Raw genomic sequence first — 240,044 nt, forward strand, 5'->3', positions numbered from 1 at the left:
TAATACATTCTCTATTAAAAATTGATTCAAACCTATTCATCGAATAATCGATTCGAATCGACACGAATCGAACTTGGACATCCCAGCGCTCACAAGCTCTATACAGCAACACCTAACAAAAGACTACATACTTAGGTCATTAGAATATACTGACTTAGAGTGCTAAAAAATTATGTCTTTATTTTTTTTCCCCCCCATTTCAGATGCATACCACATTTTCAATGTGTAGATCAAATTATGAGCTTGTGCCAAACATCTTTGCGTTTTGCGTTCGTGGATGACTGCAGCACCACACTAGCGCACAGAGACAAGCATGGTAAAGTTTTTTTTTTTTTTTTTATCAAATCAAAAATCCGGAACTGAAAATCGAATTGAATCGGGGCTTCAGTGAATTGTTACATCCCTACACATGACCAAACTAAGAAAACAGGTGAGCCGTGATTGGTCTCAAACTCAATATTAAATCAGAAGGCTGTGTTTAGACTAGTGAGGCCGCATAGAACATAGTTTTACAGTCAAGATTTTTCTACTTGACTTCCCTTTAAGATCACAGAATTTCATTGGCAAAGTGAGTGGCTGTTTAAAGAAGACAACTTGTTATTCTCCTTATTCTTTGTTTAGTTTGACAGTAAACTTCACTCGGGGGTGGCAATAAACATTTGAAATCTCTCTCTTTTTTAAGAACTGTTCACTATCTGCTTGGGTTGGACAATTAATCAAATTTAAAATTGACATCACAATGCAGTAGAATGCAGTTTTTAAATTGAAAAGGCTGCAATTTTGAAAATAAGATCTATCTGATTCATTTCAGTCCGTTGGTAGGCTTAAAGCTTTATCATTTATATGCATAGTTTATATATTAATTATATATAGTGTGCAGATTAATTCAATGCTCAAGAAGTGCAGCCCATGTTTACATGCAGTAGGGAAAAAAAATCGTAAAGTCGCCTTACTTTTTTTCGTGCTTTTCTTTGGACTGTAGCTATATCCTACAGCCCTCTCCCTGCTGTCATTCTCACTTTCTGATGTGACATTTGCCCTGCTGCAAAGTGTGTTCGTGTTCTGCTCCTCCACATTCCTTTTCCTCAGTTTCTTCCTCGCTGGGGAGAAATTGGACTCCGGAGGCGTGCTGGCGTGAATAGGAGGGAATTCCTTTTCGAACCCAACGAAGCTTTTATCCACAATTTGTCGAGGGTCTCCGGTTGAACGCGGGTCTGTGGAGACGCGAGGTGGATAATACACCGCCGTGGACTCCACAGGATGTCTCATCGGTGATCTGAATCTATGTACAGTGTCAGATGTATGTGGGAGCTCCGCTGCCTGTTTGTTATAATCCGAGTATGAATAGCCAAGGCTTTTCTTGGGAGTCTTTATGGGCGAAATAGTCAAAGCCTCCATCTCTCCAAACCTGTGATGGAGTTCATTCGATTCCCAGATCTTCTCTGTTCGGGTCAAGGCTGAGTGCATTTGCGCTGCGTATCCTTCTCCAACTCCGCACGTCGTTTGTTCTCCGCTCTGTACTCTAGATTTAAGCATGGCGAACACCTTCGCCGGAGACTGGAACCGAGAGTCCGAAAAGTGCAAGGCACGTTGATACGACGCCATCGGTTTTTAGAAGTTGTGTACTAGGCTACAGCTGAAGCTCCAAAAAATCAAAAATGGCGCATTTAGGCAGAGATGCTTGACGTATTATGAAAAACATGACGTCACGTCCGTTCGATGTTTTTTCTTTTTTAATTCTTTATTGAAAAAATGTTCCGGAACAATATTGAAAAACGAACCGATCTTCCTCTTCTTCATTTAAAAGCACAATTTTTAGAACACAGATTGGTATATTTTGTTCATTGGGTCTTTTTCCTTTCGCTTACTTGTTCACACATCTGGTTGAAATTTTGTTACAATATCAATAATTAAAAAAATACCAATTTGTTCTAAAAATATCTTCCAAAAATATGGAAAAATGACTTAAAACAATATTTTTTAAAATGCATTAAAAATGTATAAATTTGTCCATCTATATTTTTAGATTATTATGTGGTATGTTCGGCATGTTTAACACAATAATTATACAACACGAACATTGACTTTTTCTTCATATTTTACTAAAACTTGAACATAGGCCTATACTTAAATGTGCAGACAGTATACAAGAAAATGCATAAACATCAATATTATACAAGGGACATTGGTTTATAAATGACAAAACAAAATGTAAGGATAATGTATAATAATTAGTATGTGATGCTTGATGTCCCACATTTGAATTATGCAGGATAGAAGTTTGATGACTGGCCTTAGCCTTGTTGTAGTCTAGACGTTAGCCTCGTTCTAATCTAGCCTTGTAGGAATAGATGTTCATCTTTAGCCTTGTTCTGATCGAGGCCCAGCTTGCTTTGCGTGCTTTATTGCTTTCAGACATGCATAATGAAGACTCACACACACACACACGCGCACACACATAGACATACCAAACTCAGAATGTCCCAACTGCTTTCGCCCCCTTTTCCCTTAGAGTTGGGACACCTTTGTAATCAGGGACTCCTAAGAAAATAAAAGCGAGGACGCGGAGGTGCTTATCAGAGTGTTGCTAGGAAGTGTTGCGGTAGTTCCCTTCGCTTTCCTTGTGCAAGTAAAATAACAATATTGTGTTGAGTGTCTTCTCTCCTCATTTTGTGCGTTGTTTACTAATGTCTCACTTGGTGTGAACCTGACACAAAACAGGAAACAAACAACAAAAACAATTCAAATTTGATTATTAAGCAAGCAGTGAAAAGTATACACTGGACTTCTTAAGTCATTTCCATTCAATGTCTATTAATGATTAATCACTAAGGTATCACAGCATACACATACTTTTATTATTCATCAGTTAGTTTCAAAGTATCTGTATACAGATTAACTTCTACAATACAATATTTGAAAATTGGGAAGGGATTTGGAATTCTCATTTTGTGTAAATAAAATATGCCAATTATATAGTAACATAAGATTGATCACAAAGGACACAGATTTATCATTCTTAGAAACGAACCTTGTAACTACTGTATAACTTTTAGACCAAATGTGATGATGGTACATCCCACTTTGTATAGTGTTTGAATATCTATATGGTCACATCACGTCTGCCTCACAGTTAGTTCAGAGGTCATGGGTTTGAAATTTGACTTTCTGTGTGGAGTTGTTTTCCTTATCTTGTGTAGATTTCTTAGCATGCTTCAGCTATCTCCCACATCCGATGAACTTGCAGCCTATACTGTACTTCAAAACCAGGGGTGGGCATTTCACGGTCCTCAGGACCGATGTAGCCAACTCTATTCTTGCCACTAAGCATTTACATGATCAAGAGTCCTGTAATATTTTTTGCATTACCATTTTTTTTAACCTCCAAATAATTCGATTTTTTTAATAACACTGGTTCATTAAAATGTATCCCTTAATTTTCATTCATCTTGTCAATTACTTGTGAGGATAAGCGGTTCCAGCGGATTGGTCAGAGGAGGGAAGCAAGTTTTTTTAAAACCAACACGTGCTGGCATGGCAGTCAAGCCTCTGAGCCCTCCAGCTTCCAACCTGGCCAGATGCTGTCCTGTGGACCGCATGTGCCTGCAATTGTGTGAGCAGTTGTAACCCGCTCGGAGGGAGAAGCCTTTTTGTTTATGCCTGTTTTCTCAAATTTATTAGTAGGAGTTAGGTTAAGAGTTTGTCTTTGATTTGTTTTATTTTGTAGACAGAGTCAGGGTCCTTAGATTTATTTTGTTTGTTGTGTTGGCATAATTCTCCCTCCGAAGTCAAAACAATAAACCACAAAAAGATCAACAAAATATAGTGATTATTTCTTTGATGCATTTATCACATTAAATGTTAATCAATTTATTGTAAAAAAGAAAATTAAAATATCAGTAATATTTTTTTTAAATATACACTCAACATGTTTTTATTTGATAAATGAATTGGTTACTTGTTGATAATGAAACAAATGACAAATTATAAAATGTAAAAAGGAAAATGAATTAAAATTTGTTAGATATATAAAAATAATGGCATGGGTGTAACCTGAGGGCGGCACGGTGGTCGACTGGTTAGCATGTCCGCCTCACAGTTCAGAGGTCGTGGGTTCGATCCCGGCTCCGGCCACCCTGTGTGGAGTTTGCATGTTCTCCCCGTGCCTGCGTGGGTTTCCTCCGGGTACTCCGGTTTCCTCCCACATTCCAAAAACATGCATGGTAAGTTGATTGGACTGTCTAAATTGCCCCTAGGTGTGATTGTGAGTGCGGATGTTTGTCTCTGTGTGCCCTGCGATTGGCTGGCAACCAATTCAGGGTGTCCCCCGCCTACTGCCCAAAGACAGCTGGGATAGGCTCCAGCTCCAGCTGCCCAAAGACAGCTGGGATAGGCTCCAGCACGCCCCGCGACCCTTGTGAGGAGAAGCGGTACAGATAATGGATGGATGGATGGGTGTAACCCGTCTCTTGTTCAAAGTCAGCAAGGATAGGCTCCAGCTCACCTTGAGCCTAACGAAGACAAGCTTTGTAGAAAATGGATGGATGTACTGTATACTTATATGCATGTTAGAATTTATAACAATAACATCCACTAGTTCCAATAGTTATCCTAATGTCTTTCAATAGTGTAACCCTGATGCATGGTAAACAAAAAGAAACACATTGATGATGCATGAGAGGATTTATTAGCATTTAATCATAAAGCGGATACTTGATTTCCTCAGACGTGAAGCTAGGAAAAACTCAGTGTGACATGTCAGATTTGGGTTGGGGCAAAAGGGGGTTCAACTGTGGCTTTTGCTGTGCGGTTGAACCAAAGGTGGTAATTAACATAATAGCCATCATTGTACATGTACAGCTTCTGATCAGTTGGATTGTAGTCCAGGTTGGAATATTTATCCTGGAAGCGCTCAAAAGTTACACTTATGTGATTCTCTTCTTTGGTTTTAGTATCAAACATGTAAAATATCTCCTCATTCTGGATGTCAACTGTCCTGACAGCATAAAGAACACTACACACCATAAAGATGTTGTTAATGCCTGGTTTGTAGACACTGGTCTGCCATATTTCCTCAATCCCAAAAGACTCTTCGTTTATTTTAGCAAGGACCATCTTGCCGTTTGACTGATCCGTGGCATACGTCACCCAAAGGCCATTCTCATCAGAAGCAAAGTCAAAGATCTGATTCCCATAGTTGGCGTAGGAAAAGGTTGAGCTTGCCCCAGGAATCACCCTGGATTCATATGTCATGCTGGTAAAATTATATTTAGCCAACCCAAATGGACTGTAGTTCTGATAATATAGCGTGTTGCCACGAACTATATAATTGCTGCCAAGACCATTCCACCCACTTGACATGGTGTGATGCAGGAAAGGGTTTCTTAAAACCAGATTTCTGTAGTTAGTGTACAACCTAATGTCATCAATATATATAGAAGAGTCTCCAGAGAACCAGTACATAGATTCCCTGTCAGGAATTGGCTTTGAATCTTTGCCCCAGCCTCCGTATGCATAGGAGGGGGTTAGATGAGCATTAAGTTGGCTCACAAGGGGCTTGCTGACCTTGATGATACCTGTATGATCGCAGGAACCTTCATCAAAAGAGAGGAAAATGTAGTTAAATTCATTCAAAAGCACACGCGTCTATGAAATGTGTGGTAGAGCTTACCAATGTTGGGGTTGAAGATCTCTTGGTGGCGTCTCTCGCACTGTTCTAAATCCATTTGTATCTTGACGTACTCTCGGCGTGTCTGTAGAACCAAATTCTTGTCGTGGGTCTTCTCCAGCTGGTCAAGGGTCTTTACCATGACTGTGATCTGAGCATTAAACAAAAATACACTCTTAAAACTGCTGGCTAACCCAAATTGGGTGAATAGCTAACCCAGAGCTGGCTCCACAAGGGACAACACCAATGCTGGGTTATTTGTAACCAGCACATTGGATCAAGATTTTGATCCAACAAGGGGTAAAAACTACCCATACTGATGAGTTAAACCCATTAAGGAATGGGTTATCAGTATAACTGTGGTTAAAAATAATACTACTTGTATGACCAAATTCTCTAAGAAGCAGCAGCAGCAGCAGCAGCAGCAGCAGCAACTTTCTCCTGTCAGCGGTCACCTTAGAAAGTCACAAGTTTGTCGCAGTTTTTACACCTTTCTGTCCACGCTAACTGAGATTAGAACTTCAATCTCTGTGTACCAAGGCTGCAGTGTTATCCACTGAGCCATCCAGCCGCGATTAACATATCCCAAGAGAAGTAACCCAATCTGCTCAAAATCCACAGCTAGCCAAAGAGTGTTAGGAAAACAACCTAGAATTTTTTAGTGTGTAAATAAAATAAAAAAAAAAAAGTCCAGCCAAAGCTCAAGCGCTCTGTCCACATGCATCCACATTTGTGGGCTTACTTCGTGGTGAAGAGATTGGAAGACTGTGGTGGAGCTTTTGAATGAAAGCTTCAGCTCCTCAACCAGAGCCTCTACTTGCTTAATTTTCACCTCCATGTTTTCCAAAGTGGCGTCACTTTGGGCATCAGGTTTCTGTTCCAGGAGCTCAATTTCCCTTGTCAGCTCACTGATCTTTTCTGCATATTGTGTCATCTTCATTTCATAGTCCTCGATCTGAAATCAAGAAGAAGTGTTGTTGTTAGTTGTTCTTTACCATCTTTTTGTACATACTGTGAACCCCCAATTATTGCAACGGACAACTTCCAGACCCACTAGCAATAGGTGAAAATCAGAAATTTAGAGAGAATGCAAATTTTTTTTTTGCCTAGTTTTAACCCTCGTAAATGATTCAAAACCACATACAAAAAAAACCACACGTTTGAAAAATACTTTTTAAACACATTGCTTCTCAGCTGCTCATTGTGTTTGTTTTTTACTGTTCTGGCATTCAATTTATGGCTAAAATGTGTATCACATTTGTGGCTCTCCTTTCCCACATGTGAGGGCATTAGAGTAAGTGAGCATACTACAAAAAAAAAAATCTGCACTATGAGGGGAACACTGTATTTCTATCATAATGGATCACCTTGCCCATCTCCAGCTCCAGCTTGTGGGAGATCTGCTCAGCGGCCTGCTCAACCACCACTAGTTCATTTACGGGAAATGTAGAACTTGGCAAGAAGGCGTCACAAGTGCAGGAGTCCGCACCTCCACTTCCAGCCTCAGCATTCACACTCAGTTCATGCCACTGGCTCAAACCCTGAAACATAGACATATTGTTAGAATGGAGGCACAAAGATCGTTAAAAAAAAAAATCGCATACTTACCCTCCAGGCCAATGTGGAGCCTAGTAAAGCAAAGACATACAGAGGGACAATCATTTCTGCAATAGCCAAATGGGTAATGACAGTGTCCCTTGCCTTCTATGCTTATATATCAACATCTTAAAGGATGTTACACCTGTTCAAGTTCACAGCATTGTTTGCTCAGTTACAGGTCAATATGAAACGATGTTATCTTCAGCAAACAGGAACTAACTTAATCTTACCACATTAGTTCGAAATGATCCACCGGCATCAGAACTGACACTAGCACAACCTATGTTTGGGTGTGTCCAACAGCTGACAGAGTTCCCAAGCAAATGCTTTAATGTCTGCATATGATGCTTCTGATTGAGTCCATCTTAGAAAGGTTGCCTGAACTATTTGCTTTCTAATTAGGTTGGATGGAGTAGTGGGTTAAGTAAACAATTAATCAATGAAGGGAAATTCAGAGTCAAGAATGGAGTCTAAAACTGGACTAAATCCTGGAGTGATTGCATGTCAACCATGCACAAGGCAAGTGTAAATGGGATTTAGTGGGTGTTGATCCCTCAATGAGACAGTTATTATATCAGGAAACCCAATGAAGACCTCAAATCGCAATGAATCAGAATCTAAACTACTGTTAGCTTTACGTTTGGCAACGTTATCCACAGAGGTTGAAAAAAACAAGCCTATTTTGACAAGGCAAGGAGTAGAAAGTACAGATATCTGTTTTCAAATTTAGGGAGTAAAAGCATAAGGTTGTCAAAAGAATGAATACTTAAAGCGGAAGTCAACCCAAACACATTTTTTTCAAGAATATGTTCCCAGCAGGCTCACTAGTTGAAACACGGTATTCTGATTTATATTGCGTTTGTGGAATAAGAGTTAATACTTTAGTTTTTAGCCATCTCTGGGGGCGGCCATTTAGTCATTTCTGTCGACTGAAAATCATCACAAGTGCTCAGGGCTCATGTAACGACCAATCACGGCTGACCTATTTTCTGAAGCTGAGCCGTGATTGGTCCTTACCTGAGCCTTGAGCATCTGTGATGTCATTTTCAGTCGACAGAAGTGACAAAATGGCCAACCCCAGAGATGGCTAAAAAGCGGTGGATTAATTCTTATATCACAAACGCAATACTTATCAGAATGCCTTGTTTCAACTAGTGGGCTTGTATAGAACATATTCTTGAAAAAAAAATTTTTGGGTTGACCTCCCCACTTTAAGTAAATAACAATTACCTGCAAAATCTGCCAAAGAATTGTAAGTAAGTATTTGGTCTTTCCACTACTTACTAATACTTGCTTCAAACCGCTGGTTGTGTAGCAGAATTATTTGAGGTAAATAATACAACAGAATGATGCCGACATGTTTGTGTTTATTGAGTTTTCAGAGTAAAAACGAGCCTCCAGTGGTCAAGCTAATTAAATTGCACGGATTATTTTCAATCAAATTTTAAAATGTTTTTGTATTCTTTGAGTACTTGTCCACAAGTTTCTTTGATTTAGGTTTCTTTCCTTTCTTGTCTTTAATCCCCAGCTGTGTGGTGTCAAGAGCAGGTCTGGACCTGGTGAGGTGGTTAACAGTTGGTTGCTTAAGATTGCTGTGGCCCATCTCTGGATTGGAGCGTACAGCCCGTGCAGGGATAAACCTGCCTTGAGCAGATTGAGGGGAGCTAGTCAGCAAGTTGGGTTGAGAACATGAGTGCAAATCTGGAGACTTGGTGAAACGGTGTGGCGTTATGTCTGCCAACATGGGCAAGTGGATGAGCTCAGCGCTTGAGTTGGAGACTATGCCACTATTTGACATCACAATGTGGTGCCAAGATCTGAGAGGAGTGTCCGAGAAGCGATTAGGCCCTGTGGAATCTTCTTTGGTGATCCCTGGAGATATGACCACAGAGCCATGTGGCGTCACTGCCTCCACGGCGCTCTGGAACGTCTTGAGGATGCGGTCATTCTTATGCTTCTCTTTCTTCTGACGGGATGCGACCTTGCGCAGTTGTCGGCGGTGATTGTGCATCATCTGCTTCCTGGTATCTACCAGTCCCCTGCAGAGGAGCATCAGCACTGTTTTACTATGCAATTTAGGAATGTCAACGCTCCCAATTTGTACGAATGACTTTCATTTTTGGATATTTCTTTTAGAGATACACATGGGGATGGCCGCAGACAAGATGTGGTGCATCATCTAAAACCCACCCAATCACCCTAAAATTATTTATTTACTCAAACTATTTTTTGTTCATTTATGTTTGCCAGCGATGTGTAGTGATAGGCAGAACAATTACCGGTAAATGCTCTTCCTCGGCTCTAGATGGCAGAATATACAATTAACTTTTGTATCCTCCTCTTGCCATTCATACACAGAATAATAGCTTTATGTTCAATTCAAAAGGTTCAACATTTCATAATTAATAGTCTAAGTAAATTTTTCATAATTAATAGACATGATCATCATTATTTCAGTGCACATTATATCGTGTCACAAAAAGTGAAGTTTTTGTTTGGTGGTATGTCATGACATTTTGTTAATGTGAAATATGTGCTTTAGCTCAATAAAATTGGGAATTTCTGCTTTACAGGTTGTAAAGTAGTGAGTACTGCGAAAGTCAACGTGATACTCGACTGGCATTCACAAGACTTAATTTTTATGTTATGTAAATAAAAAAATCATTTAATAATGAAATTCATAGTACAAATGTTATTAAAATCACCACAGTGGCATTCAGTGTAGTTATATTTTATTCTACATTTTTGAGAACATTATTTGTCTTTGGGAATGGTTGGTTGATTGGCTCCACTACCTCAATAATGAGGCATGGTGGATCCAGTTTGGGCACCCCTTTTGTAATTCCGTTCCTTGCCCAATAAATTCAGTCAAGTTATTGAGGAGAACAACTGTTTTACGTCTCCATGGGATCAAGCTAAATATTAATTATAAACTATTCATAATCATCATTGTAATTCTTTATTCAGTGAAAAGAGTAAAGCTACCTCACCTAGAGTCTAGCTTTGAATACGGTTTGCGTGCAAAAATCGCCATACAGAAATGTCACTGAATATGACTATACAATGGAATAGAGTCATAAATTAAACAGTTCGACAGCATCATGCCATAAGTCAAACCCTAATAAAAACCTGTGTTTGACAAGAGAATTGCCATCACTCAATGTTTTATGACAATAAACTGAGAGAGCAATGTAAAGGACAAACAAAAATACAAGCAAACGTTATGGGACATAGTCACCTGTAGTCCACCATTCCTGTCCTGTCGCGATCGAGCCTTTGGATAAGCTCCTCAATTTGGAATCGATCCAAGGGAATGCTTGATTGCTGTTAAAATTCCAAAGGAGAGAGTAAATATTGGAATCCTCTGGGCTATTTTCGTAGACAGGGGCCATGTGCGTTCGGCCTAAAAACTGCCGCATCTTCATTTATTTGCCGGGGCAGGTGTGGTTTTATCATATTCGGGAATTTTCAGAAATTTTCAGACCACGCTGTGCCTTGAAGTGCATTCTGGCGGGTCGAGGGCATTTTCTTTTACCAGACCCCCAGCGCGCCTGAGAATTTGGTGACAGAAAATAGACTAGACTTTAGACCAGGCGAAGTTGTGGCGCAGATGACGTAATGTGATTTTGGTGAATTTGATCAAGGTGCAGGCAGATTCTGCGCTCAACTGATATGTGTGGTGGATTTCATGGTACTTCACTCATAAATATGACAACAGCGTGCATCGAAACCTCTGAATCACTGTAGAAATCAATTCATTGAACACATTGTAACTTTATCATCTTTCATATATTTTTAAAAGCAGCCATCTGGTCACGGCACAGCTATGACATCACAGATGCGCGATCAGGGCTTGAAGGCAGTCTTGCAAGCGCCCACTTCGCAGCGGTCAACTTCACATGATCCGCATCATTGTTCAAACCTGTACTGCGTTCCTGAAATCAGTCACAGGGACTCGCATGGTGCCATCTTTGTCAATATTTCGGAAGAAATCCCACAGACGTAGCTTGTGTTGATCCAGATATTCCTACAATAAATACAAAATGAATATAGTATATGTGAGCCCAATTGATGGAATACAGGGTGTCCCAAAAGTCACTATACACTTGTTTTATTTTTATTTTTCCTTTCTGGTATCATTCTGGTAGACTCAAGGCCATCAGCATTTGCCCACTATGCTTTGCATTTTTTGTAAGGGTATCAATCTACATTGCAAAAATTACATGCGACAAGAATTTATTCTTACCCAACTCCAGTTGAGTGCCAGTTTGAGAAGCTTTTTTGTTGTCACACTGCTCCAACATGTTGTACAATTTACGTATCAAATTCAGGTTGTTAAAAGGCTTCACGCGGAAAATTATGATACTCAACAACCTGTCATACAGTTTAAGCTTTATTACTCTCGCAAGCATCCACTGAATCAAGCTTTTGTTAATGGTGACTTCTATTGCAGCTCTCTGGATAGACTTGCTCTGGCTTTGCACAAACTTCTGCTCTTTGAGCTTGGTGTTTTCAGTAATACCAGGCCTTCTGCTGCGTTGTTTGCCAAGAACAGATAATGTTTAGAAAAATTCGTGATGAATAGTCTAAAGTGGACCACACGTTGGAGCAGTGTGACCATAAAGCTTCTCAAACTGGCACTGCCGCTGGGAACAGAAAAACTTCTTGCCAGGTGGCAATTTTGCAACACTGCTCCAACGTCAACTGGCGAGCCATGGGCAAAGGAATAGTGTGCTTACAAATAGCTAAGCTGGTAAATGATGATGGCCTCACAAATGTCTGAATTATACCTCAAATGAAAGACGACCCTAACCCTAACAAAAAAAAGCTGTTTAAAGTGACTTTTGGGACACCCTCTATGTTGTGAGTCTGGTAAATATAACTTTTGAACTTTTGACTTAAATTCATGTTTTCATAAACTAAGCATGTGACTTGTTGAATTTATGACAGACATTGGGTATACTATGCAAGTTTCCATTCAGACATATAACCAACCTGGATGACTTTCATTGGGTCGATGCGTTTTACTGGTTTCTTGGCAATGAACCCTCCAGCCCCTCCGTACTGTACATTCACACCAGGATGCTCTTCACATGTCACCTCCAGCAGATGTAAAAAGTTTTCATTGACCAACACATTCTGCTCGGATAAAAAAAAAAGTGATCTTAAAAATATAGAAATAATACATCTCATTGATGTGTCCCACTGTTACATTTATACGTCGAATAGATATATAAAAAAATATAAACTTACACATATATTAATTTCTTCCAAGGCAGTTTTAGGCGTTTTCTTCACCATATTGATCAGGGACAGCGCTCCCTCTACTGTTAGTGAATTGTAAGCCAACTGCAGGAGCAATTAAAAAACTGTTTTCATACAAGTCATCACAGAATGTAGGCCGGTTGTTACTCGTTTACTCACACTCAGCACGCGGAGGGTGTCGTTGTACTCAAGACCCCTGCAGAGCATGCTGACACCCTCATTGGTGATGCGGTTGTTGTTGAGATTGAGGTGCACCAGAGTGTTATTGAATTTCAGAGCTTCACCTATTGCAAGGGCCCCCTCGTTCCCAAAACCGTTCCACGATAGGTCAAGGTGCTTTACCATTGTATTCACCTAAATATGGAGGAAGACAATATTCAACACTGAAGTCCATTCATGTCCCTTCAAGTGCACTCTACCCCAGTGGGCAAACTAGTGGGCAAACTGCTCAAAGTTCACGTCTGATTTTTAAAACGGACAGACGGGCCAGGTCATTTGTAGATGAGGCAAAAAAAAAAAGTCTAAGTAATTGTATTTTTTTTTAATTATAATGGGCATTGGGGACAGTGCCTTTGGATTTGCAGACAGTGGTTGTGGTCCCCCTTTTTAAGAAGAGGGACTGGAGGGTGTGTTCCAGCTACAGGGGCTTCACACTCCTCAGCCTCCCTGGTAAGGTCTATTCAGGGGTGCTGGATCTGGAATGGGAATCTCAGATTCAGGAGCAACAGAGTTGTTTTCAGCCTGGCTGTGGAACAGTGGATCAGCTCTACACTTTCAAAAGGATATGTGCTTTGTGGACTTGCAGAAGGGGTTCGACTTGGCGGATGAAAAGGCAGAAGGGGTCTCAGGTTGTGTATTGATGGTGGCACTAGTTTGTGAATTATTTTTAGTGAAAAAAAGTGACACAAAAGGAAAAGACGTTGAGCTCTGTTGCGCCTGCCTGTTTTCGTTTTGGATTACCACCGTGTTTCTTCGCCGCCCCGTCAAGAGAGATAATAATAACGACTCATGTTTCTAGTACTTTGCAGGGTATTATCACAAGATGAAGCTAGTGTACCTCTAAAAGAAGAATGAGGGTGTGATATAAGGCCCAAGACATTACTTGTAATGCAGTGATTGCCCATGTACCTTGAGTCCGGCGCAAAGAGCAACGGCTCCTTTCATTCTAAGTTGATTCCAACAAAGGTTCAGCACCTCCAGGTGCTCGTTGTTTGCTGTAAATATGCGCAAATAGAAAAGGACCTCATGTTTACCTACATACACGTATGTGACAGCTATTATTCAACAGTCATGCTATCACATTAACAAAGACACGGATGCGAGTGACTGTTCGCATACCTAACAACAGTCCGAGATGCTCCCCTCCTCGTCCACAAAACATATTATGGCTGAGGTCCAATTCCTTAATACTTACATTGACCTGAATGTAAGAATATTTGCAACATAAGAAAAGAGTACAGGGAAATCTGTCTGATGTAGACGGATCAGAACTCACAGACAAAGCTTCTGCAAAATACTTTGCGTCATCGTCTGTAAATCCATTTCCTGTTGGATGAAAAAAAACACAACAACAATGCTAGCTAGCTAGATAGCTAGATAGATAGATAGGTGGATAGATTGATAGAGATTGTGCAAAGTGGGAAGTATATTATAAAAGTGAGAGTGACACATAATGACATATTGATTGATAATCATCCAATAAGTATGAAACATTGAACAATGAGTACTGTACTCATCGAGAGGTAATATGGTATATAGACCAAGTACAGTTTAAACATTAGCATCATATTTACTGTACATTACCTGAAAGTTTGATAGATTTTAGTGAAAGGCTGTCCAGCAACATTTTACCCACATGCTCAGCCCCAGAAGAATGAAGATGGTTGTTGGACAAGTCCTATAATACGTATACATCCACACATAAATTGGATATATACATTTATTATTAATTGATGATTATTATGAACATTTTCTTCATACCAAATGTTGGATGGTGAAATTAGCCTTCAGCATCTCTGCCAGGTCTTTGGCTCCTTCTGCTTGTATGTAGTTGTCTGCCAGTTCCAGAGTGTTGAGGTGCATGTCACTCTGAACGCAAAAGACTCATCAGTCATGTCCATTCATCCATTTTCAATAGTGCCTATCCCAACTGACATTGGGTGAAAGTGTGGGCAACACCCTGAACCCGTTGCCAAGCCAATCACAGGACACATGTAGACAAAAAGAATTAAGCACTCACATTCAAACCTATGGTCAATCAGCTTGTTCAACAGTCAACATTTTAACCTAACAGTCATGTTTTCTAATGTGGGAAACGAAGCAAACAGGAACCAGGCCACACAGGAAGGCCAGTGCCAAGATTCAAACCAAACTCAGAACTGTGAGGTCGACATGCTAATCACTTGGCCCACTGTAAATTTTAAATATGTTGCTCTTAGTGACACGCTCACATTTTGCGACTCACCACCAAAGCAATAGCGAGTGCCTTGCACCCCAACGGTCCAAGGCAGTGGTGGCTGAGGGTCATGGTGCGAGAGTTGAGGTTCCGGATGAAGTAGGAGACTGGAACAACACCCAATAGCTTGCAGGCTTGTAGATACACATCAGCTACAGATGTCTTATCGCTCCTGCCTTCTTTGTCTGTTTTATTGAAAGCACCGTGAATCAAATAGCAAAGGGCGCTTTCGGCAAAGTGTGAAATATAAAGTAGAAGGCAGGCACAAAGCCAGTGCATTAGGCAGTGAAAGAACGTTTGGCTAAACATAATGTACAAACATGCATTTGTTGATCCAAAAATAGTGTAATCAGCAGTGGTCCTCGCACTCACCATCTAAGTCTGTGTCAAAATCCTCTTCCAGGCCTCGTCTCAATGTCGTAGGTGGATCATCATCCTCTAAACAGAGCGACTCAAAAGACAGAGTTGACATTTGCGTTAGCTGTGAAACTGAAAACATACAATCAAGAAACAAAGAATTTACTTTCTAAACTGAGCCATATTCTTCATTAATGTAGGAGTCTGTGAGGTGAAATAAAACACGTTTGTGTAACGCTATCAGGCAACATGTGATGTACTGCACTAAATAAATAATGTCATGTCAAGGTACCACTGAATACCGTATATATAAAGTATCCCACAAAAGTGAGTAGACCCATCTCATTTTTTGGGAATAGTTTATTCTCTCTTTTCATGGGGTGACACTAAAGAAATTACACTTTGGTATACAGTATAGTCAACTAAGTGTGTACAACTGTAAATTCAATGTACCCTCAAAGTAACGCAACACATAACCACTAATATCTAAACCGCTGGCAACAAAAGTGAGTACACCCCTAAGTGAAAAGTCCAAATTAGGCCTGAGTAGCCCTTTACCCTCAGCCACACATGACTCGTTAGTGTTGCAAGGTCTCAGGTGTGAATGGAGAATAGTTGTATTACATTTGATGCTTTCGCTCACACACTCTCTAATACTATTCACTGGAAGTTCAAAATAGCACCTGGCAATGAACGGCAATAAATAAAGATGACCTAGGCTAGAAAAAGATTCTGAGGTGAGCTGTAGCAAAGGCATGTGAGGTTTGTACAGGTACTCAGGTTGTGATACTGTGTATTAAACTATTTAATGGGTGCCAGGAAGATCAAGTCACAGGTCTTATCTGTCCAAAATATTCCTATTCTTTATACTGCGTTAACCGACCCACATGTGCGACTCCAGGTCTTAACTGGTTTCAACTAGATGTGTGCCACAGTGCAGATATAGGCCTAATCTAGCAGTACCCTTCCATCACAATCCGTTTTTCCCCCACTGTTTCATGCATAATTTATGTCAAAATGAGTCTGCGACATGGTTTAAGGTTGACATGAGCTTTGTCGTTTGCATGCAATAGCTTTTGAATGGCAAAAGTATGCAGAAATGAGTGGATTAGAATGTGGCGCCGTATAGGACTGTATAGCTGTAAGAAACATGATTATCCAATGACTATCGATTTAATTTTTCAATGAAACCCCAAAAGTATCACTAAATATGGTTTAATGTTAAACAGAACAAAAACGTAGTATGTAGTTAACTGCAGCTTAACTTGCGAACATTACTCTGGCGAGTTAGTACCTTCAGTGCAGTGATGCTTCCTTAATGTGGAAACTTAAGGATTCCAAGTGAGCTCGGATCGCGCACGCGCAAACTGGAAAAAAAAGAAGCATGATCGGTTGCCTGTTATTTTACGCTCTGTATCCGCTATCACGGTACTTGCAAAGACGACCCTCGGGTAAGCACAACTGGAAAAAAGCATGTCTGCATTGTATTCAATGCCATACTCATGTCCATCTTTGTCCAACGCACGGCCTTGCTAAACACAGTCACCTCGCTAGTGCTAAGTTTATAATGCATGTTGCTTGCTGATTCGGTAGCTTTTATTGTCACGTGCATCGAGTTAAAGTTGTTGTTTTGAACACAACGTTCCCTCGCCCAAAGTAACCTTACCAACGCGTTACTGTGAAAAACGTAGGTGTGGAGAAATTAATATTTTGAGGGACAACTCAACTGTCCAGCTTGTGGGGGAGACATGCTAACTCGTTAGCTTGCACCTGTTAGTAGAGCTCTTTGCGTGTGACGTCACGGCGACAGCGCGTGGCAATGTTTTGAAGCAAGTGGATCAGTCAATTATCTACATTGAAACACTGAACATATACGATAATCTTCTCATTCGAAAACACCAAATGTGTTATTAATAATTCATTAATGTTCATTCCGAATTAAAAATCTCTGTTCAGTGCGACTGACTCATGCCTCCCTCCAGGCTCCTTTCGTGTCATACGCTTTAACAATTAAAGTGATTACACTCATATTGTCTCTTCCTTGACATGAATCAAACTCCCTAGTCGTTTTTTAAATGCATTTAAAACTATCTGTCTCGGCTTGTCTCAACTCCCAAAAGCCTCGGTCTTGTCTTGATCTCGGTGAATTCTGGTCTTGGACAAGTCTTGGTCTCTGGTCTCTGGTCTCTGATGGTGTTGTCTTGAGCACAACTCGATACAAAAATATGAAAGAATAATTTTGAAATTCAGATAGTAAACAATATCCTTTTAAAACAGTAATAAAGTAGATAATAAAATTACCATAAATTAAGGCAGCCGCAGCCACATGTAATTGTGTTAAATTGAATTTGTTTACCCTCATGAAATGCGCTGTCCACTGGAGCAACCAAACGAAGAAGAAACTGAGGACAATGACGTACAAGTCATCAGTCTGATAGTCTTGTAGACTGGAAAGTCGGCAATTTTAGCCATATACAGTTGACAGAGCTGATGGTGTTCATAATCTGAAAGATTGAATTTGAGTCCCTACTCTTACAAGTATAATTTATCCAACATATTACTTGTCAAGGATCCTGTACTTTGTTGCCCTTCTGCAGTTGTCAATGGCATGGTGGTGTTTGAGAGTCCTGCTGCAACAAATGAGATGTCCAAGTCTCAGAAAATCCCGCCGGACCAGCAACTCAGCCAAAGCAATTTGTCAACAGGACAAAAGGAGGAAAAGGTGAGCGAAAAATTATCTGATAAAGACGACAAGACACCAGATGCAAAACAGGAGGTATGTGTCACTCACAAAGACACAACGATGGAGGCTCCTTCAAACATGAGTGAGGCCCAATATGCAGCGACGGGGATCGACTCAAAGGGAGAAGATAAACAGGAGACGCACGAAGAAATTGAGCAAATGCACTGTCCACTGGAGCAACCAGACGAAGAAGAAACTGAGGACAATGACGTAAAAGTCATCAGTCTGATGGAGGCATTAGAGAGGATGGAAAGCTTCGAAGACCCGGGAAATCCAGCTGTGTGCATCAAACAACAAACTGAGTGCTGGGATGAATATGATGACGTAATGCTCACTGGTGGAACAAATTCAAACCGGAAGCAGACATCACTTGTCTCTAATGCTGAGAGTCGCCATGATACACAAAGTGGATGGCACTTCCCTGCGGGACCTGGCGGTACAGAGGAAATCTTTTGTCCGCGCTGGCAGTTTCCTACTATGAGCTATTACCCTACACTGGAGCCCTTTGAAGGTGCGGTTGTGCCATCTACCTTTAACTGTTATTACAGATTAATTTTGTATTCCTTAATTGTTTATGTATGCAATTACCTGTTCCAACAGTAATCTGGCGGTTATGGCAAGACATTTCATCAGCACACTCCAACACTCTGGTGACTTTCAAAAACCCCTCCATGGACTTTACTGTCATGTCCTACAACATCTTGGCCCAGGACCTGCTGGAGAGCAACATGGAGCTGTACAGACACTGCCCTCCAGAGGTACTGGAGTGGAGCAACCGCTGCAGCCTGCTTTTGAAGGAAATACAGAAATGGATGCCAGATGTGAGTCAACACCACAACTTTAGATACCTGCACAAACTATTGGGATCCAAAAAACATTACCTTTACATGTTTAATAATACGCAATCAAACCAACATATTACGTTGCTATTCAGATTCTTTGTCTCCAAGAGGTCCAGGAGAACCACTATCAAACACAACTGCATCCTTTCCTGACTCAGATGGGTGAGTTTTCTTAAACTGCATATCCTGATATTTGACATAAAAACCAAACCAATCAATGTATTACTTTGGCGCCATCTAGTGGAATTTTGGTGGTGTTGATGGGTTTAAATTCATTGCTAGTGTTTTTTTTTTCATCTGCGCTTGAGATCTGTTGTTTTGTTGGCGGTCCATGAATGCATCGTGTGCACTGTCAAAAGTATTTTTTAACTTCCCTCCAAATGTAGCCAACTCCAATAGCATATTTGGTATACTTTGCCGTCGCAAGTTGCCTGTGTTCTCTAGCATTTATTGTGTGTAAATGACAAAAGATGAGTGTGTAATGACTTTAAGTTCAAGTCTAGTCAAAAATGTTCTTTTCAATATGTCTTATGTGTTCTGTCACGGCTCACTTGTTTTCTGTGTACTTTTGTTATGTGACGTTGGCAATGCGAGCCGAGGGCTCTTTGATGGCAATTTGTGTCAACAGCAGGTGACAGTAGAATGTCAAAATATCTGCGCCTTTTGATGAATGAAAACGGGTGGATTAGTGTATTTAATTCTTATACTATCAATGCAATAGTAATCACAATATTTTAAATGAATTGCAGATTTTCTTTTTTTTAAATTTTCTTTCTTTATTTGCTTGGTTTTATTCCCCGCGAATAGCGAGGGTTCTCTCTGGCAGCAGTAGTTACGGTAGTAGGAAAAGAAATTAGGCTAACTATGAGCTTATCTTGTGACTACATCCATCCGTCCTTTTTCTATATCATATTTATTTTGGTGAATGACTCCTTATTCAAACACTCAACACACAACCAGTTGTGCCTCTATTTCTGTCCAACAGTGGTCGGTCACTTCCTTGCTGGCTATCGTTCTATTTGATGTCACAATCACTGAGTCGAATCTCAGTGTTGACGAGCACATTGGTGTGATCGGAATAAACAGGTTTAACATTTACGACTATTTACCCTCTGACTGTTTTCTGAGTAGATCAGGGAGGGAAAATCACTCCTATACTACTGGATACCCTTCAATACAGCAGGCAGTAGTCACTCTGGATCAGCTTTTAAAGACAATTCGATAATCGGGCCTTTCCTAACTTTTAGGGAGGGAAAGTGCTTTGGCCAGATTGTCATTATGTGTGCATACCACTTACAAGCAAACATGTTTGTGGATATCAAGTTAGAGATTCGACTAAAATGTTCCTCTGGTGCTTGTCCAGGCTACAACTGTGTCTACAAGCGCCGCACAGGGAACAAGACAGACGGCTGTGCTACTTGCTATCGCAGCAGTTGCTTTTCTGAGGTGTCAGTCACCCCCATAGAGTTCTTCAGACCCCAAACCGAGCTTCTGGACCGACACAACGTGGGCATAGTTGTAGTGCTTCGGCCCGTTGTCTATCAGGGGTCTAAGGTCAGGGCGAAGGGCTCCCTGCTATGTGTGGCCAACACGCACCTGCTGTTCAATCCCAGGAGGGGTGACATCAAACTGGCTCAGCTGGCCATAATGCTGGCAGAGATCAACAGCGTGGTCAAGTTGTGGAAGGCTAAAGGTGAACACTGTAATGTGATCTTGTGCGGGGACTTCAACTCTGTGCCACATATGCCTCTATACCAGTTCATCACCACCAGGGAGCTCAACTTTCATGGTCTGCCGGCATGGATGGTGAGACTCAACTACTGTGTCACTTTTATGTACGCGTAATGGTCACTTCGTTAGCTACATCGGCAGTTCGGAACCGAACCTTGAACCTTAGAACTGTGAGGCAGACGTGCTAACCGTTAGGCTCCCATGTTCTCAAACTTTGCAATAATAATACGCTTCACTGATGTCAAAGAGCGCATATCTAAGAATAATTTTGACATTGTGATTTTAAGTAGGTTGTGTACAGTACTTGATATTGAGGGCTGGGTTTATCTGCTCACTTTTCCCTTTTCCAATATACAACAGGTGTCAGGTCAGAAGGATCTTTCACACAAAGCCACCTGCGACATGCTGTGTGCTCCTCTATGGCCTGACTGTCTGGGAATTTCTGACAGCTGCCAATATGTCGCTTCCAGTGAGGTGGATGCAAGCCACCACAGTCCAGTCACAGGTCAGTGTTTGAACCAGCATTATGTTCCGTATGAGCAATAACAATGAATTCCAAAATCAGACTCACTGTTTGACTGCAATGCTTCAAGCATCTGCCGCAGGGAAACTTTACTACAGTCCAGACTACCTCTTGGAACTTCGCGCTTGTCCGGTTTCTTGTGTTCGTCCACGAGATTTACCTTTAGTTCCAGGTGTCACTGACATCAATCTAGGTAGAGCTATACACTGCAGAAATACATGGTTGGCCCCCAGATGCACAACACATATGATTAATTTTCTTTTTTTCTTTTTTTTCTTTTTTAAGATTTGTCAAGCAGAAATCTGCCAGATTTTAGGTTAGTTCAACCTAAATACTCTTTGCTAATTTGCAAATATTCTGCCAGGCTATGTCCACGCATACAAGTTTACTATTATGAAAAAAAAAAACCTTTCAAACTTTTTTTTCCTGACTGAAACCCCTCATGTTAAGGCCATTGTAGATAAGTCACAGAAAAAGCATCGATAATGGAATCAGAATATCACTATTGGATATTGATTGAACAAACAAATATTGTATTGTAATTTAAAACCAGCACCTGTGTCTGCTATTGCACAAGATAAATATTAGTAGATAAAGGAGATGAGGCAAAATCCTTTAATCACTCAAAGACTTTAGCTGCAGTTTGTGTGATGACACCAAAAACGTGTTTGTGTCGACATGGCCTTAGAGTCAAAGAAAGCCTCTTAATTCTGATGCACAAAATAATTTTCATGGTGTCATGTTTGTGTGTGACAGTTTTGAACAGAAAATCCGACACCAGTTAGACCTGAAGTCCACCTATAAACACACGTTCCCTGACTCTGGCAAGCTGGAAGTCACAACACTGCACTCTGAAGGGGGAGCCACTGTGGACTACATCTTCTATTCCCCTGAACACGTCTTGGATCAAGCAGGTATTTGTGGAATTTCTCATCGTTGCACATCATATTCAAAATTTGCACAACTATGGTAACAAAACTACTACTACTACTATTTTCTTTGGATTGCTTACCAGGCAAATTTGGCTATGGAGGTCTGAAGTTACTTGGCTATCTCTCACTGCTGTCTGAGGAAACATTACGTTTCATGGATGGCATTCCAAGTTACGTATTCCCATCTGATCATCTCAGTCTTGTGGCTAAATTCCGGATGGACCTGAACGAAGCAGCGTCTTAAAAAAGGCCTTTTGGATCAAATCTCATTCAATTGTTGTTAATGATATTTTGCAGTGTCAGCCCTGTGAAAATTGCACTCCAGTTTGGTCAAAAATAACCCAATTTGGGTCAAAAATGGACTGATCCATTCCTTGGGTCAATTTGATCAAAGTTTCTGGGTTGTTTTTTGTTTTTTGGGGGGGCGGTCAATTTGACCCAAGTACACTCTTAAACCTGTTTTGTCAAAACCAACGCAATTTTGATCAATAATTGGACCGACCAATTCAATTCAAATCAATTTTACCCAAAATATTATGATATTATTTTTATTTTATTGTTGTAAAATAACCCCCAAAATTGGCCCAAGTAGTGGGCACTGCCCCTCTACTATTATTTTTTGAACCAGCAGTTTTAAGGGTGTAGTGTATTGGTCCATTATGACCCAAATTGGGTTATTTTGGACCCAACTTTTTGTGGGCAGGGTTGCTCTGCGTTATATTGTTAATTACCCGGTATGCATATTCTGACTTGGGTTCAAATAAAGAGAGCCAAGAAGCAACAGTTCAGAGCATTTCTACATACTGTAGTTATACTCATGACTGCAGAGATGATGGTTGCTGTTAACAATTTGCACATTTTATTAATTTTTTTTGTATTGAAGTATTTAAACAAATGTTATTGTACTGAATAAGTGTTTCAGTTGTTTTTATTTTTTTCCATTTGCTTTCATTAACATTTGATTTAGCTTTCTGTAATTACACTTTGGTCTGGAAATATTTGTGACAGATCTATGACTGATTTTTATACTTTTGCCTTTATACCCCACAACTGTGGATTTCAATCAAGAGGACTGCTTAGCTATTGAATATTTAATTTCCAGTATTTACATTCAGAAAGTCTTGTATGATTAGGCTACCTCCACCGTGTTTTTCCACACAAGCTTTATACGCTTTTTGGCTTGTGTGCTGTTCCTGTCCTCCATACTTTCTTTTCCGTTCATTCTGATACAAATTTATCTAGGTTCCATCCCTTGATCCATTCATTCACTAGCAAAAAGTTGTCTCATGATTTGTAAATTTTGTGAAGAAATTGGGGTATGAAAGTAAAATCGCTCTCATTGTCTCAATACTTCTGGACCTATCTTATATCCTAGCATTAACTGTAGGATCAGGCTAGTCTTCAAGCGAAGCGAAAATAAGCCTATCAGACAAACCAGTGACACTAAAATGTAAGCCCTGGTGGATGTACAAAACTCTCTCATCAATGTGTGTGCGCTAGTTTGACCTCAATGCTGCTTGCCCCTCTATCCTATCTTTAGTGTGCAACTTATTTCATACATGAATCGTTCAGTTGATTCAGTATTCGTGGAATTATTGGCCTCCATTTATAGGCCTCGAGTGGTTTCAGAATGGTATAAATCAGTTGTGAGCTAAAGCCCTTCATGTAGCGTATGCATTGCTTTTGTGGCCATCTAATATGTACAAGAAAGTGGGTCAGTACATTTTTCTTCCTAATAGGGTGCAGTTTGTTTCTCAGTGTCATAAACACTGGTCGAGTTATTGGCAGCTGGAGACCAAAAGAACGGAGGTTAGAGATTTGTATAGTAAAGTGTGATTCTTTCTCTGTTTGAAATATTTACAAAATGCATTTTTCTCAACCCTATCCTTCCTATATATTTTACATAGCAAAGTTGGCTGCTTGCCACTGAGTGCAGGAACCAATCAGTGGATTTCCACCAAGTTATTCATGGGCACAATTTGATGATCACTAAGACAAAAAAAGACAAGACATGGACATGTAGTCTGTGGCAATTTATTGATAACCGCGTTTTAAATGTGCAGTGTTTTTTTTTTTTTTTTCACATAACGACAGTGAAATATAAAACAGCAGAACTCTTAAAAGTACAAAGATAAAAAGTGCTGTCAATACCTTGACACCTTTTGTAGGTTGTCACTTTTTAAGGCAAGTGAAAAATTGAATGAAATTGCTACAAAGAAAACACATTTATGTACCAGTACGTAAGCAAAGTAATTACAGTAGAACTGAAAATACTTTGCATCCACAGTATGCCTAATGCTGCCTTGGCCTTGATTTACTCTTATATTTATAGTAATGACATATTCACAATGATGCGTCGCTGTCTATAGCTCTCTAAGCATGCAGCCTTAAAGGTGCTGACATTTGAAACACATCCATACTAAAGTATAAAAAAAAAATTCTAGTTTGTATAGTTAGGTGATAACTAGGATTTTTTTTGTCTCAGTCTTGAAATTGAATCTGGTCACAAGGCACAGGGGTAGTTTGTTGTCACCACACAATGTAGTCTTTGATTGGGTGTAAATTAACACATACCAGCACACTTAAAGTACAATGACACATTGATATGTCAAATAGCACATTTGTGCTTATTGATATCTTTACCTTTATTCCTCTAATAACAAAGTTGTATATATAAAGTTGGTAAAAATGGTTACACACAACAGCACCAGTTATGCACATACAATGCTCAAGAAGTAATTAAAAAAACATGACAACTTGACAGTGAATGAGGCTTTTTTTTTTTTTTATGTGAATGAGGAGAAGGGTGGTGGTTCCCTATTGAATGTTGCATCCCAAGAAGAGGCCATGAATGAAGCCTCATCTAAGAAACTAAAAAAAGATTCTTCAAACTCGAATCTGATACACGTTCATGTCTCCAGATGCTTTCTGTTCCAAAGCCTTCTTCTCTCCAGATGGACTGAAATAAAAACAAATTTAGTACCGACAACAGTCAGTTTGTAAGGTCAAAGTAGGCAATGGATAATCATACCGTCTCTCAACACGGCTGACCCTGCGAATGGGGCTTCCTTGTCCTCTGAGTGGTGAGCCCATGCTATTTCTCCTGTCTTTGGTGGGAGAAGGAGGCAAAGGTTTCCCTATCTGCAGACAAATAGGCACAGTCCATTCCAAAGTGTAAGCATGATCGAGGCTAGGTAATGCGATTGCTCTGAGTGCTGGCTGTAAAATGCAGGGGCGATTGATGGATTGAGCAGCCGTGCGAGAAAGCGTCTGGAGCCGTCTCATTAGTCTTATTACACACAGAGCTGGGCATCAAGGCTGCCATCACTTGTTTATCGTGAGGGGGATGAGAGTGCATCGTTGGAGAGGGATAGCAGGTTTAACTAAATGATTCGTCTTCAGGGATGTGACATAGAATGCTGTTGGAACACAGTGGACAATTTGCAGATTTTTTTTAAAATATGTATATATATATATATATATGTATATATATATATATATGTGTATATGTGTATATACATATCCAAACCGCTTATCCTCACAAGGGTCTTGGGTGTGCTGGAGCCCATCCCAGCTGTCTTCAGGCAGTAGGCGGGGTGCACTCTGAATTGGTTGCCAGCCAATCGCAGGGCACATAGAGACAAACAAACATTTGCACTCACAATCATACCTAGGGACAATTTAGAGTGTCCAATCAACATACCCACGCATGTTTTTGAAATGTGGGAGGAAAGCAGAGTACCCGGAGAAAACCCACGCAGTCGCGGGGAGAACATGCAAACTCCACACAGGAAGGCTGAGAGGCCAGATTCAAACCCACAACCTCTGCACTGTGCGGCGGATGTGCTAACTAGTCGAACACTAAGATGAAGGGCGCTGAACCAAATTTTACCTTGAGCCGCATGTCTCGAGTGTGCCTCTCGAGCTCTTTCCGGAGCTCCTCCTTGCTCAGCACGTCAACATCCAGTACGGAGTGCTTCCACTCGATCTGCTCCACGCTGTGAGGGTCGTGCGACACATATTGGCCGATTTTGACCTTTCGCAGTGTGTGCCAGTAGCCCCTGTAGGCCCCTTCGAAGTCCTGCACCAAGTCCATCAGAGTGCGGTGCTCCAGGGGCTTGAACATGAGGTCCTCTCGCCGACTCATGCCCAGTGCACCGAAGCGTCCACCGCTGTGGACTCCCAGCACGATGTGGTAGAAGTGGTTCCCTGAGAACTGAGACTTAAAGCTGAGGGGGAAACGCTCCACAGCCGGCATGCTGTTGGTGAGGTAACTGCCAAGCTTGGTCAAGGAAATATACTGAACAAACTTTTTCTATTTCTACTATATTGGGGAATACTGGGGGGGTCAGAAAATCAGTCAATATCTAGTGTGACTAACTTAGCGTATTTTGGCGGTTGTTGGCTTTAAGGTCTTTTCAAAGCTCTCCAAAAGTACTTTTTTGCAAAGTGTTCTGCAGTAAAGATACATTCCCAGGATCACCGCCTCTAGGCATTTGATGGGCAGGGCTTCACGCGTCATCTCCTTGGCGATGTCCATCAACCTGTGCAGTACAATGTGACAATAAGATGACAGTGTACCAAATAGGATGAGTTGTATGCCAGTATTCTTACATTTCAAATCATGGTGATAATGAAGCAAGAGCTACAACACACTACAATATATATAACCATTAAAAATGTCTGTTTATCTAGTACATGCATTTTGACAGTTTTAAAGGTACATTAACGCATTCAAAGGGCAAGTCATAATTTTGACGGATATTTAAAACCCTTTTTTCCTGTTTGTAACCAATGAAGATTTATTATTATGTAAGATACATAACTTTAAGGTGTTACACATTTTATGTACATATTTGAAGAAGATAGGTCATTTAAGTTTAAAACAAGATTGAAAGGTTGGTACTTGAAAGAGTTTAAGTCTGTATACATTTGCTTTAACATTACAGATAACTCGTTTGGTATTCTCAGAACTTCTTTCCTAAGGCATAGGTTCGACGGATTTAGTTTAAGACTAAGGTGTATTACACAGAATTAAATGTTGTTTATGTCTACTTAAGCAAAAACACTTATCCACATGCATCAGCGACTGTATACCTCTTGAACTAAAGTATACAAAGTCAAGGTTGCCACATGATTCTGTAAGTCACTCATATGGATAATAAAAGACATTTGCCTACGCAGTCAGAGGCCGGCTTTTCTTTATTTCAAAAAACTGTGTCCCGGTGTGATTGTATCTGTAGGTCATAGTTAAGGCAATATAGATCAGAGTGTCTTGTGATATTTATGGGATGTTGATTAATTATGGATGAATTTCAGCTGTGGCTGGCAATTGTTATCTAATTATAGCCATTTTCTATGCACGTTTTGACCCATCTGTTTTATCAAATAGAACAAGAACAACAAGACAATTGTGTGATTTGGAACTAGCAGCAATAGTGAAATAACGCTCAATAATCATTGCTCTGTTGTCAAAGGATACTGTAATTCCCTGATATATTTCTGTATGGCTTCCAGGCGCAGTGGGATTGCGGTGGTATGCTGGTATGTAGGCACACTTGGTATTGGAATCTGCAAGACAAAAAAGGCTGTTGTGTTGTACCTGCAGACCTCCATGCAACATGCAGTACAGTAAAGTATACAGTCGGTGGTTTACATCGGTTTGAACAACCCTCTGTGGTTACATTAATGATGGTTTCCTTTCATTGTAGATGATCATAATACGCTAACCTTCTCCAGAGTACTACTGACATCCATTCATGTTCTGAATTTCATAGTTCTGGATTTGGATCTTGGCTCCGGCCTTCGTTTGTGGCGTTTGCATGCTTTCCTTGTCCTTTTGTTTGTTTTTTTTTCCAGGTACTCCAGCTTCCCCCCACATTCCCCAAAATTGCATGTTAGGTAAATTGAAAATTCTAAATTGATTGTAAGTGTGAATGTGAGCGTGAATGGTTGTTTTGTCTATATTTGTACTAAGATTGGAGATTTTAGGGGACGAACAGAAAGATTAGGAGTGCATTCTTTAAGCCGTTTCCTCACAATGGCTCACAATTGGGAAAGTAAGCCTTGATAATCCTCTTCGTTATTGAGATAACTCCAAGACCTGTCTCTTTTCACACATTAGCCAATTACATCGCTTCAAATAGAACATCAGAGGAAAGACAGCAACCCAAAGATGGAGGAAATTAAGAATTTGGTGACGTCAGTGGGATCCAAGTCTTAAAAATGTATTAAGGCTAAATCTTATAAATGTTGTGAAACCTTTTAAAGATGAAAGTTTTTCACACTTAAATCCCATGTTGATTTAATTTAAATCCATTATGCTGGTGTATACACACACAACCGTAAAAACTCTGTCCACGGTCCAAATACTTCTGAACCAAACTTCATTCAAAAGTTTACCTTGGGCAGGTCAGTTGCACCACGGATGCCCTTCCCCAAAGCATCACCGTCTGGATGGATCCGAGCCACGTGGCGCCACATCCTCTCCCAGGTGTCCTCGTCCATGGGGAGGCCACTTCGGTTGACGTAGAAAGGCACCCCGCCGTCCCGCAGCTCTTCATCTCCTTCATCCTCCTGCTCGTCATCCCGCTCCTCCACTGAACCCACCGTGGCCCTCAGCATCCCACTGACGGAATCCCGGCACCGGGAATGTACACGCTGATGTTTTGGACAGCTCACCGGTGGCTCTGCTTGCAGGTTTGAGGATGTTTGCATTAGAGAGGGCCAGCCTGTTACATCCTTCAGTTTATGGAATAAGCTTAGAGGTATTATGACTCATAATTAGATGGTCTATATTGGCAGCAGAATAAAGTGCACCAGTTATGTTTCGCACTAAATGCGTTTGACTTTACAATGACTCCACAACAATGTGAAAAAAATATTTTCCATTCATTGGTCACTGAACATAGATTGGAGGTGAAAGAGAGCGGTGGAAAGATAGTTAAATGAATGGTTAACCTATTTTAATGACCAAAGGTCCACAAGGAATCACGATCTTTATCACTTAATGTAAGAGGATTTGGCAATCAGACAAAAGTCTTTTTAAGGAATGACTAATTCCCTGTCCCTTCGGATGCCATTCAAACAAAAGGTAGCCAACAAATGACCTGCCCGTCCGACAATCTCATTCCCGAGTCAGTCGTTTACTTCATTTGCGTTTCTTATGAAAAATATATATTTCCGTCATCGGGTTATTGTTTCAAAAATGATGCCGGGTCCATCCAAAACCAAAGCGTGAGTCTTCACAGCCGATTAAGCGCTCCGATCGACACTCCCTGACTGGTGACTACTGCGCATGCTCAGAGCCAGGAGGATGAGCTCAGTTGTGACGATGGCTGCGTTCAGGCGCGCCCGTAAAACGTAAGAATCGCTAATGTACACGAATTGAAACTTGATACAAGGGTCTGTGCAATGACGATGAATCAATATTTGAAGGAGTAACATTTGTGAAGGACGATTGAAGTAACGTTTTCCCTGAGGGGATTTGAAATTACAATGACTTTTAACAATCTACACAGTACATATGTAATAATGTATCCGAACACAATCATCCGAGTTTAAAATGTATTTCAGTAGTTCAATTCAAAAAGTAAAAATCGTATGTTATAGAGATTAACACTAAATACATACGTTAGGACAAGTCGACCTATTTTTCAAATGTATTTTTTTACAATTTTAATTTCTTAAAATGTCTTTTGAATAACTTAACTCTAATCAAAAATGAATTCCCCAAATATTTCACTCTTATGTTTGTGTTATTTTTTTTAATCGCTGAAAACACTTATCAGTGCATGTTTTTATGTTAGGATCCCTGTAAGGAGTATTAAGAACCTCTCAAAGAACAAACTTCACTGTTTGCATTGAACATTCTGGGTATATTATCTCAGTATCGTGAATTGTGACTTACAGAGGTTCAGGTTAGGTTTACATTTCGCAGCATTTTTCCTGATGTGCTTTGCTTTCAATTCATCGTTGAGGGTTCTGATAACATTATGCAAACGAATCTTTGAGCAGCACTCAGAGATCTACAGTACTTTATAGGGGAAAATATAAAATCACATTCTTTCAGATGAAATGTGTATGTAGGTAGCACTTCTCCCAGACTTATTGGTACAACCGTAGGTACAACCGTAAACCATACATGGTGGCATTTTCGCGGTTGACAGAAAATAACGTGAAAAAGCCTCTTGAAAAAATAAATGGGCGCCAGTGGCTTCATTTCTCCTGACGGCGAGTAAGCGGCTTTGTTAGTCCATTCATTTACAAGTCCGTGACTACAGCATATTTGTAGTACTATAGCAGGGTTCGGGAATGTTTTCCTGTCGGGCCATTCTACATTTTCATAAAATGCAATGATCGAACAAATGCTTATCACCATACAGGATGTGTGGTTTTTTGAGTAACATTTCCCATAAGGTTTCACCACTGAGCCCTAGAACATGTTGTGTGGCATAAATACTCAGACTTAAAAACAAATGCAGAAAATGATTTATTGAAACGCCATGATCAACTGTTGCCCAACATTATGACAGAAACACAATGCACCATTTGGCTACAGTTCAAAACCACTAAAGAATTGTAAGGTTTACAAAAGAAAAGGTGTATTTACAAGGACAGCACATTTGTATAAATAACTAAAACCTTGGTGCACCGTAGTCATCTGGCATCCTTTCAATGTTGTACCTGTGCGTAAAAAAAAAAAAAAAGTTAGTGTCATTGTTTTTGCTAGCCGTATTTGGTGCAGCCGTAGACTTATCTTACCTGTGGTTTGAGATGTACATAATGGGCACTCCAGGGATTTTCCTTACCCTTCGCTTTAAATCTCTATCCACAGTAGCCAGGATGTAACACTTGTGCTGCAGAAATATTATGGAATTGTTTTGACATCTGCATCTCGACAAAAACATGTTGTTCTGCTATTATGAGAGTTTTTATTCCTATCAACTACAGGCAGGTGCTTATAAATAGCAGATATGTTGATGTTATACCTGTGTTACCCTTTGGACCAGACAGTCATCGGCGTATGTTCCTGTGTGTGTGCAAGGCAAACGCTCAAACCTTGGATCCTTGGCTATCCTGCAACCACAAATAGAAAAATATAACTTAAATACGGATATTTTGAGCACCTTTCTGGTCAAAGTCAGCAACGGCCCGATTATAAGCTATGTGGAGTAGAGTGCATGAATAGTGCATTTTTGTTCCCTGATCTGCTTGGAAAATGGTCGGGACTACTATTACTGTAAAACAATTAACCCTGTTTGCCATTCACCAAAGAAAATCCTCAAATTTGGGATTGTTATCAGGTTTATCAGAGCTTGGTGATGAGCTGATCATTTGTATCAGGTGTGTTGGAGGAGGGGGGCATCTAAAACATGCTGGATAAGGGCCCTCGAGGACTGGAAATGGACACCCTTAGTGTAGCTATAGTTACATGTGTAGTGTAGTGTTGATCATCTCGAATACACCACACATTACAGTATAAGAGCAGTAAGGACACAATGTAAATGTAAACACAGTGATTTTCGTCATCGTGTGGAGCATCTAAAACATGAAGAAAAAAATGGGTGAAAACGTCAAAAGGCAGCATGTGTGTACGAATTGCTAGTGTGAGATAAAGCTGCTTGTACCTGAGCGCAACTCTGTACTTCATTCCAAGTTTTTCAATTTCAGCCATCACACAGTCGGTTATATAAGGGATACCTGGATTGGAACAAAAATAACAATTGGTGTTTATAAATCTTCATCATAGAACAACTGAACTGTGGAATGGTGCTTACATTTGGCATACAAGCAATCCATCATAGACTGAACAATGTCCAGTTTGGCCTTGATAGAGAAGTTGATGAAATTGGTGTCGACTAGAACGTGGTACGGTGGACCGAGCTGAGTGTTGTACTGGAAGAACAGACATGATGCATACTTGGGCCTATACAAACAGATAAGAGCAATCAAATCAAACAGCCACCAACTACCACTCATCGTCCAAGTTCAACTGGCCACCTACACTTCTCTCTCCTTCAGCTCTGAAGGGTCCTTTTTCTTTTTTTCTTTGGCTTTGGATCGATCTTTCTCTTTTCTGCAAGAAAAGTGTAAGTGTCTTTAAAATTCAAACTAATATCAATAAGGACCACTGAAAACAAATTACAACTCACATTCGTTGATCTTTCATATTGATCATCCGTTTCATTGCAGCAAACTTTTTTGTTTTCTGTTTCGGCTACAGAAGGAAAGAAAAAAAAAATCACAATGATATAATAGCAGGAGAGGACATTACACAATAGATATGAAGACAGTCTTAAGATGTAATGTTGTCTAAATTCATATTAAATCACAATTGCAATATTGAATTAAAAATAAGTTGCAATTACATTACTTTTGAAAATCTGTATTTTATTCTTTCAACCTGAATAAAGTCCTATTTTTTGAAAGTCAAAAATGTGCTACATTCCAAGAATAAATTCTGAATTTTAAATGAATACCAAGACAATCGTCTGAGACTGGCTGCGAGTTCTGAGGAATATATATTTAGTAAAGGTTCTACTTCTGATTAGTTTGAAGAATTTATGAGTGAACGAATGAATTGTTTTATTACAGAATCAAAGTGCAGGGACACAGAAATACAAGATACACAAAATATAAAAACAAGAATATACAAACATACACACACACCAAGGTAATATACTAAGACGCATCATACAAAAGGCAGCAGTAATACAGTGCAAATACAAACACGTTAAACCATAGCCATTGATGATAGTGTTGAATTGTAAAATATAAATCCTTTTCATGTACATCACTAAAATGTCAACCTTTAACGTGTAATTAATTTGGCAGCTAAACGTATGCTCGTGTTATTACCTATTTTCATTAACGTATCGTACGACTTTTCCCTCGTAACGCAGCATCCCTTTCGTACGGTCACGACTGCTATTTGCGTAGTATTTCGACATTATTCTCGTGAAAGAACGACAGTAAAATCTTTGTTATGTGTTCCTTTTTATAAAAGAGATCACACACTACACTCCCTGTGTGCAGACTAGGCTAACAGCGTTAGCGCGAAGCCTTATCCGCCAAAGCTTTGGCGTCCAATTACACAAACTAACGTATAAAACAAAACAGACTAAATTCTGGCAACATTATGCATTCCCTACACACATTCACATCGTATACATACCATTGTTGTACACGATGATTTAATTCCTTTTACGATCTGGTTACGGAATGCTACACTGTCCTCGTGCGTTGCACCACTCCTGTTACGTCATCAATCATCGACATGCTCTGCGTATGTTCCGGTTGTTAGGTGCAGAGACTTCGTTGTGGTGATGCGACAAATATCCTAGGTAAAAGATGTTATTTTTTTAAATTTACTGCACACCTAGTTATAAGGATGTAATTGTTTTACTTTGTGTACATGATGTGCTTCTTCGTAGGTGTCTGGGGCTTTTATTGACTTATTTGACGCTGTTTGCTAGCTTTGTGCTTGGCAATCCAACACTGTTGTTGTTAGCATCATAGCTACCCGGTTTCCACGCGTCCGCTTATCGTAATTATGCGTTTGTGCATTATTTGCGCCTATTTTGGCAAGGTACTAAAATGGAGTGTGTAAACTAAACGATTTCTTTTACCGTGTGGTGTTTTTGTCCAAAAAATGTCTAAGAATGACACTTAGTCACGTCATGAACGCTTGTTGTGACATCACAAGCACCTGTGCTCATTCTTTTGGAATTTGTGGAGGTTAATCAGGTAATTTCCTCCTTATGGTTATGGAACTTGTGGCAAACAAGAGTGTTGATCGTTCTCAGGTACCGGCACTTCATGCATTTTTCAGTGTGGTGCTAATGTTATTCTCTCATTAGACAGGCTAGTCCCTGAGGGTGCGTCATTAATATTCATGTTCGTGTAGTTTAACCAATCGCAACGCGACTTTCACGGATTAAAAAAAAATGTTTAGATGCAAGTGTTTACTCAAAATCACTTCTGGGCTGTTATATTACTCGACGTGCTTTGTGGGTCAATCATGATATTCTTTGTCAGGAAATTAGATAGTCATGGGCACAATGGTCTGATGGACCGCCGCTTCTTCCTGACCTTTCTCATCTGCTCCGCACTGTGGATCTTCTTCTGGGAAGTGCGCTGGAAGAAAGGCAAAGACGGTCAGATTGAGGAATGGCTACGAGGACACAGTCTGTCTCAATACAAGCATTTATTTGAAGGTCGGTGAGTGACAATTGTCCTATTAATGTATATGTAACATACAGTACTTGACATATTTGTTGCACCTACCTTCATAAAAATGAGAACAACAATCATCTGGCATCATTAAGTGCTTTAATTCAGACTTCGTTTTGAACAGGAATTGCAGTTCAACTTCTAAAACATTTTTTTTCTGTTCAGGATTGGTAGTACAGTATTTAACTATATATTTTCTGCATGTTTTTTTTTTTTTTTAATATGCAGGGTTTCGAACGTGTACAAAATTGTTGGTACCACCTCTGTTCATGAAAGAAATACCCACAGCGGGCACAAAAATAACACATCTGACAAAAGTGACACTGATGAAGTAAATTAAATTAATTAAAATGACTACTGATAATTAATCGGTGACAATCAAACTTGGCCATCGGGAATTTCAAGAAAAATGTGTTGAGTTTCCTGAATGGCCGGCCTATTCCAGGCTGGTCGAACCATGTGACGGCAGTGTGGAATTATTTGCCACTCAGTGTTGGTGTGAATGATTGTCTTGCCTCTGTGCCTGTGACTTGAAATGGAAAAAAATATATATCATGAATAAAAAATGAATTGTCCCCTTGTAGAAAAAATGCCCCCACAAACACCCACCCATAACCCCGGAGGCTGAGAACTTAACACATTTCTGCTAATTGTGTGTTAATTCATTCTGTACATATACTCTTGACAATGAACAATGGTTACCGATAGACAGGGCACACTATATACTGCAATACTCTGTAACAAACTTTTTATAAGAAGAAAAGTGCCTTTTCTTAGTGCCCCTCAAGGGAAGACTTAATTTACAGTGTGAAATTTGTGTAGCTCCTGGTTTCTTCCAAGAGGATTTTAAAATGTTGGTCTCTTAGATGTGCAGACACTGGAGGAGCTGAGTCTGAGTGTACTGAGTCGCTTGGAAGAGGTGGTGAAGGAACAACAGAGCTGGAGGGAAATTGCTGAGGCTCATATTCGGCTGCTCCGAGACTTTGCCTTCCAGGAGTGGCTCTGTTCTCAGAACCTTGGACACTTTTACAAAACGTAAGTTCCTCAGAATACTACTGGATACAGCTTGCCTTTTCTGGAATTTTGCTGCACTGATGCAGATTCCTACTCAGGGAAGTAAATGAATTTGATAGGGAAAAACATGACTTTGTTACAGTGATGAAACTATAAATTAAAAGTAATCTGAAACTAATGTTCTTTATAATTTTTTAAACTTAATTTATATAAATGAATTAATTCATGACTTGCATTTTAGTTTATGAGTGGCCAATGCATTATTTCACATTTTAATATTAATTTACATGATTGTTTATTTAACCATCTATGAAAAAAAACAAAACACAGTTACGCTCATCATAATTATTGTTGATTGGCATTTATTTTTATATGTTTGTTCAGTTATTCATTCAATAAGTAAACTTAAAAAAAATTAACAAATACCATATTTTTCGGACCAATCAAACAAACAAGTTGCACCAATCAAACAATGCATGATGAATAAGAAAAAACAAGTCACACTGGAATATAGGTTGTATTTTTGGATAAGTAAATTTACAAAAACCAAGAACAGTAGCTCTTGGATTCGCACCCAAAATCCCCGTTCCCTAATCATGCTGACGGCAGCGAACGAGTTCTGGTCTCATTAGAAACTTCCTCTTCTAACTACTAAAAGCCAAAGGTTTTCCTTTTTAGTTTAAAATGGCTTACCTTAACATATTCGTAACTAGTATTACGATTGGCGGGATTTGGGAGCAAGTCCAAGCTCTAAGTCACAACCGAATCGCAAAACCCAACAGTTTATGAAAAAAAGTGTGATTTATAGTCCGAAATTTAATTAAAAATAATTCTGAATGAATTCCCATTGTAACACATAGATATAGAAAACTGAAAATATATTGTGGAATATTGTTATTGTGATATAAAATTGCCTATATTGTGATAGAAGATTTTTTTTTTCCATATTTCCCAGCACGAGCTGATATTTGGCTACAAAATGGATTGTAAATCCCTTTTCTTATCCACTGCAGGCTGAAGACTTTGGGTTATATGAATCTTGATGACCTGTCACAGTTTGACAGTCAGCTGCACCTTTCCCTAGCCGCCTGGGGATACTACTACGAAGACTACATCAAGTTGTCGACTGGCATCAAGATCCTCCAGGCCTCACGGAGGAGTCGGGACCAAGACTACGAGATCCAACTGGTGCACAGTCTTGCTGAAAGGCGTCTGAATGAAAAGTGGTCAATCGGTGAGATAGAGAACTAATCCACTCTCAATCTTAGGCTGTTTGCCATGATTGCATACTACAGTGGAACCCCCAAAGTTGAACATAATCAAGTTGCTCTTTTTCCGCCCATGCTGTACTGTCAGAGATATAAAGCCTGTAACTGCACAAGTAATTCTTTAAGTCACCTTTTAACATTCCGAATTGTCATGAAAATACAGATACTTTAAACTTCAATTTAAACTAAAACTAAAGTAAAACTTACCGACCCATTGGGTAATAGTAATAGTTTCTAGATCCGCTGCTGATAACGACTTTTTGAGTTGAAATATTGCAAATTCGGCCCAGTTTGACACCCACCTAGGTAGTGGGAACAGAAAGTTGTGGAGAAAACAATTCTGTCACCGAGTGGCGTTAGTTGATATCACTGCAATTAAATGTGTGTTGGCAGGCAGCAAAGAGACAGCACTGCATGCACAGTTTAAGTCATTGTACAATGCTGTGAGAAAGTATTTGTCCTCCTCTGAAATTCTTACCTTTTCGCATAGTTTCAGAAAATGATAACTCAAGTAAGCATAAAATGCCGTTTTTAAATGGTGATTTGATTTATTAAATAAAAAATCTATTCAAAGCTATCCGGCCCTTTGTGAAAAAGTACTCGCCCCCTTGTTAAATCATGAATTTACTGTAGCCAATCACATTTTTTAGATTTGTTGGATGTTCATGTATGTTGAGCCCAAAAACTGGTGTGATGATGACTACATGTGTTTTGCAGCGGGAGCGCTCCTATTTGGCTGTACTGTGGCGCTGTGCTTCTTGATAAGGGACCTCATGTTTTACGTGATTGGTGAGTCCATATTGAACTCTTGAGTTCTCACATCAAAAGTTTCATGATATAAATGGTCTATAGTAAAAATGACTGATTGTAATACACTTTTACTTTTAGGATAGCAATCTCGTGGTCCAACTTTTTGTCTCCCCAAGCTAGTTGTTTGATTTTTCTTTTTATTTTGGGGGATTTCTTCCTCTGTTTTAGAGTACAGTGTGCACTTTAGAAGTTATAATGAATTGTTGATAGGACACCAGGAACATAGTTTTTCTTTTCTGTATTCTTCAATAAAGTCGAACGTTGCAACCTCAGTGCCAGTCTAATTAAATGACTGTTCATTCATCCATTTAAAGGCAGCATGTTTTGCGATAACAGAAAATGGCTTTATGATTTTCTGCTTTCATAAGAAAGAACTACTTAGTTTCTAGTGTCCGCGTTTCACATAAATTTCATAAGCGTGACAGTATCCTTTGCTCCAAATGGAAGCTTTCCTTTCTGTCTTTTCTTTAAAAGGTCATTTAGTGGGTAGTAATGGGTAATGACTTTTCTTTTATCCTGGTCTGCACTGACACTTTTCTCAGGAAAAAAATGAGCCCAAGAAACTGAATTTAATGGAAACACAATCTTGATTTAGTTCTCTTAGGTTAATTGTCAAGTTAGCTTTGTCAAGAAAAAGACACATTGTCCCATCACAGACCACCCAAGACAAAAGAACCACAATGAGTATTAATTGCATTCACTGCCAGGATCCAGAGGCACTTGCCAATATCCACTATTGAAATGAATGCTAATTGGGGACAGAATACAAGGAGACTTGTTTAAAAAAACAAAAACAAAGTATTGTTGTCTTAAATGGTGCACCACTAGGACTGGAGTCTGTTCTGTTGTGTTATGTGCTGTTCTGCTGTTCTGCAATTGGGGGTGTGGCTTGAAACAATTACACTGGTCAACAAATTAAAAAACATTTTGAGGATTTTGACCAGTGTTATTTCTGTTTGAGTATTGTGTGCTGCTATCCTGGGCAAGTTTTTAAAAACAGACATTATTTTTATACTATACCTTCCTAAAAGCATGTGCTGGTAGTAATTCCTCCTCTGTGTCTCACCTCATCTCATCTGGCAGGTGGAATTACTGTTTCCATCATTGCATTTGTCTTCACCATCAAGTTCCTGTGTGAGCTTGCAGCCAGGGTTGTCAGCTTCCTGCAGAATGAGGATCCAGGCCGGCGTGGCGACCGCAGCATCTACGACTATGTGCGGGGCAACTACTTGGATCCACGCTCCTGCAAGGTGTCCTGGGATTGGAAGGAGCCACAAGAAGTGGGGCAGACGATGAGCTTCAGAGTGCAAGTAATGATCTGTCCTTGAGCTTTACATTTTGTCAGTATGGTGAGGCGATTCATATTTAGAGTAGTGATTTTTCGGATCCTTTTTTCCTCCCAAAAGCAGTAACTGACTTTAATTCTTGCTATTTGCTTTTTACATCAACAATCGCTTAACATTGGAAAGCTTATTTTTGTGGGGATTTTTTTTTATTTTTTTTAATTTTTTTAATTTTTTTAAGGCCAAATCCCCATCTCTAGTGCTAGCGCTGTGCTGATGTGCTGTTTCCTTTCGTCTTCTCAGCTGTTCTACAAGAATGGCCAGCCTTTCCCAGCCCATCGGCCAGTGGGGTTGAGGGTCAACATCACCCACATTGAATTGGCTCTGGATATCCCTGTTACACAGGAGGTCTTACAAGAACCAGAGTCAAACGTGGTAAAAGTAGCTTTTACCGTGCGCAAGGCCGGCCGCTACGAGGTCGCTGTCAAGCTTGGTGGCCTCAACGTGGCCTACAGCCCTTACTATAAAATCTTCCAGCCAGGTTGGTTTGAATGGTCTCTTTTCTGTTGAATCTGTTTCAACTTCTTGCATTTCGGCCGATGACTTTTCATTGTTTTTGCTACGCTTCAGGTACAATCGTCCCATCCAAGACCAAGATAGCCTACCATTTCTCGACGCTGGTGCTAACACACAGCCAGCAGCACACTCTGCAGATTGAGCCCAGAGATGAATATGGAAACCCCACCAGTAACTCCACGTCACTCACAGATGAGGCCAACTACAGCATCCACGTGCACTCTGTAAGGGAGCGTCTTCTATTTCTAAGATGTCTTAAGTGTTTTGAAAGCTCCCATCACTGCTGTGTTGTGGTTTGGTTCCTAATTGCTATTTTATATCTTCATTCATTTTTGTGCAGCTGGGCACAGTTGATGATGACAGTATGGAGGGCTACTACAGTAAGACGGTGTCCCTCAACAAGCAGCAGTGTCAAGTTCTGATGAAACTGACCCTGTGGAAGACTGGCTGCTTCAGGGCCCGCATCGCCTACCTGGATCAGCCACTCAGCAATGGGGAATTTGACATTATTGTTCTCAATGGTGGGTAAAGCTTGACTTCACTGTTTTCCCCAGCTATATAGCGCTATCACAGATTTTTTTTTTCTGGAATGATCTGCGGTTCATACTAGTGATTGTTTTTTTGTTGTTGTTGTTGTTTTTTTTTACAATGTATTTAATTACTGTAATCCCCTGGCATTTGGGAAAGGAGAGCCACTGTTGCCAATGCTTATCAGCCATTTATTGAATGCCGGAAGAACAGTAAAATACAAACGGCGCACACTCACGCGGTAGCAGCTGTCGGCCACTACTCACGCCCAGACGCTCACATGCAGACTCGCTGAAATCACAAGTGGTGTGTATTTTCGACTGTTTGAAATTCATTGTCCCTCTTAATTCATATCCCCCATTGCTGTCATTAAATCTTTTTGAGATGCTAGATGGTAATGGATTATTTCTTGCTCTATAAAGTACCGGTACTTGCGCTCTTTTAAAATTCTACATCCAGAAACATTGATATTTAGGAAACATTTCATTGGTGTGTACAAGGCATTGTTCACTATTCTAATGGCTCTTTTTTGCATAGTGCATAACGGTTGTACAGTGCTGTTGTTACCACACACCTTCACACAATAAGAAAATATGGTGAAGTAAAAGTGAAGTATAGTGTCTACATTGATTTATGACTTTTTTTTTTTTTTTACCCAGTATGCACATCACCTTGGACCGTGTCCACCTGTATTTAACTCATACACTGCCATTGACGATTTTAATTTATGTAAATAATGTGTGTGTGTGTAAATATACCACTTTCCTAGTATCTTTTATAATCTAAAATGCATTTAAAATACATATAAAGTTTTAAAAAAAATGAATAATTCATAAATTATTAATTGATTAGTCATTTCCTATGCGGTTGATCAAGCGTACTGCAACTTTTCCTCGCCTCATAGAGAATGAGAAGGCCTACGTGGAGAAGAATGTGTCCACGCCGGGTAACAGCATCTACTTTGAGGCGTACCTCTACAGCAACGGGAACTACAGCAGCTCCCCGTGGCAACTACCCGCCTCGTCTTTGCTGGCTCCCCAGAGGAGGCCGTCCATGGGCGAGGAGGAGGACGAGCACGACTCTCCTGTGGAGGGCCAATCTGAGAAAGTCAAGAAACCAAAAAAGGTGTACTGTTACATATCGCCAAAGGTAAGTGCATTGACTGAGCCGCCAACTTGGTTGGAACTTTTGTGGCAATATGTTTATGCATATATTTTTTCTAAACAGCAACTATCTGTGAAGGAGTTTTACCTGAAAATTATTCCGTGGCGCCTTTTCACCTTTCGAGTTTGTCCTGGAACGAAGGTAAATAGAACATGTATTTTTATTTATTTATTTTTTTTTGCTGTAGACTTGACCACCCTTAAATTGAATCATCGGTAGTTTCTACACAGGGAGCATCAATCTCATGTTCATCAGTGGCCACTTTGTAGTTCTGGTTTCCCTTGGGGGGCCGTTATGATTGTGGAGTGTACACAATTGGCCCTGTGACTGATTGTTATACAACATAGTCAACAGGAAATTGAATTTAAAATCAGAAGGCATGAAAAAATGTGACATGCAAATATTTAAGTGTACAATTACAAAAATTAATAATTAATTACAAAAAAATTACAAGTATTATAGTTGTATATTTTTACTTTAAATTATCCTCCTTCTGTACCAGCGAACAATTTTGCTAAAGGCTTTCATTATCTTTTTAAAAAATATCAGCTGGTCTACATGGTCTCGCAGTAAGACACTTGTTTGCGTGCGCAAAACGTGTATGCAATAAGAAATACTTCTCTGAGCACGATGAGATGATGATCAAGTTTTTGAATATGGTATTGGTACTGGTATTGTGAATTTTGAGTGTAATTTTAAAAATTAATTCTATTGAATAAATTGGTCAATAATTTATAACAACGGTGTTGCATTTTCTCATCTTTCAGTTTAGCTATCATGGTCTTGATCCGGTTCACAAGTACCTAACACTCGTGGTGGATGATGGAATACAGCCACCTGTGGAGCTCAGTTGCAAAGAAAGGAACATCATGGCCGCCACCTTTATTCGCTTTCTTCACAAGAACATAGGTTTGTTTTTCCCGGCGAGTACATGAACTTTCTCTTTAGCTTGCTATTCCAACAGTTAATGTGTCCACAGGCGGCTCAGAAACGTTCCAGGACAAGGTGAACTTCTTTCAACGTGAACTCAGGCACATTCACTCCAAGCGACCTCGCACCAAGACCTGCCTAAAAATCACCCGGCACTCCATTCTCGAATCAGTAAGTGTTTTTTGTATGCAGGATTAGACAAGGTTATTTTATGAGTTCTTCGTGAAATTGCTATCTCCCTATCATTGCATCAGTCCCTGAAGGCAACGCGGAACTTCTCGGTGTCAGATTGGAGTAAAAACTTTGAAGTGGTCTTTCAAGATGAGGAAGGTAAATCAAAACCAGTCCCTTTAAAGGGTCAACCCAAACATATTTTTTCCAAGAATATCCTCTATGCAAGCCCACTAGTTGAAACAAGGCATTCTGATAAATACTGCATTTGTGAAAAAAAGAGTTAATGGATTTTGCTGCTTAACTCATATTCAACAACGCAATATTAATCAGAATGACGTGTTTCAAGTAGTGGGCCTGCTGGGAACATGAAAAAATGTTCTTGAAAAAAAACGTTTGGATTGTTTTCCATTTTAAGACACAATAATTGTGCTGGAATACTACAGTAGCATTTGGTTGTTCCCCTGCAGCTCTGGACTGGGGAGGCCCCCGCAGGGAATGGTTTGAACTGATATGCAAGACCCTCTTTGACACCTCCAACCAGCTATTCACCCGCTTCAGCGACAACAACCAGGGCCTGGTGAGTTGCATTCACTTATAAAATATAAACATTAATGACCATTTCCTGGTAGTATTGTACTTCAAAACACAGTCTGTACCTCCACTTTGTACCACACTTCCCTCATTCACTTTGTATTGAGGACAAGAATGAAACCGACGAGCCATGACATTCTGGAAAAACACACAGCATACAAACTGATACCGTATTTTCCTTACTATAAGCCACGACTTTTTTCCTAGGTTTTAAGCGATGCGGTTTATAGTCCGGTGCGGCTATTCTGTGGATTTTTCTTCCACCGCTCGGGGCGCTCCAACTGGAATTACAGTACAATTCAATACAATACATTTGCTGGATGTGACTGCAGGTGGAGGAGTCCAACAGGCGAGGGCGCTATTCACTAGGTTATTGCATTAGGTGCTATAATTCTTTGATTTTATGTTTTCCGGGAGGTCCCTGAAGTGCACATGAATGCGATTGGCTCATGTTACTTGTGTTGTTTCGATGTGAAATGCTATTGTTGATTTAGTACAGTCTTTATTAAATAAGGCACTTTACATGTACATACTGAAAAACACTGGTGGGATACATTGAGTGCTTTTATCTTTAAAAAAAAAAAAAGAAGTCACATCATGCTAACACTTGTCACTCAGGTGCACCCGAATGCTGAGCGACCGCCACACTTGCGACTAAAAATGTACGAGTTCGCCGGCCGCGTCGTTGGGAAGTGCCTGTACGAGTCTGCGCTTGGCGGGGCCTACAAACAGCTCGTCCGAGCTCGCTTTACACGTTCTTTCTTGGCCCAAATCATCGGTTTAAGGATGAATTACAAGGTATGAAACACAATCAACCTTTGCACCTGTACTTACTTATGCAAGCAGCTGCTCTGCATCCAGGAAAAAAAATTGAGCAGAGCACAGAAACTTCATGTGCCCTCTATTGTTTATATATTTAAAGAAAACAAGCCTGCTCTTTATCCTGAGCCAATACATTTCAAAAGCAGACCTAATCACCAAGACGAAATGTTTGTTTAAACGTTTCATGTCCTCCTCCACACGCGCAGTACTTTGAGACGGATGACCAGGAGTTCTACAAGACCAAAGTGTGTTTCATCTTGAACAATGACGTGAGCGAAATGGACCTGGTGTTTGCTGAGGAAAAGTATAACAAGTCTGGACAGCTGGAGAAGGTGAGGGCATTGCCCCGCTATACCCGCTGTGTTTAAAAAAAAAAAAAAAAAAAAAAAAAAATCCATGACGTATTTTCACAGGAGACGGCAACCAGTAAAGCAAACAAAAGAGAAACCATGTTGTTTGTTATTCCAAATGTTGCCAATGAGGTTTTCCAAGATGGTGGGTCACCGTAGCTTAGCATCCTATAAATAATTCAAAAGCAAGGCAAGACAAGGCAGCACGGTCGCTAGCACGAGATCGAGCTCAAGCGCTAATGAAAATGAATTGATGGATTTAATTCTGTATCTTCTCTTCCGCTCTATTATAGAGAGAGTGAGAGACACAGCTCCTGTGCCCAAATGCCTTAGCTATCGTTGAATGTCGGATTCTGTTTTCGATGTTTGTTTCTGCTGCAGGTGGTGGAGCTGATCTCAGGGGGAACGCACATTGCAGTTACCAATGAAAACAAGATGCATTATCTCAACCTGCTGGCCCAATACAGGCTGGCCAGTCAGGTGAGAGATGAGGTGGAACACTTCCTGAAAGGTACGGAAAAGCTTCCTGCCATTAGCCCAGATGCGTCATCTCTGAGATCAGTGGGAATGTGCACATAATGAGTGTCATGTTTCCATATCCATCGCAGGTTTGAATGAATTGGTTCCAGAAAACCTGCTAGCCATATTTGATGAGAATGAGTTGGAGGTATGTATGTATATTGCAGTGCTTTTGAGATTGAAAGGGGATGTTTTATCAAAAAAGCCAGTTTTTATTTAATATCATGCACACATTTGGGACTCTGTAGTGCCAGCCCGCCAATTAAGTGTTTGTTGTTGTTGCAGTGGGGCTAAATTAAATAATGCTGCTGTCACACCCCCACATTCCAAAAACATGCTTGGTAGGTTAATTGGACACTCTAAATTGCCCCTAGGTGTGATTTACACAAACAATGTTTGTTTGTCTCTGTGTGCCCTGCGATTGGCTGGCAACCAATTCAGGGTGTAGCCCGCCCACTGCCCGCGACCCTTGTGAGGATAAGCGGTATAGATAATGGATGGATGCTCTCACACCCATCACTTAGCACCTAGCTAGGTAAAGAGCAACTGAGCTGCAGTGTTGTTGGATGCACAGAGGTGATGATTTGAATAATTGATTAAATTATCTGTAAATCATTTTTTTCGGTTATTGTTGTAGATTGAGTTTGGAAAGAAATTAAACTGTTTTGGAATCATAATTTGTGGCATATTTACTTTTTACGCCATCATTATGGACATTTTTTTTGGGGGGGGGGGGGCATTTTTTTGCTAGTCACATACCCGTCAAAAGCTTGGAAACAGTTTCTCATTCAATAGTACGAGAAAGTGTTTTCAAACATTTGGCTGGTACATTTTATAAAGACACCTGCAAACTTTCCATTTGTGGAAACATGCCATGTCTCGTTTAAAGCCTGGTTTTGAAAGTCTTTTTTTTTTTGTTTTTAGCTGCTGATGTGTGGCACGGGCGACATAAACGTGCAGGACTTCAAGGCCCACGCTGTGATCGTGGGCGGATCGTGGCATTTCCGTGAGAAGGTCAGCCGCCGTCTCGCATTGTAGCCGCCTCGCCTCGAGCCTGACAGCGATGATCAGTGTCCCGCTTTGGCACGCGCAGGTGATGAAATGGTTCTGGGCGGTGGTGTCCAGCTTCACCCAGGAGGAGCTGGCTCGCCTGCTGCAGTTCACCACCGGCTCCTCCCAGCTACCCCCCGGAGGCTTCAACACCTTGTGCCCGTCTTTCCAGATCATCGCTGCCCCCACACACAGTACCCTGCCCACCGCACACACCTGGTCAGTGGGGAAAACAGATGTGCTTGACTTTTGAATGATTATAACCTGAATCAATATTTTGAGCTTTTAAGGACAATTTTCCCATCATTAACTGTAGGTGCACCCACACAACCTAATCGGATCTAATAAAGACGCATCTCAATAATTAAAATTTGTCAGTAGCTCAATTCAAAAGTAAAACTCATTATGCAGTCACAAATGTATAAAATACTTTACAGAAGGCCAATTCCTACCTAATTTCTATATTAGAAATTATTTTGATTGTTTCTGACATATTCTAATTTCTTGATGGTTATTTAAAGTTTTTTGATAGCTGAATGTCATAATCATCAAAATGATAAAAAATGACCAAATCATGAAATATCCCACTCTCTGTCGTGAGTTTCACTTTTGGAATTGCAATCCTGTAAACTACATTTATTCTAGTTGTTTGAAATTCAAATTTCTTTTACAGACATTCATGGCAATCCACAATCCAATTCACATCTAGTGGCCAAAGAACTTTTGTAAAGCGAAGAGCTTCAAATTGAGTCTGAACTGAAGCCTTGCATCATGGAACAAAAGTGCTTTGTTGCCATCTTTTGGCATCAATAGGCATTGACAAACATTTTTAGACGACACTGCAGCAGGGCTCAGTCCCCCACAAAAAGTAGTTATGATTGTCACATCAAGACGTGTTTCAAATATTTTTGGTGACTTTCCTATCTCTTGAGAGGGGCAAACTTTTTGAAATAACAAATTTCGTATACAGTGCACTTCTCCATTGTGCCGCAGTGCCCCAACATAGATGTTTCTCCTGTGTGCAGCTTCAACCAGCTGTGCCTGCCCTCCTACGACTCGTACGAGGAGCTGCACAAGATGCTGAAGCTGGCCATCAATGAGGGCAGCGAGGGCTTCGGCATGCTCTGACGCCACCTGGGAGGAACCAAGCACTCATCTGCAGCTTAACAGAACCCCCCAAACACACACCTCCTTGTAAAAATCTTGTTAGGATGGGAAGGTGTCACAGGAAGCCCCCCCCCCGCCTGACGACTGCGCTGGAATCCCATGAACTGGTGTATGTATACAAAAGCATCCTTGTTTTTCAAGAGGAACCCACAAACTGTAGAAGAAGGGGCAGAGGTTTGAGTTTGTTTCGGTCTTTATGCTGATATTAGCTGATTTTTCTATATGTGAACGTTTATGACACTAGAGCAAAGGCCTTGAGTATTATTGTACAAAATGAGGAACACTAAAGTTGAGGCAGCAGCTTATATGTGATGTGGCCGCCGTCTACATCACGAGCACTTTGGCCTTAAACCATCAGGGACTGACGTGTGTTTGTAAATATATACCGTCGCTTTTATTTACTTGTATATACGAGTGTGCACACGGGAGGATTAGGGCCACACCAAGTAGTGACAAAAGTGAAACGAGGAAAATGAGGAGTCCAAAAATGAAGCCATAAAACTTTAAGGATAAGGATGACATTTTATGAGATAATTACAAGAATAAAGTTAAGCTATTTTGAAAATGGTTTACAAGCAATGACTTCAGTGTTGTTGTTTTTTTGTTTTTTTTTAAATTAACACTGCTGTTTAAGATGAAGGATTTTTTCTTTAAAATTAAATATCTTGCAATACATCTGACTTATTACCAACACCACTTTAGGATTTTTTTTTTCAATCGAGGCTTTTTGAACATTTCCGCTTGAACCCAACATATATTATTCTAGATTTGTTGTCATAATTTGAAACATTTTTTTCTGACTATTCTTTGTAATGTTGTCATTTTTCTTCAACTTTTCAGACTTTGTTCCACTTACATTTTGATTTTATTCTTGAACAGTATGACTCATCTTAAAATTCTCATAATTTGACCTTTTTTACAACCATATAACTGTATTTAAATAAACAACTATATTTCTGTAATATTTTGCCTTTTTTTCTACTGTAACATTTTAACTTTTTTCTTGTAACATTCTGACTTTATTCTTGAAAAACTGCAACCTTTTTTTGTAATCATACAACTTAATTCACCCAATATAATGACTTTATTCTTGGACATTCATTTTTTTTCACGGAACAGAGTGACTATTTTTCTTTTCTTTTTTTTCTGAGTGTGGTCCTAATACTCCTTTTGTAAGTGTTTAAACATACTTTATAAGTTGACCTTTTTTCCAGTTGAGCTTTTAAGAAGGGTTTTGATTCATTTCAATGTTTAATTTATTGAGAGCTTTTTGGGGTCAGATTTAAAAGAATCCGCACTATGCTTTGTGTATGTTTTTAGCTTGGAAATATTTCAAGGAAATATTTATGTTGATCCACCCTTCTGTATTGGGAGTGGTAACGGGTTATTGTGTTGAGTATTTCTAAAGGCTGCCTTATTCATGCTTGGCCTCTGATTGTATCTAGAGAAGTGTACAGGTGAGCGGCGCGGTCAACTACGACAGGGCTCACGAGCGTGTTTTTACCAGTCACAGCCTCTTATGGGTTTACCTCAGCATCTCCTGTAGGCCGCCTATGCATTTGCGCACTGTTCATAGTTGCCTCCTATCCCCCAGTACACAACTCTCATGTATGTTGTTGTTGATCCGCCCCATTGTAGAATGGTGGTGAGCTATTTATTATGAGTAGAATCTTCTCTATCTTTGTATAGCCATTCTGTTGGGTTGAAATGTAACAATAGATTTTAAGACATAAATAGTAGGATGCTCCTGGCTCCCCTCAAATCGTTACTGAATGTAGTATTTCACGTTGAGCACCTAAGAGATCCAACACTCGAGCTTGCAGTCTGACATGTGAAGAAAAATGGGACACGCTGACACTGGTCTCTTGAGAGTGTTTGTTTTGGTTTGTGCAATGTAGGTTTAGTAAAAGCAAGCATCAGTTTTTATGTGCTTAAGATGTAACAGCACTATTGTAGTGTGCTGACATACCTGTATTTATTAAAATGACTGCTACCTAAATTTGTAAAGCCCCAATTGAACAGAATTAAGAACAAACATGAAGGAGATGTGCAATTGTGATTTCATGACCACCGACTGCTCTAGTTTACCAGCGCTAAAACGTTCATCTTGTCTTTTTTTTTTTTTAATTAAATACTAGGTTTTAGATTTCTTTTGCTTAGATATTTTTTTTTCTTTTTTCCCGCAGTAAAGAAGTCTCTTAACTTGCTGACGGTTTCAGCTGTCACTCCAGCCTTCATCAGAGCTCTTTAATGGGAAAAAACCACAACAAAAACAAAACATTTGACCAAAAGAAATCTAAAACCTGCTCAAGTTTGCTACAATAATTTCTAGATTAGACATCTTGTAGACTATTAGCTGTGTATATTTCCCCCGTGTGACATTTAAGATGAGCTTTCTTTTTAATTTTTTTTTTTATGGCAAGCCTCTGATGATGAATGTTAGAGATTTCCTGCAGTTGCTTTGTTAATGGGAATAAAAACAACAACAAAACATCACTTTTAAAATGCACCTTATTACTGATGGCCTTTTATTTTATTTCATTTTTACAACCGATAAAGATTAGGCATGTATGTGAAATACATTTGGCAATCTGGAAATTAAAAAAATTGTACGTTCATCTACCAAATGTCCATCCCATTTTCTCATGGGTGTGCTGGAGCCTCCCAGCTGAAGCCTCCCAGCTGACTGTCGGTAGCACTGTTTATATTATGGTAGAATTAATAATAATGGCTTTAAATTTTTTTTTTTTTTTTAAGTGCATGATTTAGACAGCAGGGGGCACTGGATCCACGTGGGAGCTAATTCCTATTCAGCTACACGTGAGCAAACCAGTCGTGGTGACTTTCAATCTATTCATAACAGAGTATATAGACACTAATACAACAGCACACAAGTATACTAAAATTAAGTTACTTTTTTGTGTGGCCCGAACTGCCCCGCACGTGGTGCACAATCAATATTTTTGTAATTGAATTTACAGGAGGTTGACATGCTGCATACATCTACAGTGTGATCTAGACAAACAAGCAGATAGGCATCTTGAAGTACTTGTCCGGTGTTATTTGGTCTCGGCATGCACCTGGTGATTTGCATAATGGTCCCTCTCAAATTCCCCCCAGGAATGCTTGCTAAAGAGGGTCCACAACTCAGTCATCCTCTGGTACTTGGACCCGGAGCAACGTACCATGCTGGAGTACTTCCTGTTTCCCAGAGAACCTGGGTTCTCTCTTTTTAGACATTTTTTAAATTAGTGTCATTATGGTGGGAAACCTTTTATACAGTGGTGGGGGAAATTAAGTGCAAATTATTTTTTTGCTGTACTTACGTAGATTTTTCAGGCATCTGCACTTGAGCATTTATTTTTCCTTATACTTTTACTCTCTACGTTTGACCACATCTGTACTTCCAACTTAAATGCTGGAGGAGGCCGCAGTTTTTCATCAGTGTTATTGGGGGGTGGAGACTGGGGGCTTAAACGACCACACATTTCCTATCCAGATGTATGACAAAACAAATGCTATTTTAAACACAAAAATGTGTGCTCTAGTCTTAATATATTTTATTGTTGATTTTACATTTTTCAATGCATTTGTAAAATATTCAGTATCCTAACCCAACCTCAAAGGGTTTGAAGCAAACAATAAAATAACCACATATTGCATTTTTTTCCAGTGCAAAGGGATCTCTCCTAACTATTACCATTCAAGGATGGCACAAAACTGGTGAACAAGAAATCGACATTAAGCACAAGGACTAATTTCATACATTTTTCATAAAAAAAAAATTAACTCATACAAAATTTTAAAGCAGTACTGGGCAAGAATTCGACCTTAATTTTTTTTTCACAACTCTCTTACTCTTACAAGTCATTGAATGGGACTTTTGTCATACCCTGTGGGGGATCTGTATTTTTACTGACACTAAGCAACTTTGAGGAGAGTGGGAGCAACCCTGGCACACAAAAAAAAAAAATACAAATGTCCTGAATTGCTTTACAGCAGGGGTGCCCACACTTTTTCATCCTGAGAGCTACTTATGACATGACCGAGTCAAAATGTGTGACTTAGTATGCCCGAAGCTGATTGGCTGCCGCGAGGCGAAATGGCAAAAAAGTTGACTTGTTTTACACGAGCCGAATGGAGTGAATGGGCGGATTTCCGGTGCTTCGCTCCGCGTTCCACTGCCCCAAACGCATCATTGATGCCGCCCAGCATGCAACCGCGCCCGCCCGCACGAACTACATTACTCCAATTCAAACGCTTCGCCAGAAACGCTCCCAACGCAGTAGGTGTGAACATAGCATGAACGTAGCAATACAGTAGTGAGGACGAATGATAGGCTGCCGATCTACCCACAATGCCTTTGCGATCGACCAGTCGATCGCGATCGACGTAATGGCCACCCCTGCTTTACGACATACTCACTTCCTCCTTTTGCTATAAGGACAGAAGTCAACTTGAACGTCTACGCGCTATTACTGGTGTCATGGCAGAAGCCCCCAAAAAAACAAAAGTATTGTTTAAACAAAATTGGATTCATTACCTTATCGCTATTCATCTTTCTAACAGCCTCTGGAAATAGAAATGGAATTCAGTCCAACTTACAGGCCAGCGAGAGATCAAGATTTCACGACACTAGGCGCTGGCGCGTAAGGGAAATGTGGTTGACTTTGTCAAAACACGACCGCTTTTGTCCACATGGCGCCCCATAATCAACAAAAACTGAGATATAACATAATGTTTCTTTAATATTATTGAAGTACTTTGTCTTGCATATCATTCCAAATCCCCAAAAAGAAAAAAAAATTGCCCGACTCACGTAGTATAGAGCAGTATATAGTTGTTGATATTACAACTTAAAACAACTGTTGAGATTTTCGCGGTTCGGCCCCCGTGGATTCGCATATTACGATTTTTATTTATTTTTTTCAATATTTTTTCGTATTTGGGATTTTTTTATCAGGCGTTGCCTGACACAGTGAATTGCCTCTTTGGCTGCAGCGACCCAACCCTCTCCCCCTCCTCCAGTCAGTGACCGACAGCTGAGCTAAAAAATAATTTTGTCCGTTCGGGGGTAAATCGGTGTGCTAGCTTCCCGGCGGCAGATGGTGTCGAGCGCTTCGGAAGGACAGCTGCGAGAAACGCGCAGAGGTCTGGCAGTCGATCCCAGCCGAGGAATGTATGGCTTATTGCCCCTGCGACATCGATGATAACATCATCTGTCATCATGCAGGAAAGATTCCTAAAGAATTATGAAGGCAGGGTGGTATCCTATCACTTTACTTGGGACTCCCACTCTTTGCCCGCCAACTTTGAAGCAACCCCAGTCCACAAGCAAGGATGGGGGGGGGATGTTGCCTAAAGAGAGGCCCCCAATCTTTCCATTTCCCTCTTCCAAACTCTTGTCATTTAAGTATCGTGACCTGTCTCAACGCCCGCGAGTCCCCACCGAAATGGCCTTATTAGATTATATCCCCCCATGTGAAAAGGAGCGCTTACACGTGCTTTGTTGTGAACATGATTTAAAGTGCGGTCGGAGACGAGCAGAAGCTTACAGCCACAAGTGGTTTGGAGAAACGGCCGTTTTGCGAGAGATTAAGTGTCCCGCAGCTGGTGGCTGCCTCTATTATAAATGACCTGAGAGGGAGGCTGATTCATAATGTTAGAGGTCCTACTGGGAGGTGAAGCCTGATAATACTCCGTGTGTCATTAAACATTTCAGGCAGTGTGCTGTACTTCCTGTGTGAGGTTTCTAATGTACACTGTGGCGCTCTCATGGGTCAACTTCATCATTTATAGTGTACGATTCAGGCATCCCCGGCAGCACAACTACAAGGTTCGGCGTTTTACGACTGCCTCCCTGTCTACCCGTTGACTTGAAACGACCTGAAAACGCCCGCGTTGTTTGTTAGCATGTTCATTCTAACCGGTTCCGCTGGTGTTGTCATAGCTTCTTGCTGCGTGCTATCGTGAAGAAGGAAACCCGAGGAATGGAAAGTTGAGTTGAACCCGTTTTTGTTCGTGAACTGTATTTGGTTAGGTTCATAACACCAATCATAAACTCTGTCCCATAGTTAAACAAACCTTGGTGGGAGGCTTGCCAGGTTTTAAACTATGGATAGAATTGGCCAGTAATGAGCCCATGTTGGCCCATTGTCAGACTATATAGGCAATTGCACAAGATCTCCTCACCTGCACTGGCTCTGTCTTCCCTTGAACTGATCTTGCAGGGCCATAAAAAGACATAAATTGCACCCAAGTGACCTGTTGGTGAATAGAACCCCTAAAGCTCCGCCATACTGAGACTGAGGCTTGCGCTAGTTGTATAGCTTAAGTCATTTTCATCCACATGCTGGGACATTTGTGTATGCGTTCTTTCCAGTTAAAATGATTTCCACAAATGTATTCACATCTGGCCAGCACATGTGCAAATTCTTCTTGTGTACTGGTTGGCTATAGAGCGTGTTTACGGTCCGAAGTCACAGATCACCTTAACCTTCGTGGCCCTGGAAGCCTGAAATTAGAAGCTAGCGGGAGGAACATCTAAAAGCAGGAGGAGGGGATTCTGTGTAGAATTTGTTTGTTTTTTTCCATTTTCATTTTGGCAATAAAAAATCAAATACTGATAAAGTGAATGACTATTAAGACCACATTATTAAGAACACAACCACGATCCGCGAAAGGATCCATCATCCATATTATTAGTGACAACGCTTGAAGCGTTATTGTAATGGCTTCGCGTATTGCATCCGACATGGGCGATATGCTTTCACTGATGTTTGTCTACATGTTGACTTGTGTGGTAGGCTTGGGGAAAATCACTTCAATATATTTTTTTTCGACGATGCATAGTCTGACTATTTCTTTAAGTTTCCCGCCTATCGTTTATCGCCTACAAAATGGCCGTCCGTCACAAGCGGATAGGTGGACCAGTCCGTCACATACACGGTATGACCATCTCTGGGTATTTAAAACTGCTTATAATTCCTTGCATCCGTGCATCTTGAATTATGGCCAACAATTTCAAACTTGGTTGCATCGTACGAGAACGCATTTTCCCACATGTGTTTGCTTCTCCATTTCCCCAGACATATGAAGAAGACTGAAGATTCTTGTTACATATAGGCCTATTAAACAGCAGGGGCGGAGCCATGGGTGGGCACAGGCCCACCCAGACTGACAGACTGCCCACCTAGTGAGATTCATGAAAAAAATATATACTTGAACATTTTTGGACGAACATCTGAACTTCATATTATTCAGTTTGTCATGATATTTGAATATACGATCTGTCGGGACAGGAGGATTGTGCTCAGAGAGAGAAATATTCAGACCCACTCTGATTTTTCCAGGCCCACCCATTAGCCACGTTCTGGCTCCGACCCTGCTAAACATCTAGTATTTGCCAGATATTTGTAGTACTTCAGTGTTGCTGTTGTCCTTTTGGTAGCCTCTCCGACCAGTTTTCTTCTCATCATTTCATTATTTTAGAGGGACGTCCGGTTCCTGGTAATGTCACTGTGATGCTATATTTTCTCAATTTGATGACTGTCCACACTATGTTCCATAGTATAGTTAAAAATTATTTGGTACCCTTCACCTGGCCGAAACGAGATCCCTCTGATGCTGTGGAAGCTCTTTGCAAAAGTTATTACAAATATGCCAGGAAAAGCCTACTGAAGCAACTGAAGCAAATTACAATAACACTTCAAGTACATTTGTCCTTGATATATGACTGATGAATGTGGTCCTGACCGATTGTGGCAGCTAATAAGTTAAGATACCTTTAATGCTTTTTACCAAACGACCGTGTCAAGAAAAAAAAAGTCCCATGTGTTAGAATAAAAACAAAACAAAACCCCCAAAAATTGTCAGTCGTGTTTTCATTTTTTCATTTTCAACTTCCAATTGAAGAATGACCGGATGATCCACGGCTGGATGACGATTGTTGCTTGTATACATGTAAGCTTTCAGCAGAGGAGTACAGGCAGGCACCACGTGCCACATTCCCTGTACAAGCTTCAAAGTGAGCTGCTTTTAAGTATGAATGTGCTTGAAAGAAGGTCCATTACACCTGCCGATTGAGAGGAAGCTTGTTCCTGTCTGCTAAATCTTCGTGAACGGGGATTGCCAGTGGGGTAAGGGGACCACCCCGGTGAGTGAGGAGGAATAGAATGCGCCTCTGTTCGGACAGTCAGAAAGATTAACGTGGTCCTCTCACCTGCCGCTTCCAAACCTTGCCTGCTACAGTTTTAGATAATAGCAAGTAGGCGTCTAGTCAACAGAGACGGCGTGTTTTCGGCTTGATTTCCTTGCAGCTATGTTCTCATGACTCTTATTGGTACTACTCGCTGCCGCATGTGATCCAATGACGTGCAATGAGATTCATGGCTGGTGAGGCACTTATATTAGAGTTTGATTTACACAATTATGAGCTGAATAAAATGTTGTATTTGCTATTATATTAGCAGCTAATCTCAGCACCCGTGATGGGTTATGGCAGGAGCCTCTTCCTGTGTGAGGTGTCAGCTCCCCAACAGTCTGAGGAGAATACCACGTCGGATCTTAAACAAAGGAGATAAGTGACAACATTGGGCGTTTTTCTTTTGTTGTGTGTTTGTGAGCTGCCTGTATATTTGTCTTTTTTGGCGACCGGTAAGTAACCAAGCGCCGCCATCAAGGGTCACCACGGAGAGTTCTGGGCGAGACACAGGCAAACAAAACAGCCGTTTTGCTTCTCCTCATTTGTCTCAGGCCATGACTTCACAGTTGTGTTTATGCGATGGCAAAAGTGACTCATTCACCTTGGAAGGGAGGCGTTTAGGCGTTTACTGTTCACTGTGAGCAAAAGACGACCTCCTGTTCTTTTAGTCCTCATTTCAAGTTGTTCATCCCCAAGTAAAAGCTAAGGAACATTGCAAATACACTCGACTGTAGAGTGGCTGCCGGTCCGTAAATATATCGTGGTGATGTCACAAAAAACAAAATAAAAGATTACTGACCACCGCCATGTACATGAAGGAGTGGCAGAGAAGGTCCAAGTTTGGGATCACGTCACACTTAAAAAAAGAAGATAAAGTGCTGTGTGACTCCCGCAAAGCAGAACTGGCTTACACAAGTAAACATCGTTTGCTAATTTATATGTGTGGCCTAATGAGCTATAAATAACGAGAGGTACAATTTTTCCCCAATGTTTTGGAGCAAATATTGAGGAGTACATTCTGAAACTGTTCACATTTATTGATGATCTTTTTGCAAATCTTCTTGCAAGTCATACGAGCTTCTACATTTCTGAAGAAAAATGAGTGCAACGATTGGATGAACATGAACAAAACACAAAGGGTTCCACCAAAACAACCTCATTTTAACTGAAGCTGTTGACTGACATTGAGCAATATTCAGCATTTTCAAATATTTCTAAAGGTGTTCATTTTCACAACCGTAACTGTGTTCTTCACAGTACCAAAGTGGCACATACATTTTCATGGAGTAGGCTTCCTTTGCTTCTAAACATGTTGTTTTATTGATGCGTGTTGACTCCCATAACGTAATAAATTTGCCCTCTTTTAAATGTGATAGGCCCAAAATATAAAAACTGACCAGTAATTAAAAGTCTTGAACCTAAAACTTAATAAGTTTTGGCCAGCCAATAGCGTAATAAGTTATTACATTACTGGCCAATGTCAATCGTAAATGTAATAACTGAGCTCATAACGTAACATACTAAAATCACTATCTTTAATTTCTTATTTTTGTCCGTCTGTCTCTCATGCTCTCCCTCTCTCCATGTCTTTGTCTATTCAACTTGGTTGACATGATCTCTAGTCCTGTCTGCCGCTCTCTAGCCTCTCAGGCTATTTCAAAATGTAGAAGCACACTTAAAAATATAGACAATGGGATGAACCATCGATGACATTGTTTTTAAGCTAACTTCTTGAAGCATGGCTAATAATGGCATTTAACAGTTCTGTATAAACAAATTCAAACAGATATTCAGTATACTGTATTGTTTTGTCTCATCTTGTTACTGGGTCCACTACCCACAAAAAGACTGTTCATTATGATAGCAAGGAAAGTAGAAGGAAAAGATATGGATTGTGAGAAGTCACGTTGCCTTTGGCCAGTATAAAATTATGACATCGGATGGAAGAAGAAGGCCTATTGATAATTTTGGTAGGTTTTAGTTTTTTGGTAGTTTTTTTTTTTAATTAGCAATTAGGATCATCCAACCATCGATCCATCGATCCATCCATCCATCCATCCATCCATCCATCCATCCATCCATCCATCCATCCATCCATCCATCCATCACTCTAAAAACAGTTGGGTAAAAAATAACACAATTTGGGGCCAAAAGTGGACCGATACACGAACTGGGTCAATTTGACCCACTTTCTTGCATTGTTTTGTACAAAACAGCCCATTTTTTGGGTTGTTTTATCCATTTTCTTCCACTTGTTCAAGGTGGGGTCGCATGGGCAGTAGCTTTGGCAGGGCGGCCAAATCTTCCCTCTCCTCAGCCACTTCATTCAGCTCTCTAAACAAGTGGATTTTGCTGCTTGATTCATATTGCACAAATGCAATAGAACAGATTATAATAAAGACAATTTTTGACTTTACTTTCACTTTAAATGAAATAAAACATTGTTAAACAATTTTATGAGAGACCCATGCACCTGCCTGTGTTTGCCAAATGGTAAAATCACCAAAACCTGAATCCTAACTCCTATCCCTAATCTGACCTGTAATCCCAAACTATAACTTTATCCGCTTTCCCAAATTTGACCAGAACCCTAACCTGAGACCCAACCCCCTTACTCAAATGTATCTCAGTCCTATCATTCCTATTATCCATCCTATCAGCGTGCTTGTCTGGTTTGGATGCACTATCGAGGCACAAGCATTTGTCGAAAAATAAAGGGCCCCTCTCAAGTCAACACCTCCTTCAAATAAACCTCTAGTACTCTCAGCATTTCGGTGGATAAATGTCCCCTTGGCACTATTTGATGCAGTACGGTAATTTTGTTTTATGCTGGTAGAAGACAAAACTGGGAAGAAGGCCCAAGGGTGACAGCGTTCAGGCAGTGAAAGCATCTAGGAAATAATAATAATGACATCTTCTGTCATCACCATCAGTCTGGCCGCCTGGTAGGATGTTGAACTTCCTGTACCTCAAGCAGAGCAACATATTCCGCAGACCTCGATAGATTCCCCCAACGTTTGAGGTCGTCCATTCCAGACTTTCACTTTGCGAGTCGGGCCAAGGGCTCCATAAGGACGGGTGCATTTTGTCAGATGTGCAACTTTATCTGTGGATTGCGGTGGGGAGAGTTTTCCATCCATGGACTCAGTTGTGTTGCAGTCAAAAATGAGGCAGCAAATTAAGATGACATTGCATGAAATTTGGCCAGAGAGGATTTTTCACATCTTCAGTGGTGGGAAGTAACAAAGTACAAACACTTAGTTACTGAGCCAGCGAGCTACTGGAACAGGTTTCTATTAACAAATTACCATCAACAATTCCAAAGATCAGACGAGAGGGGGAGCATTCGTCTGTTTCTTATGACAACAGCTTAGCTCTGAGTCAGCCATAATATATTTCGTCATGAAACGCCAAAGAGGTTGCACTTAATCCCTCTTTCACTGCGCATGGCGTCATGCATGATAACACACACCGCGTTAATCTCGCCACCACTCTCCCTAACGGCTTTCATCAAAGGAACAACTCAATTAGCCAATGAGTGAAAACAAGTCGAAGAACCAAGACGATGACAGGCTTGACAATGAGGTAAAGGTCATAAAGTCACCCTTCAGCTGTACTGACTTAACCCCGTGAGGCCCTCAGAAAAGATAAAAGCTAAGAACTTTCTGCATCAGAAACGTGCCGGAGTGAACCTGATATACGTCCTCTCTGTGCGGGATGTTTAGATGTTTAGCAAAGTTTGGCGTGCACATTTTGTTCTGCAGCGGGTTTTGTGCTTGGAAGGGCTTGAGGGGATTTCATAACGGGACGAACGGAGACTAGAATGACAGGGTTGATACTCACAAACAAACCAGTGTCTGTTGGATATTTGCACATTGAGCCTTGAGCCATTATGTCAAGACCGCCTTTGAAAATAAACACTGGGTTGCTCAAGTGGAAGAAAAATGGCACATGCTGTTTTGATGTTAATCGCCGCAAAGGAGGTCGGGTTAATTTCGGAGGCATTGGTTTCCCACCTTATACACGTACATAATATTTACTTGTGAGAACATAGTAATTCTATAGAGCCAAGCCAGGATGTGACATTGGCCAGGTGGACTGTTGCGCCCCACGCTGGTCCTGTCTGTTCCTTTGAAGAGGAGGTTCCTGTGCATTTCAAACATTTAAGGAGTCAGCGGGTAAAGTTTTACACGCTCCAAAGTGAATATACTTGATAGTGACAAACGAAAAAATTGAACTCATCATTAACAATATCGTTTTTTTATACTGCTCATTTAAAAACAGATATACATCCATCCATTATCCAAACTGCTTATCCTCACGAGGGTCGAGGAGTACCCAGAGAAAACCCATGCAATCACGGGGAGAACATGCAAACTCCAAATAGGAAGGCCAGGCCGGATTCGAACCCACAACCTGAAGTGGACGTGCTAACCAGTCGACCATATAGATATAGAGTACGCAAGTTTTTACATATTTTTTATTTTATTATCAATATCTCTATTTATTTTTTTTGTCTTCAAGGAAAGTAATGTGCTAACCACCGTCAGTGGTGGGACAGCATTCTAGTGCCCACTAATGACCAGCCACTACTGTTTTTACTTTTGTATCTAATAAATGTACTTGTACATTTTGCAGGCTATGTTTTTTTATGTTTACTTAAAGCGGAAGTCAACCCAAGCATATTTTTTTCAAGAATATGTTCTATGCTTGCCCACTAGTTGAAACAAGGCATTCTGATAAATATTGCGTTTGTTGAATAAGAATTAATCCACTCACTCAATCCACAAACGCAATATTAATCAGAATGCCGTGTTTCAACTAGTGGGCCTGCTGGGACCATCTTCTTGAAAAAAATATGTTTGGATTGATTTCCTTCTTTAAAGTGGAAGTCAACCCAAATATTTTCTTGACAATATGTTCTATGCAGCCCCACTAGTCAAAACTTGATATTCTGGTTAATATTACATTTGTGGCATATTTATGAGAGACCCATGCACCAGTTAAAAAAAAAAAAAAAGTCCACCCCTTTTTAGCCATCTCAAGGGGCGGCCATTTTGTCACTTCTGTCAACTGAAAGTGACATCACAGTTGCCACCTCAACTATTTTCTGAAGCTGTGCCGTGATTGGTTGTTAACTGTCATGTGTCATTTTTATTTTCATTTGATAAACAATTGAACAATTGGACCAATTTGGATCAAAACGAGTGGATTTTGCTTCTTAACTCATATTCCACAAACACAATTGTTATCAAAATGCCGTGTTTAGACTACTGTAAAAAAAATGTGGGCATTGACTTCCCCTGTAAAGGCGTTGAATCGGTCATTCTTCAATATTTTTTGGTTTGAATATTTCTACTCCTATTCAACTACAGAGCATGAGTACTTCTGCCACTTTTGTTTATCTATTGATTGGTAATCACTGATGGTCAGTTTGGCTTGCTTGCCTGGGCCCGGGCCAGCTGTCTTTTATCATTTATCAAGGAAAGTGATTCTGAGGGTCCGTTCTATTCTTCACTTCGCCGTGTCATCCCTCGTGATGAAGGATGGTGGGGAGTGGGGTGGTGCTCACTCGCTCCCCGCGGCATTGATCAGAGAAGTCGACGGTGTGCAGTCAGGTCAAACCACATCTGGATGCAGCCTGGACGCCGTTAATCAGTAACCTAAACAGAACGGAGTTGGATCTTCTCATCACAAACACGCAGGAACTCCTGAAGTTGCGTAAGGCTCTTTAACATGTCATTTGCCTCCTTAACAAAAAGATGTGAGGGCTTCCATATTCCCATGAAGGCTGTGAGGACTTACCGACATACTGTGTGCTTCTCTCAAGTGGCGAATTTTTTTAAATATATTTATATATATATATATATATATATATATATATATATATATATATATATATATATATTAAAATTAATTTCTACTTTCAGTTATATATACAATACCCATTTTGATAATTTGATACAGCAACAACAAAATTGGGCTCCTTCGGGTGTGCGTGCAGAGCAGTATAATACAGTACAAAGAATAGACACAAAGAAGAGTGTCCTAACTAAGTGCCTTAGTAAGATACAGTAATGTTAAAGGAAGTCCTCGAATTACAACGAGGACCTACGTTTCGACTTTACGACGCTCGTGCCTCTTCTGCCATTTTGTCCCCAGCACCATAGTGACTATGTTTACATGCAGTCAATATTCGGGTTAAGGTCAAAATTCTGATTTCTGGAACATATGGAATAACCCGTTTACATGAATGAGCGGACAGAGTTGCTCCGGCATTCGACACTGTGAACACTGACGCACGGCGTCGTGACTCATATGGATGTCATTTCCGCTTGTTAATTTCAACTGTCAATAAAACAATTGATATTCATGTCATTCACCACAGGAATGAAGCAGCCGGTTTCCTCCTCGCTTCCAAAAATGTACTATTGTGCTCCGTATCTGAGCTTGTTTACCTCTCCTTGTGTGTTTGCGGTGGGTTGCGCGCCAAACACTGCACTTCCGCATACAAGCACTTCCTGTACTTCAAAGACCAGAATTCCTTGCGGTTGAGCATGCGCAGTGTCTTGATCGTGTCTGTTTGCGCTGGCAGTATCTTTGCCTTTTAAGCCCTCCTTTCCTTCTTCTCCATCCACCTCTCAGCAGTAATGCTAACGACAGCATCTTATGTCCTCTAATTCTGTGAATGATCCACCAGTAGCGGATGCTATACTGTATAATGTATTGCACTTGCTAATAATCCCTCTCACTGGTCAAGATCAACTCCTCAAAAGTCCTTTCCGTACACTGTGAGGTGTTCTATGCAGCGGGTATTTTTTTTAATAGCTTACGTTTCCATGTGAAGTCATGAGGATCTGCAAGATAAGCTAACTCACCTCACCTGGCATTTGAGGCTGTTTAGCAGCATGTCTGTCTGCGGGCTTATTAAAACTTGGCTCCCTAATGAACATTCGCCCTTGAAGCCTGCTGAGCGCTTAGTGCAGCACAGGAGACGAGGCCTTGGATGCACGGGGCCTCTTCCTGCTCCCTACGGAGAGCTGGGGTATAAAAGTCAGCTGTAGCGGCAGGCTGGGGGTCGAGTCATATGAACACTTTGACATTACATTAAACTGGAATGTTAATAAAAGACAAAAAAAAAATACAGATCCTCCACCCTCCCAGAGCTAATGGCAGAATTTTTGGTACTTTGTTGACATATTGAGTAATTAAAGCCTCAGTGCTGCTGCAAGGCTTGTTCACATGGGCTAAATTTGAGCCAGAAAGAGTGCCACGTCATCACACTCCCTAGAGTGTCCAATCAACCTTGGTAGGTTGATTGGACACTCTAAATTGCCCCTAGGTGTGATTGTGAGTGCGGATGTTTGTTTGTCTCTGTGTGCCCTGCGATTGGCTGGCAACCAATTCAGGGTGTCCCCCGCCTACTGCCCGAAGACAGCTGGGATAGGCTCCAGCACGCCCGCGACCCTTGTGAAGACAAGTGGTATGGATAATGGATGGATGGACAATAAGCTCATTCATACAGGAGCTTCGATCAGCCACGGCTCACGCCCAGATGCTCACACTCAGACTTGCCAACGTGTTTTTGCAGTAACATGCGAGCAGACTCGAGATACGCATCCTGTTCACTAGTGAACTTAACACTTTTTACAATAAGCAGCAGTATGGTAAATAGTGAACAATTAATCAAAAAGAGGCTTCAAGCTGTTTAATGCCACTCCCAGTCGACGTTTCTGTCAAACTAAACATAAAACAGAGAGATAAACAAAGAGAATTACACTTCGTGCATTTCAAACAGCCAAAGAACCGTCTAAAGAAAGGTCCTGCTAGCTTAATGCTCATGTTAATTAGCATCGATGTTGTGGCGCTTTAAAACAGACTGAACACAAACGTTTCAGCAGCAATATGAAAACAGACAATGTAACAGTAGGCTACTCAGAGTCACACTCTTTGTCTTATATATAGAACGACGAACATTAGTGCCGTCCTGAAGCGTAAGTGCATAAACAACGACATCACTATGCATCACATTCACGTCAAGAGAGCATGCGCAGACGTCACGGAAATATGCTTCAGTTCAGCGCAAAAACACACACCAGACAGGTTCTCTTCCCTGATTAGTTTTGAGGGACGGTTAACGGCAGCCACTCTGATTGTTTTGTTTTTTCAATGTTCGGAACAATCTCGATGTGTGACAGGCGTCACAAGTTAGTGTTCGTTCAGTGATTCCACCACTACATCACCGTACTGCCCCACTTTGAAGCCAAGTCGGCTAATTCGCGTCGGTAAGGTTAAGGCAGGCTGGCAGTTTGTTCCGACTAAATGGACTATGCGGAAAAGGTTTAATGGATTGAAAAATAACAAATTTATCATGCTTAGTAGGAAGCCGCTCAGGTCAAATTGACCACATGCGGGGGGGTTAAATCGCATCATAACTTTCTGGTTGCTCGACCTTCACTGTTAATTGGGGGCAGTGAAGAAGACATTTCATTCATCGTGCAGAGCACATGATTCTCTGCTCCCCAGCTAACCAAGCATGAGGCCTGTCCATGGGACCGGCGCTTGTCAAACGTGAGCATGACATGAAACTGAACGCTACATATGTGAAGAACGCGGCATGAAAGCACAGCCAGCAATTAGTCCGGCCCGTCGGACTGCACCATACCAAACCAGTGTGTTGTCGGCGGTGGGGTTGCTGGAAGGCACGTGTCATCCGTGAGTCAACCGCTAAATGGGTTTATGCATCATCTGTTCCACGCAGTAAACAATCCTTAAACGCACATTACTCAACAGGCTGACGTCCGCTATCAAAACAATCGACAGATTCGTAAACCTTTTGTGGTCTAGCGTGCAGTGGTGCCGTTTCGCGTGAGCGAGAGTGAGCTTTTAATTGTGAGGAGATGACAAAGATTGAAGAGATTTATGGCTGACAGTGTCTCATACACACTAAAAATTTCAAAGGAAATATTTGAGGCTCCAACATGGTCCAAATTCCCAGCTGTTCTGTCATTGTTTGTGTCTGGAGACAATTAGTGTAGTTAAATGAGGAGGAAATAACACATTTTACAGGTACTGCTACAAAACCTTTTTAAGAGCTGCATGACAAAGATAAATTGTGAGTCTTTGCAAAGTGGTGCGCTCACATTTCTACACACTAAAAATTGTTGGAGGTTTTCCTAACCCCCTCGCTGAGTGCTGTGGATTTTGAGTGGGTGAATTATTTTGAGGGATTGGATTTGGGCGAGCTGAAGAGCTGAAGATAGTCGCCCAGTGTCCTGAAGTTGAAGCGAATTTAATGCAACTTCTTGGAAAGTGTTGGTGGTGTAGCACTGTGTCATAATAAGGGCTTTTTCTACTTTATTTTTTTTTTACTCTTATATACATATTGGCGTAATTGCTCTTTTGTTTTAATATTGCTTATATTATCACTGTATCTTTAAATTTGACATGCAGCTGTTATTGGATATCATCATTTCATATCATTATGCTGTACAAGTTTTCATAGTAGTCACTGATGGTGTACCGGTACACGTGCCTGACTTGTACGTCTCTATATTGATTGTTACGTCTTCATTCACAAGGTCAACATTTAATGTCTTTAACGTTTGGAATAACTTTTCTGCTAGAACCTTTCTGGTCTATGATTTGGATCTATGCCGATTACAAGATCATAGCGGTACATGTATTTTTCAGCACTCAACTGGTAGAAACATATAATAATTTTTCCATTACTGATCAGTGATTTGGGACTTCCATCCATCAATTTTCTATAGCCTGTGTCGACATTAGAGTTGCTGGTGAGCTGGATCCTGTCCCAGTTAACTTTGGACAAGAGGAGGGGCTCGCCATGGACTAGCCGCCATCCAATAGCAGTGATTTGTAGCTTGTCATTTAGAATTTGTAGTAATAGATAAAAACCAGCAATGAATGGGCCCTCAGACCCCACGAAATGGGTTGGGAAATGCGTCAGATGGAGAACTCAATGCGAGTATACAACTCTGGAAAAAATTAAAAGACCTATGCAAGACTATCAGATTATTCCAACAAACGGCATGCCAACAAATCGTCATTGAGACGCAAAGAATCTGCAGTGTTTATGTCATGTTCTGTAAACGTCCATCCTTGATTTTGAACTCCTCTTATTTTCCTTTTTTTTAGTCTTGCCACGGTTCCTTATGTTTTTTTCCAGTTGTTGTGCAGAGCTTGAATGAAATTGGACTGTCAAGAGGGGAGTCATTGCATCTCCACTTTTCACCCATTTGGAAATGTCGAAGATAGATTTTTGGTCAAGTGCTGCCCTTGTGGAGTCGTTAGATCTTTCTGTTTTATAGTGAGTCATCAAATTTTGCCGGCATGCATTGCACACATGCAAAGATGAAAACTCAAATTGTTTGTAACATAGTGTCACCCGTCACCGTTCTTGTGCTTTTTTATTTGAGTTACGTCGCCGCCATAAGAAGAGAACTCAGTCCTAACTACGGACCCCTTGTCCATGAAATTCTAAATCTTGGACAATTCACTGGAAAGTGAGTGGACACCCAGTACTAGACTTGGTGTCTTTTTTACCTTTCAATCTGCTTATTCATCATCATTTGGGAGCTCCTGTGGTAGAATTGGAGGGATGTGGGGTAGTCGGCGCACATATCACTTTCTGTCCTCCCGGTAATGCGGAAAATACCTAAGATTCAATTTTCCATGGCTGTTTCGCCATGAAGGACATAGTAACAAGGGCTCTGGCAGGCCTTATTACAGTTAGGTCAAAACCAAGAGGGGGGCTGCGCTGAAGGCCCTAGAAAAGTGAGAAGCCAGGTGGATCTCTCTAAACACATTTTTGTACAGTAGTTCTATTATCCCTGACATCTTCGGAAAACCACTGCTTCCTGGAAACTTGTCTTCACCCCGAGACTGCCAGTGTACCCCTCCGCCCTTTGAATCCACTCCAGTGGCATTTATCTTTCGTTGGCGTGACATCATTGTGTGTATTGTTCACATGAGGAGGCTCTTTTAAATCACAACAAGAGACAGAAGGGCGACGCCACAAGTTCTCTTTCCAGAACCATTCATCACGCTGGGTTGTTTTTACATTTCCAGCAGCATCCTTTAGGAAAAAGCACTAAATATAGCTCTGTTGTGTTCTGTCTGTAGGAAAACGTGTTTTTTTATCAACACGTAAAAAATGCTGGATTGATTGTTTTACTTTTTACCCAAGGTCGGATTAATTATTTTGACCCACCTCTTTAGGTTAGGAAGATGTATACTGAACTTGAAGTAAATTTAATGTAACATTCTTTGAAACGTTGGGTGGACAGTGACGCCCTATGCACACCTATCACAGCGCCTATAAGTCCCAAGCCTGGATAAAAATGGGTGCATTGTGTTAGGAAGTAAAGATCTGGTGTGAAAAATGGGCCAAATATATTATATGAGTGACTTGCTGTGGTGACCCTTGACAGCGGAAAGTTGTTTCTTGTTAGAAAATGCATTTTTAACCACAGCTATAATATAATGATAACCCGGTAACCCAGTTTTTGGTAGCTTTAATTGAAGTCAATAGTTTTTACCAGAGCTGGGCATTGTCTAGTCGTTTATAACTTCTGAGCGGTATTTCCGGCCGACCGATGTGGTCTCGGTCCTCCCCGCGTCGGCGACAGATAATCGGCATTGAGAACATAATTTTCACACGCAGGCGGCGCACCAGCAGACACGCCGCCAAATAAAGAGAAAAAATCAAATAAAAACAACAGCCACACACACACACACACACACACACACAGCGTAATGATTGGTGAAATAAAAACAAAATGGGCCACATGTAATTGCAAATGTGGGACCGAAAGGTATACAACACTGTTTTCTTTCTTCTTTGTTTGGCAGCGTGTCAAGAGTGGGGCATCTGCGTGTAACATGGTACCGGTAAAGTCCGTTCTCGATGCCGTTTGGCTGACTCGGCCGGGCGAGTCTGAAATATAGACGAGAACTCATGGACGGACTAATGCATAGACGAATGCCCAGCTCTGGTTTTTACCACTTATTGGGTCAATCCTCAACCCAATGCGGTGGGTACAAATGACCCAGCATTGGCTCTGCCCCTTTTGGTCTCAGCATTGGGTTAGCTATTTCACCCAGTTTGGGTTCATTTTAACCCAACAGCTGAAGTCAGCTGGGATAGGCTGCAACACCCCACGACCCTGAACAGTACAAATGAAAAATGAAAAGAAATGGGATATATGTCATGGCAAAAATAGTAACCCACATGGAATCAGTCCTCAACAAAATGTGATTAAAAGACCAATGTGAGTGGATATCTGACAATGTCAGTTTAGTGTAAACACACAGATGCAGTAATAGCATACCCAATCAGTGCAAGTTTGACAACATCAAAATGCACCGACTGGTGAAGTAAATCAGTGATTCTCCTTCACTTTAGCGTCAAACTATTGTGCCGTGAAGGATCATTAGGTTGTCTTTGGGAAATGATTCATCTATGCCAGTGTCACATAATGACGGACAGATTTAGAAGGGCAATTAAATGCTCTTCCTCTAGATGGCTGAAGGTACAATTTACAGGGCTACCTGTTGCCATTCATGCAAAAGAATAACTGCTTTGTGTTCAACTAAACAGTCCCAGATTTCACACTGATTAAGTTAATCTGTGGATAAACACACATACACATTCACCCCCACACACACACGCACACTCACTGTAGTATAGTTGTGTGTTGTCATAAAATTACGTGGCCGACTATCTCTTCTTGTAGCTCACACTCCACTCTCTCTCCCCACGTTGCGCAGCAGCTGCTCTCTGTCTTTCTTTAGCGCATGTTACGTCCCAAAAACTTCAGCTTCTTACTCACAATCACTTGCACTTTTCACTTTCTAGAGAGACAGACTTGGAGGCTAATTTACAGCACAACACAAAGACACCTGAAATATGTGACACGCAGAGCGAATGATGTGGCTGCTGAGTGAGAGAGAGCATAACTGAGTGGATGTTATGGATATTCATTGCAGTTTTTGTGATGAGGTAAGAGAAACGCTGGTCCATTTATTCTGTTCTTGTCAACAGAACAAAAGAGAAAACAGTTGGGGTGTAACTTGTCATCATTCATTATAGACCATATTTCTCCCCGCTTCTCCTTACTTTGGCCTGCTAGGCTAGTTGGTTTTGTTGAACATGAAAAGGCCACCTTGCTCACAATTTTATTTAAAGGGGAAGTCAAGTCAAACATTTTATTTGCAATATGTTATCATATGTCGACTGCAAGTGGCAGTACAAGGCAAAATGGCCGCCCTTGAGATTTGCTGCTTAAAGAGAAGTCAACCTCATTTATTTGCTTTATAATAATATGTTCTATGCAGCCCCACTAGTCTTAACACACTATTCTGATTAATATTGTGTTTGTGGAATATGAGTTGAGCAGTAAAATCCACCCGTTTTTGTCCATCTCATGGGGCGGCCATTTTGTGACTTTCTGACAACTGAAAATGACATCACGGTTGCTCAGTGCCAGGTAACAACCAATCATGGCTCAGCTTCAGAAAACAGGTGAACCGTGATCAGTATCATGCTCAAGGGCACTTCAACATGGTAACAGGGGCAGGGGATCAAACCCCTAACCTCTGGGTTGGGATATAATCACTCTACCACTGACTCTGCCTACCATCAAGTGACTCAATCTATACATACTGTTGAAGATGTGTTCTAATATTGGATTCAAGTGACCTGTTCTATAATTGTATTTATAGTTGGGGAAAAAAAACGAGTGGATGTCATTTAACACAGTCGTCCCCACTCCCCAACCACCAGGCCATGAACCAGGCCGCACAGATGAAATAAAAAAACGTACAGTACTTCCATTTTTTTTTATCCGAGGCTGAAGAATCTTTTATTTTGAAAAGTGACCGGATTCTCTCCGTTACGTTCATCTATGACAGACTCTTGAAGCATGTCAAAATGCTAATTGTCCCAGTCGCTAGTAACGCTAACACGAATATTAAACCCAAAATGAAGAAAAAAAAAAGACCAGATTTATTTGGAACCTTTCTTTGCAATGGGAAAAGGCCCAGTGAGAATTAAACACAAGAGCTGATGCCCAAGAAGAAAAAGGAATATGCGTTTCAGGAGACCAAATTGAAATATGGATTTATTGCGACAGATGATTCCCACGCACCAAGTACGAGCTGTACAATATGCGGCGACCGGCTCTCCAATGAGTCAATGAAGCCTTAAAAACTGATTCGTTAAGAAATTTAAAAGTGCCTTGAGAGCCTCATATTGGTGGCTATCCAACCATTGCTAAGGCTAAAGACTCATTCAATATTGTTGAAAAAAAAGTGGATGTGAGTTTATTGTGTTATAAATTCAACCATAAAGACGAGTGACACCTCATATCGTACAAAATTCATAAGATCGGGCACTCAAAAGTCAAGGTACCACTGTACTTTATATGTTAACTTGAGTTTCAATTAAAGACACATCAGAGATGTCGAGTGACCTTATGTACCTCTGTTTTCTAAACTCATTCATTCTTCATCCAAGCTGGGAACGATAGTCGATTTTACGATTCTCCTGTTACCGCTTCATCTTATTCCTCTCGCTGCATCAGCGCTAAGAATGACAAAGGTCTTCTTAAATATTTGGCCAGAGGAAGCACGGTCATGCACAATGAAATAAAACACGAATAAAGTACATCATTTCAGCTTTCATGACCTCTGCCAAAATGAATCCTCCTTCTTCCACCTTTTCCCTCAGGTCCCGGCTGCTGCCTGTTCGGAAACAATGTCGGTATTATGTTCGCTCCTGGCCGAGAGGAAAGAGAACCCAGAGAGTGCTTTGATAAGAAACTCCAAAAAAAAAAAAAAGGTAGCTCACGAAAAGATTGACATTCCTTGGTGGTGCTCTCCATTGAAAGCCATCACAGAGGCCGATTCAGGCGAATCACTTAAAATTCAGGAGCACTTGGTTGATGCTCTCTGCTTAAAATGAGAGCTCCACATTCGGGCTGCAGTGATACTGTTTGCCTTTTTAATAGGGACACTTGAACTCTAACCTTTCTCCCACTTGGCGCCGACAAGGCAGTCACTCAAGATGTAAACGGATGCCCGCGTGTCACTCTCCCTGCACTGTCGGAAAAAGTACATCAGTCTACTTTTAGGGTTAGAATATCTTTTCACTGGGGTGTAGCCTTACCTGTACAACTATCCTTGAGTGCATGATGGGTACCTTTTGGGTACACTAGTTAAGACCCGTAGAAACCATAGACCGTAATCTTGGCAAACTCCGATTGACTATCAAAACTAAATTTCCAATTGTCTGTGGTTGGCTGACGACCAGTCCAAGTATACTTTATTATAACGTATCAAGACAGGGCAGCACGGTGGTGCTTGTGGTTAGCACGTCTGCCTCTCGGGGGTTTGAATCTCTTCTCCGGCCTGCCTGTGCGGAGTTTGCATGCGCTTCCTCTGCTTTGCTCCCACATTCCCAAAACATGCATCTGAGGTTGATTGAAGACTAGAGTCAAAACTCTTAACATCCTAAACATCTATTAAAGACCAAGTCGACCCAAACATATTTTTTTCAAGAATATGTTCTATGCAAGCCCATTAGTTGAAACAAGGCATTCTGATAAATATTGCGTTTGTGGAATAAGAGTTAATCCACTCGTTTTTGGCCATCTTTGGGGGCGGCCATTTTGTCACTTCTGTCGACTGAAAATGACATCACTGCTCAGGTAACGACCAATCACGGCTGACCTGTTTTCTGAAGCTGAGCCGTGATTGGTTGTTACCTGAGCCCTGAGTAGTTGTGATGTCATTTTCAGTCGACAGAAATGACAAAATGGACGCCCCTTGCGGTGGCTAAAAACGGGTGGATTTTGCTGCTTAACTCATATACCACAAACGCAATATTAATCAGAATGCCGTGTTTCAACTAGTGGGCTTGCATAGAACATATTTTTGAAAAAATATTTAAGATATTTCAACTTCAGTAATGACCATAATAGTATTAGCAGAAGTTAACCATTCAATAATAATTAATGATTAAAAAAAAACACTCTCGAAACACTCTTTTCCTTTTGTGTACATTTTTGAAATGCCTGAAACAAAAATGATCAAGACATATCTATTCAGAAATACAATTTCGGAGCTTCTGAATGATTGAAGTCAGTAATGGGCAATGGGCGGGCCACACTTAGAGTGGCCCTGGATTCATTTTTGAATATAAAAATGTGAACTGTAGCAGAACACTTCTCAAGGGGAAGTCAACCCAAAAATGTTCTTTACAGGAATATGTTCTATGCGGCACCACGAGTCTAAACATGGCATTATTTTGTGTTATTGTGTTTGTGGAATATGAATGAAGTAGTAAAATCCACCCATTTTTGTCCAGCTCTGGGGGCAGCCATTTTGTCACTTACTGTCAACTGAAAATGACATTACAGTTGCTCAGGGATCAGGTAGCAACCAATTATGGCTCAGCTTCAGAAAACAGATGAACAGTTTGTTTGAAATGCATGAGGAGTAGCTGAATTGGAGACTTTTATGTCCTCCAAAAACATGGATATATTCAATGCTTAATAGTGTTACAAACACATATGGGACTTAATTGCGTGCCTGCTGTGAGGATGGCCCACATTCAATGATGCAGAGGGAACGCACCGGGGACAAACTTTCTTCACACAGGTGAGTGCTATTGGGGCATTTTGAATGACATGCAGGTGAAACATACATCCATCCATCCATTATCGATACCGCTTATCCTCACAAGGGTCGCGGGGTGTGCTGGAGCCTATCCCAGCTGTCTTCGGACAGTAGGCGGGGGAAACCCTGAATTGGTTGCCAGCCAATCGCAGGGCACACAGAGACAAACATCCGCACTCACAATCACACCTAGGGACAATTTAGAGAGTCCAATCAACTTACCATGCATGTTTTTGGAATGTGGGAGGAAACTGGGGTACCTGGAGAAAACCCACGCAGGCACGGGGAGAACACGCAAACTCCACACAAGAGGCCGGAGCTGGGATCGAACCCACAACCTCTGAACCGTGAGGCGGACGTGCTAACCAGTCGACCACCAAACAAACATTAGTGTAATATTTGAATCTTTGATTTTTGTGCAAATGTACATAAAATGAGTTCTTGCACTTAATGTTGATTTGCTGTTCAGCAGTTTTGTGACAGAAGGGGAATTTTTACGCAAGCGAGGTGGGGTCGGGGGGTTTGTGGAGTGAATCACAGCATGTGGTTATTTTTTGTTTACTTCAAAGCCTTTGTAGTTGAGGAGTGGATGTTTTTAGAGAAGAAGAATTTGAGAATTTCAATATTCGAAGAGACTTTTCTGTACAATAAAAAACAGACATGCACATTTCCCCCGCTCGTTCTTTGCCATACAGCTGGTTTATCCCCAAGCCCCCTCCTCCACCCCCAAAATCCGTCGAACTGATGTCAAATTGTGCCCCCCTCCATCGAAGGACTCATGCCATATCACCTTCAACTCTTTATTTCTTTGCATCTGGGTTGTTTCAGTCCTGTGGCAAATGCTACTGCCAAAGCGTTTTTTCTGGTGTGCTGTCCCAAGTTTTAAATAAAATGTAACACAGGATGGGCAGATACATCCAATTCCCACTCACTTGGGACTGGTTAACTCAAACAAAAACATGGCTTTTATGTGGTTGCTGGCTTCCACAAAATGATTATTGCACTCATATGCAACTTGTCCCTCCATCAGACAGGGCGCTCATATACCGCGATTGTACGCACAGCCATTTTTTGAATGAGCGAGCTGCGTTTGAGTCAAAAGGGGCCATAACAAACATTGCGGCGAAATATCCAGACTTAGTTTGCTTGTTCCACCAACACGTCCAATTCAGTCAGTCACTCCAAACATCATTTTGTGCTTGCGGAGCTCTCCCATGTTTTCCATGGCGAAAACCATCAGAACTATCTAGAGCGCAAAAAAATTGGGCGGTTTCCACCACTTCACACCTGTTGCCAATTGTGCCGCAATCTTATTAGATCAACACACGCAAGCCCACCAACTGTGTGTAAAACCTACGAGAGTGAGTATACCGTTTAGTGGCTTCTTTTTGGGACTCGGTTAATCAGGCCTTAAGTGTTCCCCTTGTACAACTGAGCAGAAGGCATCACATGAGTGAACTCTGTATAAGTGGCAGAAAAGCAGCACATTCACAAAGTGGAAGCAATTAAAACCACTAAGTACTCTGTGCGGGAAAAGCCAATCCACCTTTGAGCTTGTTTACGTCAGTGTGACTTCCAGACTTGAATATTGTTATTGTGCGCTTGGCTTTGAAAACGCTCTAATGCAGTTATGTCTGCTCTACATTTTGAAGGTTGACAGGCGGGGCTGTGCTTGTTCCATTGAGTCTTTGTGAGACATCCTCCTCCCATTGGTGCGGATTGGGCCGCATGAAGAACAATTTCATATCGAGACGTCCGTAGACAAATACTAATAGCGCAGCGAGACAAATCAGAAGTCAGGTTTCAGGAGCTGTTCAGGAGTGGCCGCAGTCTTGGGCAGCAGGGTAGACTACTGCCCAATTATAAGATAAATTCATCCTCCTTCTCTAATTCGATTCTGCGGGGCCGCAAGATTAGCTGTAATCAGCTGTGGCACGCAGCCTCAGTCTCTTTCAAGAGCTTTGAAAATATCCGCTCTGTTTGTCTCCCTCTCCAGCGCTGTGTGTTTTGGACCGCCGTGCTCGGAGTGCGGTCGTGTTGCTCAGGGGAGCGCTCCTGAGCGAGGCGGCCGTGCATCTATTGCGGCTTGAAAAGTAAGGAGTGGGAGCCAGCTCTCTTTTGGCTCGTTTGAGATTTAATGGTGGTGGAGAAATGTGTTGTTTCCAGACAGTTAAGGGGGGGAGTGATGATGCAGCATAGATGACAAGAGGCCGTGAATGGGACCTCTTACATAACCGGAGCAGTTTTCCAAGGTTTCCGACGCTGTTTGAAATGTGAGCTTCATCTACTACATCTGTATGCCCACGCATGCCAAGATGCATGTTTACAATTCTGAATAAACAGCATTCGGTTTAAAAAATCTGCAAGCATTTGGCTTTGAAAGAGGTCCCTTCAACGCAGTGTTTATTGAGCCAAGGCTCATTATTCTACATTAGAAAAATCTCACAGATACCACCAAAAAAAAAAAAAAAAGGCACGTTCCATGTACTCAAATGATTATTTGATAATGATTGATGTAAAGCACCGGTGGCCAAGTCCAGTCATCGACAGCCCTTATGCAGCCTGTTTTAGATGTCTCCCTCCTCCAATGCACCAGATTCAAATAATCAGGATCGTTATCAGGTTCGGGTAGTGAGCTCTCAAGGACTGGACTTGGGGCCCCCAGAGTTTAAAGAGTTAATTGTAACATCTGCTATCTAGTGGAAGAGCGTTTAATTGTTTTGCCCACAACTATGTATCGCTAGCACAGATTGATGAAAAAAATAAAAATAATTTGCATCAATAAATGCTTTTTGATCAATGAAGAGAAATTAGTGTGGGAGATTCATTCCATAATTCTAAGATACATTTTTCATTAGTACAGTAGGCATATTATGATATATGCACCGCCAAATGTCTCAGTTTTCAAGAAAAAAAGTCATGCTGGAATGAAAAAGAAAAACCCAACATTTTTTAGAGAAAAAGTCGATTTTTTTAAATAAAGATAAAAATCTTACGGGAATAAATTTATCCAAGATTAAGTCATCATATTATCTTATCCAAACTAACATTCCTCATGTGCATATATATATATTTTTTTTTTTAACAGGAGAATTTCCAAAATAAAACTACATACAATACATAATTTGCCTGTTGTTGTAAGATTGCCAGCCCCTTCCGTTTTCTCGTAACCAACACACTCAACACCACAGGATAATCGTTTAAAATAATCATTCAGACACAATCGGGTCAAATGATTATTATGTGTGTACTGTACCACAATTTGACGTTTACGATTGTCGGCCCCAACACACATCACAGGTTAATCTTTCAGAGACAATCTGGCCCGATTATCGTATGTGTGTCGCCTGCCCCTGCTTAACATGACATGATGTAAGATGGCTGTCAAGAGCAGTAGTGTGGAGTGGAAGCAACAATACGTTTGACAAGGGGCTGTTTCTTAGTGACTCCAGAGGCGAGGAGGTGGTGATATTCATGGGAGCACCACACACACACACACACACACACACGAACACACACACGCGCACCCGGTCTCTCCTCTGCTTCTCTCACTCACATTTGGAGTTCAGCCTCAGCAGCTCGCTGCTCTTTTTGGCGCCTCACTTGAGGAGTAAGGAAGGACTATGCTTGTCTGATGTGAGAAGAAGATTTTGTTATTTTTATTTTTTATCATAGTTTTGAAAACCTTGCCGGCAGTTGGTCATAATGAGGAGGTACCCACTTAAGAGAGAGAGAATGACGTCTTAGTGAACTTGAGAAGCAGAATCGCGGACTTTTTTTTTTTTTTTTGGTAGTCACATTAGCTCCCAAGTTGAACTGTAAGAGCATTTCTTTTGGCTACTATTTGTAAACAAAATGGAGCGTACTGGCTTGGCTGTTATGGTGTTTTTGGCCGTAGCGCTGGTTCACGTAGGTGATGGTCACGCGGACACCTCGACAGGTGGGAAGAAAAAAGTTCCTGGGCAGACGCTTTGGGGCCACTCGGAAGGTGGTGAAAGAAGCCCCCCGCAGACCACCCACGCCAAGAGGGAAGGCGAGCTCACGTCAAAGGGTGCCCCAGGGACCGCCAGACACCCCCGCAGCGTGACCCCCTCGCAGCCCAGAACCAGAGTGAACCGCAGGCAGAACAGCAAGTCCAGCACGGCGAGCACCAGGCGACTCGTCGGGTAAGAACAATTGTCCATCAATTTGTGCATTGGGAGCCAATGTAACAGTGTATTTCAAATGAAATACATTCTGCTCATTTTGGCAGAGCCTCTTGCCGGAAAGTGGTGATGTAACAAATCACAGGCTCCATACTGGACGTTCAAGACAGATAGCTAATACAGTGGTATCACTCCAAAAGCAGTTGGGTTAAAAATAACACAATTTTGGGTTGGATTGATCCACAACTTGGGTCAATTTGACCCAACTTTCTTGGTTGTTTTTGCAGAAAACAACCCCAAAATGGGGTGTTTTGTTCCAAACAATGCAAGAAAGTGGTCCAAATTGACCCAATTTGTGTATCGGTCCATTTCTGACCCCAAATTGTGTTATTTTTAACCCAACTGTTTTTAGATTTTACCTTAACTTAATTTAGTACTGTAGTTACATATTAAACCAATATGAACTAAAATTTTGTCAGATTAACCGCCCTAAAAAACACATTAAAATATATATATTTTTTAAAAATCAATAAAGTAGGTATGTTATGTTACAAAAAAAATCCAAACCACCTGTACCCAACAAAATTAAAATCGTTTCTTTTTCAACAAGACCAATATCACTGGAAAGAGCTGGAAAACGGTGTTTAAATTTTGTTAATATGTTAAGAATTAAGGAAGTTAGGACATTTTAAAGGCCTCAAAAAGGGGGCAAAAATGCCTCAAACTTTCTCCATTGTTACAATGGAATGGCCTGTGACTGACTGTGCGAAGCGGTGTGCAGTTGTCTGGGGACAAATAAGAGCAAAGAGAAGCATTTTGAGTTAAGATAAGCATAGGGAACGACTACGATTGCCATAAAAGCCATCTCTGCAGTGCAACCCCCGTCTGTCTGTTTGTTTGGCTACTGGAGAGTCCCACACCATTGCTGGCAATGGACGGCTGGCTTATCCCGGTGGACGGCTACCCTCAATTGAAGGTTAGGTGACACAAATTTTACCGCACTGTATGATTTTCTTCCACATTGTAAAAATGTTATAAAACTTTGTATGCATGTCCCCAAATACCTCAAAATGATAAGGCTGTTCCAGGTAGCTTTGAACACTTTTTGGGCGGTCAAAGATGAGTCATCTCGCCGTGTGTGTGACAGACATTGAAATACTGCATGAAAATGATCAGATTGAAAACGAGGCAACAGAGGAGATTCCACTGTACATCATATCTAAAAATAGATGTGGACATTTTTAACCAACCAAAGCTAACTTTTCTGAAAGGAGTGCAAAACAGACCTGCGCCGTATGGTCACACGAAAATGGCGGAAACGAGTCACTTGTCGCATACCTACCACCTGTTTATCAAAATATCAAAAGGATGTCATTGGATAGAGATTTGAAACATGAATAAAATGAGCCCTGGTTTGAAAGAATTGGACACGGTGTTGTGAATCGTTCCAAATTGCCATGTCCAGAAATCAATGTAAATCAGTAGGAAATTTGTGACTGAAATCTTGACTCTTTGGTAGAAAAAATTATCATTGTAGTTAGTTGAGGCAAGAATAAAAAAACAATGTGGTAAAGGGATTTCCCACCAACGTCATTGGCCCGGCCCGTAGATGGGTTTGGTTGTATGAAACTATAAGAAACGCATTTTGGTGGACCTCCGCAAAATCCAAATTCTGGAAATTTGGCGCACCAAAAGGGAAAGAAAATCTCACTATATTGTGTAAAAACACGATAAAACATAACAAGAGTGTAAAGAAATAAAATGGATTTAAGCATATAATTATTCCACTCGGCGGCACGGTGGTCAACTGGTTAGCACGTCCGCCTCACAGTTCAGAGGTCGTGGGTTCGATCCCGGCTCCGGCCTCCCTGTGTGGAGTTTGCATGTTCTCCCCGTGCCTGCGTGGGTTTTCTCCGGGCACTCCGGTTTCCTCCCACATTCCAAAAACATGCATGGTGAGTTGATTGGATACTCTAAATTGCCCCTAGGTGTGATTGTGAGTGTGAATGTTTGTCTCTGTGTGCCCTGCGATTGGCTGGCAACCAGTTCAGGGTGTCCCCCGCCTACTGCCCAAAGACAGCTGGGATAGGCTCCAGCACGCCCCGCGACCCTTGTGAGGAGAAGCGGTACAGATAATGGATGGATGGATTATTCCACTCAAGACAAGTGGGAAGTCACATAAACAACTGTGTGCCTGTGCCTTTAAAAGAGGCATGGCCGGTTGGTCTCTCTACGAGCCTCTTCTACGAGACGCAACCAAACAAATCTCGCAGGCAAGTGTGTGCGTTCTGGCTGGCGTTTGGCTGTCTCCTCTTCAGCCTCTCCTGGCAGTCAGTGGGACTTCGCTGCAGCCGGCTGCTTGCTTTTCCTTGAGAAACCCGAGCCCAGAGTTGGGGGAAAAAAGGCAAGTGCCCCTAAATTCAACTTGTGGGGGCACCAGTTCATGCGCTATGCTGTGTGTATTTGGCATATGGACTCAGCAAACACTAATGCAACCCCCCAAACACTGAGCCACAGCATCAGCATCTTCAACGAGCAATCAAAAAAACTCATTTTATGAAAAACTGTTGCTGCTATCTAATACTAATCTGTACATCCAACAAATCTCAGTGCAGCACTGCTTACCTTGAGCAAAGAGACCACTGTCCAACTCAACCAATTCCCCCCACACACACTTTAAGTAAGCCCCCATAGATATTGAATTGTATTTTCACTTGTGGACGCAGTCACAAAGCCAATTTACACTTGTCAAGTGTAGTCCCCGTGAAGTGTAAATAAGTTTTCTAAATTAGACACATCAGAGAAAAGAGTGTTCTTAACAACCTTGCCAAATTCGAATAATTAAAACATTAGCCAAGGGTATAAAATGAGGGTTCAAAATCTTGAAATATTAAGCCATTCTTAACTCAACTTTATTTACCGAGCACTTTAAAACAACAGCTATATACAAAATGTTGTACATAAAGTCAAAATCAGAATAAAACAATAAACAACAGAATAAATTAATAATATAAACACAGTAAACACAATGAAACATTGAGTCATAAGACAAGCGATAAAAATACGTTTTAAGACCAATTTTAAAGATCGAGAGAGGCGACTTGCCTGAAGTTTAACGGAAGGTCATTCTAAAGGGAGGGACCAGCAACGGAAAAAGTTTAATCCCCTCAGAGGCACAGCTTAGTCCTCGCTACCTCCAGTAGTGTCTGCTCTGTTGACCTGAGGCACCGCCAGGTACGTAGAGGTGGAGGAGCTTAGAGAGGTAAGGTGGGGCGAAACTCTCAGATGCTGGGTGTGTGTCCGCTGATTGAATGCGCTGAAGCCACGCCCTGCTTACATGTCAACTGTCAATCAATTACAGTAGGCCCCCGCTATTTCACGGGGGGATAGGGACGGGGCGAATAGCGAAAATCGCATATAATTGACACCCATTGAATGCAATGGGGAAACGCCCTCAAAAAAGAAATTGTCAAAAAACCCTAAATAACATTCAAAATATGTTTTACACCAAAAATGGGGGTTGGGGGATGGGGAAACCCTCCTGGAAAAAAAAAAGACCTGATTGGTTATTATGTAAATGACCCGCAAATTTAAATAGGCAGATCCTGTAGGAATTTACTTGGTCATTTAATTTCACACCTGATGGGTTGACAGGCACCCCAGGGACCCGACTATTTATAAAATGTCCATAATGTCCCTTTTAAGAAAAACGTGTCTTCATATTTCTGAAAATGGATGGATGATCCTTAATATCCTCATAATCAAACAAAAAGCTGTAATTTTGAGAGCAATTTGTGATATTTTTTATCCTGTATATTAAGAGTCATGGCAGGATATGATGTCATAGCTGTGATTAATAACTTGAAGAAATAGCTCATGCATAGCTAGTCTACAATAAAGGTGCTAAAACTCCCTTTGCAGTTTGTCCAATGTTTCCAATATTTGAAGCATGGCTGCAGACTGCTTCAGTGTGTGTGTCCCTCTTTTTGTGCACGGTTCCTGTGACCATGTGTTGTTGTGGCTCGGCTCGTCTGGTGAACATTTACAAAAAAAAAAAAAAAAATCTGCTGGGCGATCAGAACCACCTGTTTTGTCCAATGAGTCTCTGTTTCTTTTCTTCTTGTGTGTCTCCATCAAACTCCCCAGCAGGAAGATGGCTTGTTTCCATATTAAAACTCTTTTCTTTTTGTCTAATGAACCCTTGATGCATCCAGTTCTGTTTGTTCCATAGGGACAAAGCATGATACTCACAGATGGGGGGGTCGGTGGGGGGGTTGTTTACATAATGATCAGAGGGGGGATTTGAGTGACTGCCCTTGAATTGCAGACACTGAAATAAAAGATCCTCTTCAGGAATTTTTTTCTCCTCAATCCAGCTAATTCAAAGGAGATATTTAAGAGATGATGAGTTGATTCAAGAAAATGCTTTTGCACTTTTAATTCGTGAGAAATTGAGCTCTGCGGAAAAGTGCAAATGGTGGAGTGTCCACAACTAAGGCACACCAACTGGGTGAGCTAAGGTTAGCATATGTGTTTAAACTTATCAGTTCCATGTTAGAATCTGCTTGTGTGTCAATAGCAATAACAAATAGAACCAGAGTGACCCGAGTTGGGACTGTGCTGTTGAAAAGTGGCACACAATGGAACTCGTTACAGCCAGAAAATGCTCCCCAGGCTGGACAGGCTAAGTTTGAATCCCCGCCAAACAACTTCATAGAGAATTGCTTTTTATGACAGCTTTTTCTTGTTACAATTCGTTCAATAGACACTCAGAATTTTGGAATCATCCTTCATCCTGCGCTTCACTTTGATTCACTGCATCGCAGATTTTTTGTTTTTTCATCGTACTTACATTGCACATTATTTGCTATCCTGTGAGACATTTCACACTTAATAAAATAAGCAAACGGGCAATGTGCCTATTGCAAAACACAACTGTCTTAAGTTACGTAACTGCACATCTGCAGCGAAATAAACATGGTTAACTAATTTAATATCACCTACCGCTGCTACTTTGAGTGAACTGTAATCTCTCCACTCGAAGAGAGGATGGACACGGTCACCGGTGTTCTTTCAATTGATATATTGAATGAAGGTAACAAAATAAAAACAAACACATATTCACACATGACCTGCCGCTTGTCACAATTCATGCCGTCACTCAACATGCAGAGTGGCTAACAGTTAGCCAGTTAACAGCCAGCCAACGCTACGCTCAATAGCTCTGTCCAAATTTGTAGGCTGCGTCCTGCGAAGGGTCCTCCTCTTCATTTAGCTTCCGTTGACCACATAAACCGTAGCAAATCTTACTTGACTGTATTCACAGTCCATCCACAAGATGGCGACAATGTGCATGGCTGTTTGAAGAGACGTTGAAGTGTAGAAGAAGAGCAGTGTAGAAGAAGAGTGGCATAGCAATGTAGAAAGCCTGGTCCAAAGCAGCTTTTGCTCAGGGTCCGTCTCCACGGAAACAATGGCCAGATTTGAAGGCTAGATTTGAAGCCCGTGTGAATCTGGAGTCAAAAATGGTCGAGGCCCACCAAAAGTTACGCCATGTGGCCTTGGAATTGGGCCTTTGGAGGACTCAGCTTGCAAATGTGGACACAACCACAGAGTCCCATGTCACCCAACAGGCCAGGCCCCGCCTTTTGAAGTCACACGCATTCAGTCGCAGTCACAGATACAGAACTGTACTACAACGTGGGTGCGGCGGCCCCAAGCGGACAAAAATAATACCTGCAAAACACATGTTTACAGTCAGGGTATCGATCATATACAGTAGAATGAAATAAATATACAGTCGCTACATCCTGATGCTCTCAGAAAATGGTCGGGGCAGACAATTGGTATGGCTGTTCAATCAATGCAGTGACAAATCTTTACGTGTGTTGTCAACACTGACATGAAACGATAACAAATACGATAACGGTCAACTCTTACACACAGTGTAACACAGTACATGTTGTGTGATTCTGCTAACAAATAAAATGTTTTTTAAACGAGAGCCTCAGTTCATGCAGCAAAACTGGCTTCCATGATTGGTGCGCCAAAAGAATAACATCTGTGAACCCCTAAGTTAGTCAAGAGCGTCAAAGCTATGCATAGCTGAATTGAACACGTGTGTGTGTGTATGTGTGTGTGTGTGTGTCCTTTAGCATTCATGCATGTACTGTATGCTTACTTGCAGCACATGTGTAAGGCCTTGCTTGACATTGCCAGCAGTGTAATAAATGAATAGCGATTTGACCACGTTGATTCATTCAGCTTCACATGACTCAGTGTTTTTTCATGACGTATTTCCGCGCGGAACGATCACTCAGCTTCTTCCCTGCAGCCCTTTTTTCACCTTCACACTGACTCACTACTCCTGTTTTGTGCAGCTGAAACACGACTCCTTCCTTTTGCGCTTTTTGTAAACAAACGACAAGGTGTTAACACAAGCTGATTTATCGTCTTAATCGCGACCTGCGCTATCAAAGTGTTCATTCCGTGAGTAAATCATGTGATGGAATTTATATGTGCTGACTGATGACTGGCGTGTTTGATTTACGTCAATGTGGAGCTTGCCAAAGGGCCTAAACAACTGCTACGTTATCTCCGTGGCGCCTCAGCGCAACGCGCAGAGCTTAATGAGTAAAATCCAAGCGAGGTCGAGAAGTCAATCCGTGTCCCATCTTCTCAAATCTCAAATCCATGAGTCAGACGTGCATTTACTGTAGTATCGTGAGAAGGGATGACGGGACCCATGTCCATGCCAGTCCGGCGCCTTTGCCCCAAGTTGCTCTTGCGATCTGCTGCTGTTTCATCTATCACACTACCAATAAAAAATTTTTTTTTTAAAATGCCCCGGCTGCAAGCAAGGATTAACGAGTGCAAGAATCCTGTTATACTTTTTTTTTTTAAATGTCGTCTCTCATTTGCTCAATGATTTATTGAGGATGCAGGGTGCTTTTCAAGTCCCGTGTGTCTCACATAATCCCAGCAAGGTTCAAATAACTCCACGCTTGTTTTCACTGTGGACTTTCGCAAGATGGTAAGAGGGATCCACGCTCAGATCGAGTTTCCTGACCCTCCCCTGATTTTCGTATTATTGCTCTAAATTCTATTAAAGAGTATTCTCCAAGGTGTCATTTAATTATCTGTCGGCCACCCCCATCAGAATGATTTGAACCCGAAACATTAAATCAGATCGGTTTGTCATGCAAAGGGCCGAGGACACACGCACGCACGCACGCACACACACGTTGTTAGCGCTCTGTGACCTGTCAGTATCTTGTCTCACCATGCTCTTGTATGTACGTCTCCTTCCGTGCAGGCCAAATGTGTGCGGCGGTCAACAGTGCTGCTCTGGCTGGGCCGTGGCTCCAGGAACCAACCGCTGCATCAAACGTAAGCATCCTTTTAAATTGTTAAGTCCGACTGAATGGGAACAAGGTGGCGCAGTTCTTGGGTTCTGGGTTCAATCTTGGCTCTGGCCTTCTTGTGTGAAGTTTGCGTGTCCTCCCTGTGCATGTGTGGGTTTTCTCTGGGCACTCCAAGATCTAAAAAAAGAATCTGGAGAGTACTTAAACCTAAATGACGGAACCAGATGGAGCTATAACATTAGGTACACCTGAAATGTGTAATCCATCTCTTTTCTGTAGCGCTTGTCCTCATTTGGGTCACTAGCTAGTGATGGGCGACCGCGTTTTTGGTAGAGCTTTTGTATTAGGTGCACCTAATTTTGTGCTCGGTGAGTCTACATCCCGACTGTTCCCACCTGTAAACTTTGTAGACAGAGAAGCTTTACAAGTAGGGATGTTCCGATCAGGTTTTATGAGACCGATACCGATCATGCATGAGTGAGATCGTCCGATACCGATTCCGATCACATGGAATACCTGGATATTTTTCCATTTATTTATGTTGACCGCTATTATGCAATATTATCTAAAAAAACCCCAGCCATATTATTGCCGTAATTTTGACAAAAATCTATGTATATTTTCAAAAGCATGAAGCAATAGCTGCCGTTTCATTGTTGCTGCTGCTTCACTGCAGTGAGCCTTGTAAACTCACATACCTGTCAACTTGTACGTTTTCCCCGTATTTTATACGTTTTTTGATCATTTCGAATTGTGTACTCTGTATAACAATTTTGGTACGGGGTAAAAAAAAAAAAATGTAATGCCCATTTCGGCTCTAATCCGGAGCGTCCGTTAGCGATTCCAACTGCAAACTTTGGCCGACTTTCACGAGCAAAGTTTTTTTGATCGGCAATAAAAGGCTTTGATCAAATATGCCGATCACATAATTTTTCACGGTGCCCGATCGATGGGAGCATCCCTATTTACAAGCCTTTGCCAACAGACAGAAAAATAAGATAGGTATTAGTGACTAATGGCTGACCTGTCAGGTGAAATTACCCCATGAGAATGTTCTTCTTATTACCCCGATGGTCACATTCATCATGTGGTGTTTGCCTTTGTATTATGTATTATTATTATTATTATTATTATTATTATTATTATTATTATTATTAAGAACCTGACTTTGAAATGACTTGCACTTCATTTGGGCTTGAGCAGCTTATTTTATTTGTCTCACAGGCCCATGAGAGGGAGATGGGAACATTCGTTTTAAAATGAACTATCAACAACAGATCACAAGTGTTTTTTGTTGTTGTTGTTGTCACATTTGCATGCGTGTGCTGAATTTAAATGTGGACTCTCTCATTATGTTATCCACTACCTGTTTTAAATATTCGCTAGAAACCACATTTGCGCTCACAATTCAGTTTATGTGTGTCATTGTTTGTCCGAGAGGGACATAATAGGTTCTAGTTTTATTTTTTTGCCGGCTATTTTTACATTTTACAAGTCAACTTTGTTTACAAGGCTCAATCTACAGTACAGTATCTGTCTGTTCACTTGTTTACTGCTTTCCCTCTCACACACACATAACCCAGCAAGTGGACTACACAACAAAGTGATTGGCCCCAGCAGCCTCCTACTTAGATCCACTTCCTTCCTTCCTACATTTTTTCCCCCTCAAGTCCCTGCTAAAGGCACACTTAGCGAGGTGTTAATTACGTTTAACGTCAGGCTGCAGTTGTCCAAATTAAAGTGTATGTACTTGAAATCTGCCAGAAAGTAACAGCTCTGGACTATTTCATGTGGAGCCGTGGCTGGAGGCAATGCTATCATCAACCAAGTGAAGAACCCTCGGCCGACTAGGTGCCAACACTTTGCTCCCGAGGCTGGAAGGGGCCGCTAAGAAGACCTCCGTGGAGAAAAAAGGGTTATCTTCCAACTGTCCTCGCTTAAGTTGCCTGCTTTTTAGGCATTGGCAGGAGGAGGAATCTTCTCACTCTGGGGGGAAACTTGTTGGCAAGAAGTGAAATATGAAAACATATCGGGGCTGAGCTGTGTCTAGGAAATTCCCGCTGAAGGGATTGAAGTAACGTCTAATATTAAAAATGTCAGCTTCAGGCTTTACTTAACAGACTGGATTGGGTGTCATGGGTTATGGCTTCTTAACAGTACCTCATTGTTCAATTTGGTTGAGCTCAGAGCAAATATATGACAGGAATTGGACCACTAGTTGTCCGGGGAGTCCACCTTCACGTCATTATTTATTAAATAGTCTTTGTCAGCTTGGAGTTTGTTGTCCAGCGACTAAATCCCGTTCATCGGGGGAATTAAACAGCTCTTTCGCAATTTCGACTGCTACACGGGGTCTTTGGTTTATGAAAGAGATCTGCTCCCAACTCGATTCTGAATGGAAGACAGAACACACATAGCGCCTCATTTACTCAAGGTTTGCATGTGCTAAATGGACGCAAACTTAACTGCGCACTTGCAGTTTGTCAGAGCGATCACTCAATTCAGCGCTTGCTATTTTGGATCTTAGTAAATCATACCTAGGTGTACAAATTGTGAACCTGACAGGGTAAGTCACAAAAATTTGTACCTTGGAGAACAAAAATGGACCCCTACACTGGTACACTTTTTTTCTGAGCGTGTATGCTAAAGCAATAAGAAAGTCATGATTACAGTAAACATTTGGATGAAAAACACTTCTAGGCCATGAATATAAGATAACCGCATTAAAAACAAACAACACCAAGAATTCCTTATCTCTACTCCTGTGATTGACTCACACTCTCTATGTAATTTTCGATTGTCAAACTACGGTAGGTACTACGAGGTACTTGTTCTATTATCTGCTCATCCGAGGTTCCAAGTGCATGAAGTCAAAAGTGTATGAGGGATGCAAGGCGTGCAGGCCACTCATTGGCCAAGCAGACTTGGCTATCGTTGTGTCATTGTAACACGTCTAGAAATGGGAGAAAAATATATATCTTGCTGCTGTGTTGCAGTGGGCCTACTATACTATACAGCGTTTGAGTAGTATGCTGCCCTCTGTCTCCTCTCGACTGATGTGTTGCTGTGTGTTTTTGACTGTTTCCCATGGTATTATTTTGAAGTAGCAAACTTACCTTTGGGACATTGGGAAAGGAAGGTCTGTCTTTAATCCATTCGGAGGAACAGAACATTCCTGTTACTATTTGTTTTCTCTCCAGCGTGGTATAACTGAGCATATTCGGTGTGAGAGGTAAGTTGCTTCTATTAGTGGTGGCCAATAACCAGATGCATGTCATTGGTTGGTAAAGTGAGGACATGTGCAGGATTGGCTGTAGTGTATCGTTAAACCGGAAAGCATTCTTGACGAGATGAATGTAACGTCTTGTCTTGGTGTCAGGAGAACTTACTGTATAGAATTCCCCACTGCCACTTTATGCACATCTGCAGCTTTGTTTGCGAGCTGAGGGAGCCATATTTTAGCCTCAATCCCAGTCATAGCCCAGCAGTTGTTCTGCCTCAGTTAGCTGCAGCTGGACGACTCCATAGATACAGTACACCTCAGCTAAAATTAGCTTCAGTGTAAGCGTTTCAAGAACATTAACAGCACTATTTCACAAAGCTTAGCTCTGATCTGCAGTGGGGATATTGTCAATGTTCCTCGTATTAAATGCTAAAGCGAGAAAGCATGCAGGTTCAGCAGTGGTTTGAATTGGGAAGAATGGCCACAGAAATCTGTTTACAAAACCGTAAGCTACTTAGCAGTGGAATTAAGATGAGAGTTGAATTGCTGACATGTTTTGGGTCTCTATGCGCTAATCCTCAATTAGATCTTGTAGGTCAGGGGTGTCAAACTCATTTTTGTCGCGGGCCACATCATAGTTCTGATTTCACTCGGACGTTACGACTATGAACCCATGTAAATGATTGCCTTATGCACAACAAATTAATGGATGGCTAATTTTGAAATCAGAAGCCAGTTAATAGTTTGTTCAACTATTTTCCAATGTATTTTAAAGGAAAGATTGGTAACAAATGCTTGAAATATCTTATATGTTGTGAAAATAATTTCAAAGAAATGTCAAGTCAACACACTCGATTTGCCTTCGCGGGCCAGATAAAATGATGTCGCGGGCCGGATCTGGCCCCTGGGCCTTGAGTTTGACACCAATGTTGGAGGTAAATTTGGAATTACATTTCGTTGGCAAGACTTTTTTTCATGAAAACAGAACTGGCGGTGTTGTGTCATTTTCCAATCCATTACTCATTTAAATTTTAACATTTGAGGGGAGTAATAAGTAAAAAAAAAATGGTTTTGTTGTGCAGTGTTGCCCCAGCTGGTTTCTCAGATAATGTGCTACAACTATGCTAGGTTGTTTACATGAAGTTGTTATTATGCTATCATTTTTAACATTGAAATAGAAATGGGCCTCTTAACTCATTAGTCACGTGACTGATAGTTGATTAATCATGTCTTCAAGCAACTGAGTCAAAATGGAGTGGACTACTTGGCTCCATCCACTCAGACCACCACCGTAGTACAGCTTCTCAGGACATTCTTACCAATGCAACACTCGCAAAGACACAGGATTCAAAGAGAAATTCGCCCACCCAATTAAATATAATAGAATTGAAAAAATAGATCAAGAACATTTCCTCAAATGCCTAGCCTTAATGCAGCCATTCTAGTATGCCCCCTACAATTGACCAATCTGATTCTTCAACAGGTATATTTTCAACCCTATACACCACAATATACTTTACTTCATATGGTATCAAGCTGGAAGGCGAGCAATTCCGGGATCGTGACCCACCTTTTCTGCCAAAAGAACAGATTTATACCCACTGCTGTCTAAAAGAATGCAGATGAAAGGTTGTATCGGCCATGTAGAGGAGTACATGATGTCAGCATCTTGAGCAGACCTTGAGTGAAACTTGACAGAAGATAGATTTCTGAGCTTCTTCCAACTTTTTCATTTTGGCCGGATGCTGCGGGCCCCATTCTTAAAAGCTGTCCGTTCACTCCAGCTATGAATCATTTCATTTCAAACATTAAATGGTGCATAAATTGTTGCATGTGTCTCGCCAGTGGCATTTATAGGATAAATGGATTAACTATACGTGTCACACTAGTCATGCTCAGCTAATATCGACTGTTTGGATTTATAAACTTTCATTTAAAGCAAATGGATGGCAATAACCAAAGATGGGCACTCTACCCTATTTTGACAGTCCGTCCTCCATACGAGACATGGGCACTCTTCCGTCATCGTCCCTCTGTCCTTATTCATAAAATAATCATCCTTTGTTTCAGGCCCTCCTCATCCTTTTGTAGCGCTTCCGTCCTTACATTTCAACAGTCCATCCCCCCCGCCCCCCAAAAAAAGAAAAAGCGTCATGCATGACGCTGTCGGAGAGAGGTTATCAGCAGAGGTTTCATAATTCATAACATTTGTTTAAAGCTCATTAGGTGGTTAATTTCCTATTCACATCCACTTTCCAGCTGGGTGAAGTCAGTCCCTCCCGCATACAAACACGGTGAACACGCACAAGACAAAAGGCCTGTCGTGATAGTTCACATTCTGTCTGAAGTAGTGTATTGGCGGTTTACACATGCAAGACAGGCTGGTTGTGCTTCAGTCAGTCGTAAAATTAGCGTCCTGTGGTGTTATCAATGGCGTTCCATGTTTTGAACCACCAGAGACCATGCTATGGCTGTGAGTACAATGTTACCGCAGGGAAAGCACATGAAAAAGAAAAAAAACGGACTCTACAGTGTTGTTGCAGGCAGTTAACTCATTCACTGCCATTGACGTATTTATTTGTCTTTTCACAGTCCAGCCATTCAATCCCAGGAACTTATTTATATATTTTTAATTTTTTTTCAAATGTTAGGGTAAAAGAGGGTCTGAAAATGTCTCGCAGTGAATGAGTTAATAAAGGCGGCTCCATGGTAACGCACAAGAGAACAGTAGACTTTCTTTTTAAAAGAACACAACACGTCCGTCACTACTTGACCCGGTTAGGGACGATTACAGGGATGGCCAAAAACCCACTTCTCCCCTTACTTAGCCTGTCCTTTTTAAAAAATACTTCTCATCCTCCATCTCCGTCCCCAAAATGGGCGTCCGTCCGGGACGTACCGTTCCATCCCTTGGACGGAATGCCCATCTCTGGCAAAAACATCCATACAGTAAGATTGCTTATTATATATCCATACAAAGTCATCTCACATCTACGTACTGTGCATGTGCACCCTGCCGTGCAATGCTTTAAACATGCATTTGTTTTTTTACAATGTGTGTCTAAATTAATAAATCTAGTTATTAATCACCATCACCCGAACTCTCCCTCCATGCCGTGACACTTGGTTGATAAAGTAATTTAACAAGCATCATAACACACAATTTAGACTTCTCAACTTCACTTTGGAATTTTCAAAGCAACATGCTCATTGTTGTCTTGAACATGTGTGAAACAGCCGGTGAAGTATCAAGGGCACACAATACATCTGTAAATGTTTTCTAACCTTTTAAAGTGCAATTGAAAAATGTTGGCGCACTCATAGAAACAAACCATCATCTCTGCCTCCTCGGATCCAATATCCCAAAATATTATCCCTGCTTATATGTAGTGTAAAAGGAAGGAAGTGACTACATTCGGATAAACTCACCACTTATAATCATGCATCTATTGTACCGATTTTTTATTCTATTTGTTTGCCTAGCGAGAATTCATCCACTAACACGTGTTTGAACTGTACTGTTAAATGTTGGTCGTGTACATTCAGAAGCAAGTACAGTATATGGCTTGCAGCTGGAGGTCATGAGAAGCACAAGAAGAACAAACATAAGCAAGCAATTCAGTATCTGTTCGCAGTTACTGTAGATTGTAGCCAAGAATGTGAAATGTATATGTCACGTCGTTTTCGTGTTGGTTTGTTAGTTAGAGCGACAGTGCAAAAACTACCAACTGATTTCCACAAAGAGTTTGTCGAAGCTGTTGCATCGGATGAGTATTTTAACTTATGTAAACCATTTTACCCCAAGTGGAGCATCGGTTGCCAATGAGGTTTCTCCACATCACTTGTCTTGGGTCTTGGGACTTTTTCTTTCATAGGCCTTCATTGGTAATTTTGCCAAACCATCTAATGTGTGGGATTTGATGTTTGATTTTTTGGGGGTAAATGTTGTAGTCTTGCACAATGTTTCACAGGAATACACAGGACTGATTATATGCCTGTGTTAAAATTTGATTTTTATTTTTAAGGATGCAGTCTGAATTCCAAATTGGTCTGCAGACCTTGAGGTGTTTAAAACGTCTCTCAATCAAATTACACTCGTTTACCCATGGTGGGTTTATTGACCCAAAGTGTGAACTGAAGTGAACAGTACTGCTTGGTGGAAACCATTTCACTAGTCTACAACACTGCTGCATCCACAATAACTAGGGAAACATGAAAGAAGGTTTGTTTTCAACACGGGTTAAAAAGATCATTACAAATGAGTGGCAGCCTTATGTTTTACAAGAACAGGAGGAGGTTATTGAAATGCCTTTTAGCTTGTGATCTCACCAAGCAGAGGGTAAAATTAGGGCTTTGCAGACAGCCACCAACCCCTCCTTGTCTTTATATGTTTTGGGGTGAGGGGTTGCACGGTTCACAGTTCACACTCCCCCGTGGCAGCCATGTAGAGAGTTATGAGCCATTAGGCAGATCCTGTAATCCATACACACGCCACCGTTCCCAAAAGCTATCATTAACATTGAAGCTGGACAACCTGTTCCCACTTTGTCTTCCCCAAAAGCAGGAGTGCTGCTTTCGCCACTCCAGCTGGTGGGTCTGTTCGTAGCCTCCACTTGCGCCACATGTTTCCCTAATTGCTACCATCGTTGAAAGTGTAGTGAAAAGAGGTATTACTCAACGTCTGGACCTACAATGAATGGAATCCTGTTTTGGGGGTTATTTATTTACTTATCTTTGGTCTTCAGCTGATCATCACTGCAGACTTTTTTTTTAAGAGAGCAGGTGCAGACTGGAGTAGGAATCAGTGCGCCGCTTACCATTGAGGAATATGAGTTCAGCAGCAAAATCCACCCCTTTTTAGCCATCTCAGGGGGCGGCCATTTTGTCACTTATGTCGATTAAAAAGGTCGATTAAAGACTAGTTGAAACAAGAGATTATCGTACATAGCAAAATCCACCTGTTTTTAGCCATATCAGGGGGCGGGCATTTGGTCATTTCTGTCGACTGAAAATGACATCACAACTATTCATGGCTCAGGTAATGACCAATCACTGGTCATTTCCGAAGCCTTTTTCCGCAGTTCACTCCGTTGACTATTGTTCTCAGCCTAAAGTTGCTTATTCCTTTGCTAACCAAAGCAGCAGCACCGAGCTTGAAAACAGTCTCCTGGGTAAATTTATTTGTGGAGACTCAGAGCATGATGTAAAAAACCCCCCAAAAAACGGTATTATGCTAAGTGCACATGTGAGGACTCTACAGTGTCTTGTTTGAATTGAAACATGTTTATCTTCCTGGAGCTACTTATTTTTTCATATGTTTTGTGATTTTGCTGCTTTTGTCCGAGTTAGTCTTTTTTTTGTTTTAACTCTTGTGCCGGCCTAGGGTATTTTTGCAAAACATGTTATGACTTAGCAATCATTTAGGCTGTGTTTCCGAGCTTGTGACGTAAAGGTTTGCAGGTTCTTTTTAGTAAAAATGTTCAAATTCAGTGTCTTTTACTCTTACACGTCTTTCTGAACAGCAATGTGTTTGTGCATGTATGTATATATATTTTTTACCTCAAAGGCATTCCACCAGTAGTAAAATTGATAAGGGCACAAGTGATAACTTGAGTCCACTTTCACTTGACATAAATTGTTATATACCACTAACATTGTTTAAAATTCTTCCAAAAATGCTAACCACACCTCCTCCCATCTGCAGGTGAATAAATACCCTTGGCTACAATGTTGAACTGATTTTTGAATTGAAGCAAAATAGAAATCATAACTTGACTATAACCATCAGAGGTGCTGTCGATTCAGTATCAAATAGTTTGGTGTTTAAAGAAGACTACTTGATGTCAGCTATGGGAAGGTGAGCTTTACCCACACTATGGCAACTCTTCCAGACAAAATTACTCTGCTAAATACATCACTGGCATGGATTTGACTGCCATGAATCTAGTCAAATGTCCCTGTAGGTGAAGATCCATCATTTTTGTGGCTGTTTTAGGACATTCACAACATCATGACTCTCAAAGAAACGTTCAACTTCACCAAGTGGTTGACGCTTTTACAGCCACATAAAAAAAAAAAAAAAAAAAAAAAAAAACAGTCACAGGCCCACTGATGCGGCACCACTGTCAGGGGGGAACCCTTCATCACAGCACCCTCCCTCTTGAAAACCATATGGAAGCGGTTGGTTATACGCTCCCTATGGAGAATAAAAGTTTGTGGATTTTGTTTGAGTCAGCTTTACAAGTCGCTGGAACATGCCCCCAGATCCAGATATCTTCCTCATCTTGGTCCGGCATGTGGCTCGTTAGACGCTGAATTCGAATGTATAAGGTGCACCGTATAGCATAACTGAAAGTAATGTACACAAAGTCATGGGTCAAATGTAGGTTAACAAAATCCCCCAATGAGCTGAGGGTGGTGTGGAGAATTAAAAGCTCTAGCTCCTGTATTAGACAAAAACACTTGATTCAGAAATGTGCATGGTATGTGACAGAGGCACTATAATCTGCTGAAACGCAACCCGTGTAAGATTTACCACAAGGAGAAAATACATGATCATTTGTCATGCTCAGGTCTGTTTCACATTAGAACAATGGAGAAGCTTTATAGTCAGTGCAGTTTTGCTTGCGGACAGCGACGTCAGGGTTTGGCAAGCCTGCCGTGATAGCACTGGACAGGCAACCATGTGGAAGTCACATGCTGGAAAGAGATTAACGCTCACTTGAAATGATTAGCAAAGTCATTCTATTAAATGCTCCATAGAGCATTTAAAAAAAAAAAAAAATTGCCTCCCATTACCTTTAACATTTGACTAGCTTCACAGGACGTATCAGGTTCTGTGGTGACTCCTCAAGCGAGGTCCCCGCTGGTTATCATCACGGGAGGTTCATCCATCCATTCTTTTTCTATCGCTTATCCTGTTCACGGTCACAGCAGGAGATGGTGTCTAGCCAAGCTGATTTACGGTGAAAGGCAAACTACACACAGAAATGGTGCTCACCTGCTAAGGTTTTGTGTAACTGTTATTTGTGATCAAATTCCAAACTTTATGTTTTTTATGGCAGAGATTCCCAACCACTGAGATGCAGGAAATTATCTCGTTTTACTTAGTCGGTTTGAAAATGATTTATTCACGACAAATAATGTAGCTTTGTTATCTTCATAGGCCCTAGAAAACAATAAGAGCTTTGTGTTCAAAGAAACAGGGCCAGATTTCACACAAAGTAAGTACATTTGGGAGTAAATCGAGATGAGCTAAGCATTATTTCAGTATATATACTTTCTGTGATTTTTTTTGGGTAGTTTTAAATTTTTGCAATTTAAAATGTATATTCTCAGTCAAGGTGGAGAAACACTGCATCAGTGTATTTGAATCTTTAGTTTCCTCAAGGCTCAAAATATTTATTGTTTTTCATTGCAGAGCAATTTTGCTAATCAATTTGAGGAACAACTTTCTAATTTTGAGGAGCATTTTTTTGCAGGTTAATCCCAAAGACCTGAAGCATTTTTTTTTTTATTAAACAATAAAAATATAATAGTATAACGAATGAACAATTGGTCTTCTTTTTTTAATATAATCAACAGTTTTTAATTTCTTAAATTCACACTGTGCATAGCAACAAACTGTATTTTCTCATCTAGAAGCATTTTCAGTGGAGAAATTTCAAACACAAATGCAAATTTTAGTTTCAATTTAGTATTTTTGAATGGGGATCACTGATGGTGTAGTGGTACACTCGCCTGCCTTGTGTGTGGGCAGCGTGGGATTGGTTCTGCTTAGTGATGGTGTCTGTGTGGGTATTATTATTATTTTACAAGCTATTGACCATTCTAAAGTGTTCAGAATGGCTTACTCTCTTTGATGATACAGTATTACCGGTTGAACCAACATACTGTTTCTGTCTTCTTAAGTGATGATGATGATTCGAGTTTTCTGTCGGATGCCAGCGCTAATCTCCCCATGATGGTTTTAACTCCCACGGGTTTAACTCCTGCTTCTTGAGTCCAGCATGCTAGCCTCTGTTCGACTCTAAATTGACCATTGGTGTGAGTGTCTACTTGTTTTTCCATATGTGTCTTGTGACTGGCGACCAGTTCAGGGTGTACTCTGCCTCTTGCCCAAAATCAGATGGGATAGACTCCAGTTACTTGTGACTCAAATGAGGACAAGCGTTATAGACGACTGATGAATGGATTAAGGGCTATGGGGTACATACTCATTATGCATTGTACCTTGAGGCACAATAATAGTCTCCTTTAATACCACTCTTTCTGCCAAGTAAAGCCAACGTTAGGTTATTATTAGTGAACTCTACTTACCTTTATACACCCTCGAGTTCTTTTACCAAAACATTTATATTAATGTGATCACATCAAATCCAACCACCTTAACATTGCAAATACTTTCTTTGCTACTTATTTTATTGGGATGGAGGTATTCATTGATGCTTTAGGCATGGGACTGTAGCACTAAAAACTTCCTTAAACTTATTTTAGGTTTGTGCACATGTGGATTACAAATGACTGTAAGGGTATTATAGCCTTCACCTCAATATTAAGTTGAAATGATGCGGCAAAGCCCAGTGAAAATGCTAGGTCCATATTAGTATGCATTTTTTTTCTTTGCTAATTCGGCTGCATCAGCATGTTTGTTTGGGCTGTCCCAATCTGCCAACAACAATCTTAATCTTCTTTTCAGATGACTGGATTTGGACACAACCTCCCAAATCTTGGCCACTCTGTCTCCATAATAATTAAGGCCGAAGCGGCAATGTCAGGAATGTTTGCCATTTCTCCTCTTTTATTTCCGACAGATTCTGGTTTTATTACTCTCTCCAATAATGATCACTGCACATATTTGTGAAATGGATGGAATGTGGTGCAATTAGTTTTAATGATGTGCAAGACAAATCTGCACGACAGCAATTACTGTGACAATGTGCTCACCAGGCCAGAGGCAGGGCCCATGAAGACGCAGACAGGCTGCAGCGCTGTAGGCCAACAGGCTTCATGTGGGGTGCATGTAACTGGCCTGTCCATGTCGCTGTCATTGTTGGAGGTTCTGTGACAATGTTGTTACTTGGAAGAATGGCCTTTCACGCATCACTGAAGACACACATAAACACGTGAATATTAGAATCTCTTTTTCAGGCAGATTTTATTTTAAAGTAAAATGAGAACATCCTCAAATGTCCTACATATAAATAAGTTTACCACGATATTGAAAGACAGTAAAATACACAAAGTTGACTTTTTTTATTGTGTGTTTACCAATACTTGGATTTTTGGACTGCCTGCCCACACATCAAGTGTGAAATGAACCGAGCTGGGCACTACACCCTTTTTTGCCTGTCCATCCTCCGTCCGCGACCTGGGTACCCTTCCGTCCTTGTCCCGCCGGCCTTATTCATAATAATTATCGTCCTCCGACCCTATCCGTCCTCTTCCGGGCTTCCGTCCTTGCATTCCGTCGGTCCGCCCCACGCACCCCCCCCAAAAAAGCGTTCATGCATAACATTATTTCAAGCACATTAGCTGGCTAATTTCTTATGCACATCCACTTACCGGCTGGGAGTATCGTGATTGGATTGAATTGTTTACAACTGTAGACAGCTTTTTAGCTGCCAGCATTCACCGTCGTGATGTGATGATGAAGATGATGACGCGGGCCGGAGCAAACCTGGGCACATCACGAGAATTTTGCGTAATAACACAGTACTATTGGGTTTTGTTTCACATTTTCACTTTGTATTGCGTTATGTCATAATAAAAATAATGATTGCAGAATAAGGCAATCTTATTTTAGGAGAACGGACGTCTTCCACTTCCGGGTCATAGCTTTCAATGTTTTTTTTTTCCCTCATCAATGAAATGAAAAAGAGCAATCCAGTGTGGTGCAGGATTAGCAAGGCAGCCTTGCTTTTTAAAAGAACCGCCGGGACTTGACCCGGTTAGGGACAATTAGAGGGACGGACGAAAACCTAACTCCATCTTTGCTTCGTCCTTTCTTTTTAAAAGAGTCCTCATCCTCCGTCTGACCGTCCACAAAATAGGGTGTCCGTCCCTGGGACGGAATGCCTAGGTCTGGAAATGAACAGCCCAATTACGTTTTTTTGCTCGCTGCTTATTTCCGAAAATACAGTTTGTCTGAGAGCGAGGCATTTTGTACTGTGCTAAATTCCATGCCAGCGTATCTTGAGCAAAATAATCATCAGTAATACTGATTAGCCACAGTGGATAGTGGAGGTCTTTATGGATGTAGTGCAACATCAGAGAGCTGACAACGTGTTTGTCCTTTTTTTCGTCGTGACAGAATCAATAGTGGCTCTTTTGGTTGGGATTATATGTGCGATATATAAATCATAAACTTATCAAAAAGAACAATGGCTAAAAACGAATGGGAATCTTGCACGTGGACTGATCTCTGCTATTGCCATATACCACATTTGGATACTTAGCTATTCCTCATAAACTGGCTCACATTTCAAAATAGACTAACAGTGGCTCTAAAATATCATTTTCAGTGACCTAAAATGCAGTTTGTGTGACTACAAGAGGGCAAGTCAAAACATATTTCTTCTCTCAAAAAATATGTGGACATGGATGTGTCAAAAATGTCACTGAATCTGTGGCCTCTGTGTTCTTCCCCAAAACTTGAGCTTGAACAGAACAAGACAAGAAGGTGGCACATAGCCAGACCATACAAGCTTGATGATGTATTGACCCCCTTGCCAGACAGAGCCCAGGAGTCAGGACATTCCCATTTTATCCCATGATGGAAAATTCCCATCACCGCAAGTGAGCCGCACCACCCTATTTTCTACGTAGTTGTCCAATTTATCAGCAAAACAGTCTGACCTTTCCTAATAGTCGTGAAATGTTTGAAGGAATCCGTTAAAAACTCGAGAGTGTGATATTCAATCCTCAGCTTGTTAGCACTTGTCGTCACATCACACCATGACTGCGCATAATGGGCTGGCCTTTCGATTACCATTCATGGTAAGAAAACCTAAACACAGACTTTAGTTTGTCTTTGCCAGGGAATTGACATTAAAAAAAACATTTATGGGGAAAAAGCAATGTAGGTAACAGGTGGAAAATGAATGACATATATACAGAAGGGCCACGGAATCTGGGAATTATGGCTATATCAGGACGTACATGCAAGTAAGAGGCAACGGAGCCTTTCTCAATTCCAGGAGCTGTGCTAGTGTTTCGGCCTGCGATCCGTCAGTGTCCACAGCGTCTGTGTCAATAGCATTCCATAGCTGTCTTGACAGAGTACTGCTCTTTGCTTTGTGGCCTGATTTACCGTTAAAAGGACAGTGTCTTAAATCCCCCTCAAGCATCCTCTATTAAAAATCTATGTGTCACAAGATGGAGAGGCTGTTTACTTAAATGGCATGCCGCCGGGCTTTCAGGGCTTGAAGTATCTGTAATGTGATGGGAGGATGTGGAAGTGGGTCGGCGCACTGACACAGATTATTTTTCCATGACCTCGGCACAATGTATTTGCGTTTCGTTTGATAAATATTATGTAGCCGTTTATCTTCGGAGTACAGTAATACCTTTCAGATGCAGCTTGTTTTTTTTAAAATAAAAGCTGCACTTCTACATAATATTTCTGTAATCTATCATCTATCTTTAGATTCCCTTTTCCCCATGCATTCAGTTTATATGACCTCTAAAGTGTACAATTCCAATTGAGTGCCTATATCCAATTTTTGGTGGTTTGTCGACCGACATACTTTTTCAAGTCAGCCTTATAAATCCTTAAGTTTACTGTACATTGACGGAGCAACTGAAACAAACTGCAGGTGCCCATCATCTAGAGCCGTGTCAATATCAGGCAACAAACACAAGTTAGCAATAAGGCAATATTAAGCAATATTAAACATTGCAGTTTAGTTGGCCTGGTATGGCGGCTTTCCCAACTTGGTTTTAATGCAGGTACCCTGAGTATTATGTCACATCCCGCTGTCCAGAAATGCTTTACTTATTACAATACAATACAATATAATTTTTATAGCGCATTTCACAACAGCTACAGCTGTAACAAAGCACTTTACATACAACAACAAAATAGCCATAATACAACAAGTAAATTCAATAAATTAACACTATACTATATACAATAGACACCGGAAAACAGTCTTGTATCCATATTTTGACGAGGCCTGATTCCAATCTAAGGATATCTGATTTCTGTTTACACTACCATGACCTATATACAAAATTATGACACTTGGGAGCTAAAAATTGGAATCCTGTCACTTTCCCATGTAGTTTAATCCAGCCTAATTTGCAGTGACGATGCACCCATCAAATTCTAGATCTGTGACGAAATTGCTCCCTATTCCCCTAAACAGAACCATGAACCTTGATTACAGTCTTTTACTTTAGCCAGAAGCTGGATAAGTAGGTGATCACATGTATGCTTAAGAAATTGAACATGACAGCCTCCCCCAGGCTTTTTGCTACATAAAAGGTAGAAAAAAGGCCCAGAAGTTAAGCTAACGGCCTCTTGATTGAATACATTTAAAATGAGCCCCGGTGCCCAGAATATGAGGAGACATTTGTACTACTGATTCTTGATACAATTGAGGGAAAAACGTTCTAAAATGACCTGCTGAAAACTTGAACTCCATCTGTGTTCTCTCTTTAGCCGACTGCCAGCCGCCCTGCCAGAACCGCGGCTCCTGCAGCCGACCGCATACCTGCGTTTGCCGCTCGGGTTTCCAGGGGCCCCGCTGCGAGGAGGTGGCCCCCGAGCAGGTGTACATCCACGAGAGAGGGTCACTGAGGCGTGTGCAGCCGGGCAGCAACGCTTTCCAGAGAGACCAACCGCGGAGACGGCCCGCAGAAAGGCAGGCCATTGATAGCACCAAGGTCCAGACCCCGCGACCTGCGACCACCAGGCAACCAGTCCACACTGCGTAAGTGATTCAGCTGTGACTTCCCACCTGTTCTGTGTGGAGCAAGAAAACCTCAAATGACAGGCGAAAAAGGAGAAGGGCTCAATTACATTTGACCCAAGTAATATACCATGACTTTTCGAGTGAGTTGTTGTATGCTTACGGTTCGGCGTCACGCTAGCCGCTATTAATGCTAACCACTTTCAGGATTAAAAAGATGACAAAAATGTACTGTTCACGTGAAAAATCTGTGAGCAACCATTAGCTAGAGCATCATTGTTCGCTATCTTGCCCTGTGGCCATGATGAATTATGCTCTAAAACCGAGTCAATCAGCATACAGGGAAAGCAAAAGACTGGTTAAACGAACGTGATTTCTGTGGCGCCAAAGTAGCCTGTGACATTTTAGCATCTTTGTTTTTTAGCTCCTTACACTCCGATGTTCAAAGGTCAGTACCCACAATAAGTTGTTTTCTTATGAAACTTACTGTTCCATTTCTTGTCTTTGTTTGCAGTCATGAGATAAAATCTACTTTATACTAAAACTTAACCTCTATGAAAAAGTCACAGCCATTTTGAGAGCGTTGCATTGTATTTATCTGAAAAGGAAAAATCCCCAGAGCAGTTTGTTTAAAGTACCTTTACGGTTCTACATGGAGGCCGGGAAAAAAAAGATATAAACCACCCGATTACAAAATTTTTTTAACTTTCTTGGACAAACAGCCCCAGTTTAATTACACTCCTCTTCAAGTGCCCGTGTTTACATGTGCAATAAATCCTTCCAGATGAGTCGATTCAACCCTTAATCTTTGAAATACACTATGTAAAACAAATGTCAAGAGTGATAAGAATTTGCTTCCATACTTGAAGTATTAAGGTAAATCCCTAAGATGTGATAAACATAACACGGTTTACCAGACAGAAGGATCAAACAAGCTATTTTCTATGAAATAGACTGGGAAAATTATATTTTCTTGGTGTTTGACATTTGCAGTTTTTCTTCCCGATTTTAGAATAACTACAACCCGTCCAACTAGTAATTGCCCTGATGAACATGTCTTTTCAGTTAATTCTCCAAAGACTGCTAATCAGACAGGCCTAATAGTTTCTTGGCTTGTATGCGTGTGACTGTTTTAGGTCCAATTTGCTTCGAAATAACCTTTTGCTCTGATTAATGGCCCGATCATGGATACAAATGTATTATTCATTCGGGACGTTGAGATATTTCCCAAACAAAGGCATTCTGGGAAAATGTTAATAGTTTATTATTGTTTACAGCGCTCTTTATCATATAGTTTAAAATTTTGGACCTTGGCCCAATGCCTACTTCTATTTGCTCAAGTTGATTTACCAAAATCAGGGGGACTGGTTGTTCCAGACATACCAGTCTGTTTCCTGGGCATTGCAAGCTCAGGGATACACTCACTACTCTAATAGTAGCCAAGTGCATTTATGTGCTCAACTTGATTGGTCGAGGGAGAGTTGTTACTTCAGTTTTACACTCAAAATTGAATTGCACCATTTAATACTTAGTACCTGCTATCAATAATGGAATACAGTTAGATCTGGAAATAAATGACACTTAACATTGATGCAGCCTTCTGAACAGTGCGGTCATATGAGACAAGCCAGAACAGTGGTGGATTTGCACTTGCTGCATGGCTGTAAGGCCGCTAAGATGACATATAATTTCCATTATATGTTTTGTCATTTATTCATTATTCATTTATAAGTGTTCAAAGAAAATGTACGATACAGTGGAACCTCAAGTTCAGCACGTGCCTATTTACGAGCAATTCGCGTTACACACAAAATTTTCATAGAAAAATTACCTCTACATGCATACTATTTCCGGTATATGAACGGTCTTGGCATGGACTAGCGGATGGATCTAGGTTGCCCCACTTGCGTATTGGCGTATTGCAATACCGAGGTGGTGCATGCGTTTTTGCCGTACTAGAATAAACTGTAAGTGCATAACAACAGTAGGTGGCAGTGGCACTTTCATTGTGAGAGTGTGTGCAAGGAGTATAAAAAATGTTACAAGTTTTTCAGCAGATTTATATTATGCAGATGTGCACTTATAAGAATTTCATAGACATTTTTTTTCCTATTTATAGTGGCGGTGAAAAGTTTGGGGGGGCGCGGCGAAATATTTCCTTCTTCCTGGGAGGCGGTAACTCATTGGGAATCACTGCTGTAAACTGAAAAATGGCTGTATCCCTCGGCAGCAGAAGGCGGAAGTCCGTTGCATAAGTAGGTGGATGGTTCCGCCGCCGCATCCTTGACCTTATGTATAGCATCTTTTTTTATTAAGCAATGATTCGGTCCAAAAATTATGAAAATGACCAAAAGGAATGTGCAGCGAAGAGTATGGATATATATATTATTCTTTTTTTTTTTTGTATCGTTTATTGTTTAGTTTGTCTTTTTTAAATTTCATTCAACAAACCACATGATCATCATCTATTAGGGACTTTCTTAGGAATAGTTTACTGTGTTTGAGAATTTGGCAGACTGTGCTACGCCTCTCTGGGCGTTCAGGTGGTCCGAGGGTGTTTACTATTACACGCCCTCGGCGTACCTGACAATTTGATGACACAAAGTAGACTCGACCTTCGACCAGGTGAAACCAGGTCTAAGTTGTGGCGCAGGTGGTGTAATGCGATTTTGGTGGATTTGATCCAAGCAGGCAGATTCTGCGCTTTGCTTATTTGTGTTGTGGATGTCATCGCATTTCATTCAATACATTTTCCACCAAAACCTCAGAAATATTGTAGGAATCAATTTATTGAATGCATTATTATTATTATTATTATTATTATTATTATTATTATCATTATTATTATTATTATTATTATTATTATTATTATCATCTTTAATATTTCTAAAAGCATCCGCGTATCGTGGCACATCAGGTGTGTGTTTGTGCGTGTGCGTGTGTTTGTCACACGATCGTTGAAGGGGGTCTCCAAGTGCCCGCTTCGCAGCGGCCAGATTGCACGGATTACAGCGAGTCCGTTATGCTTCCGCCACGTAGACCGCGCGGCTCACCTGAATCAAGGCGGCTTTGTTCAGTCCCACAACGGTGCAAATGCCCATTTTCAACTGTGCTTGTCTATGAAAATGCCAAGTGAAAGAAAACATATTAGAAACTGCGCTTTGTCCTAGACCTGCGCTGAGCATGAAAACAGGGCCTCTTGTGTGTTTGCCAATGTTGTAGTATTATCCTGACTCCCCCACACTCCTGTTTGTGGTATCTGCGATCAATTGTAAATTTTGGCAGATGATTCATGGAATAGTCTTGTGCATCCCACTTTCCAAAATGGTTATCTTTGAGTCATAGTAAATCTAATTGCTTCTCCGTGATAATCGCACAGTTGCCATGCACGTCCCTCTTTGTTCTTGATTCACACAGTATTTCTGCTTCCTGACTCACCGTTCTGGGTCAAACAGATTGATAGTAAAGGGAAGAGAGTGTTGTTGAGTCACGCGTGCCCCCAGTGTGACTGTTCACCCTGATAATTATGTGAAAGCTGACTAACTACTTGTAAGAAGTGCGGTTAGGTTCCAAGATGAGACATTTCCCTGTTCCGGAATTCGAGATTTCCCAGCATGCAGCTTTGGCTAATTATTAGATGTGGTTGTTGCGTAAAGTCCTTAACATGACAGGTGGAAAATCTGCCAACATTGTAAATCATCTGAGATTTATTTCTTTTCCCGGTCCTTCCAGCAAGCTTTGAGACAAATTGGAGTGCAAATCTAAGACCTCATGGACTGACAGAAAATGTTCTGCATTCTTTTGGACCAGACTTGACTTGAAAGGGTGGAAAGTGTTCCCCCTGGAGAAGAAGTGGAGGATGCAAGTCTTCGTTTCATATATCTGATTGATGTTTCACTGCTCCAAAGCCAAGAAAGCACAAGCAACATGAAGTCATACAATGAGATAGTGAGACAACACCATTGCCCAGTCTTGGTATTTGGATTAAGGATTAGGGAGGACTGACGTTTGCTTCAGAAATATCTTTTTTTTTTTCTTTCCTAAATGCCCAGGGAGTAAATTCCTTCCCATATGTGCAGCTACTTTCTTTCCAGTTTTGTCCTACTGGCGAGGGTGTCAGGTACTAAATAAGTCTGTCTTGGATCACATTTGACTTTTTATGTCAGCAGCACCTTTTTATTGACCTCACCTGTCAAGTGGCGCCATAGTAGCATGTAGCAATAGTTTGGAAAAGGAATAAGACATGGACGCAGGGAGAGAAAACATTTAAAAACATTTAAAAAAACATTTTAAAAGAAGTAAAAACAATAACCACCACATTGATAAGAATCTACACAGAAAAGTGACTAGTCCAGTATCGCACCTCAGTTGCAGTCATCTTTTGTTATCATTTATTGAGGCAAAGTTGTTGGCCATTAATGCTCATCATTAGGCACCAATTGTAGTAGAAAAACAAACACTCAAGTGCGATGGCTGTACAGTCTGTGTAAAAGCCACCTTGACACCTTAAATATAATTGTTTCTTTCCTATGGGCTGCCATTTCAAGTGTAACTGAGGTTATTGTGGTGAATGATATGACCCATTACCACATCATTACATGAGCACTCAATCGTCATTGCAGGGCTCTAGACCAACATTTACTCCTGTTAGCCTTGGTGTTTCCAAATTTGTCATTTGGTCGCACCCCATTTCCAGTCATTTTGATTTGGTGCGTTCAAAGTTTCTCATCTTTTTACTGCATCAAATGTGTGAACAACTTTGTTGTCATGACTTAAGTTCCCAGTGGCTTTGTTTAAGTTAATGATTCAACTATTGATTTGACTTGTTTTCTGATCTATGTGGAGACGCTGGACACTAAATCATTGTCTTCAGCGTAGGAGCCAGATATTGCGATCTTAGAGGCCAAGCATAATATCATCAGTTGCTAGCACATTCTTTTCTCTGAGTCTAATACTTTTATTAAAGGTGAAGTCCATCCATCCATCCATTATCGATACCGCTTATTTTCACAAGGGGCGTGCTGGAGCCTATCCCCGGTGTCTTCGGGCAGTAGGCGGGGGACACCCCGAATTGGTTGCTGGCCAATCGCAGGGCACGCAGAGACAAACAAACATCCACACTCACAATCCCACCCAGGGGCAATTTAGAGTGTCCAATCAACTTCCCATGCATGTTTTTGGAATGTGGGAGGAAACCGGAGGACCCGGATAAAACCCACGCAGGCATGGGGAGACCATGCAAACCCCACATAGGAAGGCCGGAGCCGGGATCGAACCCACGACCTCTGAACTGTGAGGCGGACGTGCTAACCAGTCGATCACCGTGCCGCCCTAAAGATGAAGTCAACCCCAAAATTTTCTTTACAATATTATGTTATATGTAGCCCCACCAGTCTAAACACTGCATTCTGATTGATATTGTGTTTGTGGAATATGATTTAAGCTGCAAAATCTATCCATTTTTGTCCATCTCAGGGGGCGGACTTTTTGCTACTTTCTGTCGACTGAAAAGGACATCACAGTTGCTGAAGGCTTAGGTAACAACCAATCATGGCTCAGCTTCAGAAAACAGGTGAATTTTGATTGGTCGTTACCCGAGCCCTGAGCAACTGTGATGTCATTTTCAGTTGAGAGAAAGTGACAAAATGGCTGCCCCCTGAGATGGACAAAAAATGGTGGATTTTACTGCTTAACTCCTATTCCACAAACGTAATATTAGCCAGAATGCCGTGTTGAGACTGGTGGATGGACATAGAACATATTATTGTCAAGAACATTTTTGGGTTGACTTCCGCTTTAAGTGTACAAATTGCAAAGAACAATACCCCTTTTTGCCCGGTGCCCGTGTTTAGCTTGATACACAGTAGTGACATAGTATAGTTACAGGGAAATGTAACCTTAAAAGTCTCACAGTCTGTTCCGTTGAATTGGCATTACTATGTTGAAACAATAAAACACTCTTTAAACACTCCCTTAACTGTAATGACAAAATAGGACTGCATAATAAAAGGTGCGTCACGACTTGCACTTGTACGTATATTAGCTGTCGAGCCCAGTGTATCGACTTCTCTGTCTCTTCAGGTTCTAAATCTTCACTTGGTCCTCCTTCTACTTACTCATCCCCACGTCCATAGATCATTTCCTATTGGCATGGCTAGACACTCCATTGGGACACGTGAGGCATTAGGCATGTTCAAAATCTGGCGTGTACCTGTAAAAGCTTTATCAGTGGGTCTGCAGCACATCTTTTACTTCCTGCCTCCCAATTCCGGCCTTGAGTTAAAAGTCTTAGCATACTGTATGTTGGACTCTGGGACACAGGAACAACCCTTCACCTTTTTTGACTCAGTTTTAGTGACCCTTATAACTGTAAATATCAAATGTCGCAACAGTATGTGCTTGGGGACTATAAAATTGTGGATTTTAATGGAAGTAAACACCGCATGGCTGTTTCCTCACCTGAAGTGTGACGTGCTAATACATTTCATTGTGACGTCGGCCTTTCCTGGAAGTGCGACACACAGCAGTCGTGAAAAACCTGTCACTGTCAGCATGAAATCCTATAGATCACAGATGGTCGCGGTAGGAAGGTCAAGGCCAGTGATGAACTCCCCTGGCTGAGCTGGAATGGTGATAACACATAAATCACCTTCTCCATTGAGGCCCTCATATCACCTCCACACCCCCATTAGTCTATGACATCAGTCGTCTGCAGGAAACAGAGCAGGGCAGAGCAGGATGTGTGTGCAGCATGTACACCATCCCTGCAAAGGTCATCTTGCTCTCATTTTCTGTTACATAATCAGACTGAAGGAGGCACCTGGACAGTAGATGTAGCTTTAAGGATAAAGGTAACCGCTAACCGGGTGGTTAAAATGATTTTTTTTTATCACCCTGTCTCAAAATATGTAACTGAGTTAAAAATATTGGAAACCTGTAATAACTAGGTCATCTGTAACAGCCCATCCAACTGCAAGTACTGGTATTCGAACTCCCATAGTTGATCCATGAAACTGAGACTGACAGGATTCAGTGTTCAAGAAGTGGACTTGTAACTTTTTCCTTGAATCACATGCTGCTCATTTAAAGGCCTTATTTTTCCTGCAGTAAAGCAATTTGATGCAATCCAGCCATCCACTATATTGGCTCATAAAAGGTTTGCACAGTGGAACACTCTGGTGGAGAAAGTATGTGATAAGCCTGATGTAAACAGTAGTCATTACCAGGATGCGTGACTCTGGTTTGTTGAATAAATCAGCACATGCCTTTTGTTTATTCGTCATTGATCAAGTTTGGATTTCTCATGAAACTTTTCAGGCATATCCGCCTGTACCTGAGGTTGTATAGTTTGCGGTTTTTGCAAAAAAGATCATCCAAATCAGGATTGTTTCAACCCTCGCAGAGGTCTACTGCCGACTGACCGTCGTTCTCGTCTTTGATCCATGCGTGTCTTTACTCATTATTATTTTTACAGTACAGATTCATCATTCCCATTCCAATGATTAGGAATTAACAACAGGGAACAAAGAACTGAGATGAATGACCCTCAACTGCCATTAACTGTTATGACCCACGTACAGCATGCATGGTAACTAAGGCCGAGCGCTTGTGTGTGGGTTGTTGACTCAAGGCTTTGCACATAACCACACAGCCATTTCTCAGAGGAAACTGTGGTCATAGTGGGAGTTCTCCTTGTTAATCATGGATCACTGGTTGCTTTCACTTCCATTACAGACAAACCACACCAGCAGCAGCACAGACTGGCTCTGCTGTCAAAATCCCGTAGGTGACCTCGGCACCTGTATGGAAATATAATTCATGAATTGTGGTCTTGTCACTACTCATTATTAAGTCTGAAAAAGTGCAACAAAAAAGTGGGAGTGGCTTTGAAGATTTAAAAGAAAAAAACAATAGCACAAGTGCTCCAGTAGCTCTTCATGTGTAGTTATAGTGAATCAGCATTTGGAATGTTGTACAGCTATAACATGTCTGCATTGCTGATCTATAAAAGGACAGGTCCACAATCATCCTTTCATCTTTTGACCAGCAAATGGCTGTTACGGCAGGTTTTATCCTGCAAAACACGACACATTTCCACCTGTCCATAGTTAATTGCGCATTGCATGACATACTGTAACTCTATCAATATGGCAGGAAATGAGAGCCTGTCTTAAAGGGATGTAACAATTCATCGAAAATCCATTTGAAATTGATTTAAACTGCATAAAACATGTAAAAAATAAAAGAACCGATTTCGAAATTTTTATCACAAAATAACTTGTAAAGATAACAGTCAAATGTATTGTACATTTATTTATGTTCATGTTTGATTCTAGAACTAACAAAACACTGATCATAAGACCAAAATATAGTTAAACAGTCAAAATGATTAGTGAATACATTTTTTTTGGTAGTTACAAAATGTTACTCTTTGTAATAAAGACAGCAGGTGTTAAAATAAAACATATTTTAGTTTTAAAATGAGTCATTCATTTTGTTAAAAAAAAGATTTGAAAAAATCGAATCGAAATCGGAAGCTGAAAATTGAATAGAATCGGGGGTTGAGTGAATCGTTACATCCCTACTGTCTTATCATAAAAGAATAGTTTTTACAGGAAGGTTTAGTTTTATTGGCCTGTGTTTTGACCTGTAATTTCCTAACAAGTTTTATCCAGATACGACCCAGATCGCTTTTGGCAACAATCCCATTCAGAGTAATCAGACATTTACAATACATCACTGTCAAAGCTTATCGCTGAGTTTGGAAACTACTTTACAAATGAATGTTGTTTTTTTTTGTCGATCTGGATCTTAAAAGAATTTTGGATCTGAATGAAACCTCCCTTTAGCTACAGTAGTACGAACTTATATTATCACCTGAATATGTAGGTGACGTTTTTTTAAAAGACTTTCCAGAGGTCTGTCCTCTGAGTGTTCTTGTTTGACAAGTGTAACATACTGTATGTGTCGAAGACAGTGTAAATGTACTGTAGGCTGAATTTCAGTAAGCTTAACACAGCAATATTGACTCAGTTGGGCCAGGAAAAGTAGCTGTGTTTCTGTCTAAAAATACAGAGCCAAATGAGTCCCATGAGTGTTTGGCTTCCTGCTAGGCTAGGGGGGGGAACAAAGGACCATAGAGAATTTAGCACTCAGCGTGGGACAGATACGTCTTTCACTCCCACATCCCATTTCTCTAAAGGCTTGTCTGCAACACACTCTCTGGGCAGCAGTGTCAGTTGGCCCAGTTTTGTTGGGCAAATCAAGCGCAGTGCAGAGGACTAATGGTTTCTAGGACCTTGATTTGGGCAGATGGAGGCGCCATACCAGGGAATCTCAATATATGCCCAAATACAATTAGAAATGATACTCTTAAATATTGTGCGCGCACATGGGCCTGCCCACTCTTCCAGGAACCTTACTTTATTGTTCTCGAAACTGATGCACCCATGTTTAAAAGTTTCATCAGTTGCTTTTGTACCGGAAACCCACTCTGGCGTACTGTCAGAGCAGTCTGACATGTGACACTCACAGAAATAGTTGAGTCAGCAGTGGCTCTTCCTGCTGACCTGTCCTGTGGCATTTCGCTAAGCGAATGATCAGAGTAACTGCAACAGACCGGCGAGGATTGAGTTACCTCTCAGCTCACAAAGTCTCCAGACGTTATGATTGTAACCCCTGAACCACAGCAACCGCACCACTGTGCTTCCATCCAAGATCAGACCTCTCTGGATTTATTATGTCTTTGGCGCCCTAGGAGACAAAAAGGAACTGTTTACCCCACTACAGTTGTGTGTTATGTTCATGTCTAACTCTATTATATACTTTGTAGTCAGTCATCCAGGTCATGGTAGTCCTCAAAAATGGAATTGAAGACAACTTGAACTTTTGGTAGCAGTTTTGTGTTTAATCCAAAACTGAAGATGCTTTCAGCAACACCGAGAAGTATAGTTGTCTTCGATTCAACATTTGTGACTTTGTCATGTACTATTTCATGCTTGCACTCAATCGATACCATTATAATTAAATTGCATTTCATCTCCTAATTTGTCAGTGTGTCAGATCCAACTAATACACTTTTCTATAGTTCTTTCTCAATAACCTTTGCTGTTTTCCTTGCTTGCCTAGACCCATTTATATGAGTCCTATCCCCATTGGGAGGTAGAAAAAATGCCTTATCCAATCCAAACCCACAGTAATTCATTTCACCCAGGATCTGGCTGCTACTAGAGAGATTCTTGGAAGGCTGTCCAGACACAGAGAACATGATTTAATCCAGTCTCAGTGGCGGGTGCGATAAGCCTTTAGACACACCCAGATTTTCACAAGGGGAAATATTCTTCCAGGACCCACAATTATCTAAGTCATAATGACTGGAGATGTTATCAAAAAAAAAAAATACTGGCCCTTAATTGCTCACCGATGTTTGGCCTTATCCCTCCACCTATTTTAGAAGAAAGTGTCTGTGTGCAGTCATTTTCTGTGATGGAATTGACTAATTTTAAACTACTGGCACTACCTTTGATAAATGTAATTTCCAAGGAGCATGCATTTCAAACAAACTGCTTCTTTGGATGAATAACACAGCCATTGATTTGGATGAGAAAGGGAAAATAGGTTTAGCGCAGCCAAAAATGAATACTGCACAATTACAATCATCTATTACGAAGGCTAGTCTAAGGGGTGTTTGTACCCTAGCACCCTTTTGGTGCATTTTAATTTACCTCTACAGTAGTTTGTTTTTCCAACTTGGTTCACTTTGTTTGGTCAGGTGTGCACAAAGTAACCGAATTATGATGTTGGAGCAAATCGGTGTCAAACGAATTTGGCGTGCTTAAGTTAAGACAAGAAAATGTTCTGACTTTCGACAGTACAATTGTCTGTCTGATATACATCTGGCATATGTGACCCAAACTGAAAATAATTATTGACAAAATATTCTCGAAATTAATCATTTCACCAAGATTTAACAGAAAATATGAACATAAATACACATCCATAAAATATTTGTCCCAGACAAACATTATACATTTCTGTTGTTATGGCAACCATTCGAAGGTAATACGAGCGGCAGGGCATCTGTAAAATTCTGAAGACTTTAATTTAATCCCACGTGAAACATAAAGTCAACATTTGTGGTGACAATGATTCTGACCCGCAGACGGTGCACTTGTGACACGCGTCAATGACGGGACGTCATCTTTAGCAGGCGTCCCCATCAAATGACATCGAGGAGCCCCACAGTCTCATTGCCCCAAAACATTTCAACCTCCTCCCTCCTTGATGAAATTTCTGGTGGAAGGTGCTCGCCAACAGAGGAACGAGGAGCTAGAAGGAATGAGATGAGCCCATAATGCAGTCTGCTTGACGCAAACACGAGTTCGTTAGTGACGGACTGAGATGGGCCGTCGGTACTGACCCGGTTAGTGACGATTCCATTGACGGACGAAAACCCATTTCTGTCAATGCGTACTCCGGCAGTGTTTCCCATCATTCGATAACACAACTGGCGTCCGTCAGTGACGGATCGACTGAGTTTCCATCAGTTCTGACGGAATTCCCCCTTCTGGAAATATACAGCAACTAACCCGGGAACTCAGTCCTGCGCAATCTGTTGTGTACTTGCAGCAGTACCTTTACAAAGCATATTTGTCCCATTCAGTACTCGCAGCGGTGTTTGTTTACATCCACTTTGCTGTCAGCTGTGGCTGGATACGTCGCTTCTTATGCTCTGGGCAGGAACACTGATTTCAAACTAAAGTAGCTCACATTGCTCCTTTCTGTTTATTTAATTAATATCTTATATTTATTTCAGTTTACTCATCCTTCCTTTCATTCATTGTCAAACCATTCAGATTTTGAATCAAGAGTTAATAGTATATATATATATTTTTTATATAAATATGTTGGAGGTGAATTTTTACCTGAGTTTTGGTGCCCCCTACAGTCCACGGCATCCTTCACATTCAACTATCTCGCATAATGGGTGAGCCGACCCGGACGAATAGGACCATTTTTTGAAATGGTTTTAACATCTTAATATATAGTTGAAACACAAACAACTGGAGTGTTTAGCTTGGCAAAGCTTGGAATATAAAATAAAGGTTTACTACCAGATATTAAACTTCCAGAAAAGGCTGTAATTTTAAGTCAGACTTTACTATGTCAGGAGCAGTCACTGAGTTATTTTTGTATTCCAATTAGGATAAAGTCTGCCACTGTCCCTTTACACGACCTTGTTGCTAAGAGAAACACACAAAAGCGAAATGAAAAATTCCCCAGGGTTGGATATTATATTTAATGACACATGCTGGGAATCAAACCTCAGGATTTTATTGAAAGAATGACACGGGGCCTTGGTGGCAAACGATGAGTGGATGAGTGCTGCGTAAAGCCCGAGAAATGAAAAGTGTGACCACAATTGGTTTTGACTGCCGGTGGTGCACATGGTGTGGTGCACTGACTTGTGTGTATAAAAAAAAAAAAGATTGATTTATTTTTCTCAGCCCACATAGACTTCTTTCACCTTCTAAAATATACCCAGTCTGCTAAGACAAACCAAATTCCAGACTGAACTCTTTTCTGTGGCCTCTGTGCGGTATATCAACTATTGGAAAGCACACATCTTTTCAAAGTAAAAGCAAATAGATTTGAAATACCGAGATAGCAATTACTCTCTTATCACTTATCAAATATAAACGCTGTAAAAACTTGTTACTAAATGAAATTCTGCACGCATCATGTCATACTTGGCAAGGGGAATCCAAACGTACGATAGCATCTTCACAGCTCATCTGGAATGTTTGCACTTTCCACAATACATTGTAGTTGATGTTTTAGACAGGAATTTATAACAGTGCTGGGCTTAGCAGAGCCAAAAGTGCTGGGCTTAGCAGAGCCAAACATGACCAAGTGTGCATGTATGTCTCTGAGTTCTTGAATTACATCTCCTGGGTCTATCAGTGAAGGCTTTCAGTCATCCAGGTCATAGATCCAGTATCTAAGAAAGGTAGAATGGACTGCAACTGAATTTGGAGATCATAAATGACATATCGCCCGTCATCCAAAGCCTTCTTTGTTTTATACAAATCGTAAGTAGACGCAGTAGTTTCCAGGTCGCCGATGTCATCAGACATGCTGGTGTTCCTTTACAACACCAACATGTCTGATGACATAAACGCTCTTCAAGCCACTTAACCCTTAAAGCCACAAAGTAGCAAAATTGCACCAATCAACATTTACAGTATGCCTTTTATCTCTTCCCATTTTCAAGCTACAAACTTTGAAATAGTGATATCAAAAGATATGTATGTATTTTTAAACTCACCGAAAGGGAAAGAGTTCGATTTTTCAATCTAATATAATTGATTAAGCAACTGAGGAAAAATTTTGGGGTTTCCCTGATGAAAACAATTCTGTCAAACGCCCATCCTGACAGAGGCCCATTAGTAGTGTAGTAGTTCACAAAGCTGACTTTACCACTCAATACCGCATTCACAATCAGTCTGAGAAGGACACTTCTGCATACCCCAGTGCCCAATAGTAGTCATGCCAAAATAAGGGATGGACTGAATACTGGCCAGGCCGATTATCGGCGTCAATATTTGGCATTTTGACTAATATCAACATCTTTCATTTTTACAAATCTGAAGGCCGATAAAGCTGGTATGTCACTGAACAGCGAACGCTTGCAAACATAGCGAATTTGGGGTTTTCGTCAGGGTTCGTAAAATGTTGCAAAAGGTTACAAAGATGTTCGCAGATGTTTTTCACTTGTTGCAAACAATGTTGAGACAGTTTTTCACTGTCTGTGAACATCATTGCCACATTTTGCAACGGTTTATGAAACCCTGACGAAAAATACTGCTTAAGAGATTTTAAAACGGGGTTAACTTCAGGATACTTTTTATTGATGTATTTATTTGAATTTTGACCTTAACTGTATAGGATATGCTGCTGATACTGGGAACTCCTTGCACTTTTTATTTTTGTTCGAAATTAAAACAAGTGTAACATTTCAGTTATTTTGGAAAAGTATTTATGTAGACAACTTTGGGGTGCTATTTACTTTTTTAGTTTTTGATGTAGCATAAGACATGCTGATGAAAACTCCCTGCACTATTTGTTCGAATTTTAAACCAAAGTCATCTATTCTCTGTATGTTTAAAATGAAAAGAAAACCTTCAACATGTTGAAAAGTTGTTTAAACAAACATGCTTTGTGCCATTTCAGCAAAGTTAGTTTTTTTTAAATTTTCACGCAAGTATTTTCACTTTTACAGCAAATGAATACCGGCGCCCGCCGTCGGTTATCAGGCCCCTTGACTACTAATAATCCATATCGGTATTGGCCCTGAAAAAGACATATCGGTCTATAACCATCATTTGTATAGTTTTGTTTGTTTTGTGACAATATCTGATGCAATTATACAGAAGCAAACGAAAATAAATATATTATGAGATCATATTGCATGCTACACAAACTATGGCCTGGACTATTTTATATTTTTGAATCCCTCACAAAGGTCTCTTGTCAGCACCCCGATCCATTCATAAATCAATCCCTTTTGCTGAAAAATGTTTTTGCAGCGGTTGATCGAAGTAGTACAAAGTTTCCATTGTTTCAGCTGCTGTTTGCACAATTTTCGTCATTTCTGCTGCTCCCTCCAGTCAGACTGATGATCACCTTATTTGATGGAAAGCTCTGAAATGGACTTTAATGCATTACCTGAAATGCCTCAACTTTGATTTACACTTGTAATGATGGTCATTTACTCTATTACTATTCGCATTTTCCAAGTAGACTTTAAATTGCTCTAATTTCATACAACCCTGACATAAAACATGTTTTGGCTGACACTTTTAGTTGGAAAAAGGGTAAACGTATCCTTAAGTTTTAAACAAATATCTCAAATTTCCCAAGGTGGCTCAAGCAACTTGTGTGGTTGCAATAGTTATGGCTGCAGAAGGCTGTCACTCATTTCACTGCAGGTCATGTCTGCAAGTCACAGAGACAAATGTGATGGCCAAATCCATCCATTATTGAGTTGTGTGTTGTGATCCAGACTGGGATGTCCATTCCAGACACTTTTTGCCGCTGTCAGACTATCTTGTTTAGACAGTACGTTCGGAGCCAAATCACTCTATCAAACATCCAGACAAGCTCCTTAAATCACTCTATTTTCTGCATTGGCTTTGATAAGCTATTAGACATGGTTTTGGATGAGGCAACTTTCAAACAAATGGAAATGAAAAATGGGCATTGCCAAGAAAGGTTGTGCTGAGCTTCAAGAGCTAAGAGGGGACCGGTGAAAAGTAATATTAAAATAACATACAGTACCTCTTTGTCATGGCATTTTATTGTAGGAAAAAGTAGGTAGTACTTCTGAAGTGCATTAGCTGTAACTGACAAAAATCTTTATTTCAAATGGAAATTTATTGGGAGAGACGGTAACTAAGGCCACCAGACTGGGCTACGAGCAAATGAATCAATCTACGAAGATTATTTGAGATGTAAACGAGTCGTCTGGATCTTGGTCACTGTTTGTGTCTTCTGTGTGAATGTTTGGACTGAACAGGATCAGCAGATGAATCCAGATTTTTCCTGTTCATCCATTGCCTGAAACTCCTGTTTCCCAGAAGACACATCACTACTTATATCATGACAATTTGTGGCGTCCAAGTCAAGTGAAATAGGCTTTGCTAACAGCCAGTAAACCAAACCACCTAACCAAATAGTTTGACAAATCCCGGTCGAGTAGGTTCAACAAAACTTCAAAGTACAACTATGATTTTGCCTGACAGTGTACTGCGTCGGACACAATTTCACACATAGTTTGTGTTAAGCATCAGCAGAAGCTCAAAGATCAGAGCGTTTTTCTAGTCTTTTGAACTCGTCTTCCAGTTCTCAGACCTGGCCTTCTTTCACAGCACTCAACTTTGCTCTACTGTAGCTCCAAGACCACCTCCTTTCCAGCCCCATCTGGGTTCAGGACATGAGTCTGGAACTACCATTCATGCTGCTTGTCATGCCTTCATGAGTGGCGAGCATCCGCATGCTGTAATACCAAAACAAGTTCAAAGATATTTACTGTGACTGAACGCCAAGTCATGGTTGTGCAACGCGTTGGAAGATTTACAGCGTTGGTCCTTGCTCAGTGTAAATTCTTGGCTCTCATTGTGATTTGTAATTTCCGTAAATGTGATGAGGTTTAATAGCTTTCCATATGACGAGTGAAAGAGGATCCGACCAATAGCGTTATGTCTTGGAGGCCTTCTTCGCAATCAGATATTAAAAGAAGGAAGAAGATTAAGATTAATTGTTTGGACTGAGGTTTCCTTTCTCAAAGTACAGTTAGCACCAGAATGATTTAAAACATGAAATGTTTTACCTTTACAATATCTTTTTGTGAATGGAAAAATACAGGCTTTATAGCAAGTTGAAAACCACCTGTTGCCCATCACAGCCCATCAGCTCTCTTTGGACAATGAAGACCTGGTAAAGAATTTGATGATGTCCATGGGACCCAGATTTCAGGCAGTCTTGAGCCCAGACTCAAAATTAGGACCTGCGGCTGTATATATATATATATATATATATATATATATATATATATATATATATATATATATATATATATATATATATATATACCGACAGATGTTTTGAAAATGTTGCTATTCTCGCTCAACTGTTTAAACGCATCTCTCAAGATACAGTACACAGTGTAGTCTAGTTCTACACCGCTTCATATTATAGCCACTAAATAGCTTGCAACATATAAGAGGTTGTGAACTACAAAGTATGTTAGTAATTGCTGTCAATCATGGATCCTGATCAATTACTGATACAGCTCTTGTGTTGGATCTCGGTAGATTGTCCTTGATTTATACACTAAAAGTATGTTCAGATTTGGTTATTAACATCACTTTTTCTTCTCATTTTTTATATTGAACATAATAGATACGCTGAGCTAGTGGTCAAGCATGTAACATCTTCTGTTTGGTGTAATTGACCGTAGCTGCTCGGAAACATGAGCTTGTTTTACTTCCAGTAGACAGAGAGCCGAATAATCTTGTTCTCTGTCTGTGAACTGTGCTCACATTTAGCAGTTTATTCATCGGGATCATCAGGGATTTAATTGAACATGCATGGCCATCATTTGATAGCCCAAACATTTTTCCATGTGTCTTTTCAAATCATGTACAGTGTAATCTTGGCCGAGGTCTTAAAATTGCTTTCAAGTCACCCAGAACAAGGAGGGGGAAGAGTTAGTTCCTCCTTGGCTGCTCTGCTGGGGCCTAATGATGACATCGAGCATGCGGAGTTGTGCTTGCTCTCGGTGGCCCCTGATCTGCAGGCGGAGAGGGCAGCTGTGAGCTCATGCTGGAAGGAAGTCACATTGCCATTGGAAGTCAATGACAAGGGAGAGCAACATCTGGCTAAGTCCAGGAAGAGAGGCAGGATGCGTGCGAGCCAGGTATCATTGTAAACGATGGAAAAAGCTCATCATGATTTGGAGTGGACGGCGGAGCAGCGTTTGAGCTCCGCCTTCTCTGGCGTCCCCACCTTGACTCGAGCACCTTGTGTTTCCCAGTGTCATATCCTAATCCATGGGAGCCGCCCACATGGAGGTTCAGGATCTAGGTCAGCAGATGTCAACTACAGTCTGCTGCCTTTTCAAAAGATGACGTGAAAGAACACTATCAAATGTTTGTCAAGTGTCTCTCTTTCCTTTAATTTCTTCTTCCCGGGGAGACGCTTACTGGTCTGCTCTGGGTATGAAGAGTCATGCATTGACTTGCGTTACATTTATCACAGCTTGGAGCGTTGTGTGCGTGTGTGTATTTGTGCTTTTTATGCGACGTGTCTATTTATCTGGTTATTGTTGTGTCTGTTGGGAGCTGATTCACTGTATAAATACACGGTGTGTGGCTCTGAATCACATGTGACTACAAAGTAGAGCGCAGACCTCTGCCAAGGTTGAAAGATTGTGGTCCGCATATCAACACAACAGATTCCTGGTAAAGAGCAGTTTAGACAAATGTTTTTATTCACATTGTCACATGTATAAAAGTGAAAGTATACAGAGCTTAACAAATATATTAGACTACCACTCATTGTAAGGTTCTAAGGTTCATGCTAAAATGGAAATTATCATTTTTGTGATTAGTGACAAATTTATGATAAATACAAATCGCATTATTATTTGGTGATTACAGTGTTGATTGTTTTCAGTGGCTCATTGCTATGTTTGATTTATTTCTGACGGCTCAGAGAAGCACACATTAAGGTATAAAAATGTGAGAGCTCACTGAAAGTAAATGAGTACTAATTATGGACTTTATCATGCTGGGTGGTTTCTGAGACCTGGTCTAATAAATTTGTTAAGCACTGTACTTAAGACAATTTATATGAAGGTGGTCTGCCATGTCTGAATGGTTGTTATGAAATAAGCAAACACCTTTTACATCATATTACAAGGCACCACAAACGTAAAACAGACATGTAAGGTGAACTTGCTCTTGACTTTATTGTGTGTGTGTGTAGAGGACTCCATAGAGGACTATTTTTTTTTATTCCATAATCCTACTCACCAACAAAGAGTTTTTACATTCTCATCCGAGGATAAGTTTTATGCTTTAATTACCTTGCAAGGTCATTTGTGTGCTTTGGAGAACCCTTCCACTGATCTGATCTGGTCTGGTTTGAAAGTATTTTGCTCTGCTGACTGTCCGACAGACCAGATAAGTAGGATCCAGATGTGTTTTTGCAAGGCTGAATATCAGAATGGGCCAAGAAAACTTCCTAAGCCCATGCATCCCAGGTAGGACTGTCTGCCTGTCTGTCTGAGGCACGCGACTCCCCCAAGTCTCTCACATGAGCTCAGCTTCCAGGTCGCACAACACGGACGGGCTCAAGTAATTGACCCAAATCAAATGTTGAGGAAAAAAAGTGTGCCAGGGTCAAGCTTTGTTCTTCGACCCTAGTTTTAATACTTCCTGCCGCCCTGTTTACCACTCAGGATGTTGTCTCAGTCCAGACAAGTTCGTCATCTAGTCAAGCAGACTAAATGGGTGCTGGGCAAGCTAATGTAGGCCCCACGGCAACATCGTTTTCTCTGGGAGCCTGGGACCGGGATCATTTTTCCCTGGTTGTTTTTTCATTTAAGTGATGAATTATCTTTTCTTACCAAATGTCTTTTGTGTCATTAAAAAGAATCTTTGTGGATGAGTAAGGGTCACGGCATCTTGACCTGCAGCAGATGTTAGTTGAGAAAACTATGCTTTTATTATAGATTTAATCTGTACAAATGTATTAATTAAGCAGAGTTATGACCTAAACCACAATGCTCATCTCTCAGGAATATTATTTTCTGTTGCACAGGCTCACCACACTTAAACCAATTTCACGGTGATGCACACGCAATGCAGATTGAATATATATCTGTGGGATGTTCACTTTGCTCTGAGGTCATATGTTTGTGGTCTTGTGATGATGTGACTGACAGGACCCAAGTGAGACGGGGACCCCCTGAATCCTCCCCTCAGCTGACTGGGACCTCCCGCACCGTGAAGCGTTATCCGTCATCCTCTGGACCGATCACCTCCAATGCGCTGCCCAACGGCTACGCCCACGGAAATGAGCATAGGAACAACGTGCACTACTTCAACACTCACAGGCCAACCACTCACAACCAGCTACACGGACAATTCAACAATGCATTATCGCCAGCAGGTACAAATATAGAAATACAAATACTGTGTATGCATTAAATTGAATGTCATAAATCTCTCTCTGTACATGCACACTTGACATTTGCGCCCGGCCTTGCGCCGTCAAAACAAACAGGCCACCGTTGAGGTCAGAATACATACTGACACATCCTGCTGTGCCACTGCTAACTGGAACATGGGCCACAAGAAAGAAAAAAACAAATGTTGGCAGCATCCCAGACTGTATTTCACGCCTGTGCTCAGCTGTGCCGCTCATCTGCATGCTTGCCTCTGCTGCAGAGTGTGAGCAGTGGTAAACACTTGGACATTATTGGCACCCTGCCCAGTCTCGCATAAAGAATATAGTTAAAGTTCATTTTATTAGATAACTTAAGCGCAATTGAAGTCAAATGCAGTCAGAGTAGTGGCGGTATGCTTGTTGGTGTCTTTTGATACGCCTTGAGACTAAATCAGCCATCTTTAGCTATTGGCTCCTTCCTCAAATAGTGGACTAAGATCTATTGAACGCCGTGCTCTAATTCGTCACCCAATGGATCACCCATTTACTTAAAGAGGAAGTCAAGCCAAACATATTTTTTCAAGAATATGTTCTATGCCGGCCCACTAGTTGAAACAAGGCAATATAATTAATATGAAATATGAGTTAAGCTGCAAAATCCACCCGTTTTTAGCCATATCGGGGGGCGGCCATTTTGTCACTTCTGTCGACTGAAAATGACATCACAGACCCTCACGGCTCACATGTTTTCTGAAGCTGAGCTATGATTGGTCGGCAACGACACAGCAAAAAACATGGGGCCGCACTAACATTAAACTTTGTTGGCATGTTGGGAGCCGCAAAATATCATCCTGCGAGCCACAAATGGCCCCCTTGCTGTGAATTTGAGGCAACTGTCCTAATGACTATTCAACCCTTTTAGTCATTGACGACTATATTTCCTCATCAAGAAATATATGTCTTATTTCTTTGTATACTTCTCTTGCCTCTGTTTTCTTTTGACCTCATTGGGTACCAAAGTAACCACAGGCCCATCTGTAAACAACATTCACTTGCCCTCACCTCTCTTCGCCCCCTTCACTCACACGCCCATCTGAAACACCCTCTCGCAAAGATAAAGGCCCTGGAGACTAGCCACCTATCTGCTCCATGTTTGCTGGCTTGCAGCGCAGTTGCTCATTCAGTTACAACGTGCCAATGGCGATTATCGGCACACGCCCTTGCGCACTTATAAATTGCCCGTTACTCCGCCAAGAGATGAGTAGAGTGTCACAGTGAGGCTGAGGAGGAAGGAGGCATGGAGCTTGCCTCCGGTCTAACTCTGATGTTGCTCCTTCTCAACCGGCTGTGCGTGTGCTTTCCAGGGGCCAACCTCACCTCCAGCCTGGACCGCATAAAGATCGTCTTCACGCCCACCACGTGTCGCCGGGTGTGCAGCAGCGGGCGCTGCTACAACAGCTGCGAGAAAGGAGACGTGACCACTGTCTACAGTGAGACTTCGCACCAGCAGCTGCAGCAGCAACAGCCAAAGGCGCCGGGCTTCCGACTCTGTGAGTGTCGACTTCAGGCCCTCACGCTATCACTGATTTCTTATCTGGTGTTTTTGTCACTTCTTCTCACCTTTTCACTTTCCCTCGTTAGTCTTCTGAATCTCACACACAGTCCCTACATCACCATTCTTAATCTTCTTTACGGGGTGAGACTGACAAAATAGGTTCCCGGTGTCATGCTGTCTGTCCTGAATACCAAAGCTCAGAGAGCGGGAGATGAAACAAAAAGAAAGAAAATCTTAACTGTCAAAGAGAAACAGAGGTTGGGAGAACGGGAGAGAAAGGGAATAGAGCAGATTAAAAGCAGGGTCTGTAAAGGAGGGCTAATCTCCCCAAACACACGCACACACATGCACACTTAAGAGATGGTGGTCCCACGCTCCCACCACTTATCCCCATCTCTCTGCGGTTTACACCTCGCTGTTGGCCCGACCGTTAACCATTTAACATGCTCTCTGGGAGAGCGTGTTAGAATGAAAGCCGAGAACGGGCGCGCCGCTAAGACACCACGAGCAGCATGAACAGGATTTGACAGGGATTACATTAAATTTGCTATTTATCCGGGGCGCTTTGCCTCCAATTCGCACAGTAGTGTCCATGGGAAGGGAGGCGGTGGTCAATGCCAAGGGCAGGGGCCGTGACCTTGCATGTTTTTATTTCTTCAGTCGCAAAGGTCCAGCTAAGGCTCAGACTAATGACTGCTTGTGGATTAGTGGTGACGGGTGCACGTACCACACACATACAAGGCCTCACTCGTTACATAAAAACAGGTAAACGACTTTGACTTTGGTGCTGTTAAATGTAATATACCATTACAGGCACAATTATTAGGCAACATTGGCACTGCTTAGCTCTACTTACTACAACTAGAATTAGCACAATGGGCACAATGGATCCCAGGCAAAGATCACATCTTTTTATTTATATTGATGTATGTATAAAAGTGAAATTGTATTATTTAAAACTAATTATTTTTCCATTGTATGCTTTTTGACTGATATTCTGTCTTTTACCACAATCAAACAACCTTTAAAACTTTATTTCTCAGTGAGCAAGCTTTCCATTCCAGCAGAAAATTAATTACCGGTCATCATTTCACCCACTGCGTCAAACTCATTATCGCAATATAATGGGATCCAGTATAGCTGTACGGTATTATACATGGAGCCTTTTCACAAAAGCACCCATAGAGCACAGACCACGCCCACGGTGGAAAATCTGTGGTCTGCAATTACCTTATCCTGGATAAGAACAGATATTTATGTTCTCATTTTTACACATAAAAATGTAAAGTGTGTAGAATAATTGTCTCCCAGGATATGTGCCTTTCGGAGGAGAAAGAATACGTGCTAGCCTTCTCCCACATCATGTCAACCCTTATTAGGAGTTGCGTCATATATTCCAACCCTTACCCTAAAGCCAGGATGCTATGTTGCTATGCATTAGCAGTACAAAATGTCTGGTATTTTAACAAAATGTTAACATACTGTTTCTGGCGCTGGATATTCAAATTTGCTCTTATATTTCAATAATTTTCAGAACTGGGCCGTTGGTGCGCAATAAGTCTTGAGATATGGGAGGCTGTGAATAAGATGTTGATGCATACTGGAAAAATATGGGAAAAGAAGGACGCACTTGTGGGCTGCATTTGAAGGAGACCGCGAAATGGGACAGCTTTTGCGCACGATAGTTCAGTCCTTGGTTTGGGGAAGAGCTTAAGCTTATCATTGTGCTTTTATCTTGAATTGCTGCAAAACTGTATTTGTATTTGTGTTTTTCAACACGGGGCATTATTATCTTTGCAAAGGTATAATTTCTAGATTGCACTGGAGTGTGCAGGCCCACTGAATGAAGTGTATGGTGACTGTTGGATTTTGTAAAATAATATTCCGTGATTAATTCTATAACTTTAGTATCCTGGCAGCAAGATTGTATTCCTGCCGCTTCTCCCATGAGAATCTGAATCATTTTTACTCCCGTGAAAGCCCAACTTTATTATGTAAAAGTAAAATGTGAATTCAAAGGATGTGGTGTGCGTCCTGTTATCACTTGGGCGTGCGTTTTCATTAAGGAATGTCAAGAGGACTGCAAACAGTTATCTCATGCTTTTGTTATGCTCCCAACTCTGGCGCAGTAAAAAAAAATCCCTGCTGTGTAATTATAACAGGCTCCCATGCGCACAGCGCTTGCTGTACTTAAAAGAATGACATCACATGGGGTCGACGTCTGTTTATGAAGTGAGAAACGTGAGCATGTGCTTTTCTGTTTGGTTGTTTGAGTGTTTTTTGAGTGGACGCACAGATTGACACAGTGTGAAGTCTACTGTAGGTCTATGAATAGTTTTTGCCCCGTGTGGGACTAGCCTGACACAGATAAGTGCGGACCTGCGTCCCATACAGAAAGAATGTAATAGCCCCCTTGAGCTGATACTATAGCCAGCATGTCTAATCAGAGGAGGCCTTTCCCTACTCCTGAATAGTAACATTGGTAGGACATTTTCACACCAATGCTCATTTGTTCAAAAACGTCTCCTTTTAAGCATTTTTTTCACCCATTTACCTTTTGAGAATTGTTATAGATTAGGGGTGTCCGGCTCCGGTCCTCAAGGGCCGCTTTCCTGCCCGTTTTCCAATTCTCATTGCGGCAACACACCTGATTTAAATGATCAGCTCATCAGCAAGCTCTGAAGAAGCTTGATAACGATCATGATCTCTTGAAACAGGTGCGTTGCAGTTGGGATAGATGGAAAACAGGCAGGACACCGGCCCTTGAGGACCGAGTTTGGACACCCCTGTTATAGATTATTGAAAATTGGTTGAAATGGTTTAAATTTGTCCAGTGAAACCTCAAAAATGTCAAACACGCCTGTACAATTCAGAGTTCGACTAATTAAAGTGCTCCCCCCCAAAATTAGAAATTTTAATCTTCAAAATCAATCTTGCCATGCCATTTGTTACGCGCAGACTCTCTTAGTTATTATATTTATAGCTTTTTCGGAAAAAACAACAACAACAAAAAAGATGAGAATCATGCCTCAAATTTAAAGTCTCACAAAAGTGACTTCACAGACGTCAGCAGCAAATCATGTGCAAAACCGCAGCTCACAAATGTTTACAACAGCCTGACTGTGCAACGGATTATTTCTATGTACATTTTTTACCTATGGGAAATTCTCTGAAAATCTGAACAAATCATTGGTAAACCAATTTGTGAAAAAGAGCTGTGTTGCAATATAGACGTTGCAGACTTGCGTTGTATCTTATTCTTATCAGTCCATATATGATTACCCTTTCTCCTCTTGTAGCCATTTTTTCTTGTGCCTTCCGGAAATGACTTTTTTCAAGTTCCTAACTGGTGGTTCACGGGATTTAATCACCACCAGTTGCTTTAGGATGTACATAACAGGCTGAGAATGCCTTTAAAATGTCGTTGGTGTGGAGGGATGTGTTCTTATCCTGGAATGTGCGCATACAGTAGAGCTTAGTCTCTTTGTCCTTTTCAGAGATGAAGTAAGTGACACTGGGCAAAAAAGAGAAGAGTACACACCTATTTTTTTTGTTGCCTCTATGTTTTGTCTTCTCCACATATTCCATCTCTCTCTCTACTCCGCCTCTTGGCTCGCTGTGTTAATGAATGCCTTGTGACACAGGAGCTCATTCCCATCATGCCGGTAAGACCTTGCAGCAGCATCTCCCTGCTTGCTGTTTTGCAGCCGGTTAACGGTGTTAGCGCCTCCAATGCCCTTCATGAAGACACTGAACAGTGTGCCTTTCACAATCCAATTTATACTGTGTTTTGAAGCAGGCCTCATGAATCTGATGAGGTACGAGGCTTTGCTTGGTCAACCTTCATGCTCCAGTTTCTTATTAGTCATGTTTATAATGTATATATATTTTTTGTTTCCTTCTCAGGTGTTTGAAAGTAGGAGAAGTCAATTCATGACATTCGCATTTGTAGATGAGAGTGGGCTCAGATATGTTGTGAGTTGTGCTGGCATGCAACCTTCATGCCAGTAGATAAGCACTTGAAGCAATGCAGTCAAATGTCATCCAGCCAAAGATGCCTTTTCCTTTAGCCTCGCTCTTTTTCCATTGTGAAATAATGCAGATAATAATTCATTTGCTGTACTAAATCTAGCTATCAGTTTCAAGGATACACATTTAATTTTCCCTCCTTTTTTCACTACAGGGTTACAAAGCATCCATTCACTGTATGTTTTTTTAACATGACAAATTAAATATAGTCTTATTAAAATAAGTATTAGTAAGTAGTAAGTAGTAGTACATTTATTGAATTGTCCAAGTAGATTTTAAAAGGGAAGTCAACCCAAAAATTATCTCTACCATAATATGTTCTATGCGCCTCCACTAGTCTAAACACGGCATTGTGATTAATATTGCACGTGTGGAATATGAGTTAAGCAGTAAAATCCACCTGTTTTTGTCCATCTCAATGGGCGGCCATTTTGTTACTTGCTGTCAACTGATAATGACATCACAGTTGCTCAGGGCTCAGGTAACAACCAATCATGGCTCACCTGTTTTCTGAAGCTGAGCCATGATGTCATAGCTGTTGTTACCTGAGCCCTGAGCAATTGTGATGTCAGTTTCAGTCGACAGCATGTGACAAAATGGCAGTCCCATGAGTTGGACGCAAACAAGTGGATTTTACTACTTAACTCATATTCCAAAAATGCAATTATTAATCTGAATGCTGTTGTAAAGAAAACATTTGCATTGACTTTCCCTTTAAGGGAAATGTGTAACACAGACAGAAATAATTGCATTGGATCCGTTTATTTATCATTGTAGTGTTAATATTAAATACACTTATAATTGCAACCCAACCTCTTCCTTCCCCCCTCGTCTTCTTCTCTGCAGTCTTTTGTCAGATCCCCTGTCTAAATGGAGGCCGTTGCATTGGCAGGGACCAATGTTGGTGTCCAACCAACTCAACCGGGAAGTTTTGCCACTTGCCAGCTCAGCCTCACTTAAAGCACCCGACTCACAAGGACTCCAGAAACTCTGGACACAAATCCCCTTCCCACTCCACGTACACGCTACCGCTTTCCAATCAACAAGGTAAGTGCACACCATTGCAGCCAAGGGAAGGGCAGCTTTTTCATCACAGCCATATGAATTTGTGCATCTGTTGTCCTTGAATTACCCACTTGACATCTTATGGAAATGGTAGGCTTTGATTCCATCGTATCCTGTCACAGGATCAATTTCAAATTGTCTTGGTTTTGCCGTTTTATTTATTCGAAGCAGAAGCTCTGAATCAGGGAATTTAAAAGCTTGTCAAATGTGCCAGCATCCGTTTTGAATTTCAATCATTGTCAGTAAAAAAATTAAACGAGTGATTCCAGTGGCTGTAAAATTGCATGAAACCACGCAAAAATAGATCATTCTTGTGAGAATGTGTTATAAACACACAGAGGCACATTTGTGGTCCAAGTGCTCTTCATAAGGGCTATTTCTTATGTCACACTTTGATTTATTGTAGTGGATTCTGGGAAAATGCCCTGAAACTCCCGAAAGATCCTTCCCCTCAAGTCCGAAGGATAAAAGCACTCTTTCTACATATTGCAACATCTTCTCCCATCTTTCAAATCTGTCTTTGGTCTTTAAAGTTGGATTTGAACCTGCTAATCCATAACGCTTTATGTTTATGTTTTATCGTACCAATAGTCTCTATTGCTTGGAATTGCCAATTACTTGGGGATTAGATGATTAGAAATCTAAATTGAAAAAAAGACTTGTAAGGATATGCCAACTGGTTACATTCTTCTCTTATTATATACAAATTGTATTACTTGGGTTTTGATTATATGAGAATTCAGTAATAATAAAGCTGCAGGCAGTGAATCAAGTGGCTCTCACACCCCCTTTTTCATGGCGAACCTTGAGATGATCATCAAACATTGGAAGAAGTACCTGGTTCCAATTGTGGCTCATTTGAGTGAAATCCCTGATAGGATTTTGCCAAAGTGTGATCACTGGAATTTGCCCAAAATAGTATATGCTCAATCCAAAATGGCTGATTTCCTTTTCAAATCTCAAGTCTCAGGGACTTTTTTTGTGCCTCTTGTTGTGACAGAATTTCATGTTGATCGGTGAAACAGGTATTTGTGGTGGGCTACATTTTCCTTACTTTCTGGGACTTGTTCTCTAACAAGGAGCTGAACTACTAATTACCACTACCAATTTTATTTCAACCATGAGATTTATTGGTCCAGGTCATGGATTTAAGTTTGAGTTTGCAGTCTTGAAGCTGATGGCAAGATCTGAGTATGCGCCTCTGTGAGTGCCGGGTGGGGTGTGTGAGCAAATAATCGATGCATCCCTTGGTCACACCTTCTGTCTTTACAATCTCTGATTGGCTAGTTTAGTCACGCCGTGATAAGTTAAGAAATAATAATTTCAAATTAAATTAGAGGTATAAAATAGGGCCAGGGGAAGTCTGATTTTCCCAAAGATTATTTAAATAATATACTGTCAGGCCATACAGACAGTTTTAAGATAGATAACAAAAAGTGTTTGTTTTTTCTCACGGCACATTCTCCGTTTGAACACTTATTGTGAATGTGGCCGTTCAGCTCCTTGTTAGAGAAGAGAAATGTATGCAAAATACAAAAATATTGAACAGTTAGATGTGCATTCAAATGTTTAGAGAAGATCAAATGTAGAAGTACTAATGCATTTTAGGTTCAGCCCTAACTTTTTGTGAGTAGTGTATAAGTTAGTATCTTTCTCTTCCAGTCTCACTTCACCCATCCTTGGTCAAGGTCCACATCCAGCACCCACCGGAGGCCGAAGTCCACATCCACCAAGTGGCTCGGGTCCAACCTGGTCAGAGGTTGCCTGCCGCTGAGGGGGCTCACTCTGTCCAGCAGCGCTCTCAGCCTGGCAACGGCCACGAGCCCGCTGTCGAGCCCGGCGGCAGATACGCATACCCCAGCGTGGACGGCCACGCCAGAACACACCACCATCAGAACGGACATGTGGGAAGATGCTTCCAGGAAACAGTTGACGGACAGGTATTATTAGCGCCATCTGGTGCTCTGTGGTCTCGTGTAGGTGTTACGACCCGAATGGTGTTATGCCGCATTATCTTCCCATTGCTTTCTCTGTCGAGGTTGGGCTGTAATTATGGTACATGTCATCTTGAGGTTTGATGAGGCCTGACCACGCTGGTCAGTTCAGTGTTGCACCACTTCCTGTTTTCACTTAGGATGCATTCAGAAGACTAACGTTCAGTTTAGAATGTGCCCTTTCCAATTGACGCTCAGCAGCCATGAGTTAAAGAGGGCGCAATCAAAGTTGCATCGAACATACTGTTTGCATCTCAGTTTTTTATTAACCACCAGTAAACATTCTAAAAGTGGAAATTAAAGAAAAAAGTAACCACTGTTATACGTAAAGCCAGCATAAAATCAATTTAAACTCCTTTTAAATCAGCCTCAGTATGTGCAGCTGTTTTGGTTTGCAACAGATCTTTAAACATCGGTTCATTTTTTAACATGATAATATTCCAGTGACTTAGCTAATTGTGACTTAAAACGATATTTGGATCTTTAATATGTGCTGGCCAAAAATTAGTTTTCAATAGGTGTTTTAAAAAACGATTTTGAACTCAACCAGCGTCACGTAATAAACTGTGTTTGACTTTAATCTTCCAACATATTCTGTCATATCTGTGTAATATATTTGCATTTGCATTTTATACATTGCTTGTGGAGAGTGTTCTATTGGACACAACATTTTGTTTTAAATCAGACATTTTTGTATGATTTCCTACGAAATGGTTATCTTCCATAGTTAGTCACACTGGAGTTGTGGCTCCAGCCTTACACGAATGTTTGTGTGTATTAGATTACAGCTCCCATTTTCCACAGTTGTCCTCACTTCTCTTGCCAGTTTAGCCGTATGGTGTTCTGCAAAAGAATGTTTTCTGTGTTTTCACTTGAGTTGAGTAAATCTCTACTGGCCAAAATCCACTCGTTTCTGCAAGGAATTTCTCCTAATTTGCCAAATGTCCATGATCCAAATGCCAGGAGGTTGATAGTTTCTGAAACCAGTTATCCAAAAAGCTAATGTCTTCCTGTTCTCTCTGCCCCTTGCGGATTCATGGACATGCCCCTACAATTTTGCAGGGACATTTATTGCCAAACTTGTTTTTGAGATTTACCACAGATGTGTGTTTTTGCAGTGCGGTAAACCTCTGCCAGGCCTGACCAAACAGGACGATTGCTGTGGAAGCGTGGGAGCCTCCTGGGGTCTCAACAAGTGCCACAAGTGTCCAACCAAACCAGGTAAGCCACCACTGACCAGCAATAATTCAGCTATACCGCTGATCCATGTTTCAACATTGATCATTTACTCAGTCCTCTGCTGGCTTCAGCCCATCTGTATCACTGATACCCAATAATTACAATACATTGATCGTTGTCTGTTCAATGAGATGCGAGCAACTGGATTGGAATGTCACATTACGCAAACAGATAAATACCATAGTTGTGATGTTCACTTCGCCTTCATCTGCTAGCTTACACACACTCGCTACATTTGTGTTTATATGGAGCTATTTTTACCAGCTGTGATGTCTCAAAGAAAACAAGACCACACAGATGGAAGAGTGAGTCGCTTGTACTGATCTCTTTAGTCCATGTGTTCATTTCACATTTGGGTCCACCGTCAGAGGTTTTGCATATTTTGCCATGAACAAACGTAAACCATTACCACTGCATTTGACCAGTCCAGGGTGTGTCCCGTCTGTCGCCTAAAGTCAGCTGCGGTAGCCTTCACCTCACTTATAATCCTAAAGAGGACAAGTGAAAATGGATGGATGGATGGATAACCCATACCTAATGACATTATTTCATCACATTCCTATCCATCCAATCAGATCATTGAAACTGTTGCAGACATGATTGGAACCTGATGTTCAACAACTGTTAAAGTATACTGTATGAATGATAAACAGTTGGAGGACGCCAGGTGGAACATGTGGTCATTTACTACCATGCATTTGTATTTTTTGTAGTGTTATTAGTTTCTTCATAGTCTGTTTTTATCTTGCACGATCACCCCCAAACCACAAGCCTTAATTAGGCCTTATTCTTTTTAAGTGGAGTTTCCCATCCGGATTTTTGTTTATTGTTGCCTTTTTGGTCTGTGGCAACCATTCTAATTTTCAACTGCAATTATTTCTAATTGGTGGATATTTGGAGCATTTATCACCAAACTAAACGCTACTGGGGACTGGGAAGTGAGAATAATTACCGCAGTCAGTCGTCATTAGCTCTGCGAAATGACTGCATAACTTGACTATCCCCGGAGTAGTCCAAATGAAGTGTTTCTTTTGCATCCATAAAAAACAAAACTTGGGAACCGTATGAAAGCATGAAGATGAGAGTCTGGAGCAAGCACCACCCACCCAGTGGGCATAAGGAACCAGTCGTCGAGGAAATGAACAGGCGTAATTCAGCTCCTTTCCAACCAAAGCTGCGGTAGGTTTGAGAAACAGCAGCAGGCTGGTTGCATGCTGACAAGCTGGGTGGGTGGTGACACCTCTCACTGTACACAGAGACTCTTACTCGACCTGACAGTCCTGTGTGTTATTTGGGGAGGGAGGCTTGATTGTGTACCCACACTGGCCCAGGGGCAATTTAGCAAGCAAGGCCTGGTGGAAAGCAGCAACAGTGACACATTTGTTATATGTATTTTCTTGTCTTTCTTCTCAATTGCATCGCAGCCAAAGCCACAAATGTCAGTTGGCTGTCAAAGTCCTCAAGCTGTGTTTAATATATAACTAGTTCTTAATCAGAAGCAGACATCATCCCTCTGCGTCCCCTCAATCCATCATACATCTATTCTTTTCTCGTACCCCGCTCCTCGACAGGCAACAGTCTCCCTGAGCTCACAGATGTTCTCCTCTGGACCTTTGAAGTTCCAACTAGCAGCACAAGCGCATGCTCCTCTCCGTCATGTTTGTGGTATACTGTAGGCCTGGGTCCCAGGTCACACGCATGCTGCGAAGAAAGTGGAAGGAAAATGAAAGAGGGGGGAAATGAAGTCATATTCGCTGTCCCTCCAGTCTTGGAGGGAGCTTTAATAAGAGAAGTGCTTTGAATTCCTGAGTGTTATTGTTCTCACTTTAGACACTTGGCTAGATCTTTAAGATGCATTCCTCCCAGCCTGGCTTGTGTTTGACAGGGGTGATATGGAACCAGGGGAAAACGGCCCCTGAAAAATGTTGTTGCTCTTTTGTTCACTGTGAGAGGGTCAGTTGTCAGTTTGTGATTTGGAGAGAGAATCATATTGCATTTGAGGAGTCTCTTGTGTGTCATGTTTTCTATACACTCTAAAAGCAGTTGGGTCAAAAATAACTATTTTTGGGTTAAATTTGATCCAACTGTTGTGTTAAAAAAGGACCGGCCAAGACTTGGGTCAATTTGAACCAAAAAATTGGGTTATTCAGTTTTGACCCAACTTTTAGGGTTAAATGAACACAACAAATTGGGTCAAAACAATGCAAATAGTTGGATTATTCCACTATTTTATTTATTTATTCATTTTATTTATAATGCAAAGGATACTGCCCCTTCCCCAAAAATATATTAATAACAAGTGAAAGTTTGCAAAAATGTGTATTTACCTTCAGGTACATCACTCCTAATGTTGACATAATTTCAGCAACAATAACAGTAGGAGATGATGTACATTTGGTCAGAGGTAAGCACTCCGTCCTAGGGCCGGACCAGCCGGACACCCAGTTTTAAGGATAACATGTTTGAAGGCCTTGATTAAGCAGGAGCAGAAGTGGATTTTAGTCAGGCCCACTAATCGGTCCTCATGTGCATGGCATGGTCACGACCCATAAGTCAGCCAAAGGTCATCTCAGCCTATTCAATGATATGCTTATGTTCACATGGCAGGGAGGTCATTGTTTGTTGTGCGGTCCTCAGTCATGGTTTCATAAAGTAGAATACATACGTGTTCAGAATTATGTTCCGCACATTCATGGTGGAAGCGAGAACAAATCTAAATTAAAGAATATTGTTTAGAATTGTGGCAAATTCATATATTTTGTGTCATGGTGCTTTTTAGATATGAATTGAATAAAAAAGACACCAATGGCAGTCTGCAAAATGGTATCAGTGACAATAAAGTGACAGTCACTCTGATTGGCTGTCAGCCAGGAAATGCAAATCAGTGCATGAGCTAGATGAATTTGTAAAATGGTATACAATTTATTTCAGTTCTTTAAACCAAGCATTGCTTCCTTGCGGTCATCACCAGACAACTGCCTCACACTTTCACACAGGCTGTGATGAGTTGTGGGTCCATCTTGAAAAGTGTGTTGAGATATATTGACCTCTTGAGGAGATTTGCGCTCAAAAGTTTTCAATATCCAAGCAAGGTAACCAGAGCCACTCTGGTAATCATAGAAATGTTCCTGTGGATTACAGTAAACACATAAAGTTAATATGGAACATTATTTGGAGAACCCACAGTTCTTGTGAAGTGTCACATCCTACAATGGCGCCAGTTCAGTTATACCATGATATGCATCATGACAAAGTGTGACAATACCTGAGGACTGGGATAATGGAATTCTGTAACCAGCACATCAATTGTTCCAAAAATGTGGACATGTCTGGAGAAAAGAAAACGACAAGTTGTAATGGCCATAATATTAAAAAAACAACCTTTTATTTGATATGCCTGACCTCACATTTGTAAGGCATTACTCCCAATAGTGTATGGGCTGAATGGTAGTGTGTATGGATACCAATGCACTGCAGGAGCCTTTAACAATTTCTTATTAAGGATTGCAGGCTCATAATGACATCCATATCAACCAGACAAGCAGTGCCTTCCCCCTGGACTGGATGAGGAGGTGGATTGGAGAAAAGCTTTCCCTGGACCGATGAATTTGTAAGCTATCAATTTTGATGTCAGGAGACACAAAAAGTTGGAGACACAAAAAGTTGGAGAATGGTCAAGCAAAGGGTGAATATGAAGCATGGATATTTGTGTTCATAGGTTGCATAAACACACTCTGAGTTCCTAAGAGAAAATTAATCCTTTAAAAGCTCAGAGCCAGGATTGTGTTGCAATGATAGGGGTTATATAGGAATGTTTTTTAATAAATTCATATCAGGTTCCCTCGGCAAACTTTTGCTCTGCCTTTGTGTGTCGAGTGTGAGCATGACTCTTGGCAGCCCTGCCTTTCATTCTGTATTCAACAGCTATTGGAATTCCACAATCCATTTTTCTCTTCATCTGTCAATGCTGGGCAGCTTCCCTGTTTGAGAGTCTTCCATGTATGAGATGATGGGAAGTCACATGGAACCAAATCAGCCACCCCCCCAAGGCCACACCCACATGAGCCATGGATCGCTCTACCCCCCTGGGCCAACCAGGTCTTTGCGCCTTCGCCTTCCCTCCAACTCACCCCTTTCCAGCCTGGGAGTTGCCTGGCTGTTCACTCCCTTCTCAATCGGTCTCACACTATGTCAGAAATTGCCCACTGATGTACCACTCACATGACGTCAGATTGAGTATAAATTTGAGGACGGAGGGAGCCAAGATCTACATCCTTCTATGTGAACTCATCCCACCCTCTTCTCCCATCAGTTCCTCAGACATGTTTTCTAACATTCATTGAAAGGGCCAAAGTTTGTGTTTGGGACTGCTTTTTACTTGCTTTGATCAAACACGGACACTTGTAAATGGCCAACGAGAACCAGAGGTGCTACAACTTTGTCTGGGAAGAAGGCATGTAAGGAAACAGATGCCCTGGAACTGCTCCACAGCAGTTTCCAATTAAGATTTGATAAAGACCTCAAATCACGTTTACAGTGTTCGATTCATTATCATTGACTTGCTAATGTATTTTGCTTAGAGTGATGGAATTTATCAGCTGTGTGGAGCAGTGTGGTTATTTAGGGCTCTGTGAGTCTTACCACAACGAGAAATAAAGCCTAGTTAAAGGCTGATACATTTTCAAACTGGTGTTGCATTTCATAATTGGATACATGCGATGTTGAGCAGATTTTTATGAGGAATTTACCCTGGCATGTTTTCCTCTGGAGCCATCCCAGGTGGTTAATGCGCCACAATGAATTGGAGATTAGGGAGGAATGTAGGTCTGTTTTGAATATGTGTTTGATGCGGACTGCACAGCCATCAACATTAGGCCTCTAAGCTAAATTGTCAAACTAAATGCTTGGAACATACTTTTCTCTAAATACGTATGAAAACTACTATGGCAGTAGTTATTTTGGGGAAATATATCTCTTGGGTTATATATATAATATATCTTGGGTTATCTCTGGTGGTAAAATATGGTACATACTGTATGTAACTAAACTTGACGGAAAATAGCAAAATAAATCATCATTGCATGTGGCATCATGTGCCGGTTGTGTCTGTACCAACTGGAGAATTTTGGTATTAATCTCATAAATTCCACACTGATCTAAGATTAGCCTGCAAGGGAAGCAGGGACCTATTATGTTCAAGGGCCTTTTATACAGAACTGAACGGCAAACCTGACGCGTGCCAAAGAGACATTTGCCTTTAAAAGCAAACAGCTTCCCTTCGAGCTGTTCCCTCCAATCAAATGTTGACTCCAAGGTCAAGCGGAGATGGCTTTGGCATCTCACAGAGTCAAAAGACTTAATCCATTCATTGATTAGTGTGGTGTGTGCCCCTAGTTTCCTTTGTGTGCCACCAGTTTGTTCCATGGCAGCATGACAGAAAACGAATTACTGGAAAACTGGAAAAGGGTCCTGGGGAGGTCTTGGCCAAGATGTTGGTTGTTTTCCTATAAAGCGGCCTTCGATGGAATAGATGGTTAGATCTCCATTTCAATCCCTGAACTTTCTTCCGCCTCCATCTGCATGTTCCCAGTGGACCAATGGGAAAAGCTAGATGATAAGTATGCTCTCCAGACAGCTCTCCAGAGATGGTGGTGAAGGGCTCTGAGCCCCGCATGACTGTCAATATCAGCGAATCATCTACCTACGAGAATACAATCTAGGTAGGGTGGTCCTGCAGAAAGACTGAATTAAAGGGCAATTTTAGTATAGCTGAAGGACCCATCTGAGCATAAAATCCATCTCCTTTCTCAGCCCCTTTTCCTTCAGTGTTTACTTGTATTTTGCATAAGCCGTCCTTTCATTTAAATCCTCTCAGTAGGGTCTTCCTTGATCCGAAAAGCAGACTTTAAGCAGATTTAGGATTGAACCACCAATCAGGAGCCTCCAATGAATTTGAATTACACCACACAAGTCAGGGAATTCAACCAAATATTATTCAACAGTTGCCAGTGGCATTCACAACACAATTGAATAGAGACAGACAAAATTAGTGAGGGGTGACAAAGTCTTTTGTTAATCAGGGCTAAATGGATGGACAACAATTGGAACTGTTTCTCTGTACGTTCCGTGGATACAGACCAGTCTGCGTCTAAACTCATTGTAACCAAGGGCGACACTAATGATGCACAGCTTGAGCTCACTCTTGCAAGTCGCTGCCTGTGAAACTCTACACAGACATTTTCTACTCAAATGATCGTAGGAGCCAGCATGAGACAGCACGCATCATTAAATGATCCGAAAACAAGGTAGCTCTTAGATTTGTGTACGGCACCAGAAACAACGTGGCCTTAGTTTTGCAGCATTTGGCCCAACTTTACAAAACTCTAAACAATAAGGTACTACAGTACAAGATGTCTACAGCATTAGGAGAGCTGTGTTAGTGACTGCATGCAGATGTTCATTAGCCGGATTCTTAGTACTTTCAAGAGCAGTTGCACCTTCGGAGCAATAATAATGCCAAAACTCACTGAACTGAACCAAACATTTCTTGATGCAACGCCCATAGGTTCATGTTCATGACCATTTCAGATACGTGTCAAAGTTGTTCCTGGATGAGATATTCTCCTTTGTGTTAATAAGCTTTATTGAGACAGACCTCTCCCACTGGGTTTCCCTTGGCATGCGCGCCCTGCTGTCACTCAAGCCAGACTTTCCCTGATCCTGTCTCTGCAGGAGGGCATGCCCAGCACCCTGCCACAACAGCTCATTACGCAGAAACTTTGCAGGCGGATTAGGCTAGTGTGGAGGAACATGATGAGGTGGGCAGACAGGAGTGCGGGCGTCACTCTGACACAGTCCCCCTCTTTTCTCCATGCCCCCTTTGTACTGACCCACTTCTGCTCTATCGAACCTTCAGGTACGCTGAACCTGCTTGGTCCACTGGGTCACAGCAGGACCAAAACACTTCCCATTCCCAGAAAGCTTCCATGTGGCACATTCCAAACACTCTTGGGAGAGTGGCACAGATTCATGGCTGATTTGGGTGTTGTATTGACTGGACATACACGATATGGAATTAATCACTGGGGAAGCTAGACAATTGCAGGAACTAAAAAAAAAATGCCATTCCACCCTGAACAACTTCCACTCTTCTGGAAAGAGTTGCTGCAAGTTCTTCCGTTACTGTACTTCTGCTGAACTCTAAAAAAGACTTGTCGGTTGGATTTTGTCCAATCCAATCCAGAGTTCAGAGGTCACCTACCAGAAAGCGTGTTTTATAGTCTCTGTTCATATCTCTTTTAAAAGGTGGTTGATGGGGTTTATGTCAGGGTTTTGGGCGATTCAGAGAATAGCCTTCCCCAAACCGTTTCTTTGTAAAATCAAGAATTCAATTAAATCAAAGACGCCATCCATGCTCAATCCATGATTGAGACATTTTGGATTTAGCCTGAATAACATTGGTGTGTTGTGTTCTGTCGCACACTGTGGAACTTTGATTCCTCAGGGCCTAATCGTTAACAGCGACTAATTTGTAACCCCTGTCAAAACAAATTAATAATTAGCGTATAGGGTGTCTCTTCTAATGTGTGATGGCAGAAGGAGGCAGATCGTATATGCCTGAGCCTGCACCATGCAAGATCAGAGGATTGCGTCTGGTCTTGTTTCTCTACAGTCACAATCCAGATAGGAGCGAACACCACACACATGAAACATCTGGTCTGCGGATGCTAGAGCCTGCATTATTAACATCTAGGCAAATTTGGGGGGACAGGGCACTATGTGCTGAACATATGTATTTCGGATTATGTTATCCACACTTGATATGTCTCTAATGAAAACGATGTCATTCTAAACTAAGAAAAAAAAAACATTTCAAATGTATGCCTATGCATGAATGATATGATGTGGAAATATAGGTAAATGACAATAAAATGGAAATCTAATGATAAAAACGAATAAAGTCCCAATACGAAAAAATTGTTAATTTTCAACATTTCAGGCATTAACCTATTCCTGTATAACTATGTTACGTAAAGAGTATACAAGATGTCATAAAATTTCCACGACTGAAGTCATGAATGATATATTTCAAATACAAACTAGAAACTAGGGCTGCACAATATGGCTTATAACCAATATCTCAATCTTTATAGGCCATATTGCGATACATGATATACTGTACATCTCAATATTCAAATTTCTCCTGTTAATCACTATTACACATAATTTCAGCTCTTTGGTGCATAAAATGAGAATTGCACGATTCTAGCAGAGCCAACATATGCTGCATGAATAAAATCATGAAATATCCCTAGGTTTTAATTGCATGCGACAAATCATGAAATGCTGTCTTAGTTATACTTACTGTTGCTGATAAAAAAAACAGAAGTGACTGTTATTTTGCCATTAGAGGAAGGCAAATATCCAGAAATACTCATCAATTGTTAGTTGTAGCCGACGGCCAAAACATTGTAGTCTTGTCTTGACTGTCTAATTCTCTGGGCCTTGCGGGCAGCCACGTTGTCATGGTGAGGCAGCCACAAGTTGTCCCACCACAACTCGAGTCTCTTCTCGCGCACTGAACGACGAATACCATCAAGTACCCTCATCAGTGTGAACACTTGATTGTGGAAACCTTTATTTCTGTTTGTTGTCTCTGTACGTTTTAATTGCGAAAAAGCCAACTTTATTCTTGTAATATTTAAGGACTTCCATATATCCATTCTTTGAACCACATCCCTGCTGTCTTTGGGCGAGAGGTTGGGTACACCCTGAACTGGAATCCAGCCCAATAATTCTTTCTATATTATGTATTTTTTTTCAAAGTTTTGTTCTTGTTACATAACGGCTTTTTTCTCCTCATATTTTGTGCTTTATTCTTCTAAATTACAACTTACCCTGTATGTCCTGTACTTGAGTAATAATATTATTTTAGACATTATTCTCATAGTTGTATTTATTCAATTATTCAAGTAAAATAAACATTTGCTATTGTGTTTTCAAAAATGATGTGCCTATTAATTATTTTTTTTTATTTAACAAATGTGACTGCCCGAGCTTGGATCCTACAAAGATGACAAGAAGGACAGAATTACATAATGATTACTTTGGAAGAAGCATGCAGTGTCGTGACTCATGTTGCATGACTCAAAAGCAAGATAAAAGAAGTTCTTCCATAATTGCTTTAATGTGTTGGAGATGTGGCACACACACGCGCACACACACGGTGTGACTTTTTGCTTTTGCCACATGAATGACCACATTGACCTGTCGGTACATTTAATGGAGCATCCTGAGGCTTAACCCGGTGCCGAGTGACTAATGACCTGATGTTTTTCAGGCGTCTGTCACCGACAATATGGCCGCACTGGGGCATGAACCGTAGCGCTGACTTATTTACTGCAGCGCTCCCTTGACTTTCAAATACACACACCTGAAACAAACATTATTCTACTCAACTTTCCAAACACAATCCAAAACACCTTACCCTGTGCCATTTATTCATCACCATTGTATGTCTTTCTTGGAAGAACATTTGCATGGTGGTTAATGCTAAAGGTCAGTTTTGTCACAGGGCTTTTTCGGTATGTTTATGAATGAGCATGTTCTTCGCATATCCCGCAGCATTGCAGAGAATTATAGGTAATATGATTATAGATGACGTCGAGTGTTATTGCTACACTCAGTTAGATGGCAGCGCTGGCTTATATTTTTGAAAAAGTTTAATGAGGATCCATTACCATCCATTCACTCTTGGGGTCCCATGTGACCCAGCCGTGGGTCCCCTCATTTTTCTGTTGCCAAGATGCTCACATCTGTAAATTATATATTCCTCTCCTACCATGAGCTCCCTGTCTACCACTGTGATGAATGCAATGCTTTGTGTTAGAGGGTGTTATTGAATCCCTAAAACATTGTCGTCTCTCTATTCTCTCCGCAGCGTATGCAGTGATTGCAAATGGACAAGTGGAATGTCCTGTTGGATATAAAAGAATGAATGCGACTCACTGCCAAGGTAAGAATCAAGTTTTTTTTTTTTATGTCGAACTGCTTACAGTGTGTCTTGCATGGGATAAAAATCCATATGTTTTCTACATACACGGACCCCTGAGGACTTCAATAAAGTTGTTCTTGCTGTGTGTACGCTCCCTGTGGCGCACAGGTCAAGACCACAATTAGCCTTTCTCCAGCAGGCTTTGATTGGGTTCAATGGGTATCTTGAAGGATGTAGACTTGCGCTCTGGTCTGGCCCACACCAGTAGTAGAGAAGATGTGATGTGACCTGTTAGCTTGTCCAATCCATCTGTTAAAAAAAAACAACATCAAGTCATTCCTGGAAAAGAAAACAGCGTATTTCGCTTCATCACAACATCCCACAGGGGGCTGACTGTCAACTGCCTGGCAGGTCACGTCGAAAGAGCCACACACAGTGTCGAATATGTGGACATCACAGCATTCTGACCATTGCATTACAGCGGAAAGTCCAAGGTTGAACACAACAGCAGACTGCACCTTTACTGAATGATGCAGAAAAAATATTTGAGCTAAATATTGGACTTTTGGAGCCATTTGAGTTTACAAAATAAAAGAAGCATATTGTTGTAATTTGATATGAACTGCTTGGAAGAAACAAAATTGTTGGTTTCTCCTCAAGCAGGTGCTAGTTGTCCAGTTGGATTTCTGATCTGCTTTGTTGGCTGGCCATGGCTCAAAGGGTTTGATTGAGGGGCATTTAAAACAATAAATAAACCAAAAATGATTGTAGACACACTAGTCTTTCAATAGAATGTCACCCAGCTAAAATAAAGTGTCTTTAATACATTCATGTTTTTCTTATGCGATTGTTTCAAGATGTTCCACCATTGCAACTACTTATTTCAATAACAAAAACAGCCAAGCTGCCAGTCCCCCAGTGGTATTTTTTGGGAAAGTGTAATGTCCCTTTCAGTTGGTGCTTCATTCCCAGAGGCTTTGCAGAGGAATAACACAGATTTTTACCTAATTTTGTCATTATTTTTTTTCAACGATGCCTAGTTTACCAACCTAGACCTTCTACTCCTCCCACACCTACCAGGGATTGACTGCACTTTCTTGGGATTATACAGTGGAACACATGACATTGCTATGTGCTGCTCTAAACATGGACAGTTATAGTTGTTCTCTGTTTTTTCTTTTTGTTTGTTGTTTTTACTAACTGAGCCTTACTAATTGAGGCTAATGATTGTATTGTTGTTGGTAAATTCTTATGGAGTAAATACCAATGATTGTAAATCCTTATAATTCAAATAGCAAACAATGCAAACATGATTTATTTTTAACATCAAATATGGTCAAAGAAAACTGCTTTAAAGGCATTACCAAATTCCCTGTTTGCGCTGTCTCGAATGATGCACTTTTGCCCCCATACGGTATGTCTAGTTTTAGACTACCAAACAAACTGTATAATCCCGCCTTTGGCTAAAACACTTAATAGCCAATTTCCTTTACAGTGGTCCAGGTGGATATTGTTTATTACAATAGTTATATTAATATTAATAGTTAGAGTGCTCCAGTAAGGTTAGAAGACACCATCAGATAGTCAAAAAAGTTTGCAGATACTTCATTAATTACATTAATTACAGCTGTGTTACATCTGCCTTCTTACTGTGAAATGTTGGCGTGAGCAACCACGCATCATAAATCAAAAATGATGTTGAGATTAGCGCTAGTCATGGCAGGATGTCATTGAAATTCAGCGTCAATCCCAGTTAACCCAGCAGCAGACTGTAACAATAGCGCTAATCTTGGACTCAACCAAACCACGGATTAGAGACCCCATGTGACGAAGGCTGAGCCCAATGCTGACCTGAACTCTGACCAAAAAACGTACTGCTCAAACGAAACCAAAGGCCCCCACAGATGTCCGACTGTAAAGAATATTTGATTAGATAAATTATAACAATATAACATTGCATTTTCCAATAATACCATTACAAATATGGAAGAAATGAGCGAGGCATGTCACACTGATGCTGATGAACGTGACAATTTATGTTCATAAATTCATAAATTCACACTTATGAACGTGAACACAGAGGCATTCCCTTCTCACTTTTTCCAAGCAGGATGCAAACAGGAAAACAGAAGCAGTTAAATTGGAATTTTGAAAATGTGAGGTGGTAGGCAGTTGAGAAAAGACCTAATGATGTTCCCATTACTTTACATTTGCCCAGTCCAGTGGGACTGCAATGGCTTAAAGGGAAAAAATAAATTAAGTGTCTGACTCCTGGCTCCTGGCTGGTACTTTAACTGGTCAGCTTGTTTTATTGCCTCTGGAGCTGCACTGGAACTCCACTTGTTGCAGAATTCCTCCATTCCAGAAAAAAAAACCCTCTCTGACCTCAGCTGAAGATGCTGGGATGTGTAAAGGATAGAAGGTGATGATGTAAAGTGATTAATCCACTTCTGCCCGCTTTCAAAATGAATGAATATATCCATACCATGCTCAATTCCTCTGTGGATGTGTTTTCTTCATGTCATCACTCCTCCTTGTTTTCATACTGTTGAGTAATTTAAAGCATTCATTCATCGTCACCTCCAAGCGGCTGGCATTTTTTAAATAATACGAACCATTGCAATATTTTGTTACCTTTCAATGTGGAAACGATTCCAAAAGCTTACATCATTGTTGGTCTTACAGCATGACAGCTTTGAACACTCAACGTAAAAGCAACGCGCTCTTTCTTTTCGAGGCGATCATTTGCAGTTCAAACACTCCCTGTCAGGGTAAAACAAAGCTTCAAGGCTAACACATTGCATATTTCACAGATATCAATGAGTGTCTGCTGCCGGGAATCTGCAAGAATGCAGAGTGTCTCAACACCAAAGGAAGCTACAGGTGCACGTGTAAACCTGGTTTCATGCTGGACCCTGCCAGAAGCCACTGCGTCTGTAAGTATTCACTTGTACTCTTCAAAATTAGGGGCGACAGTAGCTCAGCCTGTAAGGCTTGTACACTTGGGGACCGACCAACAGCAAGTTCAAATCCCTATCCAGAAAATATGCAAACTTTGGACTGCTTGTTGGAGAGAGACCAGTTTTTCTTTGAGCAAGTGTATTCGGTTTAGCCCCCCAGCAGTGTGAGAATTTCCATAGGACACTCACAAAAAATTACAGAATCTATTTACGTAGCAAGTGTTATTATACGCTAAAAGAGTCGAGCATTCAAGCTAATTTTGTTTATGCGGTATATGAGGCGAGTCAACACACAACTTACAAAAGGTTGGTGGTGTTTGGCTTTCGGGTGAAATTTCAGGATGAACCTCAAATGTACAACAACCTTTTTCAAGTGCATTAGAATTGATTTTACAGATCACCAGATCAATCAACACATTTCCTGGTTCAAATAGAATTCTTATTTTTTGTCGTCTTCACCATGCTGTTCACATTTTGACACGATGAGCCCAAGACAACACCCAACTATTGCTCAACGGTATCTCGTCTTTACGAGGCTTCAAGATGTTATCAGAGGGGAGCAGCCACTGAGCTTGGAGTGTCACAGTGTCATCAGCAGATTGCTGCAGAGATATAGAGACACTGGAAGAGTCACAGAAATGCATCGCTGCAGACCTCCTTGTATTGTTAATTGAGTAATCTCGAATGCTGTTCAGACCTCTAAGGTGACATATTTGCATTATGTCTTTTGATTGCTGCGATGTATTAATCAATCCGCAGTTCGTTACTTAAAAATTTTTTTCAATGAGAGTATTTCTCAGCCTGCTTTTTCTGAGTGACATGCAATATAATGGTGTGTCTTACATTGGTTTATTTGATGGGTGTACTCTCTCCCCCAGCTGACAAGGCAGTTTCAGACCAGAAGGCGTTTTGCTACAGATCAGTGTCAGCAGGCACATGCTCACTGCCACTTTCTCAGCACATCACCAAGCAGATCTGTTGCTGCAGCCGTGTGGGCAAAGCCTGGGGAGATGGGTGTGATCGCTGCCCTTTGCCCGGATCTGGTATGTAGGTCTATACAAATACTCAAATATTGTACAAGGTCATGTCCTCAATCTGAAAACACATCATTCCATCTCGAGTTTTACTTGCAGGACACGTATTTGCACAGTTGCTGTTGTTTGTAGGTACAGAATGCTACATGTAATCACATGTAAAAGTTGTGAGTCTTTTTGAAAGACATCTCAAAGAAAGATGAATTGAGTCAGTCAGTCCGTCAGCACCCTCCTATCTGCCAGCTTTGCGAATGAATTCGGAATAACCAATAGTTGTTTGAAGTGGAAAAAGACCAAAAGCATAGCAGTTGTCATATTTTGGAGGCTGCACAAGTGTGGGAGTCAGTTTTGGGGTTATCGCTCATGTCCACTGAGAGAAATCCCACTGACAGACAGGCCAAACTCAGAAACAGAAATAAATAGCTTGGCCAAAAGAAATATGGGGAAACTGTCAACATTTGTCCATACAAATCCGATATTTGAAGTTCCAGAGAGAGAATGGGATGATTTTACGGACTAGCCAGTGATTTATAAGGATCGTCATAGATCAAATATCATAGACCTCCATGGTGCTGCATTGACCAGGACTGACACATAGCCTCTGATGCCTTAGATCCCGGCTTATGTGTGACCTGACAAAGTGTTAGAGTCATGTTCGGAACAAAGTGCTCAGGCCTATTCCTTGTGACCAGGTAACAGGATCCTGCCGACTTTTATTCCAACTTTCAACTCAGCTCCTATGATGCGCTGCAAATCATATCAAGCCCAATTTTCATCCACACCTTCATCTGTTCATTGCCAATAACATCCATGTTTCCCTACTTTACCTTCACCATATTTAGCTGTCATTACGTACCGGTACATCGATTTTCCAGATTCTTTTGGCATTAGGTTGCTTGTCTTAGGTCATATAGGGGACACTGTACTTCTTGCTTGTAATGGATTCACCATCTCTGAGGTTTGCTGGACTTCTACATGATCCTCTTGGCTATTTGGGTATGCAAATATGCAAATGTGGCTCCAATAAACTTTTTTGGTAGCCCTCAGTGACTCCTGTGTCTACCATAGATACAACCCATGGAAAAGTTCATATAAACACAAATACACGGATGGCATTTGAGGATGAAATATGAGTCACAATTACACCCTGGATGTCTTTTGCGGTAGTGTTTGGAGCCTCAGGAGAGAACTGTACAGTACTATAAACTGAGGCTTCGTCAGGCCTAACAGAGGTGTTGAGAAGTCAAGAACCATGCAGTGTGAGACTGAATCAAGGAAAAGACCAAGGCAGGGCAAAAGTAAATGTTGTACTTTGAGAAGTTGTGACCAAGTAAAGACAAAGCCTGAGGGAATTGGAGAATAAGACCAAGACTCGGGCAATGTGGCACGGAGTCAAAATCAAGGCCCGTCAAGACATTGCACACGACTTTGAAGAGTTTAGACCAAGTCAATACCAAAGGGTGAGGCAATGTGAGATGGTGCCAAGAACAAGAAGAAGCAATATTATAATGCATCTGTATAAAAAGGATCACGTAGTTGTCCAACAACAACGAAAAAAATCAGTCTCAAGACCTCAATGGGAAATGTTAATGTTGTATTTGGTTGCATTCCAGTAAATGAAAAATAAAACAGATATTTCTGTGACCTTAAAGTTCATGAAGGGGTCACCTTCTATAATGCATTTTTGCAGTACCAAGATGCGTCAATATTTTAATGCGTTGTGGTTTATCCAGGCAGGTCCTGAATTGTCATCACAGCTTGGCGCAATACATGAATCCTGGTATCAAAACCAGTGGAAATCATTGTATTCACAAACAAAGCAAAAGCTGCATACTGTAGCTGAATCACTCCTGTCTTTTGTAAATGTATTCTTCAGTCTGGACAAAAAAAGAGTCCCCTATGTCTGTCTTGATTAAAATAATCCAAGAGTTAGCACTTCCAGTCTCGAAACTGCTCTCAAGTCTGGTCCTAATTTCTTACATAGAATAAGTATTGACAATGGCTTAAGTTTTTTTGCTGCTGTGTTTTCCACCATACAGACCATTTCAAGGAGATCTGCCCGGCCGGTCATGGATACACCTACTCCCGCTCTGATGTGCAGATTTCCCTGCGGCAGCTAGGGGAGGACGATCTTCAGAGTACTGGATTGTCTTGGGATGAGCAGAACCCCACGTATCCTCAGCTGCCATCATCCCAGCCTCAATATCCCACCTACCCACAAACTCCTCAAATACCCCAGTGGCCCGAGTACCCAGAGTCGCCACAATCACCCCGGCACCCGGTTGCTCCACAGCAGCCCCCACGTCCCTCTGCCCCAGACAGAGAAACACCTCGACAGCCTGAAGGTGAGAAGAACATGGTTGCTACTGTAAGGTTTGTTTGGTTGAAAACACTTACTAAATATGCACATGGGACTTTAGAGTTATTTAAGAACGACATAGTAAAAAGCCTTTACCATGCACAAAACATATAGTATAAACATGACAAGGCAGCAGAATGGTTCAATAAAAGTCTTATTTTTCCAAGAATCCAAAACAAGCATTTCTCATTGACGATACATCTTCACATTCATCAGGATTTATATCTTTTTGGTGTAATTCCAACATTTTGATTCCGCAAATATTTATGGTTAGTCATATCATTTTCTGATATATTTATTTTTCTGTGTCACTGCATGGTCTTTTGGCATCTTTTTAAATACGACTTAATCTTCTTGGTACACAGGATAAATTAACCTGCCTAAATTTTTGCAATTTTGACTTTGATGTTATCCTCGTGCTTGTATAGGTTTTGTCCAGGTTCTCCAGCTTCCTTCCAAATTCCCAAAACATACATGTTACCGTTAAGACTGTAATGGAAGACTAAGATTAAAGGTTAAATTGTCCTTAGGTGTGAATGTGAGTGTGAATGGTTGTTCGTCAACTGTTTATGTTTTTGTTTTTGCTCTCATTTTTTCATGAGCTGAACTCAAAGATCGACGACTTGTATTACATAACCGAAAGGCCTCTCTCCCTCAAATATTTTTCACAAATCTGTCTAAATCTCTTTTAATGAGCACTTCGCCCTTGTCGAGACAACATGATTACTGCACGGGTTAATACAGTAAAACTGCACACCTACGTATGGCTTTTTATTGCGTGCAGCCTAAGCCACACCTGTGCAATGTAACACAAGATTACCTTGGCAAAGGGAAAGTGCTCACTCACACAGATTTTGACAGATTTGTGAACAATATTTGAAAGAAATGCTTTGTGCATGTAAAATAAGTCAAACATCTTTGTCTAAAGCCCATGAAAAATGGGAACAAAATCAAAAGTGCAAATATATTTTTGTTCAGCTGAAATGTACTTTGGACAAAAGTCTTGGGATGGATCTCTTATAATCATATGCCCAATGCATCTTTCATAAACGTAAGGTGAATGCAAATGCAGAGGCCTCAATGCTGCTATTTAACTTCCTCTTCTTGTCATCTTCTGCCAGATATGGACATTCAAAGACTGGTAAGTTCTTCCTCCCTGTTCCAACCCTTTTTGCATATTCTCCTCAAATGTTTACCCACCATATGTTCATTCTGACCTAATAACGTATTCGAGCCATATTTATCAAAGATGCACACATCCAGTTACCAATACACGTGAATCGATGGAAAAGGGGGAAGCATTACTATATGGTGGTGTTAATATAACCAAAATGTTTCTGAATGTATGCTTGTTTTCTAGCCAGCTGTTGTGACGGACTCGCCGTTGAAATATCCAGGTATTATTTGCCGTGGCGGTTTTTTTTTCCATTCATACCTCTGCATACTTAATTTGTTATCTTTAACATTCTAATTTGGTTTATTTTCAATATCAAAAACCAACTATGATTTATTGTCATTTCAGTCTCGAAATGTATTTTATGTTTTCATTTAACGCCGTATTTCCAATCACAGTCTTTGCATGCTCTGCTCCTGTGCCAGCGAAAACACTGAAAGTCCAGTTGTGACTGTTCTAATTCTGCCATTGTCCTTTTTTTAACATGTAGAAAAGTATAGATCATTTTTTTTCTTTTCAAGTTGCCTGTTGAGTGACAACTAAGGCAGTCGAATTTTGTAAAATAAGCAATGCATAATTTAGGGAGAGCGTTAGTGGTTGTATCCTTTTATACTAGGCCCACATACATCATAGCTAACACTATTGTTCCTTCCAGAAATTGCTCCAGACTCACCAGCCAAGCCTGATCCAAAGGAAACAGACCACACAGACTCAAGTAAGACATGCATTATAAAAACCCCCAAACCACACACACATGCACACACACACACACGTAGTATGAGAGTGCTTTTAAAAATATCTTAAAGATCATAATAACAATAATAATAATATAATAATTATAATAATAATAATAATGATAATCAATAAATTGATTCCCACAATGATTGAGAGGGTTCAATGCACGCTGATGTTATATTTATGATTGAACTTTGATGACATCAGCCACACATATCAGTGGAGCACAAAATTATCTGCTTTCACCTGAATCAAATCCACCAAAATCGGTGGACCAAAATTAGTTACACCACCTGCGCCACAACTAAAGTCTAGACTACTCTCTGTCACCAAATTGTCAGGTGCGCCAGAGCCCTGTAGTAGAAAATGCTCATGGTCCACCGGAACGCCCATTGAGGTGTAGCGTGGTCTGCCAAATTCTCAAACGCGGTGATCTAGACTTGCTCCAGCATGAAAATGAAGATGCACCAGTTTTAACACGTGCACGTGCACCTGTCTACAACGATAGGGCCTACTATGTATGCTTAAACCAGGGGTGGAGCCATGGCTGGGCCTGGGTGTGCACAGGCCCACCCAGATCGACAGACTGCCCACCCAGTGAGATTCATGAAAAAATATATACTTTTACATTTTTAGTAAATTATGAAATGATTTGTGTTTTTTTTTAATTGAATATTAAGAATGGCATAATTGTGGTTAAACAAATAAAAGAGCAGAGAAGCATGTGTTAGGGTTTGTATTTGTTTTTTTTACACTTTACAGCATCTCATTTCAGATCGCTTATGATTTTGTCTTTTAGTAAGTGTTGACAAATGTACAACCACCCCTTCCATTTGTGGCCATGGGAAATGTATTCCTGTGCAGACTGGCTATACTTGCCAGTGTGAACCAGGATTTAAACTCAACGCTCTGCAGACCAACTGCATAGGTAAGCAAATGGAAGACAGAGGGATGAGATACTTGTGGATGAAGACCCAGATACCAAATGCACACTGACACCATGATGCCAATGAGATGTCTCTTGCCTTTCCTCTGTCTCTAAATCTGTAGATGTGAATGAGTGTGAGGTTGATCCATGTGACGGAAAAGGCAGTTGTACGAACAGCTATGGCTCCTACAGTTGCCAGTGCTTCAGCGGCTACAGCCAAGTGATCACCCAAAACAGGAAGTTCTGTCAAGGTAAGCGCACTTTACAGCAATGGATGTTTGCAATGGATGAATGCCACCATGAGCTGAAATTTTAAGTCTTTTTGGATATGTCTGTGATTGTTGCATTTATCCTTCCTCCTTGCAGACATTAATGAGTGCAGCATGCCCAACAAGTGTCAGAATGGCCACTGCGTCAACACAGAGGGATCTTATACGTGTGAATGTGACAGCGGCTTTGCCAAGTCCTGGACAGGCCAATGCGAAGGTGACGCGCCAAAAATGTCACCGTACATCCTGTTCACATGCATTGTGCTTGACAACAGCTAAACGTTCATACTGTATGTCATCTTCTACTTTTACAGATGTAGATGAGTGTCAAGATCCCAGCACTTGTCCCAGTGGTGGTTGTGTCAATACTGTGGGCTCCTTTCAGTGCCAGGTCTGCAGCCCAGGCTTCAGGCCTATCAGTGATCGATGTGTAGGTGAGGTTACACACCATGTCATCAGCGACATCAACAAATGTCTGACGAGCCCGCTCAAGTATGTTTTTATATGTGGTTATTTTTTTTTACTGATAGTTAAAAAAAAGTGGAGTGTTTCTATGTGCTTGTTTGGGATTTTAGAGGTACTCTGACTTCCTCCCTTATTCCAAAAAACAAGCATGCAATCGGTGTGAAAGAGTGTGACTGATAGTTTGTCGGTACGTGCCCAGCGACAAGCCAAACTTGCCCAAAGCCAGCTCATTATAACCTTAACACTTAATGAGGATAAGCGGTACAAAAAAAAAAAACGGATGGATGGATGCCCTTGCAAAAAGGATGAAAATGAGTGAAAACATGACATGTGCAATCATGTTTCATTTTCAGTCTTGGTATGTGTGACTACCAAAACAGTAATGGTGGAACACGGCCCTGTAATAGAGTTTGTGCTTCAAAGGCAGCAAAGTGTACTAATTAGGGATGTAATGATTCAATCAAGCCCCGATTTGATTTTCGATTTTCACTTCCCGATTTTTAAAAACTCGTTACCATGCTTGTCTCTGTGCGCTAGTGTGGTTCTGCAGCCATCCACAAACGCAATACGCAAAGATGTTGCGTCTTTTGAGCTACACATTCAAAATGTGCTATGCATCTGGAATGTAAAAAATGTTTCAAGACATCATTTTCTAGATGAATTTAATCAACCCAATTTTGCAATTTATCTAATCGATTAATCGATTAATCATTTCGTCCCTAGTACTAATGTATTACTACACCTCTATTGTGAACAGTGGAGTCGCATTACTCGCCAAAAAGATTGGTTTCAATGTATCTGTTTATTTCAAAGACTTAACAGAAGACAAATAAATAAGCTTGTGCATAGCATAGTAGAGACAAAAGAAATCATTACAAGGAATCCTGAAGAATGACAACTGCAGTACAGGCCCAGCCAGCATGCTTAATAGAAGATTTTTTTGTCATTTTTGCAGCTAAAACAAGATTTATTTTGACAATGTTGTCACATGTATGTGAAAACTACCAAAAACATAAAGAAACATTTTTATATATCATTGTCATGTAAGCGCTCCGTGGGACTGCTGCAATGGAAATCATTCAGGGTTTGTCAGACTGTTGGAACTCATCTTGCATTAGATTACATTTAAAAGCTGCATTTTCCAAATGGAATTGCCAGACCCAACTGAGTTGACATGGCAACAAGCCCCGGCGGTAATGTCCTGCCGACAGTCTGTGATCCAGCACCAAATTTAATCTGCATTGGTTCGACTGAATTGCTTTTTGGGGTGTGTAAAGCACGCTTCATGTGTTAAAATGTATATAAAATACATTTGTTTTTATACTTAAAACAAGCTCTGCCGTGGATGTTTTATGTCTGCCGTGCAATGTTATAAGGCCAACGTGACAGGTTAAAAACCACAGCGATGACGGCTGGGTTGTACTCGGCCCGCCTCTCTCTTAGTCCATTCAGTGCCTTCATGTATGAAATATCAGCTCAGCAGCCCTGGTAATGTCCACAATATTGTTTAAACATCTTCACTGTTATTGTTGTTCTTCTGATATCAGTGGCCCCCGAAAAAGAAAGGATTGTTTATAATACTTCAATTTGGTAGAGTCCAAATATTTTCTCTTGGCCACAGCCTTGAACAAACAGCATGTTATTGTTGGAGAGCTCCGACCACTGTACTGTTGGGCCCACTGGACGCCGGCAGGATTTGATTAGCACTACCGGGCTGGGTGAGGGGACCGGGCAGTCACTGGAGATGTATGAGGAGGGTCAAACGGTCAATTCCCAACTGTGAAAAGGTCCCGACTTGCAAACAGATCTTCTCACTCAACCACCGTGTCCTCTCGCTGTGGTCTATTAGATTTGAATGCACGTAGCACATGGTGTGTGTTGCTTTGCTTTGAAGCTAACGCTGAAGCCCAACGTGGCCCAGTTACATAACAACCTGACTGGTATGGCTTACCACATCCCCTCTCCATGACCTTGCACCTCTCTAATTTGTTTGGAAACCTGAGCCCCTGTCTTGAGTATTCCAGACATGTGAAAAATTGGAGACTAAATGAAATTGACTTCAGAAGTGTTTCTGTGGAGCACCTTGCCATTGATTTTTTTTTTTTATTAGTGTGATGTCTTCTTGAAGAAAATCATTGGCCTATGAGCATCATCTAATTGCCAAGTTTCCACATAAAACTCCTTATGAACTATTTTGTTAGTCTGTAGCAATCTGTGAAGAATACATAGCAGATGAGAGGTTAAAGGTAAACATTTTGTCAACATAATCCACATCCAGGCCTACTGGCACTCGTCCGGCATAAACAGGCAGTTTCCAGTTTTTGCTTCATCCATCTGACGGGACTACGGCAATTTGCGCCAAATGGGCCCGGTCGCGGATAAGCTTAATTGCTGTTGTGATCGTGAACAGCTCCATTGCCTCGTCAAAGATTATCACACAGGCTGAGGGGAGGCCGCATGAATGTGTCGCGCCCAAAAAAAACTCAATTCTGTGACTTGTTCCTTTTGTTTGCCTCTGTTTTAATTCCATGTATCACCTCTTTGTATTGTTCTTCCTCCACCTACTTTGCAGGCGAATGAGCAACCTTCCTTTATGTGTTATGTAATTTCCATTCCTCTGACTTTGCATTTTTCTCATAATCCTGTCACACATTGGATTGTTGTTGACCCTTGACAAATTATTCCAGTACAAAACAATATCCCTACACAAGGTTTTTCCACAATAAATGCTGTATGAACAGCTCTGACTCACAAAATGAAAAAGACAGCTCCTGCCCCAAATCGTAAAAAGCCTTAATGAGTATTGGGTCCTTTATAAAGTGAGCTTTTTTTTTTTTTTTTTTTTTACACACTCATGATGCTTTCCCTAATTATTTTCCTTTTAGCACAGTATAACAACCACAGTGGCTATTTATATTAAAATGTTGGCAAACAACTTTTATTGTCTCAAAAACCTTGAGGCACATATTTGAAACCTGTTAAAAAACAAAACAAAAAAAAACTAACAATAAAGTGCATGCTTTGTCCTTTCATGTCCGCAGATGTGAATGAGTGCTTGAACCAAAATATATGCGGCCATGGAAGGTGTGTCAATAGTGAGGGCTCCTATAGGTGCAACTGCTTCCAGGGATACAAACTCACACTGGACAACGTATGCCAAGGTAAGTCGTCAGCGGCCAGAGAGATCCGTGACAAAATAACAGCTGTGTAAATAGTTTCCACGCGTGCTACTGCAGAAGCTCCATGGCAAATTTGAAGCTTTTATTAAAAAAAGGTTACAAAGAGTCTGACTGTGTCTCTTTATTTCCTGAGGCCCCTTTCCATTTTCCACTCTTTTCCTCTTTCCAGATGTGAATGAATGTCTGCTTCCGGGGATCTGCCTTCACGGACGCTGTGTCAATCTCGAGGGTACCCACAGATGCACCTGTAACCATGGTTACCAAGTCACCTCAGATAATAAAGCCTGTGAAGGTCTGCTGTGTATTTCAATTCGCTGTTCTATGTAGCTTATGTTAGCCAAATTAAACATGCATATTTTTTCCCCTTAGATATCAATGAGTGCGCATCTGGTAAAAAGTGTCCTGAGGGAATTTGCATCAACACACCAGGTTCCTTCACATGCCAGAGCTGTAATCCTGGCTTTGAACCATCTGCTGATGGGCTGAGATGTGAAGGTAGAATTTCTTCTTTCAATTTTTCCCTTCATTTACAGTGAGACTATTTTGCATTGTTATTTTGTCCTTCTGATATATCTACACATCTCCGATGAAAGAATATTGATGATGATGACATTCAGTGCTTCTCAATTATTTTCTGTTGAAGCTCCTTGGTCTTCAGTAAAAATACTGACCAACAATGGCAATATCGGTCTGACTTTTCTGGTAAACCTGAATATGTGTGTGTGTGTGTGTGTGTGTGTGTGCAGATGTGGATGAGTGTTCCCAGGGTGACTGGTGTCTCGGTGGCGTGTGTGCCAACACAGCTGGTTCGTACACCTGCACCAGGTGTAAGGCAGGGTACAGAGTGACTCCAGATCGACGGCGATGTGAAGGTAAGGCTCAATCCCCAGCTCCACTCCTCAGAGAAAACCATTTGTTCTCTCCACGACTCCTTTGACACATACTGGGCATCTTGACAAAACAAACTTTCAAATCCATCGCATTCAACTTAAGCATTCCTTTCACATTTTATCCGAGTGAGGTCCGAACATGTCTGCGATGTTTTGCTTGTGATCCACCCAGATATTGACGAATGCCAGTCGCTGTCTACTTGTGCCAATGGCATCTGCCTAAACTCAGAGGGATCTTACACCTGTGAGAATTGCCCCGCAGGCTACACCGTGTCGTATGACGGAGAGCTCTGCGAAGGTTGGTAACTCAGCACTCATCTCTAATAGATCCGTGCATAGCTTCATGTGTCTTATCAACACCGGAGATAAGTCATTGTGTCATGGTGAATTAGGTGTTTTTGTTGGCGGAAGAGATTCGCCTTTTTTCTCCAGCGAATGTCTAATATCCTGTGCTGTTTCGCGCCAGACATTGACGAGTGTGCGCTGCCCACTACATGCCCCCGGGGAATTTGTACGAACACAGAGGGTTCCTTCACATGTGTCAGCTGTCAGCCTGGTTACAAAGTCTCTGAGGATAGACAGCAGTGTGATGGTGAGACTTTTGGCTGCCTGGTTGCTGGCTCATTTCATGTTTGTTTACTTGCACACAGATGTTTGTCCCTGGCGGAATTTATGTGTCAATGCGTCGTTTCCTGCGGTTCTATCTGGTTCAGGTTTGCCGATGCAACATGTCCCATCTTTCAGACATCACATCATAGCTGGCTGATCAACCCCACTGCCTTGAGCACTGATTATTTAACTCTAAAACAAAAACACATCTGTCTCAAAACAGCGCACGATGTCAAATACTCTTCTGATAACTCAACCTGAAAGACACACGTGTTGACATTTCCTGGCTTCACTGATTTTTTTTAATTTAGCTGATTTAAACAGGCAGGATGTATTTGTTTCACGACGGAGATGGCAATCTGGGTTATGATGCGTCCATCCTTGTATTTTGTGTCCAGATGTGGATGAATGCTTGGTAGCTAACGTGTGCCCAGGCCAGCTGTGCTCCAACACCCTGGGATCTTATACCTGCAGGAGCTGCGGATCCGGCCTGCAGCTGTCTGAGGACGGTGATGGCTGTGAGGGTAAACCGCCCTTTATGCTTACCTTTTCATCTTGGCTCCTTCATGCTGTCATCATAGTAATTATCTAACCGGATTTAGGCCACGATAAAATAAGATTGCTTTAGACCCTCAACATGATTACAGAGGAGCTTTACAGTATGCCTTAATATCTCATGGCAGGCTTTATGAGATCAATGGAACACAACGTCTGCTTTGACCAATCCAGTGAGGTTAGCTTTGCTATGACTTCATGAGAATGAGAAAACCGGATGATTGTTTAATTCAAACGTGGCCTCGGTTATTCACATATACTGCTCTGTGTTTTTTAATGGAAGTGGGGATCTAGCCCGAGAGGATGATCCCCCACTGATGTGTGTCTCTGCGCTGGGAAAAAGTTTCACAAAAACAACCCCAGGTCCAAGTGCGCCTCTGATAGGATTTAAATGATATGATGGAAAATATTAAGGCCTTAATTTGAAATTAAGTCAACCGCTGTGCATCCTTCCTCAGTAAGCTCGCTATGTGGAACTCCCTCCGTTCACCCAAAGGCAAAACTGAGCCATCACTTAATGGTGGCCCACACTCTTTTCCCCCGTAAAGAATATAATCTGTGCTGGTCTGTGGAATTTTGAGTGATCGCATAACAGCCATCTCAGTCACTGTTTGTTTATCCAGAAATTACACACCGCCTGTAATAGCTTGCTGTTTTGCAGTCGATGATCGTCTTGCATACTTATCTATCTGTCCTTTTTAATAAAACACTCAGTGCGATCAAATTAAGCAAGATTTCCTTACTGCGCCTAATGCTTTGCACTCAGGCTGAAACTCACTGCGTCGTTAATAATATTAGCAGACAGCCAAGATATAGCATTTCCACAATGTGGATTCTTTGGCCGATATGATACCTTCAACTTTTCTTCCGTCGCCTCCCAGATATCAATGAGTGCGAGACCCCGGGTTTGTGTCCCACGGGCATTTGCACCAACACAGAGGGCTCCTACTCATGTCTGGCTTTTGACCCCGGCTTTACTGTGCCACCCAATGGCCGCTCGTGTGAAGGTACAGTATGTGTATTTGCTGTGGCTGTGTGTTGTCACGTGTCTTACTGTACATCAGCCGGGTTGCATTTATCTACTACAGCAGTGTGAGTCTTAAAGTCTAGATGCAAATGTTTTCAACTGGAATGTTAAATACAACTGAACTGTACTTGGGCAGTGATTCTTCCACTTACCACTACGGTTGCCACACTTTGAGAATCTCTGCCAGTAATTATGCAACGAGTACAATTGCTTGAATAAAGTTCATTCTGTCTCTAATTTATAATTGAAATCATTGGTTCTTTTGTCGCAGACAGATTTTTTTTAGGTTATTATTTACCTGACAGCAATCTTTCGTCTTCTTCAGAGTGTCACATGAAGTTGTGTGACTCGTCTTTACGCCATCATGTGACACTCCTAAGAAGGCGATAGACCGCCGAAACATGTCAGGTAAATGATAACCCCAAAAAACCTGCCTGAGAACCAACAATTTCGAGAGCAATTGCTGTTGTTGATGCTGGCTATGTACAGTACATGGTAAGTAATCAAATTGTTATTGTGGTGGGTGTTTAAGTTGAGCCCTGCAAACCTCACAGTGTGATTTCAGTTGAAGAAACATGCATTTTAGGTTTATTGAACACTCTAAATTGTCCATAAGTGTGAATGTGAGTGTGAGTGTTTCATTGTCTGTGTGTCCTGGTACTGCCCGGCAATAAATCCTGGCTATACCTCTCGGACCGGCTCATCTGCAACCCTAATGAGGACAACTGCACTAGAAAATGAGAGGCTTGATGCATGAAATGAAATCTCATGAATCTGAATTATCGTGATGCAGTGAGTAATGATTATGTAAAAATTAAGCTTGAGCTTCAGTAATTTCCAAGGGTAGCAATTATTTCAATGGGTACACTTTAAAGGGTTGATTAGTACCAGAAGAGCTTCCTTTAGATGACAAAACATTTGGAAAAGAACACACTGATCTCCAGCTGGTGAGACTTATGTCATCGTCATGACGTGCGTGTCTTTGAACACAGATGTGAATGAATGTGAGGACGGCGGCCTGTGTGTGGGAGGTCAGTGCACTAACACCGTTGGATCCCACAGTTTTGCGTGCCCTGCAGGCCAAGAGCTGATCGATGGAACCTCCTGCGGAGGTACTGTATATGCATTGTAAAGCAGAACAGTCAGCTTTGATTTACTTTGATACTATGTGTAAATGTGTCCTTGCGCGTCACGTTGCAGATGTCAACGAGTGTTTGACCATCACTGGAGTTTGTGGAGAAGGACAGTGTTTGAATATGGAAGGCTCCTATATGTGTATCTGTCCTGAGGGATATGACACCCTTGATGGGCGGACCGGCTGCCAAGGCAAGCAACACTAAGCAATACCATATCAATTGTTGCATGATCTCCTTCTTGAAATTCCTCGAAAATCACTTGTCATAGATTTAGTGCCATGGAGAAAACAGTGAACATGATTTGAGCTAACCTAATTGGAACCTGATGCAGTATACAAATTCGAGCAGCAAAGTAGTCTAGGGCAGCCGGCCCCAATCGACTGGTTTCTCATAAAGCAATAATAAATAAACCGTATGCATCACTAACTTTTTGTTATTCTTTAAAGTGCAAAATAAAAATACTCGCCTAATACATACAGCAGAGAATACTGTAATATTGAAGTCAATGCACGAGGTGTTCTTGTGAAGGGCTGCAATAGCGAGGAGCATCATAGCACTTTAAGATAACTTTAATAGCTAATGTTCAAATTAATAACTACGTTTGGCTAACTCATGCACTACGACTGATTTAGTAACTGTTGAGATGAATTGTTTCACACTGTCTCAATCTTTTTTTTCTGTTGATGTTCTCACACTCTGTTCATTCACTTTCTTTATCTCAGATGCTATCCTCTCCGTTTCTCTTCATTGTGATACACGCACCATCCCACTACTTCTGGAAGTAGAAAAAAATGGCAAAACCTCCTGTCGAACCAGTATTTTGAAAGGCTCTGGCTATCGTTAGCGCTCTAAATTATTTTAATCTTTGATTGGATTAAATACATTCCAAACCAAGACACTTTCAGAAATTTCAAAAATGTATATGTACAGTATTAAAAACATATTCAATGTCTTTCGGAGGAATGACAAGAGAATCATTATTTTAATCCAGCATTTTATGAGGATCACACTAGCTTGTCGGCTTACTTTTTTCGACTTATATCGTATCGTGACCATGGTGAGCGGTTTGAAGAGTACAGAGGCATATGTGGACAACATAATTTTCCAAATTAAACTTCTTTCTAACTCTGATTATTAAAAACATATTTTTTGTTCAGTCTCTTTGTGTGGCTCCAAATATCCCACAGACCGATACCAGTCCGTGGCCCGGTGGTTGGGAACCGCTAGTCTAGTGGTTAGCACATCTGCCTTTGCTAATACAACCCTGCGCTTGCATGAGTTCTCTCCAGAAACTCCGTCTTCCTTCGACATTTCAATCCAGGGTGAGGGGCGTAGCCAGAAATTTTTCAGTGGGGTGACAAAATGCCAAAGTCAAATGGGATAGGTTCCAGCTCACCGGTGACCCTAATGAGGACACGCAGTCTGGAAAATGGATGCATACATATACAGTATTGTTCACAATTGTAGCATTCCCCTGTGTAATACATGGTGGTCTTCTACAACCATGTATTTCTTGTTAGTTCTGAGACTTCAAGCAATAGTACTCAGTCCAACCATTCTGTTTTAATTGCCCATAACCTCACCATCAACCTCACCACCAGCTTCAGTTTTATATTATTCCAGCCGCACCCAGTGACCCAGCGCTCATAGTGCTTGGGGAAATAATGTTGCTTTGTCATCCGTTATGGAGGACAAGCTTCGCTTTTCAGCAAATTTGCCGTCAAAATAATTTAAAAGGATTTGACTGGAATGTTCGAATTGAAGCCGTGTTATTTCTGGTGTGTCTTGCCAATGCAGTAAGGGGTGAAGTTAGATAAATGACGCCTGTGGGGATGGGCTGGTCCCATGGTCCAGGCTCTTGTATTTGCTAATACAACCCTGTGGTGAGTTGAGAGATGAACTAGCTAAGGCTCACTCCTTGCCTAGGGACATATTCCCAGGCTTTGGAAAATTGGTATGCAAGCGTACCAGCCTCCGTCAGCTACTTTGGCCACCCGCCACAACAAATCACGGACACTGATTATCATATTAATCAGAAGTTGTCTCATATTTTCTTTCATTCATCCATTTTTGCAACAGTGCTGGCAGAGACAATGCCTGATCCTTCTCACATGGGTTTGTTTGCAGCCTTAGGCCAGACTAGTAAAATTGGTATTTTGCTATCATTTCAAAGCGGTTAATGTTTCTCAACCTTTTTTGAGCCAAGGCACATTGTTTACAATTGAAAAATCTCATGGCACCACACCAAAAAAGATGTCACAAAAAAGTATATTCGCTGAAATAATGATATAATAATTACTCTGTGAAATCAGGGCAAGTTTAGCTGAACACAAACTTACAGGGAGCCATTGTGTGATTGGCAACAGGTGGATACACATTAATTTGCCTTCATTCATCTAGTGGAAGTGCATGTAATTGTTTTTGCTTGTCACTATACATAACTCACAAAGCACATATAAATTATTTTGTAGTAAATAAATAATTTTCTGAGCAATTAAGTGAAACTGGATCATTTCCTACAGCTTGAGTCATGATCCCTCATGGCACGCTTGTGCCCATGACACAGTGGCTGAAAATCACTGTGTCGGGGTATATCTTAACGTTAGCAATTTGTAATCATAGAAGAACATATTTGTTTAATACAAATTCTAGCGCATTATCCTACTAAATTGTCACGCTCTCCCTGTTGGTCCATCAGAAGTTTGGAAAAGGAACACACGGTTATCCCTCGCCTCCCATCTCGAATCCCGAATTCAGCTATACTGCACGAGTTATGCTGTAATGCTGTAATTATCCACCATTATGCCTCTAATCATGCATGTAGCATTCGTGATCAACATTTATGACTCAGAAGGAGCACTGGGGCAGATATTTTACATCTTTTTCCTTTGTTTGCCAGTATACCTTTACATGATCCAAACGTGCAGTGCGTCTCATGTTCAGACAGATTGATTGCACAAGTTTATTTTGTAATATGTGTAAGTGGAACGAGTGTCCTCTGTAGACCCACTGAGTTATATTTTGTGATGATGGGTTTGTAATAAATCTCGATTCTCTCTTTACCGTAGATATGGACGAGTGTAGAAAAGACAACGTGTGCACCCGAGGCCAATGCCTTAATACTGAAGGGAGTTTCATGTGCTTATGTGAAGCGGGTTTCACGTACAGCGAGGACACAGCTGACTGTGAAGGTAAATATTGGTTATTAGGAGTTATATAAAAAAAAAAGCTTTTGCCAAAATTTCAAGACACCCACCACCTTTACCTGCCACAGCCCCCACTCCTTCAATTTGGCGAGCCCCGTTCCACTGCATCACAAAGTTGGGAAAAAAATAATTTTAAAAAACATGTCATATACAGCTATGTGACCCTTTCAACAATAACCCGACACACTTATCCCTGGTACAACAAACCCCATGTGTAAACCGTACTATATATGGACATGTCTTGGGAAACACCTATTTGATCAATTGTAGACCATTTTTTTCTTTGGATGGGAACAATTTAGGGAAGACTCTATTCCAGTGTGACTGCGCCCCACTACACAGATGTTTTTCCATTCCCAAAAGCAGAGTGCAGAGCTGATACAACATGAGTGATGCAAATCACTGCTCATCAAGGAGAGTCATCATTGCTGCACTATTGTAAATTGAATGGACATAACAGACATGCATGTATGTTAGCCGGTTAGCCTGAAGTATTAAACATACTTAACAGTCTCGACTTTTTTTTTTTGTGGCATGTGGTTTTCTAGCTGCCCCCAATTACTTCATGACTAAAATTTGTATTCACGGCAGCCAAGGCCACATATACAGAAGTAAATACAGGAAACTCTTGTTCTCTTCCATTATCGTTAGCGTTTAGTTCCAACTGATGCATTCATTGCGTCGTAGTTTTCACAGTTTACCGCGGTATAATTTTGAAGTGGAAAATAAGCTGCCACAAATACAGTCAAGCGGTAGTAGTAGTAGAAAAGGACAAATTCTCCATTGGATAAAATCAACGAAAAGGTCCGCAAGTTCACTCTTGTACAAAATCATCCCAAAAGAGTGGAGTGTTTTATAGCTGTAAAGCAAAGGTCAACTTTCTTCAATTTGAAATACATTTCCAATACTTAAGAGCATATGCCAGCGTTAGATATCTGATCGTTGCGCTACATTTAGAATCAAGCTACTACAGCACAGTTGCCCATGACAAATTTTCAATAGGCAGTGTGAAGCGTCCAAGCCGTTCTGTGGCTTCAAGAAGCGAAGGGTTCCTGAATGACATGGCTGGAGGCCTGCAAGTGTCTTTCCCCTAAGGAGAAGCGTGAATGACCCCATTGTGAGCAGGAGCTGTTTCTCCCTCTGGAACATCTCCCTTTCGCTCCTTCGCAAGTTCTTTGGTTTCTGTGATAATATTGTTCTTGGCCGTCCCCCTTGCCCGCTGCGTTCACTGAGGACAGCTACACCACAGGCTTCCTGGACGACTCCAGATGCACAGCCACCACATTAGAAGCAGAGGGCGGGATAGCTGTGTGTGTGGGGTGGGAGGTGCGGGTCACATGTGGCTGCATTTGTGCCCCTGATCGTGCCCTTTCCTAACCATCCGCTCTTTCTCTCTCAACAGACCAGAATGAGTGTAAGGAGTTTGGAAGCTCAGTGTGTGGTACCTGGCGCTGTGAGAACACAATCGGGTCGTACCGCTGTTTCATGGGCTGCCAGCCTGGCCTTGAGGGAGAAGACGCCATAGACTGCGGTTAGTGGTCAAACCACATGTAGTTGAAGAAATAGAGGACACAATTTACCGCATTTGAGAAAAGACAGGCCGATTCAGAGTCCTTCTCACTGAAGAATAAGACCAGACGTACAGTATATCTTGAGTGTTCCACCCTTCTCCAACCAGGGCATTGTCACGATTGCGGGAAGGAGGACCCAAATGCAGGGAGGCTGGAGAAGCAGGGGGTACTGAAGAAAACATTTATGAACAAAAACCAGCACAAACAAATCTTGAAAAGTCCAAAACTCAAAGTAGCAAAGAAACACTAGACATAACCAAAACACAACTCCAGGAGAAACAAAGAACATGACAGAGACAATGATCCGACAAGGACCGAAAGAAAACTAGGAACTTAAATACGAGCATACTGACAAGACAACGAGAAACACCTGGACGAGACAAGGTAGGAGAGAGCTGATTGGCTAACACAAGTGGGTAGAATGCAGACAGGTGGACACAATCATTGACAAGACAGACAAAGGCTGAAAATACAAAACTAAAAAAAAAACTAAAAAACTAACAGGCATTTTAAACAAGGGCAACCCTCTTATATCAGGCGGTGAATGAGGCCAGTAGCTCACACAAGTCTGGAGTCTGTCTGAAAAAGATGTGTTGATACCTAATCATTGTTTTTCTTTTGATTGGGGGACAGGACTGTTAGCTTAGATGTCCACATACCTTCTGTGTCCTCCCTGTGGAACCGGGTTCCAGTTCACCTAGTTTAGCTGGCCGTGTTTGTTCATTTGCTACATCTGGGCCACTCAGCTATCCAACTACAATAGACACATCTCCATGACATCCAGAGTACACCGAGTCTTGTGTGTTTGCTGGCACAAACACCTTGCGTTTGTGATATTTGGGTTTCTTGCACAACTTGTGGATTTCCTTGCTTGACCTTCATTCTCCAGCATAGGATTCATCTAAGTTACTCTCAGTGTAAAAAAAACAAAGCGGCTTATGAGGTTTCTGAGAGATAAAAGGGCCAAACATTTATCTCATCCTTAAATGGGATCCAAACAGTCACTGGAGAACGACAGGCGAAGAGAGGAAAGCAGGCTGAGAGCATCCAAATGGAATGATGCTGTCTGAACACAGATGGAAGCTGTCGGTGTTAATGGCGGCTAGCGTATGCGTTCATCGAGGTTAAATGCGTCATTGCAAATAAGGTGGAACCTCAATAGTCGAACGCCCTCAAGATCATACAATTTGGTAAACAACCGCTTTTTCTGGAAAAATATACCTCAAAATTAGGCAAGACCTCGGTAAATTGTACGAGACTTAAAAGTCGGTGAGCATCCATATCAGTGTCAGCGTGTTACAAGAACCATTAATGGTAGGTTGGCTCATTCTAGTGGTATGTGAAAGAATCACTGAATTCATCTTGTTACAGTGATTTACAATATACATTTAAGTACAGTTCACTTATGTTTAACTTTTCACTACAATACAAATTAGGTACTATTTTGAACTCAAGCGAAATACATTTGAATTGAATTGAATTGAAGTTAAGTTGTTTGTTTTCCTATATCGAAGCACAGTCAACCAGTACACAATGTTACAGTTGCTTACAGTAAAATTAAAGCAACACACTACTGAAAACTCACCGTCCATCATTCCATTAGGCAGTGTGTATAAACACTAATTGTTTAGATATCAATGGCCTCCGTCTCCTGGAAAACAAAGTTTAAGCCAATTAAGTATCAAAATAATGACATACCCTGGGCAGTACCAGTTTTGAAGAGGCTCGTGATCACTATGACGTAACGTTTGCTGCAACATGGCGCTGTCATTTTTTACTTGTTACCTGGTCTATTTTGCTATAAAAATGCAGAATAGTGTTGTCATGTATTACCATCATTTAAATTCCCAACCATGTCAGGTTTCATGTTCTTCCTTCGAGAAATAAAAAAAAAAAAAAAAGACATTTATAGCAACAGAAGCTGGCGAATGCAGCTAGCCCAGGGGTGGGCAGTTCCAGTCCTCGAGGGCTGGTCCTGCTCCTGCCTGCTTTCCATCGTTCCCCGCTGCAACACATCTGATTCAGATGATCATGTAATCAGCAAGGTCTGCAGAAGCTCTTCCTATTATTCCTAGAGAAAAAACATTAACATCAATTAATGTACGAAAACCTTCATCGATTCTCACCAAAATGTATGTGCACATACATGTCCACTTTGTAATCTGAAAATATTAGAACGAAAGTTGCAACGTTTTCGATTTTGTGGCGGTAATAAGCCATTGCCTCTACAAAGAGGGGAAAAAAATTCAGGGCACTTAATTACCGGGATGGATCCTCACCAAAATGTATGTGTACATGTATATGCATGCCCACTTCATATTCTGAAAATATTTAAACAATCGCCCCAATATTTGGGATTTTATAGACGTCGTTGCCTCTCCGTGGGCTGGAGACCTTATTCAAGCAAATGAGAGATGGCAGGCTCACAACGTTGCCTCTTCATAGGCATCAGTTTAACGATGTTTATAAAATCCAAAATATTGGGGCAATCGTTATAATATTTTCAGAACATTTTAAAAATGAACCTACTAAACTACTGTATTTCAATTTTGGTCATTATAGAGGGACTTCAAGGGAGGGACTTGAGGCAGTAGGCCTATTTGGTGTAAAAAAAAAAAAAATTAAATTGAGAATTACTAATCTAAAGTATTACCTCCTGTCTTTTGCTTTTACATTTTTACTACACATTAATAATGTACGTGCAAAATAAAGTTATCAAGCCATTGCCTGTACAGTTAATATAGGTTTTAAGTATGGTAATCTTTTCATTGGGCTTTTGCTGAAAGGTGGATTTTAGTTTGGAATACACCACACTGGTTCATTGTAAATAATATGTGTCTGCCCCTTCAGTGCTCTTTTGTTTGGTGTCTCTTGGGCGCCATGAGCACCCTTTTTTGGGATAAGCGTCATCTTGCTAAAATACTTCCTCTAGGGCATTTTTGTCTGCTTCTATAAATCATCATCGATCATTCAAGAGGAGGCCATAACATGCAGTTTCTGCTTTATTTTGAGGTGTTTCTTTATTTTTGAAGGGACAGTACTTTTCTTTGCTCTGTAAACTCTCCTCTTTTAGATTTAGAAATCATAATAAAGGGGGGAAATATCTATTTTTTTCCTGCACTGGAATGTTAGCCGCAACTGTGCTTTAAAGGGGTCATTCAGGAAGCCTGTCACTGTGACGCTGCGCATAGGGCCTTTTTGGGTGTGTTATAGCAGGACTATACATCCATGGATGTGTCATTGTTTAAATTTAGCACCGGGCTCATGAATTCCCTCCGGCCTATTTAAATTGTCTTTAATAAGACCTACCTAAGGGTGGAAATTGTATGCGGTCAAACGCATGTCAACCTTCCAGCCCAAAGAGAATAGAGAGAATTTGCTGTGCGTGTTTGGTTACCATGTCTTTATGCTCAAATACTGTCATAAAATACAGATTATTATGATCGGCTGTGGCCATTCCAAGACAGGAGATTGGCATAATGACCGATAAAACACATAAACAGGATTCCCATGATATATCATCGTTCCTCATTTTTGCCCTCGTGTGAAATGTCGTCTGCATATGGGTTCGATCAGGCTCAGGGTGACCCAGAGAATATGGTAAATGTGGGTTGCAGGCTGTCACCGACTCCCATGCTTGTGTTACCGCCTACCACCATGTGCTGCGGATTAGCGCATGGCACCGAGCTTTAAGATACTGGAGGTGAGTGACTTTTGGTCCTGCCTTGCCCCTCAACCCTACAACCTCCAGTGAAACCAGAGCTCCTCACCTTCTACGGTACCTCATTTATTCCCTCAAGGCAATTTACACTTCCGCGTGAGTCCTGATTACGTGGAAAGAGCAAGAAATTAAATCTTGCTTAGGGCTCAGATAACGGCCAATCATAGCTCAGCTTCAGAAAACAGGTGAGCCGTGATTGGTCGTTATCTGAGCCCTGAGGGTCTGTGATGTCATTTTCAGTCGACAGAAGTGACAAAATGGCCGCCGCCTGAGATGACTAAAAATGTTGCTGCTTAACTCATATTTCATATTAATCATAATGCCTTTTTTCAACTAGTGGGCCTGCATAGAACATATTATTGGAAAAAAAAACATGTTTGGGTTGACCTCCTCTTCAAACTGCTCTGAATGTCACATGAATGTGAAGATGGCAGTCTCGCTCATTCTCTCTCCCCCTTGCTGCCATTTCAGCTCACAATCCAGCAATTTAGGTCCTTATCAACGTTTCCCTGCAGAAGACAAGACAGCCTTGTCTCTGTTTTATTAGCGTGTGGGAGCTCCACTCCCTGTCTCATGTTATGCAAGTATCCAAGTGAGGATGAGACTAGCAGTAAGCCTGTGAAAGTGGCTGTCTATGTGTCTGTGCTGAACAGGGAAACGGGACGCCAGCCAAATACTTTGCTCAAATCAGATGGGTTTTTGGCCCATTTTCCTCCTTTCTTCAGTCAAGACTACCTTATGAGTCCTCAGGGTCAAAATAAAACTTGTGACATCAGGATCACATGTTTTCAGAGTGAGCCATGCAAGAACAGTAATGTGTTTATTACCATTTATTAAATTGGTACGTGGGCATGGGCACTGTTGTAGTTTTATGGACTGCATTTTTCTTTGTTTGTAGAAGGCCTTCCTGTTTTCAAAGCCTAGTTCACATTAGTCATGGAAACTTTTAGACTGCAGTGCTCATAGGTGGTGGTTGCGAAGCGAAGAACAACAGAAACCAAGCTGATTGCTCAACACTGTGGTGCTTTCTCTAATTTTAACGTAACGCTTCATCACAACCGCTAAAAATATTCATGCCTGTCAAAACAATGACTAAAGGTAAACTTTGAAATCAACACCCAAGTGAACAACCTATCCACTAGTAGTTCAGTTAAAGGTTCCGCCACATAAAGGACACTAACAACGAAAAAGATTGACAATCCAACTAGTGATACAAAAGAAAGTCTCTTTTATCGTGATTTGTAAAAGAAAACACGAGACACGATACGTAACTAGGAAGGTATTTTCATGGCTGGTTACTGACATCACTGTTGCATCACTCAGTGATGAAAAAGGATATGGCCGACAGGCACAAGTGGCTTGGCTGCATCCTGTTCACAGAACCGCTTTTGAACCGACTGGCAACCAGCTCCCAGTCACAACATATTTTGCCGAATATGACTAAAAAGCATTTAATTACAAATGCCAACGAGAATGCTTCGGAACATACCCCAAAATTCAAAGGACGCAAAATGATCAGACTTAATTGTATAATTTCATTTTCCCCAAATGATTTCAAGACAGTTAATCCCCAATTTGTCTGTCATGTTTCTTTAAGTGGTTTTAGCTGCCACAACAACTCTATTCATTGCAGATTGTTTGAGGCCAAGATAGCGCTGCAGTATTTCTTTGTCTTGTCTGTGATTCCTGCCTGATTCATGTCGGGTTCAAGCTCTCCCAATCCCATGCTACTTATTATGTCCATGAAAGATTGACTCTTGATAAATAACCGTCTATAAATCTGATTCATGAAGTGATTTGTGTTATCGAATATTGGATGTAGAAATTCTTGGCTCCTGAGCTGATAGCTTCCAGTCTTGTGGAAAGATTTTAAAGTGTCTTTGGGGTGTTTCTGCTTGCAAATCTCACTTGTGGTTCATCCCAAAAGGTGTTTGATGGGACTGAAGTCAGGGTTCTGCTCAAGTTCTTCTACAACCTACTCATCTAAGTATTCTTTTATGCATCTTACTTTCTGAACACTATTCTGGAGCAGATCAGGGCCTTCGACAAACTGTTTTTAAGTTGGAAGCATAAAGTTGTCAGAAGACCGAAGACAAAACGTCACTGATGAAACCGCCTGTGTAAAACCAACGTGTCAGCTATTTGAGCAGGCACAGCACTGCTCCTGAATTCAAACAGCGTTGGTCCGCAAAGCTAAAAAAACAAACAAACAAACAAAAAACATTTTCTCTGAATATTGATGAAGCTACACACTTGAACATGGACAAAATAATGAAGGTCATCGCTTTCATGATGACCATCTGGCTGAAGTCACAACAAAGCATCCCGGAAAGTCAACATCACCACTGCATCAACCCTTAATACTTAGTCTATCATTCCAAAAAGAATGAAAAAGGATTAATAATCATAATAAGTTTTTCTTTGTTTTCACCAACTGGTTATCTGTTCATAAAATGGTTGCGTGTACTATATGCCCCTAAAATATGTATCTGTTAAATGTACTTATATTTTATGTTAAGAAGTTGATTAACCAACCCACACACAACAGAGATTTTTCTTACTTTAAGTCATGCAAGTAGCATCACTTCTCTGCTCACGCCACCTACACTATACAGAGCAAGAAGTAACAAAGTTTCTTTCATAAAGGGTGTGGCGCTCGTCCACATTTAACAGCCACTGTTCCACTGTATCCTGACACCCCCTCTGGATTTACTTCAACTATTTTACAAAGTTTCCTTGAATTAACTGACAAACACTGGTGTTTGAAAACCCTGTCACTGAACTGTATAATACATATGTCAAAAATCTTTGACATGTTGGAAAGACTGTGGTTTCGCTCGTTATTGTAAGTCAAATTGGAATTGGATTGGAAGTGAGGTAGAGGCTTTCATAGAGACTTGTGTTGACTGCGTATTCTCCTGCTATTACATTGCAAACATTTAACGCGGCGATCTTCTTCTTCTTTGACAGATGTTGACGAGTGCCTCAATCAGACCATTTGTGGGAGCCACGGCTTTTGCGAGAACACCGATGGATCCTACCGCTGCGAGTGCGATTTGGGCTACTCGAACCCTCCCGGAGACACCAGCAAATGTGTTGGTGTGTACCTACGCTGATTCATAAGCCAAACAGACTTTTTTCTCAAATTCTCATTCTACTTTGGTAAAGTTTGGTTGAGTGGACAATTTGTTTGATTTTTAGCTGTTACAGGTTCCACTGGTTTTGATGCCGTGTTTAGTCGCAGTTTGGCAAAACTATTGTGAGCCAAAGCAGACATGGGCACCGCCATGTGCAGAATCAAAAATAGTTTGACGTTCTTTGGGCGTTGTCACGGTCCAAAGAAGTCATTTGTTTTCTCAATTTAAGAGACGCTGCAATACAATACTACATAATGTGGACACAGAAAAAATTGACTTTTCTCCACTTTACAGAAAATCATGAATAGACAAGTTTTCCTATGTTGCAAATAGGCATAGCCCGATATTAAATTCTGACATTATGATATCTGTGAACAAAAATATCATGGTATCACAATATTATTATTATTTTTATTTTTTTTTGTAATATTTGGGTATATAAAAGCACATTTATTCCCATGACAAAATACACAATATTCTGTACCTTAAGAAATGTGTAAAATAAATATTAACGTTCTTCTTCTGTTTTAATTCTTCTTAACAAGTCACAGTGTCCCATCGCTAGTGAGCTATTTTTAGAACAGACCCATAGGCTAATTGTGTTGTCCTTGGGGCTAACTAGTAGCCGCTGGCACAATGTTTTTTTTTTGTTTTTTTTGATACAATGTAAATTAATCGACAGCAAAAAGACACCCGTGTAAGTATGCTGGAGTTAGTGCATTTGCTCTCTGTCACCTTGCTCTTTGTGTTCTCCTCACGCTTCCCCTCACTGCTCAGCCAAAAAGGAGGGGTAAAAAAAGCCGCTGGCCTCTCATCACTAACTTCAAAAAGGCGGCGTATTGAAGGTGGTATCTCACCAATACCACCATCTTTAGTGCTCTCAGCCAACTTGACTTTAAAACCACGGTAAAGCGTCAAACCAGTAATCGGATCGTGTCCAGTTCACATGCAGGGGCCCATTGTACAGCAACAATATACTGATATCAATTCAAGACATGACGTGTGTTCTTCTGTCATCTAAGCATGAATAAGCAACTTCCCCTGATACTGATATCCTGTATGTGCAACCGTGTCCTTGTGGAGCACATGCCTTTGTGTACATGCCTGATCTTTTTATTGACCTCGCAACCTCTCCCTCAGACGTGAATGAGTGCGAGATGAGCCTGGCGCTGTGCAGGGAGGCCCTGTGTGAGAACTTCGACGGCAGCTTCCTGTGCATCTGCCCCAACGACAATGAGGAATTTGATCCCATCGCCAGCCGCTGCCGCTCCCTGGGTAAGAGAACGCCGCGAGCGTCCACAGAGCCTCACCGGACTTAATTCTGCATCGCATCGACGGGAGACGGAGTTTTCCTTCATTTAATGAGCCGTGTCCTTATTATCTAAACAATATGGGTGATGAGGTGGACGTGACCTACTGCGTGTGTTTTAGAGTATCTTTTTGACCTGGCTAGTTTCATTTGTTTTGCAGGCTAAGTGCAGCGGTTGGTTGGACGGCCTGCAAAATTTGTATGAGTCTAATCCCCCAGACAATTGATGCTGTAACTCCTTCAGTCAAGCCGAGCAAACTCCCCGAGTGCCCTGTTACTGTAGACGCACTTTCCCACCAAGACAAACAATGATGTACTGTACCTACTGGTAATCGACGCTGTGGGCATCTCTTCCAAGATAATATCTCGGTAGCGCTTACCGTTATGCGGCACATTGTGATTGCACAAAAAAGCACTCTGACTCACGGAAACATCATCAGGTCCCCCAGTTTGGTCCGCGTACAGGAATTGGGCGTATTTACATTATTAATCGGCGCGCCCTCGGCAGGGTTGTTTTTCCTCCTGCCCGGGCACTAAACCCCAGCTATGCCTCTGTGTACATTTTTGCCACATTCCACTGTTTGCTTTCGACGTGTGTTAATCAATCATGTGAACGTGAATGGTGTGTTGACTCACATGCCAGTGTTTCCATTTGGCTAAGCCGGCAGCTTATGGGCAAAATGCCTGAGCCCATGCCTGTTGGACAAATGACTGGGCTGAGTAGCGGTGGGTGAGGGTGATGCACCACCTACCAGGAGGCATGCAGACACATTGACTCATAAAGCCACTTGACAATGTTGCTGCGTGATACTGGATAATTATACAGGCAAGCGTCAAAAGTTGAAAACAACTATTAGCCGCTTAGCACAATTGCGCAAGTCATATTTAAAGGTTTCCAGACAACAAGGAAAGAGCACAATAAATTCAGCAAATAAGAATATGTGTCTAGCTGCCCAGATTTAACCTTTCGGATGATCATGACATGGATGACTGAAAATCTACACAAGTAGACAGATAATATAATAATACTCACAGGCATAATATAATCATTATCCTGTCGGAAAAAAATGACTTGTATGACGGGATGTTAGTCATTTAGAGTATAGTAGAATTAGAATTATTATTATAGAATTATTTTGGTAATAATTGAAATCACCATTATTCAAACATCATCATTGATTTTGTTTAAATGTAAAAAATATAATTTTATAATTCATCAAATGAGTTATTATAAAAAAAGGTGCAAATGTATAAATTCAAGTATGATTTCCTTGTTTAAACAAACAGTGCGTTGGATATAAATGCATATTAGTAATCGTTTTTTTACGGTTATGCCAATTTTGTAATCATGGCGTGTAATAATCGTAATTGTAATTGAATTTCGATTAATTGCACAGCCCTACTACACATCTACAACCTCCCGATTGGCAGGCCGGGCAAATCAGAAGGAGTTCAAGGAATTGCAGCTTTTTTGTTTTGATTCAACTCCATATTATATCACTTTTGGCGCATTCCACTCTTCCATATCCTCCTCCATCACTGCCGACTTACCTCACATGTACTACAAAGTATGTTTTTGTCCACCTGTAGCTGACACCGAGCCAAAAGACCCCGCTCCTGCGGCCCCCTCAGCCGAGGAGAGGAAGGAATGCTATTACAACTTAAATGATGCCAAATTCTGCGACAACGTCTTGTCCCATAACACCACCAAGCAGGAGTGCTGCTGCACCGTGGGCGCTGGCTGGGGCGATAACTGCGAGATCCACGCCTGTCCCGCTCCAGGAGGAGGTGCAGTGAAATGTTCAATGATTGCATTTCAGTTAGAGACGGGCAATGAATGGATTGTATTTCCCTAATTGACAGTTTGAAATGTTAACAATCGGTTTATCAGATTATTGTTTTTTTTCCCCATTATCCTTATTTTAAATTTCGATGAATTTTAGTTTCAAAAACATGCATGTTAGGTTAATTGAAGACTCTAAATTCGAGAATAATTGTTTACCCATTCAAGGTTTTCAAACAAAAGGCAAAATAATAAGCAGCTACAATTAACTTTGCTATCCGCCTGCTAACTTCACTAACCGGGATTCAATCGATGGAAGAATATCTCTTTAAATGTTCTGAACTCCTGTTTTTATGCCAGTGTTGTCCCAGGTGGATTAATGCTGCGTTAGTCTTTGTGGAAGTAGGCTTGAGAAAAATGCCCATTAAGTAGTTGAGATTGAATCGACATCCAAGCAGTACACTCGAATGGCTTCAAGACTCAACTAATCAACAATCAATTCCACATAATCATCCGCTTTATCATCGGCTAATCGGCTGTCATGCCCATCCCTAAATCATTCCATGGTATCATATATGATATGGACGGATAATAGTACTACGGTATTTCTTTTCCAGATGATTTTCACCAGTTGTGCCCCCATGGCAGCGGATCCATACCCTTGCCAGCTTCGTCTGCTCAAAGTCTGGCGGAACAGCGACTCTACATAGGTACTGTTTTCATGAGCATCGCTAAGCTTTTATAACATCCTCAACATTGGCACCAAATGTTTTATTTTCACCTTCTGCCACTTTTAAAGCCAAATAAACAACTCGTCTCCTTTTACGAGGCGGCCTCTGCCAAGGCCCGATAGCATGCATACCTGTTTTAACGCTATAATCGCGGTGTCCTGACTGCTTCATTGTTTGCTAAGCCGGAAGCCAATATTTCCTGAAACAGCTTTTTGAATGTGTTTGTTTCTAACGCTTTTGTCGCTCCAATATGTGTTCTGTGTCTTTTTTCTTCAGATGCGAATGAATGTGAAATGTTTGGATCAGATATTTGTAAGAACGGGCAGTGTGTCAATCTCTTCTCCACCTACACCTGCTACTGTCGCTCCGGCTTCTACTACGACAACGTCAGGCTCGAGTGTGTCGGTAAGAAAGCTATGCTTGTTTTTCAAATCATCCGTTGATCAGAAACACTGCGTTTGAGCTGTACAACGGTCCATCTTAGAGATGAGAGCTCTCGTGTGGCCCGGGCCATTGTTCTGACTGCTCTTATTGACGCCACATGTCCCATTAGGCTTATTGCTTTCAGTCACAAAGCGGATGTTTGAAGTTTTTGTTTTGGTACTGCATTCTTCTGTGCCTGTAAATGAAGACAGCAGTTATATTTATGTCATGGAATAAAAAATAAAAAATAAAATTGTTGAGGTGATGACAAGAAATATAAAAAGAAAGGGACCAACCATTTCTAAATAAATAAATAAATAAATAAATAGTGGACTAGTTGTTAGCATGTCTGCCTCACAGTTCTAAGGTTCAGGGTTTAAACGTGTGTGGGATTTTGCATGCTCTCTTTGGGCTTGCATAGGTTTTCTCCAGCTTCGTCCCAAATGCATAATTAAGTTCATTGAGAACTTTAATTGTCCTGTAGGTATGATTGTGAGTCCTGCGATTGTTTATATGTCTGTATGCGGCCTGTGATTGGCTGGCAACCAGTCCAGGTTGTACCTAGCTCCTCCAAAGTCAGGTGTGATAGGCTCCTACTCATCATAAATCCCAAAGAAGACTAGTGCGATAGTAAATGGATGGATTCAAATAAAAAAGTTTCAAACTGCACTTTTACAGAATAAAAAAAAAAGTTTTAATATTATCTCTCTCTCTCTCTCCGTCAAAAATGGTGTGCCACTGTTTTTCCAGATTATGATGAATGTGAATTTGGAAACGCCTGTATCGATGGAGCGTGCGTTAACACGGCGGGCTCGTTCAACTGTTTCTGCAGTCCGCCATTAATGCTGGACAGCACGCGGCGGCGCTGCATAAGCGTCAACACAACGGAAGGTACGACGTGCAAAAACACAAAGGGGAGAACAAATTGTATGAAAATGACTGCTGGCCTGCGACTGAATCTCGCCCAAAGTCAGCTGGGATAGGATCTGGTTCACCCACGATCAGAGATTGAGAAGCTTGACCTGAGTCAGCTCGAGTCACTGCTTTTATGACTTGTGACTTGGGACAAAAACTAAAAGACTGGAGACTTTACTTGGACTTGGAGTTAAGGACTCACGACTTGACTTGAAACACGATGATCAGGTGTTATACTCTACATACTTTGCACACCGGTTTGATAAAGTGGCCAATAATGTCATTATTTGACCTTATTAATCTTCTCGCTTTCCAAAGACTATGAAGACTGCAATAAGAAGGTGACTTGACTTGGGGCTTGACTTGAGATACCCTGTGACTTGACTTAGGGCTTGCTTCAAATTTTAAGGTTAAGACTTACTTGGGACTTGTCTGTGCGACTCGATTCCATCTCTGCCCACTAATAAGTACTGTATTGAAAATTGATGAAAGGAAAGTGAATCCAATTTTTTATTTTTTTTTTTAAAGAATCCGTGGAGTCTAACCTCGATGTGCACATGGACATCTGCTGGCAGCGTTTGGAGGGAGACAACATGTGTTCAAAACCCCTGCAGGGCCGCAGAACGACCTACACTGAATGTTGCTGCCTCTATGGAATCGCTTGGAGTGGGCAGTGTGCCTTCTGTCCCAGAAAAGACTCAGGTGAGAAAAATTTGGTAAATTCTTCTTTTTACGACCTTTTTGTTTACTGGTTGGCCTTCAGATTTTTCTAATGCGAACTATGCACCTTGCCTCAGTAAAGCTTGGCAAACACTGCACTCCATGGTCCATAAGTGTAGAGATGAGTGTAAATGGTTGTTTGTCTGTATGTCTAAAGTTAGCTGTGATAGGCTCCCGAATGAAGAAAAGCAGTATAGATGGATAGACAATTTCCAATTTTGCCCTCCGCTTTGTTGCTTTCAGAGGACTACGCAGTCATGTGCAACCTCCCTCTTAGAGGAGGTTCAGACAGTCTCCGAGAGCGGCCGGGCTACGAATACGGCGTGGACGGGCCCGAGGATCCTGTGGAGCCTTTTGCTCCTCCCTACTGGGACAACTATGGCGGCCCAGCCGGACCGTACGACATTCCCGAGAGCGTCCCTCTGTTCAACGACAACGATTACAGCGTCCGACAGCCGCCTGCGCGAGTCCCCATCCATCGACCCCGTGAGCACCAGCCTCGGCCGGTGGATTCCTTCTCTGGTAGGTGGGAACACGCCCCCACTTAGACAATGACACACTGTCATTAAAGCAGACGTCATTCATGACTTAAGGGCGGTTAACAAGTTTTTATTAGTACTGCATTTGTGTGCAGTCGAATTGTGGTGCACCACACTGTTTGATGTTTTCAATATCTTCCATGTGAGAAAGGCACAATATTAGAAAACACCCAATGTTATGTAGATCAGTTCTTTTCCTCCTCCTATTTTGACCATCAGAGTTTCCACTTCAGCAGCGAGATAATCCATTTCATCAATCATTTTAATACATATGCAAAAACATACAGTGTGTGTGGGGCGGGCCGGGATGTTCATCTCACACTCTAAAAACACTTGGGTTAAAAATAACACAAATTTGGGTCGCAAATGGACCAATCCACAAATTGGGTCAATTTGACCCACCTTCTTGCAATGTTTTGTACAAAACAGCCCAGTTTTTGGGGTTGTTTTGTACAAAACTTACCCATTTTATTATTATATATTAAAAAAGGTATACATAAACCTAATTATTTTTTAATTAACCAATTCTTATGTATATTTTCAAAGTATTTTATTTTACTTAGCGTATTACTTTATAACTTACAATAAATCAATTATTAGATAAGCGAAGATAAATAACCTTTAATATTTAATTGATTATCCAAATATTTGATGATATAAATGAATAAAGAATAAACACCTATCTTTTAATGAACCACCTCTAGGAGAAAATGGTGAATTAATGCAGCATATATTACAGGACTTTTGATAATGTAAACGCTGCGTGGGCCGGATTAGTGGGCCATATATGGCTATATCTTTGCCTACCTATGATATTAGAACTTGATTTGGAATGCGGGCCTTCCCCAAACTGTTTCCACCAAAGCGTCCAACGATGTCTTAATAAAATGAACAATTTTGATTCAGGGAAAACCTCTGTTGAGCGATTGAGTAGAGATGTGTCCCAATACTTCTGTCTCTATAGTGTGTGTATAACCTACATGACCGATGCGAGACAGATTTGAAAATAAAACGCATTCATTCAATCATTCACATCCCTTTCTTTGTGTTTTCAGAGCGCTATGATGGCTTTGAGGGTCTGCGAGCAGAAGAATGCGGCATCCTGAACGGCTGTGAAAACGGACGCTGCGTTCGCGTAAGGGAAGGCTACACCTGCGACTGCTTCGATGGTTACGAGCTGGACCTAAACAAGATGGCCTGTATAGGTGCGCTCTCACTCTGACATCTGACACCAAAAAAACACCTGGAGGTGTGGGCGGGGAAGCCGAGTCATTGCGAGAGTCTGTTTAATTGTCTCTCAAAATGTTGAGATCAGACTTTGGTGATCTCTCCCTCCGTGTTTAAACCTTGTGGAGCCATGCTTGAGATTTATCGCAGTGAGGCAACTCTTCATGCGGCTCAAAAAGAAGCTTTGCGTTTAACAACCTTGCATTAGCTTGTGTTTTATGGCGATCTAATGAAAGCGGTCTACTCCCCTCAAGCAGCGTCTGTTAGCTCACGGTCTGGTTGCTCGCTGCCAAGAGTAAAGGCCTTGAATCTCCGGCCACTCACTCTATTACATCGGGTTTTTATATCTTTTAAGTGTGCTTTGTTTTGTGAAAAAGTGAGACTGTCTTGTTTTGGAATGCGATGATTACAATATTCCGTCTGCATACGGGCTTAGCAGCTTCAAGGTCGATGCAGAGCCAGTGGAAACATGTGGCGCAACACGTGCTTTTCCTCCTTTTACCTGCATATCGGTGTCAATATCAGGACATGAGGCTCATCCGACGTCATGGGCGGGAGGGCAAGAGGAAGACATTCAAGAAAAGTTAACTTGAGAAAAGGAGAGCGACAGTCAGTGATGCGCTTTCATCTGTTTACAAAATGCTTTACGAAATGAAAACACTCAGAAGGAGCATGGAGAAGACAACGAAACTGTGGTAAATGGCCAACTAGAGCCAGAGTCACACCCCTGATGTCACTCACTAGGCCACGCCCTTGACAGACACAAATACTACAGTGTGTGGATGTGTGACTTTTGGCTTCATTACACTTTATAAAAAGAGTTAATTTCTCTAAATTCTCTTTCATACTGTTTTTATGTTTATATTTTACATTACAGTGCTATTTTTCTTTGATTCTTTGGTGTTTTGGGGGGGGACTAGATTGGATTAATGGCATTTAGGGTTTCAAGATACACACTACGGATGTACTGCGTTGTTTCGGGTCGGGGTGCTGGTACTGTATATATTTTCGATCGGGACATGTATGTCCCGCTTAAAAAAATAAACAAATGATTTTTTTTCCCCATAAAGCGGAAGTCAACCCATATTTTTTTTCAAGAATATGTACCCAGCAGGCCCACTAGTTGAAACACGTCATTCTGATTAATTTTGCATTTGTGGAATATAAATTAACCAGTAAAATGCACTTGTTTTTAGCCATCTCTCGGGGCGGCCATTTTGTCTTCTCTCGACTGAAAATGACATCACAACTGCTCACAACGACCAATCACGGCTGACCTGTTTTCTGAATCTGAGATGGCTAAAAATGAGTGGATTAACACTTATTCCACAAACGCAATATTTATCAGAATGCCATGTTTCAACTAGTGGGCTTGCATACAACATATTCTTGAAAAAAATATGTTTGCGTTGACTTCCCGCTTAATCTATCTGTGTGGCCCGGTACAAAATGGCTGCAGTCGGCAGTCCGGTGGTTGGGGACAACTCCTGTAGAGTGCTATTTTTATCATTAAAAAACATGTTGGAGATATTTTTTGTTGTTGCTGGTCATGGAACGAATTAAAAACAAAGTCAAGGCACTATTGTACTTCTCTCCCTTTAGCTATATCATTATTATTATTAATAAATTGATAGATGGATACTCATTTTTAAAACATATTCAGTTTATTACAAACCAGAGCTGATCAACTGTTAACTTCCACCACTGCCAATAGCAATATTACACTTTTTTTTTTGCATCATCTTGAGAGGTTTACCACCCTATTTTTTCTGGCGTCAACCCTACACGAAGCCTAGTCTGGCGATCCGACCTCTCCTGGAATCTCCCATCAACGCCGGCCAGCTATATTCTGTTTTCCAATGCTAGCTACTCCTCTGCTAACATGCTGCCTTAGAAGGAGCAGGGCATTTGTGCTGCGTCAAAAAATGTATTGTAGTGCGTTTTTCAGTGAATCATTTTAGTCATGTTCTCCCCCCAAAAAAGGCAAGTTGGTGTTTTCAGTCATTTTTTGGGAGGTACTGTAGCCAATGGGGCTCGCTTGAAACTCTTCAAATGCATTAAATTTTGTTTACAATTATGCAAATGCTCCTACGCTACTTCTAACTAACACTTCATGTGTCCTTTACCCGCAGACATAAACGAGTGTGAGGACATCAGCGACAAGGTGCCGTTGTGTCAGAACGGCCACTGCAGCAACACCGAAGGATCCTACAAGTGCAACTGTTTGCCCGGCTTTGTGGCCTCCGCTAAGCCACACAAATGCATCCCGGGCATCCCGCTGGCAGAGCTTAGGGAAACGGGGAACTGAGACGGGGGACGGACGAGCGCTGATTTCTCCTGCTTCCTTTAACGTTGAACTTTCACCCCTCCTCTGGCCTTCCTCTCCTCAGTGCCTGGCACAGAAACGTCCAGACTCCAACTCCTTGCAGCACACACACGTTTGGCTCACAACACACGAATCATTGAATCTTAGACAAGTAAGAGGAGTGAAGGCGTAGCAAGGGATTCTGTGACCTGAAATTTTTCATTCAGTAACACCCACCAAGAAATGATTGGCTGTATATGACATACTTTGTTTTATCTTTAACTTTGTTTTTCTAGAATTGTGTTATTGATTTCAGGCCGCTGCTAACTAGCCAGCAACTGACCTGAGAGGGCTCAGAAAAAGAGCATTAACGCCATTTTGCGTGTCAAACAGACTTGCGTGCTCTCACTGAGTAGTCCAGCTTGCAGGTTAGGTTCGCTGAAGACTTAAAATTTGTTTTCCAACCTTCATTGAGCCAAGGCACATATTTTCCATTCGAAAAGCGCACACCACCAAACAAAAATGTCACACAAAGTAATGTGGATATAAAAAGCCTACACAAAAAGCAGCTGAAATCCATTTACGGTTAATCAGACGCACTTTTAAACTGGCAAGTGTGTGCTGACCCCCGTTCAACTTGAGTTTGTATTTGATTGGTTTATTCTGAACACAGCCAAATCATCAGATATAAAAGGGTGTGCACACTTGTGCAACCACATCTCACTTGTTAATTTTCAATACCCCTCTTAAAAACGTTGTTTTATTTTGTTCTTTGTCAATTTAGGACACACTAATGGTTGAAAAAGTTTTGACATTTATCTTGGGCTATTTTTTGGGGGCATCACAAAAACCTGGCATTCGAACAGAGGTGCGTAGACTTTTTATACCCACTGTAGAGACACTGCAACAATGACGATCTTGTCTCGATTTACTCACAACTGTACTAATTTGGTGTGAAATCTTGGCCTGTTTAGTTGAAGTGTTCCCTGACATATTAGTGATTCGCTAGTCACGCATTCACCTATCCTCGGTTATTCACTGAAAAACTCACCTATTACCAGTTTTTGTGGGCAGGCCAATACCGTGTCCAATATATTACTATCACTTCTGCGCCATCTTGTGGCATCTTAGTACCAATGAACTGTGTCAAAGTGAGTTGAGGCGCTTCCTGTAGTGCTTTGCCGCCATCTTGTGATATCTTGGTGCCAAGGAACTACGCTGAAGTGATTTGAGGAGGTTCATATAGTGCTCTGCCGGTATTTTGTGGCATCTATATGCAACTATAAACTTCTTTTGTGTAGGGGGCATCAACTCGCATATTTTGGATTTTTACAGCTAGGTTCGGTCCCACAATATTTTGTGGTATGATGTATGAATAGAAAAAGTTGGGCCCAAAGGTTAATTGTTCCTTCTGCCATCTAATGGAAGAAAGAGAGAAAAATCAACTGTCACTAGGTTGCTGGCATAGAAAGATGAACAAACACATTTGCACAAAATATTTGGACCTATTCCGTGAAAGTGGATCGTTTCCTGTGGCACAGTGGTTGGGGATCACACCTTCTAAATGTGAGTGTGAATTGTCGCTTGTCCAGAGCGTACCCCGCATCTTGTCTAAGTTCAGATGGGATAGTCTCCAGCTCACCCACGACCCGAATGAGAACAAGCGCTATAGAAAATGGATGGATGGCACTTAACAGATGTTAAAAACAACCTAGTGATTTTCTTCACCTTCTTTACATCACACTTTTCTTCACATTAAAATGGAGCTGAACAGCAACGTGTCGAATGTGCGGACCAAGACAATACAACCAAATGTTTCAAAAAGGCTTAACCGCCACCTTTAAAGACTCGAGATGTATATGAGGATCTGATTATATGATATTCTGTAAAGGTGCAATACTTGCCTTCATCTGTTTTGACCACTTTTTTTTTTTTTTTTACAACTTCCAAAAAGAAAATCAAACTAACAGTATTAACTTATTTTATTCTGTTGACAAAGGAGCAAGCTTCCCGAAGCGTGATGCTACATTTTAGTCTTGTGTATAAAATAACACCCGATCAAACAAATATCACTGCTTTTTAGTAAATATGTCGCTTTTGTGTACACAATTGAAGAAAAGGTTTCATTCCCACTAAGACAAAGGCTCCGCTGGAGAGGTTTGGGATATTTTGTACAGCTCTAGTACTATGTATTTTTGTTAAATAGCCTTTTTATGCTTCCTACATAGCACGACCAACATTTTTGTTTGACATAAAACACAAAATCTGGGTTGGGGGATGATATTATAGCTTTGTAGAATTAAACATCTGTAAAAAACAAACAAACAAACAAACTATTTTTTAAAAGCAAATCTTTTTATGTGTAAGGAGAGTGACTGACACTGTACCAGAGGAACTGTGTGTATAACCTGCCCTGTGGAGCAGAATATGAACTATATATTTTTTTTTTGGAAGTGGCAGCACTGTTCTTAATCTGATGGCAGACATTTTCCATTTCATTACAAAGACAACACTTTTTGAATTGTAAGCACCGACTTCTGTATGTTACATCTCTATGGTTAAATATTGTTAATTGTGAACATTACTTCTTTCACTATGTTTTTTTTTCTGAGTCATGAATGTATCATGGACAACCTTGGCCTACTTGCTTATCTTTATTTAACTTGTTTTTTTAATTATTGTTATTGTGGTTCAGGTTTAATTTAATCATTTGTTTAACTGGCACCTGGCAAAACAGAATCGTGGCAGCACATAAATATAAAAGCCTAATTCCAATACCCCTTAACCTGCATTAATGAACTATAAAAGCTGCAATTGCGCAAATGTTTCCATGCGATGTGCACTGTACTTTGATTGTGCTGCTCTAATTATCACCTGAACCAGACGGGAAGTCTAACATTTAGGTCGAAGTTGGAACAATCGAGGCCCCTGTAAAACCTACAAATAACCTAATGATAATGTCTCGCTGTAATGCTGGTGGTCATCGGAAATATCATGCTCATTCGTTTTGTTTACCTCTTGATTGACTGTAATCACTGTCAGTCATCCAAATAAAAATGTAAAAAATAGACATCTGTTTGGTGTTTTCTTACACGGAACGCATTTCATTACTGGAGCGCGTCATTTTTTTGTGGCGGGGGAAGGTTAGTTTAATGTATATAATTATTTATTTTGTCAAAATAAGTCAGTCATTTGATTATTTTTTAATGATTTGCTTATTTAGTTCGTCAATTTTACTAATCATTAGTCAGAGTTATTTGGTTATTCAGATTTATGTATTGATTTAGTTGATTATATCATACTTTTTATATATTTTTTGATTTATTGAGTATTACATATTATATATAATTTTCTTTTTTTGTGTGTTTTTTTACTTATTTTGTTATTATTATAATTATTAATCAATAAATACCGAATTGTGTAAGTAAAATATTTATTTATTTTAGTGGATTGTAGTAGCCATTTTTAACTTATTAGTAAATGTTATTATTCAGGTTTTGACAGATTTGGTTATATAAATTGTACTTATTTAGTCGATAGAACACGTAATTTTGTAGTTTATTTATTTTATATATTTGTATTTATTTTATTTATTTTTTAGTAATTTAATTGGATTTATTTAGTCATTTTTTTAAACTAATTTTTGACTAATGAATACACTGTAGAAACCCGGGAGATTTAAAAATGAGTAGACGTGCCAAAAATTTTTTAATCCTAATTAAAAGAGGTAGACTCCCATGAATGAACGACATCATGCGAAAAAGTCCGTTAAAAAAAAAAATAAAATAAAATAAAATAAGAATCGACACGAACACTTATGTTGTATGGCCATCTTGCGGTCAAAACGCAGCTCCACAGCGTTATCTATCCCGTCTTGTGATTGGTTAGCAGGGAGCGACTTCGTTTAACGCGTAGACTCACGGGATATGTATGCTTTGGACGTTCTAATAACAGTTCGAATTTAATAGCGTACTACAACTCCCACAAGCCATGTTTAACCCGACATCACCATTGCTGTTGGCTCTGTCGAACATGCCCAAGCTGGATATTGATTGTGGTCAACACAAGAATACGAAATAATAATTGTATTTAATAAGGCCTTAAGAACGACAGTAATAAGTTATGTTAATCGCAGACGTGTTTATAGTTGTCTGGAAGGACCCGTTTTGTTGAACGACCGGATTTAAGCACGACCAAGCTAAGATAAGTACGCGATAAGTATGCTTCATAAACAGTGTGGCATATTCAGGGACAGTACTGACACACGTGTCCGTCAATCGAGAGAAATATTATGATGCTTGTACTTCCGTATCCCTATAGGGCAAATGATTAAATTGCATCATAAAAAATAGCTTTCACCTTGCTAGCTCCACATTTGAAATGGATCTTTTGTTCTAGCTTTCTAATGGAAAAGGTACAATGCTCCACACAGTACCAAAAAGCAGGAGACACATCAGTAAGACACAGAAAGACCTTCCAGGCATCCACCACTAAGTCTACCGACAAAAACCCCAACAATGATGGACATTTGACAGAGGATGACAGTCAGCAAACCAATGGGAGTTATAGAAAAAGACGAAGAAGCTCCTCCAGTGATGAGCCCACCAACACATTGTTGCTTCTCTTCGTGGCTGGACTGTCCTTCTCCACACGCCTCTACAAAATAAAAGAGCCTCCTCATGTGTGGTGAGTGTGCAAAACATCAATCCCTCCAGTTTCCACACTGCTTGTCCGAATTAGGGTCGTGAGTGAGATGGAGCCTGTCTTAGCTGAAAAAACATGAAAAACGTTTCTTTGTTATTTTCGGTGCTTAATGTTGTGGCTCTCTTCTGTTGTCTTTCAGCTGGGACGAGACACACTTCGGGAAAATGGGAAGCTACTACATCAACAGAACTTTCTTTTTTGACGTCCACCCACCTCTGGGGAAGGTGAAATAATAACTTTTTGTCTGAATTTCACTCAGGGATGGAAATATAATGATTATCGTTTTTTGGGGGGCTGTTTTCCAGATGCTGATTGGACTGAGTGGTTACATGAGTGGTTATGATGGCACGTTTCCATTCACGAAACCAGGAGATAAATATGAACATCACAACTACTGGGGGATGAGAGGGGTATGTTACTCACATCATTTGGGAATCATACCTTATAGGAGACATCGTGTGAAAAAATCATTTTCAATTACTTATATAATGCCCTTCTACCTTTCTTTAAAGTAGCAGTGAGGCTCATTTACATAATAACCCGCACCAAGTTTCTCCACCCATGACATGATCAGCTAGGCTGAGCGAAGATCAAGAGCTACTTTTAAGCAACTATACTCTCTGAAATGCTATTAGTGGAGGCTAGCGACCGACTGGCCCGCGAGTAGCGAAAATCTGACGGCGATTGAAATGCATTGGGGAAAACCAAATACCTGTGTTTATTTATTAATGATAAATAAACATAATGCTTATTATTTTCCTCCAGGTATGTGCTGGTTTAGGCTCCTTTCTCCCCATCTTTGCCTACCTCATCGTGCTGGAGCTTTCCCACTCTCAATCAGCCGCTCTCATCGCTGCTTGGCTGCTTATATTTGGTAGGTCTCTCAACTCCAAGTCACTTCAATGTAAATGATCATTCACTTCCTATTGTCCGCTTCTTCCTGACAGACACGGGCTGCATCACTGTTTCTCAGTACATCCTGTTGGACCCCATCCTCTTGTTCTTCATCATGGCAGCAGTGCTCAGTATGGTCAAGTTCAAGCAGCAAAAAGACAGGTTCCCAAGCTTTTGCCTAACATGTTTCCTTCAGCAGTTTTGCACGTAATCCAAACGGATCCAAATATACAAAAGAGTATTAGGGCCACACTAAAAAGGAAAATTGTGTCTGGGAAAAAGTTTTATGTTACATATTATATACATTACATTTCCTAGAAAAAAAATGAATATTTCATTGTTTGTGTAACTTGACAAGATGCAACAGTCTTTTAACCGTTTTATATTTGTATTGTTACTTTATGAGTGTAAACTTTTTTTAATGTAATACTATGACTTTATCCTCATAAAATTATGTTTTATTTTTCTGGTAAAATTACACTATTCAATATATAGTGAATTTATACTCTTAAAATTATGTGGGTTTTTTCTTATATATATCATTTTTTTTGTTTTAGTACCTAGAGTCTTCATTCGCATTAAAAAGTCTTATAGTATTCCAACTTTTTTCTTGTAGTATTTCAGTTTTATTTTCCTAAAGTCCTGACTTTTCCTGAAATATTACAACTTGATTGCCCTAAAATAGTAACTTTTTAAAATTATTTTTGTAGTATTATTCTTTATTGTCTTGAATCAGTTTTTTTGTAGTAATTTCACAACTTTATTCTCTGAAAATTACATTTTTCTTGCAATAGTCCATTTTTTCTTCTTGTAATATAGTGAATATATTCTCAATTTTTTTTTTCTTGTAACAACTTTACAAATTTAGTCTGAGAAAATCTACTTTGTAATAACGGTAAGTCTTTATTCTAATTCCAATTGTAATCTTGTAATATCCTTTCCTTGTAATTTTCAGAGTTTTATTATTATATTCTCATAGTATTTTTCTTTTCAGTGTTGCCCTAATGCTCCGTCTCAATATCTGTCAAAACAATGACACGAAATGTACATATTGGTCCATGCAACTAACACAGATTCATGTTGGCTTGTATGTTTTCCAGGCCTTTTTCTGCTCTCTGGTGGTTTTGGATTGTACTTACTGGTGTCAGTCTTGCTGGAGGTCTTGGGGTGAAGTTTGTGGGCCTTTTTGTTATCCTGCTGGTGGGACTGAACACGGTTTCAGACCTCTGGAGACTTTTAGGGGATCTGGACCTCTCACTGGTAATCAACTGCATGCAGTAAACTAAAGTGATGAAAGTGTCTGTCGGCTAGTGTAATGCGATGGTGTTTCCTGGCATTAGGTGGACGTCGCAAAGCACCTCCTAGCTCGGGTTGTGGCGCTCATCCTGCTTCCCGTCTTCCTCTATGTTACAATATTTGCAGTCCATTTTGTGGTGCTGAACAAAAGGTGAGTCTGAGTGTTGGATGCGGTTTGACGTCCCGCTTTCCATCCTTTGATTTATCATAGTTGCACTCTTTGTCAGTGGACCGGGAGATGGTTTCTTCAGTTCTGCCTTCCAGTCTCGTCTCATCGGGAACAACCTGCACAACGCATCAATGCCTGAGTGTAAGTGTGATGCAACATTTATTATTCGGGCCACGTGAGCTGACAGGTGTGTTATCTTAAAAAAGGAACTTAAAAGGATGACTGTGTTTAAAAACAAACTGCTGAATTTCAATTTTATGCTCCATGATACATTTGGCTTGTTTTGCCAATCCATCTGTAAGTGAAAAAAAAAAGTTTCTTCTAAATGTTTTGTAAAGAAAGAATTCCTTGTTTATGTGAGGAAACGTGTTGTTTATTTTGTGTAGACCTGGCGTATGGCTCCACCGTTACGTTGAAGAACCTTCGCATTGCTGGAGGCTACTTGCACTCTCACTGGCATTTGTACCCCGAGGGAGTTGGAGCTAAGCAGCAGCAGGTCAGGAGGACACAGGGAAACATTGTCATCATTTGTTAAGCAGTATAATACAGTAGCTCACAAAAGTGTATACTGTGTACACACTCTGGTATGAACCGAAGAATAGCAGTTAGCCTCACTAGGTTCGACTGTTCCGATCGCTGCTCGTCTTACAAGGGAAGCCAACTCAAACATATATTTTCCAAGAATATGTCTACGCAGGCCCACTAGTTGAATCTTGGCCCAGCTTCAGAAAACAGGTGAGCTGTGATTGGTTGTTACCAGAGCCCTGAGCAACTGTGAGGTTATTTTCAGTCAACAGAAGTGACAAAATGGCGGCCCTCGAGGTGGCTAGATTTGGCCACTTAACTCAGATTCTACAAAGGCAATATTAATCAGAATGCTTTGCATCAACTAGTGGGCCTGCATAAAACATTCTAGAAAAAAATATGCTTGGGTTGACTTTCACTTTAATATATCCGTAGAAACATGACCACAGGATTAGTGATGATGAACAGCTGCAGCAGCACAAAGTGGAATCTGCTGCTTTAAGACCTTTATTCATATCATAACACGCACCAACCAACATCATGACGCTGTGTAGTAACAATTGTTAAAGATTTTGGGGGTTTGTAAAAAAAGAAAAAGGTTTTAAAAGTTTTTTTTTTTCAAAATTTGTATTTTGGGGGAAAAATCAAGGGGCCACTCAGAGTGTGGTCAAGGACAGCATGCGGCGCGCAAGCCAGTTGCCTATCACTGCTGTACAGTATATACAGTATATACGGTCTCCATTTTTCCTCTCTAGGTTACAGCCTACCTGCACAAGGACTACAACAACTTGTGGTTGGTTCACAGGCACAACAATACAAACTGTAAGGAGACCATCCAATCTGTAACTTTTTATTTCAATCATAACACTCAGTTCATTTTTATTTATGTTGTAGCTCAGTCCCAGACCCCTGACCTGGTTCGCCATGGTGACATCATCAGATTGGAGCACAAAGAGTCAGTCCTTTAGATGGAAATTGCTTTGTATCAATTGCTTCAAACAAGTACGTAAATAAAACTTGTATTTGCTTTCCCTGGTTCCCTCAGAACAACTCGAAACCTTCACAGTCACCTCCATGAGGCCCCACTGACCAGGAAGCACTTCCAAGTCACGGGATATGGCATTGTGAGTAGATAATCTACAGAAAATATTCTCATCAAGAGCCTTTTAATTGAATTGTACATGCATTAAACTAGAACCTCCAAATCGGTAAACAATATGCTCCATCACGATCATTGATTTTCAAGTTCTAATTTCGAAATGACTGTCACCGTGCTAATAGCACGTTTTCACGCTATTATTATAGTTTATTTTGGAATACTGATTCACTACTCGGGAGTTCTCCTATTCACTGATGTTTTTCCATCAATTGCACAAAAGCTAACCTTTTTGCGAAACTCTCAAGATGATACACGAGGGTGCTAAGCCGTAATATGAAAGTTATACTTTGTCGCCATCTTGTGATAAGAGTGACCGATATGTTTTTTTTTTTTCATTCAGATATTGATACCGATTAATAGTAATCAAGGAGGCTGATAACTGATATTTGGTGCCTATATTAATCTAATTAAAATTTAATTAATGAATTGGTGTCAAAATGTAAAAAAAATAAAAGTAAAACTTCAACTCTTTGTTCAAATGCCATTAAACATGTTTGTTAAAACAACTTCAAATTTGCAACAGGTTCTTCTTTTAATTTTAGATGTATAGAAAATATACAGCTTTGTTTTAAAATTCTAACAAAACGTGCAGAGAGCTCCTTGGATCACCAGCAAGTTAAATGGAAACCTAAATGAGTAAAGAGTTCCCTTAAGTTTTCAACAGAAAATAAAGTTGTCGAAAATTTCGATTTAATTGAAATGTTAAACATTCCCTTATTTTTGTTTTGAATTCAAACAATGACAAAACGTGCAGGGAATTCCCAGTGTCAGCTATGTCTGTTATAAAGGTTATACTGTAGTGAAAATATAAATGAATAGATGGTTTTCTTAAATTAATCCCAATTTTATATTGATCTCGTCTTCCTTCAGATATTTAAATTTTTAAACATCATGTGGCATCTTGGTGCAAGGGTAACTATTACGTTGAAGTGAGAGGAGGTGCTTCTCTAAGGCAGGCTAAAAGCCCTGTTAAATACAAAAGTACTGCTCTGCTGCCATCTTGTGGTACTGTATTCATAGGCAATTATAAACTTTTTGGGTAGGTGTCAATTACTGTTTATTTTTTATTTATTTATTTATTTAATTCGCGACAGGGCTCAATCCTGTATCCCACATCTTATTTTCAATCTCTATGGTGTCTCATTTTATCACTTATATTCTTCTGAGCATCCAAACTTAAGTTCCTTTCGTCTGACCTTACTGTGCTCCGGCACAGCAACAATTCCATCCTAGTATGTCTGAAGTAACCAATTGCATTCGGGACCTGTCTGTCCTTAGAATCATACTGGTGACAGCAATGACCTTTGGCAAGTGGAGGTGTGCGGAGGTCGAAAAGGTGACCCAGTGAAAGTGCTACGCAGCAAAGTTCGCTTTCTGCACAAAGCAATCGGTTGTGTGCTTTTCTCCTCTGGGAAAACCCTCCCCAAGTGGTAAGGATCAGCTCATTTGCTGGGACCGTCGAGTACATCCACTTTGGGAAAGCTGACCGCATGTTTGTGTTCAGGGGTTGGGAACAAGTGGAGGTCACCTGTAGTCCTTACTTGAAAGAGACTCCCAGCTCTCAGTGGAACATTGAAGATCATATCAATGCCAAATGTATGAGCCTCTTTTCCATTTCGTCTTTCTTTTTCAAATCGAGCATTTACCATTGTTTTTTCCTCATCTGCTCTCGTGTTCTTAATAGTGCCCAACATCAGTCTGTCAGTGCTGAAACCTAATTTCCTTGAGATCCTAATGGAGTCTCACATTGTGATGATACGAGTAAGTGAAAAAAAAAGGAAGTTGCTAACCTGTAGTTCTCTGTAAATGTAATGAGCCTTTTGTTTTTTTTTTTGTTTTTTAGGGTAACAGTGGTTTGAAGCCCAAAGACAATGAGATGAACTCCAAACCTTGGCACTGGCCCATCAACTACCAGGTGAGCTGTGGTGAAATTGAGTGTGGCTTGCATAAGCAATTTCAAGTAAACGGTGCTTGTCTCTCGTGAAGGGACTGAGATTCTCAGGAGTGAATGAAACAGAGTATCGTGTGTACTTACTTGGCAACCCTGTGAGTATTCAGCTGCCTTGTATCATTTCATCCATTGTGGATTAGGCTTCATCAGTACACATTACTATGCTTGTGGTCAAACTTCTTTTTAGGTGGTCTGGTGGCTTAATCTGGCGAGTTTGGGGTTATATCTGATTCTGGTAGCAGTCACTTCAGTTGCTTTCCAAAGAGGCATCTCAGTGAGCCAAAGGAGAAGAGGTAGGATTGATTTGTGAGGAGTACTCTTGAACTCTTGAACTGCTTTTGCACACTTGGTTTATACACCTTGGGAATATGACAGTCTGATTTTAGACCTGGAATGGGTAGAAACTCAGCCCTATGGTGGACATTAGTGTAGCTCACCCAAATACATTACATGTACATACTGTTTATATACATGTATTGAGGGGAACTGTGTTTTGATTATGCCTTGAGTGACAGTGGTCCTATTGTACCTCTAATTCTGTGCAAATTCTGATGTCAGATGAAATTGCTCATTTTCTGGCTTTCAGATCATTGTTTTGTGCTCATGAGGGGAGGAGGCCTCCTTTTCCTTGGCTGGCTCTTACACTACGTACCTTTCTACACCATGGGCCGGGTCCTCTACTACCATCACTACTTCCCTGCAATGCTCTTCAGCAGCATGCTGACAGGTAGCACGAACCATTACAGTATGACGGCTCATTGTGCTCGAGAGGATACAAACATGGAGCAATGTTTGCTGATCACAGGAATCACGTTGGATTTCCTGTTGAATATGGCCGACCTTCTGCTCCTTCCACCATATTGCGGCTGGCTGCAGAGAGTTGGGAAGATGTTACTTCTGGGAATTGTTCTTTACAGGTGAGACCAAGTATATTTTCACGTTGCACTGTTTGTGCTCAAGGGCCACATTTGGTCTTTAAAATGGACGTATGGGCCACGTCATTCTTTGATGAGGTAATTAATTTATTAATGAATTTATTAATTAAGTTACAATTTGCATGTAAAAATAGTTTATTCAAATAATAAAAGAATTCATTTTTAGATTTTATTTATAACTGTACATATTATTGTATTAAAAGAAAAAATATTCTATTTAATGATTTGCCAATTGTTTAATAAAATGATTTTTAAAATGTTAAACGTATCTGTAAAATTATAGTTTTTCATTTTATTTACAATTCATCAGATGATTTTTTATTTGTATTGATTAAGTTAAATGAATAAAAAATAAAATGCTTAAAAATGAATAACTACATGTAAAAGGGTTTATTTGACCAATAAAATGTCATGTTTAATTGTATAATTTATTTCAAATTCTTTTAAAATAAAACATTGTTAAATGTATGTATGTATGTTTGATTTCTTCATCAATATTTTTTTATTAAAATAAATGAATCCAAAATAGATTAAAATGAATCAATACATTTCAATTTACCAATTTTGGGGAAAAACTGATAAATGAATTCAACAAATATTACAGTCATTGATAAAAATTATTGGTGGTCCGGATTCAAGAATGGTGAGGCCTTATGTGGTTTGTCGGCCATACTTTTCCCTCCCCTGCTTATAACCCGAATAATAATTTTCATGTATCCTGAGTAATGACAGGTAGTCTTTCTCTTTGCCAGTTTCTACCTGTTCCACCCGCTAGCCTATGGCATGACGGGGCCGATGGCACACGAGCCGGGCAGCTCAATGGCCGGACTGAAGTGGATGGAGTCCTGGGAGTTCTAACTACTTTTCAGTGAACATGACACCAAAGTTAGAAAATGAACCATTTTGACCAGCAGTTTGGAAAATGGATGGATGGGTGGATGGACTTCAACGAAGTGGTCTTTTAGTTTACAGTCTTACAGTGTTAATGAAAATGTTTTGTCACAGTACTGTACCTGGTCATGGTTTATTTGAGTTTACTGTTTTAAAATGGAGGACTTGAGGCCACACGTAATCAGCGCCAATCTATCGCGCATTGCGCCATAGTTGTACTGGATGTTATAAGAATGATCATAAGTGCCTCAACAAGAAAACGTGACAAGAATGTTTTTGGGTAGTCAGTCGGAGACCATTTATTTTTAATGATATTTTCATCTGAGTTTTAGTGATCTAGCTTTATATGCTTTTTGCGCATACATTACAGTCCATGTTAATAAACTATGACATTCATTTTGCCTGTGTGTTCCAGTCCTGCAATTACCATTTTCTCAAAAGTGTGGCAGTTGAGTTATACCCTATTTCAGATGACTTTGAGCCAGACCTAGGGTACACCCTGGACTGGTGTCTAGCCAGTCACAGGACCTACGCAAACAACCGTTTCACACTCCCATTTATGACTGGATGTTTGAGAGTCTGGTGAATCACAGTCACCTCTGAGCTTACAGTCCCTCCTACTGTTTGGTAGAACCCTAGAGTCAGATAAGGAGAATTACAGCCTGAACGTTACATAGAAAACGCCTGCTGCTATTGGTTGACTTCAGTCACGTGCTCATTTCGAAGATGGCGTCTCCAAATGGAGGTAAATTCTAATTCTTTACCGAGACGTTCTGTGTCTATGTTCGTATTTCGATATTGTTTCGGCCCATAACTCATCCTCGACCTCCCCCAAACGTTATAACGGGTAAAAGTCTACATGTTCGTTGTGTATCCGTATCACCTTTTTGCACAAACGCTTCCAATGGACTTGGGTGTTTGTGTTTGTCGAATGTACGTTCAGCAGCAACAGTGGACATTTGACACACGCAAACAGCTAAATGTGCTTGTTGCTTAGCTGCTAATAATTACGTCTATACCAGTGACAGACTGAGGTCAAATAAGTCAGTTACATTATCGTTTACCAGCGTGTGTACAAGAAATCCACGTAATTGTTCGGGTTGATGACATTGGACCTTAACGAGATGTGTTAGTGTTACGTTCTTGTGTGAATGCTGAAAGCATCAACACATGTCGTCACCCTCCTAAAATAATGGTCGATGTCATTTTTCCAGAATAAATGAAAAACTGGGCCAAATTCTGTTTAGATTATATTTATTAATAATTTCATTTCAAGGGTAGATATGAATGATCTGTTAACTAGGGATGTCGCCGATTTTAGCAGAGTCAAAGCAGAAAGCAAAACGGTTTTTTTTTGGTTCAAAATATGACTACGGCCATTATTTTAAGAGGCTGACGATATGGTATTCCTCTTCTGTATTAGATTTATTATTATTATTATTATTATTATTTGTGGTACACTAATAACGCACTTTGATGCTACAATTAAAATGTATTTTTTTGTTTTGTTTTTTGCTTTCTTGCATAATCTGCATTTACCACAATTAAGAAACAGTCTGCTTAAACTAATACCACTCAAACAATTAAATGCTTCTGACTTTTTAATGGGCACAACATACCGGTCGCGGTGCAGGGTTGAAAAAACATTTGAACCCCCAAGATGATGACTTCTCTAAAAGCTAAACAGAGTCTGGAGTCAGTCAATCTGGAGTGCGGTCAATTTGATTTGGAGGACTTAGTTAAAGCTGTCTTGCCATATACAAAACACACACCCGTTTTGATTTGTCTATACATTAGAAACATCTGCCTGAGGTGAACCATGTCGCGTACATAAAAGCTCAGAAGTTAATTTGCATGAAGCTAGAAATGTTCAAGCCTTGATGTTCACCAGTCCATGGTAAAACAAATTGTTGATAAAAGGAGAAATTTCAGCATGGTTACTGTGTCTTCTTACTGCTGTTATTTAGCGTATACTAAATGATGCCTTCATGATTTATTAAAATTCATTCAAATAGCAAACCATTTTCTTTTCTTGATAGCTGAAGATTTTGAAAACTCTTTGCTCAGTTATGAGAAGCTGGACAGAGCGTCGCCCGACCTTTGGCCTGAGCAGTGTAAGGCCCAATTTTCTTTTCTCTTCTTTTCCGTTGTCTTGCATCCGTTTAGTTGCTTGTTTTCAATAAAGTCCTTCTTTTTGCAGTGCCCGGAGTTGTTGAATTTGCTGCGTCCTGTAAAAATGTGAGTTTAATCTCTCTTTATCTCCTCAGCTCATTTGACAGGTTATTCTAATCAAATGGTTGTTTTTAACTCCGCAGCCCATCACAAATTCACCGCCCAAGTGGATGGCTGAGCTTGAGAGCGAGGACATCGAGATGTTAAAAGGTAATACACTGAATACAGAAAAGTGAAAGAGAAAATAGTGGTAGCATTGGGATTCTTGAAACGGCGAAACTGTTCATGCCATCAATGTCTGTATTTTTTTAGGCAGTTTTGGTAACAGTGTTAAACAGGGACATTGAAACAGTTCAAATAATTGTTTGCTGTGCCCGTCACATTTGCACAGGTTCCCCACCTATCGAAACAGTGGAGATCACACATACAAAATACTTTTAAAAAAATTTATATATATATATATATATATATATATATATATATATATGTATATATATATATATATATATATACACATCAAAAAGGAATGTTGTAAATCATAAACAATACATTTTTCATTTTTATGAAAACATTGGTTAAGGATTAATTATCCATTTATTAATGACAGACAGGCTATTAATACAGTTTGAAAAGATCTGTCATTCATAATTTGATATACCAGTATATATACATGCTATATAATTGTCATGAGGATATTCTTGGCCCAAGTCAAAATTGAGAAAAACATAATCTCTGCATGGGAAATGAACAGTATGTAAGGATTAAATGTTTTTTTGTTTTGTTTTTTCTTGCAGAGTTGGGTAGTTTGACAACAGCAAATCTCATGGAGAAGGTCAAAGGCCTTCAGAACCTTGGTTACCAGCTGGGTTTAGAAGAATGTAAGTACCACTAACAAACACTGAAGTTGAATCTTTTCTGTTAAACTTGAGTTCAAAGACTATACACGGAAGTTCTCATTTGGCCACTAGATGGCGGCTGTTTCCTTTAAATTGCAAAAAGTTAAGCACAGTATGATCCTTTGGTACAAATGTGTATTTGCAATGAGCTCACTCAAGCAAGTTGAGCGTCAAAATCACAGATTTAGGTCAATCTTGTTACAGCGGGAAAGGTTAGTAACACAGGCACGACTATGGGTGCTGATAATAAAACAAGTGCTGGGTGCATGTGATGCATGCAAAATTTAGTTTTTAATCCTTTCCCCTTTTACTACCTCCATTGTCATAATCCCACTGGAGTGTGGATTAGAGAGCTATAGCTAAGTGCTCAAATTTTCCCAAGAGAAAATGGCTGTTTATTTTTACCGTGAAATAACGCATGCTTTGAGGCTGGTGACAGATTCTTGTAGAGTGGATGTAAAATGTCTACACATCCCTGTTGAAATACCAGTTTGAAACCAAGGTGAATCATTTCAAAACTTTTTCCACCATTGTGACCTCCTCCTTACCCGTACAACTCGATTGAAAGTTGTTTTTAATCTCTTTAAAATAAACAACTAAAATAATGTGGTTGCCCTAGTGTGCACAACCACTTATAACTGAGATGTGGATGTGTTTGGAATCAAATCGAATTCAAACTAATGTGAAATGGGAGTCAGCATACACCTACTAACGTTAAAGTGCCTCTGATTAAACCTAAAAGCTCAGCAGTTCTCGTCGACAAGGAGATGAATGGCCAAAATAAAATCAGGTTTGAGCTGTCAATCAACAAATACATTTCCTGGCAAATAGCAAACATTTGCGAATAGCTTTCCCCAATTGTTTAGAATTGCCTATATTACGCGTATACCCCAAATAGATGCTGCTCTTCCTGAAGTTCGTAATCCATACACTCAAGGAAGACTTTGTCCATACAATGTGCTTATCTGGCATCGTACCTGCACTCTTGCGAAAGTTTGCTTCTACTGCCTGCCTTGTCGCCATTTTGTGCTCCTTTATGTACTGTACGGTATTCTCACTCAAGCCAAAATGGTGGGTTGCTGTGACCATTTTTTTTCTTCCTTTGAGTATATGGAAGTGGTTTACCTTCTCCTAGAGTGTCATAACCTTCTTGGGCTTGGGCTGTTTGCCAGAAGCCTCCGAAGGAGCAAAAAGTTTGGGCGGTTTATAAAGATGGTAGTCTCTCAGTCGAGATAACTTATCTGGCATCGTACATGATTCATTGACACCATTTCTGCTTTCAGGGCTATGGCATCTTCTAATGGGTTTTAGAAAGAGTACCAAAAACAGGAGTGGGTGAAATTTTAAGGATAGGTTCTACAGAAAAACCCCCCACAAAAACAGTTTAATTTGTGAGCGTGAATATTTTTTACAATTAAAAATGTATTGTTCTGCTTATTATCACATCAATGAATCACATATTCGTGTAAAAATCCTTTTCCATTATTTAACCACAAGATGTGCATACAAGGTGCAGGAATTATTATTGTCCATTTGGGGTCTGCCTACTTACGTTCCACTCTATATAATATCTTTGACTTTGAATGTATGTGGCTTTAAAAGTGGGGCCTGGCCTCGTGAGTGATGTGGGAGTCACTGTGAGTCAGTGAATGAGAGTGTAGAAGTGGCCGTTGTTCGCTCAGTTTTTTGTGTGAATGTCCTCTTTATGTGTTTATTTTGTCGTTTGTTCACTAAAGTGATTGAAAATGCAATTAGGCGGGTCTTGCCTATCCTTGACCACCTGTTGGGGGCTTTACAATTTATTCTAACTAGCAGTGTTAGACTACAGTATATTATATTAGCTAACATTATAGATGTACTGTCGTGGTATGTTAAAAGCATATAAAAACAAAGGAACTGAAGACATTTAAAAACAAAGTATAGAAATGAAAAAATAAAACTCACTAAAATTACTCAAAATTTACAGTGCACGAAAAAGGTTTTCAAATATTGATTTGAAAAATGCTTCAAAAGACCTCGGTCATAGATTGGGGGTGCAGCATGGTTTTCAAATTTCTTTTTACTTGAAAGCATTCACACTTGGGCCTGACTTCCCTTTGTTGGCAGCTTATTCAGATTGTGTGAGGCAGCATTTAGTGGTTATGCTGCCTCATGATGTTTGCTTTGAACTCTGGGTTACACTAATTGACCCGAGTCTGCATACCTCAGAGACCTACTGGGTTAATATTCCATTATGGATGGATTTCTTTCATGTACAGTATTATCATGTCATGTCATATCATGTACATTCATGGATATATAGACCATTAGAAGAACTTTATTGGGTATTCCACTGCTGACTGGTAGCCAGTGTAAAGCCATCCGAACTAGAGTAATGGTATAGCAGACAACTTGGAGTAAATTGTTTTTTTTTTGTTTTTGTTTTTTTAAGTGTCAAATGATCCCAAACTTGCAAAGCGCAGCGTGACTCTACAGTAGCATTAGTCAGTGTGTAAAATTGATCACTGAGAAGCTTCAAGGAGGAGATTTTGCTTCAAGCTTTTAATGTAATTAAATGATTCGATGAATAGTTTCAGCCCTAGTTGACAAACTGCAAATGCGCGATAACCAGTATTGAATAGCAGTCAAGGAAAACTTGTGGATAGTTGCTAGTTGTCTTTTGTCATGACGTCACATATGATTGTGTTATCGGAGGCATATTTACTGTGAAGAACTGAAATGGGTTAAGTACGAAGCTAAGGATAATGTGGATTGTGCATCTTTGTTTACTACTACTCCGACTAACCTGGAGGAGCAAGTAATCTAGTTGGTATGGTACAGGTGGCAGATTGCGAGATTTGCAATCCTGTCATGTAGCCGTTGACGGGACACAATGATGGTTATTATTGCTGTCGGAGCTGCCCTGTAATGGGGGGGCCTGTTTAAGCCTCTCTGGTTTAATTTTCTCCTTTTCCTGGCTGTCAAGGGAGAGCTTGTAAATCTCAGCTACTTTTTCATCACGTTTGCGGTCTTGCTCAAGACCCGTAAACGAGACTCGGTCGAGGGCGAGGGGACAGGATTTACTGCCCCTCCCCCATGGGCATGTGGACCATTAAAAAGGAGGCTGCTTAATGGGCAGGACACAATCAAGTGTTGAAAACTCACCCAGCCTCCTGCAGTAAGAAAGACAACCTGAGCCGGTCTTTAATAAAACCTAAAAAACATTTTTTTTTTAAAAACGTGTTGATTTTCTTCCCTGTACCCCATGTTAATTCATCAGCATGCATGCACTGGGAGGATGTAGCACATCCATATCCCATCCGCCCACTTCCACCAGTGCCTCCAACAATGGCTACGTGACGCTGGCCTAGTCTATTCCCATTGGGGCTTGACGCGTGCCTCTTCCTCGGGCCCAGCTGTTACTCCTCCCCGTGATGAATGCCTCTGTCGCGGGCCGTTGAGTGTGTGCAGCGGGCCCCGCGTCTCCGGGGAAAGGCCAGTGCTCTGGTAAGTGCTGTTATTGGAGGTAATTGAAAGCCGAGTGTTCCTTTGGGAGGTTCTGAAGGGCCCCTGCTTCTGATTTTGCCGACGGCGAGGGTGGTAGTCTATCTTGCTCGTGTGCTCGAGGCCGCTGCCGAACACTTGCACCGGTAAACACGCTTTTAATTAAACGCATCCAGTAGGCTCAGCTCTGCTTATTAACCGGCATTAACTTTCATTTGCGTCAAGTTTCACACTTTCTATTCTAGGCTGTCGTGTCTCTCGTGTCTTCAGTATCATCCCCAAAGAATATTAACAGACTCACCTGTTGACTGCTTTCAGCCAACCAGTAAATGGACTTGCAGGCACATTTTGAGTTAGTCTAAGGAATTGGCAAAGCAGCTGTCTAGAAGCATGCCAGAATTAGGGCTGTGCAATTAATCGAAATTCAATTACTGTTATTACACTCCACGATTACAAAATTGGCATAATCGTAAAAAACTATTAATATACATTTATATCCAATGCAAAAAAAATTTTTACACAAGTAAATCATACTTGGATTTATACATTTGCACCTTTTTTTTATTACATTATTGTTATTATATCTAAATTTGATCAATTTTGTTTGGTCCAAAAGGAGCTTACTTAAATTTACGTCTTTATATTTTTATGCTTAAACATGTGTCTTGTTTTTTACCCCAAAAATAAATGATCGTTTTAAATAATCATGATTTCAATTATTACAAAAAAATAATGATTAAGATTTTTTTCATGATAAAGTAGCTATAGCCAGGATGCAAAAATTCTTTCAGATTTTCCGTGACATGTCCCGTTTGTCAAAATAATCAGACGGGCAGTGTGAGGCACTGAGGAACTTCAAGAGCAGGGACTGTGGGCTCAGTCATGATATTTATCCAAAGTTAATATATTTTTATAAATAGTTAGTCTGGGTCAAATTGTTGTGTTCATTTGAATTAAATACAAAAAATGAAAATCATCAAAAAAGAAAATATAATAACATAATAAAAAAATATAACGGAAACAATAGAATGAAATATATAAAAAATAGTTCCCACAGACAGACTCAATTTGTGTGCTATCCACATGAATAAATAAATGCCACAGGACCCGCTCCAAATATGGTTTATGGTTTTTATGACCAAATGGTGCCAGAACTAACCTCACCCATTTCTACCGCATAAAGAAATCAATTATTACATTGTTTTTTTTTAATTCTGACATTGTGCAGATTCCACATACTTTGAACTCTTAGGAACCTTTACCTGACCTCCTTTGTCATCCAACTATGCTTGATTTCATGTTTAGAAAGTGGATACCAGACCAACTCTGAATTGTTAATCGATCAAAGTAAAATCCGAGTAGCCGACAGGAGAACCCGTCGTTCGCGCTCCCCGTCTCGATGCCACCCTGTGCAGTCCCGCGCCGACCCCTGTTGCTTCCGTTTATGTGAAGGTGAGCCTGAAGGTCACCCTGCCCTGACAGTTCCTAATGGCCCCGCTTTCGGCACCTCCTCCGCCGCACCCCCAGGATCAATCTCCAGCCTATTAGAAGCGGGCCGTCGTTGAATATGATTGCATTCACTCGGCCCAACTGGCACTAATGTGCCGCCATCAATCCATCAGGGCGGACTGACCAAAGGACGGGCGGTTATGAAGTGCCTGTGCTGACAGCCGCTGAATGAGGATACCCTTCTTCGCCCTCTTCCTCCTCCTCTTTACCACTTCTAATGCGCTGGGCTCATCTTTTCACCCCGAGCCAATTTCTTCACCGGCTCAATGCAATAAATGGCTGTGTGGGTTGCTACAGAATCTGGATTCTCTTATTTTCTCTTTTTTTTTTTTTTTTTTTTTTGTAGCATTGCACTTTAAAATCACCAGGACTGCTGTTTGATTTCAACTCTAGTGGCCCGTTGTTGCAAAAATAATTTGGCAAACATTTTCCAACCTAATGACCCGAATGTGTGGAGCAGGTTGCGGCTGTGTCTGCAGCAGCCTGTTTGTACCCTAGACAGTATCAGTGTTGGCGCTGTGTGAAAGAGGCACGGCTTCATGAACACACACACACACACACACACACACACACACGGCTCCTCATCTCTGCCTGCCTGCCTGCCTCCTCGCTGAGCAGATCGGAAATGACACCTCATTTCCATAAAGGCATTAGGAATTCATTGAATTTTCCTTCCCAGCTAATCACAGTCCGGGTGTAAAACCTTTTAGGCTTTTTAATGAATGATTCTTGACTGATTGCCTATTAATAAGGACACCTCTCGAACAGGCATAGTAGGGGCCGGGGGCTGGAAGGTGTAGGTGTGTTTGTTTTGGTGTGTGTACGCGTGATGTGAAAATGCACCGAGGAGGAGTAGCCTCCCCCCCCCGCCCGCCCCGACCGGGACATAAAGAGGAACCAGTGGCTCCCTTGGGAAATCACAGCTCGTGTCTGCATCTTAAATATCCCTGTGAAGTATCAATAAGTGGGTAATTGAATTTTGAACACAAACATGAGCGTCAGGTGTATGCGTCGCTAGGCGGAGGGTGGAGGGGGCCTGAACGTGTGTGAATGTTTCCATGCTTGTGTGTTTCATCTGCTCTGTGTCTCCCCTGTTCCCCCTGGGAGGAGGGCGACAAAAGTGGATGTTAAACCCATTAAATAAAGCTTACGGGGCCGTAATAGCTGAGCAGCACTTGGAGACGGGCAGCGAGGGTCAGATAAGTCCTCTTAGCTCTTAATGAAAGTGAATCAGGGGCAGACGGGGCCGGGGTCCAGGACTCCTGTTAACCCAGGTGGTCATCTGTCTTTGGGGCTAACAGGGGTCCTGCATCTCACTGGGAGCGTGCCGTCCACAGAGGTGAACGCTGGCTGTGCGGTGGCGGAGTGATGATTACTCTCATTTCATACGCAGGGGAATTGCGGTCAGGGGAGGGGGCTGGGGGGGGGGGCATTGTGACAATGACACCCAGATCAATCACCATAAATGCGCCGAAGTAAGATGTTCCACTGCAGCATTTCCTTTTCATTTACATTCCAAACACTTGATTTATTCCAAATGGAAATGATTTAATGATACAGCGCACGTAGAATACATTTCACTTGTGACACTGAATTTCTTTTAGGTGTGGAACTCCAACCAGGTCTTTTTAATTTAGAAAAAAAGCCACCATTTTAAAAAGCAGCAGAACACATTCATCTGTTTGCACATATACTTTAATCTTCTTAGCGACTATGTATTCAGGAGTAAGCTTGACTTCTATAGAAGATTATAACAGTCTGGAGGCAGCATACAAATAGTCAGCCCCCACTTTAGTGATGACCCTTCCAAGCTCTCTTTGCAACTAAGCGAATGCTGTGTTTTAACCCCTATCGAGAAAATGACACACACAGAAAACTGAATTTTAGGCGCTGAAATGCCGTTTGCGGCCATAAAAAAACAAACCGCTGCCAAAGCCAAACCAAAGGTTGTAGATGCATATTTGCACGTGCTGCATAAATCGACGTCCTGAAGCTGAAAATGACACTAATTTTATTGTACAATTAAATCCTATCAAGATAACGCCACTCATAGCCACCTGAAGGCTTTGAAAGCTATAAATCAACAAATGGTTTCTGGACCGAGGGCTTTAGATCCATATTTGGACGTAGGCCGGTCCCCTAAGTGGCTCCAGATGCTATAAAAAAAACAACAACTTTCAACACTTTTTCCCCAGCTGACCTCCAGGCCATTCGCCCGACAAATGTGCCCGCGCAAGGTGCGCTTTTAGCGGATAGCCCAGCCGAGGAGTCGGCTGGAGCTCCGCACTTTGAATCGCGGCTACCAAATTCAAACCAAGATGATGCACATTTCCACATCTAGCATTTAAACTAGTGGGGCTGCGTAGAACACTTTCTTTTAAATACGTTTTTGGGGTTGACTTCCCCTTTAAAACGTCATCATGCATGTCAACGTACAAGAATTCAGTTTATCCAAAATCCAAACTTTTTTTTGTGTGTCCACCACTGCAAAGGAGTAACTGTGTGGTGACAACCACAAATGGAGCTTACTGCAACATAGAAAATAAGTTTGCACGTCTTGGCTGCTGAGTACAATATGGCGAAAGCTATAATAAGTTAATGAAAAAAAGATCATAGTTAACTCATTCACTGCCATTGACGTATTTATTTGTCTTTTCACAGTCCAGCCATTCAATCCCAGGAATTTATTTATATATTTTTTTTCAAAAATGTTCAAAAGTTGGGGTAAAAGAGGGCCTGAAAATGTCTGGCAGTGAATTAATTTTAATGGTGAGTACGTAATAATACAAGGTTGACTCACCTCTACACGTTACAGTTAAGAATGTTAATGTTGTCTAAATCATTGCCTGTACAGTAAAAACGGTTTTGTCATGTGACAGTTTGACCGAAAGCGATTTGACATTGTCAGTTATTTTAAGTGTCCCGGAATGGATTGTGTTCCACTTTGGAGGTTTATTTGTAGCAGGAAATGATAACAAATTGCGTCAAGGCATTACATGCTGGAATGTCAGTAATTGCATACAGTCGACAGTTCCCCGATGGACGCACACACCAGTTAAGTGATAATGAGATGGCGCCAAATCAGCAGGGCAAGGAACAAGCCCTGGCAATCCATAAGGTGTCATTTAGTATGGATGGCAGTGGTAACAAGATGCTGATTAACTTAGTACAAAATTAGTAATTGACCTTTCTAATCAACTAAACAAATCTCTAAGTTCCCCTAATCAGTATTGATCTCGCCTGTTGTATGACAAAGCGCGTATGCGTGTGTGTTGAGTGCTTACGTTTTAGAGGCGAGGGATAGTGATTGGAGTTTGTTCATCTAGCGGCCCCGCCGCATTGCCCTTTCTTTTTGCATCATTTGTTTTTGAGCCGTTGTATGCTAAAAGAAAAAAATTGCCAGAAAAAAATGAAAGCTGACCTAATTCAACTCTTTCTGTCGACGTCTGTGCTATTAAAATCGAATCTACAAGGCAACGTTGAACTGAATACTGATATTGACATTTTCGCAAGTAGTTTTTGTGCGTGAAAAAAAATCTGATTGCCTCTCCGTCACAATTACAGACCATTGCTCATTTGCAGCTATTGATATGACAGCACCATGGTTTACAGGCAACATAAAGCTGTTTTCCTATGACAAATATTATTCGATAGTTCGTCGGAGTTTCTCAACAGGCTGCACATGAAAACTTAAAGTGCTGATTTATGCAGTGAGCTGTAATTAATGAGACTCTCGGTGGTGTTGCGGGGCCTCGAGAGGCGTGGCACGTTCAGCCCGGGCTCATCAGAAGATGAAGAAAAGAGGAGAGGAGAGAGAGATCACGACATCATCAATGAAATCTAAAAATTAACTACTGCAGACAGTCCTCAAGGATAACTGCTTCTAATAACAAAGTGCGGGTTTGGGGTCATCCCAGTGTAATTGCGTTTGACCATTTTGATGACTGTTTAAAAATCAGACGCATGAAATGCGCCCCGGCTGTTTAGGGCGATGGGAAGAGATGGCAAAGTGTAAAATGAATTTGTGCCATTTGAATTAGCATCATCTTTAAACTAATGGCCGACACCTCAAGGTGACGTGGCGCCAGCAAGCGCCATTATAATTCCATACTGGGCGCCTCATCAGAATTACCAACTGGGTCCAGCTTTTTCATTAGCCGCCATGTGCCGGAGGGGAGGGGTCTTTTTTCGCAGCAGTCTCTTGCAGGCATTATGAAGGTGGATGACATTCTGCTTAATGCCGTTTTGTAATCAGTACTCACTGATGCCCCGTACATTTATATTGTGTGATGTGCAAAATGAAGTCACGGAGGTAATTCCAGCTCGCTAGCTCATAAAAGCAGCAGCGGAGCCAAGAGCTTCTTCTCATCTTCAACAAAGAGTGATTACAGTACCTGGATGGTGCCTCTCCGGGTTCTGCGATGATACGAGGAAAGTCACTGAGGTCTATGTAGGTCCACGAGGGCCTTAGCAATGATTGGGTGCCCACAAAAGACAACGCACAAATAGGGACAATTGTGGTATTGGTCCCAAGTGATACACTTCTGAAAACATGCACTCTTGAAATATGACCTCTGTACATTCAGTGTGTTCGGTAATTGGGACAAAGGCCTGAACCCAGGAAACCAATGCCCCTTTTCCATTTAGCACGTTCTCTCTCACCTGTTCTGTGCATTTATTATATTTAGTAAGTAAACATGATACCTTTTGCCCTGTGTCTCAACTTTTGGCGTATCGTGATTTGTTCTAAGAAATTATGGAATGAATAATGCGTCCATCGTTTCTATTAAACACAATAGCGACCAGGAGCATAAAGTAATTTCATCACGTTGTAGTAGGAAATGGAACGAAAGGTTAAAAAGTGACAATTATCCAGTACAGTCCACAAACTGCCAAAGTGAATATTCCATGTTGACCATCCAACATTTTGTCTCCCAAGTGCTAACATTTTACAAACTACCAGAGTGCTGTAGTTGCTTTGAGGGTTAGGGCAACAAAGTTTTCTTCACATATAGATTGGTACTTGACTTAGGAGTTTAACTTTCTGTGACCAAGCTTGTAGTTGAATTTACTTTCATTTCAAATCAATTTTACCCTTCAAAATGAATTTAAATGTCATTAATACTTATACATTCCAGTCTCCCTCAAAAACACCATTTGTTTTTATTACATGTTTTGAAAAAAATAATAGCTCTGTATTTTATTCAAATATGAAAGACTGGTTTAATAAAATGTGTGTTTTGATAAGCAAAAAGTCACAAGAGGCATGGCTTTAGTGAACGATCAGGACCTGAAATCGGGGTGGCCCTTCAAGGCCTGTTGGTCTGCGTGTGGGCATCTGGCCGTGAGTGTTGGCCAACAGCGCCTCCTTGCACTCGTAAAACTGATGGGTTAAAAGTAACCCAAATTGGGTGAAATAGCTCACCCAGCACTGGGTCCAAAAGAGACCGAGCCAATGCTTTTATTTATACACAGCGCATTGGGTTGAGAATTTGACCCAGCATGTTGGTCAAAATCTTGACCCAACAACGGGTAAAAACAACCCATGCTGTTGGGTTAAAGCTACCAAGAAATTAGTTACCAGATTATCGGTGTAGATGTGGTTAAAAATAATACTTACCTTATTTTCCGGACTATAAGCCGCTACATTTTTCCTAGGTTTTGAGCCGTGGCTTATATAAAGTAGAGTGGTGGACGTTAACTGACGAACTGGAGTGCATCGGACAGTGAAATGAAGATAAGTGCTTTATTTTCTCTTGGTTTTGTTCCGTTTTAATCAGCAAAGTTGCTGCCGTGTTAAAAGGCACTGTTAGGAAAGAATCTGTTCACATTTGAACATCTGTTCATACATGTACATTTACAGTTCTAAATTTTTTTGTAAATGCTGTAAATATCTCATTTTCCATCATAGTTAGGTGTGCCTTATATAAAGGTGCGGCTTATGTCTCTTTTTTTTTTTCATTATTATTATTTTTTTAAAGAGTAGGTACATCTTATATGAAGGTGCGGCTTATAGTCCGAAAAATACTGTATTTTACCACCCTTATTTTTGGGGGGATGTTTGATGCTTTTTACCATTCGGTCAATGGCTAGAAGTACATTGGCGACTGTGGCTTTCCTTCTTTGTCATCTCACTCTAACGGCAATGTCACTGAAGCACGCTCATTGTACAAAAATTGTTGCTCACCGCACAAAGCGGAAATTTGACCTAACAATGGATCGTAACAGGAAAACAATAAGTTGGAGTGCGGGTCAGTCAAGGTACTACTGTATTCATTTGAGCTCTATTTTAAGATAACCTTCATGACATCGATTTTCCTTTTTCCTAATAAGAGTTTCCAGTTTTCCTTCAACCAAAACCGTACACAATTCTGGTAGGAACAGACTCCGGCCAGGTATGAGCATGTGCAGTGTTGTCCGATGCAATGATATCTCGCACCTGGTCATGCTCCTTAATGACATGATAAAATGAATTGAGACATTTCGCCTCTCAGTATTCTGCTCTTCTTACCTTGATGCTTTGCATACGCACATATTGTTCATGCACATGCACATTGCAGCGCTTGTGCAATCAAGCGAGTCACGAGGCTCCTCTCTTTTTTTTATGTTGTTTACCGTGTTGTGAGGGAACAGATGTTTGTGTAAATTATCTTCCCAGTGTGACACTGCTCGTATTAAATTCATGCTTTGCATCACTAATGGCGCGGCTCAAGAATGGATGGAGCTGCAGGCTAATGTTGATCACAGATTGTCTGAAGTAGCTTGGTGCAAACTTGTCTTGATGTGGATGTTGTTGTTTTTTTTCCCTCACACCTTTAATTTAGTTTTCTTGTTTTGTTTTGTTTTCCAGCCAGAGAAATGACCAGAGGGAAGTTCCTTAACATCTTGGAGAGGCAGAAGAAGTGACATCAAAAGACTTTTTAATAGTTCCCTCCCATACTCCTGCAAGATGAATTCAACAACTGCTTAACTATTTCCTCGAAATATTTTTAAAAAGTAGTAAGAAAAAAAATGCATTTTTAATGTAGAAAAACAGTAGTAAGAAAAGATGGGTCGCTAATGCAGAAAACCTTTCTCTGGCTGTGGTCTGAGAACCTGTTGTCCTCTCATATTCTATTTTTATTTACTTTGCACTTAAGTTCAGGGTCAATCCTTCTTTATTTATACTCATTTCCATGTTAACGACGAATTAAATGTTTCTGCTTATTTTGGTATGAAATAACTTTCAAGTCATTCGAATTCCACAAAACCTGAGTTTGAAAGCGAATGTTTAATTAGGACAATAACTTGGTGCGGACAACCAAGGAAGAAGCGTCTCACTGTGCCGCCAGTGCAGTGCTTTTCCTTTAATGAGCTTTGGAAGCAGGGTCCCTTATACACAAAACATTGCGCAAAAATAATATTGCTCATTGTCGTCACCTTTAATCAGAGTTGACATAATTACTAGGACCATTTCTCTTCTAATTAGCACACTTCAGCATTGTCGGAGCGAGCGGTCAGGCAAAAAGAGAATCAGACAGGCATGCCGAATGGGACACAAAAAGAAGTTGGTCGGCCATAATTAGGTAAGACAATGCCTCTGACTGTTCCCGGCTGGAGATGTCGCTCGCTCTCTGGCCGCTCGCTGCCAACAAGTTACACTTCTCCCGGGCCTCTAATAAGCCCCCAGTCGTCTTTCCGATTCACACGGACAGAGGCCGCCTCTGCTTCGGTGACTTCACCTCCCGCACCCGCCCAGGTCACCCATCTGAACAACACAGATCATTTGTACAATTTAGCAGGCCATAGAGAGATGCTGTGTCTCAGTGTAGTAGCCCAATGGACTGAACTACTCCACAATTTTTTTTTTACATCAGTTTCGCGTTAGTGTATGCAAGATATGTCAGAATTTTTCCAAGACTGGTGTCATAAAAGACAGATTAAAAAAACTTAAGTTTTCCCCTTCACTGTGGACCAGATGATCAACCAGCATGTCTACAAAGAGATCCTGTGGCATTTCCTTCGTTCAGCATGCAAGACGAGGCGAGAGTTGGCAGGACAGCTCGTGACTACTTCACGATGACAATGTACTGAGCATCTGACAGTTCCTGGCCGAGAAGAACCTCGCCATCCTGGAGCAACCACTTTACTCACCTGACCTGTTTTTTCCTTTTTTACAAATTCAAGCAGGTCATCAAGGGGACCTGATTTGAAGACGTGTTGATGGGGAGGATCCTCACTCCCCCACTGTAACCCCACTTGAAGTACAATCCGATGAGATGATATTTGGGGATTGTGTTGGGAATGTTCAACTTGTGCAGACTTTTTAGTAGCCAGTCTTACCTGAGTTTTAACCCATCAAGTCACAACTGGATTGTGCAATGTGGGCAATGACAGATTCCCTCATGAGAGCATTGATCACAAGGAATAAAAAAATGTGATTGTGATAAGCACTGCATGAAGGTCCCCAGTTTTGATTGACAGGTCTGAACAACCTCGTTGTTATGATCGGTTTTACAGTTCTCTCCACAAAAGAAAACGGTTCACTTGGTCTGGATTTGGTCTCAGGACACTTAATTTACTGCTAATCTTTTAGACCTGGTAGTTTAGGTTTAAGGCTAACTTTTGGAAAGAAAACCAAAAATAATCCATTCACAGCCTCAAATAACACTGGTCAAAAAAAAATTTGGAGATGCAAGTAAATTTATCTGCCCTTTTTTTTTATATTTTTCTATTAACACATCAGGTTTTCATCATTTAATATGTAATACACCGGTAGTAATTTACTAATATTTAGGAATTAAGAGTTAGGTTCAGGAACAGGTGTATTTTTTTTCTTCCGAAAAGTCAGTTATAAACTGCAATGCATGGTAAAGTAAAAAAGGAAAGTCATTTTTAAAATCAGCCTCAAAAATACATGTATGTACACATAAAGGCATTTCTGATTAAAATGTTCTGTTGACCGGTGTAATCAAAGCATATTTGGGTCCAACAGCAAATTTGCCCTAACACCCAGTTACAAATTGACCATGTCAGACAGTTGATGATGACGGATGTACATGTATCAGCCCACATGCAGTGCTGACATGCTAACTAGTACTGACACTATCAATATTGCCTGTCACCACGTTTGGCTGGGTCAGTGTCCGCAGGCCTGCTCATCCACATGGAGGCAGACAGCCTGGCGGGGTTGGTTCAAGCCTTAACCCCACATACCCTCTGAGCCCCAACAAATGTCAGTCCAATGTGCCCCCCAGGCCTTAAATTAGCCGTCAATTAGTGCAAATTAATCAAGTCCTCGCCTAATTAAGCAATGTCTGCGGGCAGCTACCAAACATGCCATTAATTGTGGTAGGGCCATGAGAAAGCTGCTGACCTTGCAAAACCTTTTTTTTTTTTTTTTTTTTGGTAAGTGGGGAGGGTGGTATCTTTGGGAAAGCAGCGGACCGCTTTCTGCTGCTTCCTGACTCTGCTCCACAGGGTGCTATCATCAAGTTGAAGCCGTCTCCCAGAGTTTCTTTCACTGCAACACTCCACCGTCATCATCATCACGGTGGTGCTCTTGTTCCATTTGAGACTTTTTGTTTCCTTTTTTGCGTGATGAAAAAAAAAAAAAAACAGTCACAACATCTGTTTTCTTCATAATCTGCGTGCTCTTTGATGGGCACCACAATTTACACCAGATACTGTAAATCTTCCCTTAATCTGGAGCTTTATTAGGCGGCGTCTCCTCTGCATACAAATCAGCATGCCGCCCTGCTCATGCAGGAGATTAGTACGAACCGTACAGTGTTGCTCTCCATCAACAAACAAACTTATCTAGATGCACTGATATGATCGTACCTAAAAAGCACCCTGACACAAAAATCGCTCAATTCTTCACCACAGTATTCTAAATGCTGCTCTTTACCTAGGTTTGTTCCTGTTTGTATTATGAATGTGATGGGCAAGGTGCTGGGCATGTGTTCATTTTGTCGGAGTGTGGGACTCCTTTTCAGCCCTGGAATTTCAGGGCTCAGACTAGCCCACTTTAGTTCACAGTGTTTTAATGATGATATATTATTTTACTCTTCAAGGGCATTCATATTGAATGTGATGAAAAATCAAATTTACGATTGAATGTGCTTACAAGCAGAGCTGGGCACTTGACCCTTTTTTGCCGGTCCGTCCTCCGACTGTGGTCAAGCCATCACGCTTTGGTTTTTCCGTGGTCAAACTATCCGTTCCTAAATTGTTGAGTGCGCACATATTCTAAACCTTACTTTCTATTTATTGGACGAATGTTTTGAGGGAAGTGATGAATTATGTACTGTATTTTGTGCACAGTTGTGACATGCGGGAAAGCATTTTACCGTAAGATTCATAATACGCGCGCACTCAACAATTTAGGAGCGGATAGTTTGACCACGGAAAAACCAAAGCATGATAGCTGGACTGCAGTCTCCTCTGTCCGCAATCTGGGTACCCTCCCGTCCACGTCCCTCTGGCCTTATTCATAAAAATGATCGTCCATCCTCATCCTTTTAAAGCGGTTCCGTCCTTATGTCTGCCCCCACCCACCAAGAAAAAAAATGACGGCGTGGGAGATATGTTAACCACAGAGGTTTATTTAAAGCACAGAGGTTTATTTAAAGCTCATTAGCTGGCTAATTTACTATTCAAAGCTGCTTACCTTATGGGCACCCACTTCTGGGTTAACGGTTTGACGAACCGCTTGCCAACTCATGTATTGATTCCAGTCTCTGTGTCTGAGCTTCCCCTCTATGTGTTTGTGGCCTTCTCCTCCTCCCCCCGCCGCCGCCGCCTCCTCCTACTTTTTCTTTTTCTCCTTTTTCTCCATCTCCTTCTTCTCCTACTACCTTTTACTCTCCTCTTTGCGCAGACCAAAATGCTTTTTTTTTTTTGTTTGTTATTTATTTATTTTTTTTAAGCTTTTTGCAGACCAAACGTGTACAGCGCGGGGCGTTCCCAATGCAAGTAAGTACGCACAGTCGGGTAACTAATGGCACGGTTGAAGCATTCAGAGGTAATTTTTGTCGTTTATCCATTTCACTGAGTAGGTTGAGATGAATTTTCCACGTCACACGCATGTGGGACGGACTAAAATCCACCTGCGCCCTTGCTTAGTCCCCTTTTTTAAAAACTTGTCATCCCCCAACCTCCGTATCAAAAATGGGCGTCGGTCTGGGATGGAGGGATGGACCGTCCCGCTCCCGGGACGGAATGCTCAGAGTTGACTTAGATCACACTCGGTGTTTATTTGAGCAAGGCTGAGAACACGAATAGTTAAATTGGACAAAAAGGGTAAAGCAGTTTACACTGCACTTCCTGTCAATATTTGTATTTTGAAACCTATTCACAACACTTCCAGTGCAGTACTTAGCTGACTGCCGTTACAAGTAACTTGTGATTGTGTTATCCCTCTTTAATGTGTCATTTTATACAGACACGGTGTGTCTGTATAAACAGACATTGCTGTTGCTTCGAGTCATGTATTAAAATGTAATACAGATCATAAAATTGAATTTAGATGAGGACTTGGTGACACCCTAACTATGTAACAAAGGTAGGCAGCCAGTGCTATATGCAACTGCCAATAGAAATACATTTGTTCAATAAGGTGATAGATACTTTTAAGTTTTGTCGTCATCTTATGTTTGTAGATTTCAAAACTTGAGCCGGAAGAAACTAATGAGCATTCAGGAGTAGCGGCCCGAAAATTGGAGCCCAAGCAGGAATCAAACAGAACATGCAGATTACTCACTCATGGAGTCCGACCAAACTTTCACTCCAATGACTTCTCAGCCATGTTGTTTGCTTTGTAGGGTGTGAAGGGGTGAGTCACACGTTCTTTTCTGAAGACATTCTTTTGGTGTTTGCACTCAGATCAATTGTAATTGTATTTTTTAAATATGTAGTGAATATAAATGAATTGTCAGAGTCAATGGATCTAAGGATACTGCATCCCTGTGAAAATGGAAGGACAATCACAGGAATCCAAATGTTTTCCCTATGGGGTGGGCAGAGAGCGACCGCCACGCAGCTCCGCCACTGCCCATGCCCCCCAGCCCCCCACCGCACTCCTCCATCCCTGCCATGTTAATAAATGGCTGGATCCCAACAGGCTGATGTGTCATTAGCATATCCTAATAACATTGATTTCTTCATTAATGGGATTTCCACTAAATAGGCCCTAATTAGTTTCAACAGGCCCGGCACTAATTGAAGCCGCAATATGTCCCTGCCTCCAAATCAGCGGCTCATTTCCAAATGTTTGATGTGAATTACGACTTTGTTAGTGGATCAGTGGATGTGCACACAGCGATGACTCTCTAAGTCAATATTGCACTTTATCAGTTGTATGCTCAAGATGATATGGTAATGTATGCAAAGGATGCCAACTGACTGGAGCACCTGAGGTCAGTATTATAGTAAATAAATACTGTGCCATGCATTTAAATGCGCTGTTAATTCTCAACTGTATAGGCTGCTTTCCCAACAAAGCATTGACTGTCTGTCACTGCCAACCAAGTGAGTCAAAACACATTAGGAGGCCTGTTTTACTGTAGCCTTTGTGCTTTAAATGTCAATTCAGTGCATTTGAAAAATAATAGAAGTATTGTCTTTGTCATTAGTTTTATTACGATTACTACTTAGCAGTATAGCAGTAGGTGTGCAAAACATTTTTGCCATCAGGGACAATTTCAGTTTTGATCAAATCCAAAAGGGCTATTTATGGGGAAAAAAACATTCACCGAGTAATGAGCATTTGTTGGTTTCAGGATTTTTTTTTTACAGTTTCTTTGAGGTCTTATTTGTTTTTAGAATTGCATAATGATCTCAGGTGGCCCACTGGCTGTAGGTTGTCCACCCCTGCACGTATATGGGATGTACTGTCTTTCTAGTTATTTATTTATTTAATGTATTTACTTTTACCGTTTGGTGGGGGAAATGTATCCTTTTTTTGGCCAATAAAACTATTAATATTTTTTGGCCCGGGATGCCTCGACAATGAGGCTCACATGACAATCACTACTCCAATAGGCTGCCTACCTCACTAAATTCATGAATAAATTGATACAATGATCAATTGATAATTATGGGCATTTGAGGATGCAATGGAGAAGAAGTTACTAGAAGAAGTTACTAAGGTTTTCGTTGTTTTTAGACAGGTAGAATGTGGCCCATTGGCCTTAGGTTGCTCACACATGCATGCTCATGATCGCTTACTGTTTTTTTAAATTGTATTTTGTTTAGTTTTTATCCTCTTCAGTGGAAAAAAATAGGAATGGGCCAAGCATTTTCCCCCCCAAACTGAACTAAACCAAATTTATGTACAGGTACGATGCTTATATTCGCATTTAGAATTGCATGGTATACATTTTTGGGAGGATGTTTAGCTTCAATTATAATCTTCTGTCTCCATGTTATTATGATTATTATGATTATTATGATTATTATTATTATTATTATTATTATTATTATTATTATTATTATTATTATTATTATATAATCTGATGTGACTTGGCCATTTCCCATCCTCATTTGCCCACTCATCATCCTCTCTTCTGCCTGCCCTTTAATCTGCTGCTGTGGGATTACCCCGCGGTGCGGGACCCACGTATGCAGCAAACAAGCACACACAGAGCACGCTGGCTGCACGTCGTCGGTCCACCTGTCATGTTTTGTGGAGGGCCTTTGATTATTTGCGTGTGATGAATACCCAAAACACACACACGCACACCCGCACACACACAACATCTGGAGATCAATTATGCGCCGTTGAGCTGCAAAAAATATTGTGAGGAAGTGTTTTGGTGAGGATTTTTGCCCCCCATTAAGAATCTGATGTTTAAATGCACCTAATTTAAACAACATGTCCTTTCCTATCGTAAATTGCTAGTGCGTTTCTAGTCATAAGATTTTATGAGTGTGCGGAAAGGGCGTCTGTCTGAATGCATCCATGATGATCCACAGGAATCCTGAATCCTCGCTGCTGATTGGCTGCTGGGCCCTGCCTCTGGACCTGTTGGATAAAGGGACCATTTTGTAAAGAAGCCCCCGCATGCACTTGTTGTGCACAGAGCACCATGCACTGGGGAACAGCCTGTTACATCCACTAAAAAAAAAAAAAAAAAAAAAAAAATCCCCGCCGAAGCCAAGACGCCATGACGGGCAAACAAGGCGCGGTGTTGTCGGCAACTTTGAACTCCGTGGAGACACGAAGACCTCCTCTGGGTGCAAATGGAGGCGGCAGCGTCAACAATCAGCAGCAGCCGGCCAAGACCACCGTGATCCACCCGCCCAGTAGGTGCACGGGCTTCGGCATCCAAGAGATCCTAGGACTCAACAAGGAGCCCTCCGCGGCCCCGAGGAGCCCGCTGAGCTCCTTGCCGGCAGGGGCGCATCTCATCGCGGCCAGGTCCGTGCTGGGCCACGCGGGCGTGGGTGTCGGGATGGGATTAATCGGCCCCGGTGGGATTCCGGCGTTTTACCGCCAGCCCGCGTTTTTGGAGGGCGTGCTGGACCCGCAGGATGTTCACCTGCGGCCACACAACACCTCCTCTGCAGGGCGGATGGACGCTGGGCAGTCTACAAGCTCCGGTCAGCTTCTCTTTTCATTAGTTCACGCTGGAAATCAGCTTGCCTAAAGGCAAAATAGAAACAACAACACCATAGAATGAAAAATAAAAAATAATAACACACATTCTAGCATAATGTAGATTTGACTAGTGTGTTTGGATTTGTGGGTGTACTAAATTAAAATTTCAATATCTATTATTCTATTATTTTTTCCACGTAAAATATGAAGCAAAGTGACGATTGTGATGTGCGATCAAATGTTTTGCAATTTTCCCTGTGCAGACTCGGAGGATTTGTCTTCCAGTGAAAGAAAACTGTCCAAGTCTTCAATAGCTCAGAGCAAGAAACGCAAGAAAAGACGACACAGGTTAGTGATGATCATTTCAAAATCCGCTTTATAAAAAAAGGAACAAAGAAAATAAAGTCAATGACAGTTCCTGACGGTACGACGTTTTTAAAATTTGACGCCATTCTTGTGCCATAAAAAAATCTAAAAATACAATAATAATTTTTATTAAAATAATAATTTTCTTTTTTTATATACAGTCTGTTAAATGTAATTTATTTCTAGTAAACACGATTTGGCGGCAATTCTTAAGAAGAGTCATATTATGAGCATGTTTTTCTTTGTCTTTTTTCACCTCAGTAAATATTTGGTCTAATTAGCTGTGGTATGTTTGAGATCAAGGCATGTTTTGCCCAAATTTATTTTAATATATTTTCATTTTGAAAATCACATAATTAATTTGAGAAAAATAGGGAATGGGCGGATGGGTTCGTGCATGAATTCAGCTTGGGTGTATTTTTGTCCAAACAGGACCATATTCACCTCGTATCAGCTGGAGGAGCTGGAGAAGGCCTTTAACGAGGCCCATTATCCTGATGTGTACGCACGAGAGATGTTGGCCATGAAAACAGAATTACCTGAAGACAGAATACAGGTCAGACTCACTCACACCCACATACAGGCCTATATGAATACAGGTGGCTAATTTTCAAACAAACCTTTTCTCAATTTCACATGTAATATTTTGCCACTACTGCATACCTTATATTCAACAGCTGTTTGAGTCTCAAATAAATGTTACTTTCTATTTTATTTTAATAATAAGTTGTATTTTGGGCTCACTTTAAGTTTTTTTTTTCAAGCTGTAGGCCTATTATGAATTCCAGTCACCTGTTGATGTGTTTGGAATTTCAAGTCACATCTTTTTGCCTATATAACACCTCCATCGCACAAGAGTGCGTATGTGCATATTAAGTATAACCTTTGTATCAATTAATCGACACCTAATCAATTAGCAAATTAGTCGATAATTATGACTCAATCAGTAATTGAGAGACCAAATATAAAATTGTACAACTCCTCAGAATTTCAGTCTCTCAGAAGGAAATTTTCTCAGATTTTTGCATTCCTCCAGGAAAGCTGACTGATTAGCTCTGTATTTAATCAAATAAAGACATTTATTTTGCATTTTATATTTGCAAATATCTGATTTAACTTTGAAAAACATTGATCATTTTTTGGCCTTTTTTCTGACATGTGACAGACTAAACAATTAATTGAATCAGAATTTTGTGTGTATATATATATACATATATATACATATTCATTTTCCTTTTTTTGTGTGTGAAATTACCGCCTAGAGTCTAATGTATAAAGATTGTTCATTCACCCAACACTTTATTCGGAGTATTTTCACGTTATAAAATCAGTGCATTAAATCGACCTGTAGTACTCTGTTTTGATTGACAGGACAATTTATGTTTTATTGTGGTTGTATGGTACACTATACATAATTAGCATCAAATGTTTATACTATTTTGGCTGCAAAATCAAAACATTTCTATGGGTAAAATGATCTTAGTGCACATATTATGTCTGGCCAAGGGGTGTTCCTAAATGGCACGTTTTTGAGAGGCGACGTTTGCACACGTTTCTGCCTCTGCTGTGCACGTTGCACGTTGACGTTGCTCATCTCTCCGAGGGCTGAGTGATGCCTTCCCCCGGCCCAGGACACATCGTTTCTCATCAGGCTCACTTGGAAAGTGAAACAATTTGTTGTGTGGAAGCAGACACTAACGACCTAATCAAGCGATCAAGGCGGGAGAAGATTGCGGCGTGACCTCTGCACCATCCATCTGCCTCCACAAACCCGCCTTTTAATCTCGTTTCTCATTAAGGTCCCGCAACATCGCCCAATAAATAATACCACATGCAAATAAATAAATAAATAAAGAAATAAACAAATAAATAAATAAATAAATGAATAAATAAATAAATAGGGCTGGGCTGGCTCCTTTGCTATAATGAACACCCACCTTTTGCTCATTGAACGTAATTAGTTAAATGAGTTGGGGGTGGGGGGTGGGGGGGGGAGGTTCAAATGAAATAACTACATTGAATTTATTAGCGCGGGTCAATGGCGTTGCTCCCCCGAGTCCCGCTAGTTTAATTTCCCGTGATATTTGCCCGCCTGGCCGCCATCGATCGGGCCTGAAATTAACTTATTTTTCAATCAGACGGTGTGCCCCAAGGTAGCTGGTCCTCCTCGCAGCAGCTTCCGGCTTCCTTTGACGTGCGGCTCTTACACGGCATCTTCAGATAGTGTTATTTCCACAAACGTTATTGAACGAAGGCGAAAAAATCTTGCCACACCTCTAAACAAAATTGTCACCAACATTACTACGCTTTGGACATTTGACAGCAATAGAAACACACAAAATGTCACACGAAATTATTTGACACAAATATAAACATTTAAAAATGTAATTAAGGTGCTATACGCACTGAGGCTGTACCGAGTCAAGTTTGACTTGTATCAACTAAAATGGATTTCGGATTTAACATTGCGTGTTGAGTCAAGGAAATTGTAGAACTCTTGAACTCAGTGTTCAAGAGGAAGCTTGAATTAGTCCAAGGAATTGCCCTCTGTGTTTCGACCACATTTGCACAATTCCTGCCGAAAGATGCACTTGTTGGCCTTGGAACGATCACGAGGGCATCTCAAAACAGTAAAAGAGGAAAATAGCATGAGAATGATTCCGTTTTGCTATCAGAAACAGAAGTCATAGGCCAGAGACTGCCTTGACAGGTGTGAGATTTACACCTGCAAAAATTCAATTTCCCTATTTTTCTGAAGCCTTGACTAAGGAGTAATGATAAAAAAAAATGCCAGATGAAAAAGGTTAATAATTTCATCATCCGTATGGGAATGTGCTATAGGCCTGCGTCAGAATTGACCTGGAACACACTACCATATGTGTGCATTGATATTAAACAGTATATAGTACTCACACATTCTACTTAAAGCGGAAGTCAACCCAAACATATTTTTTTCAAGAATATGTTCCATGCAGGCCCACTAGTCTAAATACAGCATTCTGATTAATATTGCATTTGTGGAATATGGGTTAAGCAGCATTTTTAGCCATCTCAGGTGGCGGCCATTTTGTCACATCTGTTGACTGAAAATGACATCACAGTTGCTCAGGGCTCGGATAACGACCAATCTTCAGAAAACAGGTGATCTGAACCTCCGGTAGAGGTTTCATAATTCATAAACTTGATTTAAAGCTCATGAGCTGGCTAATTTCCTGTTCACATCCACTTACCGGCTGAGAGTATCGTGAGTGGATTGAATTGTTTACAACTGTTTAAGTGTCACCCAAGATAGCATTTAGATGCCGACACAACCACGGCCAACACAATGATGGATTAGAGAGATTTTTATGCTCTACAAATGTCCCATATAGTCCCACACAAGGATATAGTTCGCAAGAAAAGGGATAAGGTTGCTATCTACCTTTTTCCTCATCAGTCATATGGTGTAATCCATGGTATTACATGTGTTGAACCACTAGAGGGCAGACTATGCCCATGAGTACAATGGCACTGCAGGGAGTGCACATGTAAAGAAAACAAAAAGGACTCCAGTTTTGGGCAGGCAGTTAATAAAGGCGTCTCCACGGTATCGCAGAAGAGAACAGTGGTCTTGCTTTTTAAAAGAACCCAACACAACACGTCAGTGGGTACTTGACCCGGTTAGGGATGATTACAGGGATGGATGAAAACCCACTTCCCTCCTTGCTTAGTCCGTCCTTTTTAACCCTTTCATGCATAGTGGCACTACAGTGGACAGCTATTTAAAAGTTGCATTCGCCTATATTAATTAATCTAAATTTAAAAAAATATTTTTAACCCTTACACGCATTAATTATGATTTAATATTATTTAAAATATGATGCATACGGAATGCCCATCTCTGCAGCCAAGCATTGCACTCCATTTCGCCTCAATTGCTTCAAGACATGATTAATCAACAATTAATTCTGTGCGATTGAACTGATCAGTTAACGGACTAATTGGTCATTATGTCCCACAACTCTTAACAGGTCCATCATTGTTAATGACTTCCACACCGCTGTTTCCATAATGATTGAGAATGTACTTATCACTTCCATATTGAAAACGGTTGATCATCTACCAGAGTTGTGGGACTCAAGTCACATGACTTGACTCATCACATGACTTGACTTGAGTCAGACTCAAGTCGCCAATTTCAGGACTTGCTTGGCTGGAACTTACGAAAGACTTGACTTGACTTTGACTGCGGGGTATTATTCTTGAGACCAGACGTACAGTAACTTTGACTGTCATTATAATGCAGAGCAGTTGTAAACATTTGCACACTACAAGCACAGTAAGAAGCGTGTCGTGTCCTTCCAGGTATGGTTTCAGAACCGCAGAGCCAAGTGGAGGAAGAGAGAGAAGTGCTGGGGTCGCAGCACCGTCATGGCCGAGTACGGCCTCTACGGGGCCATGGTCAGGCATTCCATCCCTCTGCCGGAATCCATCCTCAAGTCGGCGAAGGACGGCATCATGGAGTCCTGTGCTCCCTGGTTGCTGGGTGAGTCGCCTTCCTTGTCGTCTTCCTATTCCTCATTCTTGTTTGGTCAACCACCCATCAACGCTTCACTCGCTGACGCGGAATATTTAACATTTACAAAGTACCTGCATCCTTCGAGCTATGCTTGCTTGCTTCCTTCCATCCTTCCTTACTACTCATCTAGTTTCCTGTAGTTAGTATCAAGATAGCGCCGATTTGCTCCCTGTCGTTATTTTTGTTTGTTTTTGGCAACTCTACACCGCTTACTTACACAAGAGAAGACTTGCGAAGCATTACGCTTGACCTTTTTTCTTCATCAACTTTCACAAATCCACATATTTTTGGGGGGGACACTTACCAGAGGAGCGGCAACACTCTGAGGAGTATGGGAACAATACCGAACAACACCCGACAAGGTCCAACAAAGACTTTGCAGGTTCTGCTTCTCGCTGCTTCATTGAAACTTGGCTCAGCTGATGCATCCTGGAAACCATGCTACACCTCCGCGGCTTCCAACTTCACCGTGTGGAGCTTATCCTGAAGCTATCGCGCTAATCAAAAGGGCGACGGAATATATTTAGCTCTCAATGAGAAATGTTGTACTGATGTCACGCAGCTCAACACACACTGCAGCTCGGGTTTTGAGTCACTATTTTGGAACTGTAAGCCATTCTATTCACTGCATTAGTTTTCCTCCTTCATACATGTGTACATCCCACCACAAGCTAACACGAATGCCGCACGACAAACACTGGCTGACCAAGTATGCGAACTCGAAGATTCACCCCCCATCATCCTATAGGTGACTTTAAAGTGGAAATCAACCCAAACATATTTTTTTCCAGAATATGTTCCCAGCGGGCCCACTAGTTGAAACACGGCATTCTGATTAATTTTGCGTTTGTGAAATATAAGTTAAGCAGCAAAATACACTCGTTTTCAGCCATCTTTGTTGGCGGCCATTTTGCCACTTCTGTCGACTGAAAATGACATCACAACTGCTCAGGGCTCAGGTAACGACCAATCAAGGCTCAGCTTCAGAAAACAGGTCAGCCGTGATTGGTCGTTACTTGAGCAGTTGTGATGTCATTTTCTGTCGACAGAAGTGACAAAATGGCCGCCCCCTGAGATGGCTAAAAACGGGTGGATTAACTCTTATTCCACAAATGCAATTTTTATCAGAATGCCTTCTTTAAACTAGTGGGTTAACATAGAACATATTCTTGAAAAAAATATGTTTGGGTTGACTTCCCCCTTTAACAGAGCAAAACTTAACTATGACCTTCCTTGATATAAGAAGCACATTGATTGTCAAACTTCTGGTTCACTGCTATACAACACTGAAAGACTCAAACCGCTGTTACCTGTGCAGCTTTGGTTTTGTCTGATTACTGTTTTCCACTTAATTCCAACATACGGGCACAAACTCAAATGTGTGAAACCTGCAGTGAAAACTGTGAAGAAGTGGACCAATGAGAATGCTTGGAATGCTTGGACTGCACTGACCGGAGTTCAGCTGGCAGCTCGGACGAACGTACGGACATTGTGATATCCTACATTAATTTTTGTGAGGACCTGTATCTCAACAAAAGCAGGACACCCTTCAAAACAGGGATCGAGCACTGTGAAAAGATCGCCAAGGGAAGCACAAAAGAAAAAAACCAAACTGGAAAAACTGGAAAAATCGACTGCGTCAGTGTGCAATGGCCTGAAATCAGTTCAAAGTCTCGGAGGCTATCCCCACAAGCAGCTAGCATTAAGGGGCTGCTGGCTGGTGCTTTGAATATGCTGTACTGCAGATTTGAAAAGGACACTTTCACACTCAGCACCTGCACAGCTCCACCCCCACCACCACCGACTTGACTCGCACCCCAGACTCACTCCCCTGCCTTGACGATTGGCGAGCAGGACGTGAGCTGGCTCAACATCAGTTGCGTCAGCGCTGGGGCCCCTTAAGGATGCGTCCCCTCGATGCAGCCAGCTGTCACTGTCCTAAAGTTTGAAGGCCACGCAACAGTCGTCGGGCCTCATCAGCAACAGGATGACAACTTGGAGTTGACCACAGTGAAGACTGTAGAGATGATGGTGGACTTCAGGAAACAAACTTTGCCTCAGTGGCCCCTTACACTGCCCAACTGCCTTGTGTCAGCTGTCGAGACCTTCAAGTTTCTGCCAATTACCATCTCTTCAGACCTTTCTAAATTGGCTACTTCGTTCTCTTTGTTTGAATCTTTTTTCTTGTTTTCTTTCTCTCTTTCTTTTTCTCCTCCATCCTTCTTCCCTCCTTCTTACTTTATACAGGTTTCCTATTGACCTACCTTCCTTCCTACTTAGCTTCTTTCCTTCCTGCATTCCTTCCTTCCTTCATCACCGTATTCATTCCTTTATACTTTTCAATTTTCCTACCTTCCTTCAGACCTAACCACTTTATTCCTTCCTTCCTTCAATCCGACCTACCAAGATTCCTTCCTCCCTACTCAACTGCTTTCCTAACCTGCGACAGCATTTTCTCCATCCCTCCCTCCCTCCCTACATCCCCCCCTCGCTCCCTCCCTGCCTACCTACCTACCTACGTACCTACCTAGTACCTACTGACTATGTTCCTTTCTTCCTTCCTATACACCTACAGTCTGTTCTTTCCTTGCTTTGTTCGTTCTTCCTTCCTTTCTTCCTTCCTATCCACCTACACTGTCTGTCCCTTCTCTCCTTCCTTATTTCCTTCCTTCCTATCTATGTACAGTCTGTTCCTTCCTTCCTTCCTTCCTTCCTTCCTTCATTCCTTCCTTCCTTCCTTCCTTCCTTCCTTCCTTCCTTCATTCCTTCCTTCTTACCAGGGTACCTTCATTTTCTTCTTGCTTTCAATCTAGCTGCCTCCATTCATCATTTCCAACCATGTCGCTCCTACCTTCCTTCCTCCCTGAGATTTCAAGTCTTATACCAGTGGTACTTGAACCTTTCCTTCTCTCGTTCTCGCTTTTCTTTTTTTAATTGATTTATTTGAATTGATTTATTTTTCTATACCATGTACCACCTAAAAAAAACTTGGCTCCAGTACCAGCCACTAAAACATTATGCACAGTTTGAACATGTTATTCTGAAATATAGGAACATGTGATCTGTAATGATTCAGTTAAAATGTATTGCATGTAAAAGCAATGACTTTTACCCATATAAATGTTTGAAAATTCATTGCACAAATGTTAAATGCAAATACTGTATATTTCACTTAAAATCTGAATATAACTGTATTGTACTTAACAAATGTTCTGCACTTGATTAAAAAAAATGTTTAAGCCACTGTCACATTATGCACAGTTTGAACTTTGAATTCAGTGATACCACTAATTGTATGCATAGCACCTAGCATAGCTCCTTTATGTTTTCAGCAAAACCTAGCATTCCATATTCTCCATTCCATTGAATATGTTGACCCTCTAAGCTTGTTCCTTCACAGCTGTTGTCTTTTGCAAAATTCTGTTCTAAACCACAACCTTCTTTGCTTGATGTTTTCAGTTCAAGATGGCTTACCAGTCAACAGACGCTATTCTAAATCTGAATGCCCGCAACTCTTTGCAGGGATGCACAAAAAGTCCATGGAGACCCCGGCGCCCCCTCAGCCTGCGGCAACCAAGTGTGACGAGCCGCCGCCGCCGCCGCCCAGCTCTCAGAGGGCCGAAGACTCCGAAGTGGAGGAGAGGAGGTCGAAGGGAGAGTCAACCATTTCTAAAGAGGAACTGAGAGAGAACAGCATCGCTGCCCTTCGGGCCAAAGCCCAAGAGCACAGTGCCAAAGTGCTTGGGACAGTTTGTCACGACAGACTGGACGAGGATGAGCAGGAGAAGACCGCCGCTCCTCGGAGTCCCGTCGAGGAGGCGCACAGCCCTTAAAGACCGAATGCGCAATGCAAGGCGCTCACTTCTCATCGGCTCTTCTAAAGCAGCCTGCATCTGGACTCTCATGAGGACGATTCACTGCTACGCAGAAGATGCAAACGCACTTTTTTTTTTTTTTTTGGTCTACTTCCAAACCTTTTGCATTTTACATCCTGAATGGTGACATTTTCAATGCAAACAATCCCGCCAACGGCCCTCTAAACGGAGGAGGAACATAAATGTTGTTCTGTGTTATGCTGTATATCAGGGGTTCTCAAACTCTTTGGGTCCAGGGACCCTTGACAGTGAAACTAAAGTTAGAAGGACCCCCTCATAATGTTGACATCAATTCGCCATACGCACCCCTAAATACCATGGGAATTGTTTTTCACCTTATTTGCGTTTCAACCTAAATAATTTAAACCTGTTTGACTGGAAAAAACGTTCCAAATTTGGAAACTTTCGTGACTACAGTTTACATGGACTGCTTCCACTTTCAACATGGCCGCCTACAGAGAGGAGCTAGTTTACAAAAGCACACTCGGTGTTGCCATCGTCGTGATTTGGATGCTATATTTAGCAACTATTCTGATCGCTCTTGTGACTACATTTCAAAAAAGCCACAAGCAAGTTTAATTCCTATAAAGGTAAAGACAGTATTAATGCATGGCAAGATGAGAGAGCAGTTGACGAGTCAGTAGTGTTGAACATTGCCAAAGACATGGTGCGCATTAATAATTTGCAAAAGCATTGATTTATTTTCATGTTAGAAAGTTTTAACCCGAGGTATGTGCTTCCAAGATGCACGTATTTTTATTTTGTCTCCCCTGCACAACTCTACATGAAGAAAAAAAAAGTGTGAAAACTAGAAATGCATGGTTGTCAGATGTGACATGTCACAATCATCAGAGCTGGAGTAGGGAGGAGTAATTGATGTAGTGTGTTTATTTTATTGGCACATCGTTCCACACCTACAGGTAAACACTTTTAAAAAATGCTATGACATAATTTTTTTCAACTTATTTTGCGGACCCCAAGTTAGAGCAAATGGACCCCGTGGGGTCCCTAGACCCCAGTTTGAGAACCGCTGCTGTATATAAGTGATGTATTTCATGGCACAATTTGAGTAGTTTCACTTCCAAAAATGTACCACTCACAAAACATGCAAAAGAAATCATCTTTTATTATTAAATGTGACTTTCTGGTGTCCGTCGTCAAACTCTTCGTCTGGCTCAACTGGTCCGACACCGCAAATCGCCTCCTCACTATGGAAGCTACTTGTTGATGCTCTGTTGGCTCGCCTCATTAGCACAGCCCCCCCCTCACTCCCACCCCCCTGGTTGCATGCCTGGGTTAGCTCCTATAATCTGTCGCAGTTGAGAGCCTTCAATTTCAGATGAAATTGGAGGGCCGGGGGGAGGGGCTGGGCAACAAGAGCGAAAACAGCCACAAGCAGAGAATGTCTCATTTGAAATCACTTTAACAGCCAACACTTAAGCCGCTCATCCATCCTCTTATCTACATCCAAAGAATGACAGCTTGACTTCTCACCACTCCCGTGTGTTCAAATGTCTTGTATCAAGCTACTGGAAGGCCAGTTCACTCCGCTCACGCGCCTTTTCTTGAAAGTGTTCCACTTTGTTAAATTAACAGCCGTTTAAAAAGGATTGACTTCTTTGAGTGGACATTTGGTTGGAAACCTAATGCCACCCTTGGCTCAGGAATCGCTTTTTGCGTGTCAGGGGATGATGAAAGTGTTGATACAATGAACCCAGAAATGACATAAACACTAGAGAAAGAGTAACAATCAATACAAACTTTGGTAGGTATACACATACTGTCCTTTGGATAATGCCCTACAAATACGTTAAAATACATAAAATACAGTAAAAACATTAAAATTTCATATGTAATTAAAAAAAAGAAAAAACGAACATCAATACATCTTAAAAATGTTTTTCTTTACAATACAGCACAGAATTTTTTTTAACGCTGTTAACAACAACAGATATTTAAAAACACTTAAAAAAACATACATTTGCAATATATCATATATAATTTTTTATATTTTAGTATTGCTGGCGTCTGGGTAAAGCTCTTAAGTCTAAATTTGGTAAATTTCATTTTTTTTTCACAAATCTATACGATTGGTCAGTCCACACATGTGGGTGTTATTTTTGCAAATTATTGACCAATTTAAAGCGTTGAAAATGTCTTGTGCTCTTTGACGATGCAATGTTAATGGTTGAACAAACGTGCCATTTTGGGGGTCGCCTGAAAAGTGATGATTTTGAAGGTACAAAGATTCCATCCAACACCATAAATATATTATTTCTATTTACAATATTAGAAGTAATGAATACTCATTGTACAATGTACACTGATGTCTTGATGACGTCACTGATGTCCAATTCTAATTCGTTCTCAACATACTTGTATCTCAAATCACCTTTACCCGTTGAAATGCAATTAACGCGCTCCAGCACCATCAAAAAACGACAGAATTTGTTCTTTTGTTGTTTGTTTTTCAGAAGAATTGCGCAATATACAATTTTTACAATATAAAGAAAACACAGTAAAAACATTCACACGCCACATAACTTGCAAACACTGACAATATAGTGGAAAACATAACTACACTTAATGTATTGTCCTCCTTTGCTCTTCTTCTTCTGTGGGGTTTATGCTTAATGATGCCATACCACCACCAAATGTTATTGTCCTTCTACTGCAAGGAAGGATAATAGTTGAGGGAGTTGTGAAGTTTGCTAGCACCATCTAGTGGTGAGGGTCCAAAGTCTATTGCAAAATGTATCATTTTAAAGAAAACAAAAAAGCCAAGCAACGACTCGCATTTAAAAAAAACTCATAAGTCAAGTGAATATATGAAGGCTGTAGCATTAATTCATCTTAATCTGCAAATTAAAAGTAATGGAACTGACTGTACTTATTATTTTAAGTAAACTTGGTATTGTATTTTTAGTCAATCTGTTCCGCACTATTGTATAGTTAAAGTCGAATCGGCATCATCGTTTTGTAAAATTAAATATTGTGTGGAACAGGTTGACATCATTTATATTGCCTCCATACATTTCATGCTTTGAGTGCATAAGACATTCCCGACTTTTCACTTGAGGTAAAATTTCATGTAGCCCCACCGAAAAACTAAAAATGCTTCAGTTACCATTCAGTTTTAGGGCCTTTTTAAAATTCACATAATGTATCATTTGCTGTCCTGTGAATAACACTTAGGCCATTAAAAAAAAAGAATTTACGTTGATGGGGTTACTGTGTTAACATGAATAATTAAAAAAAAAAAAAAAGACAAAATTGAACATACGTGTTTTTCATAGGACAGCGACAATATACGAAAATACTAAAATAAACAAACAAAAAAAACTATTGGATAAAATAATTGCAGCATTATTAAATAATTGCAGCATTATAAAACATTTTGGTTTTAACCATAAAATGTAAAAATAAATGCTGTAAACATATATATATATATATATATATATATATATATATATATACATATAGTATATGTGTGTGTGTGTGTGTGTGTCAGACAACAGGAATCACTATAATTACAATAACATGTTTTCAGTCGTAGCTGAGTGTTGCCCTCATGTGCAAAGTTCCATCCAAATTCATTTATTGAGGCCAAGACATGCAACAGAGTGAGGATTAGTCCTCTAAGTGCAAATCTATTTAATCCTCTGAGAGAGAGAAAGAGGAAGTGGTTATGATAGATCAGATTTGTGGAAGATCCAGATGTTTACACTGCAAACCATGAGGTCATCACCGTGGGCCTGATCAGTATCGCTGTGTGTTTCGCAAAAGACCACCACAAGATCATCTCAATCCATGCAGAGTGAGATCAGGGGAGGGCTTAGGGGAAGATCTTCCACTAATGCAATATTAACATTCAATTTCCCTTGGAGCAAAATGATTGACATTGGTGAGATTAATAAGTGCATGCAGCTCATTTTGGGAAGCTCCTCAGGTCGACTCTCATCAAAACAGAGACGTACTGTTGGTTGCTGATGTGAGGGTGTTACAATGTGGTGTGATATTGCCCTCTACTGCATACATTCATAATCGCAACACGTCTATATTTGATATTTATTTATTATATGTATGTATATATTTATTCGTCATTTGTTCTTCATTGTGAATCTTTTTTTTCTTTGGATGCACTTGATTTTGGTATGTCCCACACAAAGCTCTTCTGACCATAATGTGCGGTTAAATGATAATAAAACAAAACATATTTACGTGGTTTTATTGTCTACAAGGCATAAAAGGACAAAATGAGTCATTTTGATCATGGAAATCAGGGTCCCCAAACTACAGCCGGATACGGCCTGCTAAACCTTAATCCTAGTTTGACACTCCGGAATGACCTTCTATTAAATGTTAGGCAAGCCCCCTCTCTGTCCATTTTTAAAACCCGTTTCTATTCTCTGTTTTTTGAGCCGACCTGAAATTTTCGTCGCTTTTCTGGTGTCTATTGTATATTAAAGTATTTTTTGTTCATTTATTGCTTTCACTTGTTATATTGTTGCTATTTTGTTGTTGTATGTAAAGTGCTTTGTTACAGCTGTAGCTGTTGTGAAATGTGCAATAAAAATAAAGTTTTATTGTATTGTATTGTATCCTTGAGAAATGAAATATAATTGCACTTTAAAATGATGTACACTTATTATATTTGCTCTAACATCATCAGCACAGCAGTGGCTGTTAAAAAACAGCAACAAACCAATTGTACTATCGTTTATTGTGATAGTTTCTGGGTAAATATGTCATTCGAAAGAAATTGTTATCAAGACAGGCCTACCAATGAATAATTCTGTTTAGGCACCTGGTGTCGAGCCAAAACCTCGTATGTCACATTTTGGTGAATTTCACATTTCACATCAGTCCGCACCTGTGGATGTTATTTTTACACATTATTGACCAATGTAAAGTGTTGAAAAATGCTTGCTTTCTTTCACAATGCAATACATTTTTTTATGGGTGACATGGGGACGTCTCAAAAGCACATTATGGTGATATTGAGTCATTTGGTATTTGTTAAGCAAATACAGAAATAAATATCTCCATTGTTTACACAGTAAATTTCCATATTCTTTTAGTTTGTTGACTATGACTCGTGCATTTAACTATAACCAAGCAATCACGTCACCTTTCTGATAAAAAAGTCGTTGCTTATAATTCTTTTTAAAAATTACATCATAATGTTTATTGTTAACAATTGGTGTATGTGCATGACTGTATGTGTGTTTCTTTACCCTGTAGTTCTGAAACACTTATTCCGATTTTTTTTTTTTTTTTTTTCAAGATCACATAATGATTGTTTTATCCTGCAGGTGCACCTACAAATGTAAGAAGTAAACAAGCAAATAGTTGCAGCAATGAGTACTTACGTGTTTATCGCATACTATTGTGTATGTAGATGCTGTTTATCCAGACATGATGTTTAAATCAAAATAAAGACTTGTTTTCATTGGATTAATCTGAAGAAAATATTGTGAATCAGTTGTTTGTTTGAAAAAAACATTTTTTTATACATACATACTGCAAATTTTCATACAGTATTTTTGTCTATACTGCTTTTCATCCACACATAATACAGTCTAAAATGCAACCAAATTATGTGTTGTACACAATCCAAAATGAGTAATTATTTTAAAGATTCAGTATGTAGTTGTACAGTACATGTTAACAACTGTATATGTACTTGTATGCATGTACTAGAAGTTCCTTTTGTATGAATAAATGTGTTCATCTTGTGCTTTTTTTGCGCACGCATTTATTTCTTTAAAATCAGAGATTAAATTAGGAGTAGGTTACCTTTTGGTGCAGTACAATGATAAACCACATGAGAGCAATGTCGCACCACTATTACCAGAAAATAATACATACACCTACACCACCTCAGTGGTCAACATGAGCAACAACATAAGCATGACGCATTAAAGCATACATGTACTGTATATTGTATGTTAATTTACTTTTTACAACCTAAAGGAAAATCTTGAAATGGATTTACACGTATCAGGGTAGGGTGGGAAAAAAACTCAAACATAATGTTTGGAATAGACATGATGTAATGTGTTGATTGATGCCTGTCATGTGTCATCAGACCTACAGAGATGAGACTGTCTGATGTGTGTGGATTAATGGCGGCAGTGTGGAGACTTTGGCCATCATCCATCAGGCCGCAACCTTCCCGAAATCACCACCATACGCCGCAGTAACTGGGTTCCAAAAAACGAGCAAGAAGGTCATGAAATGAGGAGTATATGACTTAATTGAAGCAAAATCATCTGCCAATAGAACGGACAAATTTGATTTGGCATGTACCCATATCACAAGTAAACATAGCTTGCCTGAAAAACCTCCCACTGACAGAGGCGACATGAATAGAGCATCTGCTTGGGGCCCCCCCAACCACTACCACTAAATTACGGTATATCTATCTATCTATCTCTCTCTCTCTCTCTCTCTCTCTCTCTCTCTCTCTCTCTCTCTCTCTATATATATATATATATATATATATATATATATATATATATATATATATATATATATATATATATATATATACATATTCATACATGAGAATACATTTGGCCTCCAGGCTCCCACATTCATAAAACGTGAATGCTACTTTCATCAAAGACTTTAAATGGTCCAGAAATGTGAATGTTTTTTTTTTTTGTCTATATGTGCACTGCTATTGACTGGTGACCAGTCCAGAGTGTGCCCCTCCTCTACTCTCAAAGTCAGCTGTGACAGGCTTATGCTCACCCTTCATCATAATGAGGACAAATGCTACAGAAAATGGATGGATGGAAATGTGAGTTGTATTTTGAAATGTCAGCTCAGGTTTGTATAAATTGTAAAAGTTACAGTTAAGTTGATTACAACTACGTATAGTGGGACCATCTTTCCTCAGGCAAAAAACAGCTGTGTATCCTGGGCTACCACTATCGTGGAGCAGTTTGTATTTGTGATAAAACATCAGTGTGACAATTTGAAGGATGCGTTTATTTGTTCAATTGCATGACATACATTGCAACTATTTGAAGTAGGGTGTCCGTTTGATTGGAATTTGAATTCAGTGAAATATAAGAGTGCATTCTTCGGGTTTCTCAAACAGGAAAATAGTCAGATGAGACCAAATGACGGAGTTTGCAGTCATGTGGATTAATGATGTCAGCTCTGTTGTGCCCATGGTTGGCCTTTCAGCCGCCCCAGGTGGACTTGAGAGCGGGTCGAAGAAAGATTTATGACGCACAATCAGACATCAGCAGCCTCCAGAGGTATGCGTTCGGCCAAGGGATGTGGAATTAGTCTATAAAACAAAGCGCGTTTCAGTCTTAAGTCTTTCGGCGTGATGAACCATAAGTAATTGTAATACCTGCTAAACTGACAGTCGAGAAGGTAGCCTCCCGCTGCCTTCGGGTGAGAAGACGGGTCCTGATACCAAACAACAGTACCCACCCTTTTTGGAGTCCATGGAGGGTGTGCTGATGAGCGCTCCTCCTGGATACTCCATCATTTTGTTGGCGTAACAACCAAACAACAAGCAAAACAAAGTAATAACCAATCACGGATCACCTGTTTACCGGATCCCTGAGCAACTGTGATGTCATTTTCAGTTGACAGTGACAAAATGGCCGCCACCTGAGATGTAAAACAACAAGTGGATTTTAGTGCGTAATTTGTATTCCACAAACACAATATTAATCAGAATATTAAGTTTAGACTAGTGAGAGTGCATAGAACATACGAAAAACTTAAGTAAAGTAATTTTTGGGGTTGACTTCCCCTTGAGATAACATTCCTAACTGGCATTCAAGTATAATGAAAGTCAAATAGGTCAAACTATTCTTCCTTTGAAGATATTTGACAGACAAGAAACAGAAAGGGAGCAATGAGATGTTTGGAGAGCGATTTCAAAGAGATGCAAACAGATGCTCTTGTCAAAAAAAATAAAGTTGAAAATGTACATCTAAACATTTGTATTGCACATATTGCAACGTCATATTGAATTCCAGTTCCTTATTTTTTCCTGCACGTTTCGTCTCCTTTAGCTGGAAAAAACAACAACAACACAAAAAGCCAAGAAAAAGCAAAATGCTCATTGTTTGAATTTCGTTTTTGTTTGCCTTTATTATATGGCTACAATCACAGTTTCCCTCTTTACCATTGTCTTAAAACAACAATAAAAAGCCAAAGAAAAAGCATTGCACACCTGTGGGAATCAACATAAATGTTTAACTCCAAGTTTATTATTATCATTTTTTACTTTTGAGGTGTATTTTTTTTTCAAAAACACATAACTTGATATGACCAAACTTTTGACTTTGAATGGTTCCACTGTATTCAACTGTGGACGAGCTGTGCGGGCAATCCCAGAGTTGTTAGTAGCTACTACATAAAATGTTATCTTCCTCATCTGTTTGCTCCTGCTTCATATTCTGGGCCAATTAAAATGACATCACCTCTTCCTATAAAGTGCCTAAAAGCAATTAACAGCCTCCATGTCTTATCATTTTTTTGCTCAGTGAAAACAAGTGAGGCAAGGCCCCGCCCTCCCCAAAATGTAGCCAAATGTGTACTTATCAAGACAGTTGATATTCAACATTCCCTTGTTGCTTCCAAGTGATAAGTGAACCACAGGATGAGGCCTCTTATCAGTGCGGAGAGCAACCTGGCAAGCAGCGTGTGGCTCCGCAGGGGGAGCCATGTTGCTCTATGACAAAGGTGTGAGGCTCGATAAGTGTGCGTGATGTGCTTCACTGTGGAAAAAACCTGTCGGAAATAGCGACGTGTTTAGTTGACGTTAAAGGACGCCGCGTAATCTGTTCCTTAGAAGAGCACTGCGATGATTTACCAGTGCGCTTCTGAAATGTAAACCAGTGTTAAAGACGGACTACTTTAAGGATCAAAAAGAATGATCTTTGCTGTTCCCATTTATAGTCGCAATCCATCTTAAGTTTGAGAAAATAATGCTGCACAACACTAAATAATGCAGCACCTTAAAGAAGCATTCTTTGTACTGGTTGCCAATGTGAGTCTAATACTATAAAATAGGCAGTGGTGGACTGTGCATTTGGTATCTGGGCCTTCAGAGGGAATTTACCCGACTTATTCCACCTCTTCTAACTACCATACTCATATCGCAATTAATTTAGAGAAGCTGCAAAAGTGTATCTCTGACTGACACGGACTGATGGGAAGCCATTTCACAAATGCTTATATTGAATTTCATTTCAACTATATACCCAGTCATCCATTACAGAGATCCCAAGAGAACTACATCATTACAGTGAATCGAACTACAACTGTATTTGACTCTGGTGAGCTGAATGCTGACTAAGTGTTTTCTTTTTCTGTCCTCTAATCATTGATAGTGGATTCACTGGTACTGACCTAGAAAGTCTCCCCGGAATAATCAAATATACATTAAATGTATCTGCGTGCATGTGAGAATAATCTCTGGATGAGCTTCAAACAGCATGTGAGTACATGTTATCTACTAGATTAAATGAGAGATTCTAATTTAAAAGATTGTACACAGTATGGAGCAAGGCAGTTTGATGATGTTTTTTTTTTTTTAAATACATTATATTTTCTGCAAGACTTCATCTACACAGGGCTACACAGTGGCCCAATTATTAGCACGTTAGCATGTGTGCCCCAAAGTGGGTTAGGATCTCACCATTGCAACTGTAAATAATGCTACAGTGGCTTACAGTAATGTGAAATATACTTTTTAGGAAATGTAAGAATGATAATGTATATAATGACTCATGTGTTTGATTTTTCATGGTCAGGCTTGTTAGCTTTATTAGCTTTGTAGGTTTAGCTTTATATTATATAAAAACAGGGGGGAATGTAAGAATAATAATGTATATCATGATTCATGTGTTAGATTTTTCATGATTAGGCTTGTTAGCTTTATTAGCGTGTGGGTTTAGCTTTAGCTTTTTCCATACCTAGGCCCAACTTGCTTGGTGTGCTTTGCTCCCACATATAAAAAAGGCTCACACATGCACATACAAAACAACAAGTTCAGAGTGTTCCAGCTACCATGTTCCAGCTACCCTTTCCCTTAGAGCTGGAATACCTTTGTAATCAGGGACTCCTAAGAAAATAAAAGGCAGGAGGTGCAGGAGCTGGGCAGAGGGTTTTAGGAACTGTAATCGCACACTTCCCTGCGCTCTCCGTGCAAGTAAAAAGATAATATTGTGTCGAGTGTCTTCTCTCCTCATTGTGTGTGTTGTTTACTAGTGTCTCACCTGGTGTGAACCTGACATTAAATGGTCCTTCGAGCCGGATCCCTATATGTCTGAAGTTTCTAGCTGTAGCGTTAACCTCCGGATAAAGTCCGTGGCCACGGCTCCAAGACCCTTTCCGGGACTGGTCCTTGGCTCCACTTCTGGGAACTGAAGGTTGACGGGAAGCCGGAGGAGTGAAGACATGTCTGTGTGAGTAGGAAACTCACGACACTCGTGGATGAGTGAATTGCGCACTGGTAAAAAAAAACCCTTGACAATACTAGTCCCTTGTCAAGTGGTACAAGACAGAGTGAGTCTATAAAACTGTGAGACAGAGTTAGTCTTTAAAAACGTAAGACAGAGTTAGTCTTTAAAACTGTGTAAGCCTTGAGAATACTAGTCCCTATCATGGCAAGACAAAGTGAGTCTATAAAACTGTTAGGGCAACGGTGCCCTTTACGTACTATTTTCAGTGATAAAACGCTGCTAAAAGTGTGACTGTGTAAACTGTGTGAGTGGGTATAAACAGGATTGACAACTTTGTGTGGACGCAATAGGCGAGAATCCTCCGCCACTTGTGGTAGAAGCTTGAGGATTGCCACACACTGTGTTGATTGTCACCCTGTTTTAAGGTAATAGTCAGTGTAGGACACACTGGGTGTCATAAAACTGACTACATCAAAAGAACGGGGAAAGCTAACAGCAAAATCTGTGATAAAAGTGATCCTAAACAAAACATGCAAAGATTGGAAATTTGTGGAGCGTCACTGTACTTCCAAAATACAACACTTAAACCTTTGGATAACAAGATATTACTTTTCTGGCCAGCTTAAAAAAGAAATTAACAATAATAATAATAATAATAAACCTGCAGGATTAAATAAGAACCAAACGAGACAAAAAAACTGTGAAAAGGATGGCGAAGACCTGTGTACACTTAAATTCTGTGTGTGTGTATGTTTGTGCAAATCGTTTGTGAAACCCTGTGTGAAGTGTGTAAGTGAACAGAGTGATTGGGAATTAAAATACCACTAGGTATTTTATTCCATATAATGTAGTAGGATTATGAACAGCAGACTTGCGTGGATGCAGAAGCAAGAATCTTCCACCTGAAAAGGTTGAAGGGAGAATTACCACAACAGGAAATTTGAATTGCTGTCCTACTGATAAAAATCCAGTTTTTAGAACACCGTAGGTGTTAGCAAACTGAACCAAATTGTCTATACAATGGGGAAAATGGGTAGTAAAATTAAATCATAAAAAGCACTGTAGGGATTGGAAGTTTGTTGAAAAACAGGATCCTGATAAGATCCAATATTTAGACACATCGATAACTGAACACGTTTTTAATGGTTGAGTTAATTACACATAAAGTAGCCGTGTTACAGGAATCAATCATATAGCAGAAGCGTTAAATGGGCAAAAAGTAAGAAACGAAGTTAATGTGACTTGAGCGGCGGCGCAGACATCAGGGAGGGGCACCTGGGCCCTCTGCTCCTCTCTTGTCTGACCCTGCGACAAGGCGGAACAATTCTTGTTCACTATTATAACATTTGGCTGAAGAAGAGCACAAAGTAAGCAAAAATAAACTACGAATGTAGAAACAACAAGTCAAATATTTGGGACGCAATCTCAGTGCTGGAAAAATAATTGTAGTGGGGAATAGAAAAAAAACATGCAATTCTCCAGGCTCCAAAACATCAAACAAAGGAGGGGATGATGTCATCTAACAAATTATTGCTGAATCTGGGTTCCAAATTATGCGAGACTCATTGATAAAATAATGTATGGGGAAGGCCTCAAATGACATCACCTTTAAGGTAGACCGATTAAGCAGAAGAGTTTTTTTGTGAAATAAAGCGAGTTTTAGTGTTAAGCACAGCATTATCTTAAATTACGGCGACCCCTTATTCAGTTGATAGATTGTAAAGGTCATTTTTTGACCTCAGTTTTGGTGCAGCAACATAGAGACAAAATGAAACTAATGGTATATTTTTCTTTTGAATTGGACAGTGCATTGCCGCACTGTGTAAGAGAAGTTATTGCAGCATCCATTGCTGTACAAACAAGTGCAGCAATGGATGGGTGCCTCAGTTTCCTTTTGTTGTTGTTTTTTTTTAAGTGTAACCATAGTTTTGTTCCATCCCCTGATTTTGAGAGTGCCACGTTCAGTCTCTGCATTGTTTTAACAAACGACCATGATCTTTTATCGCTAGCGTGACATTTAACTTGTATGACCGCGCTGTTATTAACATCTGACTAAAGAGATGCACGATGTTGAACCCAGCCACATTGTTACTATACTTCCTGAGGATGGAGCAAGACATGATTGCCAGGAGTTGGCAGAAATAACTCCAGTTTTTGCGTTTGCCACAATAACAAAGCTCTGCATGGTATTGGATGAATAGAGGCATGATAACATCATCGGGCAAGCTAGTTATGCATGCAGAACACATCATGCACAGACAGTGTGTTCCATGGGAACGCATTTGCAGTTAAGACAACTAAAGACGTGGCTACAGGACAAACGCGTGTGTTTACAGTAAAAGACATACACATTTACACACGAGGGCATATTAAAAATGAACCCTTTCAAGCACAGTGGTCACTACAGTGGACAGCTATTTAAAAGTTGCTTTCGCCTGTATTAATTGATCTAAAAAAAATCTTTATATGATAAATCATTACATACATTATTATTCTTACATTCCCCTCTGTTTTTCTTACATTTGCACGGTCCATTGTTATTGTTTTATTCTGTCCCAAGGACTCAGCGTCTTACCACCGGATGCTCTTCGATAAGAGCATCGTTCCTATTTTGCGGGTGTGTCCTACTCACATTCCACTTTATTCACAAGCAACTTCGACTTACATGATTAAAACACGTTTATAGTGCTGAAAAAAATACCTTACAATAATTATAAGAGTAAATATCATATAAACTATGAACAATTATTCTATCAGGAATAAAACCTCTGCCCAATTCTTATGTAGACTTATGTAGCTACTACGCTATTATATTTTAATTTGGGTCATGATGGTACTTGGTATAAAAAGTTTGAGAACCGCTGACCCAGTCCATCTGTTTTAAAAATGTAATTATGGCACTCTGGTCCAAACATTTGCCCAACCCTGTGCTCACCACAATAGGTCACTGAGCTAATAATTAATAATATCCCTAACAACTGCGAAAAGTCAGTGTGCTTCTCTTGACTAGTGAGTCTTGGTCATTATATTTGGCGGCTTCGAGCGTTTGCTCCGAGTATTAATTTAAAAGTACAAATGCGATGAATTGTGTTGTGCAGCAGTTTGCAACAAGCCAAGCGTATTGTTTGTGCCTATGTTGCCCTCGGGCTGGCTGACAGGTATTTCATTTGAGCGGTGATAGGAATCGAAGGAATGCCTTTCAGACGAGTGAACAGTCAACAGCAGCGCGCTCGTTATTAATGTAGCACTCAGCTCTAATCTCATTTCTTCTTTCCAATGCGTGCTTTTTCCTCTTTATCAACTTCGCCTCAGCACATTCATCACTGTTTTCCTCTTCTGCCCTAATGTCTGTCGTTATCAAAGTGTCGCATCAGTAAGATGTTAAGTCGCCATTTTCAGGACTTGCTTTTCATGGGACATGACTTACCGGTACTTGAATTACAAGGCTAAGCAAGTCTTGCCTTTACATTTGAAAATGTGCAGTGTGCCATTTGTAGTGCACACAAACATGACATGAAGCAAGTATCATGAACGGAACTCTGAAGATTATTACATTTAGAACCAAGAAGTATGTTTTTTCATTAAAAAAAAACATTTAATAGAAACATGCAAGGTTTGCAAATCAAAGATTAGATATAAAACAACTATGACACACAACGCCATCCGTCATGACGGTTTAATTTCCCTATAAAGTATCATCGGTGTCCTCATCAGAATCACTCAGTCAACATGAAAATGCAGCAATATAATGAAACTGTTGAGAGAAAACTACATCACAGTTCCTAAGGGCTCAGCTTGCAAACATCACATGACAAAACCCAGAAAACAGGGGGCCTGATACCTGAGCAACTGTGATGTCATTTTCAGTCGACAGAAAGTGGCAAAATGGCCGCCCCTGAGATGGATGATAACGGGTGGATTTTGCTGCTTAATTTCAGATTCCACAAATGCAGTATTAATCAGAATACCGTTTTGTGGACTTGTGGGGGGGCATAGAACATATTATTGAAAAAATGTTTGACTTGACTTTCCCTCAATACTCGTGTAATTTTCTTTCTTTGCTGTTGAGTTTGACAATAACCTTCAGCTGAGAGAGTCAAAAAACAGCTTGAAGCCTCTTTTTCGGACGAATATTTGCTAATCATATCTGCCAAACTGACACTTGTTGTGAAGTGAGTTGAGTCAGCTGCCACCATATGGTGCTTGCACGTTAATGCAAAAACATCGGCAGAAGGTTCATTCGTATAAAAAAACATAACACGTAAGTCAGGTCAATTGTCTCTGAAGGCATCACTATATATGTTGTGACTCAGCAAGATTGTATGACTTGTCTCTTGTGACTTGCTTCAACCAAGTACTGACTTGATTCGAATTGCTTGAAATTTAGTGGGGAATTGACTTGACTTGCTTGATTTTTGCTGCAGTAACTTAATGGGACTTACTTGAAACTTGAAGGTTAAAAGTTCAAACTTGAGACTTGTAACTTTTGACATACAGTATATTGAACTTACTCCCACCACTGCACATTTGACTAAAAACAAACAAGCTGATCAAATATTCAACATAGGAATCCGAGCAAAGTTTAAGGCCCCGCTGCTCTGCGCTTATATATTTGCAGAGGTTGCGATCTGACTGTGCAGCTGCAAGTGTTGTGCTCACTCGGGGGTGGATGACTAATAGAAGCAGCCTAGCAAGCGTGGGTGAAGCCTCCTCCTGAATCCGCAACGCCGAGGGAGAGAAAACACGCCGCGTTCGCCGGCCGAACGAGCCCACTCCAGCTCGCTGTCGAGCTCCCGCTGATGTGAGCGCTACTCTCGCCCCCCCATCGAGTCGCATTTCACGCTTCTTTGGAGAGACGACAACATGAGCATAGCAGAGGCCAACCAGGCTGTTCTTCAAGGCGCACTGGACCTCAATGAAGGTTTAAAAGGAGACAGATTGCTATACTTGCTATACTGGCGTTCATTGTTTACAACCCAGCAATATTGCAGGATTTTTGTACAGTAATTATCTTCTTTATGGCGTTCCGCATAATGTGTTAGCATTAAGCTAACTGGCGTTCAAGTGACGAAATTATAAGGTTTGGTTGAACATTCTCATGTTTGGAGATACAATGTTTAATCCATTCTTGTTTCGTGTAAATAGGGGTGGAGCTACTGTACACGCTACTGTACACGCTACTGTACATGCTGTTAAAACATGTTAAAAAAGAGAAACAAAACTAGAGCTATACTCAAATCAGCTTGTTACATGTAAGTCATAAGACATTGATTTAGTACAACAAATATGAATCGAAATGCTTTTTGCCAAGAAATGTAATGGATTTTCCTAATTGATATTCAATAAAAATGTGGTAATTCATTTGAGTATGCATATACAGCAGAGCTGGACGCTTGACCCTTTTTTGCCGGTCCGGCCGCGACCTTCCACCCTTGACGTGGGTACCCTTCCGGCCGCGACCCCCCGCCCTTATTCATAAAAATGATCACCCCCCTCGCCCCGTTCCGCCCTCCGCCCCCCCCCCCCCCCAAAAAAAAAAATGTCCGTGATCGACGCCGCTGCGGGAGAGATGATAACGGCAGAAGCTTGTTAAGGATCATTTGCTGGCTTATTTACTATTCGAACCCGCTGTGGACACGTTTCAAATGTGCCACTAGTACTTTACTACTTACCCGACTGTGTGTGCTTACTTCCATTGCGAGCCATGGGGTTGGTTTTGTCGTATTGTATAATTATTTGGGTCCAACAGATGGCCAGAAGTCGCATTCAACAAGTTATTTATTTTCCACACTTCCCTTCGTTCACGGCCTTCAAAATAAAAGCATACCAGCAAACCACTATACACAGCAGGTTTGCTACGGCGTATTTCTGGAAGTAGGAAAGACGCCAGAAGAAGTGCATGAACTCCTCCTTGATGTGGCAGCGTCATACTTGAGTGCTGTGTGCAGCTTAATATACTCCCGGACACAAGTTGTTTTATGTGCCCTGCGACTGGCTGGCGACCAGTTCGGGGTGTAGTCTGCCTTCGCCCATTGACGGCTGGGATAGGCTCCAGCAACTCCCCGCGACCCTATATAGGATAAGCGGTTTGGAAGATGACATGACATGACAAGTTGTTTTAAAACCGTTAAGTTCCAAGTCGGGAGGCGTTGCTTCAAAAAGGCAGCGACATGACAATGACTATGCATTTAATTTTATTGCCAAACTAGTTTGCTTTTGCAGCAGCAACGAGCTGCGTGCTGCATTCTCTCTTTCCTCTCCGTGTGGTAAACTGTATGTCATCGCAACATGTGACATAATGGACCACGTCAAATGCATGAGGGCCGATTAGTGGGCCGGACTGAAATCCACTTCCGGCCATGCTTAGTCCAGCCATTTTTAAAAATTTGTCGCCCCACACCCCACCGCTCCAAAAATGGGCTTCCGGCCGGGCCACAGGGTCCGACCGGTCCGGCCCAGGGACGGACTGCCCGGCTCTGATAAACAGTATAAAGTTTGTCTTGAACATATATGGATTCTTTTTCGCAGATTGTTTTGTATTTTCCAAGGTAAACTTTGTGACTGCCTGTCAGTTTGTGCAAAAATGCAAATATGAGTCCAACTGCCGGAAGGGAATAAAGTGCATTCTGACATCCTAACTGCGGAGAGCAGTTAGTGTTCCCGAGGCTCTCTTCACTTTGGCAGCAAAAGTCACCTCAAGCGCTGACAGTGAATGATGCCAAAAGAGAGTCGTCAGCGCCCACAATAGCAAACAATATCAGCATGACGGACATCCAAAATGTCTCAAGCACACTCCAGCAACCTCAGACAAGGGTAAAAATGTCATCACAAAAATATTCAGAGTTAGCAGATTTACTCAAAAAACAGTTCAGAACAACCCATTACATTATGGTGAGAATCTGGATAAAGGCGGAGCCACCACTTTATATTGCAAGATGGCCTTTGCAACAGTGACTTTTAAATTCTCACTGAGTTGTACTCGGAGGCCCTGGAGTTTTGGACACTCACAATTATAAGGCCGTGGGTTCGAATCTCAGCCCGACCTTTCTCTACTGCATTGTGTGAGTACTCATGTTTCCTACCATATACCCAAAACATCCATGTTGGATTTATTTAAGAATCCAAATCAGTGATTCTCAAAGAGTGGTACAGGTACTCTGAGTGATATACAAAAAGAATCACTGTCTAAGACTGTTCAGTTGTATTTAACTTTTAAGTTCAATACATTTACATTTAATCTTTCAAATGTGTTTGCTTTTAAACATATAATACAAAGGAATTTTCATTTAAATCTTATGAACAAGACTCTGCCTTTTTAATTAAATCATTAAAAAATGCTTCCTGTATGTTGTAATGATTTATTCCTAAAAAGCATATTCAATATGAGCCACTGTAACATTATGCACAATTTGGCCATTAACAGCCACCTGTACTGTACTTAAATAATCAATTCACTTGTATTGCACATAAAAGGTAAATAAAACGGTGCTGTATTTGGGCAGTGATACTTTCATGTACCACTAGAGGAAGACCACATTCCACTAGTGGTACACACACTGGTGGTACATAATGCAAACCTCAACGTGGCACAATTTGGGGTTCAATCCCCAAAATACTGACGGTCCAACCATCATCAGTAATTCCTTGTCAGACTTCATCAGTGAGCATATAAAGGATAATCTCAAGAAGCACTTAGTTATTTTCTTTGACATTTTTGTGACGCAACCACAGAAAGGTAACACTTTGTTGGTGTCAGCCATGTGCCTGTCAGTCCCCTTCAAACACTGACTAGTTTTACTTTAGTTTTATTTTACAGTGGTTCATATTGCTTGTACATCATCACTCATGTTTAAGCAATGATTTTTTTTCAAATTGTTTTGTGTACTGTGATGCCAGGAGAGCCACAGTTTCCAATGCACTTTTCAGCTATTTGTTGAACGTCGGAAGAACAGTAAAACAATGACACACGCAGA

General features: G+C 40.8%; 11 protein-coding genes across 27 annotated transcripts in view; 6 read left to right on the top strand and 5 right to left on the bottom strand.

Moving 5' to 3' along the window:
* mis18bp1 (MIS18 binding protein 1) overlaps positions 1-1,684 on the bottom strand; it is a 13,025-nt gene extending 11,341 nt beyond the window's left edge. The window contains exon 1 of the mRNA XM_086050597.1: positions 954-1,684. Coding sequence (XP_085906723.1) covers positions 954-1,605 — 652 coding nt within the window. The 5' untranslated portion in view covers positions 1,606-1,684. The remainder of the gene's footprint in view (positions 1-953) is intronic.
* A 3,050-nt stretch (positions 1,685-4,734) lies between these two features.
* Positions 4,735-7,255, bottom strand: olfm4.1 (olfactomedin 4, tandem duplicate 1). Its single transcript, XM_086050034.1, is given in 4 exon segments — positions 4,735-5,594; positions 5,672-5,819; positions 6,411-6,623; positions 7,036-7,255. Coding segments are annotated over 4 exon segments (1,410 nt in total). The 5' UTR covers positions 7,225-7,255.
* A 1,377-nt stretch (positions 7,256-8,632) lies between these two features.
* On the bottom strand, positions 8,633-17,742 carry lrrc74a (leucine rich repeat containing 74A). 8 transcript variants are annotated; one of them, XM_086049488.1, is made up of 16 exons: positions 17,646-17,742; positions 17,011-17,555; positions 16,639-16,711; positions 15,360-15,438; positions 14,997-15,094; positions 14,513-14,620; positions 14,336-14,429; positions 14,028-14,077; positions 13,871-13,952; positions 13,661-13,746; positions 12,692-12,886; positions 12,521-12,616; positions 12,263-12,406; positions 11,190-11,294; positions 10,506-10,591; positions 8,633-9,306 (listed from the first exon to the last, which is right to left on the bottom strand). In XM_086049488.1, the coding sequence occupies exons 5-16, from the start codon at positions 15,057-15,059 to the stop codon at positions 8,712-8,714; spliced, it is 1,704 nt and encodes a 567-aa protein (XP_085905614.1). In that variant the 5' UTR covers positions 15,060-15,094; positions 15,360-15,438; positions 16,639-16,711; positions 17,011-17,555; positions 17,646-17,742; the 3' UTR covers positions 8,633-8,711. The 8 variants fall into 8 exon arrangements, with proteins under 8 accessions (XP_085905614.1, XP_085905610.1, XP_085905611.1 ...); XM_086049484.1 differs by having other exon boundaries at positions 14,997-15,172; positions 17,646-17,739; XM_086049485.1 differs by lacking the exon at positions 17,646-17,742 and having other exon boundaries at positions 14,997-15,172; positions 17,011-17,631.
* Positions 15,930-27,298, top strand: angel1 (angel homolog 1 (Drosophila)). 5 transcript variants are annotated; one of them, XM_086049480.1, is made up of 11 exons: positions 16,771-16,795; positions 17,942-18,066; positions 18,140-18,598; positions 18,688-18,908; positions 19,022-19,091; positions 20,293-20,735; positions 21,021-21,165; positions 21,254-21,376; positions 21,469-21,499; positions 21,940-22,097; positions 22,199-27,298. In XM_086049480.1, exons 3-11 carry the CDS (start codon positions 18,148-18,150, stop codon positions 22,357-22,359), a joined length of 1,803 nt encoding a protein of 600 aa, XP_085905606.1. In that variant the 5' UTR covers positions 16,771-16,795; positions 17,942-18,066; positions 18,140-18,147; the 3' UTR covers positions 22,360-27,298. The 5 variants fall into 5 exon arrangements, 4 of the variants coding, with proteins under 4 accessions (XP_085905605.1, XP_085905603.1, XP_085905604.1 ...); XM_086049479.1 differs by lacking the exon at positions 16,771-16,795 and adding an exon at positions 15,930-16,081 and having other exon boundaries at positions 17,942-18,598; XM_086049477.1 differs by having other exon boundaries at positions 16,658-16,795; positions 17,942-18,598.
* On the bottom strand, positions 24,134-29,393 carry vash1 (vasohibin 1). Its single transcript, XM_086049490.1, has 7 exons — positions 28,518-29,393; positions 27,598-27,686; positions 27,296-27,352; positions 26,585-26,659; positions 26,008-26,389; positions 25,147-25,256; positions 24,134-25,074 (listed from the first exon to the last, which is right to left on the bottom strand). Exons 1-7 carry the CDS (start codon positions 28,830-28,832, stop codon positions 25,002-25,004), a joined length of 1,101 nt encoding a protein of 366 aa, XP_085905616.1. The 5' UTR covers positions 28,833-29,393; the 3' UTR covers positions 24,134-25,001.
* Positions 29,394-30,593: 1,200 nt separating this feature from the next.
* fcf1 (FCF1 rRNA-processing protein) lies at positions 30,594-33,451 on the bottom strand. The gene is made up of 8 exons (XM_086049951.1): positions 33,292-33,451; positions 32,270-32,334; positions 32,122-32,193; positions 31,895-32,043; positions 31,745-31,817; positions 31,106-31,193; positions 30,879-30,973; positions 30,594-30,800 (listed from the first exon to the last, which is right to left on the bottom strand). Exons 1-8 carry the CDS (start codon positions 33,292-33,294, stop codon positions 30,752-30,754), a joined length of 594 nt encoding a protein of 197 aa, XP_085906077.1. The 5' UTR covers positions 33,295-33,451; the 3' UTR covers positions 30,594-30,751.
* Positions 33,385-49,104, top strand: arel1 (apoptosis resistant E3 ubiquitin protein ligase 1). 3 transcript variants are annotated; one of them, XM_086049947.1, is made up of 22 exons: positions 33,385-33,460; positions 34,155-34,333; positions 35,216-35,384; positions 36,377-36,597; positions 37,349-37,420; positions 38,525-38,751; positions 39,028-39,265; positions 39,355-39,524; positions 39,641-39,821; positions 40,733-40,977; positions 41,056-41,133; positions 41,760-41,901; positions 41,972-42,093; positions 42,177-42,252; positions 42,564-42,673; positions 43,306-43,485; positions 43,716-43,841; positions 44,241-44,370; positions 44,468-44,526; positions 45,303-45,392; positions 45,472-45,647; positions 46,454-49,104. In XM_086049947.1, the coding sequence occupies exons 2-22, from the start codon at positions 34,186-34,188 to the stop codon at positions 46,554-46,556; spliced, it is 3,063 nt and encodes a 1,020-aa protein (XP_085906073.1). In that variant the 5' UTR covers positions 33,385-33,460; positions 34,155-34,185; the 3' UTR covers positions 46,557-49,104. The 3 variants fall into 3 exon arrangements, with proteins under 3 accessions (XP_085906073.1, XP_085906074.1, XP_085906075.1); XM_086049948.1 differs by having other exon boundaries at positions 33,403-33,460; positions 34,163-34,333; XM_086049949.1 differs by lacking the exon at positions 33,385-33,460 and having other exon boundaries at positions 34,188-34,337.
* A 25,976-nt stretch (positions 49,105-75,080) lies between these two features.
* On the top strand, positions 75,081-180,730 carry LOC147137643 (latent-transforming growth factor beta-binding protein 2-like). Of its 2 annotated transcripts, XM_086049837.1 has the most exons (41): positions 75,081-75,665; positions 82,960-83,033; positions 98,896-99,166; positions 118,656-118,882; positions 120,244-120,429; positions 125,310-125,510; positions 127,191-127,468; positions 128,641-128,743; positions 138,702-138,776; positions 141,569-141,691; positions 142,594-142,758; positions 144,789-145,094; positions 146,230-146,249; positions 146,469-146,505; positions 146,938-146,997; positions 147,817-147,945; positions 148,068-148,196; positions 148,312-148,431; positions 148,529-148,648; positions 151,721-151,840; positions 152,028-152,150; positions 152,228-152,353; positions 152,605-152,730; positions 152,921-153,046; positions 153,215-153,340; positions 153,756-153,881; positions 154,794-154,919; positions 155,932-156,051; positions 156,140-156,265; positions 159,144-159,266; positions 160,684-160,812; positions 167,544-167,672; positions 168,851-168,985; positions 170,610-170,807; positions 171,420-171,512; positions 171,810-171,938; positions 172,707-172,847; positions 173,400-173,573; positions 173,835-174,113; positions 175,186-175,335; positions 177,490-180,730. In XM_086049837.1, exons 1-41 carry the CDS (start codon positions 75,355-75,357, stop codon positions 177,663-177,665), a joined length of 6,036 nt encoding a protein of 2,011 aa, XP_085905963.1. In that variant the 5' UTR covers positions 75,081-75,354; the 3' UTR covers positions 177,666-180,730. The 2 variants fall into 2 exon arrangements, with proteins under 2 accessions (XP_085905963.1, XP_085905964.1); XM_086049838.1 differs by lacking the exon at positions 156,140-156,265.
* A 925-nt stretch (positions 180,731-181,655) lies between these two features.
* pomt2 (protein-O-mannosyltransferase 2) lies at positions 181,656-190,582 on the top strand. The gene is made up of 22 exons (XM_086050107.1): positions 181,656-181,869; positions 182,061-182,348; positions 182,506-182,590; positions 182,672-182,776; positions 183,132-183,240; positions 183,314-183,422; positions 184,361-184,520; positions 184,601-184,707; positions 184,784-184,866; positions 185,112-185,221; positions 186,006-186,072; positions 186,145-186,205; positions 186,296-186,374; positions 187,688-187,839; positions 187,914-188,005; positions 188,094-188,170; positions 188,253-188,324; positions 188,396-188,455; positions 188,548-188,653; positions 188,947-189,087; positions 189,166-189,277; positions 190,048-190,582. Exons 2-22 carry the CDS (start codon positions 182,068-182,070, stop codon positions 190,151-190,153), a joined length of 2,274 nt encoding a protein of 757 aa, XP_085906233.1. The 5' UTR covers positions 181,656-181,869; positions 182,061-182,067; the 3' UTR covers positions 190,154-190,582.
* Positions 190,583-190,714: 132 nt separating this feature from the next.
* Positions 190,715-206,683, top strand: lin52 (lin-52 DREAM MuvB core complex component). 2 transcript variants are annotated; one of them, XR_015089383.1, is made up of 7 exons: positions 190,715-190,931; positions 192,226-192,300; positions 192,387-192,424; positions 192,502-192,568; positions 193,153-193,236; positions 205,097-206,312; positions 206,416-206,683. XR_015089383.1 is itself a non-coding variant. In XM_086050108.1 (6 exons), the coding sequence occupies exons 1-6, from the start codon at positions 190,913-190,915 to the stop codon at positions 205,150-205,152; spliced, it is 339 nt and encodes a 112-aa protein (XP_085906234.1). In that variant the 5' UTR covers positions 190,715-190,912; the 3' UTR covers positions 205,153-206,683. The 2 variants fall into 2 exon arrangements, 1 of the variants encoding a protein (XP_085906234.1); XM_086050108.1 differs by having other exon boundaries at positions 205,097-206,683.
* Positions 206,684-212,309: 5,626 nt separating this feature from the next.
* Positions 212,310-222,775, top strand: vsx2 (visual system homeobox 2). 2 transcript variants are annotated; one of them, XM_086049533.1, is made up of 5 exons: positions 212,310-212,829; positions 213,091-213,175; positions 213,626-213,749; positions 217,538-217,718; positions 221,211-222,775. In XM_086049533.1, exons 1-5 carry the CDS (start codon positions 212,394-212,396, stop codon positions 221,582-221,584), a joined length of 1,200 nt encoding a protein of 399 aa, XP_085905659.1. In that variant the 5' UTR covers positions 212,310-212,393; the 3' UTR covers positions 221,585-222,775. The 2 variants fall into 2 exon arrangements, with proteins under 2 accessions (XP_085905659.1, XP_085905660.1); XM_086049534.1 differs by having other exon boundaries at positions 221,274-222,775.
* The last annotated feature ends 17,269 nt before the right edge of the window (positions 222,776-240,044 follow it).

This window comes from Filicampus tigris, chromosome 13 (assembly GCF_054856515.1).
Source record: "Filicampus tigris isolate MCC_2025a chromosome 13, RoL_Ftig_1.0, whole genome shotgun sequence".
Lineage (NCBI taxonomy): Eukaryota > Metazoa > Chordata > Actinopteri > Syngnathiformes > Syngnathidae > Filicampus > Filicampus tigris.

Excerpts from the sequence above, each read along its gene's own strand:
- lin52 (XM_086050108.1), top strand. Across the intron at positions 192,425-192,501 it reads TTGCTGCGTCCTGTAAAAAT|CCCATCACAAATTCACCGCC; the intron begins GTGAGTTTAATC and ends TTAACTCCGCAG. Across the intron at positions 192,569-193,152 it reads GGACATCGAGATGTTAAAAG|AGTTGGGTAGTTTGACAACA; the intron begins GTAATACACTGA and ends TTTTTCTTGCAG.
- lrrc74a (XM_086049481.1), bottom strand. The coding sequence starts at position 15,486 with ATGTTTTCAGTTTCACAGCTAACGCAAATGTCAACTCTGTCTTTTGAG. Across the intron at positions 14,078-14,335 it reads AAAATCTATCAAACTTTCAG|GAAATGGATTTACAGACGAT; the intron begins GTAATGTACAGT and ends TTCATCCAACAG. Across the intron at positions 12,407-12,520 it reads TGGAAGAAATTAATATATGT|AATGTGTTGGTCAATGAAAA; the intron begins GTAAGTTTATAT and ends TTATCCGAGCAG.
- arel1 (XM_086049947.1), top strand. The coding sequence starts at position 34,186 with ATGGACCGCCGCTTCTTCCTGACCTTTCTCATCTGCTCCGCACTGTGG. Across the intron at positions 35,385-36,376 it reads CTTGGACACTTTTACAAAAC|GCTGAAGACTTTGGGTTATA; the intron begins GTAAGTTCCTCA and ends TATCCACTGCAG. Across the intron at positions 43,842-44,240 it reads AGTCTGGACAGCTGGAGAAG|GTGGTGGAGCTGATCTCAGG; the intron begins GTGAGGGCATTG and ends TTTCTGCTGCAG.
- angel1 (XM_086049477.1), top strand. The coding sequence starts at position 16,729 with ATGATCGGTTGCCTGTTATTTTACGCTCTGTATCCGCTATCACGGTAC. Across the intron at positions 18,909-19,021 it reads TACAGAAATGGATGCCAGAT|ATTCTTTGTCTCCAAGAGGT; the intron begins GTGAGTCAACAC and ends GTTGCTATTCAG. Across the intron at positions 20,736-21,020 it reads ATGGTCTGCCGGCATGGATG|GTGTCAGGTCAGAAGGATCT; the intron begins GTGAGACTCAAC and ends AATATACAACAG.
- LOC147137643 (XM_086049837.1), top strand. The coding sequence starts at position 75,355 with ATGGAGCGTACTGGCTTGGCTGTTATGGTGTTTTTGGCCGTAGCGCTG. Across the intron at positions 152,731-152,920 it reads AGATCGACGGCGATGTGAAG|ATATTGACGAATGCCAGTCG; the intron begins GTAAGGCTCAAT and ends TGATCCACCCAG. Across the intron at positions 160,813-167,543 it reads AGAAGACGCCATAGACTGCG|ATGTTGACGAGTGCCTCAAT; the intron begins GTTAGTGGTCAA and ends CTTCTTTGACAG.
- fcf1 (XM_086049951.1), bottom strand. Across the intron at positions 30,974-31,105 it reads TGGTCCAAAGGGTAACACAG|CACAAGTGTTACATCCTGGC; the intron begins GTATAACATCAA and ends ATATTTCTGCAG. Across the intron at positions 30,801-30,878 it reads ATGTACATCTCAAACCACAG|GTACAACATTGAAAGGATGC; the intron begins GTAAGATAAGTC and ends TTTTACGCACAG.
- vsx2 (XM_086049533.1), top strand. The coding sequence starts at position 212,394 with ATGACGGGCAAACAAGGCGCGGTGTTGTCGGCAACTTTGAACTCCGTG. Across the intron at positions 213,750-217,537 it reads TACCTGAAGACAGAATACAG|GTATGGTTTCAGAACCGCAG; the intron begins GTCAGACTCACT and ends GTGTCCTTCCAG. Across the intron at positions 217,719-221,210 it reads CTGTGCTCCCTGGTTGCTGG|TTCAAGATGGCTTACCAGTC; the intron begins GTGAGTCGCCTT and ends TGATGTTTTCAG.
- pomt2 (XM_086050107.1), top strand. The coding sequence starts at position 182,068 with ATGGAAAAGGTACAATGCTCCACACAGTACCAAAAAGCAGGAGACACA. Across the intron at positions 183,423-184,360 it reads TTCAAGCAGCAAAAAGACAG|GCCTTTTTCTGCTCTCTGGT; the intron begins GTTCCCAAGCTT and ends TATGTTTTCCAG. Across the intron at positions 188,456-188,547 it reads TGTACTTACTTGGCAACCCT|GTGGTCTGGTGGCTTAATCT; the intron begins GTGAGTATTCAG and ends ACTTCTTTTTAG.
- vash1 (XM_086049490.1), bottom strand. The coding sequence starts at position 28,832 with ATGCAAACATCCTCAAACCTGCAAGCAGAGCCACCGGTGAGCTGTCCA. Across the intron at positions 26,660-27,295 it reads AAAAGCCGGCCTCTGACTGC|GTTGATGGACATCGCCAAGG; the intron begins GTAGGCAAATGT and ends TGTACTGCACAG. Across the intron at positions 25,257-26,007 it reads CTCGAGACATGCGGCTCAAG|ATAGGGAAACCTTTGCCTCC; the intron begins GTAAAATTTGGT and ends ATTTGTCTGCAG.